At 45.6% G+C, this 285,888-nt stretch overlaps 3 protein-coding genes, 1 long non-coding RNA gene, 1 other non-coding gene and 1 pseudogene across 17 annotated transcripts; 4 read left to right on the top strand and 2 right to left on the bottom strand.

The window, feature by feature from the left end:
* The first annotated feature begins 27,571 nt into the window (after positions 1-27,571).
* On the top strand, positions 27,572-28,402 carry LOC109548237 (uncharacterized). The gene is made up of 2 exons (XR_002174275.2): positions 27,572-27,622; positions 28,105-28,402. It is a non-coding gene; the product is annotated as an uncharacterized lncRNA (long non-coding RNA).
* Positions 28,403-48,245: 19,843 nt separating this feature from the next.
* LOC109548226 (uncharacterized protein NKAPD1 pseudogene) lies at positions 48,246-55,235 on the top strand (annotated as a pseudogene).
* Positions 55,236-55,463: 228 nt separating this feature from the next.
* Positions 55,464-141,797, top strand: FAT2 (FAT atypical cadherin 2). Of its 2 annotated transcripts, XM_019924765.3 has the most exons (24): positions 55,464-55,621; positions 74,975-78,251; positions 79,976-80,290; positions 86,438-86,496; positions 87,850-88,161; positions 89,153-89,363; positions 91,471-91,610; positions 92,258-92,539; positions 93,609-93,819; positions 97,128-101,186; positions 102,997-103,193; positions 105,209-105,362; positions 107,629-107,862; positions 110,134-110,517; positions 112,606-112,820; positions 113,763-113,900; positions 114,512-114,655; positions 116,289-116,486; positions 120,287-121,097; positions 124,058-124,203; positions 134,714-135,155; positions 137,586-137,739; positions 138,276-138,733; positions 139,793-141,797. In XM_019924765.3, exons 2-24 carry the CDS (start codon positions 74,996-74,998, stop codon positions 140,329-140,331), a joined length of 13,059 nt encoding a protein of 4,352 aa, XP_019780324.2. In that variant the 5' UTR covers positions 55,464-55,621; positions 74,975-74,995; the 3' UTR covers positions 140,332-141,797. The 2 variants fall into 2 exon arrangements, with proteins under 2 accessions (XP_019780324.2, XP_019780325.2); XM_019924766.3 differs by lacking the exons at positions 137,586-137,739; positions 138,276-138,733; positions 139,793-141,797 and adding an exon at positions 135,585-137,579.
* On the bottom strand, positions 103,219-207,723 carry SLC36A1 (solute carrier family 36 member 1). 4 transcript variants are annotated; one of them, XR_012330920.1, is made up of 13 exons: positions 207,571-207,723; positions 196,166-196,313; positions 190,999-191,089; positions 189,939-190,027; positions 189,371-189,466; positions 187,236-187,320; positions 186,448-186,666; positions 180,949-181,047; positions 176,458-176,624; positions 165,689-165,858; positions 116,898-116,977; positions 115,345-115,464; positions 103,219-103,236 (listed from the first exon to the last, which is right to left on the bottom strand). XR_012330920.1 is itself a non-coding variant. In XM_033853493.2 (12 exons), the coding sequence occupies exons 2-11, from the start codon at positions 196,306-196,308 to the stop codon at positions 116,916-116,918; spliced, it is 1,221 nt and encodes a 406-aa protein (XP_033709384.1). In that variant the 5' UTR covers positions 196,309-196,313; positions 207,571-207,723; the 3' UTR covers positions 115,233-115,464; positions 116,898-116,915. The 4 variants fall into 4 exon arrangements, 3 of the variants coding, with proteins under 3 accessions (XP_033709384.1, XP_073658832.1, XP_019780326.1); XM_033853493.2 differs by lacking the exon at positions 103,219-103,236 and having other exon boundaries at positions 115,233-115,464; XM_073802731.1 differs by lacking the exons at positions 103,219-103,236; positions 115,345-115,464; positions 116,898-116,977 and adding exons at positions 151,340-155,852; positions 206,958-207,321 and having other exon boundaries at positions 207,571-207,681.
* Positions 207,724-207,810: 87 nt separating this feature from the next.
* SLC36A2 (solute carrier family 36 member 2) lies at positions 207,811-281,929 on the top strand. Of its 9 annotated transcripts, none has more exons than XM_073802725.1 (16): positions 207,812-208,085; positions 210,254-210,364; positions 217,018-217,206; positions 221,453-221,598; positions 246,419-246,654; positions 248,466-248,688; positions 254,237-254,402; positions 257,598-257,688; positions 258,309-258,397; positions 258,947-259,042; positions 262,718-262,802; positions 266,140-266,358; positions 267,964-268,062; positions 276,239-276,405; positions 278,531-278,700; positions 281,530-281,929. In XM_073802725.1, the coding sequence occupies exons 6-16, from the start codon at positions 248,538-248,540 to the stop codon at positions 281,799-281,801; spliced, it is 1,605 nt and encodes a 534-aa protein (XP_073658826.1). In that variant the 5' UTR covers positions 207,812-208,085; positions 210,254-210,364; positions 217,018-217,206; positions 221,453-221,598; positions 246,419-246,654; positions 248,466-248,537; the 3' UTR covers positions 281,802-281,929. The 9 variants fall into 9 exon arrangements, 8 of the variants coding, with proteins under 8 accessions (XP_073658828.1, XP_073658829.1, XP_073658826.1 ...); XM_073802730.1 differs by lacking the exon at positions 248,466-248,688 and adding an exon at positions 226,794-226,896 and having other exon boundaries at positions 207,813-208,085; positions 246,570-246,654; XM_073802729.1 differs by lacking the exon at positions 248,466-248,688 and adding an exon at positions 226,794-226,896 and having other exon boundaries at positions 207,813-208,085.
* Positions 240,190-240,262, bottom strand: TRNAG-CCC (transfer RNA glycine (anticodon CCC)). Its single transcript has one exon. It is a non-coding gene; the product is annotated as a tRNA-Gly (tRNA).
* Positions 281,930-285,888: the final 3,959 nt, after the last annotated feature.

The raw sequence follows: 285,888 nt of genomic DNA, 5'->3' as shown, positions 1-285,888 counted from the left end.
ACATTGACAGATGTTGCCAACATGCCCTTGAAAATGCAACCATTCCAATTCCTCCTCTGGCATAGAAGGCCACCTCCTCTGCTGGCCACCAAGGGGAAGTACTCAACTTTGAGGTCTCAGTCTTTTCATCCATGGGATAAAGGCTGGACTGGATGATACCCACGGTCCCTTGCAGCCCTAACTTTCTAAATTTGTGATTTTTTTTTTCCTCCAAGATGTCCAGCTTGGGGAGTGGGACTGAGCCTGGAACTTTAGTAGGACTCTGCTCCTCTCCACTCCCTTCCCCTCCCTCCCTCCCTCCAGTCCCAGGAGAGTGGAAAACGCAAGAGGCTGCCAGGTAGCAGACCCAGTCCCTGAATTGCTGTGGGAAGGAACCCTGTAAGTCTCTCCGCGCCTGCTTGTCCATTTCTCCACCTGGTTCAGCAACTTCTGCATTCCCTCCCAGGGCTCCCATGCGGGTCTCTTGAGATAACATCTTATGAAGTCCTGTGCCAAAAGCATGCCTTTTTCTGCCCCTGGAAGGAATTATTTTCACTTGTTCTGAAGAAGAGTCTCTGCATGTACTTGTAACTCCTGCCAAGAAACCTGAGAGGCCCCGAATTCCTCAGCGCCTGGATCCCAGAATCGCCTAATCTGCAGGCTGCTCCCTTCCAAGGGGCACTGAGATGATGGAGTTACGAGCTGCTTAAAGGCTTAGAGAGTGTCAGCCTGAAGGGAGGAGAGAGTGAGGGAGCGTCTGCCGCCACTTGGTTCGACCTCTCAGATGAAAGAGTTTGGGAGAAGGGAGTGTTTATGGGGATCAGTGCAGACACCCTAGAGGGGCCAGAGTTCCCCTTGGGCTTCTCAAAGATGACAGAGGCTTGACATCATCAGAGCCCCTGAGGAAGACTTTCTACCCCTAAGTCACTTAGCATCAGGGTCCTAAGAGCCTGAAGGCTCATGTGGATTGAGCTGCTCACGCCGTCAGGACTGCTTAACCTTGCACAACTCCAGGGGGCTCTGTATACATTAACTGCACAGTGAATGGTGCCCTGGAGAGGTACAAAGTGGCGCTAATGACAGCACTATAGCAGCCAGCGTGACTTTTTTAATGTTAAAAGAACTCTAATGATCTCGTTATACTCGAAACAAAATCCATAAATCTCTCTGCTCCATCCAGCCCCATTTTCCTCTCCAACCTCATGTCCTGCCATCACCCTGGCTCCCTAAGTTCCAAGTACATTGGCCGTCTTTCTGATCCCTGGTGGCCCAGTGGCCCACTTAGTTCCTGCCTCAGGGCCTTTGCACAAGCTGCCTCTAGACCTTCCCAAGTTTGGCTGCTTCTTGTTAATAAATACTTACTTTGCTTTCGGAAATGGGTTCTTTCTATTCACTCCCATTTTACATTCAAAGTTCTATCCACAAGGAGCCACAAGTATCCATTCTCAATTCGCTTTTCCTTTTCCCTACCATATTATTTCCCTACCACTTATCTCACTCATGCTTATATCCATAGAGCCAAGACAATGCCTGACACCTTATAGCTGCTCAGAATTATCTGTTGAACCGTTGACCTACAATAAATAGACTGCTGGATAGCGCTCCAGCAAAAATGAATTTATTTGGGATCAGCAAAGAATTGCAATTTGGGAACTGCAACCATGGTGAGCTTTGTGCAAGTCCCTGCACAGCTAGGAGAGAAGAACTCTTTTACAGAGGAGAAAAGGCAGGTGGAAGCGTTGTAGTTAAACAAGAGTCCATGGCTTTTCAGTGGCTGAGTCCGTGCTAGCAAAGAAGAGGAGTCTTTCTTCTTCCTGCTGGGCTCTGCAGTGGTGCTGGGTGTGAAAGCTCCCTCTTCAGGCCTCCAAATTCTATTTAATTGAGGTTTCTGTTTATTAATTTTTTACAGAACAAGCACTGAATTGAATCAGGGCAGTGACGGCACTTTGGAAGCTGTAAAGTGCTACACCTCGGTGAAAACCATCTCAAGTAGCAGAAAAGCAATGAGTGTTAGAGAAAACTTACCGTCTCCTAGTTTCATGAGCAGTTCTTAAAAAGCAGAGAACTTTTTTTGGTGTGGGGGGTCAGAGCCCATCATTTTCTCCCCCCAGCCAGCGCCCTGCTTACACAGGCTGGTAAATGGTGGGGCTGGTGGTAATCCTTCCATCCAACCCCTTTGCCATAATGATGGGAAAACTGAGGCTCTCCCCAAGGGGCAGAAGATACCAACGTTGACAGCTGAGCTGAGACTAGGGGCTCAGGTCCCCTTCTTGCTGGGCCAGAGCACCCCAGTGTCCATTGCATAGACAAAGAACGGAGGGGGAAGTATACTTGAGGGGCAGCCTGATCTGCCCTGAGAAACCTGTCACAGTGCCTGGGTATTATGTCTCCAGAAGATTCCTATTAAAACAGAAACACTTTTTCAAAATTTCATCTCTTAGAAGAGATTTGTTTCGGAGATAAGCCATGTGAAAAAGCAAAGAATGAGACCCTGAGGGGGGAGGAAATACCAAAGGTGGTGGTCGTGGTGTCTGTTATAAAGGGGAGCTTGGGGTCCAGACTTGGGCAGGAGAGTGGAAGAGAGGTGTGGCACCCATGCCTACCTCTGCCAATCTCATTTTGCCTCAGGCTGGCCTCAAACATGAACCACAGAGAACTGTTCAAATGCCAACAAACAAACACAAGCAGGAAACAAAGAGGTGTTTGTACTAGGGATAACCAGTCCCACGGGTGGTTTGGGTGTAGCGGAAAGCAAGCTTTGGATTTTGGAACAGATGGCGTTTAGAAAGCTGAGGAGGAGAGAGGGTCATCCCCTACGGCCCTGTGCCACCCTGCCCGGCACCCCTGTGGTGAGGGAAGAGTCTGCATCAGAGGCACCTCCTGGGGGGCTGGACCACACAATCAGAGCCCCTCTTCATTCCTGCCCTCCTGGAGGGTGGGGTGGGGAGGAGGCAGGGGGCTGTCTATAACTGCTTGGACAGCTGGAATAGGCAGAAAACAAGCAAGTTCAGCAACACTTTGATATTCTAGCTAAAAAGCTCAGAACTGTACACACCCGGCTCCCTGCAGCCAACAACTAGGAACACCTATAAGAAACTCAATGGAACAAATAATATCATCCGTGGAAGTGGACCTGAGCATCCCCTGGTTTGTTCCATTCATCCTCTGCTCCTCCAGGGAGGGAAATGAAGCCAGGACCTGCTGCCAGACCTCAGTTTGAAGGCTGCTGAGTGGGCCTCCAAAGTGCATAGAGTTTTTCCTTCTTCCCTCCTTATTCAAAAGCTATCACTTCTTAGGGGCTTCTCCAGTGGCGCAGTGGTTAGGAGTCCACCTGCCAATGCAGGGGACACAGATTCGAGTCCTGGTCCAGGAAGATCCCACATGCCGCGGAGCGGCTGGGCCCGTGCGCCGCAGCTGCTGGGCCTGAGCTCTAGAGCCCGCGAGCCACAACTACTGAAACCTGTGCACATAGAGCCCGTGCTCTGCAACAAGAGAAGCCACCGCAATGAGAAGCCCGCGCACCGCAACGAGAAGTAGCCCCCGCTAACCGCAACTGGAGGGGGCCTGCGTGCAGCAGCGAAGACCCAACGCAGCCAAAAATAAAATAAATAAATTTATATATTAAAAAAAGCTATCACTTCTTTAAGCCTCAGTTAAAGTCCTTTCCAGCCCATAGCGGCTCTCTTCCCCCTGAGCGCCAATGGCTGTTTTCTTCACCTGGCACCTTGCACAGGCAGCCTCGCGTCACCACTGCCTATCAATGCCTTACGTCTCTCCCCAGTTCATCATCAAGCTCCTTTGCAGGCACAGTGCTGAGCACATAGTAGGAGACCCTGATAAAAGCCTGGAGCTGGATGGAACCTGAGTCACCGTGATTGTGCACTCCCTCCATATTACAGATGGAGAAACTGAGACCCAGAGTGGGCAAGGGGCTTGCATGACAGACAGCTGGGGAGGGCTGGGGTATTTGCTGAACTGAGAAACAAGGATAATGGTGGTCCCGGCGGTGTGTCCGCATTGGCAGGCATGGAAGGCAGCATTTCAACTGATGAATCTGAGATGTCCTTCAACTTTTGGATAGCTGCATTTTAAGAAATCAAATCCTATTTTAGCTCTTTGGGGGCATTGTGGTTGAAGAAATTATACAGGATATTGTTCCTTAAAAGTCAATGATCAGTCAAGATTCTCTAGCTGTGAGCAACAGAAACTGACTCTAGCTAATTTAGGAGAAAGGAAATTTACTGAAAGGATGTGGGAATACTTGAAGAATAGAAGGAAGAACTGAGACACCAGGATAGGAAAGGGCTGGGAACTGGGCAGCTTTGGGGATCCAGGTAGGAAGAACCTGCAACAGAGACACCACAAGTGACCACAGGTTTGATCAGTTTCAACACCTTGTCCTTGCTTCAAGATAGGAAGGCCAGATAGAAAGGTCCAGCTTGGGCCATGTGCCCACCTCTTGGCCCGAGCTGGGCAGGTTACCTTGACCAACAAGATCACACACAGGCAACTGGAAGTGTGGGTGCAGGAGGCAAGGAACACTGCTACACCTGCTTGCCACATTTTAGCGTATTAGTTTAGAACAGGAGTCAGCAAACTGCAGCCCACTGCCTGTTTTTGTAAATAAAGTTTTACTGACACACAGCCACGCTTGTACGTGTTATCCATGGCTGCTTTCCTGATACGGCAGCAGAGTTGAGGAGTTGAGACAGAGATCCTGTGGCCCAGAGTCTAAAGTATTTACTACCTGCCCTTTCACAGCAAAAGTCTGTCAACCCCTGGTTTAGAATCCTGTGCCACCTCCATCAGTTCCCCAAGGCCTGACTTTGAGCAAGACCGTTATTCACCAGCCTCAGTTTGCTCATTTGTTAATGATGAATTTGAGCTGTGCCTTCCTTCACGTGTCTTTCCAGAAGACTTAATTCAGCCCCGTTGTTCTATAATTAAGCTGGTACAAGTAATTTTTAAAAAACAGTCTTTGTTTCATGCCCATTAGGGCGGCTATTACTGAAAAAAGCAAAACAAGACAGGAAATAATAAGTGTTGGCGACAATGTGGAGAAATTGGAACCCTTGTGCGCTGTTGGTAGAAATGTAAAATAGTGCGGACACTGTGGAAAGCAGTATGGTGGTTCCACAAAAAATTAAAATTACCATATGATCCATCAATTCCAACTCTGGGTATATACCGCAAACAACTGAGAGCAAGGTCTCAAAGAGACATCTGTACATGCATATACGTGGCAGCACTATTCATAATGGCCAAAAGGTGGAAGCAACCCAAATGTCCATCTGCGGATGAATGGATGAAGAGAATGTGGTATATACCACAAGGGAATATTATTCAGCCAGAAAGGAGGGAATTCTGATACACACAACAACATGGACAAACCTTGAAGACATTATGCTAAGTGAAACAGGCCAGTCACAAAAAGACAAATGCTGTATGATTCTATTTATATGAGATACTTAGAGAAGTCAAATTGATAGATAAAGTAGAATGGTGGTTGGCAGGGGCCTGGGGTGGAGGTGGACAAAGGGGAGCTGTTGAATGGGCATAGAATGTCCATTCTGTAAAATGAAGAAGTTCTGGAGATTAGCTGCACCATGAGGTAAATTAGCACCACTGAACTATACTCTCAAAAGGGGTCAAAACGGTAAATTTAATGTTATGTATATTTTACCACAATTAAAAAAATTTTTTGAGGAAGTCTTTAAAGCTCTTATGTGATGTAGCAAATCATGGACGTTCCCCAAGGGCAGGGATTTTAGTCTGTTCTGTGCACTGCTGTACCCTTCACGCCAGAGCTGCACCTGGCATGGAGCAGCGGCTGGGTACATATTTACAGAGAGAGAGGGACTCCCAGCCACTTTGCCACGGTGTTTTAGCCACAACCCCTTTAAGGGTGAGGGTGACACCGCAATTGCTGTTTGAAGGTCAAGCCAAACCCCAGAGGGTCCTTGTGGGACTTGCCCTTTCCCCTGCTTCCTGCCACCAGCTGAACTGGCACAGCTGGCGCCAGGGCAAGGCAGCAGCCTAGCGTGGGCTGTGACAACCCAGAATCTATCCTGCACCAGACCTCACTAGCATTCTTACGGGTGACTTAAATAAACAGCCATGTCTCAGAGCACTCTTAAGTTAATCTGCTCTATCACACATGAATATGTCAAACAATATCTGAAGCTAGGATGAAACACATAACTCTGTCCAAGAGGCACAGTATGCCTCATTTCTGTTACAGTAAACCTGTTTTGGCCGTGGTGGGTAGGAAACCTTCTCTTCTCTGACTCCAGAAGGCGGAGAGCTGTGACTGGCCTTCATCCTTTCTTCTTCATTCTTACACAATAGTGGGAGCTCCTCAAATGACAGCATTTTAGAGAAAGAAGAGCTGTTATCATAATTTTTTAAAATAAATTTATTTAGTTATTTATATTTTTTGGCTGCGTTGGGTCTTTGTTGCGGCGCGCTGTCCTCCTCTGGTTGCGGCGGGTGGGGGCTACTCTTCGTTGTGGTGCACGGGCTTCTTATTGCAGTGGCTTCTCTTGAGAAGCATGGACTCTAGGAGCACGGGCTTCAGTAGTTGTGACTTGTGGGCTCAGTAGTTGCGGCTCGTGGGCTCTAGAGCACAGGCTCAGTAGTTGTGGCACACGGGCTTACTTGCTCTGTGGCATGTGGGATCTTCCCGGACCAGGGCTCGAACCCATGTCCCCTGCATTGGCAGGCAGATTCTTAACCACTGCACCACCAGGGAAGTCCCTATAACTTTCATTATGCAAAATTTCAAACAGATACAAAGGTATACAATATGGCATAATAAACCCCTGAGACACATCCCCTAGCTTCAGCAATTCACATCCAATTTTGTTTCATCTCGATTCACCCATTCCCTCTCCTATCTCTTTTATACTTTATGTAAACGTTTATTGAAGCAAGATATATATCCAGAAAAGTGCCCACATTATAAATGTACAACTCAATGGATTTTCACAAATTGTACACATCCGTGTAACCAGTGCCCAGTTCAAGAAACAGAACATGGCCAGCCTCCAGAAGCCCCTTCACGTTGCCTGGAATGACACTGAATTCTGGTCCAATATTTTCATTTCATAAAGGAGAAAATTAAGGCCCAACACAGAAAATGGCTGTCCCAAAGTGACAAAGTTCAAGGCGCTGCTACTAGTTTATAGTCTTGGAGATGCAATGACTCCCACACAGAACATATCCCTCTGGGCTGCAGGCACAAGCACGTATGGAACACAACACGCTGGGTACCTAATGCCCTCTGCCTGAGGATGCTCAACTCAGGGCATGGTCCGCACCTGCCCTTTGCGGGGCTGATTTCTACATCCTGGCCATTCCCAGGGTTTCATACAGAACTCTCCCTGACCACATGCTCCCAAGAAGCTCTTAACAAGATTGTGCCAGAAGGACCCTCAGAGAACCAATCATCATATGGTTTGCTTAAAAAAGAAAGAACCCATGAAAACTTATTTTTAAAATTCTCTAAATTAGTGGGTGGATATTATTTTTAAAATTCTAAAAATAGAGAAATATACCAAGCCGACGTAGAATATTCCCTTGCCTGGATTGTAAATTAGTCAGGAGTACAGGTGGCTGTGTGGCCAATAGGTTTTACATGTGTGTGATATTTTTAACAGCTAGAGGAGAGAGCTGCCTCTTTTTCTTCCCTCCTCCTTGGCTTTCTCTCAAAGTCACTGTTTTTTGTTTTTGTTTTTTAAAGAAGATGTTGGGAGTAGGAGTTTATTTATTCATTTTTGCTGTGTTGGGTCTTCGTTTCTGTGCGAGGGCTTTCTCCAGTTGTGGCAAGCAGGGGCCACTCTTCATTGCGGTGCGCGGGCCTCTCACTATCGCGGCCTCTCCTGTTGTGGAGCACAGGCTCCAGACGCGCAGGTTCAGTAGTTGTGGCTCACGGGCCTAGTTGCTCCGCGGCGTGTGGGATCCTCCCAGACCAGGGCTCGAACCCATGTCCCCTGCATTGGCAGGCAGATTCTTAACCACTGCGCCACCAGGGAAGCCCCTCAAAGTCACTGTTTTGCTGCCGAAAGCTGGATGAGGAGGAGATGGGAAGGGTAGAGTGATTGCCACTGGCTATGTACCACAGAAGCCCAGCTTCTCGTTCACTTCTGGTGTCATGCCTTTGTGTGTGATAGAAACACAGAGCAAGAAGGGTATTCTCAGCACTAAGGTCTCTGTAAACAGGACCATGTACTAGAAAACACAGAAGGTTGGAGTGAGATGCAGTCTTAGTGTCAACCATGATGATGGGGAGACCAGAGCAGCTGTGCGGTCTCCTGGGCTCTCTCTCACCAGAGCTTGGATTAACTCCAAGTCTCCTGGCCACCAGTGCAGCGCTCTTTGAACTTTTCCACTTGAGTTCCCAGGACAATCTCAATTTTTCTACTCTGTTTTATTTGCTCCCCAAACATGTATTTGTACTTGTAGTACTATGGGTGTCAATTCTGGGTTTGTGAAACAAGCAGGAACTCAGAGAGCCTGCCCCTTTGAAGAGCTGAGTTGCTGGGAATTTTTTAAGGTAGGCATGTGTAGCCATCAGAACCAATTAGGTTGCAAGTGACAGAAACTGAGATTAAATGAGTTTAAGTAGAAAGATAAGTTATTGGTTCATGCAACACGTAAGTTGAGACTTCAGACATGGCTGGATCCAGGGCTCTCTTCTCTCCATCTCTCAGCTCTGCTCTCTCTGCCTGTTGGCTTCTCTCTTTTGATGCTGAGCTTCCTCTACATGAATGGATGTGTGAGCTGAATAACAGGCCCCAAAGATGTCTGTGTCCTAATACCCGACTTGTGAATATGTTACCTTATGTGGTAAAAAGCAATGTGTGATTAACTTAAGGATCCTGTGATGGGGAGAGTATCATGGATTATCCAGGTGAGCCCAGTGTAATCACAAGGGTCAGAGTAGAAGGAGATGTGATGGCAGCAGAGGTGTGAGAGAGAGAGAGAGAGAGAGAGAGAGAGAGAGAGAGAGAGAGAGAGAGCGAGCGCGAGCTTTGAAGATGATGACTTGCTGGACTTGAAGACACAGGAAGGAGTCATAAACCTAGGAATGGAGATGGCCGCCAGAGCCTACAAAACATCAAGGAGTCTTGCTGACAGCTTGATTTTAGGACTTCTGAGCTCCAGAACTATAAGATAATAAATTTCAAAATATATATATATATTTATTTATTTGGCTTCACCGGGTCTTAGTTGTGGCACATGGGATCTTTAGTTATGGCACGTGGGATCTAGTTCTCTGACCAGGGTTCAAACCCAGGCCCCCTGCATTGGGAGTGTGGAGTCTTAGCCACTGGACCACCGGTAAAGTCCTATAAGACAATAAATTTATGTTCTTTTGAGCCCCTAAGTTTGTGGTAATTTGTTACCACAGTAATAGGAAGCTGACACAATGGGCTTACTTCCCCAGGTTTTTATCTTCTCACATATGGATCCAGTAGTCAGTCCATGGGGGCGGGGAAGTTTCTCCCAAAGTCCCCACAGGACTCCCAGAGGAAGATTCTCTTTGGTCACAGTCAGGTCTTGGGGCTGTCTGTTGTCGTACCAATCACTGGTGCCAGGACAGGGGAGTGAGAAAGTCCGCCCAGCCTGGGTTACCTGCCTGGATGGGGGACACTCAGCAATGGGCCCTCTGAGTCACTTACAATGGAGAGAGGAAGGCCTGCTGGACAAACTAAAAAATAACACATATGCCCTACATTTGGGACTATTTGGAAAGTGATGTGAGGAAATGAAACCAAGGGCTGGATTAAGAGGTGCTGACCATAGCAGAGAGGTGAGTGAACCAGGGGAGGGGACGGTAGAATTGCCTGGAAGGTTCTGGACCCTTCAGAACCACATGGGAATTTTGTTGCTACGTCACAGAGTTGTCAGTGTGATAGTGCTAGAAAAGAAGATTCGGGGTGTGTGTGTGTGTGTGTGTGTGTGTGTGTGTGTGTGTGTGTGTATGTATACACACACAGGCGGTAGCAGAGTGCAGTGGTTAAGTTCTGAAAAGTCTGGGTTCCTTATGTCAGCTCTGCTACTTACTGGCTGAGCAACCTCACACAAAGTTCTTCATCTCTCCTAAGACTCAAGACTCCTCATCTACCAAATACGGACAACAGTCATCCCTACCTCATGGGACCATTGTGAGAAGTGAAAGAGATCAGGCATGTAACGTGCTCAGCAGAGCGTCCAGCCACAGTAAATTCCACATTAATGGTACCTGTTATTATTTTAATTAAGGGGAAACACCTTCAACACACGAAAGATTTTCAGGGGACAACCTGCTTTGTGAGGTCTTGGACGGCAGAACCAGGGCCAAAGAGTGGAAGCCATAGTTCAACACAAGGAAGAACTTTGTCTGGAGTCTTGGAAGAAGGGCCAGGCTGCCTTCGGAGGTGGTGAGCACCCATCACTGAGGTGCTCAGGTAGGGTGGAGGACCACTTGGAGGGGATGCCATGGAGGGGATGTATTTTAAGTAGGAGGTTGGTGTGGTCACCTTTTAAGGGCTCTTCTTGTTCCAAGAGTCAGTGGTTCTCATCCCTGAGGAGATCCTTCCCCATGTGAGTTGGGCCTCTGTGGTTTCAGAAACCCTCCAGGATCCATTGAGTCCACACACATTTGGTTCTGACACTCGCGGCCTAGGATTACTTCCAGGCTTTACACTTGCAGCCCCAGAACTTGACTCCATCTCCAACTTGTTCAGCTGCAGCTTAGCGAGCAGAGGAACTGATCTGTATTCAGTAACCACCTCAGGAATCACGTGTGAAAGGCTTGGGAAAGTAGCTTCTGTCTTGGGGATAAGATGCCAGCACCACCACCCCCCCCCCAGGAGAGCTGAAAATAACAGCATTAACAGTCTTTGACCACTTCCAAATTGCCTGGCACTGTGTGAACTCTGGTATCACCTAGAATTAAGCATAGCAAAAAAGCCAAATAACCATAGTTTACACATAAAAGTTTTGTTTTTCTTAGGTATAGAAGAAGTATGGACACAAGCAGTTCTGGGTTGATGTGAGGACGCCATGCAATTACCAGCAACCCAGGATCCTTCTACCTTTTTCTCTTTAGAGCAGCATTTCTCCAAAGGGTGTTTGCTCTGATAAATTTGGGACATACTACAAACTATAACCCTTCTTTTTTTAAAAAATAATTTTAATTGGAGTATAGTTGATTTATAAGGTTGTATTAGTTTCAGGTGTGCAGCAAAGTGTATAACCCTTCTTTAGAAATCACAAATGAGCCCCACAGTGCTCAGGACCTGCACTGCTTCCTGCTGCTTTCTTAGTATCTTTTTTTTTTTCTTTTGGCCACACTGCACGGCAGGTGGGATTTTAGTTCCCCGACCAGGGATCAAACCCGCGCCCCTTGTAGTGGAAGCTCGGAATCTTAACCACTGGACCGCCAGGGAAGTCCCTCCTGGTGTGCTTTTTTATGAACAATTTTTTTAAAGTATTTGCTTTTTTAACCACACAGTTCATATTTGCTATAAAAAATGTTCTTAAGTATAAACAAAGCTGAAAAAAAAGAAATTGTCCATATCTTTTCACTCAGAGAGAACCCTTATTAGGAAGTTGGTATGTTACCTAGATTAGATATAAAAAATATACAAACATAAATATTTACAAAAATGGGATCATTCCCACATACTATTCTATAACCTGCTTATTCCATTTAGCAAGATATCATGACCATCTTTCCACGCTGAGAATTACGGTCATAGCATCAAATTAATTCATTTGTTTATTCAACAGTTGATTCAGTGGCTAGAAAGTGACAGGTGTGAGCTATTCCAGGTGGGATGGACAAAACCAGAAGCTGTCTCTTCCTCTTGGAGCTCATGGCATTGCTCCCTGCACTGTGTTTCACCTCACAGCCACATGACCGCGCACACACACACACACACACACACACACACACGTTTATACAGATATGATTATTTATTGACATGTACATAGAGTGAGGGGTCGACACCTCAGGAGCACAGCTCGATGGACTTTTCCACAAGCATGAACCCCTGTAACCACCACTCACATACCGAACATATCTGGAACCCCAGAAAGTTCCTTCCTGCCCTTTCGCAATCACACAGAACCCTCTGAACGGAAACCCCTTTTGGAGCACGTGGATTTTTTCACGGGAGTGAGTTTTGTCTCTAGAACTAGACAGAATTTGAGCTCCTCGGCACAGCCCCTCCTGGGCTGGGCTTCCCTCTGGCCCTTAGGGACAGGGCAGGCTGTTGGGCACTACTGACAACTGCAGGTGCGCCCCCTGGGACCTCCAGACACCTACCCTCCCTGGGGGCACTGGAGGCAGAGCCTTAGGCATCCTGCACTCCCAGGTCAGAGAGCCATGAAAGCTCTCCTCGCGGCGGCACCTCCTGTCCTGTCTGGCCTGGGCAGGCCTCAGTGGAGCGGGAGGGGAAAGGGGCCCTGAGCAGGAGGCAGCGGGTGAGAAAGAAAGGATTAAAGGCCTGAGTCAGGTTCCCCAGGTGAAAGGGAGGGGCACAGGGGTAATGAGTAAAAATAATCGCTGGTTCTGAGGTGGGGCTGGGGGCACGACTGAGAACATTTGAATATGGACAGTATATTAAACAATGGTACTGTATCAAAGGTAAATTTCTCGATTTTGATCATTATACTGTGGTTTTGAAAGGGAAATATTCACTAACACCCTGAGGGATATTGTATTTGACTTGACCTCAAATGGTTCAGATAAAAATCGGGGTGTGTGTGTGTGTGTGTGTGCGTATTTATGGAGCAAGAGAATGGTAAAGAAAATGGGGCAAGATATAAACAAATGGTGAATCTGAGTAAAGGGTTTCTGGGAGTTCCCTGCACTATTCTGTCAACTTTTGTCAAGTAAGTTTAAAATTATAACACCAAAATCACAGAACATAATGGTGTCTGAGACCTGCCTGAGTTTCAGATGTTCCCATTCTGACGCCGGGGAACAATGTGATCTTGGGCAGCTTCCTGTCTCCTTGGTCCTAAGGTTCTACTTTGTAGGGGTGAAACTGGACACCAGATGGTCTTTGTGTGACAGATCAGCTCTGGCTTTCTGGAAACTTAAGGCTCTGGGTTTGTACTGATAGAATCACAGGATTACCCAGGTGACCCCCCGGGTGACTGACGGGTGTAGGGTCCCTCTATCTTAATCTTCCCATTTTTACCAGATCACCTGGGGCATGGGGTTTGCTTCCTGCTGGGGAGAATGAGAGGAGAAGTGGTGATTTTCCAGTGGTTGCCTTTCTCCCAAATTTAAAGTAACAGAAAACTTTTAAGTATGGAAAATAGAGAAATGACAAGCAAGTAGCCAGGCCTCTACAATCCCACTACCCTAATGTTGGCACTTATTTGACAAGTACAGGCTGTTAGAAGGGAATCCCTACTCGCTGTACTGCTGGGGAAACTGAGGCTCAGAGGTAGGAAGTGACTTGCTCAACATTCCATAGATGCCCCCTAGTGGCAGGGTCAGGATTAGAGGCTATGTGTTGTGAATTTCAGACTAGCCCAATATTGGTGTTTATTATTATCATTACTTTTTTGGCCAGGCCTCACGGCTTGCGGGACCTTAGTCCCCCGACCAGGGATTGGACCCGTGCTCTTGGCAGTGAAACCACGGGTTCCTAACCACTGGACTGCCAGGGAATTCCCCCAATATTGGTGTTTGATGTATGTTATTTTTTCTAATTATGTAGGAAATATAAAATACAGAAAAGTCTGAGAGGCCATATCAGATGGATTTGCTTGCTGGCTTTCTTGCTCTAAGAATCTCCATATTCCAGGTGGAGCGTTCCTCTCTGCATTTGGGTCCCACACCTGGCCCTTCCTTCATCCAGCAGCCTGGGCGGGGCAGGGCAGGGCTGGGCAGAGCAGCGCAGGGCAGGGCTGGACTCCATTCCTCAGCAGGGTGTTAATGGCTTCCAGCTGACCATCAGTAAAACACTCAGGCCCTGAACCTTCCCTGATGGTTCCTTCTCATCCCTGCCATGGAAAGTTGGGCTGGGGCTAGCCCATGGGCTGGATGTTGTACAGTATATGCCACTCACAGAGTCTGGCTTTGGGGGATCAGGAAGATAAACCACCTGTGCATCGTTCTACCTGAAATTTCACAGTTAATGCTTCATTCCTTTAACTTAAGCTTTGGCCAAATTCCTCCAGTAGCCAGGTCCACCTCTAGAGTTCATCAGGAGATGGGGGTCATTCTGTTTGTGGGGAGAGGAGGTATCCTGCTCTTCTTTCTCTCACTCCCAGAACCCCTTTCATGCATATTTTCAGTGAACATCTGTGTTCTGCTCTGGGGCCATCCCTGGATGGGGCTCATTGTGATCTTGAGGTTGGTCAAAGTAAGAATGTCTGAGGGCAGATCCATTTAAGTTGTTTTATAAAATAAAACAAAAATAGTGATGAACGTAATATTTATTGAGCTGTTATGTTGGGCTAGGCACTCTGCTAAGTGCTTGAAATGCATCATTTCTTTTAATGCTCACAACGGCCCTATGAGGTATATATTTTCTTCTCCCTGGTTTATTCTTGTGGAAAAACTGGCTAGAGAGATTAGATTACACACAACTGGAAAGAGTAGTAGGGATGGGGTCAGGGATGCAAATCCAGGTCTGGCTCTGGGAGGGTGGGTCACCGTTGTTATTGGGGATTGGCTATCCTTCAACCTCTAGACCGTCTCTATCGCTATGTCTGGTCCTGGGCAAAGGCTCCATCCCTTCTCCCTCCCCAAAGCCCCACACCCTGCTCACACTGCTGCCAGGTGAGACTGGGAATCGCCCTCAGAGATGATCCACACCAACCCTCATCCTCACTTTTCGTACAGCTGAGGAAGCTGAGATGGGAGGCAAGGCCGCTGGGTTGCACAACTCCAGGGGCATCCTTTCATTGTCTTCCATGTGCATGTTACTTCCTGGAGCTGTGCAACACAGGGCCTGTGAGAGAGAAGCAGGGACTAGCCCAAGGCACCCGGACCAGAAGAGCCAGCCCTTGAACACAGAGCCAAGGCCTTTCCTGACAGTCAGGGCGGTCCTCTCGGTGCGTTTTGGGGAATGGGGAGGGTTAAGTCTCGCAGGGATGTCTGCCCTGGAGGCAGGCCTCGGAGGCTTGGTGTCCACTCCAGCCATTCCTCAGGGCAGCGGCCCCCAACCTTTTTGGCGCCAGGGACTGGTTTCGGGGAAGACAATTTTTCCATGGACTGGGGGTTGGGGGGGAGGGGATGGTTCAGGTGGTAATGTGAGCAATGGACAGCGGCAGATGAAGCTCCGCGACCACTGCTCACCTGCTGCCGTGCAGCCCGGTTCCTACCAGGCCGCAGACCCGTAGCAGTCCACGGCCCGGGGGTTGGGGACCCCTGCCATAGTGGGGAGGCTTTCTCTGCAAGAGGATCCACAGCCTCCTGTATCTGGCCCCAGAACACAGCTGGGAGGGAGAGGTGCCCGTGTGCAGCTGTGCAGCCTGAGGGGGAACCCTTCTTACCCCATCCGGGCAGCCGTTCTGGAAGGCCCAGCGGACAGCAGGAAGGGGTCAGGCCTCCTCCCAGAGCCGGCCCCTGGCCTGGTGCCCATCCTTTCACTTGCTGCCAGTGAGCACAGGGCACAGCAGGTCTCTCCTCCCTTACAAAACCTTCCAGGATGCCCCACGGCCTGCAGGATGGAAGAGTGCAGACACTTCTGCCCACCTTCCAAGGTCTGCCATAACCAGGTTCTACTTTTCCAGCTGCATCTCAGGCCACAGCTTTCTTTGCAATCCATCAACCCCAGACCACTTACAACTATCACCAAGCACCTTGAACTCTCCTGTCTCCTGCCTTATCTCAGTTTGTCCTCAGCTCCCCAAACACCTTTCTCCTTTCTCTTTTTTCGTCTTGCCTCCTACATTACTTAATAAAGGAGCTATGAACAGTTTGTTCCCTATATTCAGCTTAAAATATTCTGGAGACCAGAGTAAGCTGAGAGCATAGCTTTTTGTGGGACTGCTTTGGGTCCCAGAAACTATTTGAGAGACCTTCCTTTCTCCTTTCTAACCTCTTGTTCTTACCCTGCTGAAATCTTACCCATCCTTAAAGACTCTAAGAAGTGTTATAATCAGAATTAACTTCCCTCTGGGTTCTGAAAATATTCAACTGACCATCCATCCATTTATCCATCCATCCACCCACCCATCCATTCATCCATCCATCCATCCATCACTCCCACTGTGTCCTATGCTTAAAGATTAAGTATTTAATAAATACTGCTTGGACACTGCCGTCAATTAGCTGTAAGTCAGAAGGCAGATAACTAAGCAAGGAATGTTGTAAGTGCTGCCCTGGGGAAAGAGAGGTCCTCAGCAAAAGCCTCACAAGGAGATGGGACGGTCAGTTCTCCTTTGATAAGTAAAGGAGATCTACGTGGATTCAACGCCACACTACATTTGGAATTAAAAGCATAGCTGCTGGTGACAAGCAAGCTGTCCAGCATGCACTGTTTATCACCAGCATTACTGTGTGTCCTTAATAACTCCCCATATTAATGTTTTCCTTTATTTATTTTGCTGCATGCTTTCTTACGCATTCTCATTTTGGTCCCACGATAATCCTGTTATAGATTAAGACGCTGAGGATCAAAGAGGTAAAGTGACTTGCCCACACCACACAGCTAGTAAGAGGCAGGAAAAAAAAGGAGGCAGAGCTGAGACTAGAACCCAGGTGTTCTGGTTCTAATCCACTGGCTTCTCATTTCCACCTCAGCTGCCTCCTTTTGAGCTTCTCGCTTACATCCACTGGCTCCATTTACCGCACAGCCAACACAATGGACACGGATGCTCCCTGCCTTTATAAATGTGGAAATTATAGCCTCTCACCTCTAGCTTATTGAGGTGGTCAGCCATACTTTGGCTGGGTGACCTTGGGCAAGTAACTTAACCTCTCTGGGCCTTGATTTCCTTATTTATAAAGGGGGAAATCCTTTCTCCATATATATGTTCCATATATATGTTCATTAACTACTTTTAACTGCCTTTGGTGGAACTAATGATTTAATATATATATATATAATTAATAAAATATATAAGTAATATATAAATATAAAATGATGATTTAGAGCTTGGGTTCTGGAGTCACAGAGATGTAGTCACACAAATCCCAGTTCTGCCACTGACCGGCTTTGTGACTCAGAGTCACTTAACCTTTCTGTGACTCTGGTTTCATGTCAACAAAATGGGGATAATAATTGGCAACTTCCCAGGGGTTTTTGAGGAGATTAAATATTACATGAAAAGAATTTAGCTCAGTGCCTGGCATGTTATTTTATTTTTATTTTTAATTTTAAATATTTTTATTTATCTTTGGCTGCGTTAGGTCTTCGTTGCTGTGCGCGGGCTTTCTCTAGTTGCGGCGAGCAGGCGCTACACTTCGTTGTGGTGCGTGGGCTTCTCATTGCGGTGGCTTCTCTTGTTGCAGAGCACGGGCTCTAGGCGTGCGGGCTTCAGTACTTGTGGCACGTGGGATCGGTAGTTGTGGCCCGTGGGTTCTAGAGTGCAGGCTCAGCAGTCATGGTGCATGGGCTTAGTTGCTCAGAGGCATGTGAGATCTTCCCGGACCAGGGCTCAAACCCGTGTCCCCTGCATTGGCAGGCGGATTCTTCACCACTGTGCCACCAGGGAGGTCCTTTGCTTAACTTTCTGTTTTAACATTTTACCATTCTCTCCTCCTCTCTCCTCTCTCCCTAACATCTGATCATCTAGAAAAACTGTCCAACTTGTCTTGTTTTGGTTGGTCAATGAAAAGACATGATCCTATTTCTTCTTTTCTTCAATAAACATCCCCTAATAAGAGCCCCTACCACATCCCAGGAGCTGCAGCCAACAGAGCAAAAAAGACCAAGAGGGTCCCTGACCTAGTGGGGAGGCAATGAATAATGAAATAAGTCCATATGTAATTATAACCTGGAAGTGCTCTCTGGATGACACAGCAGAGGCAGGGGAGAGCTCAGGTATCTTAGACTGAGGTCTTATGTAGATGTGGTTTGGCCCGTGAGACTGCAGATGGGGTGCATTTCACATCGGGACAAAATCAGACAGTGGAGGATCCCCATTCCAAGTGTGCCCAGGTGCCTGTACGTGTAGCGAGTGTGCGGATGGAGGAGGGCCATGCTCAGTAAGACAGCTGCTGCGAACGGGTTCTGCTAAGTGACTGTGATGAATCACCCGGCCTCTCTGATCTGCTTAGCTTATGGAATAGGAGCAAGAAAACTGACTTCCCTCGGTCCCAGGAGGGTCTGCAGAGTCCTCTGCCATGAGGGAATTATTCACGTGTACCTTCATTTCTTCGTAAAAGATTCCTTGAGTGTCTACCTACTCTGTGCTCTGTACAAGAGGAAGATGAACCCACAGGCTCTTGAGAGGCTCATCATAACAGCCAGGATTTATTGAGCTGTGATTATGTTTCAGGCATTTTACCCATATTAAGTCATTTTATTGTCATAAGACCCTTACGGCAACAGTTATTACTGTCCCATATTTTATAAGCATGGAAATTGAGGCACAGAGAGGCTGGCTGACTTGTCCATCGTTCCCAAGAGTTTGGCCATAATCACTACACCAGTGATTCTCATGGAGTGGCCTGGGGAACCATGAGGGTCCCAGAGACCTTTGTTCATGGTCCAAAAGGTCAAGCTAATTTTATTTATCAGTAAGAACTTGGTTGCCGTTTTAACTCTCATTTTCTCATGAGGGCACAATGGAGTTTTCCAGAATCTACATGACTTATGACATCACAGAAAGCAGCTGGGAGAATCCCGGTATCTTCTGCAGAGATGTGCAAAAACGTAGAACAATGGCACTCTCCTCACTACTTATTTATTTAATATATTTATTTATTTGTTTTTTATTTTTGGCTGTGTTGGGTCTTTGTTGCTATGCACGGGCTTTCTCTAGTTGCAGTGAGTGGGGGCTACTCTTCGTTGTGGTGTGTGGGCTTCTCATTGCGGTGGCTTCTCTTGTTGCGGAGCATGGGCTCTAGGCATGTGGGCTTCAGTAGTTGTGGCATGCGGGCTCAGTAGCTGTGGCTTGCAGGCTTTAGAGCGCAGGCTCAGTAGTTGTGGTGCACGGGCTTAGTTGCTCCGCGGCATGTGGGACCTTCCCCAACCAGGGCCCGAACCCGTGTTCCCTGCATTGGCAGGTGGATTCTTAACCACTGCACCACCAGGGAAATCCATTAATATTTTATCTTGAAAACATTTTTAACAAGGATACTTTTTGTGAATATGTGATGGGTTCACTGCTATTTTTAAAATAAATTACTCCAGATTGGAAGAATCAATATTGTGAAAATGATTATACTACCCAAAGCAATCTACAGATTCAATGCAATCCCTATCAAATTACCAATGGCATTTTTTACACAACTAGAACAAAAAATCTTAAAATTTGTATGGAGACACAAAAGAACCTCAATACCCAAAGCAGTCTTGAGGGGAAAAAATGGAGCTGGAGGAATCAGATTCCCTGAATTCAGACTATACTACAAAGTTACAGTAATCAAGACAGTATGGTACTGGCACAAAAACGAAATATAGATCAATGGAACAGGATAGAAAGCCCAGAGATAAACCCACGCACCTATGGTCAACTAATCTATGACAAAGGAGGCAAGGATATACAATGGAGAAAAGACAGTCTCTTCAATAAGTGGTGCTGGGAAAACTGGACATCTACATGTAAAAGAATGAAATTAGAACACTCCCTAATACGATATACAAAAATAAACTCAAAATGGATTAGAGACCTAAATGTAAGACCGGACACTATAAAACTCTTAGAGGAAAACATAGGAAGAACACTCTTTGACATAAATCATGGCAAGATCTTTTTTGATCCACCTCCTAGAGTAATGGAAATAAAAACAAAAATAAACAAATGGGACCTAATGAAACTTAAAAGCTTTTGCAAAGCAAAGGAAACCACAAACAAGACGAAAAGACAACCCTCAGAATGGGAGAAAATATTTGCAAATGAATCAATGGACAAAGGATTAATCTCTAAAATATATAAACAGCTCATGCAGCTCAATATTAAAAAAACAAACAACCCAATTAAAAAATGGACCGAAGACCTGAATAGACATTTCTCCAAAGAGGACATACAGGTGGCCAAGAAGCACATGAAAAGCTGCTCAACATCACTAATTATTAGAGAAATGCAAATCAAAACTACAATGAGGTATCACCTCACACCAGTTAGAATGGGCAGCATCAGAAAATCTACAAACAACAAATGCTGGAGAGGGTGTGGAGAAAAGGGAACTCTTGCACTATTGGTGGGAATGTAAATTGATACAGCCACTATGGAGAACAGTATGGAGGTTCCTCAAAAAACTAAAAATAGAACTACCATACGACCCAGCAATCCCACTACTGGGCATATACCCTGAGAAAACTATAATTCAGAAATACACATGCACCCCAATGTTCACTGCAGCACTATTTACAATAGCCAGGACATGGAAGCAACCTAAATGCCCATCGACAGACGAATGGATAAAGAAGATGTGGTACATATATACATTGGAATATTACTCAGCCACAGAAAGGAACGAAATTGGGTCATTTGTAGAGACATGGATCAATCTAGAGACTGTCATACAGAGTGAAGTAAGTCAGAAAGAGAAAAACAAATATCACATATTAACGCATATATGTGGAACCTAGAATAATGGTACAGATGAACCAGTTTGTGGGGCAGAAATTGAGATACAGATGTAGAGAACAAATGTATGGACACAAAGGGGGGAAAGTCGGGGGGTGGTGGTGGGATGAATTGGGAGATTGGGATTGACGTATACACACTAATATGTATAAAATGGATAACTAATAAGAACCTGCTGTATAAAAAAATAATAATAAATAAATTACCCCATAAAGATTTAGAATATTCTTCTCAGTTTTAATTTCTAATAAATTAAGAGTGTAAAGGGGCCCAGAGACCAAAAAGCTTGAGAACCACTGTACTACACTAAATAGAAATGCTCCCCAATCATTGTAACGTGGGAATAATGCTCTAAGAGAGGCCTGTTGGAGGTGTGGTCCCAGTGTTGCTTGCCAATATCATTAGCATTATTAAGAGACAGATCCCTGGATCATGCGACATGGTGTGGCCTGTGTGAGAACCAGCCCCATTCCAAATCAATGCCTGTGATTCAGAGCGTCTGCCCTTGTGACTTGCAATATGGGAGTTAAATTTTAAAACCCTCTTTGTCCTTCTCTTTCTACAGCTTCCTCACGGCTATGGCTTGTCTCTCTTGATCAGCCACCCATCCAGGGTCTAAGATGACTTCCCTACTCTTTGAGATGCCCCCCACCTGAGCCCTGCAAAGTAAATTTTGTTTCCTACGCAGCTTATATTTTACACAGCATGCTCACAAACATTCCCACTATATTTGGTGACCACCCCTCTAGTCGCTTTCACTTGATAAGGTGACAAATCAAAACTGAATAATAAAAATGATGACAAGAATAATATCAGGAATTCAGTAAACACTAATGGCATGGAGACAAATGCCAGACCACGGCAGATCTGAAGAGAATTCTGTGAAAACTTTCACAAAATCTGTGTAAGTGTCCCTTGTGGGGGAATCTGGTCTTCTGGATGACAATCTTGATATTAACTTCTAGATTATTCTCTCTACCTGGAACTCTGCAGGAAGCCTCTCGGAGGAATTCCAAAGGACATATATTTGAAAAGAATTTCATTCCAGAGATATTAAGTTACGATCTGACACGAACATGATTCTAACTTACAGTGTTTCTATAAAGGTTTCTTCAAAAGACGAGAGCTAAGTTTTTCAGCCACCCTGGTTAAATTACTACACTTGTACAGGGTGTGTTACGTCTCTATACAGACTCACCACAGGGCATTCTATATCATGCCTGGCAACTTGGCTTCACCTGGCTCTGCTCTGCATTTTGTAACTCATTCAGAGGCTTGCCTAAGAGCTGATCTTGTTTTGGAAGTTGGCGATGGCAGGGTGTCAAAGGAATGAGCTTCAGATGTGACCTGAAAAAATAGTGCAGGCCACAGATTTCAGCTCCTGGATCAGGATATTCCTGTGTGATCCTGGCTGAACTGTTAGACATTCTAGAGCTTCAGCTCCTCAGCTGTCCAATGGAAAAAGACATCTACCCTTCTTAGCCTTACAGCTTTGTTCTGAGGATCAAATGAGGTAAAATACTTTGAAAAACAGAAAGCTCTTATCTCTCTCCTGAGGCCTTCGCACATGCCGTTCTTACCTGGAACCAGCTCCAACCCCGCCCTGTAGCTGCTCCTAAGTTACGGCTTGCTCTGGTCCAGTCATGCTGCCCTGCCCTGCAAGTCTGTCTCAGGACCTTCGTAGCTGCCATGTCCTTTGCATGGAATGCTCTTCCCTCAGGTACTGTGTGCCCGACTCCCTGATTTCCTTTAGGTCTCTGCTCAGATGTCATCTTATCAGAAAGGCCTTCTCTGGACACACTATACAAACTAACATCCAACCCCCAAGAGTTGGATGTTATTCCCCTTACACCAGAGCACGAGTGCAGTTTATAGTTGTTTACCTGTTGATTATCTGACTAAAATGTCGGTTCGATGAGAACAGGGGCTTTGCTTTGTTTGTTAGAACCTATCATGCATGCCCTCCTCCACCAAAAAAAAAAAAAAAAAAAAATTAGAAGAAGAAGAAGAAAAATCAGCAGACAGCCATATCAGGGTACGAGACAGGGTGGGCTGGGTGGAAGAGACTCCAGCGGGGCAGACCAAATAGAATAAAGAGGTGGCCCCATGTTCCCTCCTGCTCCGACTCCCACCTCTTGGCTAACATGTATTAGAGCAAATCCTTAGCGTAATTATGGGTATTTGGGTTGTTTACTCCTTGTTAACCACCCTCTTTGCTCACTTAATTGGTCCAAAGCCTGTGGCAGGAGTAACTAACTGTGCAGCAATCTGGCATGCAGTGAGCCGGCAGCGGTGGTGTGATCGCACAGTGAGGGCTGCACTTGCATTAACCAGGCTCTGGGTGCTCCTCATGCAGTAATGGAGTTCAGACGTAGCCCACAGCACCTCTGATGTCCTGGCAAACACACTTGGCGGGACTTGCTCAACCCCAGTACCTTCACTCTGGGCTTCTCACGGGGGTCTGATTGGTTGCTCAGATTCCATGCTCTCTGAGCGTCTTACCCAAGTGGGCAGAGTAATTCCCATCCCTGCTTCAGGGGGAATATAACCCAAGCTGCGTATGCATGGCCCGGCTTCTGCTAGCCTGGCCACCTCACCTCACATGTCTCACCTCCACTGCCTCTCCTGTACAGGTCCTGCCTCAGGCCCTTTGCACTAGCTGTTTTCCCATATCCTCACATGGCTACCTCTTCTTACCTGTGTATCAGCTTATATGAATGACTGGATGACTTTGGGCAAGTCCTGGTCTCTCTCTGAATCTCCATTTCCCCATCTGATAAATGGGTAGATGGATTCAAGGTCTATGTTCCTCTCTAAAACACATGTCTGAGCACTGTGCTAGTCATCTAATGAGGCCACAAAAATTTTTAGAGACTTTACTGCGTACTGTGTTCTAGGGGCTAGGTAGATAGTGGTGAAAAAAGAAGATAGAAATCCTGCCCTAAAGGGGCATACGTTCTAGTGGGAAGAGACTGACAGACAATAAACATAGAAACAGATAAATAAGATAACTTCAGTTATTGTAAGTGCTGTGACAATAAAAATAAAAGAATGTGATGGAGAATGAGTGATGGGGGTGGGCTTCAGTTAAAGTAGTCAAGGAGGGCCTCTTTGAGGTGGTGACCTAGACAATAGTGAGCTGGGATGAACATTCCAAGAAGGAGCAGTAATTTCAGAGACCCAGAGAAAGGAACAAGGTGTCATCTTCTAGGAGTAGGAAGAAGCAGGGAAGATGACCAGTAGGTAGGAGAGAGAGGATGAAGGTTTTGTCTAGGGGCCGTGGTGCCTCTGCACCTCTATGCGTTTCATGCTAAGGGCCATGGGATGTCCATGGAGGGTTTTGGGAGGAGAGTGACTTACATCTTACAGCAAATCATTCTGACTGCTCCTCTGAGAACAGACTACAGCAGGGAGGCAAGAGTGGAGGTGGGGGAACGGCCATCTAGGGGATAAAAAGCAGCAACAGGGGAACTCCTTGGGGGTCCAGTGGTTAAGACTCCGTGCTTCCAATGCAGGGGGCGCGGGTTCAATCCCTGGTCAGGGAACTAAGATCCCACAAGCCGCGCGGCAAAAAAAAAAAAGGCAGCATCAACATCTGGGTCAAGGACAGAGAGGCTGGTCAAATTTGGGGTGTGTGTTTTGGAGGTAGAGCTGGGAGTGCTCACTGATGGACTGGATACGCTCGTGAGAGAGGGAGAGGCATGTGGGATACAGTTAATACATGTCTGATGAGTAATAAACATAGCTCTGTGATCCCTCCGGGATGCGAGTTTGCCAAAGACAAACTCACATCATTGGGGTTTAGGCACATCTAAAATGATGACAGAGTGATCTTTGTATTTCCCACTTGTCATCGTCCTTGAGGGCAGGAACCATGTGGGTTTTGTTGCTTTATCCAGGGTGCCTAGCACAATGCCAGGCACAGAATGGCACTTATAATAGTTACAAATAGTCCCTGGAGCGTCTATGTTCCAGCGACTTCACAGGGAGCCTGGGCCAAGAAGGCATTCCTGGGCTCACAAGCCACGTGATACCTCATAGTCCTATCGGTCCCATGATTAACCAATTCCAGCAGGTGAGGCAACGCTGCCACATTACCACTGCCAAACACAGATCACCCAGAGCCCTCTTCCTGTCCCAGGCTCCCAACTTCGATGCAATCTGGCTGCTTTCCCAGCTCAAAAATATGCCCACTGCTTAAAAGTCGCCAATAGCCTGGACCCCCAACTTCCTTCTTCCCCTGTGCGTCACACACACATTCACAGAGGCCTTTGAGAGACCCGGGAGTCTGTTTCATATTAAGGGTAGAATTTCAAACTGTATGCCGGAAATGTTAGGGGCAGGGGTACTTTGGGGAAGGGGTGATCTGTATTAATCCAGGCTTCTTTTGGCTAAGGAGCACCTTACCTTGTCTATGACTGGGGCTGGTACAGGAAATATATACTCCTTTTTCTGAAGGTCCCCCCAAGATACCTCCAGAGGGGAAGAGGGCTGCCCCAGAGAGCTTCTCAGGGAAAAAACTCCAACCCTTGCATTCCTGGCTCAGCCTGACTATGCAGGCTTCACCCTGTTCCAGGGCTAATAAGAAAGCACAGCCCCAAGGCACTGGGGCTTGGTATTAAATTTTTAATAGCCACAGTGGGTTTGATCCCATACTACTGGGAGAATTAGTCACTGCAAGTTCAGGTGAGGAATTTATGGACAGGCCTCAACAATCTGCTTCTAATCTGGGGATGGAAATTCTTTGATTCAAGAATCCCAAGAGGCAATATGATATAGACAAGGAGGCCCAGGTTCCTACTGTTTGACAAATTTCATTGATCTATGTGTCTGGTACTGTGCTACTCCAAGCTCCTTCCTATGAGTCTAAAGCTGTGTGACCTTGTGCAAGTTCCTCCCCATCTCTGGGCCTAGGCCTCCTGACTTGCAAAGGATAGTGTGGGACTCTTCCCAGCTCTGACGCCCTGTGTCTGGGTCTGTGAAGGACAAATGGCATTTCTAGCTGCAGCTGCTCCCTGGGAGGCCTCCCTTATGGAAAGCTGGCTTTGGAGGCACAGCAATTCCTAGATGCCCAAGCGTGCCCTGCCCTGCAGCCCTGCTTGCTCTCCTGCTGCTTGGGGAGGCATGGAAGGGGTTCAAGTTGGCTCAGCCAGGCAGGGAGAGACTCACTCAATTCCTTCCCTCTTCAGGTCCTCCCCTCTTTTTGTTCTCAGGGATTTGCTCAGCTTGCTGGGGTTAGGTAAGCCTTCTTGCTGGGCCAGGAGCCATGCCCCTCTGCCTCTCTGCTGTGTGAGACAGCTGAACTGTAGCAACTTGCCCTAGCTCTTCCCCCAGGCAAGAAATCTGAAACTACTGCAAGGGGTGGAGAAATCTTGGAACCTGAGATAGTGATTCCAGCTGGAGCCAGAAGTGGCTTTAGAGATTATTGAGTCCAACTAACTCCTTTCGCAGATGGGGAAACTGAGGCCCAGAGAGGGGACTTTTCTTAGGTTCATCTAGAGAGTGAGGGACGGACTCAAATGCAGGTTCCCAGACTCCCAAGCCACTGGGCTGATTTCTGGAGTTTGGTGACAGTCTTTGGGGCTGAAGGTGTCATGAATAGGTCATGTTGGGGTGGGGGGCAGGCAGAAGGAAAGCAGAGGGGGCATGATTCCAGGTGTCATGAAAGCAGGAAAAAGGGGCTGACTCTTTGTTGATGCTTCTCGGAGCTGCCTTCTCGACACTTATCCCTGCCTCTACCACGTTGCTCCAGGCACCCCAAATGTCTACCCCTCCAATCCTCAGATTGCAGTAGACAGGTGTGTTTTTACTAAGAACCCAGTTTGGATGGAGTTTCCTTTGTTTACGGCCCAGTTTTGTAAACAGACCCCTGCCTCAAGCCCCAGCTTCACTTCTTATTAGCTCTGTGACCCTGGGCAAGTTGTTTAACTCTTCTGACCCTGAGCTACCTGTCTGAAAAATGGTGGTGCTAATAGTTCTTTAGCTTCACAGCATTGATGAGAAATGAACAAGATAATGTAGGGCCGGGCATAAAGTAAGTGCTGGAGAAATCACAGCGGTTACTATATCACTCCTCAGCTTCCTCCTCTTCTCTAGAATGGACCTATTTCTGGTCCTGCCCTCTTCACAGGATAGTGTGAAGCTCTAAAAAGACAATGGAGATAAAGGAGCTTTATAAGGACAATATGCAACCAATGGTCTCTCTTGGTGGTCCCTCTGGCTAGATTGTCTCATGGCTCTGGACAATCCCTGGGTTGACCAGTTGTCAGTCAGCTCAGGATGTAGTGTAGGGGAAACACCAGGAAGCCAGATGCACTGGGATTCACCCTAATCACCTGTGAGCTAAATGGCTCTCTCAGATAGTTATGCCCACTGCAAAATGGGACCAGAATCCCTGCATCTCCTTTTTTTTTTTTTTTTTTTTGCGGTACGCGGGCCTCTCACTGTTGTGGCGGCATGTGGGATCTTCCCAGACCGGGGCACGAACCTGTGTCCCCTGCATCGCAGGCGGACTCTCAACCACTGCGCCACCAGGGAAGCTCTCCCTGCATTTCCTAATTCATAGGTCTATGGTAAAACTGCTAAGCTTTAGGCCTGCTCTGCATTCATCCCCTCTTCCTCTGGTTCCACATCTGATTTTCATGAAGGGTCCAGTCCACTCTCACCTTCAATTTTAACCAGTGGTTTTGGGGCAGATGACCCAACTTTTGCTCGAGGGTTGGGGCTGAGACATGGCCTTGCCAATCAGAGCCCTGAATTCCCTATGGTCACCATGATTGGCTTGGGGATGGGCCTCGGACCCAATCACAGCCAACCAACTTTCACCCTGGAACTTCTGCTTGTAGTGACAGGGAGAAATGACTCACTCTCTTTTCTGCTAGACCAGAGGTGGGGTGAATGAGAGCTTGGAGCTCCCAGGCACCATCAGGTGAGGAGAATCTACCTGATTATTAAGCAAATACAAAAGAAAAGAAAAAAAAAACAGACAGAAAGTGGAGAAGGGCAGTCTTCTGCTAATGCTGTTTGCACATTTGGCCCCAGACTTACCTAAAGCCAAACTATTCCTGGGCTTCTCAGGAAAATGAGTCAATTAATTTCTTTTATTATTTCCCTTCCTTCTTTCTTTCTATTAATTTTTCTATTTATCCATTTCTTGGTTTTTGCTTAAGCCAGTCTAATTTTGGTTTCTGTCATTTTCAATCAAAATTTCCTAATTGAGACCAAAAAAAGAATGATGATAGTTACTGGGATAAACAATGTTAGCTGCTGACCCAGTATCTATTTTTCCCTCTTCTTCACTAACAGAACCCTGGATAGAGGATGGGAACAGGGAGAGACGGTGCGGTAAGTCCCAGGAGAGATGTGTTGTTTGGTCTAAGCTAATCATGACACCCGTTTCATGTTTTTCAGAATCCCTTGTACTGACAGTGGTCACATGACCCAGTTCTAGACCATGAAACAAGGAGAAATCTGCTGGGAAAGGAAACACAGGGAAAATAGACATAGCCAGCATCACTCTATCTCCCTCTTCCTACCTTGAAAGAGGATGTGATGGCTGGAATTGCAGCAGCCACATTATGACCATGAGGCAGAGGCCAAAAGAAGTGCAATGACACAAGTCCTAACATAATTGAGCCACTGAACTAATGCCAAGAGCTCTCTACCTGTGTTTTTCTTGTAATAAAAACAAACACCTATTTGTTTAGGATACTGTTAGTTGGATTTTCTGTTACTTGCAGCTTAAAGCGTAGGAACGAGTCATCTTAGTCATGCAGAACTCAAACAGCTACCCAGCAATGTCACTGACCCAAAACTCAGACAGGAATACTAGTTAAGAATAAAACAAATAACCCTTATTGAGTAGCTACTATTGCCAGGCAGTGTATAAAGTGCTTTTATTGCATATAACTTTACATTTAGTTGCAGTAACCTTACAAGGCAGATACTATTATTCATCCCATTTTATAGATCAGAACTGTAGAAATATCTTTTTAGGCTCATATGGCTAATACGTGCTGGAAAAAAAAGGCTTCTGAGTAGCCACAATGAATTCTACCATGTATTTCACTCTTAGGAGAGCCCCTTGCTTAGACAATGTATGTTCTCATTTTCTACACAACGTAGATGTGCAGTTATCAAACAGATTCACTGTTGTAAATAGAGCAAGAAGGGCCCCTAAAATAAGTGTCAGCTGATACTTCTGCAAGGAACAAAGAAAAAATATGAAAAAGAAAAGCCTGGGGACTTCCCTGGTGGTGCAGTCGTTAAGAATCCACCTGCCAATGCAGGGGACACAGGTTTGAGCCCTGGTCTGGGAAGATCCCATATGCCGCAGAGCAACTAAGCCTGTGTGCCACAACTACTGAGCCTGCGCTCTAGAGCCCACAAGCCTCAACTACTCAGCCCATGCACCACAACTACTGAAGTCCATGCACCACAACTACTGAGCCCATGTGCTGCAACTACTGGGCCTGTGCACTTAGAGCCCATGCTCTGCAACAAGAGAAGCCACCAGAATGAGAAGCCCGTGCACTGCAACGAAGAGTAGCCCCTGCCCACCGCAACTAGAGAAAGCCCACACACAGAAACGATGACCCAACGAAGCCAAAAACAAATTAAAAAAAAAAAAAGAAAAAAAAGAAAAGCCTGGCTCTTGCATTGTAGGGGCAAATAGCCTAACATACCTGCCCAGCCCTCGAAGACATTCCAGCATTAACACTCAATTCAATCATTAATGTTTTATAATGGCCCTGAGTCATCAAGCAAAGATGAAGTCACACTTAGCCTCTTGTTTGGGAAGACAGGCAGTAATACGGTACATCTAGGGAAGGTTCCCATCTGAAATACTTAAATGAAGGTTGTAGCATGTTAATCAGCAATACCTTTCCCCTCGCGCCTCCCACCCCAACTCTCCCTGGAAAAATCAACTCACAGAATGCTTCCACCCCCAGAGGCCCAGAGGTCAAGGTGGTAGAGGACTGCATTTTTCATCACCATTTTCCCAAAATGTTCCCTTCCCAAGCCTATAAATGTCAACCAGTGGGCTTCTAGCAAAGGGGATCTTAATTATAATGCCTGGGGATTACCAACGGGCACTCACAGCAGAGAACACAGCAACAGCGTGAAGACTCAAAGAACAGGACTTGGCTGGGACCTCTGTTCACAGCCTGAGCCGGGATCAGAGGAAGTTGTACAAGAAGTGGGAGAAGGATCTGAGAGAGGCAATTAAATCAATCCAATGTCAGGGTGGACAGGGGTCACTGAACAAAGGGCTTGAAGGTAAAAACCACACCATGCTGGACTTCCCTGGCCGTCCAGTGGTTAAGACTCTGTGCTTCCACTGCAGGCGGCGCGGCACTGCCAACCAACAAACAAACACCACACCATGCTGAGACTGGATGTGGCCTCTGATGTCCTTAAGTCCAACTTGCTCTTTTAACAGGGAAACTGAGGTCCAGAGAGGGAAAGAGACTTACTCAAGGTCACACAGCAAGGTTACAGCAGAGCTCAGAGCTTTGTTTCATGACTTTTGACCAGGGCAGAAGGGGACACTGGACGAAAGTCTGAGGGTTGGAGAGGTCAGCCGACATGTGTCCTGAGCTAGGAATGGGATCAACCTGGCTGAAGTCCTTCTCGCATCCCCCTCTTTGGGATTTCTGGAGCTTCTCGGGGAGCTGGGCCAGGTGGGAGCCTCTCTGAGATATTAATTCAACAAATGGTACTGAGTATCTATTATGTTCTCACAACAGTGAAAAAAATAGGAAGTGGTGCCTGTCCTCAAGGGGCTAACAGTCAAACGCGGTGGTTGAGATTACTGGTTGTGGGATCACATGGCAGGAGCCAAGCTTGGGGTCTCCTGCTTGCTGCACTAAGACAGGTTATGGAGGGAAAGACAGACATGCAGATCCACACAACAGAGACACACCGGCACGGGTGCAGAGTGACCTACACATTCACACACAGATGTAGACACTGCACACGCACAGAGACACAAACACACAGATGGCTGCAGAGACAGGTGTGCCCAGAGACACACACGTACCTACCACACGCAGACACGTGCACACATGTGCACACGTGAACACACACACACAGAGCCTTCTCATTCCCCCATAAGCATACTGCAGAATCAGCAACTCGAGAGATGACAGCTACATGTTTTCCTGGAAAAAGAGACTTCTTCAATGCTGCCTGACCCAAGACCAGGGGTGCCTGGTTCTCCATCCCCCCACCTCCCTGGCTGCTACAGGTATTTGCTGAGTAGAGGCTGGAAACCAGGATCCGAGCCACTCCTGCCTGATTCACTCCTCTCGGGCCGCAGAGCTTCCTCTCGCCTGCCGCTCCCCAGGGCTCTCAGCACCTCGACTTCTGCCCCTGACTCATCCTGCCTTAGCACGGTACACAGGCCTGTGGTTTGCTCAAGTCAGGGCACAACCCAAGGTGGGGATGGGGTGATCTTGGCAGGGGTTGGGGGTCATTATTAGGTAAGGGCCCAGGAGGAGGTAAGGGTGTGGGCTGTGTGCTCGCAGGGAGTACAAGGCGTGGGTACCAATCAGTCCTGCTAGAAAGCCGGCTAATGGGGCAGGAAGGGGACCTAGCAGTAACCCCGGGATCATTTGCAGCTAGGATACCCCGCACGCACGCTGGAGCTACAGGGCCCCGCCCTGCCCCTCGTCCAGTGGCATTCTTCACCTGGGGCCAAGCGTCTGTGGAGCCAAGGGGATGGCTCTCCCCAAGCCTGTGACCCCCCCCACCCCCCGCCCAGTTCCCTCTGCATCAGGCCTCTGCCAGGTGCTTTCCTCCAAGGGCTGGCAGTGCATTCCTAGGGAGATCTAAGCAGGGGCCACGTTGGTGCTGTTTGCTGGGCAGGAGTTAGGGTGGTGTGGGTGGACCCGGGGCTGGGAGGTGTAAGCATCTTCCTTGTTCGGAGGGAACAGGTAAGAAGGGAAGGCAGGTGGGCTGGAGCCATGGGGCCTTGCATTTGGACTATTGCTTGTCGCTCCACACTATTAAGGGTGGACCTGAAGTTGGTCGCTCCTGGTTCAGGGATGTGGAGGCCTCCCAGAAGGGGTACACCAGGCTGAATATCTATTCTAAAAGCAAGAAGCATGGAGCTGAATGTCAGAGAACCTGGGTTCTGGCTGAGTTCTGCCTAAGAGTTCCACTGGATAGGAGTAGAGGCTCTGGGGTCAGCTACGCTGGGGATTTCTAGCTGGGTGACCCCAGTCAAGATCCCCTCCACGAGCCTCAGGTTCCTTCTTTGTCACATGAAACCAATAATTGTCTCTACCTCGTGCTGACTGATTAGCATGACCATCCGTGACCTTGATAAGTCCATTGCTTTCTCTGAGTCTCAATTCTCTTTCAGGAAAGGGGGAGGGGTTGATGATGCTAAATTCAATGATCTTTAAAGTTCCTTCAGAAGCTCTTAGTTCAGGATGAGGCCCCAAGAAGATGCCTCTCAGTGCCCTGAACGCCCCACTGACAGAGAACAGCAAGCACACGGGACGTTTTCCAGCACCAACTCTCTGCTCTAACAGATGGTTTGAAACTGCAGAGCCTCATCAAAGGGCTCGGAGAGGAAAGTGGTTCTCAGAGAATCATACTCCCCACCCCAGGGCCTTTGCACACGTTCATTCCTTTGCTGAGAACACTTGTCGTCTTCCACTTCTTACCAGTTAACTTCCACTTAGGTTTCAGGTTTTAGATCAAGTAACCTTCCTCAGGAAAGTTCAGACCCTCTGTTACACATTCTCCTTGTTCTTGGGATCTATTCCCATCAATAATCATATATCTATGCAGGTGACGTTAGATGTCACTTCCTCTAAGAGGCCTTCCTTTCAACCCTGTCAACGTCTAGTGCCCCCCTGCTGTGCTCCCAAAGCACCTGCACTTTGCGTTTCACCTTTCATCTTGGAATTCTTTGTATTTCATCTTTGAGGAGTGGATGAAATGTCATCTCGTCATGGAGGCACCGGATCGAGACAGGCTCCCCTGCCGCATGTTCCCCTAGAGCTTCTTACTCTCCTTTCACAAAATGCACTGCACCTGTCAAACTTGTCATGACTTACTGAATGTCTGTCTTCTCTCACCAGAGCAGGAACTTCCTGAGGCAGGAACACACTTGTCCTCTGCACAGCTGTATCCCTAACGTATAGAACAGTGCTTAGCACATTGAAAGAATTAGAGCAATATGCCTGCCCTTTCCCCTCTGCAAACACACACACACGCACACACGCACACACGCAGACCTGCTTGTATCCTCAGTGTCTATGACAGCGTCTGGGACAAGGTAAAATTCTCAGTGAGCACTTGTTGAATGAATGAATGAATGAATGATTCTCCTTGATTGGATTAGAAGCGCTGGGAGCCAGGGATCATGTCTTCAATGATGTTGTTTTCCATCTCCTTGTGAAAATGGGATCAAATGAGATCCCCAGAGAAATGTCCCTGTTATAGGATCAGATCTCCTGGCTTCCACTCCACGCAGACACATCAGGGCCTCCATTTCCTCACTTCTCAACTGTTTACAACCTGCCCCATTCTCCCATGTGGTCCCAACCTTTCTTTCCAATCTTCATTTCCACAATCTCCCCTCAACTTTGGGTCTCAGCCATGGGGCCCCTCTCATGGCTCCCTGAAGCCCCCTGGTTTTCTCCATTGTCCAATAGCTACCATGGAGAGCCTCATGAGAGAAAAGATGCACAAGTTCAATGGCATAGGGGGAAACTTCATTGAAACAGTGATATTTGATGCTGGCCTTGAAGGGTAACTAGCTAGCTAGCCAGGCTGAGACTGTGAGGGGTGCAGTAGAAAAGAACAAGGGAGGAAAGGTATTTCAGGCAGAGAGAATGGTCAGCAAAAGCTCACGGCAGAACCAGCTGAAATGCCCGGCAATGTGGCTACTCCCTTAAGGACACTGGGGTCCAGCATTATGGGGGTAGCAGAATGATTGGCAGGGGCTGGAAGAGAACCCGAACCTGGTAGCGTTTTAGAAAAAAGAAGTAGTGTTATCAGCAGCAATAGAAAAACTAAGATGTGACCTTTCCTTTTAAAGAGGCCATTGTGTAACCGTCCGTGGGGCCCTGCCTTTCTTAGGCCTCAGTTTCCTGATCTACCAGATGAATGTTTTGGTTGAGGTGATCCCTCTAACTCTTTCCAGCTCTGAAGTCCTGTGACTGAAACTAAAGTCTTCCCTTGGCTTCTCATTCCTGTTTTGGGCCAGCCCCAGGACTTGTGACCAGATATGAGGTCAGTTTGCAGATTTCAAGACAAATGAGGGCTCAGTCTGTGCAGCTGGTGCCCATTTCCTGTGTCCAGGATTTTGCTCTTGTGCTTCGTGCGGCCGGCTGTCATCACGTCCATGGCGTCACCTGCTCCTACCAGCCTTTCATCCTCAGGGCTCCTGGAGCATCCCTGGAACTTGGCCAGGGGGAAGGTGGCACAGCAGGTCAGGGAGGGTAGGGGGGATCCTACAGAGGGCTGGCAGGGCATTGCGGACACCCTGATGGTCCTTGGCCCGATGGCCAGGCTCCCGTCTTTTTTTCCTATACCCACATATGTTCTTTGCAGCCAATAGATTTTGGAATGAGTCAGACCTGGCTTTGAATTCTCTTCTTGCCACTTACTAGCTGTAGGCATTTGGCCTAGTTTAGTTGTCTGTTTACTACTTATTTCATTTGTCCATTAGCTCAATTTGCTTGTCGATGCATCCACGCATGTATTCTTCAATAAATGTTCATTGAATGCCTACTATGTGTCCACTCAATGCAAGTGATGCAGTGGTCAACAAGCTGACTCTGTCACTGCCCGCATGACAGGGTGACAGGAGTGTTGGCCTGTGTGTCCAACACAATAGCCACTAAACATCCATGGCCACAGAGCACTTGAAATCTGGTTACTAAGATTAAGGAACTGAATTTTTAATTTTATTTACTTTTTATTAATTTAAACTTAAAAGCACATACTTGGTTCACTTTTAAGTATGTTTGATATAACTCAGGAATGTGAAGCTACTTTTTCAAATGTAAATTTTGTGAAATCTAAACACAGCTCAAACATTGCTGATGAAAATTTAGCATTTGAATCAAGATGTGCTGGACATCTATAAGAACACATTGGATTTTAAAGTGTTAGTAAGGAAAAAAAGAAAGGAAAGATATCCCACTAGTAAATGTTTAAATGTTGATTAATGCTGGAGAGGATAACATTTGTGATATATTGAGTTAAATAAAAGTATATTACCAAAATGAATTTCATCTGCTTCTTTTTACCTTTTTAATGTGGCTCCTGGAAACTTAACATCACATATGCAGCTCACATGGTATTTCTCTTTTTTAAAAAACAAATTTAATTAATTTACTTATTTACTTTTGGGCTGCCTTGGGTCTTCGTTGGTGCACGTGGACTTTCTCTAGTTGCGACGAGTGGGGGTCTACTCTTCGATGCGGTGCACCGGCTTCTCATCGCAGTGGCTTCTCTGGTTGTGGAGCATGGGCTCTAGGCGCACGGGCTCAGTAGTTGTGGCACGCAGGCTCAGCAGTTGTGGCATGCAGGCTCAGTAGTTGTGGCACACAGGCTCAGTAGTTGTGGCTCACGGGCTCTAGAGCGCTGGCTCAGTAGTTGTGGTGCACAGGCTTAGTTGCTCCGTGGCATGTGGGATCTTCCCGGACCAGGGTTCGAACCCATGTCCCCTGCATTGGCAGGCGGATTCTTAACCACTGTGCCACCCAGGAAGCCCTCACATGGTGTTTCTATTGGACAGTGCTGTGTTAGGCAATTAAGCAACGTGACATAAATTGACAAGACTGTGGTGAGCATTAAATGAGATGCATCTAAAGTGCTTAGTTCAGGGTAAGTACTCAGTCAATATTAGCTACTTCTGAACATCAGACATTGGGCAGTACCCCCGCATCGCTGCTTTCCCTCATCTTGACACTGGTGCCTTCTTGGGGCCAAGATCTGGTTCCCCTGGTGGAGGGTGACTTTTTTCAGGAGTCTTTTGGGCCTTTCCTGCAAACAGGGTCTTCCAGATCCCACCTCTCAGCCCTTCAGACACTCTAAGACGTACCTGTTACACCAAGGCCCCACCTGATGCCCTGTCTTCCATCTTCCGCCCCAGGAGTGCACACTCTCTGCCTTACCTCTAAATCTAACCCACTCTCCAGAACTTTCCAAGTCACTTTCGGATCTCACAGATTGATAAAATTCCCCACAATTTGGCGGGCCCAACACAGGATTACTTTTTTTTTTTTTGGCTAAATAAGGTCTTTAAAAATTACTGTCTTCTATCACCTTATTTCATAAAAGAAAGAACACTTCTAAAACTGAGACCTTTTTTGGGTAGAATTTGACAAGCTAATTCCAGAATTTATATGGAAATGCCAGGGACTCAGAAAAGCCAAAACAATCTTGAAAAAGAAGAACAAAGTTGAAGGACTCATACTCCTCCATTTCAAAACTTACTACAAAACCACAGTAATCAAGACTGTATGGTACTGGCAGAAGGACAGGCATATAGGTCAATGGAAGAAAACTGAGAGTCCAGAGATAAACCCTTACATTTATGGTCAACTGATTTTGATGAGGGCACTGAGACAATATGGACATAATAGTCTTTTCAACAAATGGTGCTGGTATAATTGGATACACAATGCAAAAGAATGAATCTGGCCCCTTATATATCATCATATATGAAACAGCTCAACATGAACCACAGACCTAAATTAAAGGGCTATAAACTCTTAGAAAATACAGGTGTGAATCTTTGCAACTCCGGATTAGGCAATGATTTACTAGATATAACACCTAAAGCATAAGCAATAAAAGAAAAAAACTGATAAATTGGAGATCAAAATTTAAAACTTTTGTGTTTTAAATGACACCATCAAACAAGTGAAAGGACAACTCACAAAATGGGAGAAAAATATTCGTAAATTGTATATCCAATAAGGGACTTTTATCCAGAATATATAAAGAACTCTTATAACTCGACAACATAAAGACAATCTAATTCTAAAATGGGTAAAGGATTTGAATAGACATTTCTCCAGAAAAGATACACAAATGGTCAATAAGCATATGAAAAGGTGCTCAACATGCTTAGTCATTAGGGAAATGCAAATCAAAACTCCAGTGCGATACCATTCACACCTACTAGGTTGGCTATAATAGCAAGTGTTCGCAAGGATGTAGAGAAACTGGAAACTTTATACACCGCTGGTGGGAATGCAAAATGGCCGCTTTGGGAAACAGTTCGGCAGTTCTGCAAAACGCTAAGGATAGAGTTACCATAGGACCCAGCCATTCTACCCAAGAGAAATGAAAACATATGTCAAAAAAGAAAACCCCACCCCATATACATATGTGCATAGAGGCATTATTCCTGATTCCTAAAAAAGTAGAAAAAGCCCAAGTGTCCATCAACTGGTGAAGGGATAAACAAAGTGGGGTACACCCATACAAGGGAATTTTATTTAGCCACAGAAAGGAATGAAGTACTAATACATGCTACCACATGAATGAACCTCAAAACCATTATGCTCAGTGAAAGAAGCCAGGAACAAAAGAACACATATGATTCCATTTATTTGAAATGTCCAGATTAGGCAAATCTATAGAGGCAGAAAATAGATTAGAGCTTGGCAGGGGCTCGAGGTGAGGCATGGGGATTGGGGAGTGACTACTAATGGGTATGCAATTTGGGGGTGGGGGTGATGAAAAGGTTCTAAAATTATATTAGGGCAATCGCTGTAAATAAACAAAAAGCCATTGATTTGTCCACTTTAAATGGGTGAATTTTATGGCATGTAAATTGCATCTCAATAAAGCCATTAAACATAAAAGTCAGCTCTAGGACAGATGGCATATTGGTTAAGAGGGCAGAGCTCTGTGTCCCAAGGGCCTCAGTGTGTCTCAGCTCTGCCACTTTTCAGCTGTGGGACCGCAGAGAAATTACTTGACTGTGCTAAGCCTCAATTTTCTCAATTATATGGGGGGGCGTTGTGAGGATTAAGCAAGAACATCTGTGTAAAATGTCCAGGACACAGCCGGGGCTCGACCATCACCAGGCATTTTTGTTCTTAGATAGGTTTTCATCTCTGATTCAAGCACAGTCCTTTAAATGAAATAAAGTAAATTTTTTGAAAATCTCACTGGCTTATCCTTCTTTTTCTCATTTTGTAAAAACTAAGGAAAGCCTCTTTACCAGCTAGCGTCTACCCCAACCCCCCAGGCAGCACCGCGCTGCTCACCCACAGCTGCATCCCTCTCTTTGAGAAGGAGACTGCCAGGGCTGGAAGATCTTTAGGGATCATTTACTCCAGTCCTTTCCAAACATGTTTTAGAAGTGGAATCAGTCTTCACAGGAAATTAAAACACTAATAACCGTGATAGTCGCTAACGATTATCGAGCCTTTACCATAAGCCAAGTTCCATGTGAAGTATCTCATGGGCATTATCTCTTTCAATAACTCTCAGGGCACTCAAGGCCTGTTAGTAAGTAGCAGAGTCCTCAACTCAAGAGCCTATTACTTTAATACAAAACACCTGTACTCTGAATGGGGGCCAGTTAAAAGGGGCCTGACCACAAGCCTTTGCCTCCTAGCTCAGATCCTAGACAGGGTACTTAACAGCTCAGAGCCTCAGTTTCCTCATCTATAAAATATATATGCTCATGATACAAGTACCATGCAGGGTAACTGCAGTAGCATCTTGCATACATTACCACACGTAATCAACCAACATCGTGGGAGGGTTCAGTGTTTATTTTCATTATTACTACACATACTTCCTCATGAAGAAACCCGGAGTGTGAAACAGGTTAAAGTAGGCGGTTCTGGTTGAAAAGAGTGAGGGCCCACTTCTATCCGTCCTATCTTCTGCTGCCCCTGCCCCCAAGGCAGCCCTAAAAACCTCTCTCTGGGACTGGAGGTCTCCTTGAAGCATAATTTGAAACTATGCTTCTTACCACGTCCTCGTTAATTGCACAGATGAGACACCTGAGGCCCAGGGAGGGCAGGCTACCCACCCAAGTTCACATGGTCACTTGGGGCAGAGATAGGACTACAACCCTGGCTCCCTGGCTCCCGACCCAGTTGTTGCTGAGGCAGTTGGGGTCCCCAGGTCTCCCTGCTGCCTCAGAGGAGGTTGTGTGGCTGCCAGAACTCCCAGGTTGGGCTCCCTGCCCTCCCCCAGTCTCAGGGATAATCCTTTAAAGAATTAAGTGCCGAAGACAGAGGTTTTGTTACCTTTTGGGAACTGACTAGCATCTTACAGGGTCTCATTTACTGTCAGTTGCGTACGCAGAGAGAAACCCTCTCGTTTTTTCACATCTCCATCAGAATTTCCTCCCAACCACCTTCCCCTTCAATTCACGGCAACCCCCCACCCCCGACCCGCCCCGCCACTTCCTCTCCTGGCGCTTCCAGCTAGCACAGCAAATGGCACCAAACAAGCAAAAACCAGAGCAAAACCCCAAGCAATAAATAGTCTCAAGCTACCTTCCAGCATACGGCTCTCCTGTTCCGAGTGGAGGAAGGAGTTGAGTCTTGGACGAAGCACAGAACAAGGCCTGGCTGCCGCTTTTCCTTCCGCCTGGAATGTTCCTCTCTGACCTGTGTGGCTGGCTTCTCATCACTCTGGGCCCCCTCAGGGGTCATCTGTTCAGAGAGGCCTTTGCCGGCCATCCCACCGCCGTGATGCCAAGGCCCTTCCTCTGCTTTATTTTCTTGAGAGCTCACAGTTAGCTCCCATCATCCAATTGATTGATTTGCTGATGTGTTAATTCTGTCTTCTCCCGCAGTGGAAGCTCCGGCAGGCAGGAAACGTGTCTCTCTCACTCACTTACTGCAGGCCCAGCACCTAGAGCAGTGATTGGCACCTGGTAGGGGCTCCACAATACGTGTTAAGTGAAGGACGGGAGGAAGGAATGGGAGAGCAAAGGGCAAAGAAGTGGGAGTTGGGAAAGGATTCTAGTTCCACGTCCATCACTAACTTGCAGTGGGACCTTGGGCAAGTTTCCTAGCCTCTCTGGTTAACCTCCTTTTCTTCAATTGCAAAATTAAAGAATTAGAGTTAGCATCTCTTTCAGCTGTGTGCTCACATCTCTCTATAATGATTTTCACACTGAAGTACAATCTTGTCTCTAAACATCTGTCTCACCCACTAAGCTCTATGTTCCTTGGGGGCAGAGACCAAGTTTTCGTTTCCAGTCTAACCTAGCACAGTACTAAACATACAGGGGAGCTAGCAGTGTTGGGTGAGTGGATGGATAGATGGATGGATGGATGGAAGTCTCTCAGAAGTTCCTGCCAAAAAAAAAAAAAAAAAAGAAGTTCCTGCCAGGCCTAGAGACTTAGGGTTCTAGGGTTCCTGTAAGCATGGGCAGTTAAAAGAGGAAGTAGGTATCCAGGTCTTTGTCTCCTTTGGTGTCTTAGCTTGGATGTCCTCCCCAGAGTCTTCCCAAATCCATTTCCGGGGGTTCAGGCTCTCTCCTCTCCCAAGCCCTAAGGCAGAGAACTATCTGCCCCACCGGAGGTAAGACTGTGGAAGGAGTGGTACAAAGGTGGCATATGACACTGTCTCATTAAAGAGTACAGACAGGGCAAATTATCTCCTTATCGAAACAGCACAGCCTGTAAAGGTGATACAGCAACAATCCCGTGGACTGGGGGGACCTAGAGCACGGGCTGGCACACTTTTTCTGCAAAGAGCTGGACAGTAAATATTGATATTTTAGGCTCTGTGGGCCATACTGTCTCTGATGTAACTCCTCAACTCTGCCATTGTATCATGAGAGCAGCCATAGATGGTACCTAAATGAGTGAGCACGGCTGTGTTCCCATAAAACTAGGTAAGGACACTGAGGTTTGAATTTCTTTTAATTTTCACATATCACAAAATATTATGCTTGATTTGATTTTTTTCAATTATTTACAAATCTAACACCCATTCTTAGCTTGCGGGCAGTGCAATGGGCTGCACCGGCCCATGGGCCATAGTTTACTTGCCCTTGACCTAGAAGGGAGAGGACAGTGTTAGGTGGCCTATCTGGGGGGCTTTCTGGAGGAGGGACCTAGAAGCCAGGGAAGGAGTTGGATAGGAGAGCAGTGGCGGTTCAAATCCAAGGTAGCAGGGCACACAGCTAGCAGGGCACACACTCAAATGCTAGCAGAGGCCAGGGAGACCTAGGGGATGAGTGAGGCAAGCCGGGAGGGACTAGGGGAACTCACATACTTGTGTCCCATCTAAAATCTGCGGCACCTGCTGCCAACACGCCCATTTTTCAGATCAACCAAAATTTCAAGAGAAGCCTGGATTTAAAACAACTCATTGATAAAAATGAAGAAAACCTAGAGTGGGTTAAAAAGAATGTGAGGAGGGGTGACTGTGGCTCAGGAACCATTAGTTTGTGACTCTTGGCTTTGGATGTTTATGGAGATCATTCAAACTGGAGTGAGGGGGAAAGCTTCTTATCCTGGGAGTGTGCCTCCAAGGAGAGGGGACTGGAGTCCACTGGATAAACAAGGCCTATACTCCTGAAGAGTCCACTTTCCTGAAACATGCTGGAGGAAATCATTGTTAAAGTGCAAACGTATTTGGATAGATCGCAAAAGTTACGTGTTGTTTCTTTTTTTAAAATTAAAACATTTTTAAAAAATTGGCATTACATACAATAAAGTTCACTTATCTTAATAAGTACAGCTCAGTGAATTCGTTTGGCCTGTTCCTGAACTTCATGTACATGGAGTCATACAGCATATGCTGCTTGGGGTCTGGCTTGCCTCTCTCAGTGTGTTGTCTGAGATTCATCCACATTACTACGTGTAGCAGTGGTCTGCTATTTTTTTGTGCTCATGTACTGTGGCTTAGTTTACTGATTTTACTGTTACTGAACACTTGGCTTGTTTCCAGTTTCTGGATTCTAGGAATGACATCGCTATGACCGTCCCTGTGTGTGTCTCTCTGTGGACGTAAGCACTCACTTCCCTGGGGTATGTGCCCAAAGTGGACTTCCTGGCAGTCCGGCTGATGTGTGTCTCAAAGGAAAGATGTGCTTGCTGTGAGTGATTTCAGACTCCGCCCCCATGCCCTCAGGGGCCCAAGCCCTCTCTCCTTTGCAGTTAGGTGCCCCCACTGGAAAAGTTGAGAGCAAACATAGGGGCAAGAGCGTGGAATGAAGAGCCAGAAGTCAGAGGTCAACAGATGGTACCATTATTAGCATCCTTTTGCACTGAGACTCAGTCAGAGAAGTAGGCTGATTTGTCCGAGGTCAGGGAGATATTAAGGGGAGACCCTGGGTTTAAATCCAGATTCATCCAACTCCAGTCTTTTTTTTTTTTTTTTTTTTTTTTTTGCGGTACGCGGGCCTCTCACTGCTGTGGCCTCCCCCGTTGCGGAGCACAGCCTCCGGACGCGCAGGCTCAGCGGCCATGGCTCACGGGCCCAGCCGCTCCGCGGCATGTGGGATCTTCCCGAACCGGGGCACGAACCCGAGTTCCCTGCATCGGCAGGCGGACTCTCAACCACTGCGTCACCAGGGAAGCCCCAGAATCATATTTTTAATTGCTCTGCTCTTAAACCTGGGAGTGGGCACCTGTATTTTCACCCACTCAGCGTCCATTCCTCTCCTTTTGGTAACAGTGCCACATTTATCCCTTGGGGAGGCATCCAGGGGCTATCTGATGCAGTCTTAGTGGGCTGTCACTAAGGACAGGAGGTACCCTCCTCCCTGGGCCAAGGTATAGGACCAGCACAAGGGTGAGGGGAGTCAGGTGTCTAAGGCCCCCAGGGTGCAAAATGTAAGGAGACACTCACTCTCAGGGTCACACAAGTGCAGGATCAGCCTCGCCCTCATCCCAGCCCTGCAAGGGACCCAAGCTCAGCCAGCCCAACCCACCGGCAGCAATCTGGATCTTGAGAAGACCAGCTCACGGACAGGAGGGGCACCCTCCTGGTGGTGACGGCCTGAGTGGGTTGCCCAGCCACTCCTGGCTCCTGTCTTTGGGAGGTCTAACTGTGAACCCTACACTCTCATTTTGTGTCGCTCATAACTGTGCATTAAATCCCCCTTCTGCGTAAGTTAGGCAAGGTTGATTTCTGTGGCTTTTAAGGAACACACTATGCGCTCTGGGGCATGTTGCCTGACGTTTCTGAGTCTCACTTACTCCATCTTGGAGATGGGGATTCGATGCTTAGCACTCCAGCTAGAAAACACAGCAAGTCCCTGGGTAAGGGACACCTCTAGGCATTGCTTCCCAGCCTTGGCTCCACATTGGCGTCACCTACTGAGACTTAACAGTCCGACGCCCAGGCTTGCAGACATTCAGAATCTCTGGGGTGGGCCCACATAACAATAGTTTGTAAAGTTCCACAGGTGATTCTAGGGAGCAGCAAGGGCTGAGAACAACTGCTCTCAACAACTTGGGATTTCTGTGGGTAATTAGCAGCTCTACCTCCCCTGCAACACCCTCGTGGCTCCTTCCCTGGGACTTGAGCAGCACATTAGCGTGGCCCCCATCTGGGCAGCAGGCAGATGGGAGGAGAAGCAAGAACCTCTTACCTCCATTAGGCCTCCCTTATCCCTGGGTTTTCAAGGATCCCAGCAGCAGCCTGGTGAAAGCCAGAGGGCTTAGTTCAAAATCCTCGGGCAGTTGGAGTGGCTTGTGTCTCAGAGCTGCTGAGGAGTTTGCAATCTCAGAGACTAGGGCCATGGAGAGGTCATGTGGGCCACTTCCTTGCAGGAGGCACTGGCAGGGAGCTGGAATAGGCAGCAGGAGAGCTGGGTTCAAGTCTCAATCCTCAATATCAACCAGTGAACCTGGGCAAACAGCAACAGCTGCAAAATGAACAGATATTTACTGAAGAATCATTGTGTGCAAGGCACCAAGCCGGTATCCTCACCGGGCACATCAAAGGACACTGATGTAGAGGACGGAAGTGGGACCCCAGAATCTGTACTTGTCAGTGGGCATCCAAGTGATTCTGATATTGGTGGGTTCTGGATACTGACCCTGAGGCTGAGTAATCCAGGTGATTCTGAAGAGGGAAGCAGAGTTGAGCGTCACAGCAGAAGGTGCTCTCTTCGGGAGGAGTGGCATGCTTTGGATGGTGAGACAAAGTGAGTAAAGCCAGACACTGACCTCAAGCAGTCCCCAAACATCAGGCCCTTAGTTTGCTCCACAGATACTTGATAGAGTAGGTCCTACAGCTGTGTAATATACATTCCAGCTCCTACATCTATTCCTCCACCAGTCTCTTCATGTGCCAGTTCTGCATCGTCCTCTATGTGTATCTAGGACCGAGAAGTCCTTTAGATTTGATTATAACCACAATCCTCTGACACTTACATGCAGCTTTATGCAGTTCTCCCTCTCATCTATTATTTGAGCAATTCTTATAATTTCCTGGGGAAGGTGACAGGTTGGACTGATAATCCCTGTTTTCAGCACAAAACTCTCATGGTCACATGGCCAATAAGAGTCAGTAAGCAGAAGGGCCCAAATCCAAACTTGGACATTGGACCCTACATCCAGCAAGCCTAGACTAAGATTATCTGTCTGTCTCTCTGCTTGCTCATCCATTTGTCCATCATCCATCCATCCATCCACCCATCCATCCATGTGTCCACCAATCCACGTGTCCATCCAACCATGCATGACTAACTTACTTTCATCTGCTTATTTCTGTCATCTATTTAATATACTCATATATTTATATTTATCCATTTAACGCAATTTGGTATCTATAACAATCTGTTTATTGCAAATATTTATCAAGTCTGTCATGTGTCACACTCTCTCTATCTCCTGCTTTCACTCTCCACATACCTCATTTTCCCTCTGAATGCTTTCTCCTCTGACCTCTTTGCTGGATCCTTAGTCTGTGTGACCACAATTTCCATTTGCCTGTCTCCTAACCCACACTCTTCCCTGATCACTTGTGAGCCGACCCCTTGTCCTTCCATGACTGCCCCCACCTGGCTCCATTCCTCCCCATGCTAGACTCCAGGGAAATACTGATTGACTCGATGACTGGACCCCCAGCTGGGCTGTCTGCAACTCGAGGGCAAGGACGATGTCTCTTTCAGAGTTCCATCCCCCTCAGTTCTCAGTCTAGGGCTATGCACACGCTATGCATTTTGTTCACACTGGTTGGCTGGAATCTGAACTCCTTGGGAGTTGGAAGGGGCTTTTCAACTATTATTCATTCAACAAATCTTGCATAATTTTTCTTGCTAGATGCTCTTGCCAGGCATAGAGATTAATGAGTACAACCTTATGGACAGATGGGGAGAGGGAAGCCCTGAGAAGGATAAGGGCTTCTTCATGGTTCCACAGCTGTGACAGAATCTTGAGGACAGTGAGGAAAACATTACTACTCTAGACCCAGACAGCTCCTGGGTCCCCCACAGAGCCAGACGGCATGTGCTAGAAGGTCCCCAGCGAGGAGGTATTGGGAAACCCTGGGCTGCTTCACCAAGTCAAACCAGTTAGCCTCCATCAAGAGCCATGGGGAGCTGCCTTCCGGGTGGCAGGGAGAGCCTGAGTCAGCCTTGCCTGCACAGATGACATCAGGATGACCAGGGGCTGGCAAGGGAGGGAGGGAGTGGCCCTGAGAGTTCTAAGGGAAGGGAAGTAGGGGACCTTAGCTGGATCCCAGGGTACCACACTCTTGATACGGGATATCTGAGCAATGAAGTCCAGCTCCAAGTGCCAAGGACACTCTATTTAGGCTGGACCTTCCCTCATTGCTGGAAATATCCTGCTCTCCCTGCCCCTACCTTTTGCTAAAATTAGACTCATAAGATGTGATGTCAGAATTCATCTAGCTCAGAGGTTCTCAAACTTGAGTGAGCCCCAGAATGAGCTCTAAGCGTGAGGTGGAGCTATGTGTACTGCACGAAAAGACCCCAATACACACCACTGACTAAAAAAGTTGCAGAAGGACACACAACATACTGCTTTAACAACCCCCATTCCCACCCCCTTGAAACAAGCAAAATACCCAAACGCTATATATTTCCTACTGGTATGCATATATTTTTTTTTTTAATTAATTAATTATTTTTGGCTGCGTTGGGTCTTTGTTGCTGCACATGGGCTTTCTCTAGTTGCAGCGAGCAGGGGCTACTTTTTGTTGCGGTGCGCTGTTTTCTCATTGCGGTGGCTTCTCTTGTTGCGGAGCATGGGCTCTAGGCATGTGGGCTTCAGTAGTAGTGGCATGCAGGTTCAGTAGTTGTGGCTCGCGGGCTCTAGAGCGCAGGCTCAGTAGTTGTGGCACACAGGCTTAGTTGCTGTGCGGCACGTGGGATCTTCCCGGACCAGGGCTCGAACCTGTGTCCCCTGCATTGGCAGGTGGATTCTTAACCACTGCGCCACCAGGGAAGTTCCCCAACTGGTATATTTATGTGTCAATGCAAGTATCTCAAAACATTACACACGTAAATGATTATACTGTTTGCCTTTGGAGAAGGTATTGGTGGTGGCAGCAAAGAGGGCTTTAGCCTTAAATGTAACGTTTTATTATTTTAGAAGGAAAATATACCATGTATTATTTGTGTAAATGCAACACTTTACCCATTTTATCTGGTTGGAAGTCTGAGAATCTGCATTTTAGCAAAGTTTCTGTGCTTCTGTGGAGCTGATCCATGCACTGCCCTTTGAGCAAAGCTGGTCTAGTCCCATCATTGTACAAGTGAGTAAGCTAAGAGTCAGAGAAGGTCATGAATTTGCCTAAGACCACACAGCATGGTAGTGACTGAGTTGGGACTTGAGCCCAGGATGTCTTACTCTCTTGTACACGGTGACATGAGGAGAGAGGAGATGGGGGGTGGGCGTGGTTGTCCACAGGCAGCGTGTGAGCAGATGGGGCTCGGTGTACCGCTGAGCTGGGATCGTTAGCAGCCTCTGTGAGGCACAGGGGTACAGGGATGGCGGTGGGGAAGGACGGGGAATCATTATCCATCTTTCTAACTTTCCCTTGAGCCACCCTGTTCTCAGCTCCTCTTCCGTTCTGGGTTTCCCTGCTCTTGTGCCTCTTGCCTCTGAGGCCCTCCTGTTTCCATCAGCGGCAGTGGCTCCCCTTTGGACAGCCTGGTTGCTAGGTAACCTTGGGCCATTCTCTTCCCTCTCTTGACTGCATCTTCTTCATCTCTCATCTATACAGTGGACGGACTCAGAGGCTCCCAAACCTGATTTTGCACCCTCTTGGAGGCTCATTTAAAAATGCAGAATGCTGGGCCCCTCCATGATGGGGGCAGTGGGACCTGGAACGTGCATTTTTTAACAACCTCATCGCTCTGTCCCTCCATGAGGCCTACAGAGTCTTAAGTTAGAAAACCGCTGTGCTGCTAGTCTTTTTCCTCATGAGCAGCTCCCCCAGCACCCACAAAGGAGCCTTGGGTGGCCTGAGGTCTGGCCTGTGAGGAGCACCTGCTGTGCTGAGGGACCCAGAGCGCCAGCAAGCCTGGACCCCAGGAGACCTCTCTCCTTGCCACCCCCTGTCTAGTGGTTCCGGATTTCCTCCCTCGGGCTGGCCTCTTCCTCGCCTGGGCAGAATGTCTGGAATGTGGCTGCCGAGGAAGATGGGGCCGGTGGGGCTGCCAGAGCTGCCTCCGGAATTCAGGCAGCAGAGAGCAGACTCCTGCCCCTGAGGGCCTCTGCCTTGCTGACCTGGAGGTGACCCAGCAGGACCTGAGCACCCGAGCAAGCGAGGAAGAGAGGGCAGTGGGGCCCTGAGCAGGCCAGGAAATCTCTCCAGGCCTCAGTTTCTGCATCCGTAATCATGTCCTACTCTCTACACGTGTGGCATTCCGGCACTCGCAAAACAATTTCACGTCTATTCCTCCTCTGCACCTACCACGTTTCATTAGCACTATATGAAGACCTCCTGGAAATTCATAGATGAATTAGACACCAAACTGATCCAGAACACTACCATTTTTCGCCTCAGGCACACTGCTTAGTTTTACTGATTCATTACCTTATTTAATCCTGACAACCCCTGCAAGATAAGAACCTCATTCGGCCACCCTCCATTGCCACCTCCATCTGGCAGATGAGGAAACTACTTCCCAGAGAGGTTGAGTAACTTGTCCAATGTCACACAGCTGCAAGATGGCAGAGCTGGGTTTGAATCCAACTGTCTAACATCAAGTTCAAACCGCCCCCTGTGTCCCACTCCCCTGACAAGTACAGCAAGGGGGAGGAGGACCACACAGTGGTATCCTGCCCTGACCTCACTGTCAGACCGGAACACAGCAATCTGTGCTCCACAAAGAGCACAGAAGCCCCAGCAGTTCATGGGGAGGTGTGGAGAGGGAGGCCAAGAGATGCTCCTGGATTGGGCAACCTTGTGATGAATCTGGTAGGTGCGGGCGGGATGGCAAACCAGGTAGACACACAGCATGAGCCAATGGAGGGTGATGGGCTGAGGTTGGCTGATCTGCAGAACCTGCGACCTCATCTGCTTGGCCCCGTGCGAAACGACCATGGGTGAACCTCATTCAAAAGTTATCGGGGGGCTTCCCTGGTGGCGCAGTGGTTGAGAGTCCGCCTGCCGATGCAGGGGACACGGGTTCATGCCCCGGTCCGGGAAGATCTCACATGCCGCGGAGCGGCTGGGCCCGTGAGCCATGGCCGCTGAGCCTGCGCTTCCGGAGCCTGTGCTCCGCAACGGGGGAGGCCACAACAGTGAGAGGCCCGCATACCGCAAAAAAAAAAAAAAAAAGAAGTTATTGGGGGCAAGGCTGCGGCTCACAGATCGAGGGATTGAAGAATGTCCTGAGTTCCCTTGGGGACGGTCCTCCTGAGGAACGTCATCCAGCACATAGATGCTCACAATAAGACTCAGGAGGAATCAGATATGTGGAAAATAAGAGAACTGGAGAAACAGATGGAAGATGCGTACCGGGGGACCAAAAGGAAAATGTTACCCAGCAGTTCAAGCCGGATGCGTAGTGATGGTTTTGATGAAGAAAGTCAAAGGAGACTATTGGAGGCCAAAGAATGAAACTTCTGGGGCACTGGATGATGATTTTCTTAAGCCTAAATCCTGGAACAAGAAGTTACATGATTATGAAGCTAACATGCCAGACAGATGGGGTTACAGTGGATATAAGGTGTTATACCCTGAAGAATTTGAAACAGTAGTGATCAGCAAGATATTACCAATGGGAAAAAAACATCTCCCCAGGTAAAAATCATCTACCCATGAATCTCACAAACACAAGAAGTCAAAGAAATCCCACAAAAAAAAAAAGCAGAAAAAAATGTCACACAAAAAACAGAAGAAAAGCAAAAAGGAAGCCACAAATATAACAGCAGATTCCTCAAGCCAGTTCTCAGAAGAAACTGGGGCTTTTAGTACCAGGAAAAGGAAACAGCCACATAAGCGCAAGAAAAAATCCAGGAAAAAGTCTCTCAAGAAATCTGCTTTATTCTTAAAGGCAGAAAGTGACACTTCTCAGTCAGATGATTCTGCATTGGGCACTTCTGAGGAAAGTGAGGAAAGAGACACAAAGAAAACCAAAAGGAAAAAGAGAGATTAAAAAAGCCCACATCCCTACGGATAACAATGAAATAACAATGAAATACCCGAGAGGACAAACAAACACACAAATTGGAAAGTGGCTACAGATGGAAGGTCTGCAGAGAGTTCAGAGGATGACTTAATGACAAAGAAACATTCTTGTTTCCTGCATGACTCTGGATACTTACAGCTCTTACACCTTGGGGATTTGCCAGTGACTCTACTGCTCAGCACAGGGGGCCTGAGGTCAGAGCTGTTCTGTGCCATCCCGTTGCGGAGCCCAGGCTCTAGACGCGCAGGCTCAGCGGCCATGGCTCACGGGCCCAGCCACTCCGCGGCATGTGAGATCTTCCCAGACCGGGGCACGAACCCGTGTCCCCTGCGTCGGCAGGCGGACTCTCAACCACTGCGCCACCAGGGAAGCCCCTTGTCTTCTATTTTGGCCTGTTAAACTTGATCCTCTAATTGTTAATAGGGAATCTGTTATTTTGTTACGAAGGTTTCTTGAAGACATTATTTTTTTTTTTTTTGTACTTAATCACATTTAGTGTAGAGTGCATATGCAGCCAATTAAAGGACCCAGAAAGCTGAATCCAATAATGACCTGGGTATACCAACTGGAATGTTGAATCTGGGGAAAGCAAGGGCTGGGGTCAAGAGATGGGTTGGAACTAGTGCTGTATACAATGGTATGATAAGGGAACAGCTGTTGCTCTTGTCTGTTTACATAGTAGGTGCCACAACTTGACTTTTTTTGTCTTTAGCCTTGGTGCTTTGACCTTTCTGTATTTCGACCCCACAGGCGTGGTCCAGTTTACTTAATGAGGAAATGAGCATAAGAACATTTTCTATTCATGATAACATCCATAGACAGCTGTTATTGGAAGAGACTAGGAGTTTTTGTCAAATTTCCCTGCTGGACAGGGTCTGTGGCTACACTCAGTATATCTCTAAACATGGTAATTGGATCGTAAAAGGTTTTCTAGCTCCATTGTTCATTGCCTAAATGGACTTGTGTTCAGAATTATTTCTTCAGTTGTCTTAGGTTAAGTCCTCAACCAAATGAGGAAGAATTAGGCATTAGTTGTGCTAATGGTGCTCTGAACAGGATTCAGGGCAGCAACAGCTATTTAAGTGTTGTCTTCCTTGTTCATTTCTTAATCTGTTAATGAACTTTAGATTTTTCCTGAAACTCGGTTGAATCAGTTCCAAAATGAAACAGGCTTCTCGGGGACATATCCATTTCTTCCTAGTCTGCCTTTGGATTAAAGCACCAAGCAGAGACCTTGTTACTTCCCTTTGCTATATACTGTGATCCCTACTATGTTAATTCTTAAGAAACCAAATATCACTGGAAGAAGGCTGGCAGAAAACAAGTGAATTTTTTTCATTAAGGCAGGTCAAGTGACATTGTTTTTTCTTGGTTGTCACTTCATGGGTGGAGTAAAAAGCTTGAAAGCTCAGACTTTTGATCTTGGTTCTGCCATTCATTGGTTATAAGGTCCGGAGCAGGTAAGTCAACCTCCCTGGCCTTACTTTCCCTGTGTGTAATACAGAAATACTTCATGGTAGCATGACAGTGTACGACACTAGCAATAGACTATAACTATGACAGCATTCCACGAGGTGGTAATATTTTGCAGTTCTAAACTATTAAATTTGTTCTCTTTACAGAAAAGATTTCCAATAAAATGCTTAGTCATAAAATAAAAAAAATTTTTTTTAAAGTTATTGGGATTTGTAAGACAGAGACAGCAGAGCACTGAATCAAGAGCGGGGGGGCCTATCTAGATATAGGCAGCATGGCCATGGATCCAAATCCTGTGATTGGATTGGAGCATAACAGAGGGCAGAGGTTAAAAGCACAGGTTTTAGATCTAGATAAACTTAGTTCAAATCCAGGCTCTGCCATTTAAAGGTATGACGACCTTGGACAAGTCCCTTTAAACTCTGAATCTCAGTTCCTTCCTCTGCAAAATGAGAATGATAATAGTAGTACCTTACTGGGAGGATCTCTGAGGATCAAATGAGACGATGCGTACTTAGCCTAGTACATAATAAATTAGAACAAATATCAGTTATTCATATATTCACCACAATTGTTACTGTTGTCGTTACTATACAAGAGGGAGAAATGGGAGATGATGCTGGAAAAGTGGTTCGCGGTTGTGGAGAAGGGGACATGGGAGGGATACTGGTTCTCAGTGGGGCCAGGGCCACATCAGAGCCCCCCGTCTGGGGGCAGGTAAAGGTGGGGATTACATCAGAGATTCCATTTCACGTCCTCAGAGTGGACCCCCATCTCCCGTCTTCCTGTTGCGGTGACCTAACCAAAGACATTGAACCAGCCAGCCGGGCTCTAGGAGCTCTCAGCGACACCCCACCTACCAGCACCAGCCTGAGGCAGGCTGACTGAGGGCTGGATTGGGCGGATGAGCTCATTCTTACTAGCCTCACCAACCAGGCCGGACACTTCTCCTGGCAGGAGCCTGTCAGAACTGCCAGCTGGGGGTCAGGATGAGCTGGAGGGCCTGGTGGTGCCCAGATGCCCATGGCCAGCAGGTCTGCTGAGTGTTTGATTACATTCCCGGGCACCCCAGGCAACACCAGGGCTGGCGGTTCCCACTCCTGCTGGGTCCCGTCTGTCAGCCACACAGCTGACATCCCCAGCTCGGCCCCCTCAGCCCACCTGCCTTCCACCTTCTGCTTCTTCCTCTTGGCTGCACGCTGCAGCCCTCACGGAGCCAGGTGGCCTCATCCCCTGATGACTTCATCCTCCTTAAAGGCATCAGGTCCCATGGACAGCCAGGTCTCTGGAGCCCTTCCTGTCCACAGGTCCACGAACCAGACTCCAGGGTCTCCGCTCTGTACCCACTCCCATCCTGCTATATGTGACTCTCCCCGGGAAGTATGACAGAAGGGACCCCAGCCCTGGAAATGACAGCTTGCGTCTCATGTTCATTGAACATGCTATCTCATTGTAACCAGTCCATCAGCCAACTGTCCCTATGAGCTGAATCTTTTCTCCAGACTGGTCCTCCAAGGTGGGCCACACTCATTCCGCACCTACTCTGGGTATGCGACTCATGTGGGCCAGTGATGTAGCAGTTCCCTCTGTTAGGGTGACGGACGGTTCCCATTTCCCTGAAAGTCCTGCATCCCCGGAAGCCCCTCAGTCCCGTGCCAGCCAGGATGTTTGTCAGCCAGTCCTGCACATGCATCCGTGATGCGCTGTCTTTCATGATTTGTGTCTATGATTTTCACTGAATTAACCTGAGCCTTTAGCCTGCCCCAGAAGGAATCAGAGGGGTTCAGTCTATTAGAAATGAAAATAATACTCTCTGTGCTTCCAGAATCCATGGACACCCTGAAACTTGTCATCTGGTTAGAATTTTCATCACTGCTCAAGCCCCTCATTTATACTCTCTACCCCATGGTGAACATGGACAGATTGCTCTAGGAAGGAAAACCTAGGAGGGAGGGAGGAAGTGCTCACCAGTCCAGCTTTCCTCAGGCAAGTAGGAGAGTGGACAGTGATAATTTGCCAGGTCTTTCTCTTGAAGCCTACAACATCCTATGTCAAGAATGTTAGAGCTTTAGAATACTAGAGTTAGATGTCAAAGATCAGACAGAGTTCAACACCTGCTTCAATGAGACAGGGAAACTGAGGTCCAGGCAGGGGATTCAGAATCAGATGTAATTCTTTAAATGCCTATGATGTGTCGCTGACACTGCTGGGAAAAACTGATGCCCGGGGCCCACTCCCAGGGAGTTTGATGGAATTGGTCTGGGGGGTGGGGCCTGGGCACCATGATTTGTAGAAGCTTCCCAGGTGATGCCAGTGTGCAGCCTCGGTTGAGAACCCCTGGGTTAGACAGAGATCCATCCCTGAAGAGCTTAAACCAGAGTGGGGTGGGAGGTGATGTGAAAAGAGGCACCCACAAAAGTAGAACAAAGCAGAGAGGCACACAGGAGGTTCGGCCACAGTGCTGCAGGGAGGCAGGGGAGAGCCGGGGTAGTACAGCCCGGTGGTTAAGAGGGTCCAGACAGAGCCGGGCTTGCAACTTAGCTTAGTCTAGACCAGTGACCTTGGGCAAGTAATTAAAGCTTTTCTGAGCTTCAGTTTCTTCATCTGAAAACTAGAGAATGATAACAGCGCTTAATCCACTGTGGCGGCGTTCAGAGAAACGAGATAATCCCCGCAGAGTGCTGAGATGAGTGCCTGACATAAAGATTAGCTGCTATTATTATTATTATTACTTCTCACTCAGGTCAGGGCCATGGTCTGGGGGAGCTCACAGAGGGGAGCTGGCATATGGGCTGTACCAAGATGAATAGGTACCATTTTTGATGTCCGGGAAGCTGTGAGCAGGGGCTCAGGAGTGAGAAGTTGCAAGCATGCTTGGGGGTCAGTGAGGAGTGCAATTTCCCTGGGGGGCTGGAGGCCAGAAGGTCGCCCAGTTAGGTCCTGGGACCCGCAGAGTGGGGGATCAGGGCCTGGGGCAGGAATGGTGGAGGAACTGGGGAGGAGAGGACGGATGTCAGTAGCGTTCTGCGGTTCTGCGATCTATCCCAATCCTCGTTGCTCCCTTATCCCCAGGCTGCAGACATCCCTGCACTGGACAGGCTGGAGGCCAGCCTTGGCCAGGATGGGGAGCCCAAAGGCAAATAGTCACACATGACTAGCCAAAGGGGCCGCACAGCCACCTACCTCGGGTTAATGCCTAATCGGCCCAGACTCGGACACTTGGGTGGCAATCAACCAAGTGGATAATTGCCCAGGTTAGCCTTCCCATTGGCGTTGATCACAGCAGTCCCCCTCATGCTGTAAACCCCTAGGCCTCTCATGCAACTTGTAGGAGGGAACACCTGGGTGACTCTTCCTGTTAGGGGGCCCCTCTAGATGTCTTGGGCAACACGTGGAAGCTGCTTGACACCTGTGGTCATCCCTGACCCCGGTGACAGATCCCTGAGGGCACGGCCCACAGTGGCTGCAGCCACTCCATGAATGGATATCTCCTGAGGGCTGGGAAACCACCAAGAGCCTCATTACTCCTCCATAAACAAGACCAGAACCTTAACGGTTCCACTTAGCCATAGGGTCCAGACTGAACTTTTAGAAAACCAAGTCCTAGCCAGAGAATCAGGCCTTAGGTTTTGTCGCGTGGCAGAGGAAATAGTTCTGTTCTGAGTGGCCCCAGCAGTTTTGAGCCCATTTAACAAAAGAGGAAATAGAGACAGCAAACTGACATTATTTGTCTTGAGTCATATAGTTACAATAATAGTAATAATAAAGATATGTAGACTTCTTGTTTATTACCCAGGTTCAAGGGCTGCTACTCAGCTGAACATCAGGTAGAACTGCTGAGTCAGAACTGACTGCTGGAAGAGGTAGTGAGCTCCCTGTAATTAGAGGTATGCAAGCAAAGACTCATTTATTTGCCAGGGAAGCTGCAGAGGGGTTGTAAATCTGGGGGCCGGGGGAGAGCGGGGGGAATGAACAGGATGGTAACAGAGCCATTTTCAGCTCTGTGGGGCAGGAACTATTTCATTTACCTCTATGTCACCAGTGTCCAGTACAGTACCCGGAAAAGAGATGCCAGGCGCTGTGCTTTGCACTTTACACACATTATCTGTCTCACGATTCTGCACAACCTTATGAAGTAGGGATTCCTGTTACCCCCATTTCACAGCTGGGGAAACCAGAGCTCAGAGAGGTTAAGTCACTTACTGAGGAAGGCACAGCTAATAACAATGAGAAGAAGAATTACCTTTTACAGGGGACTTTCTCTGCCAAGTGCCTTCCCTCAACTGTTATCTCATTTAATCCTCATAACAACCTCATGAGGTAGCGAGTTATTAACCAGACCTTGCGGGGAGGGGTGACTGTGGTCGTTCATCCAGATCTGCAGCGTGGGGAGGAGAGAGGAGAGAACACTAGCCGGAGAGCTGAGCGACCTGTGTCCCCTCCCAGTGCCTCATGGTCTCTTTGTGTCCTCAGGCAAGTATAACCTGTCCAGGGCCTCAGTTTATCCCTCTGTAAAACCGAGAAGGGAGGTGGAGATGGGCCCGATTTCTCAGCAACTCTCCAGCCGTCATTTTCCATAACTTGATTCCCCACCGTGAGTTCTGGGCCACAACCCAGTTGGCTCCCTCCCTCCACTCCAGAGCTGGCAGGAGGGGATGATCCGCCTCAATTCTCCCACCTCCTTTTTCCTCCTCCTCCTCCTGGGCTGGGACACACCTACTCCAACTTTCTCAGCAGCCTCTTCTAGTGTGCGCCTTCCTGCTCTGAGACTCTGCACCTCCCTCCCGAGCTTGTCAGCCTGGGGCTTGTGAAAGGGGCTCCAGACCAGCAGCCCACCCCGGGGCACCCTCCCCCACCTGAAGGGCACAGGTAAGAACTGCTGGAGGATGGGAAGTTAGGGGGTGGGAGTTGCAAAGTTCATCCATTCTGGTCCCTGAGCGGGGGCTACTGGAAGGTGGCGACAGAACCAGGAGATGGCTGGGGCAGGCACGGCAGGGGTAGGACAGGGACACCTGGGTCCTGGTCACCTAGGTACACTGAATGAAGCCAGCCCGAGCCTGGGGGCTGGGGATTGGGGCCCAGGAATGGACAAGGCTAGGGCTTTGATCTTCGGGAGAAGCCAGGTCATATTTGCATGTATGGAAAGTTGGGCTCCTTTTCTTGGAAGAATGAAATCCCCTGCTCGGGCTCTCTGGGGCTGAGCCTTCAAGGGGATGTGGAGACAATTTCCTCCTTGATTTTAGGAGGAAGGGCTGGGGCCAGGGAACCGAGAGGTGCTGAGTTCTCCTGTGTGTCCAGGAGGCACGGGGTCCCTAAAACAGACAAAGCCACCTGGTGAGGGGGAGGGAGGGTGGGAGGGTGACTCTCGTGCGACTCTTTAGAGGCACCCGGATTAGAACCTCAGCTTTCCTGGCTGTCGGATGGGGGTGCTCACTGTCTCCAAGGGCTGCGAAAGGCAGCGAGTCTCAGAGGCCAAGGGCAGCACTGCGGTGGGTGTGGGGAATGGGTGCAGCTCTTGGGGGAAGCAGGAATCTGACGCCTATCTGTGGGGGAAGGAGAGCTGGAGTGGAACGCTGAACAGAGCCACCAGGCCAGAGTTCAGCCCTCCACTTGGGGTGGGGGGCGTGGGTGCTATTGGCCCCAGTGTGGGAAGCAGCAGGCCATGCTGAGGTTGGCTAAGGGCTCAGAAAGGCTGCCTCTGTCCCCAGACGCACAGCACTCAGGGGCAAGGCCTGGGCTCAGGAGAGCAGGGAGGTAGAGAAGCAGGCTCAGAACGCAGCATTTCCAATCCTTCAGCTCCTTTTAAGGTGGGGGTGCTGAGCCCGGGCAGGTGAGCAGTGCCCTCCATGCAGAACCAACTAACAGTTTTTATTACAGCTGATACCCACTGGATGCTTCCTGTGTTTGGGGATGGGGCTGAGTATACACGGTTATTTGAAAATGTTGGGTTTTCAAAGCAGGCAGCGGGAAAAGAGAATTTCATTATTCATGTCCCTGTAACTCAAAGGCGGCGTGGCCTGAAAGAGTTTCATACTGCTCTGGGCCTACCTATTTCCCTACATTTTCAATAATGGTGGTTGGATTATTGTTAAGATCTGTTCTTTTTTTTTAATTAATTTTTTATTGGAGTATAGTTGATTTACAATGTTGTGTTAGTTTCTGCTGTACAGCAAAGTGAATCAGCCATACATATACATATATCCACTCTCTTCTAGACTTCGTTCCCATATAGGTCATTACAGAGCACCGAATACAGTTCCCTGTAAGATCCATTCTTAATCGATTGACCCCAACAAGGCTGCTGGGTAGGCAGAGCAGGAATGATTGCATTTTGCAGGTGAGGAAGCTGTGGAACTCAACACCCTGGTGCAGGAAGAGGCAAGATCGGGTTCGCCCCAGGGCTCTCCACGGAGCACAGGTTACACTTCTGGCAGGAAGGGGCTGAGTCCATGAGTTGGCCAGGGTGGTGGAGCGAAACAGTGAGGCCCCGTCAGCCACAAGCTCCCTGGGTCTCAGTTTCCTCATCTGTAAAGTGGGGTGGAACTGGAGGGAGTCAAGGTTTCCCTAGAACTCCCCTGTTTCCATGACCCTTAGTGGCCTCCTTAAGGACTCAGAGAACCAGACCAGAAAGACACTGACACTCTTCAGCCCCTACATGTCAGCTGTGCCTGTGCTTTCCACTGGGAGGGGCTGCCAGGCCCCCCTGCCCCAGGCCTCTGTGAGCTGGGCCACCACCCTCTGCTGCCTGCACACTCTTCCCTGGGTATCAATGAACTCACCTCGGCCTGGCGGTTTTCCTTCTTGTTCTCACCAAGTACGCGAGAACGTGGGGCAGCCTTAGTGGAAACCAGTGTGTGCTAGGAACGATGGGGTGGCATAGGTGGGGAACTTGCTGTACCTGCCGGATGCGCCCTGCCTTTTGGGTTCCTTCGGTAATGTGTGCGCTGAGCCCCTGAAAGCTTCCCGTGCTTCCTGGGTCCCCAGCACAAGCTGAGCTAACTCAGAAGCTCAGTGTTACTGTTTCTATGACTAATGGAACTAAATGCTTACATTTACAATAGGGGTTTCCAGACAGGTTTAAAATGAAGAGTGTGGGTCCAAATCCTGCATATTATCGGTTGTATGACCTGGGCCTCAATTCCTTTAAACCTCAGTCTCCTCATTTGAAAAAATGGGGTGAATGATAGTTCCTTTCTCAGAGATTGATGTGAAAATTAAATGAGATAATGCATGTAGTGCCAGGGCCTTGTTTATGCTGGTCACAGTCATCAATTATTTGCCTCCTCTCCACTTCCCCTGGGGTGGAGATCATCTCACCGCACCCTTAAGTGTTCCTTCCTAAGACAGATCACAATTGTAATTATTAGTTATTTGCGTATATTTTGTTTGATATGGTCTCTCCTACTAAGTGCTGCTCTCTGCTCCGGAACCCGTGTCTAGTACAGCACCTGGCACGTAAAAGAAACTCACTGCATATATGTTGAGAGAATGAATGAAGCTTCACTTCTAATTCACAGATGAGAACTGTCACTCAGAGGAACTAAGCATTAGTCCAACCCCATCATAGATAAGAGTGGAAGGGTCGCTAGAGATCATTGAATCCGACAGGGAGAGACACGGAGGCCTACTTAGAGAAGGCTGATAACTTGGCTGCGGTCACACAGCAAGTGAGTGGGGAAAGTAGGGCCACAAGGCAGATCTTTTCACCTTCCTTTTCCTCTCTTTGCCTCGCCCAGCTCAGGACAGAGTCCTGCTCCCTGTGTGGGTGGTCAGCCTCAGAGGCCAGTGAATGGCCCCCATAGCCCCTGGAGGCAATTTGGGATCAACAACAAGATTGATCCCTAAACTGTAAGATGCCTTTCAGGGGACAGGGGACACAGACCTCATCAATCAGACCCCTCCCCCAACACCTACCAACACACACACACACACACACACACACACACACACACACACACACACACACACCCCTGCACACCATTCCCTCACTATTGCCAGAGAGTCAGCAAGAATCTGCAACTGTACAAGTGAAAGGTGCTCAGGAGTCCCCTGAAGTCTCCCTTCAAGAATTACTGGTTCCATTTTACAGATGGAATCATAGATTTGGAATTATTTGCCTAAAGTCAGTAGCCAGTTTGCAATGATGTCCTGGGTCAATGCGCCGCCCTGAACATGGGATTTAAAGGTTGAAAAAAGACCTCTGATGTACTAAGCCCCTCGATGTGCCTGTCACCAGGTTAGACTGTGTCACATATACCTTCTCTTCTACTCTGCACAACCGCCCTGCGGGCCCCGCAATCATGATCCTCTATCACTTCTTTTTGTTGCTGTTCTTGTTGTTTTCAGTGTGGACGTGAATAGAGACTCAGAAAAGCTAAGCCACTTCCTTTCAGTCGCACAGCTTCTGTTTTCTCAACAGATCTTAGTTCAATAGACACTTAGCACTTACGATGCGTCAGGCCCCCAGAAACTCACAGCTGGTAGAGGCAGCTAAGTGGGTGGTTTAATACCTCGAGGTAGGTGGTAAAATGAAGGCAAACTGGGGCCAGCAGTGGGGCCCGAGGAGCCATACATAGATAGCCCAGTTATGAAGCTGGTGGAGGAAGGCTTCTAGGAGAGTCTGAGACTGAACATCAGTTTTGAAGACTGAATGACGCTTAAAAAAAGAAAGAAAAGTGGGAAAGGCAATTCAGAAAGCAAAAGTAGCATATGCAGAAGCAGAGCAGTTAAAAGAAAATGGCATGTGTGTGCAGAAAACTATCAGCTGGGTGGGGAACACTTGGAGACGTGCTCTGAAAGGCAGGATGGGGTCAGGTCACTGAAGGCCGTGTGTGCCAGGCCAAGGAGTATGACTTTTAAAAAATATATATGTATATAATTTATGTATAATTTTTTACTAATGAGAAATCACAGAAATACCAAAAGGAAGCAGAAGAGTATTAAAAAAAAATCACTCAGCTTCAATAATTACGTTTCCCCTATACCTCCACCAACTCTTCCCTGATCAGATTATTTTGAAACAAATCTCATATACATAATTGCATCTGAAAATATTTCAATATACGTCTTTAAAACGGTAGGATTTCAGGGAATCATCATAGGCGCATGGCTTTTGTTTTGTAAATACTGGAGGACCACGTTAAAGAAGTTTAATTCAAAGAGTGTCTTGGTGGAGCCAGAATTTAAGGAGGGGTGAGAGCAGAAGGTGATGATATCTTGTTGGCTCCCCCTTGGCCAATCACAGTGCCCGACTGTCCACCACTACCCACTGATTGACAAACTACCTCCTGAACGAGTTGATGCCGTAAGCGTTTTCCAGTTAGGAGTCTGCAGAAGAGACAAATGCCTTCCCTGCCCTCCTTTCTCCATTCCTGAGACTTGTGGGTCACTGCAAGGTGACCTGGAATGGCAAGTGAATGGCAGCTGCCCATCTTCTGGCTGAGGGCAGGGAGCCCACAACAGAGAACTCTCCAGTTCCAAGTTCCCGTTCAGCTCCAGTACCCACAGCAGTTGGCCTCGGTGCCAGCGGAGCAGGATTGTACGTGCCAGCTGTGGGGTAACGTCAGCATGTATGTGCCTGTTGGCCCACATGTGCTCACGTGTCCCAGGTCAGAGCTGCTGTCTGTCCCTGCAGCATCCCCTTCCCTCCGGGTCCTCCCAGCAAATGCAAGGCTAGACGGCACAAAACGCATCACTGAGATGCTTAGACGCTTAGCCTTGGGAAGCGGCAGACCTTGACACCAGGATGGCTCTGGAGCCAGGGTGCTGGAGATCTGGTCCTGGCTTTGCCGCTTTCCAGCTCTGTGAGCCTGGGCACATCATTTCACCTCTCTGAGGGCTGTGGGCTGGATAATGTTATCTATCAATACCTCACAGAGCTGCTGTGAATGGATCCACACGAAGCTCTTAAGTTCTTAGCACAGCAGTCAGCACATGCCAAGAGCTCACTAAATGTTAGCTACTATTACAGGTTTGGGGGCTTCCTGAAGGCTTGGGAATTGACTCAGAGAATCACAGCATCTTGGAAGATTCGAATCCTAGAATCTCAAGCTCTTGGAAGCATGTAATTAGAAGAACTCTACTGGATTTCTTGTATAAATCTCTACTCTGTGTAAAGATTGCTCTTTACACGGTGTCTCTGACAGATGGTTGGCCTGACTTTTTTTTTTCCTTTTTGTAAACACTCAAAAAGAGGGTGTATCAACTATAAGTTATAGCTTGATGAATTTTTACAAAGTGAATGCAAACGGTGGCAAACCAGGAACCAGAGCAAAAAGCAGACATCACCAGCACCAGTGCCCTTCACACAACCTCCAGATGCCCCTTGTCAGTCACTGCCCCCCACCCTAAGCATAGCTATTATCCAGCCAGTCGGGCTGTTCTCAAATATCTTCTGGAGGGGTTGTGTACCATTGTTAGGAAGACTCTAATTATTAGAGAGATTCAGTGTGTTAATCTGGAAGTTGCTGAGTTAAGCTTTACCTTTAAATTATCTTGCTTTTACTGTCTTATTTCAGTGGCAGCCTAGTTTAGAGCTGAGCATCCCAAACGCCTAGGGCTGTTTTTAAAAATACAGCTTTCTCAGCCCCATCCTGAGTCTACATCATTGGAATGTGTGGTCCGGCGGTGGAGCCAGGGAATGTGTATTTTTACAAGCTCTAAGGAAACTCCAGGTGAGGTCCGACTGGGTTTGGGAACCACTGGACTAGTGGTTCAGAGCTTCGACTCAACTCAGATCTGACCATTTCTTCCAATCCATGCTCCACACTTACTAGGCATTGACCTTGGACAAGGCACTTGGACTTTCTGACTTTTCAGTTTTTTCATTTGTTAAAATGGAAATGATATGATAGTACCTACCTCCTTGGGTTATTGAAGGCTCTGAGACATCCCCAGGGAAAGTGCTCACTAATTGATAGGTGCTATAATCAGCATTGCTATTACTGGGAAGAGACCATCTGCGGTGTAGCCAAGAGAGTGTTGGATTTGGTATCTGAAGCCTTGTGTTCGAGTCCTGGCTGGGCCACTTGCTAGCCCTTGCTAGCTTTGGACAAGCCTTTTGACCCCCATCTCGGGGCCTCAACTTTCCCATCTATAAAGTGGAAATACTTCTTGCTCTACATTTAGGGTCTTTGAGGGGATCAAAAAAGAAAATGGGCCAGAAAACTGCTCTGAGGACGGAAAAATGCTGCATGAAGCAAGCCCCAATGAATGTGAACTCAGCTGAACCTGGGAATCCAGTGCAAAATGGGCTGCCATTGTCCTTGCGGTTCTGGGGAGGGCGGGCCATGGTGGGGGTGGGGACAGGAACTGCTAAGGCATCGGTTTTCCACAGCCCTGGTAGGACCTGGCATGGCGCCCGAGCTCTTGGGTTCTGAGAATTGTCTCCTTTCTGGTTCCTGGGACAGGAAGAGTCCACGATCCCACAGCCTTGAAATCCCATGCAATTTGCCACAGTCAGAAGTCACCTGGAGTTCCCTTTTATTATTTAAATCCTTTTCCTTTTATTAAAAGTCTTCTTTGAAGTCCTTTACTAGTACTTTTAGAAAACTTTTAAATTAAGTATAATATGCATACAGAAAAATGCACAAATCCTAAGTGTGCAGGCTCAATGAACTTTCCAGAAACTGACCAGCTCCCAGATAAAGAAACAGAACTTTACCACCATTCCAGAAACCTTCTTTGTGCCCCTTCCAGTTACTAACCACCCCTCTTCCCCTGCCCAAGGGTAACTTTACCTAATGTAATCCATACATGAGTTTTGCCTGTTTTAAAGTTTTATATAGTTGGAATAGCACAGTATGTACTCTTTTGTATATAGCTGTTTCCACCCCACATTATGTGCGGGGGATTCATCTCTGTTGTTGCCTAGAGCAATACTTTCATCTTTGATGTATAGTATTCCACTATATGACCAAGCCACAATTTACTTAGCCATCTGCTCTTGATGGACATTCAGGCTATTTCCAACAGAGGGCTATTATAAACAGTGCTGCTCTGAACATTCTCGTGTGAATCTTTCATGAACATACGTACACACTTCCGCTGTGTAAATGCCTAAGAGTGGAATTATTGGGCCCTTGAGGTATGTGTGTGTGGCTGGAACCCTTTGATTTTCAGTTCAGTTCTATTCATTGCAAGGGGAACATTGTGAACAATGTTCACAACATTGTGTCTCTATCTGGGACAGACCTGTCCGCAAGAAGGTAAACAGTTGTCTGTGGGGTTTGAGATGCTAATGAGTGGAGACATTTGCAGACTCAGAGACTTCCAGGCAGGAATCAGATCTGTTGTTTCCCTCTCCTGTCTGCTCTTCTGTTTGACTTTAGAGATAACCTTGTGGCTGCTTTGCCCGGGAGCCAGTGTTCCCCATCTACAGGGGAAAACATGCCCTCCGAGTTCTACCACAGCCCTATGAAATCAAACTTCTTAAGAATGAGGCTGTGATTTTTAACACACTGACATTTGAGAAGCACTCGTCTAGCCTAAAAGAGTCATGGAGATTTCAGTCTTTTCCTAACTTCCCCACCCGCCTCTCTCCACCAGGGCCACGAGAAGGCCACATATGCGATATCAACTTTGCAACAAGGCATGGTAGAACACGGGATCCTAAAGAAAGCGATTACCACCTTCAGCGGATCCCAAACACCAGTCACGGAAATCACCCCGGGAGCTTGTTAAACATCTATTCCTGAGCCCCACCCCTAAGGATTTTGATTCAGTAGATTTGGGGTGGGGCTTGGACTATGTATTTGTAACCCCTACACCCACCCGCTTCGGGAATTCCCAAGATGTAGCCCCTGGTTCAATTCAATGGCCAGCCCTGTCTGATGAGAACACAGCAGGCCCAGCAGTTCTGTTGAGTTCCGTGTCTGCCAGTGGCTGGGTGGAGCACAGAGTTACCATGGGTAAGAGGAACCGGTGTGGACACAGCCCAGGGGGCTTGAATGTGGGACTCTGGGCTTGAGCTGGAGTCCCCGCAGAGGTTCATTTGCATCTCATTAGTATGCACCTTGATGCTCCCAAATCATCCCTAACCCCTCTCTTGCCTCTGGCCCTACAGTTCAGGTTCAGCCAGCTCCACAGCAGGACCGCCAACAGCGGAGGGAGCTGCCTGTCTTGCCCCACTGCTAGAACCAGCTCCTCACCTGCCAAGCAAGGCCTGCCTACTTGCCAGCTTTGTCCTAAGCTGTTCTGCTCAGAGAGGATTGGACTTGGACAGACAGACAGCACTGCTGGGCTGGGTTCAGCCAGAGGGAGAATGATGGAACTGGGGATGAAGGCTTTGCTGAGAATCTGTGTTTGCTGGTGGGAGAGGACATACGGTTATATGATCCCTGGTGTGGGGGAAGGATCATAAAACTCTCCCCCTCCCAAGAGCTCTTTCCACGCTGTGGGCACCGTCGCGGAGCAGGCCAGGGAACTGCTAGACACCCAGGTTATCTGAGTTTTAATCCTGCTTTGGCCGCAAACTAGCTGTGTGAACTTGGAGCTTAGGTAACCTCTCTGAGTCTCATTTATCCCTTCTGCAAAATGAGGATAATTACAGGGTTGCTGTAAACCAGCTTAAAAGTGATAATGCCTGCCAAGCACATACCACAGGGCCTGGCGCATAGTAAATGTTCAGTAAACATCAGCTATGACCAGGGCCTGTGCCTCTGTAAACATTTCCTATTCCCCAAATGTCGCCTTCTTCAGAGCATCATTTGACAACAGCTCAGTGGAGGGTTACCCAGGAAGGCAGGAGAGCAGGGACTAGTTCCAATTCCCAGATGGACAAGTGGAGTCCCCATGAAATGAGGGGGTTTGCTCAGGGGTCTCCGGCTTGATCCCCTCCCGGGCCCTCTGATATATTACCAAGGCCCCTCGGCACCAAAGGAGTGCTAAATGCTTTGCATGCATAAGCTCATTGAATCCTCCAAGTAGGTAACCGCTGCCAGCCCCATTTCACAAATGGGGAAACGGAGGCTCGGAGAGAGGAAGCCAGGCCCCCAGCCGAAAGCACAGGCAGGATGGGAGGGCAGGTCTGACCCCGAAGGCTGGCTCCTTCCCCTGCACTCTCCTGGGTAGGAGACCCTGCCTTGTGTGGGTTCTGAGGAGCCCCAGGTTGGGAGAGGAGCCGGGTTGCAGGGAGCCAGTGCAAAGCAGGGCAAAGCACCCAGGATGGGGAGACCGGGTTCTGGTTCCAGGTGCGCCACCAACGTGTGATGTGACTTAGTACGTAGCACTATGGGACTTCCCTTCTTGGGGCATAGTTTTCCGATCTCTACAAAATGGAGATTAGATTCCTAGCAGTTTGTAAACTGTGCCCTAGGGAGGCTTGGGAACTTCACAGGGATGTCTCAGAAGGTGAAGGTGGGAACGAATGGGCACGGGACTCAGGGCAGCAGCTGGGTTTCAATCCAGTTTCCATAATGATAACGATCGTTTTTAAATAACAGCCAATATTTATTTAGCGGTTGCTAGGTATCATGCACTGTGTTAACTGCTTAATGTGAATTATCTAGTCGAACCTTCAGAACTATCTGAGGTGGGTTCAGTTAGTATCTCTCTTTTAAAGATGAGGAAAACAGAGGCTCAGAGATCCAAGTCATCCTGTTGGAACTTGATGTCTAGACGTCTGAAAACTCATTCATAGTTCCTGGAAAGACACAGGATTTCATTGGATCAAAGAGTTTCAAGGAACACAGAAGAGGAAGGACCCCGCCGGATGAAGTCCATGCAGCAGGGACATTCTGGCCTCTGCAATCTGTTCTGCCCTCTGAAAGGAGCTTTCCGGTCCTCCGGTGGAGTCTATCTCTTGACTTCAGAACACAACCTTCCAGGCTTGCAGAGAGCCACCCCCAAACCCAGGCCTTCAGGGCAGCCTCCTCCCATACAGGAGGCCTCCTGGTCCCTGCCTGGCCAGAGGCTGCCCCACCAGGAGGAGAGACTCCAGGGTTCCCCCTGGCCTTCCCATAGGGCTGAGTTCACACTGTGCCCTGATGGATCCCAAGGCACAAACGCAGAACTTAGAGGAGGTGCTCTGTTCCTCTTGCTTTGTCTCCAGAGCTTCTAAATGATAAATAGGTTCAATGCCCTGCTGAACTGGAGCTGGTTTTGCTCTTACAAACCTCTCTGGACAGAGAGCCCTGGAAGAAGTGGGGCAGGATTCGCCCTCCGTCCAAGCCCTCTGATCCTGGGATGCCCTCTGATTTAGGGAGTTTTCAGCTCCAGATGCAAAGCTCATGGACCCATATAGGCAACCCCAAGACGAAGAGATCCCTTGCTCTCTCTGGGGCTCAGTGAGTGTCAGGGGCTCCAAACTCAAATGTCTACAGCTGGCGGGAGCCTCAGGGCTGAAGCAGGCCCGGTGTGTGAACAGGAGGCCATCCTGGATTGTATTTTCTTCACAGTTTGGAAAGAGGTGTAGGTACAGATATGTGTCTCTTCTATTAGAAAACTACCTTGGAGATAAACGGTAGCTGAAATGGCCTCCACATCTGGGAGAGCTTGGGGAGGGGGGACTAGAGAGCCCAGGCCCCATCTAAAGGGGGCAGCCACCACTCAACTCCAGCCAACCATGCCATGGGTGGACACAGACAGTGCCCTCCACTTTGGTAAACAGAAGTTGGAATCTAGATTTTTGGGTGAAGCTTCCCAATGTTTATATATTAAGTAATTAAGTAGAAAACCATCAAACAACAAAACAATGTATTATAGGCCCAACAAAACTAATGGCAGCTGGACAGCTTACACACCACCCCTTGGCCACAGGGGAGGGTCTTGAAGGGCTCTAAGATTTTATGTCCAGCAGCACGACCCTCCCTCCTTCTGCTCCTTACAGAACCATCATGTAAATCCTGTGATGGGATCCCACCTCACTACAGGTCTTTTCTTTGGGCTGAATTGCCTTGGGCCACCTCCCTGATCTTGCAGGTACCCCTCTCTCCTTGCTCCCTCTAGTCTGTCTGCAGTCTCCTTGCTCCTGCCCCAGAGCCTTTGCACTGTCTGTTTCTTCTGCCTGGAACTCTTTCTCAAGATGGCTTTGTGGCCCTCCCTCTGCTCAAATGTCACCTTGTCACGTAGGATTTCCCTGACCGCCCTTTCAAAAACAGCGCCCCCTCCATCACTCTCTAACCTTGCCTTGCATGATTTTCCTTCATATCACTTTTCATCACCTGACGATAGAGTATATTTTTTAATTTATCATCGCCCTCTCTCTGCCACTAGAATCCAATCCCCACAAGAGCAGGGACCTCACCTGTCCTATTCTCTGTTCTAGAATGCCCTCACAGGGTAGGCCCTCAAAAAAGAAGTATTGAGTGAGCGAGTGAATAAATGACTTTGGCAGAGGAAGTCCAATAACAAAACACTTTCTCATCATCTCCCACTTTGTCTCTTTTCTTCCTTAAAGCCCAGGTGCCTGGAAGCCCTGTGTTTCCTTCAAATGTCTATCTCCCCAGGGTCACATTCTGACTTTCAAGGGCCCTAGTCACTTTAGCTTTTGTGGGCCCCTTCCTCCATGAAAAAAATTAGAAATTATATTTAAGGACAACATTGGTATAAAGATGAATCTATGGGCTAGTGGCTCCCACACTGGACAGCTCAGACATAGAACATTTCCATCACTGTAGAAAGTTCTGATGGAGTGCTGCTCTAGAGAATCAGCCCCAGCCACTCCAGCCCCCTCTGAGTCTCCCTTCTTGGAATATGGATTCCTGTTCTGGGTCAGTACTTGAATCCACAACCTACTAGATGGGTAAACCCAGGCAAGAGCCTTCCATTGATCTGAGCTTCAGTTTCTCATTTACAAAATGACAGTGATAATAAGTGTCACACTAAGGATGAGGTTGATACAATAACTAACTGGCACTGAGTGTTTCCTGTGCTGGGAATGTACAATGCATTGACTCTTGCAGCCTTCTCAGCAGTTCCATGAGATAGCTGCTACTCTCATTTCCCCTTTTTCTGGGACCAGAGAGGTTAAATAACTGCGCAAGGTCACACCGCTGTTGAGTAGGATTTGAAAGCAGGCGTATCCGACTCTAGAGACCACTTTCTTACTATTAATTCTATCCAATAATGGGTCTTCTCCCCAAAGACCAAGTGAGAAAATGCATGCAGATGTGTTTTGAAAACATATAGATTACCATCCAGATGTAAGACAGTATAATTTTTGTCATCAATAATAATAACCAGAATACTGATAGAAAAGGGGACCCCAAGTCCCAGCTCCCTTTCACCCATGCCCTAGGCGAGAACTTCCTTTTCAGTCGTTTCTCTTCCCCTTAGTTCCAGGCTTGGGTAGGCCTTGCTTTTACAAGCAGCTCTCCTGAGACTGCCTCCCAGTCCACTGGTGGTTCCAGCTGCCTTTTACCAAGCCATTATTGGTCCTAATAAGGTGTTACTCTGCGTCTTTCCTCCCTATGCTTTCTCCTATCATATTAGCTGTCTTTCCTCCAGCCCTGGGAAGTAGGTAGAAGTAGCTATTATTATCTCCATTTTACAGACAGGTAAATTGAGGCTCAGAAGAAGTTCTGTGGCCTTCCCAAGGTCACATGGCCCATCCAGGGCTCAAGCCTCTGGTCCTTTTCCTGCTCATACCCAGTTCTTTGATTTGTTTTTGTTACACGAGAACCCAGCAGCGGCTGCCTACAAACTAGCACAGGACTCAAGTGTTCATCCAAGTTTCTTAGAAGTAAATCAGTCCCTCCTACCAATTCCTGAATTCCAGTTGGCTTAAACCAATAGAGCTGGTGTTCAAGCCCAGTCCACACTAGAGTGGGAATCTTGAATGTGAAAATTCCCCTTTTGATCTGATGTTAGATTACTCTTCCTAGCATATAGTTCTGCTCTGGTCCTGCCTCTTCTCTAAAACTTTCCATGGCTCCCAAAGACTAAGTAGAAAAATTATTTCAGTAGCTAAAGACTTCCTAACAAGCAGGTACCTGGAATGTCAACATTCTTTCACTTACAGTTTTACTCTGGCTCAAAGGCACAACCCCTCCTAATTCCTGCTCCCTGGTCCCACCCTCCCCCCACTTCCCAGCCTTTGTCATAAACAGAATATATTTAGGATTCTTTCTTGAGAGCCATAGGAGCCAGCCCTAACACTGGATGCCTGGGACAGAGATGGGGGATGGGGGTGGGAGGTCAGAAAATAAATGCTGAGGGCACCCAAATCCTTTGTAAATTCACATTCAGATTTTGGGGGGAGAGTATGGACATTCTCCAATCCAGAGGGATGAATCCAGTGACTCCTTCTTTCAGGAAAGACTCTCCAAACTTTGAAAAATATCTTCCCTCTTTGCTTCTCCCCTCAGTCTAGGAAATCCAGAGCACTCAGCTTCAGGAGATCCGGCTCTCTGTTATCAGTACAGCCGCCCCCTTCTGGGTGGCCTTGGGTGTGCCAGGCAAACCTCAGTTTGTCTTACCTGAGAAATGGGAGTAAAAGGACAGATGCGTTTCCTAGGAGTATGCTGTGGCTATTAGTTAATGTCTGTGTCATGCCTAAGAAAAGGGAAGCTGCTGGGCCATGAGGGAGAATGTCATTGCTGATCTGTGCCTGGGTGATGGGAGGAATTTCATTGTCAGAAACAAAGCCTGGGGACTTCCTTGGTGGCACAGTGGTTAAGAATCCACCTGCCAATGCAGGGGACACGGGTTCGATCCTTGGTCCAGGAAGATCCATATGCCGTGGAGCAACTAAGCCCGTGTGCCACAGCTACTGAGCCCACATGCTGCAACTACTGAAGACTGCGTGCCTAGAGCCCGTGCTCCGCAACAAGAAAAGCCACTGCAATGAGAAGCCCGTGCACCTCAACGTACAGTAGCCCCTGCTCGCCGCAACTAGAGAAAGCCCGTGGGCTGCAATGAAGACCCAACGCAGCCAAAAATAAATTAAAAAAAGAAAGAAAGAAACAAAGCCTGGCATTTTGAACAAATTTGGTAGGAGCTTCTTTAGCGGAAGTTTGATTTGGCTTTGAATTTCTTCAAGTACATCTGCTTCCCCGTGGAAGGGATAGAATTACCAACAGTGTCACAGGCTCCTAGAACTAAAATGCCTGAGCCACTGCTCATGGACCATTACGGATACAGGTCACAGAGCATTAGAATCACAGAACACCCAACCACACCGCTTAGAACATGTAGGCGGGACACAGGACGTTAGCATAGCAGAGCCCCCGCTTATCAGATCTGGAGGGGCTCTTAGTCCAGTTTTTCAAACCTGTGCTTCCCAAGGGAGTGAGGGACAAACCTGGGGGCAGGGTCCTAGGCCTCGAGCCCTGCTTCAGTAGTGCAGCTCTGCTTTTATCTGTTTATAGGCTGTGTTTCCAAGTACAGTTTCATCAGGAAAAAAGAGATTCTGCCCCTGAAAGCAATAGAGGGGTCTGAAATCACAGATCCATTCCCGCCCCTTCCCCCAACATACACACATCATTTACAGATGAAGAAGGAGGTCCAGAGGGCTTAGGTGACTGATTTGACCAGTCACAGGAATAAGTGACTTTAGACCTAGGTCTCCTGAGAGCCAGGTCAGCTTACTACACTGACCACTGAATAGGCATCGCGAATGATTTTCCTGATCCACAGCCAGAGGCAATCCCATAGGCCTGCACAAGCCGAAGAACCTACCAGTATAAGATGGAAAGGACTTTAGAGCTCTCCTTGTTTCCCCCAAGGGCACCTATCCCGCTAGAGTAGCATATCCTTCCTGAGTGGCCACAGAGAATCTGCTTGGATTCCCCCAGTGACGGGGAGCTCTCCACATTGTGAGATGAGTCGTTCCAGAATTGCACTTGAGATCACTAACCAAGAAAATGAGGATAGATCTCAGAGCACTTATCCTGCCAGTTGTGTTCAGACTTTTATCAATGACTCGGATAAAGACATAGATGTTACAACCACCAAGTTTCTGAACGTTAGAATTAAGATTCTGGGATGCTGGGGCAGTGAGTGAAACACAAGGAGAAATGAATCACTGTCTCATTAAAATCCTACGTCATTTAGTTGCAGAAGATCAGCCTGCACAAGAACAGATTGGAGAAGATGTGAAAAGACATCTGAGAGTTTTCATTACCCACAAACTCAACAGTGAATAGTCTGAGCTGGCTGCTAAAAAGTAATAGTACTTCGTAATATTTTTCAAAAATTGTGTCACATGTCACGTTCAGCATTTATGTACATTAACTCATTTCATTCTCAAAATGGTATTATGAAGTCAGGAAACTAAGAATCAGAGAAGGTAAGCCACTTGCCCAAAGTCACACAGCCGGAAGCTTTGTCCTGTGAACCACCTTCTGCTGCCTTCCCCATGCATGAAATGGGGTTGGGAGTTACATGGAGACAGAGTTTGATTCACACCTATGTCCTAAAAGGGTCCATTCACGAAACCCCACACCTGCACTTGCTCATACCCGTGTACACACAAGCCCCACAGCTACCAGTTTATTTACTCACACAGTATGCATTCTTCCAAGCAGGCGCACACAATTATTCAAAATTGCCTCCTAAGTGTGTATGTGTGTGTGTGTGTGTGTGTGCTTTCTTGCAAATGTGCACATTCACCCACATGCAGATTTCTCTCTGAGTCTGGGGAGCCAAGGGCATGAGGCCCCACCCCAGACAAGCGCCTGCTCGCAGCTTCCCAGCAGAGCCTGCGGCTGGGCCAGCAAGCTTAGACTTGACCAGGGACCAGCGGATTCCTGCTCCACTGGGGCGCAAGCTGGGCCTTCTCCAGGGGGTTCAGTCTACCCCACCCTCACCCCGACCTCAGGCTTTGATTCTGCTTTGGCTTTGAGACTAATATTTATTGAGTGCTTTTCTATGGGCCAGGCACCAATGCTAAGCATATTAATGTACACGATCGTATTTCATCTTCATAAAACCCCAGGAAAGAAGTACTGTTAATAGCCCCATCTTACAGGTGAGGAAACTGAGGTTCAGAGAGGTTAAATTCCCCAAGGTTATACAGTTAGCAAGTGGTGGAGTTGGGCTCGAACCCAAACAGTTGGATTTACAGGTGCACACAGTTTCTCTTTCTGGCAGCATGGTTGGGAGGAAAGAACCTGGCTCTGGTTCTCACCCTGTGACTTTGGGCAAGTCCCTTTCTTTTTGGGGGACTTTATTTTCCATCATCAAAAAGGAAGGAATGATCGCTAAAGGTTCTTTCAGCTTTCACTTTGTCATTGCTTTCCCTAAGTCCAGATCCTTTCATTTTTCAATTAGTATTTATTGAGCTCTGTTATGTACCAGGCACTGATCTAGGCACTGGGAATTCGTGCATGAATAAGATCAAAAAGCTCCTGTCTTCATGGAACCTAGCATCTAGGGCAGGAGACAGTAAACAAATAAATAAGAACATAATGGGAGGTGACAAGTGCCATGGAGAAAATGGGGTGATGTGATAAAGAAGGGCTTTAGGAAGGAGGCTACATCAAACTGGGGGTTAGGCAGTGACATTAGAGGTGAGAAATGGATAATAACAAGAAGCTAGCCATGGGAGAATCTTAAATAGAGGGAAACAGCAAGTGCAAAGGCCCTGAGGCAGATCCCAGTTTAGTATGTTTGTAGAGGAGAAAGAAGGCCCTTATGGCTGCAGCTTGGTGAACAATGGGGAGAGTGGTGGGAGGTGTCACTGGAGATACAGGCAGGGCCCAGATGGTGGGGAGCCTTCTAGGCCATGATAACAAGTTCAGATTTTCATCTAAATGCTGTGGGAAGCCACTGGAAAATTTTAAGCAGGGAAGTGATAAGAACTGATCTATGTTTTCACAAGATGTTTCAAAATAGTGGTCCTAGGTGGTATGAGGTGGGAGGGTAGCCCAGGGAGCCCATATGCCCCTGCACCCTGTAAGCCTGTTCACCTGCCCAGGTGTGGTGCCAGAAACAAATATCAGACACAGGCCCTTCCCCCAGCAAAGCACTCACCAGGTCTGTGGGTCCCACGGCTTGAACACAGCCATGGGCACCAAACCCCTACACAAGGGTGCACCCCCTTTGGCATCTTATTGCCCCCGAGGGAGACCCCATCCCTGCTCCCTTCCCTACAGCTCATCTTAAGGACTCCGGCTCTCAAGGCACCCCTGCAGCTGCTGAGCGGAGTGTCTTGTTGGGACCTGCCCTCCACAGGTGCTGACCTGGTGAACAGGAAGCTTTCCCCAAATCAGGGCAGGCAGCGCTGGGAGGTTGCACGCACCCTGGGCTCGCCGGGCCAAGGAGTGAGTGTGGACCTGGGACCGGGGTAAGCACTCATTTCCCCCCTGGGTCTTCAACTTCAAAAGCAATGCCATCCTGGGGGAAGGGGTAGGGTCCAAATGATTCAGGGGTGTCCTCGTGCTTGCAGCAGATTGTGTCAGGGATGGGTGAGTGTGGCTTTTCCCTGTGGTCGGGTCCTTCATGGGCTGTGGTGGCAAGCAAGGGGTGACAGCAAGGGGGCAGGAAGGGTGGGGAGTAGACAGCATCTTTTTCTGTCCCTGGCTTTAGAACCCTAAGCATAGAATCTACCTCCATCCTGCCCCCTTTCTTCTGAGGTGCTGGGTTTAGGGCGCCGCCAACAGGATCTCAAGCGAGGGATGGTGGCAGGGAGGCTGGAAGGAGGAGGCTTTCAGAGGCCAAGTTAGGTTGGCTTTTCCATTTCTGCCTCCACCCTCCTTCCCATGTTGGGATGCAACCCACGAGGTCTTAAAGAACCTGCATTTGGTTCTCTCAGGACTCTGGAAAGACAAGGATCCAAGCCTCTCCCTTTCCCCCTTGCCTGGAAGTTTAACTCTTCCTTGCCTTTGAAGACCAAGGCAACTGGAAAAACAAGTTTTGCCTGTTTCCTCCAAGAATGCTCGGCACATCTGGCTGGTAGCCATGAACTCCACGGAGTCAAGACTCCCAAGGGCAGGCCGGCCACCAGCCTGGTGTACGCAGCCTCACACATTGCTTCTAGAAGACCCGGTTTGGCAACCGAACTCTGCCCTACCCGGTCCCCCTCCCCATCCTCGGCTCTGATGAGTCTCACATTTTGACCCAGGCTGGAGTTCAGGGATGAGGCATTCGGGAAGTGGCAAGGGAGAGGATGCAGAAGAGAAGCAGCTCTTAGAGGGTGAAGCGTTCACTCACGGTTAGTTCAACAATCTCCAGGGGTTGGTTCTTACCTGGCCACCCACCTTGGGACTTGGGGCAAGACCCCTCCCCCACCTGGGGCTCTATTTCCCTATCTAGGCATAAGAAGGGGGATCTGAGCTCCATCATCTCTCAGGTCCATTTCAGCTCTGACATTCCAGGAAGGGAGGGGTTTTCTCTGTTCAGGGTTACAAGATGAGTCAGAATCAGGCTCTGTCCAAAGGGACTTGTGGTGGGATAGGTGGAGGTAAGCCTGGGATGGGGTAGCAGCCCTGGCCTGTGATGCAAGGAGCTCCAGGTCTAATTCTTGCTTCGTTTCTATCTAGCTGTAAGGCCCTGGGCAGGTCCCTTCACTTTATGAAACTTAGATTCCTATGACTAATAATAACTAATATTACATTAAAACTTACTATGTGCCAGGCACTATGCTAGGTCATTTACCTTTGTTATTTCACTTAATTTTCACAACAATCCAATGAGGTAGTTAATATCCTTATTCCTATTCTACAGAAGAGGAAATTGAGTCTCACAGAGGTGAAATGGCCTGCCTACAAAGTCACCCAGTTAGTAAGTGGTGGAGCCAGGCCTGACAGCCTAGCAGCCTGACGCCAGGCCTGTGATCGTGATCCCTTTGCTTTTCTGCAGCCCCTACGTGTGCAGACACAGCTCAGTTCAACTGGAGCTGAGCTCTGATGGAGGGGTCTTGTCAGAAGTACTTAGGGCCAGACTGCTAAGCTTGGGTACCTGGTCAGAATGATTCCACCATCACTGGGGAGACATTGAAGGTTTGGGGAAAAGGAGAGAAGTGGTAAGGACAGTGTTGTATCTGCCGGATGCCCTTCAGAAAGCCCTTAAACTAGTCTGTTATTCTTTGAACACAAGGTTTTGCAATCTCAGCCCTACTGACTTTGCTGCGGGGATCTGTCCCGTGCACTGTAGGATGTTTAGCAGCATCCCCGTCCTCTATCTACTAAATGCCAGTAGCACCTCCTGCACACAAGCTGGGGTAGACAAAAATACCTTCAGACGTTGCCAAATATCTCCTGAGGGGCAAAACCACCCCAGTTAAGAACCACGGCTGTAGGAACCATTTCTTTGCTAACTTGTACCCTTTCTTTTTCTGCCCAGGGTTTCGGGAGGTTTTCCATCATGATTATTGCCTTGCTGGGGTTTGCCATTTTCTTGCTTCATTGTACAACTTGTGAGAAACCCCTAGAAGGGATCATCTCATCAGCCTGGCGTTTCACACACCCCCTTTATAATGTGACCATCTATGAAAACTCTGCTCCCAAGACCTACGTGGAAAGCTCTGAGAAAATGGGCATCTATCTCACAGACCCCCAGTGGGCAGTGAGGTACCGGATTATCTCTGGAGATGTGGCCAACGTGTTTAAAACAGAGGAGTACATGGTAGGCAACTTCTGCTTTCTGAGAATAAGGACAAAGAGTAGCAACACAGCCCTTCTGAACAGGGAGGTGCGAGACAGCTACACCCTCATCATCCAAGCCACGGAGAAGACCTCGGAGTTAGAAGCTCTGACCCGCGTGGTGGTCCACATCCTGGACCAGAATGACCTGAAGCCCCTCTTCTCCCCGCCTTCATACCGAGTCACCATCTCTGAGGACATGCCCCTCAAGAGCCCCATCTGCAAGGTGAGCGCCACGGATGCCGACCTGGGCCGGAACGCCGAGTTCTATTACACCTTTAACACGAGGTCGGAGATGTTTGCCATCCATCCCACCAGCGGGGTGGTCACCTTGGCCGGGAGGCTCAACGTCACCTGGCGAGGGAAGCATGAGCTGCAGGTGCTGGCTGTGGACCGCATGCGGAAGATCTCAGAGGGCAACGGATTTGGTAACTTGGCAGCACTGGTCATCCACGTGGAGCCTGCCCTCAGGAAGCTCCCGGCCATTGCCTCAGTGGTCTTGGCTACACCAGAGAGCAGTGATGACGCCACCTATGCCACGGTGGTGGTGGATGCAGAGAGCTCAGGTGGTGACGTGGACTCGCTGGAAATTGTTGGTGGTGACCCTGGAAAGAACTTCAAAGCCATCAAGTCTTACGCCCGGAGCAGTGAGTTCAGTTTGGTTTCCGTCAAAGACATCAACTGGATGGAACACCCTCATGGATTCAACCTCAGCCTGCAGGCCAGGGGTGGGAGCAGACCTTCTTCTTCTTCCCAGATCAGGGGCTTTCACCTACCTCCTTCCAAACTGGCTTCCCTCAAATTTGAGAAGGCTGTTTACAGAGTGCAGCTTAGTGAGTTTTCCCCTCCTGATAGCCGTGTGGTGATAGTGAAAGTAACCCACGCCTTCCCCAGCCTGAAGTATGTTCTAAAGCCATCCTCAGAGAGTGCAGCGTTTAAACTGAATGCTCGCACGGGGCTGATCACCACCACGAAGCTCATGGACTTCCATGACCGAGCTCAGTACCAGCTACACATCAGAACCTCACTGGGCCTGGCCTCCACCACTGTGGTCATTGACATCATGGACTGTAACAATCATGCCCCCGTGTTCAACAAGTCCTCCTACTATGGCACCTTTGATGAGAACATCCCTCCAGGCACCAGCGTTTTGACTGTTACGGCCACAGACCAGGATCATGGAGACAATGGATACGTCACCTACTCCATCGCTCGCCCAAACTCTGTGCCCTTTTCTATCGACCCTTACCTGGGGATCATCTCCACCTCCAAACCCATGGACTATGAGCTCATGAACAGAATTTACACCTTCCAGGTATGGGCGTCAGATTGGGGATCCCCATTTCGCCAGGAAAAAGAAGTGTCTGTTTCCCTTAGGCTCAAGAACTTGAATGACAACAAGCCTATGTTTGAGGAAGTCAATTGCACTGGGTCTATCCATGAAGACTGGCCAGTAGGAAAATCAGTAATGACCGTGTCAGCTATAGATGTGGATGAGCTTCAGAACCTAAAATATGAGATTGTGTCAGGCAACGAACTAGAGTATTTTCATCTAAATCATTTCTCTGGAGTGATATCCCTCAAACGCCCTTTTAGGAACCATACTACTGGTCAACCCATCAACTATTCCCTGAAAATTACAGCCTCAGATGGGAAAAACTATGCCTCGCCCATGACTTTGAATGTTACTGTAGTGAAGGATCCTCATTTGGAGGTCCCTGTAAAGTGTGATAAAACGGGGGTGTTGACACATTTCACAAAGACCATCCTGCACTCTGTTGGGCTTCAGAATCAGCAGTCCAGTGATGAGGATTTCACTTCCTTAAGTGCATATCAGATCAATCATCATACCCCTCAGTTTGAGGACCACTTCCCACAGTCCATTGACATCCTTGAGCGTGCTCCTCTCAACACCCCCCTGGCCCACCTGGCAGCCACCGACCCCGATACTGGCTTTAACGGCAAACTGGTCTATGTGATTGCAGATGGCAATGAAGACGGCTGCTTTGACATTGAGCTGGAAACAGGGCTGCTCGCTGTAGCTGCCCCCTTGGACTATGAAGCCACCAGTTTCTACATCCTCAATGTAACGGTGTATGACCTGGGCACTCCCCAGAAGTCCTCCTGGAAGCTGCTGACGGTGAATGTGGAAGACTGGAATGATAATGCGCCCAGATTTCCTCCTGGTGGGTACCAGGTAACCATCTCAGAGGACGCAGAAGTTGGAACCACAGTTGCGGAGCTGAAAGCAAAAGATGCTGACTCGGAGGACAATGGGAGGGTTCGCTACACCCTGCTAAGCCCCACAGAGAAGTTCTCCCTCCATCCCCTCACTGGGGAACTGGTTGTCACAGGACCCCTGGACCGGGAATCAGAACCTCAATATATACTCAAGGTGGAGGCCAGGGACCAGCCCAGGAAGGGTCACCAGCTCTTCTCTGTCACCGACCTGATAGTCACATTGGAAGATGCCAATGACAACTCTCCCCAGTGCATTACAGAACTTCGCAGGCTTAAGGTCCCAGAGGATCTGCCGCCAGGGACCATTCTAACATTTCTAGATGCCTCTGATCCTGACCTGGGCCCTGCGGGAGAAGTACGATATGTCCTATTGGATGATGCCCATGGGACCTTCCACGTGAATCTCATGACGGGGGCACTCAGTCTGGAGAAAGAGCTGGACTTTGAGAGGAGGGCTGGGTATAACCTGAGCCTGTGGGCCAGTGACAGCGGGAGGCCCCTGGCCCGAAGGACCCTCTGCCACGTGGAGGTGATCGTCCTGGATGTGAACGAGAACCTCCACCCTCCCCGCTTTGCCTCCTTTGTGTACCAGGGCCAGGTGCGGGAGAACAGCCCCTCGGGAACCTCAGTGATGGCAGTGGCTGCCCACGATGAGGACAGTGGCTTGGACGGGGAGCTCCAGTACTTCCTGCGGGCTGGCACCGACCTTGCAGCCTTCAGCATCAACCAAGACACAGGTACTAGGAGTGGGATGGGATGGGAGGGCCAGGTGCTGGGAGAGGATGGGCCTAAGGGAATCAGGCACTGTCTTGAGAGAAGTCAGGCTATAGGCTAAAAAGAACAATAAATAGGGACACTCCTTCCTGTTCCTTTCATTTTATTTTTAATTTATATACATATATATATACACATATATATATAGTATATATATGTATATATACATATGTGGGTGTATGTATGTATATCCATTTAAGTTGAATCAACCATCTCACACACACTTGTATACACATACACACACACAAAAACATATGTTACATATATATGCTTATAAAAATAATGTATCATAGTTATAAAATTTTTATATATAATTTAAAAATGAATGTTTCTCTGTGTCCCATCTCCCCAGATATAATCTCTATTAAGAATTTGTCCTATAATCTTCTAAATTTTTCTCATTGCATCGGATATATTATCACTTTTCATTTTATTATTATTAAAACATAATACAACAGATACTAATTCTGAAACTTATTTTGTCACCAGGATATCTTATATGTCAGTACATATAAATCTCCTTCATTCTTTTTTAATGGCTGCATTTGTTCATATACTTTTACTCATATGCAATGAGTCTCTACAGGAAAAACTCTTAAAAAATGGAGCTCTTGGGTCAAAAGATAACATTAATAGATATATAATATCCATATATCCATATATCCATCATCCATAGATATATAATTAATATCAATGCTAATAGATATTTTCAAATTGTCCTCCAAAAAGGTGGCACCTTTGAAGCTCCACAGAAAATAAGTGCAATTCAGCAAACACTTACTGGGCACCCTCTACCTGTGAGGTCCTGAGATAGGCACCTTGGGAGAGATCCCAGGTGAATAAAAGTAGGTCCTTCTTGATGGGATGATTTCTCTCCGGGGTAGAGGGCAGGGTGATGTGGTTGAAAGAGCATTAGATTGAGAGTCAATTCTAGACCCAGCTCTTCTGCTTACTTGCTACATGATCTTGGTCAAGTCATGCTCTTTCTCTGGGCCTCAGTTTCCCCATCTGTCAAAGGAGTAAGGTTCCTTCAGCTCTGCAATGCTATGGCTCTGAGTACAGGCTCTGCCCTGTCATCTGGGTCTGTCCAGCTGAGTGTGACCCATAAGAACTTAGGCTACAAGCCTCTTCCACTCACTCTTGGACCCTCGACTTCTGGAACAGTGCTAGTTCATAATAAGCAATTTGTAGATGAGAGAACCAATGAATGACGCCAAGTCTCTAAAATCATGAAGATGAGGAGAGGGGAACAGCAATTTATTTATCAAACCCCTACCCTTGAATTGGTATCTATAAGGACTTGAAGCTTGAAGGAACCAGTCTAAGGACAAATGTAAGGAAATCCCACTTAGAGAATGTGAAATGAATCAATTGGACTCGGCTTGAAGTAGTCAGGAGAAAGCAGGTCAACTACCATGGTCTTCTGGAAACCCTGCATATGCCCACATGCCCCAGTCATGGGCCTATCTTAGTAGAGAAAGGCTCTGAGAGGTTCTACAATAAGGATATGAATTTCCCTGTGTTTAACTCAGCAGCTCCCATGCCATATCAGCCACAGTTCCCTTTTCTCGTGGAATAGTTATCAATATCCTTTCCACAGTACCATCTCAGGAGTGTTAGGTAAAGTGCTTTCTAAGGCTACTTTGAGCTCTAAACTATTTTGGGTTTGGTGATGGACTATCCCTAGGAATGATTCAGACTTCCGCACCCCTGGACCGAGAATTCATGTCCTGCTACTGGCTGACGGTACTGGCAGTGGATAGGGGTTCCACCCCCCTCTCTTCTGTAACTGAAGTCTACATTGAGGTTTTGGATGTCAATGACAACCCACCCCAGATGTCCAGCCCCGTGTTCTACCCCTCCGTCCGGGAGGATGCACCCCTGCACACCTCCGTGCTCCAGCTGGATGCCCGGGACCCGGACTCCAGCTCCAAGGGGAAGCTGACCTTCAATATCACCAGCGGCAACCAAATGGGATTCTTTGTTATTCATCCTCTCACAGGTAAGGACCTCAGAAATCTGGGTGCACAGGATTATCTACAACAGTGCTTCTCAAAGTGTGGTCCTAGAATGGCAACATGAGCATCACCTATGAACTTGTTAGAAAGTCAAGTTCTCAGGCCCCATCTTAGACCTACTCAATCAGAGCTCAGGGTGGGGACAAGAAATCTGTATTTTAATATGACGTCCAGAGGATTTTGATGTGTGCTAAGTTTGAGAAGTGCTGCTCAGCAAAGTCCATCTCTGTGGGAGAATAAGAATATGTGAGTTTTCTTTCCTTGGAGCCCGGGGAAGCTAAGCAGGTTCCCTAGGTGGTCAAGCTGGGACTATTTCAGACCTCCAAGTGCTCCCAACTGACCATTCCTGAGAATCGCAAACCACAGGTTGAATCTCTTAACTCTAGTCCCACACTGATCTCAAGCCTGCTCACAGCACGGTGGCCATACAGATCCGCTTCAGAGCAACCAACCGTCTCACAAAGGTCTGTCTTCGGTCCAAGGCCATCTTGGATGGTTTAGAGGAATCCAGCGGTCATTGGCTTGCAGCCGTGAACCAGATGCAGCCCACAAAGGTGTTCTGTTTGGCCTGCACAAGCTTTAAACAGTGATTTTTCAAGTTTCTGCCAACATTTAAAAATTTGGAAATTGCGCAAAATATTCCAGATTTCTGGTTGTTCTTAAAATAACAAGATCTGGCCACATGGACCACACATCCCGCAGGCCACAGCTGCCCGGAGCTGACAGCAGCTCCCTGTGTACAGCAGGTGTGTCCTCTGTGCCCACAGTCCCCTCACACCCGACTGTGTTATTCCCGCCTGCTTCCTGCAATTATGCTGCCTGCCTGGCTCCCAGCAGAAGGTGAGAGCCAGTTCCCACTGCTGCAGGTACGGCTCCAAGGCCACATGTCCCTCTTGACCATGAACAACAACCCTATTGCAGAGAAGGCTGACATTCTCTCCTTCGAACCCAACTTCCCATTCTCCAGCTCCAACTGACTCTTGTCCTGGAAGGACAGAACTCTGGCAAGATTGGAGGAAGGAGAAGGGGAGAGTGCTGGCAGCAGCTTCCTGATCCTTAAGGCAAAAGGGAGTCAGGAGGAGCGATGGGCCTGAGGCAGACAGTGGGCGGGGGATACAAGTGCCCCTTTGCCCTGTGACATCTGTTTGGAACCTTTGACCTCGGGGAGCGGATTAGTCCTCCTAGAAGGAGAATGCTTTTCTCTTGAAGAACAGGCCTAAGCTGGCTCTCTGCCTGGGCCCACTCTGTCCCTCCTTTTTTGGAAGAGGGAAGAGATCTCTCACCTAAGGCAATAGGTTCTCTACTTCTTCCAAATCCCTGCTCTGTTTACTGTCAACAGTTCCCTGACACCAGGTCTGGCAAAATGCCCCAGAGGGCAGAGAGCTCTTAGTCTTCCTACAGTTGAGAAGAAATTTTTATCAGCATGAACATTTGAAAATAAAATAATAAGTCAGCAATGATTCCCCGCGCCCCACACCCCCCGCCCACCTTTCTTATCCACATTATATTGTCCTACTTCCATACTTGGATCCCTTGGATGGCTTCCCTGTGCCCTTAAGATAAAGCCAGACCCTGCCGTGTCCCACAGACTTGTGCCTGACCGGGCCCCTGCTTTCCTTTCTGGCTTCATCTTGCCTCTCTTGCTCTATCACTCTCTGGATCCAGCCACATGGCCTGCCTTGGTCCATGACCTCTCCTGGCACACGGCCTTTGCACATGCTATTCCTGCTGCCAGGAGTCTCTTCTCTCTGTTTTCAGGCTAACTCCTGCTCTTCTTTCAGATCTTGGCCCAGCTGTTCTTTCCTTAGAAAAGTTTTTCCTGACACTATAATACATCTCCCAGCAGCATCTAGTTTTTAAAAACACTTATCACTTAGAACATTATATTCATGTATGTGATTATTCCATTAATTATCCATGTCCTTCACTAGACTTCAAAGGTTTTCCAGAAAAGGAAGCTTGATTTTTTTTTTTGCCCACTAGAATATGAAGTCCTGGCACACAGTAGGACCTCAATAATTGGGAAATGAATGAATGAATCTCTGCCAGCATCCACAATCTTTTGTTAAGCCCAAGACTCATTTATTCAGCAAATGTTTAAAGGTGTCTGCCCTGATGAGGCATTGAAATTATGTGCTGTAGAGAGAGGGGAAGGTATAAAACATAATTTCAGGCCTTGAGGAATCCAATCCATCAGGACCATGAAGATCTGGATGTAAAAAAAGCTATAGAACCAGTGTAAAGAATACGACATTGGGACTTCCCTGGTGGTGCAGTGGTTAAGAATCTGCCTGCCAATGCAGGGGACATGGGTTCAAGCCCTGGTCTAGGAAGATCCCACATGCCGCGGAGCAACGAAGCCCATGTGCCACAACTACTGAGCCCATGAGCCACAACTACTGAGCCCACGAGCCACAACTACTGAAGCTTGCATGCCTAGAGCCTGTGCCCCACAACAAGAGAAGCCACCGCAATGAGAAGCCCGTGCACCGCAACGAAGAGCAGCCCCCCCTCGCTGCAACTAGAGAAAGCCCTTGCGCACAGCAACAAAGACCCAACGCAGCCAAATTAATTAATTAATTGATTATTTAAAAAAAATTATATATATAAAAGAAAGAGTACCACATTGTTAAAATATGAGTAGATGTGGTGCTGTGACTGTTTAGAGGAGAGAGGAAGCTGCTCAGTGTGGTAGACCAGCAACGGCTTCATGGAACAGGGGTGGCTATGCCGAGCTGAAGGATCCGGAGGATTTGACAAGGAACAGTCTGGCAGGGCACTTGGGCAAGGACTGTGACAGGAGAAATAGCCAGGAGGGAAAAAGACCCAGGTCTTGTTGAAGACAGAGCAAGTACGTCCATTTTTTTTCCTTTTTTTTCCTTTTAGTTTTTTCTTCTTTTAAAAATTTTTAATGGTGAAATAATTGTAGACCTACAGGAGAGTTGCAAAGAGAGTTCTCATATATCCATCACTCAGTTTCCCCTCATGTTAACCTAGCACATTTATCAAAACTAAGAATTAATACTGGTGCAAGGCTATTAAGGAGAATACAGACTTTACTAAGATTTCCCCAGTTTTCTCTGCTAACATCCTTATTCCCATCCAGGACCCCACACTACCTCTAGTCCTCACATGTCCTTGGTCTCCAGTGTCTGACCGTTCCTCAGTCTTTACTAGTCTTTTATGAGCAAGTAGGCCCATTTTCTAAAGGCATATCCATTTCCACCACTTATCAAATGTAAGATCTTGGGGAAGTTATTTGACTGCTCTATGTCTGAGTTTGCTCACCAGTAAAATGGAGATAATAATAGCTACCTCTTTGCTGGTTGGGAAGACTAAATGGGTGAATAGATGGAGATACATAGGGAGCTTTGAAGAATGCCTGGACGTGTAAGAGCTCAGTGAGTGCTGGCTCTTATGATTCTGAGGAAGGGCAGAGGGGGGAGAGGAAGCTGGCAGGGTAGGTGGGGTAAGACCTAGATGGTGGTGGGTCAGGGTAAAAAGAGTAGAAGAATCTAGAATCCATTAGAGGTGGAATCAACAGTAGTTATAAAACCACTGGATGAGGGAAGGGAGGGAGAGGGAAGGGGCTGAGATGGGGTGATGGGGGGACATTTGTTTGGAGGAGAGAAATGATAAGAGCTGAATCGGCTGAATGCCCGCCTCGTGCCAGGAAGGGTCCTTGGTGGACCCTCACACAGTCCCTTGGGGGTGTTTCCACCATGTCCCCATCCTACATGGGCACTCCCTGGAAATCCTGACACCAACCTCAGAGGGGGGACGAGGCTGAGAACACGGGCAATGGCCCAGGAGGCCAGGCAGCAATTCCAGGGACACTGGCCCTGAGAAGATGCGGGGGAGGCAGAGAGAAAAGAAAAACCAGAGATGGAGAAAGAGTGACAGATTCCAAGATGCAAAGAGGGGGAAGGGAGAGAGGAAGCTCTGGGAAGGCAGAGAGAAGGAGGATGGTGAGGGATGAACAGAGAGGGGAGAGGGGATGAAGAGAGAGCAGGACTGAGCCAGAAGGGAGGCTCCCAGCCAGGGTCCTCTCATCCCCACACTCTTCCTGGGGGTAACCCAGATGCTAGGCCTTCCCCATGAGGCCCCTCAGCTTGGGGATAAGCTGGGTGGGGCAACCTGAAACAATATTCACTCTGTCCTAGAGGAATGCATCTTCCTCTCTAGCTGTGGGGCTTTCCAGGAGCCTGCTCGGATTCCTCCCGTGCCTGCCTTCATTGAGGGAAGAAAAGGCGGGAGGACGAGGAGGCAGGAACATGGCGCAGACAGAGGTCACTCCTCACACCACACTCCCATTTCCAGCACTGGAGGCCTCATCCCCAACACCGGATCCCCGTTTCTCTCATGGAGCCCCATCCCCACACTTCATTCCATTACTCCATCATTTAATTGCCTAAACAAGATCAAGAAACTTACTGAAAGTTTTTAGAACACCCACTGACCCCCTACCAATAGCTCTGCTTTCATTGAAAAGAGACCTCCCTACCCAGCTAGGACCTCTCAGTCTATGGGCGTGGATGCCCCTCTGGGCCCCCGAAAACCTTGAGCTTGACTTTCCTGATGCTTGCAGAGAACTGGCACCTTCTCGCCTTTATGGCCTCAATTTATAGCCACAGTGTCTAGAAAATGAAAACCAGAATTACAGAGCACTAAGTTCACCTTCCTGAATTTACAGAGGAGCACTCCCCTGGCTCATCTGTGCCAGCCCAGCATGGGAAGAGCCGGTCCTAGATCTCAGATGAATAAGAGAATTACAACAAAGGAGTAAAAAACCACCCCTCTGTGATTTCTCGTGAACTGAAGGCAGTGACTGTGATCCCTGTTATAACTCCTGATGAGCTGCCTTTTTCACTCAACAATATACTGTGCTCAGGACCCTCCTCATGGTGAAAGCAGGAAGTAGGTGGGACCCTCCGCTCATGCCATCACCTCGGCTGTCCTCTCCCCTTCCTTTCTTCCCCTTCTTTCTCTCCAGAGTTCCATTTCCCCCTCATGCTCTTGCTCTCCAAAGACGAGAAGAATTCTGATCTAGGCTTTGAATGTAACCCTTGAATTTATCCCAGTAAAATGGCCCTGGGCAGAAGACCTAAATAGAGATTTCTCCAAAGAAGATATACAGATTGCCAACAAACACATGAAAAGATGCTCAACATCACTAATCATTAGAGAAATGCACATCAAAACTACAATGAGGTATCACCTCACACCAGTTAGAATGGGCATCGTCAAAAAATCTACAAACAATAAATGCTGGAGAAGTTGTGGAGAAAAGGGAACCCTCTTGCACTGCTGGTGGGAATGTAAATTGATACAGCCACTATGGAGAACAGTATGGAGGTTCCTTAAAAAACTAAAAATAGAGCTACCATAGGACCCAGCAATCCCGCTACTGGGCATATACCCTGAGAAAACCATAATTCAAAAAGAATCATGTACCGCAATGTTCATTGCAGCTCTATTTACAACGGCCAGGACATGGAAGCAACCTAAGTGTCCATCGACAGATGGATGGATAAAGAAGATGTGGCACATATATACAATGGAATATTACTCAGCCATAAAAAGAAACGAAATTGAGTTACTTGTAGTGAGGTGGATGTACCCAGAGTCTGTCATACAGAGTGAAGTAAGTCAGAAAGAGAAAAATACCGTATGGTAACATATATATATGGAATCTTAAAAAAAAAAAAAAGTTCTGAAGAACGTAGTGGCAGGACAGGAATAAAGATGCAGACGTAGAGAATGGACTTGAGGACATGGGGAGGGGGAAGGGTAAGCTGGGACGAAGTGAGAGAGTGGCATGGACATATATACACTACCAAATGTAAAATAGGTAGCTAGTGGGAAGCAGCCGCATAGCACAGGGAGATCAGCTTGGTGCTTTGTGACCACCTAGAGGGGTGGGATAGGGAGGGTGGGAGGGAGACGCAAGAGTGAGGAGATATGGGGATATATGTATACGTATAGCTGATTCACTTTGTTATAAAGCAGAAACTAACACACCATTGTAAAGCAATTATACTCCAATAAAGATGTTAAAAAAATAAATAAATAAAAATAAAATGGCCCTGGGAGCCTTTGCTCCAGTCTCCCTCCAACCATCTCTCCCCCAGGTCTCCTATCCACTGCCCAGCTGCTGGACCGAGAGAACAAGGAGGAACACATCCTGGAGGTGAGTGATGCTGCTGAACCCATTCGCTGGATTTGAAAGCCTCCTGCAGGAGGCCAGGCTGGAGCCAAGCCAGGCCTTGGGCCCACATGCACGTTTCCAGGCAGTGGCTGAGGAGGGTGCTGACTCAGAGGAGTTGCTACTTAAGCTGAGCCTTGCTGTGGTGCAGACTCTCAGCGTCTTCGCTGGCTCTCGAGCACTGTGAAGGGAAGGAATCTGAAACCATGTGAGGGCTGGACAGGAAGCACTGATGGATTAGCAATACCTGCAGTGAGTATAGGAAGACGGAGCAGTACACAGGGGCTAGGCACTTGCCCGGTCTGCTTTCCAGTCCATCCCTATGCTCTAGAGAGAGTCACCTAGTGTCAAACACTAGGTCAGTAGGAGAGCCAGGATGAAAACCCAGACCTTTGTCCTCTAGCTCTGTGCTCTTCCTAGGACGTCTCTGAAATCACATAAGCATCCCTGGTGACCATTCCAATGAGAGGCGTCGGTCTTGACCCAGAGGGGATTAAATCAGAAGGAATCTAGTTATACCCCCTCCTGCACTATCCACAACTAATGAACAGGCATCTCTTCTAGTCTTAAAGACGTCGGCTGGGAGGGACACATATTCCTCGGCAGGAATTTTGCCTTCTATGCTCCCAGGCTCTGGACGTTCCCTTTGTATGATACAGGCATTACTAGTAACAGGAGCCAAACGGCCCTCTAGGGACTGAGGCATTCTCCACAGTTCAGCAGAGGCATTTATCTTTAAACAGCAAAATATATTAAGAACTCGGAATCATTTAAAGTGGAAATGTCCCTTCTCATACTGATGCATGGGATGATTTGCCCCTACCTGAAACAGCCCGATTCTGAAATTGTTTTGGTGCCTTTACTTTGCCTCTTGATATCATTTCATGCATTGGGCGGCATGTCTGACTCCAAAGGTACCGCCCATGCCTCCATTAACATCTCCTCAATTACTTTTTTCTAACCTCCAGTAGCTTAAGGAAAGCGAGAACAAAGCTTACCAGAATTACGAGCCAATAAAAAGTAAATGGTCTCCGAGAAATGGCCATTGGCCTCCTGAGTAAAGAGTTCTAGCTTTTGTCTAGAGCCTCTGTGACTCTTCTCCCAGTTCTTTCTGGTTTCTTTCTCTGTTGTTGCTCGCTTTCCTGTGGGCGAGGTTACCAAAGAGCTGGGTTCCAAGAAGGTAAGGTTATGATAATAAAAATCACGAGCGTATACCAAACAACAGATGGACTGGTATTTCCGGGCTTTTGAAAGCAGGGGTAGTGGCAGAACTGTGGTGGGTGGCGATACATATTCACTGCCTTGCGTTTGTCAACTCACACTGGATTCTGTCCCCAGGTGACTGTGCTGGACAACGGGGAGCCCTCCCTAAGGTCCACCTCTAGGGTGGTGGTACGCATCTTGGACGTCAATGACAACCCCCCCGTCTTCTCCCACAAGCTCTTCAATGTCCGCCTTCCAGAGAGGCTCAGCCCACTGACCCCTGGGGCTGTGTACAGGCTGGTGGCTTCAGACCCGGATGTGGGTCTCAATGGCAGGGTCACCTACAGTATCGAGGAGAGTGACGAGGGGGGCTTCAGCATCGACCCGGTCACAGGCGTGGTGTCGTCCAGCAGCATCTTCCCAGCTGGAGAGTACAACATCCTAACGGTGAGGGACAGATGGAGGCCGTGGAGGGGGAGTGGCATACCTGGTCAGGGATTTTCTTTGAGGATACAGGAGGAGGGAGACAGCCTTCAGGCTTGATGGAGGTAATACCCCCCTCCGTGGCTTTCTCCCAAAGAAACTGGGAATCCTGACTTCAGCCAAAAGATCAGAATTCTGGGCCTTTCTCTTTGAGGGCAATAAGGTCCTTGGCTGGAAAATCCACCCTATTTACATATAAAGATTTTGGTGAGAAGAGCAGGGCTTTGAAATCAAGATAAGCCTGGATTCCAATCCTAGCACTGTCATTTTACAACTGTGTGGCCTTGGACAAGTCACTTAACCCTCGTGAGCCTTTGTTTCATCATCTGTAAGACGGGCATAAGAACATTTTCCTTGTAGAAAGCCAATATAGCAAGTGGCTAGGGCGTGGGCTCTCATGTCAGTAGCCTGAATCCAACCCCATCCTCACTGCTGGCCAGGCAGACATCCCAGGCGGGTGAATTCACTATGCTGAGCCCCGGTTTCCTCCTGCAAAAGGGAGGTGATAACAGTACCTCTCTGAGGGCTGTCAATAGGATTAAATTAGATATTGCACACAATGCTTTCAGAGCAGGGCCTGATAATAGGGAGTGCTCAGCAAATTCTAGTTTATTATGTTGATGGCTGTTGGGAAGGGTAAAGGGTCCATGCATGGAAAGTCCGGTTCAGGAAGTAGCACACAAAGCCTTCAGATAATAGTGGCTTTGATTCACTTTTTACTACCTATGAGTTTCTGGAGCACAGTTCTATGTTCTGTTCACCACTGTGCCTGCTGCGACTGGCTTGGTGCCTGTTTACGTAAGCTCTCAGCTGTGTGTTGAATGGATGAACCAGTGGACGAAAGGCCAGCTCAGTCAGTCACAGGGCGCTCTGTCTCCTGGCCTGGCCACCAGGGTCTTCTTGTTTCTTAACCCCAACCCTACAGTCAAAGCCTCACCTTCTGGCCTCTTTTCAGGTCAAGGCAACAGACAGTGGGCAGCCACCGCTCTCGGCCAGTGTCCGGCTACACATTGAGTGGGTCCCCCAGCCCCGGCCCTCCTCCATCCCACTGGCCTTTGATGAATCCCACTACAGCTTTACAGTCATGGAGACAGACCCCGTGAACCACATGGTGGGAGTCATCAGTGTCGAGGGCCGACCTGGTCTCTTCTGGTTCAGCATCTCAGGTGAGGGCCCAAGGGTCCCATCCTTGCAGACCAGCCCTAGTCCCTAGGACACAGTCCTTCTGACCCCTCTCAAGGTCACACTCCGTGGCAGCGGCTGTTTTGGCCATGAGTGGTGATTGCCTCTTCCCTGGTCCTTTGGGGCAGTGGGTAGTCAGACCCCTGCTTCTGCCAAGCTTTCCTTCGCACAAGCTGTGATCTCAGGTGCAACCTCCACGGTCTCACTGGTAACCCCAGCCAGAGCCAGACAGGGCCTCAGTTATCCCAAGTTCCTGGGAGACCTAAGACAGTGGTCCAGAGAGGCCCAGAGGAGAAAGCACAAGTTTTATGTTTCCTCTTCTGCCTCAATGTGAACATCAGTGTAGAGCTGACTTCATTGACCATGAGCCCGAGGCCAGCTGTACCCTGGGGCCCTGCTTAACGTTCTGGTCCCAGGTTCCAGCCTCAAGATCAGGGAAAGGGTCTATTCTTTTTTTTTTTGCGGTACGCGGGCCTCTCCCGTCGTGGAGCACAGGCTCCGGACGCGCAGGCCCAGCGGCCACGGCCCACGGGCCCAGCCGCTCCGCGGCACACGGGACCCTCCCGGACCGGGGCACAAACCCGTATCCCCTACATCTGCACGCAGACTCTCAACCACTGCGCCACCAGGGAAGCCCAAGGGTCTATTCTTGTAGTAGGAGACACTTGGGTCCAAGCTCTCATGGCCTCCTCTGAAATTCCTTTCTGTTTCTAAATCAAGATTTTGTTAAAACATCTTGGGGTGGGGTGTGGTTCATAGATTCCTTTGGGAACCTGATGAATGTTTAGGTCCTCTTCCCAGAACACACACACACACACACACACACACACACACACACACACACACACACGAACCTGATGAATGTTTAGGTCCTCTTCCCAGAACACACACACACACACACACACACACACACACACACACACACACGAACCTGATGAATGTTTAGGTCCTCTTCCCAGAACACACACACACACACACACACACACACACACACACACACCCCTGCATGCAAATTTAGGGGTTTTATAGATTCGCTGAAACCCAGCCAGGGATTCCAGGTCAAGAATCTCTAATCTAAGAGCTTCAGTACCCCCTGAACCATGAAGTCCTATTACAGAGATTTCCAGCCTGCTTCAGAGGTTGGATACCAGCCTGTCTCAAGCTTTTTGACCTCCTAGATTTACTTCCAGTTCTGATTCACTGCTCTTTTTAAGTATTTGACTTTTTTTCTTATAGAACATTTAGAAAACACAAGTGAGTACAGAGAAGAGAATAAAAATCACCTAAACTCCCACTAACCTGAAGATAATCCCCTGTTATCATTTTTATGTTTCCCTCTAGTCTTTTCCTTTATACACCCATACACTTAGGGTTACATGAAAATATTATCATATAACCTTTTTTTTTTTTTTTTTTTTTTTTTTTGCGGTACACGGGCCTCTCAATTGTCGTGGCCTCTCCCGTTGCGGAGCACAGGCTCCGGACGCGCAGGCTCAGCGGCCATGGCTCACGGGCCCAGCCGCTCCGCGGCATGTGGGATCTTCCCGGACCGGGGCACGAACCCACGTCCCCTGCATCGGCAGGCGGACTCTCAACCACTGCACCACCAGGGAAGCCCTGTCATATAACCTTTTAAAATATATCATGAACATATTTCCATGCCACTAAACAAATTTCTACGAGCAGACATTTAAATAGCTGCATGCTAATTCTATATTTTGGATTCTCAGTGTATTAAAACAATTCCCTCTTGTTGAACAGAGTTACTTCCATTTTTTCCTGTGTCTAAGCTGCTTTAGACTATGCAAACTACCTGTAAGCCATGATGTACAGCTCCATTACTCCTGCATGTTTCAATACTAGTAGCAGAATACATTCTAGCGCAAATTTTGGTCTTCCTCTGGGACTCTTCAGTCTTTATAAGTGTACCTTTTCCTGAATCATCACTTGGATCTTCAAAATAATTTGACAATAAGTTGAGAGGATAAACTACCACCTCCTCTAGATCTGCCAGCCACATCCCATAGTACTTGTGCTACCACTGCCTACATCACTGAGGTCGCGTGTGCTTTCCTCTTACCACCCGTCCAGGTGGGGACAAGGACATGGACTTTGACATTGAGAAGACCACAGGCAGCATTGTCATCGCCAAGCCTCTCGATACAAGGAGGAGGTCAAGCTACAACTTGACCGTGGAGGTGACCGATGGGTCCCACACCATTGACACCCAGGTGAGAGGCCTCACTGGGAACCCTGAGTTGAGAGGAGATGGGAGGCCTCCTTGGTTGGAAGGCAGCTGTGCTCACCACTATGCCACCATTGCACACTGGGGCCTCTTTGGTTGGGATGAGGATACTGAAGGCTCTCTGTGCATGTGGTGTACCTCAAGGAACACTGAATTTGGAATCAAGGTTCTGTGCTCTAGTCTTGTCTGATCACTCTCTATGTCTGTGATCTTGGGAGAATTCTTGTTCCCACTATGGATCTCTATATAATGAGGGGTTTTGTCTAAATGAGCAGGTTTTAATTAAAGGTAGAGTGCCACAGGGGCTACCATAGACATAAGGAATGATGGTAAGTGGGGCTCTGGATTTCTACTCTGCTTTCAGCCAGTTTTATTTGTTTCATATACTGCAATTGCACCCAAAAAATTGCATCTGAAGAAAAGGCCCTTTAAGAAGAATTTTGTTCTTGAAAACCACGAAACTGCATACCATCTGAAAGCCCTGTGATTTTGAAATCCTATCATTCATTCAACAAATATTTATCGAGTGACTGCTGTGTGCCAGGCCCAGTTGTTATGGTGGAGAACCAGACAGACAAGGTTCCTGACCCCCTGGAGCTTACAGTCTATCTTCTCTTTCCTTCTCCTCCCTAGGTCTACATCTTCATGATTGCCAATGTTAACCACCATCGGCCCCAGTTTTTGAAGCCTCATTATGAGGTCAGAGTTCCCCAGGACACACTGCCTGGGGTTGAGCTCCTCCGAGTCCAGGCTACTGATCAAGACAAGGGCAAGGGCCTCATCTACACCATACACGGCAGCCAAGACCCGGGAAGTGCCAGCCTCTTCCAGCTGGACCCAAGTAGTGGTGTCCTGGTAACTGTGGGGAAACTGGACCTGGGCTCGGGGCCTTCCCAGCACACACTGACAGTTATGGTGAGTTAACTGAAGAACTGGGTAAGGGTGTGCTTGCACGCGATGTGTGGGGTGGACATGCTTGGAGGCGTGCTGAAGGTTCCCTTTCTCCTGCTGAGCCAGCTGTACTAACGCTCATAATGATAATCGATGAGATGAGTTGTGACAGTTCACAGCCTGCCGGAGGCACCTTCCATAACAGATGCCTGGGAGTGAGGAAAGAGATGGGACAACTGCCAAAGAACCCCCCGCAAACTTGGTTTTTTCTGGGCTCACTCCAAATATCCCCCAAGAATTCTCTCCTTGCTCCATGACTGCATGATCACACAAACTCCCATAGCGTCAGAGCTGGGAGGGACCCAGAGACCATCCCACCCAGAGCAAGCAAGTATATAGGGCACAAATGAAGGAAGACTTGACTCTTAGGGTCACATGCCTGCAGTTTTATGACCCTGAGAGTGAGAGCTTCCTTAAATTTATGCCCTACATGCCTCATTTGCCTCACTCTAGTCCCAGCCCTGGTCCCACCCATTTCTCTTATCTTACACCTGAGGCCCATAGAGGAAGAGAGACTTGCTCACCATCATACAGTTCTTTATGATGGAACCCAAATCAGAGCCAAGCCTTCCAGACTCAAGGTTCTTATGTGTTAGTTTATCATCCTCTGGGCACTTGTATATATATTAAAGGCTCTGAGAAGTCCTGCAGCAAAGAAAACTTCAACTTCATTTTAGTTCAGTGCTCCCTACATTTATTTGACCATAGAATTTTTTTTTTTCCTGAATAACGTGTTGACATCTTGAAGAACTAATATTCTCTGAGAACCAATTTGGAAAATACTGCTTCTCTGCTTATTTCTGCCTTTCTCCTGAAATGAAATTATCCCTGAAAATAGCTAAGCCTAATAATCACAAATTGATAAATTTATTTAAGAAGAAAAAAGAACGTAACTGAGAGCAAAATTTAAAGGAATACAGAGAGTTACAATTGTGTGCCTTTTTCACTGGCATTCTCTGTCATCGACCTTAATCTAACCATCCCTCCTCCCATTCCACTTGCTGCTCATCCCATTGCACCCTTGGACCCACAGGTTCGCGACCAGGAGATGCCCATCAAGAGGAACTTTGTGTGGGTGTCCATTCACGTGGAGGATGGAAACCTCCACCCTCCTCGCTTCACCCAGCTCCACTATGAGATGAGTGTTTCTGACACCACAGCCCCCGGAACAGAGCTGCTCCAGATCCGAGCCATGGATGGTGACCGGGGAGCCAATGCTGAGGTCCACTACTCCCTCCTCAAAGGTGAGAGGCCTGAGTTCGGGACATGAAGGGAGGGACTTTGGCAGTAAGGGAAAGCACCAGAGGCATGGACTTGCAAGTTATTCAAGTGCCAAGCTCGCTAAGCTTTGGCAAATTATCATTCTAAAGCACTCCCTGGGACTATAGTGACCTAAGTTAATGCACTTTCAAAGGTGGAAAGAACAGTAACAAAGGATTACTCAAGTTATGGGAGAATTTACATAGAGAATACATATATATTCACCAACAACCACACATGTAAAGGATGCTTATGAAGTCCATGCAACATTTTAAAAGATAATATCTTTGTGTATGTACAATAAAAGGGACCTATAAATACTTGATAAGATATACAGCATAGTTTTAGGAGTATTTTCTTCTAAGGCCACATCATGATTTCATATCTATTATATTGTTTTTTATCTTAAAAATAGGAATATTACCTGCGCCAGAAACTTGTTGTAAAGATTAAAAGAGAAAATGTATGTTAACACATGCTGTAAATTGTAAAATATTATACAAGTGCCAGGGGTTATTACTATCATTGATAAGTGTTAATTATAAGTAGTTAATAGGACAAAAATGATAATATCCACTACCCAACTAAAAATGATAATATCCAGTACCCAACTAATTAATCACGGTTAGATTAAGGTCGATAACAGAGAATGCCAGTGAAAAATACACACAATTGTAACTCTCTGTGTTCCTTTAAATTTTGCTCTCAGTTATGTAATATCTGATAATTCATAATTGATATTTAATAATTATTGTTATCTTTAATATTCATTAATACTTCATAGAGCTAGCTGCTGCAGACAATCAAAGATGAGAGTGACTTGCTCTCTGCCCTAAAGGGGCATAATAATGTTCATTTATTGCTTGTCAGTATCTTACATACTTTAAGGATTCAGAACTTTTTACATTTTCTTTTTTTGAAGAAACGGAAGTTGTTACACCTTGTCATACGGCAGAAATCTATTCATCCCTGAGGAATAATAATACAAATTATAACCCATTAATTGCTTACTTTTTGTGACTTATGAAGTATAATCACATCTTTTATCTCACTGACAACCCCATTGATATTGGTATTAATTTTATTTTACAGATAGGGTTAGTTTTAAAATATTCTTCTGATTATAGAAATAACGCATTCTGATTCTTTAAAACCTGGAAAAACCAGGAATGTATGAAGAAGAAAATAACATTCAGCCATGGTTCTCATGACCTAGAGAAAATAATTTCATGTATTTCCCTGTTATTTTTTTCTATGCATCATTCTGCAGTGGTAAGATCAAAACGAATATACGATTTTGTTCCCTAATTTTTTCTCTCAGCAGTAAAATAAAATGTTATGATTATGTTAAATAGTTTACTTGGCTACTTTTAATGGAACTACTTTTAAATTGCTGTTTACTCATTAAAACCATGTTCTTTGACCGAACTTAGGATTTGTATCACAAAGGCAAATTGGGAAATCACCTCACTAGTCAGCTGGAAAAGGGCTTCCATGAGTGGCAGAATCAGATGGAAGGTTTTGTGGTAAAGCCTGGCTATTTACTTTGCCACTGGAATAATAAAATATCATAAAATATGATAAATGAAATAAGAATACTAATAAGCGGTACTCCTCTGAGTGAAGGACCTGTACCCCCGAGCAAAATTACTCAGGTATACGTCATGGTATTAAATAGGTAATGGTCTCATCACAAGAAAAAAATGTATTTGTAACTATGTCAAGTGACGAATGTTAACTAAATTTATTGTGGTAGTCATTTCACAATATATACTTATACATATATCAAATTATGTTGTACACCTTTAATGCAATGTTATATGTCAATTATATCTCAATAAAACTGGAAAGAAGTACCAGTTATGCAAGCTGAATACGTTCTAGAGATCTCTGTATGACACTGTGCTTATAGTTAACAATACTGTACTATAACCTCTAAAAATTCAAGAGGGTAAAATCTCATGATACCTGTTCTTACCACAGTATTAAAAAAGGAAAGGAAAAAAAGGATAGTTGCAGTCCAAGTAAAGTGAGACTCTAAACACTGTGATAACTTTGAGAATTTTTTTTTAGGAAAATATGATTAGTTTTCAACATTATCTTTTGTGAACTATGTAACGTCACATAATCACAACTTTCCTCAAAACTTAAATTTGAAATGGTATTATGTATTTATCTAAATAAACATTAAATTTTAAAAGGATTACAAAAATGATAGGTAATCAGACATGGAGAAATTACTTCATTTTTGATTCTCATTTGGGCTTCCTCATAAGTCAAGGAAGACTCCTTTGGGTACTAGAATCTCTTCAGTTCTCTAATACTTGCTAGTCTTCGCCAAAGAAAGCCTGTAGTTCTCAGGCCCAGACCCTTTTAGCAAGCAATAGATTTTATCCAGATTTTAAGAAAATATTTTCCATTGACTGGTGTTTGCGGTAACTTCTGATTTATGACAAGCAATAATGGTTTTCTTTTTAAAGTACCAATATAAAGCTGCCTGTTAAAAATATTTTAAATTAAAAAAATAAACCAGTTTGAAGGAAAATATCCATTAAATAATGACATAAATCATATACTATACTATTGTATAGGTAGTGGCTGAATATTAAAAAAAATTGTAAAGGCGGTGTGAGAATGCCTGAAGTTTAGGAAATCCAGGTGTGGTGGAAAGGGCATTTGATCAGGAGCCTCAAGATCTGTGTGTGCTATCCAGTCCCTCCCCACTCAACCCGTTGCCACTCACTCCCAAGCCTGACAATGGACTTTCCCACAATAGACTATACGAGGACTAGACGAGGTGGTTTTTCCAGTCCGTATCAGTTTTGACAATTTATGACTCCATATTTACAATTTTCATCTATCAAGTATATAATCAAAGCTATTACAAGTTACGTAAAGAATGGGTTAAAATTCTAAATAACGTAACTGAAGTTTGTCCTGTAAAAGTCAACACTGAAATACAGAGTGGAGTGTGCTTTTCCTACAAAGTATGTCTCCTTTCTTTGTTCCAAAAACCTACTACTGCTTTAGTTTATAGCTTAAGTTGCAGCCCAAACACTTAGTGATCATTGAAGCTTCCATTTATGGAGCACCTAATATGAGCACCGCATAAGGAATTTCGTAAAGTATATATCTACCCTACACATTATATCATAATTAAATCCAGGGTGGTGCAGGATGTGGATTTTGCCCTGTCCAACTTTTGTGTGATTACCTTTTACTGATCTAGAAAGCCTAGTTGGTACCTCTTGAGGGTGTGGCAAACTTCAATTTATCTTGTCTTTTGTTTCAGGGAACAGCGAAGGTTTCTTCAACATCAATGCCCTACTAGGCATCATAACTCTGGCACAGACACTTGATCAGGCAAATCATGCCCAGTATACTCTGACAGTGAAGGCAGAAGATCAAGGCTCCCCACAATGGCATGACCTGGCTACAGTGATCATTCATGTCTACCCCTCAGAGAGCAGTGCCCCCATCTTTTCAAACTCCGAGTACTTTGTAGAGATCCCTGAATCAATCCCTGTTGGTTCCCCAATCCTCCTTATCTCAGCTACAAGCTCCTCAGAAGTTACCTATGAGTTAAGAGAGGGAAACAAGAATGGTGTATTTTCCATGAACTCATATTCTGGACTCATTTCTACCCAGAAGAACTTGGACCATGAGAAAATTTCATCTTACCGGCTGAAAATCCGAGGCAGCAATATGGCGGGTGCATTTACTGATGTCATGGTTCTTGTTTATATCATTGACGAAAATGACAATGCTCCCATGTTCTCAAAGTTGACTTTTGTGGGCCAAATTAGTGAAGCAGCTGCACTGAACAGCATGATAGTGGATGAAAACAACAACCCCCTTGTGATCCGTGCCTCTGACAGTGACGAAGAAGCTAATTCCTTGTTGGTCTATAAAATTTTGGAGCCAGAAGCTCTGAAGTTTTTAAAAATCGATCCCAGCATGGGAACCCTAACCACTGTATCAGAGATGGATTACGAGAGCATGCCCTCTTTCCAATTCAACATCTACGTCCATGACCAAGGAAGCCCTGTCTTATTTGCACCCACGGCTGCCCAGGTCACAATCAATGTCAGAAATATAAATGACTGTCCCCCCAGGTTCTCAGACCAGATATATGAAGTAGAAGTACTGAAGCCCATCCACCGGGGTATGGAGCTCCTCATGGTGCAGGCCAGTGACGATGACTCCGAAGTCAATTATAGCATCAAAACTGGCAATGCTGATGAAGCTGTTGCCATCCATCCCATTACTGGTTGCATATCTGTGTTGAATCCTGCTTTGCTGGGACTCTCTCGGGAGCTCATCATCAAGGCTTCTGATGGCCTGTATCAAGATACTGCACTAGTAAAAATTTCTTTGACACAAGCCCTTAACACAAGCTTACAGTTTGACCAGGATGTCTACAGGGCAACAGTGAAGGAGAATTTGCTGGACAGAAAGGCACTGGTGATTCTTGGTGCCCAGGGCAATTGTTTGAATGACACCCTATCTTACTTTCTCTTGAACGGCACAGATATGTTTCATATGGTCAAATCAGTAGGCGTGTTGCAGACAAGAGGTGTGGCATTTGACAGAGAACAGCAGGACACTCATGAAGTGGCGGTGGAATTGAGGGACAGTCGGACACCTCAGCGGGTGGCTCAGGCTCTGGTCCGAGTCTCTGTTGAGGATGTCAATGACAATAGCCCTGAATTTAAACATCTGCCCTACCACACAATCATCCAAGATGGCACAGAGCCAGGGGACGTCCTCTTTCAGGTATCTGCCACTGACCAGGACTTGGGGGTGAATGGTGCTGTCACATATGCATTTGCAGAAGATTACAGATATTTTCGAATCGACCCCTATCTTGGGGACATATCATTAAAGAAACCCTTTGATTATCAAGCTCTAAATAAGTATCACCTCAAAGTCATTGCTCGAGATGGAGGAACCCCATCCCTCCAGACTGAGGAAGAGGTACTTGTCATTGTGAGAAATAAATCCAACCCACTGTTTCAGAGTCCTTACTACAAAGTCAGAGTGCCTGAAAATATCACACTCTACACCCCAATTCTCCACACCCAGGCCCGGAGTCCAGAGGGACTCCGGCTCATCTACAACATTGTGGAGGAAGAGCCCTTGATGCTGTTCACCACTGACTTTAAGACTGGTGTCCTAACAGTGACAGGCCCTTTGGACTATGAGTCTAAGACCAAACATGTGTTCACAGTCAGAGCCACAGACACAGCTCTGGGGTCATTTTCTGAAGCCACGGTAGAAGTCCTGGTGGAGGACGTCAATGATAATCCTCCCACTTTCTCTCAATTGGTCTACACCACTTCAATCTCAGAAGGTTTGCCTGCTCAGACTCCTGTGATCCAACTGTTGGCTTCTGACCAGGATTCAGGGCAGAACTGTGATGTGTCTTACCAGATTGTAGAGGATGGCTCGGATGTTTCCAAATTCTTCCAGATCAATGGGAGCACGGGGGAGATGTCCACAGTTCAAGAGCTGGATTATGAAGCCCAACAACACTTTAATGTGAAGGTCAGGGCCATGGATAGAGGAGACCCCCCACTAACTGGAGAAACCCTTGTGGTTGTCAATGTGTCTGACATCAATGACAACCCCCCAGAGTTCAGGCAACCTCAGTATGAAGCCAATGTCAGTGAGCTAGCAACCTGTGGACACCTGGTTCTCAAAGTCCAAGCTCTTGACCCCGACAGCAGGGATGCCTCCCGCCTGGAGTACCTGATTCTTTCTGGCAACCAGGACAGGCACTTCTCCATTAACAGTTCATCGGGCATAATTTCTATGTTCAACCTTTGCAAAAAGCACTTGTATTCTTCTTACAATCTGCGGGTAGGTGCTTCTGATGGGGTCTTCCGAGCAACTGTGCCTGTGTATATCAATACTACAAATGCCAACAAGTACAGCCCAGAGTTCCAGCAGCATGTTTATGAGGCAGAATTAGCTGAGAATGCAAAGGTGGGAACCAAGGTGATTGAGTTGTTAGCCATAGACAAAGATAGTGGTCCCTATGGCACTGTAGATTACACCATCATCAATAAACTAGCAGGTGAGAAGTTCTCCATAAACCCCAGTGGCCAGATCACCACTCTGCAGAAATTGGATCGGGAAAATTCCACAGAAAGAGTCATTGCTATTAAGGTCATGGCTCAGGATGGAGGAGGACGAGTGGCCTTCTGCACTGTGAAGATCATTCTCACGGATGAAAATGACAACCCCCCACGGTTCAAAGCATCTGAGTACACTGTATCCATTCAATCCAACATCAGTAGAGACTCCCCAGTCATCCAGGTCCTGGCCTATGATGCAGACGAAGGTCAGAATGCAGATGTCACCTACTCAGTGGACTCAGTGGAGGACTTGGAAGAAGAGGTCATTGAAGTCAACCCAACCACTGGTGTTGTCAAGGTGAAAGAGAGCCTGGTGGGATTGGAAAATCGGGCCTTTGACTTAAAAATCAAAGCCCAAGATGGGGGCCCTCCTCACTGGAACTCTCTCATGCTGTTACGACTTCAGGTGGTTCCTAATGAAGTATCCTTGCCCAAATTTTCTGAACCTCTATATACTTTTTCTGCATCGGAGGACCTTCCAGAAGGGTCTGAAATTGGTTCTGTTAAAGCAGTGGCAGCCCAAGATCCCGTCATCTATAGTCTAGTGCAGGGCACCACACCAGAGAGCAACAAGGATGGCATCTTTTCCTTGGACCAAGACACAGGGGTTCTAAAGGTGAGGAAGGCCATGGATTATGAGTCCACCAAATGGTACCAGATTGATTTGATGGCACATTGCCCCCATAATGACACTTACTTGGGTTCCTTGGTCTCTGTCAACATCCAAGTGAAGGATGTCAATGACAACAGGCCTGTATTTGAGGCTGATCCATATAAGGCTGTTCTCACTGAGAATATGCCAGTGGGGACCTCAGTCATTCAAGTGACTGCCAATGATCAGGACACTGGGAATGATGGCCAGGTGAGCTATAGGCTGCCAGTGGACCCTGGCAGCAATATCCATGAGCTCTTCGCCATTGACAGTGAAACTGGCTGGATCACCACACTCCAGGAACTTGACTGTGAGACCAGCCAGATCTACCACTTTTATGTGGTGGCCTATGACCATGGCCAGACCATCCAGCTATCTTCTCAGGTCCTGGTCGAAGTCTCCATTACAGATGAGAATGACAATGCCCCCCGATTTGCTTCTGAAGAATACAGAGGATCTGTGGTTGAGAACAGTGAACCTGGTGAACCTGTGGCCACTCTTAAAACTTTGGATGCTGATATCTCTGAGCAGAACAGACAGGTCGCCTGCTATATCACAGGTAAGTATACCTATCTTGGAACAGAGTCACTGGGGTGCGTTGAAAAAAGTCCAATAAGAGGTTCCCTAAGACATGGCTCTGCCACTCATTAGCAATGTGACCTTGGGTAAATCACTTAACGTCCCAAGACCTCAACTGCTCCATCTGTAGTCTTGGCATGCCTGTTCTCAATCAACTCACAGGGATGCTTGTAAGATCTAACTTGCAAAAGCTTTGAGAGCTTTTTGCAAAGTGCATTGTAAAGAGGATTTCTTATTACCTTAGATGGAGTAGATAGACTAGAAGTGAGATTCTGCAACTGTTCTTGGTTAGCTTCTGGGAGACAGAGAGGGAATCAACAGTTGTGTGGTCCATGAAAACTCTGTGAGGTGACTGTCCTTGTAGAGTAGTATTCTGCCTAGGGCAAGTTGTCGATAGTAGAAAACGCTGCCTAGTCAACCATAGGACCTAAGTGCTGGAGCAAAAACACTTTCTTGGATATGATTCCAGCCCAATCCCCTCATTTCATACATGGGAGAACCAAAGCCCAGATAGGGGAAGAAACTCAACCAAGGTCACACTCCAAGCTTGCATCAGGGCTGGGGTTAAAACCATACCCTACAAACTGCTTTCCCCAGTGGATACCTATTGTAAACCTACATTTCCCCAATCTCTGCCCAGTGGCTAAATGTGCCGATCAGTGGCTAAAAGAGAGTTTCTTTACTTCTCAGTGTCCCTTTCCCCATCTTCCCGGTACCATGTCATTCCACTCCCATAGTCATGGTTTTTTCTGCTATCACAGCTGTCTGGTGGAGAGTTAATGAGCCTAAAGTTCCAACCAAGAATCATAGACTCCTGGAGACAGATCCTGGATCAGAGCTGTTTGAAATATGGAGTCTTAGTGAAATAGAATCTTGTCATCTTGTAATATCAGACTCTTAAAAACACAAAAGTCTTAAAATCTCTGAATAATAGAATAATAAATGTCAATATATCATCAACTCTTGGAATAGTTTAATCTGAGGACTCTGGCATCTTAGAATCTCAAAAATCCATCTCTCCTCTCAGTGATTGGTATCAAGGAAAGATAACTCAGAAGCAAATCTAGCGATCCATGTGAACCTCCACTTAGCCTGTGTCCTCAGTCATAAAATAAAGCCTCAGAGAGTGTATTTATTTATTTATTTATTTAATTTATTTTTGGCTGCATTGGGTCTTCGTTGCTCCATGTGGGCTTTCTCTAGTTGTGGCAAGTGGGGGCTACTATTCATTGCGGTGCATGGGCTTCAGTAGTTGTGGCACGTGGGCTCAGTAGTTACGGCACATGGGCTTAGTTGCTCCACAGCATGTGGGATCTTCCTGGACCAGGGCTTGAACCCATGTCCCCTGCCTTGGCAAGCGGATTCTTAACCACTGCACCACCAAGGAAGCCCCCGCAGAGAGTTTTTACTGATCATTTCCCACCCCTCCACTGTTGAACAGATACTAGATACTAGAAGGTTCTTTTCTAGAATTGCAATCTGCTTCCCTTTAACTTCCTCCGATGCCTTCCAACACACAAAAATAAAAAACCTGCCCTTCAGCCACATATTCTGGAGCAGTGTTTCTTGCAGTGATAATTCCATTTAATGGAGGCCTTTGAAGTTGGTAGAGGCTTCATAACACCAGATAAACTGACTCATTGCAGAATTATGGGTCCTTAGCTAAGGGAGGAAATTTTTGCCTTTCCCAACAATCCTAAAAAAGAGTGTCAGGTGGGCAGCCACATAGGGCACAAAGCCTGGTTTGCTCCTGTTGCTTGGATTCAGGAAACTCTGTCCCATCTTTTTAGAGGGAGACCCCCTGGGCCAGTTTGGCATCAGCCAAGTTGGGGATGAGTGGAGGATTTTCTCGAGGAAGACCCTGGACCGTGAGCACATGGCCAAGTACTTGCTCCGAATCACCGCTTCCGATGGCAAGTTCCAGGCTTCAGTCCCCGTGGAGATCTTTGTCCTGGACATCAATGATAACAGCCCGCAGTGCTCAGAGGTGAGAGCCTGGTGAGGGTGGGGGAGGAGTAGAGGCAAGGAAGCTGGAGTGAAGGGCAAGAGGAAGGAGAAGGACTCAGGGTACCATCTCTGGAACTGGACATCGTTGACCACACTTGCCCTTGCTTCTCCTTGGCTGGCCTCCGACTAGTGCCCTAGGCAAGGGCGATTCTAGGTGATTCCTCCCACCCCCTCCAAAGGGATGTCACCAAGCTCTTTAGGACCCATGGTCCATACCTCTTCCCCTACACTCCATAAAAATATCCTTTTCTCTGCAAAACATATCCAGAAGTAAAGTAAATTCTTCATTCTCAAAAAAGCCTGCTATGCCCAGTGGGAAAGCCCCTCCACTGCTCAGCTTGTTAGCATGGCTCATTGTTATCAAATACATCCAAAGAGACCTTCCCCCGAGACACCCCACACCACTCGCCATGCCTATGTGGGCCTATCCCTACATATGAATAGGTTATACAGAGCAACAGAGACCCTACTCCGGTTATATGTATAAACAAACATGCAGACAGGGCAGTTACACTTTTGATAAGGGAGACTTTCCTGAGGACTTCACGTAATTCAACACTCAATTTCCCAAGGAAAATGTTGAGTGGTGTGTGTGTGTGTGTGTGTGTGTGTGCGCACGCGTGCACATGCGTAAGGAGAGGAACTGCATTCTTAGAGGGCATAAATCAACAACCACTGTCATGTAGCACTGCTTTTAAACATATTTTTTTAAACACAGTAAATAATTTTTAACTTTGGGGAGATGTGCATTACTTCAAAGTTTGCAGATAAAGTTAAATTATTAACATTTAAATTTTATAACATCAAATTAGCATAATTCAGATTTATATAAAATCCAGCTATTCAGTATATATACATAAATGCAAACTTATACGTAGGTACTCACATACACGCATAGTCAAAGGATCATGTACAACTCTATAAATATGCAAATACCTATATATATATATATATATATATATACACACACACACACACAAAGATACACATAAGCATACACCTACATACCCACAACATTCATCCATAAGTATACCCATCCATATACACAAATGTACATCTATAACTCACACATACTTACATATGCATGTGAATATATATATACTTCAATTCTTCATACTTTATTTGTCCACACACATATATAGGGACACACACCTTGGAACACACAAAAATCATATATCCTATCACCTTTTCTTCCACTGTCTTCCACACTCCAACCTCATAGAAGCAGAGTAGAAAAAGAGAACCTGGGTTATCAAGTGGGGTGCATGGAAAAAAGTCTTTGCAGGATCCAAGATGACCACTTTTTGGGTGGTCTCAGAAGGGCAGCCTTTTGGGGGAGAATGGTAGCCACACCTTCCTCTTCTTTCCCCTCAGCATCCTGCCAACCAGCCTGCACCCTCCTCATGCTGGAAGAGGCTGGGGCCAAGTTCACCCTGGCCTTCTCAGAGGTGGTCAATAGCATCCCCAGAGCCAGGGAAAGGAGGCCTGGGGGCTGTCTCCACACAGCCCCTCAGGCACAAAGCCCCCACCTGGAGCACGTACAGGTGTCCATGTTCACCCACACCATGCAGTGGGGGGACCGGTTTGCTTGGAAGCTGTGCCCAGAGCCAGCAGCTGGAAGAGCACTGGGTTCTCAGGGAACTCCAGCCTCTCCCCTGTGCCACCCCTTCTGCAATGTGGCCCCTGTGGAGTAACAGATTGCGGCAGGTCCTTCTAGCCCTGAGTGTGAGCTTTCAGATGATGGAAATTCTCTCTCATTCTTTGCTTTTCTGACTATGTCTCTTGTCATCATTCTCCTTGTTTTTAATCTCCATTTTCCTTGCATGTTCCATCTTATTCTGTTCTCCTCCCCCCCCCTCTGCTTCTCTCCCCTACCCCCTTCCATCTCTGCTCTCTAATCTCTCTCTCTGCTTCTGTCTCCCTCTCTGTCACTCTGCCTCTCTCTGAATCTCAGCGCATCTCCCATAATCCCCTTCTTCTTTGTTCTATCTCCAGCTTCTCTACACTGGCAAAGTCAGTGAAGATGTACCTCTAGGACACTTCATTTTGAAAGTTTCTGCAACAGACTTGGACTCCGATACCAATGCTCAGATCACATATTCACTGCATGGTCCTGGGGCAGATGAATTTAAGCTGGATCCTCATACAGGTAGGTTTCCTGAGCTGCAGGATCAAGCAAAGAACTTATACACTGCATAACCAGGGCCCAGTACCCAGGCTCCTTAGAAAAGAAACAGGAATTTACTTATCCATCCCTCCGTCTGCTCAGCAAACATATATTGGCACTGTGTGTCGAGCATTCACTAGATGCTAAGGACATAAACTGATAAGACAAGATGTAGGTCTTCACAATCCAGTGGGAAAGGCAGTCATTGAATCAGTGGTTTGAAGTGTGCTAAGAAAAAATGCAGGATGCTAGGGGAGGTTTCACAGGAGGACTTAAATTTGGGATCAGGGTTAAGTAAAACTTCTCTGAGGAAATGTAGCCAGGGGGTAAGGGAGTGGTAGGGATGGATATTCAAGGCAGAAGGAGATTTTATACGAGGACTTTGTTTTGGGAAAGAGCACGCACATCTGAGGACCTGAGAGACAGCCAGAAATTGGTGCACAGAAGTGGGGGAGGGAGAGAGAGCAAAGGATGAGGCCCTCTGAGCAGGGGGGCCAAATCCCACCTTTAGAGCCATTAAAGGATTCAAGCAGGTGAGAGTCATGGTCAAAGACATGATTTCAAGATTGTATGCTGCAGATTGAGATAAAATCTCATAGCATTGTTGCAAGGATTCCAACAAATAAAGTATATAGAAATCTAGCCCAGGTCTGGCACATAATAAGAATTCAGTAGATATGGTTTCCATTGTCAAATATTATCAGTTAGGGGACAAAGCGGAGAGTGGGAAACAGCCCAGCAGAATAGACCACAAATACTTGGGAGAGGCTGGCCTGTGAGCATCTGGTGGAGAAGACAGGGTAGAGACTGCTTCCTTTAGAAAAGGAGGGATCCCTGCCCTGCTGCTATAAGGAAGGGTGTGGAGACGGACAGCACAGAAGGCCCAGGTGACAGAGAGCCAGCTGCTGACACTTGACTTGGAATCAGTAGCTCAAAGGATGCCTTGGAGATTCCTGAGTAGGGAGGTGGCAGGTGAGAGCTGGTATCCCAGGAAGCTGTCTGGCTAGAAGGAGACAGCATTGGGACTTCCTTGGTAGCACAGTGGTTAAGAATCCGCCTGCCAATGCAGGTGACACGGGTTCGATCCCTGGTACGGGAAGATCCCACATGTCACGGAGCAACTAAGCCCGTGCACCACAACTACTGAGCCTGCGCTCTAGAGCCCGTGAACCACAACTACTGAAGCCCACGCACCTAGAGCCCGTGCTCTGCAACAACAGAAGCCACTGCAGTGAGAAGCCCACGCACCGCAATGAAGAGTAGCCCCCGCTCGACGCAACTAGAGAAAGCCCGCACGCAGCAACGGAGACCCAACGCAGCCATAAATAAATAAATAAATAAATAAAATAAAAAGGAGACAGCATTACCCTGTCTGACCCCAGCATGGGCATGCTGAGTCACCCCAAGTAGGTGACCTAATCTCTGTTGCTGTTTGTCCAGCTGCAGGATGATCGGTGGGGTTTTAAAAAAAAAAAAAAAACTCGGCAGTTTTTCTGAGTATGGAAATAATACATGCTCATTATTCAAAAATTCAAACCACGTAGGCATGTATTATGCGGAAATTGGAACGTCTTCATGATAACCAGCCTCTCCCCCAAAGATAAGCACTCTTGGTGTATATTCTGTCAGACCGGTTTTCCACGCATCCCCCAAATCTCTATGTAGCATACTACGTTGTGACTTTTTTCTCATAGCAATATCTTGGCGCTATTAACAAGGCAGTACATAAAGCTCTATCATAATTCCTTTTGTGTTGCATAGTATTTTACTATATGGCTAAATGATAATATATTTAACCAGTACCTTTCTGAAAGACACAGGATATTTTCAGTATGTTGCTATTTATAAAGAATGCTGCAGAGAATATCTCTATATGTATATTTTATCCTTGGGTTGATTATTCTATAGGATACATTCCTAGAAGTAAAACTGCAGGCCAAAGGATAAACCCATTTTATGTGCTGTTAGAAATTGCCTAACTGGCCTTTTAAAATGTTGTGCCTCTTTGTAGCTTGTTGGCGTGGATCTTAAATTGGGGATGTGGTGGTGGAATGTGACTAGGGAGGCGAGCAGGTGTGGGAAGCTACAAGACTGAACCCCTTTCCTAACCATTTATACACAGGACTGACCCCTTTTCTCTGTGACAGCACACTGCATGGCTGGGTTTGTCTCACATAGACATCAGGAAGTCACATGCTGGGGTCATGGCCCCCAGAGAAAGCTCACTTGCTGTCCTTTCTCCGGCCAGGGGAGCTGACCACACTCACAGCCTTAGACCGAGAGAAGAAGGATGCGTACAGCCTTGTTGCCAAGGCGACGGATGGAGGCGGCCAATCGTGCCAGGCAGATGTGACCCTTCACGTGGAGGATGTGAATGACAACGCCCCCCGGTTCTTCCCCAGCCACTGTGCTGTGGCAGTCTTCGACAACACCACAGTGAAGACCCCTGTTGCGGTGGTATTGGCCCGAGACCCAGACCAAGGTGAGAAAGAGAAGGATTGGAGGCCACTTGCTTACAGGGTCACCCTGGGCGAGGGTCTGGCTTTCTCTGTGTTGCTCTGAGACTAGCAATACCTCACTCCTGAGCCTACAGACACGTACAAGTAGAAAATGTCCACAAACTGCATACCTAAGTGCTAGGTACGAAAGATTCTGGCAATGTTTCAAAGCTGGTATGGGGCATTTCAGCCTCATTGTTTCTCACTGCCACTTAGACCTGGAGCCCTTTCAATCCCACCATTTAACCTCAAGAACATTTGAATACAAACATTTAATGTGAAATACGCCAATCAGAATTATTCAACTCTGATTAATTGGCCACAAGAAAGAAACTTAGGGCACAAACTCCATTAAGCCTATCAGATTCTTGGATCAATTTTCTAGTCAATGAAGTGGAATATTTTACAACTTTGCATTTTAATTTTAATGACATTGTTTTCATTAGGGTTAATTCTTTTCCTTTTACTATTTACAAGGCAAATTGGATTCATCCAGGAGTCTTCATTCCATATTATACCAATTATAGCTTCTGATATCATGAAGTGTTTCATTGTGGAGATCTCTATATCTATAGATATATGTATATATATACACATGTTTATATATATATATATACACATATACGTGTGTGTGTATATATATATATATATACACATCCAATTTTCTTGAATTAAATTTTATAATTTAGGCGGGGTAAAAAAATACCCTCAGGGTCAAAGTTGCCAGAGGAACATAGGATATGACAATGATGAAGATGATGATGGTGATAAAAGAGGGATCAAAACACCCTGCTTTGACACCAACAGAGTAAATTTAAGACTTCTTAGAGGAAGTGAGTTTTAGGTTGGCATTGAGGAAGGTGAGAGATTTTGGAGGAATGCAGGGGTCCTAGGGAGGGCAAATAGCAGTGCAAAGGCATCTAACGTCTAAGGCCCTGCAAATGCTTGATTAGCCAGTGCTTGCACACCTCCAGGGACAGGAAGCTCCCTACTTCCTAGGCAGCCCCTTCCTTCCATGGTACCTCAGATAATTATCAAGTGTTACCTTTTTGGAGCAGACATCTGTCAACCACGGTCCTGCCCTCTGCAGCCACACAGATCTCCCAGACCCTCGCCCATGACAGCCCTTCAGACACTAGGAGGCAGTGACTATCTGCTCCAGCCTCAAGGTTCCCTGTCTGGGTAGAAGGGCCCTAGTTTCTTCAATCTCGTGTTTCCAATCCCACCTTTCTTCTAGGATTCGTCCTCTGGCCTTGCATCAATTAACCATTAACACTTCAAAGCTGTTATTATTATTCTAACCCAAATATTCCACCTCAATATTCCAAATATAGCCTGACCAGCACCTCTCTCTCTCCAGAAAATTCATGCATGGGAGAATGTGCATGGTATGCACATTTATTTCATGTAAATCCAATGAAAGGGCTGTGTGTCCCCACATGTGTATAAGACTCAATCCCTATAGGCTCAGAGCCTGTGCTTTTCCCACTGGGTAAGGCTCTCATGGCTGAGCACTAAATGTTGGTGTTCTTTAGACCCTATGGTCCCTACATGAGCCAACTGCTTCATCTGGTCCACAACCCAAGGAAATAATAGCACCTGAGTCAGAGCTGGAAAAACACTACATTCTTTGATTTACTAAGAACTTTCTGTGGGTGTGTTTTTTTTTGTTTGTTTGTTTTGGTTTATTTTGACATAATTATAGACTCATAGGAAATTGCAAAAATAGTACTGAGAGGCCCAGCACCCTTCACCCAGCTTCCCCCAACGGCAGCATCTGCAGTATGGTATCAAAGTCAGGAAACTGGCCCTGGGACATTACTGGTAATTGGACTCCAGTCTTATTCAGATTTCATAGTTTCTATATGCACGCATTTGAATATGTATGCAAACACCACCACAATCAAGATACAGGATTGTTCTATCACAACCAAAGAACTCACTATGGGTGCTTTTGATCTTGCACAATTTTTATTTTGTGAGCTGACCCTGGACCCTAACCTCCACATAAACAGCTTCAGATGTCCTTAAGGGCTTGCAGAACCCTCGCCTTCATAAGAACCTTTCTATGAGGCATTGAACCCCACCCTAGTCAAGAACCCTCACATGCGAGAGTCTCATTGCTAACAGCCTAAGCATGTTAGCCTTTATGGGGACCCTGCTGGCTAGGCCCTCCTCTGGCTGAAAGCTCTGCGGCAGGCAGGGCCAGAGGAGGGTCCCTCTGTATGAATCACGCGCTCTGTCTCCCCCCACAGGCACCAATGCCCAGGTGGTTTACTCTCTCACGGACTCTGCCGAAGGCCGCTTTTCCATCGAGGCCACCACAGGCGTGATCCGCCTGGAGAAGCCACTGCGGGTCAGGCCACAGGCAGCACTGGAGCTCACCGTCCGTGCCTCTGACCTGGGCACCCCAATACCGCTGTCCACACTGGGCACCGTCACCATCTCCGTGGTGGGCCTGGATGACTACCTGCCCGTGTTCCTGAACACCGAGCACAGCGTGCAGGTGCCCGAGGACGCCCAGCGTGGCACGGAGGTTCTGCGGCTGGCCACCCTCACTCGCCCGGGCGCCGAGAAGACCAGCTACCGCGTGGTCAGCGGGAACGAGCAGGGACGGTTCCGCCTGGATGCCCACACAGGTGAGGGAGCAACCCCCTACACACATACACACACACAGAGTCTTGGGGAACACTGGACTCCTCGCATACCATAGCCCCTCCCCAGCATCCTTCAGCCCCTTCTTCACTCTCCATCTCTCCAGGTACCAAGTCCCTTCTTGTAGCATGGGGCCAGCTTACATGGAAACATCCCTTATTCCACTACATCCCCACCAAAGACTCTGTTGAGGACTCTCTCCTCCCAGTTTGCAGCTTCATAGTCCTGGCTCACACCCAGCCCCAGGAGGCTGAAGCCACCCTCCATCCTTGGCTGCCAAGGCACGAAGCGCTTGCTAGAATCTGGGGCTTAGGCAGCCCAAGGCAAGGCTGCCTGCTTCCCTCCTGAAGCCTTCCCGAAACATCCGGGGACCCCCGAGTTTTCCCTTAGTCTCATAAAGAGAGAGAACTAGGAAACCGGCTCTCTTCTCTCCTCCTAGCCACAGAAGGATCTAAGTCAGACTCCCAGAATCCCATGGAAGGGAGGACTCAGAGGCTGCTCAGGTCCGACCAGGCTCCATGCGGATTCCTCACCACAACACCTCTGCAACGGTGCGCTCTACCTCCTAAGGCATCCGCCTTACTGTTGAGCAGTATTCTTTCAGTTTTTATTACAGAGGCTTTAAACACATAACAAATAGAGGGAACAGTATAATGGACCCCATGTTCCCATCACCCAGCTTCAGTAATTATCAATATTTGTCTAGTCTGGTTTCATCTTTGCCCCCCCATATCTACCTACTGCTGAGTTATTTTAAAGCAAATCCCAGACATGATACCATTTGGTTTGTAAATACTTTGGTGTGTATCTCTCTCTAAATGATAAGGACTCCTTGTATAAACACAACCATAATACCATTATCACACCCAAAAGATAATAATTCCTTAATACAGTCCAATACCCAGCCAGACAATTTTTCAGATTATCTCACAAATGTCTTTTAGAAGTTGATTTGCTTGTCAGCATCCCCCAAATGTCCACATATTGCATCTGGTTGACAGGCCGTGTCTTAAGCATCTTTTAACCTCTAACGTTTTCCTCTCCCTCTTTATTTCCTGCTGCCATTTATTTAATGAAATATTGGGGTCGTGTGTGAGGCAGGATTTTTAAAATAATTTTAGATTGGCTAGTTGTGTCTTTACGGTGTCATATAACGTATCTCTCTAGCCCCTATATTTATTATAAATGACATTTGGATCAAAGACCTTGATGCGGTTCAAGCTCAATTTTTTTGCCAACAAAGCTTCATAGATGATGCTGGGCTCTCCTTTGCACCACATGAGGAGGCACGTAATGGCTGACTGGTTCTTTTTTCTGCGGTCAAGATTGATGGTGGGTTCGGGGGTTGTCAGCCTGATCCATCCAGCTCTTTTTCTAATGGTTTTAACAGCCTTTAATGATTATTTCCCAGATATATTATTTCATTAGGGGCTGCGAAATGGTGATTTTTCTAACCTTATCATTCCTCATTCATTTACTAACTGGAATTATTTTATAAAGAAGAGTGTTCTACCATTAACTATTCAGTTATCCAGGAATGGCAGGATAAATCCTTGTTCTTTTATTTTCCAGTGTTCAGAATAATAAATCTCTGCCCTAATAATTTGTTAAACAGCTTTGGGTATTATAAAACTCTATAATCGAAGTTCTGTCATTTACTAGGTGACTGAGCTTGGGCAAGTCACGTAGATGTTAGGAGCATCAGCTGACTTACCTAGAAAATGGAAATCACACTTGTTCCTGCTCTACAGGGTTATTACAGGTCTACATGAGATAGAGTGAGTATCATAGAATTAAATGAGATTTCAATGAAATAATACAGAAATAAATGAGGGGAACACTGCTGCTGAGAATGGTAATAAGGAAAATGAGAGGAGATAGAGGGGAAGGGGGAGGCTATGGGAGAGAGAAAATGAAGAGGGAAGTGAGATGATGGAGGAGATGACGCAGGAGGTCTGTCTCTCCCAACCCAGTTGAGCTGCTTCTCCCGGGGTTTGGCTCAAGACCCCCTCAGTACTCTGCTTTTGTGGTCCCAACTGCCTCAATGCTCCCATCACCTCTTGTTTCCTCAGGGATCCTGTACGTCAATAAGAGCCTGGACTTTGAGACAAGCCCCAAGTACTTCCTATCCATCGAGTGCAGCCGGAAGGGCTCCTCCTCCCTTAGTGACATGACCACAATCGTGGTCAATATCACTGATGTCAACGAACACCGGCCCAGATTCTCCCAGGATCTGTACAGCACGAGGGTCTTAGAGAATGCCATCGTGGGTGATGTTGTGCTCACAGTAAGGATCTGCAATTTTGCCCTTTTGAGGGGCATGGACTCTGGGGTGGGTTCTTATCTCTCCCTCCCCCAGTCACCTATGAACATGGATTATTTTATCAATTAATACACTACAGACTTGACTCTGACTTGTAGCCGCTCAACCAAACTCTCTCATGATAAAATTTCTCAGAGCCACGTTTGATAAGATCTAGATCAGGTACTGAAAGAATGGGGCATAGGAGAGGCCCCAGGGGATGGCCAGAGGGACACTGAGTGTCAGCGTGGGAGGGGAGGAAGACAGGGGACACCAAACAACACCTCTTTGCATTTAAACATGTAATTGCTCCCCACTTCATGGAGTGAAACCAAACTCTGTATGTCCACATTCGAGGTTCTCGTCTCCTTCCACCCCCTGATATGCACCCTATGCTCCAACCACACAGGAAGAGGTACCATTCCCCAAACATCCTCTGTACTTTCATACCTCTGGGCTCATATTGTTTCTTCTGCCTGGAATGCTGGCTCCACTCCCAGAAGCCTTTAGGGCTTCATGAATCTCTTCTAATCTCCCCAGGTGAAATTTATCACCATAAAGTTGATCATACTTTGCCCCAAATTAGACTTGTCCATAAAATTAGACATTAAGCTTCCTGAGGGCTTATTCATTTTGGCACATTCCTCAACTCCTAGCACAGGACCCTAGCACCCTGTCAGTTATGAGTGAATGAGTGAATGAATGAATGAATGGATAGATAAACGAATGAACCATGCACGCTGACATCCATACTAGGATGTATGAGGAGATTCCCTTGGCAAGGACGACTATGGTCCAGGGATTGCCAGCCCAAGGGCAGTCTATGGGGCAGGGACATATCTGTGCCCCCTACACTCCCAGGGGCCAAGATTCCTTTCTGTTCCTTCTTGCCTCCCCAATCACAACTGTCACCCGCCTCTATTGCAGGTGTCAGCGACTGACGAAGATGGACCCCTAAATAGTGCCATCACCTACAGCCTCATAGGAGGGAACGAGCTTGGGCACTTTGCTATCCACCCGAAGAAAGGGGAGCTACAGGTGGCCAAGGCCCTGGATTGGGAACAGGTAAATCATGTGGGAGGGGCCCAATCTGAGCTCAGCAGAGCAGAATACAGCCCTGCTGCAGGTCCAGAGGGTGAACTGTGTTCAACACCCCATCCTGACACTTCTCCAGACCTGCCCTCAGGGTCTCCCACTCCTTTTCTCTGTGGGTCCCCCTGACCTCAGCAGGAGAGGGGCTGAGTAAACTTTAACCTTCCTGAAAGAGCTCAGGCCAGCTTCTCACTATTAACCAGGGATCATTAGATCATTACAAGTTATCACTTATTGAGCACCTGCTCTGTGCCAGGAACTTTGCTAAGTGATGTACATACATTACGCCATTTGGTCCTTACGCCATTTGGTCCTTAAAGTAATCCTAGGAGGTAGGTCCTAATACCGTCCTCACATAAGCTTAGTCACTTTCTCAAGGTCTCACATCTAGTAAATGGTTAAACTGGAAGTCAAACCTACTTCTGCCTGACTCTAGAACCTGAGCCCTAAAAGGCTATGGGAGAGTAATGAGGGCAGGCATAGGGGAGTGTCTCCATCTTATTTTTCTAAAAACATTAGTCATGAATCAGGGGGCGGAACTGAGTGGTCTTGTTGCTAACTCTCCCCTGGGCATCTTACTGTAGATTTCTAGCTACTCCCTGAGGCTCCGAGCCACAGACAGTGGGAAGCCCCCACTGCATGAGGACACAGACATCGCTATCCAAGTGGCGGATGTCAATGACAACCCACCAAGATTCTTCCAGCTCAACTACAGCACTTCCGTCCAGGTATGCTCAAGCTTCCCAAAGCATCCTGAATCCATCTTCCCTTCATATCCCTCCTAGTGGAGGGCACTCACCACTGATACCAGTCCACCCAAACAGTGACTGTGACCTTGCATTGATAACCCTAATGGCAACACGGTCTGCTGAAGGGGATTATGGATTACACAATTAAAAATTATCAGGCACTGTGCTAGGCACGTCCACATCCATGATCTCATGGGGGACTCACACAGCCATATGGAAGTAGACAGTACCCATTTTATAGATTTTTTTAAATGGAGGTATAGAAATGTGCCACAGTCAAAATGTGGCAAATTTGGGATTTGAACCCAGAAGATCTTCCAGATCCCAAGCTATTTCCACCATACTAATGGTTTGTGAATGGGATTTGGAGAGAGTCTTAAGATTCCGTGGGGGAACTGTGACCACAAGGGGTGAGGGAGGTGAGGAAGTAGGTAAGAGGACAGAGTTCTGTGTCGCACTATGCATCAACCAGCGTCACCCCACTTTCACCTGTTTTGTATCATGAGTATGAGTTAGGATGCTTTGGCTGCAAATAACAGATCACCTGACTAAAAGCTTATTAAATAATAAGGCCTTATTATTTCACATAGCAAAAGGTCTGCTCGTGGGAAATTCTATTCCAGAATTGGTTATTTCAGCAGGAAACTGATATCACAACTTTGGGTTACCTTCTTCAAAATTCCTGTACCTTCTCCCTCATGGTAACAAAATGGCTGCTGCAGCTCCAGCATCACATCCTTGCTAAACCATCTTCAAAGGCAAACAGATGGGAACTTCTTTTGCAGAATCTGTTTTTATCAAAGAAGAAGACTTTTCAGAACCCCCAGCTGGTAGACTCCTCCAATGATCAGAAATGGATTACATGATCGCCCTTAAATCCAAAAACTGGCACAGGGACTCAGATTATTGTAACTGACTTAAACCAATCATAGTCCATCTCCTCTTAGGAGGGGTATATCTTTGCTGAGGATATTGCCACCCATCGCCTGAACAAAAGTCGGGTTTTGTAAGAAAGGAAGGAAAGAATGCCTGTTGGATAGGCAATTACCAGTTTCTGCTCATAAGATACTGTTTGTAGATAAGGTTTTGATGCTAAAAAAGAGAGTTAACAACCACTGTGTTACAGCATACTGAATTCCCGTGTTATAGAACAATGACTGGAACAATAGCCAGGGGATCCATTTTTCTCTGTTAATTCCTAATCATCTTTGAATTTTCTCATTGGTCCTCTAATCAGAAAACCATTTATAGGTTTTCAATGGACCCTATGAATCACAAAATTCCCACAAGGACCCCAGGCACTAATTTATATACATGAGTCATCAGCTATGTGACTTCGGCAAGTCACCTCTATAGGATAAAGGGACTCTAAAGACCCTTCCAGCCCCAATGGGCTTTGTTTCTAAAAACCAGCACTGCCCTCAGGAAGTTCAAAAGTCAACAGCTAATTCACAGATGGGCAGAATGAATGAATGACATCTTAAGATGCAGACATGACCTGGGAGCAGTCAGAGTGCTGAGGACTCATCCCAGAGAAGGGGACCCGGAAAGATGTGAAAGAAAGGACTGGGACTCATTTTGCTCTTTGATTTCCTGTCTCTCTTGGTCTCAGGAAAACTCCCCCATCGGCAGCAAAGTCCTGCAACTGATCCTGAGTGACCCAGACTCCCCAGAGAATGGTCCCCCCTACTCATTCCAAATCACCAAGGGGAACGATGGCTCTGCCTTCCGAGTGACCCCGGACGGATGGCTGGTGACCACTGCAGGCCTGAGCAAGAGAGTCCAGGAATGGTATCAGCTTCAGATCGAGGTGAGAGCTGTGCTGGGCCACTGGTGGTGACCATGGGGACAGAAAATGTGCTGACAAAAGTACCACCAGTGCTTCTCTTATTAGAAAAAACAATATACAGAACTCTTCCTTTGTGCCAGGCATCACGGGCATCACTGCATTAAATCCCCACAACATGCTTTACAGTGAGTACGGTTATTACCCCCAGTTTCCAAAGGTGGTAACTGAGGTACCCAGAGGTTAAGTTACTGGCTGAAAGTAATGCTACTAATAAGTGGTAGAGCTGGGCTGCTTCAAACCCAAGCATTCTGACTCCAAGCTCTCAATTCCTCCCCTGCTCCCAGACAGAACAAAAACTCCCACACCCTGGCTCTAACTCCTTGAGTTTGGCCAGGACAGCTCTCTGAACCTCAAGTCTTTTTAAAGACCTACCTCAGAGAATTGGTGCTGTTATCGAACCAGGTTCAGTTTGTCCAACCACGCAGCAAACTGAAATGCTGAGATGCCGAAGTCTGCAGTAAAGAGAGGGTTTATTAGCAAGGCAGCCAAGCAAGGAGATAGGAGAACAAGTCTCAGAACCGCCTCCCAAAAGGCAAGGGGCTTGGGGCATTTATGGAATAAAAAATAAAGGAGCAGGGCAGTCTGACGCCTGGGGAGCATGGGGAAAGTTGACAGGAAAAAGGTGCAGTAATCATTGTTCTGCCGCAGGTGTAACTAAGCTACAGGTCTCTGCACGTTCAAAAATGGAGGCAGTTAGCACTATCTGAGGGTTTTCTGCCCTCTGACGTCAAGGTCACCAAGCAGACCCTTGGGCATGCCCAGTTAAAGGGTCGGCAGTCCTACCCAGTCTTAACCAGCTCAACTCCAACTAGTCACGGTTGACTCCAAGTCCTGGAAAATAACTCTGGAAAACATCATATTGTTTAGGATATGTGCAGATGCAAGTCTTTAAATGACCTTGTTTAGTGAAGGCAGGTGAAATGAATTTGACTAATCCATGGATCCGCTAATCCATGATTACCCACAGTTTCAGTGCAGGGGTCAAATGAGGGAACATATACATACACGGAGAGGATTATAGTGATATTATATGGGTTGTATGAGAACTGCCCAAGGAAAAGTGGCCAAGATGGTGATCAAACATTTCTCCCTCATTTCATTCCCCCAAATCCCTTTCCTAAATCTCAAATCTAGTGGATCCTACTATTCTGTGAACTTCTCTGGGCTCACAATGATGTAGTCATCCATTCAGCCAGCCAACCAGACAGCCAGCCATTCATCATTCAACAAACATTTATGAGTACCTATCATATACTTAACATTTATGAGTACTTATGATATGGCATGCTACCTGCTAGTAATATAGCAGGGGAAAGAAGGGGATGATCCCCATCCCCATGGGCTTTTGATTCTAATTATGGAGATAAGCAATAAACAGATGAAGAAAGTGACAGGAGGCTCATAAGGCACAAGAGAGACACTTTCAGAGGGTGGCTGTCCTTGTGAGGAGAGGGCATTTGTGCTGAGATCTGAGGAGCTGCCCATGTGGAAAGTGGGCAGGAGAGCATCACAGGCAGGAAGAGCAAGATGAGACCAAGTGCCAGGGTGGGAAAGAGCTTGAAGTGACCTGAGGTGTTGCCACGTGGTCAGCGGGTGGTGACCATCGGTGGGAATGAAGTTGAAGAGATGGGTTGGGTGGATCATTCGGGTCTCATAGCTTGGATGACCGTGTTATGTGAGGCCCAAACTGTGATGTTCTTGAGAGTGACAGAGGCATTAAAAATAGTTAATTGGTGATAAGTGATCCACAAAGGTGAAAATCAAGACTGTCCTGGGCTAACCAGGAAGTAGAGTCATCCTAATGATAAGCCTTGATAATACTTTTAGATTCTAATCAAAGTGCAATTAGAAGTGATTGAAGGGTTTCAAAGAGAGAAGTGACCCTTCTTCTGTCTCAGGAGGCTTGTTTTTGAAGCTCTAGAGAAAGTCAGTTGAAGGGGGCAGGAGTGGTTGAGGGAGACCAATGAGAACTCATCTAAGCTGGAGGTAGTGGTGATGAGACCTTGAGGTGATGGTGAAGATGAACAAATGGACATATCTGCGACAGGTTTTGCTTGGAAATAAATGGGAGTCGGTGGTGGATTGGATACGAAGAGAGAGAGAAAAGAGAAGAATCATGACCACTCCCAGGTTCCTGGCTCCAGTAAAGTCTGGATGGTAGGGCCACTTATGAGACTGGAAAGACTTGGGGTGGGGGAGGGACAGGTTTATGGGGTAAAATGAGGGCTCTGCTTAGCATGTGTTACCTTTCAGGTGTCCATAAAATATCTAAGTAGAGGTGTCCAATAGGCAGCTGGGAATGGGAGTCTGCAGCTCAGAGGACAGGCATGGGCTAATGTAGAGGGTCCTCAAAGCCAAGGACATGGGTGTGAATATCTAGGGAGGCAACAGCTTCCTGACCTCGGTATACTGGCCCAGACAATCACTCAGTAACTATTGGCATCATCACTCTCTCTTGCATTTGTCCCGTATTTCTGCTTCCGTTCACTGGGAGGCACTATAGGCCAGCAAAGAAACAGGCTATGAACACAAGAAGTTCAGATTCTGCTCTGGCCTTACCTGCTGTATGACCTTGGGCACATCACTTGACCTCTCTGAGACTCAGTTATATCTTTTGTAAAATAGGACACTTCAGGGTACTTACCTCATAAGAAAGATAAACTATGGTCATGCATTTAAAGCATTCAAAAGTGACTGGCACACAGTTTGTACTCGGTTAATATTAGTTATATATTATTCTTAGCAGCAATATTAATGAGTACTGTTGCTATTTATATCTCATCAGTGTTATGCACAATTCCCAGCAGTAGGTGTAATATTGCACCTTTCTCCTGCACTCAAAGCAGATCCACATGAACAAGATATTACTGTAGGGAAAACCGTGAAGACCCTGCTGACAGCTGAGAAAGTGATAACATTACTGAGGAGAGGAAGGAAGCTTCCTCCTTGCTAAGTCCAGACAGAAAGTTGCAGAGATGTCTGGTGAAATGTGCAAGGGAAAGGCATTTCTAATTTAGAATCTTTCCTAGCTTAAGTGAGGTCACGTTGCTTCAAACCTGCAGTGGCTTTTCGGGCCTGCCTTAAATCCAACCTCGTGCTCCTCAGCCCATCAGCGACAGCCTGGGCTTCCCTCTCTGCTCACCTCTGGCCCTCAGCCCTGCCCGCTCCTCCAGCAGCAGTGGTCCCTTCCTGCTGTGTTGAGCATTCTTTCCCACCAGAGGGCCTGACGCTTGCTGTTCCCTGTCTGTCACCTCTTCTCCTCACCTCTCTTTTCTTCTGATCATAGCAGACGGCCTGGCCCATACAAGGCACTCAATAAATATTTGTTGGCTGAGCTGAAGAAGACACGCCCACCCCAACCCCGACCCCAGTCACACAGTAAAGAGGTGTAGGAGAACCTCCTTAGGCTGACAGGGGCCATGAAGCGTGTACCCTAGAATCACTAGGAGACCTTTGATGACCCTCCTAAGGAAAGAGACAGAATGAGAGAAGCTCAAGAGGTAGGAGGCCGCGTGTGGCTGGAGAGGCTTAGGACGGGCGCAGAGAAGTGTCAGATGGAAGGTGGAGTGAAGTTTTAGCACCCACACCCGTGCTGTGGGATGTAACTCCCTCCACAGAGCCCTCAGCGCTTTTGGAGTTACGACTTTCCCTTTCAAATGCGACAACACGCTGAGCCTGCCCTGGAGCAGAGGGACGTGGCTCCCTGGGGAGGCCCCGACAGCCCCGGTCCTATGGTAATTCGGTGCCCGCTTCGCCCACAGGTGTCAGACAGCGGCACCCCGCCCCTCTCATCTTCCACGTCGGTCAGCGTCCACGTCAGGGAGCAGAGCCACTACCCACCCTCCGCCCTCCCACTGGAGATCTTCATCACCATCGGGGAGGAGGAGTTCCAGGGCGGCATGGTGGGCAAAATCCACGCCACAGACCGAGACCCACAGGACACGCTGACCTACAGCCTGGCAGGAGAGGAGAGCCTGGGCAGGCGCTTCACAGTGGGCACGTCTGATGGCAAGATCATCGCTGCCCAGGGGCTGCCTCGGGGCCGCTACACGTTCAACGTCATGGTCAGCGATGGGACCTTCTCCACCACTGCCGGGGTCCATGTCCACGTGTGGCATGTGGGGCGGGAGGCTCTGCAGCAGGCCGTGTTGATGGGCTTCCACCAGCTCACCCCGGAGGAGCTGGTGAGTGATCACTGGAGGAACCTGCAGAGGTTCCTCAGCAACAGGCTGGACATCAAACGAGCCAACATCCACCTGGCCAGCCTGCAGCCTGCAGAGGCCATGGCTGGGGTGGACGTGCTCCTGGTCTTTGAGGGGCATTCGGGGTCCTTCTCCAAGCTCCAGGAGCTGGCATCCAACATCACTCACTCAGCCAAGGAGATGGAACACTCGGTGGGAATTCAGATGAGGTCAGCCATGGCTGTGGTGCCCTGCCAGGGGCCAGCCTGCCAGGGACAAATCTGCCAAGAGACCGTGCACCTGGACCCCAGGGTTGGGCCCACGTACAGCACAGCCAGGCTCAGCATCCTGACCCCGCGGCACCACCTGGAGAGGAACTGCTCCTGTAACGGTGAGGAATGGGACTTCCCCAGGACACCCAGTGCTGATGGCCCAGCCAGACCGACTCCAGGGATGGAGATCCCAGCAGGGGGCTCTCTGGGGTAGTCAGAGGGACATTTTAACAGGGTTAAAGACCAGGGACCACCACAAGACAGGTATGGCCTCACAAAAAAAATCTAGTCATGGAATAGCACCCTAGTTCTGGTCACTGTTTGGAACTTTGAAAATAATGGTAAGAATTCAAGAGGCAGTTCAGCATCACAGCTGAAAGCATAGACTCTGGCATCAAGTTGCTTGGGTTCAAATCCCAGCTACTCCACTAGCTAGCCAGGTGACCTTAAGAAAATTATTTAACCTCTCTTTGCCTTTGCACTGTTGTAGGGATTAAATGAGAATTAAATATCAAGTGCTTGCTTAGAAAAGTGCCTGACCTACAGAAGGTGGTCAATTAACCCAAGTTACTAGCACTACTACTATTATTACTATAGCCTGATAGTTTTAACCTCAACGTTTAGACTAAGCAGCTCAGGTTCAAACCCCAGCTCTGTCATTTACGAGCTGTGTAACTTTGGGTGGCTTACTAAAAGCCTCTGAGCTTTTTCCTCATCTTTGAAATAACGAAGATAGTATCATCTGCCTCCTTGAGTTGGTTTGGGGAGTAAATTACTTAGTGGATATGAAAGCATTTTAACCCCTAAGCTGTCTCATACTAAGCACCCCATCAGTGGTGGCTACCATTCACTTGGTGGTAATTGTTGCTATAAGGACTCTGCTATGTGCCGGTCTCTGTGTGTATGTTACCTAAACTCATCACCACCACCTTAGGAAGCAGGATCATTAGCTCCATCTACAGCTGAAACAGGTATGGGGATTGTATTGGTTTGCTTGAAACTACAGCCTCCAGTGAAAGGCTGGTTATTCAAATACCTGTGTCCCACTCTAAAGCCTGAGCTCTTCGCCAAACCCTTTAGGAACTTGGTGTTCTGACAGGACTTACCCCAGTGCCCCTGGCATTAGGACCAATGCCCTGGATCAGCTCAGGTGCATTTGCAAAAGGGGAATGACATCAGCCCCGCCCCCTTGCCCCCTGCCTGGCCTGGCCTAGGGGTCCACCCAGCTTGCATTAGGGAAATTCTAGGAAGATTTGTGGACTTTCTCCAGGGCCCTCTGGATTTACACTAGGTGAGCTACTCTAGGGGTATGGGGTGGGCTGGGGCGGCAGGTGTTCCCTTCTTGTGTCTCTTACCCTGGAGTCGGCTGCAGGGAAAGCTGTGATGGCTGAAGGTTCTCTCCTGACCCCCTGGCATCAGATAGCAGAGGTTCTAAAATTCAAGGTTATGCAAAATCACCTGGGGAGCATGTTTATAAAGTGACCTGCTCCTGGCTGTCACCTGCGGAGTTTTTTATTTAGAAGGTCTTGGGTGACGCCTGGAATTGGCCTTTTTAGCCAGCACCTCAAGCATTTCTGAAGCAGGTGGGCCAAGGGCTGCACTTTGAGAAATACTAGGTAGGCTGGCTCACCTAACACCAGAACCACTTGGAAAGAAGTTTGGTTTCTGTTTGTTTGTTTGAACATTTTAGTGAAACAGGACATACAGAAAGATCCATGTATCATAAGTGTACAGCTCAACAAGTGTTCACAAATCAAATACACCAGTGTAACAAGCCTAGATCAAGGTAATCACCTAGATCAAGGACCAGAACACGATCAGCATCTCAGAAACCTCCCTTGGGCTCTCTTCCAGTTGCTACACCCACCATGGGGAGATTTTTAAAATACAGATACCCAAGTGCCACCAGAACTACAGAATCTTACTCACTAAGGGTAGAGCCTAGCATTCTGTATTCTAAAAGATTCTTCAGCTAATGCTGATACTCAGCCAGGTTTGGGGATTCTTGATCTAGATCATCTGCAAGATCCCATCCAACAACGACCTACCCGAATGGAATTGCCAGCATCAGAGCGTTTTAGACGAACGGTATGACAGCATCTTAGCATCTTGTAATCCCAAGGGCCTCACTTTCTGGTTCTTTCTCCTCCTTTTGGCCTGTGTTCCCTCTCTTCAACGATCCTCTTCCCTAGGAATCTGGAGCCTGTACTGCTCATCCCTTCTCCTGACAACTGATAAGCTTATTCACACAGAGGTTTTAGGGATTTAATAACTGAACTCACTTCTGAGGAGGGTGGATTTAAAAAAAAAAAAATCTGGGGTGGGCATGGCTTAATATAACACAGCATGTCCCGAAGGAGTTTCCACAGAATGCTATTTCCAAGGGCTATGGGTACGAAGTCCACACTAGAGGGTCCCATGTTCAAATAAGCTTGAAAAACTCAAGTTTAGGTGAAGTCTCAGACTCCTCACTGTGCAATTCTGCATTAGCAATTGCTACGGAGGATGGAGCATACGGAAGTTTTGGCCACACAATTTATCACTACCTTCTTCCTTTACCACAGAAGTCTCTCGACTTCTCAGCAGCATTTCGTGTGGGAAGCGCTTACCCAAATGATTACACTCCTGATGATGAAGAAGATGTCTTGAGGCAAAAGCCCTCGTGGTGTCCCTGAAGTCACACACATATGCAAAATCCTCTCCAACTCAACCTCCTTCTTCCCCAAGTGATGTCAGAAATCACATGGAAAATATGGAGGATAGAAGTTTTGACTTGTGCACACTTGACTGATGACCTTTCTGGCTTGATTCTTGCTTTCTTAATGGTTTGAGTTCACAGTTTCTGATCCAGGCCAGGACCCAAGGCGAGGGTCCCTGGGGCCAGAGGAAGGTGTGCAGGGTGATGGCCCCTGTCTAACTGTGTGACCCTGGACAAGTAACCCCACAGCCTCGGTAAATTTCATCTGTAAAATGGAAGCAAATGCTTGCCACCCAAGGGTTGAATGAGACAAAGTCAGTTCCAGGGCTCCGTGGGGACCACTTTGTGTGGAGGTGACAGTGCCTCTGGTTGCTTTCACAGGTACTGCCGCGAGGTTCAGCGGTCAGAGCTTCGGGCGGTACAGTCTCCCAGAGGCTCAGAATGGGCACATCCGTTTCCGCCTGAAAACACTCCAGTCACAGGCCATCCTCCTGTTCAGCAATAACACAGTGTGTCTCTCCCTGAAGGTAAGGCACTGCCAGCCTGAGAGATTTCCTGTGGGCGTGCCAGGCTGGGGAGGTGGGGCGGCATGGGGGGTGGCCAAGAAGGGTCACTTCTGCAAAGAAACCCCTGCACGGTTTTCAGGGATACTGGGTGTGACTCTTAGGTAGAACACGAGACTTGCCAGCCATGAGAGCCAAAGCCACCCCACCTGGCAATACATGTCCAAGGACAACAGAGGTCAGGCGTTCTGTGGGATGACAGAGAGCCTCTGAAGATAGAAAGAGAGATGGGTAAGGCCACCTAGACCTGGTTGATGATTTTATCACTTTTTGCTGAGTAATAGACCAGTGTTTTCCAAGATGGGTGGAAGGCTGGGGTACATTAAGGTACGTGGAATCCACGTGGAGGAAAATGAATTTCCTTTCAAGGGTCTTTTAGTCCTTCTGATTCTGTCTTGTAGAAAGTCTCAGAGTACCTGCCTGATTTTAACATCTCTATCACAGGTGTCCATCTCCCATTTTGACAAAGAGAAAGCAGACTCTGACAGCTAGTTAGAATTTAATCCATTCAACAAACATTTGTGGAGCATCTACTGTGCAACAGGCACTCTTCCAGGTGCTTGGGTCTCATCAGTGAAAAAGACAAAAACCCCTCCTAGAGCTTTCATCCTATGGTGGGAGACTGACAATAAACCAGAAAATTATAGAGTTTGTCCAAATGTGAGAAGTGCTTTGGGTTAAAAGAGAAAAAAAAAGGTTAAGGGGGATCAGGAATGTGGGAAGTTGCAATTTTACTATTATTATTCTTTAAACAAAAGAGAGAATTCTATTGGCTCATGTAATGGAAGAGTCCAAGGGTTGACCTCAGGCTTGGGTAGATCCAGGTGTTCAAAGTATATCAACAGGATCCTTTTCCTTCCTGCTGTCAGATCTGCTTTTGTTCAGAAGACCACATATATCCCCCCAAGTAATGGCAAAGGTGGCCCCAGCAGCCCAGGCTTTCATTCTGCCACCAAGCCAGCCCAGCAGAAAGGGAGCATCTCTTTCCAACAGCGGTAAAATTCCCACCTCAGACCTTGATTGGCAGGTCTGAGTCATGTGACTATCCCCAAGGCTGCCAGGGAGAGGGGCCAGCCTTTCCAGAACAACACAGACTCAGTTGAGAAGGAGGCAGAGTGTCCCAAAAGGAAAAGAAGAATGAGGGGGCACAGTAAACACTATTGTCCACCCCTACCCTTGTGTACCTGTCCACCTGCAACGCGGAACCCTGCAGCAGCAACTTCACGGAGATCAGCTGCTCAGAGAGCAGGGCGGTGTGCAGGAGACGCAGGCTGCAGAGTGTTTCTCTTCTACAGTCACAGTCCTTTTGTGCTTTTAAAGCTCTCAAATAAATCATAAGCCTGGAGGTCATGATTTTCATGGATAGTCTTCTTTATATTTTTCCTTTCCTGCTATATTATTCTAAATTCTGAAAATAGCTTTATGGGTTTTTTTTAATAAAAATGACACATACTTATTGTAATAAATTTAAATGCTATAGGGAAATATACTGAAGAGAGCCAGTTGTTCATGGCAGGCTCCTGTGACCAGCACATGTGCATGGCTGAGCTCCCATTTTCGAATCCCTGCTCAGGCACTCGGTCCTTTGGGCCAGAGCCTCCATCTCACTACATCTCGATTTACTCATCTATGAAAATGGGACTCATCCTTCTAGCGTGGTCATAAGAAAGTACTGAGCCCTTGTTGTGCCAGACACCTTATTGCCTGTGTTGTAGAATTTAGTCCTCGAAAGAGCCTTGTAAGTGGTGACTGTCATCATCCTCGTCCTATAGATGAAGAAACTGAGGCTTGGGGGGATTCAGTAATTTGCTTATGACCGCACAGGCAGTAAATGGTGGGGCCTGGGCTAGGCCAACCTGCTCCAGCACCCGAGCTCTTACCCATTGCTCTGTACTCCGTGCGAATTACATAATGATTCAAGGAAAGCTTTTGGCACAGTGCCTAAAACAAAGCAAGCACTCAAGTAATTGTGTTCATTTTTTAAATAGTAATGATACTGATGACATAGTGCAGTTTTATACAAAAGGATGACACATTTGGTACAGTCTGTCTTTTTTTTTTTGTAACATCTTTATTGGAGTTAAACTGTTTTACAATGGTGTGTTAGTTTCTGCTGTATGACAAAGTGAATAAGCTATACGTATACATACATCCCCATATCTCCTCCCTCTTCCGTCTGCCTCCCACCCTCCCTATCCCACCTCTCTAGGTGGACACAAAGCACAGAGCTGATCTCCCTGTGCTATGCAGCTGCTTCCTACTAGCTATCTATTTTACATTTGGTAGTGTATATATGTCCATGCCACTCTCTCACTTCATCCCAGCTTACCCTTCCCCCTCCCTTTGTCTTCAAGTCCATTCTCCACATCTGCATCTTTATTCCTGTCCTGCCCTTAGGTTCTCCAGAACCATTTATTTTTCTTTAGATTCCATATATATGTATTAGCATACGGTCTTTGTTTTTCTCTTTCTGACTTTCTTCACTCTGTATGACAGTCTCTAGGTCCATCCACCTCACTACAAATAACTCAATTTAGTTTCTTTTTATGGCTAATATTCCATTGTATATTTGTGCCACATCTTTATCCATTCATCTGTCGATGGACACTTGGGTTGCTTCCATGTCCTGGCTATTGTAAATAGAGCTGCAATGAACATTGCGGTACATGACTCTTTGAATTATGGTTTTCTCAGGGTATATGACCAGTAGTGGGATTGCTGGATCGTATGGTAGTTCTATTTTTAGTTTTTTAAGGAACCTCCATACTGTTCTCCATAGTGGCTGTATCAATTTACATTCCCACCAACAGTGCAAGAGAGTTCCCTCTTCTCCACACCCTCTCCAGCAGTTATTGTTTGTAGATTTTTTGATGATGGCCATTCTGACTGGTGTGAGGTGATACCTCATTGTAGTTTTGATTTGCATTTCTCTAATGATTAGTGATGTTGAGCATCCTTTCATGTGTTTGTTGGCAATCTGTAAATCTTCTTTGGAGAAATGTCTATTTAGGTCTTCTGCCCATTTTTGGATTGGGTTTTTTGTTGTTTGATATTGAGCTGCATGAGCTGCCTGTATAGTAGTTTTCTGGTAGCATCTTTAGGATTCTCTATGTATAGTATCATGTCATCTGCAAACAGTGACAGTTTTACTTCTCCTCTGCCAGTTTGGATTCCTTTTATTTCTTTTTCATCTCTGATTGCTGTGGCTAAAACTTCCAAAACTATGTTGAATAATTGTGGGGAGAGTGGGCAACCTTGTCTTTTTCCTGATCTTAGTGGAAATGGTTTCAGTTTTTCACCACTGAGAACGACATTGGCTGTGGGTTTGTCATATATGGCCTTTATTATGTTGAAGTAAGTTCCCTCTATGCCTACTTTCTGGAGGGTTTTTATCATAAATTGGTGTTGAATATTGTCAAAAGCTTTTTCTGCATCTATTGAGATGATCATATGATTTTTATCCTTCAATTTGTTAATATGGTGTATCACATTGATTGATTTGTGTATATTGAAAAATCCTTGCATTCCTGGGATAAACCCCACTTAACCGTGGTGTATGGTCCTCTTAATGTGCTGTTGGATTCTGTTTACTAGTTGTTGAGGATTTTTGCATATGTTCATCAGTGATATTGGCCTGTAGTTTTATTTTTTTGTGACGTCTTTGTCTGGTTTTGGTATCAGGGTGATGGTAGTCTCATAGAATGAGTTTGGAAGTGTTCCTTCCTCTGCTATATTTTGGAAGATTTGAGAAGGATAGGTGTTAGCTCTTCTCTAAATGTCTGATAGAATTTGCCTGTGAAGCCATCTAGTCCTGGGCTTTTGTTTGCTGGAAGATTTTTAATCACAGTTTCAATTTCAGTGCTTGTGATTGGTCTGTTCATATTTTCTATTTCTTCCTGGTTCAGTCTTGGAAGGTTGTGCTTTTCTAAGAATTTGTCTATTTCTTCCAGGCTGTCCATTTTATTGGCATATAGTTGCCTGTAGTAATCTCTCATGATCTTTTGTATTTCTGCAGTGTCAGTTTTTACTTCTCTTTTTTCACTTCTAATTCTGTTGATTTGAGTCTTCTCCCTTTTTTTCTTGATGAGTCTGGCTAATGGTTTATCAATTTTGTTTATCTTCTCAAAGAACCAGCTTTTACTTTTATTGATCTTTGCTATCATTTCCTTCATTTCTTTTTCATTTATTTCTGATCTGATCTTTATGATTTCTTTCCTTCTGCTAACTTTGGGGGTTTTTTTGCTCTTCTTTCTCTAATTTCTTTAGGTGTAAGGTTAGGTTGTTTATTTGAGATGTTTCTTGTTTCTTGAGGTAGGATTTTATTGCTATATATTTCCCTCTTAGAACTGCTTTTGCTGCATCGCACAGGTTTTGGGTCACTGTGTTTTCATTGTCATTTGTTTCTAGGTATTTTTTAATTTCCTCTTTGATTTCTTTAGTGATCTCTTGGTTATTAAGTAGTGTATTGTTTAGCCTCCATGTGTTTATATTTTTTGCAGATTTTTTCCTGTAATTGATATCTAGTCTCATAGCGTTGTGGTCAGAAAAAATACTTGATACGATTTCAATTTTCTTAAATTTACCAAGGCTTGATTTGTGACCCAAGATATGATCTATCCTGGAGAATGTTCCATGAGCACTTGAGAAGAAAGTGTATTCTGTTGTTTTTGGATGGAATGTCCTATAAATATCAATTAAGTCCTTCTTCTTTAATGTATCATTTAAAGCTTGTATTTCCTTATTTATTTTCATTTTGGATAATCTGTCCATTGGTGAAAGTGGGGTGTTAAAGTCCCCTACTATGATTGTGTTACTGTTGATTTCCCCTTTTATGGCTGTTAGCATTTGCCTTATGTATTGAGGTGTTCCTATGTTGGGTACATAAATATTTACAATTGTTATATCTTTCTTGGATTGATCCCTTGATCATTATGTAGTGTCCTTCTTTGTCTCTTATAATAGTCTTTATTTTAAAGCCTATTTTGTCTGATATGAGAATTGCTACTCCAGCTTTCTTTTGATTTCCATTTGCATGGTGTATCTTTTTCCATCCCCTCACTTTCAGTCTGTATGTGTCCCTAGGTCTGAAGTGGGTCTCTTGTAGACAGCATATATATGGATCTTGGTTTTGTATGCATTCAGGTAGTCTATGTCTTTTGGTTGGAGCATTTAATCCATTCACATTTAAGGTAGTTATCAATATGTATGTTCCTATTCCCATTTTCTTAATTGTTTTGGGTTTATTATTGTAGATCTTTTCCTTCTCTTGGGTTTCCTTCCTAAAGAAGTTCCTTTAGCATTTGTTGTAAAGCTGGTTTGGTGGTGCTGAATTCTCTTAACTTTTGCTTGTCTGTAAAGGTTTTAATTTCTCAAATCTGAATGAGATCCTTGCTGGGTAGAGTAATCTTGGTTGTAGGTTTTCCCTTTCATCACTTTAAATATGTCCTGCCACTCCCTTCTGGCTTGCAGAGTTTCTGATGAAAGATCAGCTGTTAACCTTCTGGGGATCCCCTTGTATGTTATTTGTTGTTTTTCCCTTGCTGCTTTTAATATCTTTTCTTTGTATTTAATTTTGGATAGTTTGATTAATATGTGTCTTGGTGTGTTTCTCCTTGGATTTATCCTGTACGAGACTCTCTGCACTTCCTCGACTTGATTGACTATCTCCTTTCCCATATGAGGGAAGTTTTCAACTATAATCTCTTCAAATATTTTCTCAGTCCCTTTTTTTTTTCTTCTTCTTCTGGGACCCCTATAATTCTAATGTTGGTGCATTTAATGTTGTCCCAGAGGTCTCTGAGACTGTCCTCAATTCTTTTCATTCTTTTTTCTTTATTCTGCTCTGTGGTAGTTATTTCCCCTATTTTATCTTCCAGGTCACTTATCCGTTCTTCTGCCTCAGTTATTCTGCTATTGATTCCTTCTAGAGAACTTTTAATTTCATGTATTGTCTTGTTCATCATTGTTTTTTCTCTTTAGCTCTTCTAGGTCCTTGTTAAACGTGTCTTGTATTTTCTCCATTCTATTTTCAAGATTTTGGATCATCTTTACTATCATTACTCTAATTTCTTTTTCTGGTAGACTGTGTATTTCCTCTTCATTTGTTTGGTCCAGTGGGTTTTTACCTTGCTCCTTCATCTGCTGTGTATTTCTCTGTCTTCTCATTTTGCTTAAATACTGTGTTTGGTGTCTCCTTTTCTCAGGCTGCAGGTTCATAGTTCCCATTTTTTTTGGTATCTTCTCCCTGTGGTTAAGGTTGGTTCAGTGGGTTGTGTAGGCTTCCTGGTGGAGGGGACTGGCACCTGTGTTCTGGTGGATGAGACTGGATCTTGTCCTTCTGGTGGGTAGGACCATGTCCAGTGGTGTTTTTTTGGGTGTCTGTGACCTTATTATGATTTTTAGGCTGCCTCTCTGCTAATGGGTGGGGTTGTGTTCCTGTCTTGCTAGTTGTTTGACATAGGGCGTCCAGCACTGTAGATTGCTTGTCGTTGAGTGCAGCTGGGTCTTAGTGTTGAGATGGAGATGTATGGGAGAGCTTTTGCCGTTTGATATTATGTGGGGCTGGGAGGTCTCTGGTGGACCAATGTCCTGAACTCAGCTCTCCCATCTCAGAGGCTCAGGCCTGACACCCGGCCAGAGCACCAAGACTCTGTCAGCCATATGGCTCAGAAGAAAAGGGAGGAAAAAGAAAGAATCCAAAAAAAGAAAGAAGCCCAAAGAGCTTTTGTTAATGTGAGTTATATCTAGTGATGTTTACCCTGTTAGAAATTAAAACCATGAAACATTTAAAATAGCTGTTATTAATCCATTTAGAAATGAGTAATAAGCCCAATTCATGTTCACATAAATAACATAATTTTTGAAAAGCAGTATTTTAAAAATTACTGATAATGGCATTGTTTTACATCTTTGCAAATCTCTTTCATGTCTGGCTTAATAAAATATAGCTGGATTCTCCTAAATGCTTCTATATTCAAAAGAAAGAAAGAAAAAGTAATAAAATAAAGTTATTAAAATTAAAAAAAATATTAAAAATAAAAACTTTAAAAGTAAAGAAAGAAAGAGAGCAACCAACCAAAAAACAAATCCACCAATGATAACAAGCCCTAAAAGCTATACTATAAAAAACAAAACAAACAAAAAAAACCAGACAGACAGAACCCTAGGACAAAGGCAAAAGCAAAGCTTTTGGGAAGTCTGAGGTCTTCGGCCAGTGTTCAGTAGGTGTTCTGTAGGAGTTGCTCCACATGTAGATGTAGTTTTAATGTATTTGTGGGGAGGAAGGTGGTCTCCACATCTTACTCTTCCACCATCTTGAAGGTGCCTGGTACATTCTGTACATTCTGCTTTTCTCCCTCAATGAAGATGAGCCTCTAACTGCTATGTTGTCTATCAAGCCAGAGTGGAGGAGATGATGCTTGCATTCTGCCCTTTTGTGGGAAGTAGCAATTTTAAATAAGGTGGTTAGGGAAGGCTTCATTGAGGTGATAATTGAACAATAATTTGAAGGGGGTGAGGTAGTTAGCCATGTAGACTTCTGGGGAAACAGCATTCTAGGTAGAGGGTATAGTCATTGGCAGGAGATTGCTTGGCATGTTTAAGGAACAGCTCAGATGTCAATATGGCTTGAGTGAAGTGAGCAAGGGGACAGTAGTAGCAGGAGTTGAGGTCAGAGATGTAATAGGATGGGGTCATATCTATAAAGGTCTCATAGGCTATTTAAGGACTTTGAGTTTTATTCTGAGCAAAGTGGGGGGCATTAGAAGGTTTTGGGCAGAGAATTAACATGGTGTGACATATGCAAAAACGGTCCTTGTGGCTACTGTGTTGAGAATAGATTTTAGAGGAACAAAGATGGAAGTGGAAAGACCCAGCCAAAAGGCAGTAATTCTGGTGAGAGCTGATGGCAGTTTAGATCAGGGGAATGACAGTGGAACTGGGAAAAAGAGTTCAGATTCTGAAGAGATTTTGAAGGTAAGGTCAACAGGACTTCCTGATGAACTGAATAAGGGCTGCGAGAGAAAGCAAGGAGTAAGATGTTGACCTGAGCAACCTGAAGGAATGGAGTTGCTGCCAACAGACGCGGGCAAGCATACAGGTGGAGTAGGTTGGGGAAGGAGGATGACCAGAAGTTCCGTTTTGGACATATGAGCTTGAGATGACTGTTAGACCTACTAGTGGAGCTGGACAAACAAAATCTAGTGAGAAAGGTCTGGGTGGAGATGAAGATCTGGGATTCTTCCACATATACATAGTATTCAAAGCCATGAGACTGGGGAGATCACCAAAGAGTGTAGAGTGAAAAGAGAGTAGACTAAGGATTTATCCCTGAGATACTCCAACACTGAGAGGTTGGGGAAGAGGAGGATCCAATAAAGGAGAATGAAAAGATACAACCAATGATGTTGGAGAAAAACCAAGAGAGTATTGTATCTGGGAAGCCAAATGAGGGATGTGTATCAAGAAGGAAGCAGTGATCAGCTGCATAATATGCTGCTGAGAGGTCAAGTAAGATGGGAAGTGATATCAATCATTGAATTTGGCAACACAAAGGATGCTGAGTGCCCTGACACCAGTGGTTTCAGTGTCATGGTGGGTGGGGGTAGAATTTTGCTGCAAAGGGAAAGCAAAGAAAGAAAGTACTATCTGGCAGGAAAAGTGCGTTCAAGAAAACTTTGTTTTTTAAAGATTAGAACAATAACAGCACGTTTGTATGATGATTGGGATGATCCAGTAGAGAGTGAACAAAGATGTAGGAAGGAGAAAGGAAAGTCAGTGGCATCTTGTCCTTCAGGAGGTAAGGGGGGTGGGGTGGGATCTAGTGCATGAATGGAGAGATTGGCTTTGGACAACGTGGACAGATACGATGGTGAGAGTGCCTGGAAGTTTCCATCTGATTGCTGAGAGCGAGGATGGGGAGAGAGACATTAAGGGTCTGAGGAGAGAGAAGTTGTGAAAATAGTCATCTGAGAGAGTGAGGGAACTAAGCAAGATAGTACGATTGTTGGGTAGCATGAAGGGCTCATTTGAGACTCATGGTCATGAAATTAAAGGGAGACCAATAAGCAAAAGCTGTGTGTTTTTCTCCAGCCATGTTCAGCTCCATGATACTTATATATAGAGGGAGAGTTGGATTTCACCGGATTTGTGTATTAGCCAAGTGAGTTCTACCAAGTAAAAGAGGGACAGGAGTTTGGCTATGGAATTTAAGATTGGTAAGGAGAGGAATGAGGACATTACAGAGGGGAGAGACAGTGAAAAGATGGAGGGATCAACAGATCTGTGGTCCTAGGTAAGTGAAAGGAGTGATTTAATGACAATGTTTTGTATATGTTGTACTTATATTTGTCATTGTCTTTTCTTAATGGCAGGTTATATTGGTTTTCTATTTACTGTAATAATACTGTTTTCTTTTTAAGGAAATAAAGGTATAGGTAGAATTCAACCAGAGCAAAAATCAGGAAGATGGTGTACAAATGTCCAACTTCTGGAAAACACTGGGTTAGATCTTCACATTTCACCCAGAGAAAGCGCTACCTAACCCAGAGTGACAGGAAAACTATTTGGCCACAAGTAGTCCCACTTCTCGAGGGTGAAGGGAACTAAAATGTTCTAACCCAGTGATTCTCAGACTTTTTGATTTTGGGACTTTTTATACTCTTAAAAATAATCAAGGATCATAGGGAAGTTTTGTTTATGTGGGTAACAGCTATTGGCATTTTCATTATTAGAAATTAAAACTGAGAAGTTTTAAAATAACAAGAAACCTATTACATGTTAACATAAATACCATATTTTTAAGAATAATTGTTCCATTTTCCATAATTAAAAAAAGAGTGGTATTGTTTTACATTTTTGCAAATTTCTCTTACATCTGGCTTAATAGAAGCTAGCTGGCTCGTACCTACTTCTGCCTTTATCTGTTGTGATAGCGCATGTCTAGAGATCACCACTGTATATTTGTAACAGAATCAGAGTAGAAGAGGCAAATAATGTCTTGGATTACTATGAAAATAGTTTCACCTTGTAGATGCCCTGAAATCGTCTTAGAGACCCACTTCAAGAACTGTTGAACTGTTGAGTAAGGGAGTGGGGGTGAGAGGGAGGTTTTTGGTATCCCTGAAGGCTGAGGAGTATAGAATACTGGAGAGGGCTGTGAAGAAGAATCCAAAAGACAGGGTCTTGATCAGCAAGGCATCTCTGGGCCTCAGTTTCCTCATCTCTGAAATGGAGATATCATCCCCGCCCAGGCCATCCCATGGAGAGCGGCGAGGGCCAAATGAGACCACAGAAGAGCACTTTGAGGGTTTCTATACTCTACAAATACAATGTCTAAAACAGCCTTGAAAATCACCAAACACTACCCCTCCTATCTGTGAAAATAAACTAACATTCTTTGCACTGGCAGCTTCTGAGCAGGCATTTTTTAAGTACTTCTTGGCTTTGCTGATGGCCATTTGGATTTTCTTTACAGCTGGTCGATGGAGTGCTCCAGCTGGAATACCATTGCCCAGGTGGCTTCTACAGAAACCTTTCTTCCCAGTCTCGTGTGAATGACCAAGAGTGGCACTCTGTTCTGGTGGAGGAGACAGATACTTCCGTTCACCTGTCGGTTGACAGTGCAGCCAACGCCTCCCTTGCGCTCCCAGAGAACTGCTGGAGTCTGAGGCCTGAAAGGGACCTCTTTCTGGGTGGCCTCGTCCTCTTGCATTCTTTCCCAAATGTCTCCCAGGGCTTCGAAGGCTGCCTGGATGCTGTCATGATCAACGGAGAGGCGCTGGAGCTACTGACCCATGGCAAGAAGGTGGCGGGCATGCTGGAGAGGCGGGCCCTCACCCAGTGTTGCCTCCACAGTGACCAGTGCAGCCAGAACCCGTGTCTCAACGGTGGAAAGTGCTCACAGACCCACGGGGCAGGTAAGGCTAGGGCTGACCCTGAGGCTTATCCCAGGAGGCTCTGCAGAGGACCCTGCCAGGTTGAACTAGCAATCGTGTATCACCATAGAGTTTACCAAGCCGATTCCTCCACCACAGTCCTATGTGGGAGGGAGCGGGGGTGGGGGGCAGAGAAGAGAGCCATTAAAGCTCCATTTTACTGCTCAGGAAACCACTGGGCTACGAAAGGGATACCCAGAGAGGTAAAGGAACGCACCCAAGGTCACAGGGCTGCTAAGCGAGAGGCGTGCTCAGGGTGTAGGTCTCAGGGGAAATAGCCGCCTCTTCCCCTTACTGTCTGGTGAGTAACGAGTAGGGATCTGCTAGGTTTACACCAGGGGAGGCCAGTAGTCTTCTTTCACCCTCAACAAGAACTATCTTTCTTTCTCCTTTTTTTTTGGATGGGGGAAGGGTACGAATGGGGACCTCTGATGTAGAAGGCTGTAGTCATCACACATCTCAGTGTCATCATTGGTGCGTGCTAAGTTTCTCTCTCCCTCTCTTTTTTTTTAAAATTTATTTTTGGCTGCGTTGGGTCTTCGTTGCTGTGTGCGGGCTTTCTCTAGTTGTGACAAGCGGGGGCTACTCCTCGTTGCAGTGCGCGGGCTTCTCATTGCGGTGGCTTCTCCTGTTGCGGAGCAGAGGGTCTAGGCGTGCAGGTCTCAGTAGTTGTGGCTCATGGGCTCTAGAACGCAGGCTCCAGTAATTGTGGCGAATGGGTTTAGTTGCTCCGCGGCATGCGGGATCCTCTGGGACCAGGATTCTAACCCGTGTCCTCTGCATTGGCAGGCGGACTCTTAACCACTGCGCCACCAGGGAAGCCCAGTTTCTCTTTCTTATTGCCCTTTATACTCCACTGCCTTCTCCCTTCCTCAAACCCATAGGCAAACATTTAAAGTTTTAAAATGAGTTCTTTCAAAATGTAAGAACTGTTTTTCACATGCTTGAATTTCTAACTTATATAACTGGTATATCATGTTTTACAGTTTTCCATCCACGCTGCCACGAGTAATTCTTATTCATTGCTTTTAATTGAGGCTCAATACTCCAAGGCGTGCACGCGCTCACCTTTCCCCTCTGGACTCTCCCAGCAATGGACATCCCACCTCCATCAACAATGCTGCACTGAACATCCTCCCACATCATGTTACAAACCTATGTGAGAACTTTTCACACATACACACATACATACGCACCACCCAGAGACGGAATTCACATACTCAGAGTATGCAAATAGTTACTTTGACTAAATCGGGTCAGACTGCTGTCCAGCATGGCCGCAGCAGTCTGTACTTCCACCAGCAAGTGCGTGAGATTCCTAGGCCCCTACATCTCTGTCAACACTTGGCATTCTCCCATTTTCTAATCTTTGCCTGACAAATAATACTGTCATTTCTACCTAAGATACCCAAGGAGTCCATCACTTCTGCATCCCCACCGCCATTGGTCTGACCCCAGTCCCCATCACCTCTCTTCTTTTCTTCTGCACCAGCCACCTCCCTGCTCTCCTGCTTCTCTCCCTCCACTAGCATCTTCCAGCAGGGCACCAGAGAGATCTTTAAACAATGTAGATATGAGCACATCGCTTTCCTGCTTAGAATCTTGCAGTGGCTTCCCCTTGCCGTTCAGATGCCGTTCAGATGGAGTCCCAATTCCTAATTCCTGCCTGTGGGTTCTATGCCCTGGCCCCTCCCACTTGCTGGTCCACCCTGGTGACATGCCACACCCTCTCCTCCAAACCTTTGCACACGTTCTCCTCTGCCTGAAACATCTTCCTCTTTGCCCCTTTATCTTTTTGCCTGGCTAATTTTTACTCAACCTTCAGGTCTCAACTAAAATATCACCTCCTCCAGGAAACCTCCCCTGGTGCCTAGTTTAGGCTAACTCCTTTCCACAATGCTTCCCTTCAATAAAACTAATTTTTATGATAATTACTAATATACTGATATTATCTATAACTATCTCAGTTTGAACCCCCAAATTGCCATTTGCTTGCTGTGTGACCCTGAGCAAATGGCATGCATTCCCCGAGCCTCATTCCCTGACCTGCCATCAACTTGTACCTGTCCCTGATGAGGACAATAACAGTAACCAATCTCAGGGCTGTCGGGAGGATCAAACGAGCTAATACATGAAGATTCTTAGAACAATGATTACAATAAATAGTGTTGTCTAGGATGACGATACTCATTATTATCCTTTAGATGCCTATTCTCTGTAGTCTGTAAGTTGTTTGAGGGCAGGGATCCAACCATCTTGTCCAGCAGGGCACCAGTGCCTACCACGGTGCATGTGGCAGAGAGAGGCACTCAATAACTAAGTGTGAACACTGGGATCTGCGAACACACGAGAACCTGTCCCCTGGGGCCACTGGACCAGAGTGCTCTCTCATGGCCCTGCCCTTCTCCCCAGGCTATGTCTGCACGTGCCCCTCACAGTTCTCCGGGAGGCACTGTGAACAAAGGAAGGAGAACTGCACTTCGATGCCCTGCCTGGAAGGTGGAACTTGCATCTCTTCCCCCAAAGGAGCCCCCTGTATCTGCCCTCACCCCTACATGGGAGACAGGTAAGCACAGGAGAGGTCCCCTGCCACTGGTTCCTCTCCCTGAGTGTGGCACCACTGGGGGATGACCTCTGCACTCTGACCCCTAGAGAGGCCAATGGGCAGCCAGGGGCTGAGTGCTCTGGTTACCTGGCTTCTTGGCCTTTTCCACGTGTCAAGGCTTCTCTCTCCCACCACCTGCATCAGAACACTCTGGGAGGGGTGGTGCTCGTTAAAAAGACAGATTTCCCAAGCCCTATTCTGAACCTACTGAATTGGACTCACTAGGCTGGGACCAAGGAATCTGCACTTTCTACCAGATTTTCAGGCAGTTCTGATCTTTGCTGAAGTCTGAAAGTAGCAAAAGTTCTTATTCTCTTGCTCTGGACCGTGACTTTCCAGAAAGCGGCCTGGGGGTAAATTACTTTTTTTTTTTTTTGGTGGGAAATTGGAGAGGCAGGCTTGAGTGCAGGGGTTTTGATCCCATACATCTTTTAAGAGGGGACGTGGCAAGGGCAGTATAGTGACTCAGTCCCCTGACTACTTCTCTGTGTCCGCAGGTGTGAAATGGAATCAAGGGGCTGCTCAGAAGGACACTGTCTTGTCACCCCTGAGATCAAAAGGGGGGACTGGGGACAGCAGGAGATTCTGATCATCATAGTGGTCCTACTGGTCATTGTCATAATCTCTACTGGGCTTCTCTTCTACTGCCGCCGTTGCAAGTCCCACAAGCCCGTGGCCATGGAGGACCCAGACCTCTTGGCCAGGAGTGTTGGTGTTGACACCCAAGCCACACCTGCCATTGAGCTCAACTCCCTGAGCACAAGCGCCTGCAACAACCTGAACCAAGTGGAGCCCAGCAAGACCTCAGGTCCAAATGAACTCGTCACTTTTGGACCCAGCTCTAAGCAACGGCCAGTGGTCTGCAGCGTGCCTCCCAGACTCCCGCCGGTGGTGGTCTCTTCCCACTCTGAAAATGAGGCCATCATTAAGAGGACCTGGTCAGGCGAGGAGATGGGTCAGTACAGCCCACAGGCCTTTAGCTTCTGGGATTGATGGAACAGGGTAATAGACTGAAACACTCCATTATCTGAGCCACCATCCAGTCCATGAAGGGACGTGGTCAAGGTCACGGTGCACTAGTGGGCTGCATCAGGTCCCGGGTCTCTGGACTCAGAGTCTGTGCCTCATTCCGCGGTACCATGATCTACTCCCCTAAATTCCAAGACATTCCACAGGATTGATGTCCATGGCAGAAACCTGTAGACCCTGGATGGGGTGGGTAGGATCCCTGAAGTGAAAAGGGGGCTTCTGTATATTTATGCTTTTCTGGAAAGGGAAAGAGAGGCAGTTGTCCAAGCTTCTGGCTGCCCAGTCTAGAGGTACAGTAGCCTTGGGCCAGACCTGGCTGACCCAGAGGAGGGACCTTCACCCCCTCTCATCTTTGGCTCAAAAGGAGGTGAATTTGTAAAGCACTTTATATTTTCTGGCTTATTCAGTAATAGTTAAAACAAGTATTTGCTCTTTCTGCAAATTGGGTCCCATAACTGGGACCCATAAAGCCACAGTGACTTATTCTAACTTACCCAACTATTCAGTAGCAGGGACAGAGGTAGGACCAAGGAGGCCTGGTCTCCAACCTTCGAAGTCACATCTCATTTAATCACCCTCTGTGACAGATGCCATCACACCTCCTAGTCCAAAATATGTGTTTGTTTCCTTCAATTAAGGAGACAAAACTCACCAGTAGGACTTGGGATAGAGCTGCTGTCTCCAGGAATGGGGGTGGGATGCATGGAGCCGTTCAGATTCTTCCCTTATCCACTGACCCTTGGATCAGTGGCACAAATTTACAAGATGGGCTGGCTTTGAGTTAAACCTCTGGCTTTGAACTTGACCCCATTGGATTCTAGATATTAATCTAAGCCGCCAGAGACAACACACAGACGGGCCACACACCCACCGACTCCTCGGCCCATCTGTACCACATGCTAAGTCACGTAGAGCAGCTCTAAGGCCAGTCGGAGCTTTCACCAGGGAAACTCAGAGCTCACCCTGTCTTGCTGTTCCCTTTCAGTGTACCCAGGTGGAGCCACAGTCTGGCCCCCAACTTACTCCAGGAAGGAACGCTGGGAATACCCCCGCTCCGAAGGGACCCCCGGCCCTCTGCTGCCATCGCCTCGCTGCCACCGGAACCCAGCTGTGATGCCGGACCCCACTGCCCTCTACGGGGGCTTCCCCTTCCCACTGGAGATGGAAAACAAGCGAGCACCCCTTCCACCCCGTTACAGCAACCAGAACCTGGAAGATCTGATCCCCCGACGGCCCCCCAGTCCCCGGGAGCACCTGCTGGCCCCCTGTCTCAACGAGTACACAGCTATCAGCTACTACCACTCGCAGTTCCAGCAGGGAGGGGGAGGGCCAGGGCCCTGCCTGGCAGAAGGGGGCTACAAGGGGGTGAGCATGCGCCTCAGCCGGGCCGGGCCCTCTTACGCCGACTGCGAGGTAGGGGGCGGTCGTCCCACGGGCCGGGGCCAGCCCCAGGCCCCCCCCAACTATGAGGGCTCTGACATGGTGGAGAGTGATTATGGGAGCTGTGAGGAGGTCATGTTCTAGCTGCCCTCAGACGGAGGCAAGGGGGAGGCCGAGGACTTGGCGCCTTCCCCTGTCTGGCGGGGAGCGAGTTGAGCATGGCTGGGAAACTGGGAGGGAAGCCCCCATACCCAGTCCGGGTTGCCACATCTTGAAATGTGCTCTTCCAGACCCCCAGCTAGTCCCTGAGGATGGAGGGAAGCTGAGGGTAGAGCTCCAGAAACAGCACTAGGGCCCCCGGCAGAAAGGGTGTGCACAGAGCCGTTACCCTGGACACCCAGGAAAATCTGACTCCTGGGATGGGTAAAAGGCAGTGTGCGTCTCCCTGACAATTCCTAGGGAGTCAGGGCCTGAACGGGCCTGTCGGGCACATTCTTAGACCTGCCCGTTGCTGCACACTCTGCAGGCCGAGGTGGGATCATGCCTCACAGGCAAGCACCACAGCTGCTGAGAGACAAGGTCCAAGGTCACCGACCCTGCAGGGCAACAGGGTGTCCTCCTAGGGGCTGAGCGGTGAGCAGCAGGGGAGCAGCTACCACATGTCACTTGTATGCCCTGCCTGCCTCGCTGCAGAGTCTGCTCCATGTCAGGCACCGAGCCAGGCATCAGGCATAAGACAGTGAACTATGGCAACAAGGGTTCCTAAGGAGCATCACTTGGCCTCAGGTTCCTGGAGGTCCCACTCCTCTAATCTAATTCCAAGCACCTTGAGCCTCCTCTTTAAGTCTGACTTAAAGCCTGACTTTCTACTAGCCAGGGCCTGCCAGGATCTGTGCAGCCCCTGAACCGTCTTTGTTAAAGAGTTCAGACCTCATGGAACTCTGGGTTCGTCAGCCCAAGTTTCGCAAGCACTTTGGGCCAAAGGCAAGAAGGACATCATTCTTCATTTTTAAAAAAATTCTTAGGCACTTTTCAACCTTGCTGTCTGGATGAGTTGCCCCAAAGGGATTTTTCTTCCATAGACACAAGGAAGTCGGAACTCCTATGCAGGGAAGGGTGGAAGCAGGGAGCCGGACATCAGGAGTATCCTTTCCTGCCCCTCTGTTTCAGAGGCCTGCCAATCCAAGTGTTACCTGCAGCGACTCAACCCTATGCATGGAGGGTCATTGTGGGCATGTGTCTGCACATGTGGGTGCTTATGTACAGTACGTATGTACACATGTGCAGAACATATGTAGCCCGGAGTGGTAGGGACCAGAGACTTCTGGTGGCCTTGCCACTCCCTCACCTGCCAACCCCTGTCTCCGGTCCACTGCCTTTTCATGTGTCTTGCTTCTGGAGACAAAAGTCTAAAGGAAGAGCAATAGCCACTCTTACCCATAGGGCTGCTGCCTCCAGCACGAGGGAGCTGTGTGGGTGACAGGGTGTTTGTGTGCATGGTTCATGGCTGTGCGGGCGACTGTGAGCGTGAGTGACGGGATGCCTGGTTTTACTGGACATATTTGGTTGTTGTTTTTTTTTTTAACAATAAAATATCTTTTTTACTGTTATTTTCCGTGTCACTTAGGCTGTTTGGTCAGGGGAAGGTCACAAGGGTCTACAGGCCCTTCCAAGCTGAGGTTCGTGGAATTTGGGGGCTGGAAGGGGCCCCAGAGGTCATTAAGCATCATGATTCTCAAACCTTGCAAAATGGCTAAAATACATATCTCTGAGGCCCACACATATAAAATCGGAACCTCTGGGAGAAGGGCCCAGGACACTATTTGGAAAAAAGTCCTCTAGTTCTAATACAACTGTGCATAGTTAGTGGACAAGTCTGCTAAGCAGAGGTGAATGAAAGGCCCTGGACAAGACTTCAGGACTGCTGACCGCCCCCCACCCCGGCCAGCACCCTTGGCCACACATCACACTGGTCAGGGAGAGGGGACAATATCGCAGGTTTGGAAGGCCAGCCTCCTGATGCCCAGAGTTAGCCTTTGGCGCTGCTCCACAGCTCGCCCCGAAGCCCAGCTGGACGTGAATGTCACCAGGCAACCTGGTCCGTGCGGGCCTTGAGGGTACAACACCAAGACTGGACAGTCCAGTCCCTGCTGACAGGCTCCCAGTGCAGGTGGGCAGAGAAGGCACGTCCATGGGAGGCACCACAGCAGACCCTGGCTCTGGGGTCCGATGGGCTCGGTTCCAAACTGCTGTGCCACACACTAACGTGGCCTCAGGCAGGTATGACCGGGCCTCTCACTGTTCAGTAAAATGAAGAGTAAATAACATCCCTATTCTCAGGGATAAGTTCAAAGAGCTTATAGCAGCATAAACAATAACTGGTGACCATCATGCTAGGGAACAATACTGGGTAGTATACAAATAGGATTAACTTATCTGAACTGTGCGGGAAATCACAAATAACCTAGTCCAGTGTCGCCCAAACTTCTGTTGCTTTGCCTAACACTTTTATGATTTTTTTCCTGATAGAATAACACCTGTACTATTATTTACTAAATTGTTTTTACTGCACTTAGATTTTAAAAAATGTTTTTATTCACCTTAAAAGGATAACATCCATAAAAGAAAAGATCTGAAAATTCCTATTTTTTGTAGCGCACATGAAGATACATAAACATTCTGGTTTTCACAATGACTCTCTAAGGCCCTCTAGATCATCTCTGGGAAACACGGATCTAGTCCATCTTTGTTCTCAATGTTCCTCACCCTGAGGCCTGCAGAGGAGAAGGGGTTTGTGTGAAGTTCCACAGGTAGAACTTCACAGCAGTGACACCACATTCACGTCTGACACCAGCCTTGGCATCTCCCTAAAATACCACATGCTCTTTTCCTGGATGGGGAGCCTCTCTCCACCCAGCCCACCTCTGTCCCCACCTGTCCCCTCCTTCCCTTTTTCCTCCTGAGCCTGCACCTTCACGGATCAGCCACTAGAGGGCTCTCTGGGACCAAGAAGCAGAGCCGCAGAAGAGAAGGTTTTCAGGGAAATCCTCGCATCTCAAGGCACTGGGGTTCTGATTCCAAACGTCCTGAGTCTGACACAGCGTGACAGTGTCAGAGAAAGGCAGAGACCCAGACCTAGGCCTCCTGACCTGACCCAGGTGAAAACACAGCTCACCATAATCATCCTCACCACCACTACTGGCACTTGCTGTATGACAGGAGCTGTGCAAGCACTTGGCATGTCTTATCTCACTTAATCCTCACCAAAAATGCATAACGTAAGTACTGTCATCTCTGTTTTACAGATGAAGGAACAGGAGGCATCCAGAAATTAAGTGGCTTGTAACTTACAGTAGTGACTCAAAGTGAAGTCACCCAGTTCATGAGTGACAGGGTCAGGATTCAATCCAGGGCTGCCGGACTCCAGAACTATGCCTTACATTTGGGTTCGTGAAACCAATTATAAATACAGGATATCAGAAGACTGAAGAATAGCAGAAACTAGTCCAAGGATCCAACTGAGTTCAGAGGCCAAGAACGTCACTATAATTCTAAGTGGTGTTAACAGCTGGAATGTCTGCTCAACCCCAGGGCTCAACTCCAGACCACCCTTGTAATCCTGCATCCAGTTCTGAGGCTGGGCCTTAAGAGCGACACGGTAACCTTGGGCATTGCTAGAGGAGGGCAGCTAGGAAGGGGGCGGGGCTGGGGGGAGCGGCGAGGACTCACAACCACGTCGCACGAGGAAGGGCAGCCGTAATCCACCAGGGGCACCTGTAATCCACCAGGACCAATGGCAAGGGAATTGTGAGACAGCTCCTCGGATGGACAGCCTGCACTGCCGCACCATCACACGGAGTTTCTCAAGGCCTTATGGAGAAGGTAGATACATCTTCCAGGAATCAGAGCAGTGCTCTGGAGGGACACACATCAGGTCTTGTGGGGAGAGCCGCAAAAAGTGAATATCTGGGGGTAGAAGAAGGGCAGACAGAGCCAAACCACTCTCATGTGGACTGAAGATTATAGAGATTCTATAAGATAGAGGGGGAAAAAGATACAGTATGTAAAGTTTTGAGATATGGAGTGACTTGCCCAGGGCCCATGCTGGTCCCATAGAGAACAGCTGCCCCATCCTCCTGGTGCCACACCATGAATGGGTGAAACGCCTGCCTGTGAAGACACCGGGCCCAGGTGCAGAACAACAGCCCACGCTGCAGCATCTGAGGACAGGCTTTGGGAGTTCTCGGTGACTTTGCCAGCTCCACCTTGAGGAGAGGCACAGGCTGTGGCACCGAAAGAAGAGCAGCATCATTCTCAAGGACAGGGCTGGGGAACGACAAGCCTTCTGAATTTTCTCATGATTCCTCAACAGACCTACAAGGTCCAACCAAGGAAAGTGCTTGGTTAGATCAATAGGAAACTCAAAATTAATAGAGTGATGTCAACTCCTCACAGGCCGGGACACCATTCTCTCCTGAAGGAGACGACACTGAATTTAGTAACCAGCCAATTCCAGATACACGATTAGCCCCACAGACTGGCACTCATCCTGATCCCATCAACACCGCAATCAACTCGTGATCTGGGGAAGTGGCCAAGTCGTCACATCTCTCTAGCATCAGTAGCGAGGAGGTTAACCAGAGAAGCAGTGTTACAGCATCACCAAGAAGGAAGCCATAAATTCTGACAGAAGCGGCCAGGGAAGGTTCTAGAGAGCAGCAGCCACTGGAGCGGGGTCTTAAAGTTGAGCTTCAGATGGAGCACAGGGAGAAGGGCCAGCTGGGCTAAGAGAACAGCCCAAAAGGAAGGCCTGAAGGTTTTCAGTATTTCCGCAGTGCTGGGTGGTTCTGATGGGTGGGAGTGGAGGGACTGTGGAGCACAGGGCGGGGAAAGCATCCTGGGGTCGGAATGTGGGAGGAGCTAGGTACCCAGAGCAGGGCCTGGAGATACACTGTGTCCACCCAGGGATGTGAGGGGAGGAGTGACAGAATCAGGTAGCAGGGAAGTGAATCCTTCGAGCAAAAACATGAGGTCTGGAGTCAGACAGACCTGAGTCCACCATTTAGAAAATGTGTGATCTTGGGGACTTCCCTGGAGGTTCAGTGGTTAGGACGCCGCGCTTCCGCTGCAGGGAGCGTGGGTTCAATCCCTGGACAGGGAACTGAGATCCCGCATGCCGTGTGGTGTGGCCAAAAATAATAATAATAATAATAATAGAAAATGTGTTATCTTGGGCAAGTCATTTAACCTTTTATGCCTCAGTCTGAAAAGTGGGGATTATTACCAGCACCTTCCCTCACTGGATCTGAGCACCCAAGAAAATAATATAGGTAAAGTGCTTGGCACGGTTGGCATAGTAAATGTTTAGGAGATGTTAGATATTTTATCACTGCTATTAAAGAGGCAGATCTTAAAAAAAAAAAAAAAAAAAAGAGGCAGATCTTTTCAGAGTATCCATGACCACACACCTTTGTTCCCCAGCCAAGACAAAAAGACATCCCCCCAGCTTGGGGTAGTTACGGGCTAAGTGTATTAAGGCAGTGGTTCTTGATGGAGAGGGTGGTGATTTCCAAACATACCCCTGCCCCAACACACACACACACACACACACACGGACCTTTGACAATGTCTGGAGACACTTTGGGTTGTCATAACTGGCAGGGTGCAAGTGGCATCTAGTGGGTAGACCAGGGATGTTGCTAATCACCCTACAGTGCACAAGACAGTCCCCACAGCAAAGAACGATCCAGCCCAAAATGAACACAATATCAAGGCTGAGGAACTCTGTCCTAAGGAAACATATGTGGCCTTTAGGTAACACGGTAGCAGCTGGGAACCTGGCCTGAGGCAAAAGTACACGTAGGCCAAGAATTGCAGTTACGGCATATGGTTTGCTCATTTATAAAAAGGCACCAGTCTGGATCCTCCATTTGTCAGAGTAAATGTCAGGGTGAGTAAAAAACAAAAAACAATCCATGTATATATTATATATAATATATATATAATATAAATATTCCATGACCAAGTGGGATTTATTCTAGGTAAGCTAGGCTGGTTCAATATTCAAAGATGAATCCATTTAATCTACCATATTGACCAGTGAAAACAGAAAAAATGTAAGATTATAGCAATTGATGCAGAAAAAGCATTCAACAAAATTAAGCCATTCTTTCAAGAAAAATCTCTCAGTACAGGAAGAGAGGGGGAACTTCTATAAAAATCTTACAGTTGGCATCATATTGAAAGGTGAAAGACTGAAGGCTTTCCCTGTAAGATCAGGCACAAGGCTAGGATGTTACTGGAACCACTCTTTTTTAACACAGTACTGAAAGTTCTAGCCAGTGCAATAAGACCAAAAAAAAAGGTATACAGATCATAAAAGAAGTACAACTACTTCTATTTGTAGACAACATGTGCTATCTACACAGAAAATCCCCAGAATTTTAACCAAACACTCACAGAACTACAAAGTGAGTGCAGAAAGGTCATAAGACAGGTTTAACACTCAAAAATAAATTTCATTTCTATATACTACCAATGAACATGTGGAAACTGAAATAAAAAACACATTACCATTTACAATTGCTCCAAAGAAAATTAAATACTTAGGTATAAATCTAACAAAACATTTACAAGGTCTGATAAATGGCTAAAATAAAAAATAACATCACCGAATGCTGGCAAGAATGCAAAGAAACTGGATCATTCACACATTGCTGACAGAAACGTAAAATGGTACAGCCACTCTGGAAAATGGTTTGCAAAATACTTTTAAAACTAAAAACGGGCTTGCCATACAACCCAGCAATTGTACTGACATAACATCCCAGAGAAATAAAAACTTATCTTCATAAAGAAACTTGTACATGAGTATTCACAGCAGCTTTACTTGTAATAGCCAGACCTGGAAGCTATGCAAATTTCCTTCAATGGGTGAATGGATAAACAAACTGTGGTAGATCCATACCATGGAATACTACTCAGCAATGAAAAGGAATGAACGCTTCATACATGCACCAACATGAATGATCCTCAAGGAAATTACAGAGTGAAAGAAGCCAAACTCAAAAGGACACAAAGTATAATTACATTTATAGAACATTCATGAAGTAACAATGACAGAGATGAAGAACAAACAGATTAGTGGTTGCCAGGGGTTAGGGGATGTTGGGAAGGTGCAGGGCATGGATGTGTCTGTAATGGGGTAGCATGAAGGAGTCTTGCGGTGATGGTACAGTTAAGCATCTTGATTGCGGTAGAAGAAGCCACACATGATAAAACTGCTGAGCTACACACACAAACACACATACACGAACATGCACACACTCCAACGAGTGCATATATAACTGGAGAAACAAGAATGAGCGCTAAGGATTGTGCCAATGTCAATTTCCTGGTTTTGATAATGTGCTGTGGTTATGCGAGCTGTCAACACTGGAAGAGACTGGGTGAAAAGTGCACTGGATCTCCCTATTTGCCTGCACCTTCCTGTGAATCTATAATTACTTCAAAATAAAAAGCTTAATGTTTTTAAAAACCAAATTTTAAAGGAGGAAAATTATTTGAATGAATACCTTGCTAAAGAAGATAGACCAGGGGGCCAGAGAACCAAGGAATCAGGGAACTTGGGAACCAAGAAAAGAAGGAAAATGGTCAACTTGATGAAGAGGAAGGTGAAGGAGGAGGAGACAAGGTGATCAAGATGCTGGTTACATCGAGTAACAAAACCAAGAAACAGAAAACAGTCTCATGCTTGCTGCCTGGGAATGAAATACTGATGTATACTACAACATGGACCTTGACAACATTATGCAAAGTGAAAGAAACCAGAGAAGAAGGTCACATATTGCATGGTTCCATTTATATGATATATCCAGAATAGCAAATCCATAGAGACAGAAAGCAGATTAGTAGCCGCTAGGGGTTAGGAGGAGGGGGTGTATTAATCATGGTTTCTGTATTTTATGATGCTTTGACATCTTAGGGCCTTGTGGACCCAGAGGGGGGACTGCTCCTCCCAGAGTCAGGTAACTCCTGGAGAAAGCAAACAGCTTGCCTGAGGACATCCCTTTGAAATGCAAATCAATCAGTCCTGAGTGCAAACCCCAACCCAACTCATGTAATCAGTCTGGAACACAGTCTCAATCACCCCAGGACCAGTTATGGACAACTAGGGACCACCTCTACAGCCCAGGCTGCTCAAAGTGTTTACCTATCTAACCCTAAGTCTGCTCAGCTTGCTAACCCTGCCCTGCCTTGCCTTTCCCACAAAAACCTCAATAAAGGCTCCTGCCCACATTTCCCCCTCTCTTCTTCTGCCTCCGGATCACCCCTGGCACTTCCCCATGTGGCTCTGCCTCCTGTTTCTGTGGATCTGCGAGTAGAAAAACTTCATCCTTTGTGACAGTCATATCTGTTTCCGTGTGCCTTACCATACCTAATTAAAACAAATCCCAGGTACATTTTAAAACAGGGGGGAATAGGAAGTGTTTCATGTGTATATGGTTGTCATTTGGGGTGATAAAAATATTCTGGAATTAGCTAGTGGTAATGGCTGCACATCATTGTGAATGAGCTAATTGTCTCTAGCGGTAAATTTTATTCTGTATTTCTGTACTTTGCATTTCTACATAGACAATCGTTGTCTATGAATAAAAGTTTTTTTTTTTTTAAAAAAAAGGCCAATGGTAAATAAGCCCAGGAAAAGATGCACAGCATCAGTAGTCATTAGGCAAATGCAAATTAAAATCACAATGAGGTACTACTACATATCCATTAAGATGGGTAAAATTTTAAAAACCACAATATGAAGTATTGGTGAGGATATGGAGCAAATGGAACTTTCACAAATTGTTGCTAAGAATCCAAAATGGTACATCCACTTTGGAAAGCAATTTTCCAGTTTCTTACAGAGTTAGTATACACTTAACCGCACAACCTCACAATTCCAGTCCAAGGTATTTACCAAAGAGTAATAAACACGTATGTCCACACAGATATCTGTACGTGAATATGTATAGCAGCTTTATTCATAACACCCCAAACTGGAAGCAACCCAAATGTCCAAAGACTCGTAAATAAATAAACTACGGTTCAGCCACGCAACAGAATATTATTCCGCAATAAAAACAAACTCCTGATACATGTCACAACAGAGGTGAATATAAAAAGCATTATGCAAAGTGAAAGAAGTCAGACAGAAAGGACCATACTTAACGTTCCATTTATATGACATTCTAGAAAAGGCAAAACTACAGTCAGTTCAGTTGTTTCCAAGGGCCGAGTGGCATGGGGATGGGATTGCAGAGGGGCACAAGGGACCTTTGGGTGGTAAAGGAAACATTCTGATCTTCATTGAAATGGTGGTCGGCATGCATTTGCCCAAACTCATCAAATTGTGCACTTAAAAAACAGGTGACTTAGGTAAGTTATTCCCCAATTTTTTAAAAAAAGAGGTGGGGGAGACCAAAGGCCAAGGGTCTAGTAAAGGGTACCAGTTGAAGACACAGTTTCTTGGCACATGTCTGCAATGGGCTAGGTCTGAGGAAGCCAGCCTACTTGGCAAAATGCCCTAGCTAGACTTAGGACCCAAATCCAGACCCTGTCACTCAATTTATGTCCGTGCAGGTGCAGTGGGCTTACCTTGACGGCCTTGGTTACCTGGAAGGGGGGATTATGGCATTATGTACAGACAGGAGCAGGAATAAAAACATGAAGAGGTGAACAGTCTAAGAAGGGTTGAATGCTCTGCCCAAAGCCAGTGAGCAAGACAAGATTATAATGAATGCATAACCAAAAAAAAGAAAAAAAACAAGTAAAACTGCTTTCCTCTAAGTCTTGGTTTTCTTCAATTCAGCTAATGTTTCATAAAATGTTTCATAAGCCCTTCATGCCAGGTACTTTATAACATTCTCTCTAACCCTCTCAATAGTCCCTAAGGGTGGCCCTCCCTCCTGAGGCTGCAACAAAGAGGGCAAGGCAGCCACTGCCTTGGGAAGGGCTTGGGTTCTGCAACCACAGGGCTCGCATACATATCCGGACTCTGCCCCTTGCTGGCTGGTGTCCCGGAACAGTCACTGAATGCCTTTGACCCCCCCTATCCACCCACCACCAGTTCCAGTAATAACACTGATCATAGAAAACAGTCATCATACTTTCCCCACCTTCCTCTGTCAGTAAAGTTTTACACCTCAACAGTGTTCCTTGAGGGCTCTGCTTTTAGACAAGTCTAATCTAGTCAGCCAATGAAGATCAGTATTCAAATCATCTCAGGGGCAGCTTGGATGGCCTTGTTTTTCCTCTTAAATGTGACAAAAAGGGAGTCATCTCTTGCATGTCCTGAAATCTATCTTGTCACTTCCAGAAAGGTAGGTGTTACCTCTGGTATCAGTCAGGTTCTTCAGAGACACAGAAAGAGTTAAGATGGAGATATTCATACTTACATATATACAGGAGGTGGTGGGGGAGACAAAGAGGGGGAAACAGAGAGAAAGAGAGAGAGACACAGACAGGCAGACAGACATTTCAAGGACTTCAGTGATTGTGCAGGGTGGCAAGTTCAGAATTTACAGGGCCAGCTAGCAGCTGGAAACTCTCGGGCAGGAGTCAATGCTGCAGTCTTGCAGAATTTCTTTCTCAGTGAAACCTCAGTTTTGCTCTTAAGGTCCTCTTAGCTGACTGGACAAAGCCCACCCACATTTTGAAGATAATCTTTTTATTTAAACGCAACTGACTGTGGACATTAACCACATCTACAAAACATCTTCAAGGCAACACCTACGTTAGTGTTTGACTGAATAACTGGGTTATTCAATACAATCGCCCAACCACCATGACACTTAAAACTGACCATCACAACTGTCCTGGGTGGTCATCTGACACACACAGAGGGGGCTGAGAATTCCTACTCAAGTTTTTGAGAGAAGCAGGAGCACACTTAGGAAGGGCAGGATTGTCTAACAGAAAAATAACTACCGCCCTTTCTTGGGGACTCTCCATCCACAGATGGTTCTGCTGTTCCCACTACACCCCTGGATGAGCTCTGTGACATAAACCAGAAACATTTTGGCATAACATCTAGTAAAGGGATCTGAGTGACCAAAAAAAAGAAAAAAAAAAAAAAAGTGAAAACAAGGACACAGACTGCAACCTCTCAAACATCAAAAATAAAATTCATTTATTAAGGAAAAGTTTAACACATGAATCGTGTGCAGAACCCAAAATAAGATCTTCCATGAGCTCCAGCATGATCCACGTCTCTATACATACCATGCGGGAAACACACATCCAACGCAGGCACATAACATACACAGGACTGTCTTGTTATCAAGACCTGCTGGAGGGTAGTTTTTCATATTCCTCTTATTCACACATCCACTGACATGTTCTACAACAGAGCCACATGATTTTATTGTTCAGTAAAACAAAATCACTTCTACAGCACCACCTTGATTGAAACAAAAGAACACGGCTGACAACAGGCACCCTCACTCCCCACTGCAACTCTGGCAACCTTAGATCAGCACCGTTTATGTCTCCTGGCCAGGAAAGGACCCAGTGGTACAAGGACAGGGAAGAAATGCCACAGGCAGATGCTGTGAGAGCAAACGGCCTTGCAACCAGCAGGACTGTCTAAAAAGTATTGACCGTGATTTCAAAGACAAAGCACTCTCCTTTCCCCTTGGAGACGTGTAATGTACTTTGAAAAAATTAATTCTAAGGCGGACGTCGAGCCGACTCCTGTACACCAAGTCATGCCACTTACATTTTTTATTTCCACCGTGACAAAGCAGCTTTGTGTTCTGAGCGGGGCCGATGCCGGGTCTCGCCTTAACGTCCCATCGGCCATGAACTAAACTGATACAGACCCCCTTGCGGTGAATAGTGAAGAGAGGGAGCTGTAAACAGACATAAATTGAGACTCTGCACTTCCAAAAAGCATGAGGTGAACACGTAGTTAAACACAGATGATGTTCTACAATTTAGGAAGGGAGACATTTTAGGAAAAAAGAGAGGCGAACAGGGAGGGGGAAAGGATTTTCCTAATGTACCTGTTTGCCTGGGGGTAGAGAGTGAACGGTGAGCCTCAGCCCGTGAAGTTGGCTGGAGAGGTCAGTGACAGAGAAGGAGGGTGTAAGCGGCAGGTTCTAGGCTAAGACATGCCACACAGTCACATACCTCTGTGCAGATGAAGGGCTCCTAGCAGCTGGACAACAGCACAACATAAATATAAATAATGCCACTTGTGAATGGTACAACTTCTAGGAAAAAGGGAATAGTAGATGCCAGGTCATGCTGTTCCCAGCAAGAACCTACATTTAAGGAGAGGTATACTGCCTACAGGGAGTTGGAAACCTGCTCCCAATAGCGGCATTTGCAGGACAGAACAAGGGGCTCTGAGAAGCTACCTCTGGGCCGATGGAATCTGGGGCTGCCCTGGGGAGACTGGAGGAGGACACAGAGCCCAACAGCAGTGGGCCAGAAAGCCCCACGGTTTGGTTTGGTCTGACAGGTGTGGCCTCACACTCCTGAAAGCCTTCGCTCTGCTGCTCCCCAATCAGTCTCTTACTGATGCTGGTGCTTTCTCATCAGAGACTAAAGTAGGGCCCAGGAAGAGGCTGGGCAGCTGGTTCCTAAGAGCACTGGGAGGAAAGCAGGGAGGGCCCCCTGACTGAGCAGCCCTGTGGGCAGCAGAGGAGTAAGCTTCCCTGAGCTGGCCCCGCGGGCTGCTTCCAGAAGAGGAAGGGCTTCCTCCACTACGACCTCTGGCCGACCCTTTACTCGATACCTCATTGCTGTGCAACTGCACTAGCCGGAAGGTCCCCATGGGGTCCGCCTTGCCTAGGTCTCCTGAAGCAGCCATGCCATCGGGCTGTCAAAGCAGCAAAAGCACGGGAAAGCAATTGAACAGGACGCAGGCCAGGCCAAACTAGCTTCCCGAAGCCCCAAGGCTAGAGCTGTCTCTCCTATGCACCACCTTCCCTGGGCAGGGGCTCTGAAGCAAGAGACCTGGGGCCAGAGGACCTCAGTATTGTGCCACCCAGTCCTCAGGTCCCAGCATCACAGTCCGGGTCTCAAGACCCACCTGGAGAGGACTGCCTCTAGCAGTGCCCAGAGCCTCCGCCGTGGAAGCTGTGGGTGGGCTACACATCTGACCCCCTTCTACTGGCCTGCACCTTCTCGCTGAAAACAACTCTCAGGACCACTCTGGAAAGACTGCTGGTTGGGGCTTGCAAAGAGGAGCTGACAGTTCTTGAAGTTACATTTTGGTACTAGAAGTTACTGAGAAAGCCCGAGGGCAGGGAAAGCCTTCAGATGGCAGGGCTGCTGCCACCTCCAGCTAGAACCCTGGTCACGTAAGCACCTGTGAGTGACCACCGAAGAGCAGAAAGGATGTAGGAAAGTGTCACTTTCCTAAGGGAGACAAATCACCACTGACTGCATCTTCCTAAGTGAATAAATTATTAGGTGGGCCAGGAGTCACTGCAATGAGAGAATCTGGCTTTGGAACAGAAGAGAAAGAAAAAGCTGGGGCTGTGAGGGCGAGTCACAGCCCCTAGGAACTTTGGTGAAATACAAAAACAAAACCCCTGATAAAGTGGTGCTGTTCTCCCCACTTTCAGGCAAGAGCCTGGTAGCAGGACAGCAGAACCCTGTTATATATGCAGGGGAGCGTGTGCGCGCGCGCGCGCACACACACACACACACACACACACACACACACACACAGACACACACAGACAGACACACACACACACACACACACACACACACAGCTCAAGAGATGGAGAGTCAATGAACACCCTTCTGCAATACTTCTCACACCAAGAGGGAAGACGGGGCAGCCGAAAGCAAGGCAAGGGACCTTCCCCTGCCTTCTCGGCAGTTTGTTCCCAAACCCGAAGGTCGACCTTGAGGTGAGTCAGCCCTGAGGCTGTTTCTTTTCTGATACCCAGGGAGGCATGCATGGGGGGGTGGAGCGGGGGGGGGGGTTGGGGGGCAGGCGGGCAGAGACAAGGGCATGATTAGTGTTTAGAACACAGGAGACCGAAGCCCCAACCATTGGAAGTCCAGGTCCTGGAGGCAGCTTGGGGCGGGGCACTGTTTCTGCCCATCCTCCTCATCCTCTGGGGATTGTAAACAACTGAGCACCACTCGTAGTGTCGGACCAGCTGCTGCAAACTCTACGAACTGAATCTCACACGCTCTGGGCACACTGGCCTCGTCTTCTTGTCCATGGCAAGAGTCTGGGTGTCTTCCTGGACGTTGCCGTGACGCTTGTCTGTCAGGGGCTGAGGCTGGCAAACAGGCCTGAATGCACAACGCAGCCATTTTCTAAGCCTCCTATGGAGAGAAACACACCCCACGTGTCCGTCCTTCCCCTCGGCCTTGTGCACCGGCAAACATCTCCTGAGTCCTTCATGTCTTCTCAGTAGGAAATCTGGCTGGTCAACGGGAGGCAAGGTCCATGGTGCCCCACAAAGGTCCGCACTCTGATGATCCTGATGAAAATCTCTGGAGTCCCTGGCCAAGGGTGCGGAGGGTCTAAGCAGACATCTCCTGCGTTAAGCTTCTTCTCAGCGGGAGAAGCCGAGCAAGGGTTTACTGAAGAAGGAACAATTCACAACAGTCCCAGATCCAGAGACGGAGTCTAAAAACAAAGGCTGATTTTAAATAAAATATAAATATTTTCAACTTTGGCAGCACTTGATACCTTCCAGGAGTTCCAGCAACTAAGATCATAACAGTATCGTGACCCACACGAGGAAACCGGAGAAGAGGAGGTGTCGCCGAGGATGACAGCACGCCAGAGACAGGAAAGGCTAAAAACTCCAGCTTCAGGCAGCTGGTTTTAAACTACTAGGTAGGCTCCACTACGAGGTGGAGACTTGAACAGGTAGGAAAATATTGAGGTAAAATATTTGGGAGAGAGATAAGAGATGGGCCCGGCAAGGGCATAAAGAAGGGCATTTCCACTGACATCATCTAGGCCTGGCCCGGGCGAGGAGAACACATGAGGTGAGAGACATTAAAATTTTTAAATAAAGTGAGCTGTGCAACAGGAATAATTTGGATGAGGTGGGTCAGAAGGAGAAGGGCAAGCAGTAAGGGGGGAAGGCGTGATCAGGGAAAAGAGTTGAAAAGTTCCGGGTTAAAATAAGTACAAATGAACAGAGATGGCACTGCCCCTAGAGGTACCTCCCACATATCTGCTGCCGACTCTCTACCCTGCCCTCAACCCTATCTGGCTCAGGGAACCCAGGTGCCAGGTAAGGGTACATGGATGGCAACCTTGCCTCTCCCCAGAGCCTGGACCCTACCTGAGGCTCTGGGGCCAGGTGCTGGGGAACATACAGGGCGGAGTGGGCCGGTGCAGGGAACGCACCCAGCCCGCTATACAAAGGCACTGGTGGAGTTGACGAAGATGGGAGCGCTGCTGGGCTGGATCAGCTCGTAGAGGGTCACACACGTCCCCACCACAAAGCCCACGAAGCCCAGGAGGCTGATCAGGGCGTCCTTGACGATGGTGATGGGGCTCATGCCCTCTGAGTAGTAGGTGGCGATCTCCAGGAGGGGCGGGATGATGAGGGCCAGGGCACTGCTGCTCACGGAGCCCACCAGGGAGATGACCAGGTCCAGGCGGGGGACGAGGATGGCCAAGACGCCTGTGGGAGAGAGGACACGCCTGTTGATGACTGCCCAGAGCTGAGAGAGACCGCCTCACTGTTCAGCAAATTTAGCAAGTGTTCTTCTCATAGTATGGAGAGCTCCAAGGAAGCTGAGACATCATCCAGTCCAATCTCTCATTCCACAGATGAGAAAACTGATGCCCGGAGATGTGGCATGACCCGGGTCTCACAGCAAGGATGGCAGAACTGGGACTGGAAACCAGATTTCCCAACTTCACCTGCCACAGTCCTTGATTTCCACCTTTCTGAGGAAAAGGAACCAAATTACATTCCAGGGTAACCCGGTCCTACCAAAGGAGAGCGAGTGGAGAGCAGAAGAGGAGGTGAACCTTTTCTAAGCGACTGCTCATCTTCTTACCACTGAGGGTACCTCCAACACAAACCACTCTACTTGAATGACAAGAAACGAAACGGGGAGAAAACCCTCCTTCTTCTGGAACGATCCCATATCAGCCCCATTGCACAGAGCGTTTTCACACAGGGAAAGGAGAAGCAGGTCTGTGCGTAGGCCAACCTCAGAAGCAAGGCCCCCCATGATGACTGCGTCCCTGTGCCAGGACAAACCAGTGGCTCCCACACCTGAAACTCAGCCCAGGTGTACACAAGCAAGGTGCAACTGATGATAAAGGTGAATGGGGGGGACTTCCCTGGTGGTCCAGTGGGTAAGACTCCACTCCCAATGCAGGGGGCCCGGGTTTGATCCCTGGTCAGGGAACTAGTTCCCACATACCGCAACTAAGAGCCCACATGCCGCAACTTAGGAGTCTACATGCTGCAGCTAAGAGGTCTGCATGCTGCAACCAAAGATCACGCGTGCTGCAACTAAGACCCAGTGCAGCCAAAAATAAATAAATAAATATTTTTTAAAAAGAGGGGCCTCCCTGGTGGCGCAGTGGTTGAGAGTCTGCCTGCTAATGCAGGGGACACGGGTTCGAGTCCTGGTCTGGGAGGATCCCACATGCCACCGAGCAACTGGGCCCGTGAGCCACAACTACTGAGCCTGCGCATCTGGAGCCTGTGCTCCGCAACGAGAGGCCGCGACAGTGAGAGGCCCGCGCACCGCAATGAAGAGTGGCCCCCGCTCGCCACAACTGGAGAAAGCCCTCACACAGAAACAAAGATCCAACACAGCCAAAAATAATAAATAAATAAATAAATTTAAGAAAAAAAAAAAAAGAAACTGAATTGCCATTCGGATTTATTGCCTGAAACAAAAAAGCTCCTGATGTGTTTGGCTTAAAAAAAAAAAAAAAAAAGATGAGTGGGGGCCACATGAGGAAACGCCATCGGCTTGCAGAGCACACCAGCGCCTGTACCACCAGCCAGCTTGGGGGTGAAGGTCAATGTTTCACAGGTTTATTGAGGATTATGGCCTCTGGAATTAGGCACTTGTGTGTGAACCCTGGCTCTGCCTTGAGTGACACATGGCTCCTTTCTATTTCCCAGCGTTCTTGTTGGCAAAACAGGGATACAAAAAGCTCTTACGTCACAGAGATGTTGCGATGATCAGAGGAGATTACACGGGTACTTAACTAGAGTCCTGGTGTACACCAGGCACATAATACAGTCAATATTACTCATCACTAGTATACATCTTGTTGCTTATGGAAAGTGCATTGTTAACTCGTTAGTCATCGAATGTATTCTGATGGATTGTCTTCCCCGCTGCGGGGCTCCAGCCGGAGGTCCTGTGCGTTGAGACAGTGATCCAGGGCACGTCTGTTACCTCACTGATCCCTATGAGAGACTCACACTAGACACGGGGGTTTCAGTTCTCACTTCATTTCATAAAGCAGAAATGTAGTTAAATTGCTCTGAGGAAGGCATCACAGTGGTGAGAGACCAGAACGTCTTGTATTGGCCGGAGTCCCGTATAGCCTTTCTACGCTCCAGATGGATTGCCTGAATCGATCCCTGCTTCTTTGGCTGAGCACCAGACGAAAGCAGTGGGCTGCATTTAGAGGCCAGGCTTTGTGAGAAACACCTACTTTTAAACTGGAATACCACTCCATGCGGCAAAGGAAGAGGCATGCTGGGAGCCGGGATGTAGCAGGGGAGGAGCAGGGTCACGTCACCTGTCTTACACTCACTCTGCAGCTGTGCTGTCCGATAACGCCACAGTCACTAGCTATCTAAATCTAAATGAATTCAGTTCTCCAATCACACTGGCCACATTGCAAGGACTCAACTGCCACCTGTGCCTAGTGGCTACTGTCCGGGACAGCACACCTAGAACACTTCCATCACACAGACCGTCTAGTGTCTAGTAGACAGCACTGGGAAGCATCCACTGAGCTGAATTTCCCTCCGCTCCACGGGTACGGAACTCCACATTATTATGGTCCCTGTGGAAGGAAAGGTCCAAAGAATTCAAATGATAGAAAGTGACAGAGCTGGGACTAGAGTCCAGGACCTTAAGCCCCTGCTGCAGTCACATCATAGACCTGATGATCAAGAAAATACAGAATGGGACTTCACTGGTGGTGCAGTGGTTAAGAATCTGCTTGCCAATGCAGGGGACACGGGTTTGAGTCCTGATCCAGGAAGATCCCACATGCCGCAGAGCAACTAAGCCCATGTGCCATGACTACTGAGCCTGCGCTCTAGAGCCCGCGAGCCACAACTACTGAGCCCAAGCACCACAACTACTGAAGCCCACGCGCTCTAGGGCCCGCATGTTGCAACCACTGAGCCTGCGTGCTGCAACTACTGAAGCCCACGCACCTAGAGCCTGTGCTCCGCAACAAGAGAAGCCACCGCAGTGAGAAGCCCCGCGCACCGCAATGAAGTAGGCCCCGCTCACTGCAACTAGAGAAAGCCCATGCACAGCAACGAAAACCCAATGCAGCCAAAAAAGAAAATACAGAATGATACATGCAGCAGGAGGGAGAACAGGGGATCTGGCTGATCGGCGGAAAGATCCTGTCTGTGAAGAACTGGGGGAGTCTGATATCGGGTTAGCTTTCCCAGGGATGCACCACAATCATGTGGTAGGGAATCCGGTACAGGTCAGCCCTGACCTCTCTCTGCTTTGTAGAGGACACCAGACAAGGATTTTGAAGCCTGGATAACAAAAGGGGGTACAAGGAAAATGAGTCTCAGATCTGCCTCTGCTGCCCAGGGTTTTATAGCCCTGGGGCAATCCCTTCCTCTTTCTTTCTTCTATATTCAACCACCATGGCAATTATCCACGAATACCCTCACTGTTCTGAAGCCTTCAGAAAGTCTAAATAAAGGATAAGCTTTTAACTTGCTCTGCAAGTTAAAAATAGTCTGTTTCAGCCTTTAGTTACTTCTAAATAGAGTTGGTGATGTCCCTCAAACCTTCAGGGTTGAATATGGAGGAAAGGTGGAAGTGAAGTGTCTGTAGGCTGATGACAAAACGGCATTCTCATCATGGATAACCTGACGCTCAACAAATGTTGATCTGCTGTGTGACCTGGAATAAGACACTTGCCCTCTCTGGGGTCTGGGTCTCTCTCTGCCTAATGTTTAACCACACAGTGGTGGCTCCAGATGTTCCAGTTTGGGTGAGCAGTGGGGTGGAAACAGCTGAGGCAGCCATCAGACCTAAGCCTGGGTGTGGTTAAGGGTCTGGACTCAGAACCTAGGCTCCAATCCACCACTAACCAGCCAGTTTCTTAACCTGTTTAAGACTCATCTCCCGTACTGCTAAAAAGGGATGGTCAAATGAGATCATTCACGTAAAGAACCTAGAGTACTACACACATAACAAGTGCTTCATACATGTCAGCTAATAGCATCACCCGTCCCTGCTCAGTAGTAGGCTGTGTGTGACCTGGGGGGGAAATCAGTTCCTATTCTGAGCCTCAGTTCACGTACCCATGAAGTATGGTGATTGTATTAACACTGGATGATCACTCAAGTCACACTCGACTCTGAAATTTTAAGGAACTGTGCAATGTAGATTTAGTCACGTAGGAATGTGTTCTGGGATATGTCCCTCAACTCACTGTCAACTGGGAAGCAATGTGTGCTGCTCCAGAGTGGCACAGCGGAGAGACGGGATTCCGCTCTAAGAACACATGGTTGGGCCAAAAACGTAGCTTCTAGCCTGCCTGCTTTTGTACCGTTAAAGGGAGTGTGAGTTATTCCTCCTGGTCCCCAGGATGCTCCAGCCCACTCAAGAGAAGGGAGGATTTTAGCAGAGGCAATGAGCCCCTGGAGGAGATAAGTCAGAGGACCTGCCCAGCCCTCCCAGCTCTGACAGTCTGTCCTCTCCCTTCCCTTTCTCCCCTTCCCTCTCTCGTATTAGCCCGGAGGACAGATGGGTACTTCATGATACGAGTTAAGTGAAGTCACTCGTGCTCCACTCTGATAAGAATTAAGTGAAAACAGAAACAGAAGCTTGTGAGATCAGAATCTTTTCTCAGATTGGTCGGAGATGTTCCATTTCATCATGACTTTAAAAAGCAATCTAAATACTTGTTCTTGTTTTTACTACAACAGATATACAAGATAAGTATGTTTAGCAAAAATATCCTTAATAGAAATATTTTTAAAAGGGCAAAAACTTTTCTTTTAAAGCCAGGGCCACAGGGTTGCAAATGGAGCACTGTCTTCCTGTCCTAGCTGGACTGGATATTTAGCTGAACCAAAATACAGGCTGACATTGGAGAAAGATAATGGGGGAAGAAGGTGGGAAGAGTGAGCCTCCCGCTAATACACTGGGGGAAGAGGAAGAGAAAGGGGCCCAAACTGAGGGCTCACTAGCCAAGGCATCTGTTTACCTACAAGGCAAAATGGGACAAACTAGTTTTCACTAATTCTATAGGTGGGAATCAGTACTTGGGAAAGATACAGGAGCGACTAAAACCTCTTCCAGCACTGAATGTCTTTACTCCATGAGTTAAAATAAAGCCCTCTAGAAAGAGAAACCCAAGAAGGCTGAGATCTCAGAAAGCAGCCAACTGGGGACACCCTATCCCTACTTCCCCACGAAAAGAGCACCGCATGCAAAGAGGAAGCCCACAAACTCCCAACTGGCAGTTGCCAGACCTCTGCATTAGCCCAGCTGTGGCATGAACAGAAAGGGGGCCCTGAGGATAACCAGACCACATGATTAGTGAAGAGGGCTCCAGTGGTATTACAAAACATCTTCCCTTTGGGTTAAGAAACACTGAGAATGTGACTTTAACTGCTGAAGCAGCAGGAGGCCAATGGCCATGTTCAGAGAAGGAGCTGATTGGGATTCTGGAGCCTGTGGTTGTAGACCAGCAGCAGAAAGAGCTGACTTACGCACAAGAGGAGAGCAAGCACTTGAGAGACAAACACGCACTGACAGAAATTCCTTGGACACGTACAGCTCCCGTGTCCAGAAGTGCTTACTGTTATTTATTATGATCAACCCTGGTGAGGCCCACCTATGGGACTCTTAAATTGCTAGAAATCTGCCTTTAAATTAATAGCAGCCTTGGACAGGATATACAATTTCATTTAGTGGGAGTATAAATTTTAAAAATAATACAAAAAGCACGGGAAACAACTTACACGTCCAACATTAAAGGAATAGTTTAGTAAATACAATTCATCAATAAAATGGAATACCATGCGGTCATAAAAATATTTATGAAGGACATGTCTATTCATGATGTAATTTTAAACAAAATGCAAAAGGCCAAGTTATATGTACACTAGAATTGCAACTTTTTGTAAAAAGCGCCCATGACAGACTTCCCTAGTGGAGCAGTGGTTAAGAATCTGCCTGCCAATGCAGGGGACACGGGTTCAAGCCCTGGTCCGGGAAGATCCCACATGCCACAGAGCAACTAAGCCCGTGCACCACAACTACTGAGCCTGTGCTCTAGAGCCTGCGAGCCACAACTACTGAGCCCACCTGCTGCAACTACTGAAGCCCGTGTGCCCAGAGCCGGTGCTCCACAACAAGAGAAGCCACTGCAATGAGAAGCACATGCACCGCAATGAAGAGTAGCCCCCGCTCACCGCAACTGGAGAAAGGTCACGCGCAGTAACGAAGACCCAATGCAGCCAAAAATAAATAAAATTTTAAAAAAGAAAAAAAAAGCGCCCATGCGGATTAACACAGAAGATAAAATGCAAGAAAAATTATTTTAAGTCACTGGGATATTGGGAATTTCATTTTTACTTACTCCAGATCTAGACAGTCTTCAGGTGTTTTTACATTAACTTTCTTTTTTCGAGCAATACTTTGGTAGAAATTTAAAATCAGGCTCAAAGGAGTTGTGCAGCATCACAGAATTTTAGACATGAGGCGATCGGATACCCTTCATATCTTACAGATGAAGAAGCTGAAGCCTTACAACCATCCCCGCAGTGGGGACAGGGGGCACAGTGTACAGGTATTAATGCTGCTGCCCTTTTTCTTTATAGCTGCAAGACTGAGACGTGTGAACGGCCAAAAGGCATTGAAAAACCACTTTGTTTAGACCTGGAAGCTTCATGCTCTAAAGGGTCTGGCTGCGTGGCATGTTTTACATTCTATTCTAAACAGGCTTCTTAATTGAGGTGGTTTTGTTGATATTCTATCTTCAATAACAGGTTTGTGACATTCTCATACCTAACTGAAGTAAAATGTTTCAAGTGGCAAATGCCACAGAGAATCAGTTCGAACCACTGAAGGACAGGTTAGGGCCTCAAGGAATCCAAAGAAACTACTCTTCGTACAGCCCCGGCTACCCTCAGGTGGAGCCAGCCTCTTCCAGCCCCTTCTACACAAGTTCTGGACATAAGGTGGCCTGCTAAGCCTGCATGTCCAAACATACAGACTGGAAGTAACTACTGTCCCACATGAAATCATAAGAAAATGAGCACCAGTCTCTGACGTGTGTTATTTTCTTTTCCTCTCCTCTCCAACAGTGTGAAATTAAGCATCAAAAAGTAGACACAGGGCTTCCCTGGTGGCACAGTGGTTAAGAATCCGCCTGCCAACGCAAGGAACATGGGTTCAATCCCTGGTACGGGAAGATTCCATATGCCTCAGAGTAAGTAAGCCCGTGCACCACAACTACTGAGCCTGCACTCTAGAGCCCGTGAGCCACAACTACTGAGCCCGTGTGCCACAACTATTGATGCCCGGGCACCCAGAGCCTAAGCTCTGCAACAAGAGAAGTCACTTCAATAAGAAGCCCGTGCACCGCAACAAAGAGTAGCCCCCACTCGCTGCATCTAGAGAAAGCCCGCGTGCAGTGATGAAGACCCAACACAGCCAAAATAAAATAAATAAATAAATTTATTTATTTTTTCAAAAAAAGTAGGCACAACCATCTTTGGTGGATGGGGAAGAGTGGTGAGACGGTTGAATTCCAAGTGGAAAAAAAAATGAGGCTGACCAAATGCTCCTGCTTTCCTTGGGGATGAGGGTGAGGAAGAGGAGAGAAAGTTGAGAAAATGACGAGAAAATACCCAAAATGGCAATAAAATGAGCTGCCATTAAAATGTATAGGTATAATTGAAAACAATCAGTTATATCAAAGATCTAAAATCATATACCAATTAACCTTCTGCAAAAGGATCTGAAGGTACAGAGGAACAAAAACAAATGAACTCAGATAAATGCAATTAAATTGGTGCTACAGTAAAATGCCTCTCCTGAATCCCACAATTACTTCACAGTCTCCAGGGAAAGCAAGAGAAGCCTAGGGCTGGGAGATGAAGGGGTTGCACCCTTTAAAAGGATGACAATGTAAGGCTAAGTCACAAGCGACCACAGAAGAAGGGAAAAACAACCCAATGCGCTTGAAGATCAAAAGCGGCTCATGTCATTTGAGAGTCACGCTGTAGAAGGGAGGTGAGACCCACAGACAGTGCCAGGAAAAGCAAAGCGAAAACCAAGGGGCATCTAAGGATAGTATGAGGTCTGTGAATCAGAGACTGCTGGTTCCTGCGGGGCGCAGCAGAGAGGAACCTGGCAGGAAGCGCGACATATGGTAGCGGAGGCTAAGCCAGGCTTGAGAAGAAAATGGGGCGGTGAGAGGAGTCAGGGCCAGCTCAGTGCCCCAGCTCTTCCGGCAGAGACAGCACATTGTACCCAGACAGACCTACCTTCTCTCGAGGAACCACTCTGAAACAAAGCCCGTTATTTGAGCTATCCCTACCCTTTCTTCCAATGCCCCTTGCATTCAAGAATCAGGGCCCTGAGAGTTGACATTATGAACACTTTTCACGTGCAAGCTGTCTCCTCAACACTCAGAGCTAATCCATCCACAGAGGAAACATACATATTTGATCAAAGCCTCCAGAGTTGCCAGCAGGAGACAGGAGTAAAATCTAGAAGAGTCTAAGCATCCTATCTTATCACACATTAAGGCAATTTACTGGAAAAGCAAGCTATATCACATTCCTTCCTTTCAGTCGCTTTGGGGCAGCAGTGGCCTGCAGCCAGTGGGTTGTTTCCTAGGCTGGTCTAGGAGAGAGCCGGAAGGGCTGTCAAATAAAGGCTACAAGAAGTCAGATTCTTGGTTGCCATCAGCTCTCTGGGGCTGGGGAATCCAAGGTACCCACGGTCCTACCCAGGTCCACCCTATAAGAAATCTTCATCAGGAGAGCTGCCCAAGATTAAGGTCAAGGGACAGTCTTTAGTTCCTCAGCTCCAGTGAGTTTTTTCCACGCAGATCCAGGATGCTGAGCTTCCACCCACTGCCCTAGAAGTAATATCAGGAAGACAACTGCAGGTGGCTTGAGGAGGTCCATTCCAGGATGGGCACTAGTCTGATCCCCACGTTTGCTTGGGTAAGGATGGACAGCCTCTTCCCTGTCCTCCTCTTGCTAACAGTTAACCAATAAACTCATTTCTGATTTTCCATACTATGAGTGCATGCTAGACAACATTCACATCATTCATCCCTAAAACATTCCATTCTGGTCTAGTTAAAAAATCACATAGAACTATCTTTACTCCAGAGACAGAGGCTCGGACTGGATAATTTAAAGAAAGTCCCAGGGAAGTCTCAATATAATAAGGAAAGACGTTTCTTTCCCAAAAAAAAAAAAAAAACTTAAACACAGCCAAGAAGAGAAATCTATGATTCAAGCATTCAATTTGGAAAGGAACTGCAAATCGCCTAGAAATTTAAATTAGATATTACAGACCAATTTATTCAAGGATTCTCTATTCTATCAATTCACAGAATCTTCCAAAAAAAAAAAAAGAATTTATTTTTATTTTTGAACTTATACCAGTTTTAACTAAGAACAAATAGGATGATATCTCGTCTCTCAACTCACGCTCCTGGGTGTGTGGTCAGGGAAGAGGAATAAAACACAAAGTGATAAGTCAAACACCTATGTTAATCAACAGAAATTTTCTAAGAAACACAATTTAGTTAAGACCAACATCCAAAAGTGTCTGGAATAGTATCAAGCAGTCTCAAAATGAAATCCAAGGAATAGACTGTTACATTGGAAACACAATTATTTGAAAAAACAAACAAACATACACCTGCTATCAAAGTAACCTATAGTACTCATTATGCATATGGGTTAAATGGCTCTCTTTTAAACTTTTGCCATATTTCATACGGAATAGTAATTGCACATGTTTAGCATGAATTATGACCATCGTCATTGCATTTTAGGCCATATCTATAAATAAAGCACCGTTTCCATTCCCGTGTCCTTTAGAGCACATCTATAATCAATTCACTCCCTTCACGGACGTGCCTCAACTCTGAAGCTGACACTGCACCTCAAGTTCTCTGCTCACACAGCACTGGCCATTTCACTATGATACAAGTTCTCTCTCATGAAAGCCCTGGCGACTCGATGCCCTCTGGAAGAAAACAGACAAGGCAATGATCTTGTCCTCTACTCACACGTCAGGCAGACCAGCATGGTGCGCACGGATAGGTCTATCACCAGCTCGCAATGCTCAGGTGCACGGGCCACGAAGAAGGGGATGATGATCTCGGCCGGGACGTAGAACTGGAGGGCATACGTGAAGAAGATGCCGATGGAATAGAGCAGCTTAACTGACTGGTACAGCCTGCAGAGAGAGGCGAGACACGTTCAGAGCCGGCTCTGTACGCTCATACACCAGCAATGAGAGTGCAAAACAGTCCCAAGGTGATTTGGCCATATCTATCCAAGTTACAAGCGCACGTGTCCTTTGGACAAAAAATTTCAGGTCTAGGGATTTATCTTGTAGATATACTTACACATGCGCACATACACTTACATAAAAAATAAGTTGCTGCAGCATTATTTAAGTCTGAAAGACTGAAAAGAGTTTAAATGTTAATCAGCGGGGAACTGGTTAAATAGATCATGGCACTCCCATATAAATGTTAAAATGTAGGAGACAGAACTCCGGGCACTTATGTGGTACGAGCTCCACGATATATGATGAAGTGAAAAAAGCATGAAGCAGTACAGTGTCGACAGTATGGTACCAACTGTCTAAAAAAGGAAAAAAAAGGAAAAATAGGGAAAAGCACTCCCCTTCACACACACATACATGTGACATTCTTACATACACCAAACATCTTCAGGAGGAAACGTAAGAAACTGGTAATATGGTTGTCCCTGAAATGGAAAATTGTAAAACTGGGGTCCTAGAGAGGCAAGTGGAAACTTAACATTTTCTGTATGCCCTTTGAACATCTGGAGTCTTTTGCACAGGCATATATCCTTTCAAAAACAAAAACAATTAAAAATACAAGGTGGAGGAGATTCAAGATGGCGGAAGCGTAAGACGCGGAGATCACCTCCCTCTCCACAAATACGTCAGAAATACATATACATCTGGAACAACTCCTACAGAACATCTACTGAACGCTGGCTGAATACCTCAGACTTCCCCCACGTACCTGGGTAGGGCAAAAGAAAAAACAGAGACAAAGAATAGGGACGGACCTGCACCTCTCGGAGGGAGCTGTGAAGGCGGAGAAGTTTCCACACACTAGGAAGCCCTTCGCGGGGGGGCGGAGACTGCGGGGGGGCGGGGCGGGGGGCGGGGAAGCTTCGGAGAGACGGAGGAGAGCGCAGCCACAGGGGTGCGGAGGGCAAAGCTGAGAGATTCCTGCACAGAGGATCGGTGCGGACCAGCACTCACCAGCCCGAGACGCTTGTCTGCTCACCCGCTGGGGCGGGCGGGGCTGGGAGCTGAAGCTCGGCTTCAGTCAGATCGCAGGGAGAGGACTGGCGGGGAGAACACAGCCTGAAGGGGTTAGTGCACCACAGCTAGCCCGGAGGGAGTCGAGGGAAAAGTCTGGACCTGCCTAACACGCAAGAGACTTTTTCTTCCCTCTTTGTTTCCTGGTGAGGGAGGAGAGCGGGTTAAGAGCGCCGCTTAAAGGAGCTCCAGAGAAGGGCGCGAGCCGCGGCTATCAGCGCGGACCCCAGAGACGGGCATGAGACGCTAAGGCTGCTGCTGCCACCACCAAGAAGCCTGTGTGCAAGCACAGGTCACTGTTCACACCTACCCTCCCGGGAGCCTGTGCAGCCCACCACTGCCAGGGTCCCGTGATCCAGGGACAACTTCCCCGGGAGAACACACGGCGCACCTCAGGCTTCTGCAACGTCACGCCGGCCTCTGCCGTCGCAGGATCGCCCCGCATCAGTACCCCTCCCTCCCCCAGGCCTGAGTGAGCCAGAGCCCCCAAAGCAGCGGCTCCTTTAACCCCGTCCTGTCTGAGCGAAGAACAGACATGCGCAGGCGACCTACACGCAGAGGCGGGGCCAAATCCAAAGCTGAACCCCAGGAGCTGTGAGAACAAAGAAGAGAAAGGGAAATCTTTCCCAGCAGCCTCAGGAGAAGCGGATTAAATCTCTACAATCAACCTGATGTACCCTGCATCTGTGGAATACCTGAATAGACAACAAATCATCCCAAACTGAGGAGGTGGACTTTGAGAGCGAGATTTATTACTTTTTCCCCTTTTCCTTATTCTGTGAGTGTGTATGTGTATGCTTCTGTGTGTGTTTTTGTCTGTATAGCTTTGCTTTTACCATTTGTCCTAGGGTTCTATCCGTCCGATTTTTTGTTTTTCCTTACTTTTTAAATTTTTTTTCTTAATAATTTTTTATTTTAATAACTTTATTTTATTTTATCTTCTATCTTTCTTTCTATTTTTTCTCCCTTTTATTCTGAGCCGTGTGGATGAAAGGCTCTTGGTGCTCCAGCCAGGAGTCAGTGCTGTCTCTGCCTCTAAGATGGGAGAGCCAACTTCAGGACACTGGTCCACAAGAGACCTCCCAGCTCCACGTAATATCAACGGCAAAAATCTCCCAGAGATCTCCATCTCAACGCCAAGACCCAGCTTCACTCAACGACCAGCAAGCTACAGTGCTGGACACCCTATGCCAAACAACTAGCAAGAGAGGAACACAACCCCATCCATTAGCAGAGAGGCTGCCTAAAATCATAATAAGCCCACAGACACCCCAAAACACACCACCAGACGTGGACCTGCCCATCAGAAAGATAAGATCTAGCCTCATCCTCCAGAACACAGGCACTAGTCCCCTCCACAAGGAAGCCCACACAACCCACTGAACCAACCTTAGCCACTGGGGACAGACACCAAAAACAATGGGAACTATGAACCTGCAGCCTGTGAAAAGGAGACCCCAAACACAGTAAGATAAGCAAAATGAGAAGACAGAAAAACACATAGCAGATAAAGGAGTAAGGTAAAAACACACCGGACCTAACAAATGAAGAGGAAATAGGCAGTCTACCTGAAAAAGAATTCAGAATAATGATAGTAAAGATGATGCAAAATCTTGGAAACAGAATAGAGAAAATAAAAGAAACGTTTAACAAGGAACTAGAAGAACTAAAGAGCAAACAAACAATGATGAACAACACAATAAATGAAATAAAAATTCTCTAGAAGATATTAATAGTGGAAATAACTACTGGAGAGCAGAATAAAGAAAAAAGAATGAAAAGAACTGAGGACACTCTCAGAGACATCTGGGACAACATTAAATGCACCAACATTCGAATTATAGGGGTCCCAGAAGAAGAAGAGAAAAAGAAAGGGACTGAGAAAATATTTGAAGAGATTATAGTTGAAAACTTCCCTAATATGGGAAAGGAAATAGTTAATCAAGTCCAGGAAGCACAGAGGGTCCCGTACAGGATAAACCCAAGGAGAAATACACCAAGACACATATTAATCAAACTATCAAAAATTAAATACAAAGAACAAATATTAAAAGCAGCAAGGGAAAAACAACAAATAACACACAAGGGAATCCCCATAAGGTTAACAGCTGATTTTTCAGCAGAAACTCTGCAAGCCAGAAGGGACTGGCAGGACATATTTAAAGTGATGAAGGAGAAAAACCTACAACCAAGATTACTCTACCCAGCAAGGATCTCATTCAGATTTGATGGAGAAATTAAAACCTTTACAGACAAGCCAAAGCTGAGAGAGTTCAGCACCACCAAACCAGCTTTACAACAAATGCTAAAGGAACTTCTCTAGGCAAGAAACACAAGAGAAGGAAAAGACCTACAATAACAAACCCAAAACTATTAAGAAAATGGGAATAGGAACATACATATCGATAATTACCTTAAATGTAAATGGATTAAATGCTCCAACCAAAAGACACAGACTGGCTGAATGGATACAAAAACAAGACCCGTATATATGCTGTCTACAAGAGACCCACTTCAGGCCTAGGGACACACACAGACTGAAAGTGAGGGGATGGAAAAAGATATTCCATGCAAATGGAAATCAAAAGAGAGCTGGAGTAGCAATTCTCATATCAGACAAAATAGACTTTAAAGTAAAGACTATTACAAGAGACCAAGGACACTACATCATGATCAAGGGATTGATCCAAGAAGAAGATATAACAATTGTAAATATTTATGCACCCTACATAGGAGCACCTCAATACATAAGGCAAATACTGACAGCCACAAAAGGGAAAATCGACAGTAACACAATCATAGTAGGAGACTTTAACACCCCACTTTCACCAATGGACAGATCATCCAAAATGAAAATAAGGAAACACAAGCTTTAAATGATACATTAAAGAAGAAGGACTTAATTGATATTTATAGGACATTCCATCCAAAAACAACAGAATACACATTCTTCTCAAGAGAACACAGAACATTCTCCAGGACAGATCATATCCTGGGTCACAAATCAAGCCTCGGTAAATTTAAGAAAAATGAAACTGTATCAAGTATCTTTTCTGACCACAATGCATTGAGACTAGATATCAATTACAGGAAAAAACCTGTAAAAAAATACAAGCACATGGAGGCTAAACAATACACTACTTAATAACCAAGAGATCACTAAAGAAATCAAAGAGGAAATCAAAAAATACCTAGAAACAAATGACAATGAAAACACAGTGACCCAAAACCTATGGGATGCAGCAAAAGCAGTTCTAAGAGGGAAGTTTATAAAAATACAATCCTACCTTAAGAGACAGGAAACATCTCAAATAAACAACCTAACCTTACACCTAAAGCAATCAGAGAAAGAAGAACAAAAAAACCCCAAAGTTAGCAGAAGGAAAGAAATCATAAAGATCAGATCAGAAATAAATGAAAAAGAAATGAAGGAAATGATAGCAAAGATCAATAAAAGTAAAAGCTGGTTCTTTGAGAAGATAAACAAAATTGATAAACCATTAGCCAGACTCATCAAGAAAAAAAGGGAGAAGACTCAAACCAACAGAATTAGAAATGAAAAAGGAGAAGTAACAACTGACACTGCAGAAATACAAAGGATCATGAGAGATTACTACAAGCAACTCTATGCCAATAAAATGGACAACCTGGAAGAAATGGACAAACTCTTAGAAATGCACAACCTGCTGAGACTGAACCAGGAATAAATAGAAAATATGAACAGACCAATCACAAGCACTGAAATTGAAACTGTGATTAAAAATCTTCCAACAAACAAAAGCCCAGGACCAGATGGCTTCACAGGCGAATTCTATCAAACATTTAGAGAAGAGCTAACACCTATCCTTCTCAAACTCTTCCAAAATATAGCAGAGGGAGGAATACTCCCTAACTCATTCTACGAGGCCACCATCACCCTGATACCAAAACCAGACAAAGATGTCACAAAGAAGGAAAACTACAGGCCAATATCACTGATAAACATAGATGCAAAAATCCTCAACAAAATACTAGCAAACAGAATCCAACAGCACATTAAGAGGATCATACACCATGGTCAAGTGGGGTTTATCCCAGGAATACAAGGTTTCTTCAATATATGCAAATCAATCAATGTGATACACCATATTAACAAATTGAAGGATAAAAACCATATGATCATCTCAATCGATGCAGAGAAAGCTTTTGACAAATTCAACACCCATTTATGATAAAAACCCTGCAGAAAGTAAGGATAGAGGGAACTTTCCTCAACATAATAAAGGCCATATATGACAAACCCACAGCCAACATTGTCCTCAATGGTGAAAAACAGAAACCATTTCCACTAAGATCAGGAACAAGACAAGGTTGCCCACTCTCCCCACTATTATTCAACATAGTTTTGGAAGTTTTAGTCACAGCAATCAGAGAAGAAAAAGAAATAAAAGGAATCCAAATCGGAAAATAAAAAGTAAAGATGTAGTATCATGCAGATGACATGATACTATACATAGAGAATCCTAAAGATGCTACCAGAAAACTACTAGAGCTAATCAATGAATTTGGTAAAGTAGCAGGATACAAAATTAATGCACAGAAATCTCTAGCATTCCTATACACTAATGATGAAAAATCTGAAAGTGAAATTAAGAAAACACTCCCATTTACCACTGCAAGAAAAAGAATAAAATATCTAGGAATAAACCTACCTAAGGAGATAAAAGACCTGTATGCAGAATATTATAAGACACTGATGAAAGAAATTAAAGATGATACAAATAGATGGAGAGATATACCATGTTCTTGGATTGGAAGAATCAACGTTGTGAACATGACTCTACTACCCAAAGCAATCTACAGATTCAATGCAATCCCTATCAAACTACCACTGGCATTTTTCACAGAACTAGAACAAAAACTTTCACAATTTGTAGGGAAACGACTAGGGCTTCCCCGGTGGCGCAGTGGTTGAGAGTCTGCCTGCCGATGCAAGGGACACGGGTTCGTGCCCTGGTCCGGGAAGATCCCACATGCCGCGGAGCGGCTGGGTCCGTGAGCCATGGCCACTGAGCCTGCGTGTCCGGAGCCTGTGCTCCGCAACGGGAGAGGCCACAACAGTGAGAGGCCCGCATACCGCAAAAAAAAAAAAAAAAAAAAAAATGGGACAGGAGAGAAAGCCCAGAGATAAACCCACACACATATGGTCACCTTATCTTTGATAAAGGAGGCAAGAATATACAGTGGAGAAAAGACAGCCTCTTCAATAAGTGGTGCTGGTAAAACTGGACAGGTACATTTAAAAGTATGAAATTAGAACACTCCCTAACACAATACAGAAAAATAAACTCAAAATGGATTGAAGACCTAAATGTAAGGCCAGACACTATCAAACTCTTAGAGGAAAACATAGGCAGAACACTCTATGACATAACTCATAGTAAGATCCTTTTTGACCCACCTCCTAGAGAAATGGAAATAAAAACAAAAATAAACAAATGGGACCTAATGAAACTTAAAAGCTTTTGCACAGCAAAGGAAACCATAAACAAGACCAAAAGACAACCCTCAGAATGGGAGAAAATATTTGCAAATGAAGCAACTGACAAAGCCAAACTTTACAAGCAGCTCATGCAGCTCAATATCAAAAAAACAAACAACCCAATCCAAAAATGAGCTGAAGACCTAAATAGACATTTCTCCAAAGAAGATATATAGATTTGCCAACAACACATGAAAGAATGCTCAACATCATTAATCATTAGAGAAATGCAAATCAAAACTACAATGAGATATCATCTCACACCAGTCAGAATGGCCATCATCAAAAAATCTATAAACAATAAATGCTGGAGAGGGTGTGGAGAAAAGGGAACCCTCTTGCACTGTTGGTGGGAATGTAAATTGATACAACTAATATGGAGAACAGTATGGAGGTCTCTTAAAAAACTAAAAATAGAACTATCATATGACCCAGTAATCCCACTACTGGTCATATACCCTGAGAAAACCATAATTCAAAAAGGGTCATGTACCAAAATGTTCATTGCAGCTCTATTTACAATAGCCAGGACATGGAAGCAACCTAAGTGTCCATCAACAGATGAATGGATAAAGAAGATGTGGCCCATATATACAATGGAATATTACTCAGCCATAAAAAGAAATAAAATTGAGTTATTTGTAGTCAGGTGGATGGACCTACAGTCTGTCCTACAGAGTGAAGTAAGTTAGAAAGAGAAAAACAAATACCATATGCCAACACATATATATGGAATCTAAGAAAAAAGGAAAAAAAAAGGTCAGGAAGAACCTAGGGGCAAGACGGGAGTAAAGACACAGATCTACTAGAGAATGGACTTGAGGATATGGGAGGGGGAAGGGTAAGCTGTGACAAAGTGAGAGAGTGGCATGGACATGTATACACTACCAAACGTAAAATAGATAGCTAGTGGGAAGCAGCCGCATAGCACAGGGAGATCAGCTCGATGCTTTGTGACCACTTAGAGGGGTGGGATAGGGAGGGAGGGAGACGCAAGAGGGAAGACATATGGGAACATATGTATATGTATAACTGATTCACTTTGTTATAAAGCAGAAACTAACACACCATTGTAAAGCAATTATACTCCAATAAAGATGTTATAAAAAAATGCAATATAACTCCAACAAGCCTATTTATATCCTTCCCATTTAATTCAGTGCTCCCTAGAATCGGACAGTGACCACACAGGGCAAGAGGCAGGAGCAAAATCCATCTTTGCATTCCACTAGGGTTACTATCCTACTACTGCTTCATGTGTAGCTTCTCAGGGAGACTGCTGACTCACCATGGGACATGTCTATCTTATCCCAGGCCTAGGACTGTGCAGAGGAGTAAAAAGGTATCATCAGTAAGTATTCACAGATCTGACTTGATCATTAAAGGGAAGGACACTGCCCCTAAGCAAAGCTCCACTTCACATAAGACCCTCATGCATTATGAAGTGAGAAACACAGACCTCCCTGCCTTGGAAATCTATTTAAAAGTGGTGATTATATTGTGCATGACGCATACTGAATTCCTCTGTGGTCGAAATTAATACCTAGAAGATGTTCTAATGCTATGAGCAGAACATCCTGGAAGAAACTGAGATTGACAAAATGTCTTACTTGTTCCAAGAAGAGATGATAAAAATCCTTGGGGAAAAAACCAGCTAGTGGCTCTATAATTAAACTCAGTGCAGCACCGAAGCCTTCTGGAGTGCTGGCAAGTCTAGAATCAGGATAGTCACCTGCTGGGATGGCCAAATAAATCACACCCGAATGGAGGCAGAAAGATCAGGGTAGCTGGGTTTGAAACATCAGAGGAAAGAAGACAGATGCTCAGCTATGGCTTCAGATTATGTGGGCTGCTTCTGCGGCCCCTGATCCACTTATCTTCACTTATGCGAGCTACCACCCGACTCTTCTCTCTTGAAAGGGCAGGAACATTTGGAAATTTAAAAGCAGGCATCAGAGGGAAAGAGAAAGACTTTCAGAAAACAAAAGCCCATTTCAGGGCTACCACTTGGCTGGCCATACAACAAACCTAGTCCCCAAAGCCCTGCTGATTAGGGTGTCCTGTGCGAAACGCTGATACTCCTGAAAAGACGTTTTTCTCGATTTTCTCAATCTGTCCTTGTACAATGCCTCACTGATCAGAGTTCTAAAACCAGACTGGCCTGAAAGGTTATTCTGATCCCTAGGGCATTTGACAAGCTTCTCAGAATCTGCTCACGGCTGCTCTCTGCAATGAAACTGTAATCTTCCGAACAGAACTGCTGCTGAAGACACACCCTGTGACATCTACCTTTTTAGGAAGCATTTCAGTGTGTCTCAGTGCTTCTCTACAATACAGCAACCATGACTTAGGGAAAATGAGATACAGAAGGGTTCCCAAGCATCCCGGGCCCACGGTGAGAGGCTCCATCTGCACCTGCACGTGGAGCAGGTGACAGCCATGGGACAGGCACAGCAGAAGCTGGGAACCAGGCAGGTTTGCCCTCCTCTTTCTCCGTCTATTTAGAACGGTTCAAGGTCAATGGACTGGATGCTTGACCATTCTGGGCTCAGATCTCCGGGGAGAAATGGCAGCGTCAGTCAGGGGATCAGCCAATCCATGCAGCGTCCATTTCCATCGGGATGACTCACGCAAAGCATAAAGCTCTTGCAGCATCCTACTTCCCCATAGCGCCAGTTCAGTATTAGAAAGCTCACACACATCTTTTGCTCTTCCTGACAATCCTGGCAGAAATGACTGTTCTTATTTCCCAGAAAGGGTAACTGAGGCAGTGAGAAGCTGTGATCTGTCCAAGGCCGTAGAGCTGGGACACGGCAGATCACCTCTATCCTCTGGGCCCCACTGGCTTCCTGGTAACCTCTCCTCATTTATAAATGCCTCACAGTCTCAGCGCTTAGTCCTCCTTTTCATTCAAAACCTTTTCACTGGGTTTTGATCGTACGCCAGGCACTGTGCCAGGGGCTTGGAGTAAAATGAAGAACTGGACAGTTGCTGCCCTCAGAGCTTACAATGTAGGGACATCACAGTACAGGTAAACAGACAACTACAACACAATGGGAGAAGAATTAGGACAGGATCCTCACGGGACTCCAGGGCAGCAGAGAGGAGGGCCACTGACCTAGACTTGAAGTTGCTGCGGCTGAGACATCAGAGAAGTTTCTCAAACAGAGTGACGCCCAGGCTGAGTCCTCCTCACTGAGAAGGAATAAGGTAGGGGTGGGGCTAGAGCCTGAGTGGCCCTGACTGTACCTGAAGGTTTCCTGTTTATCATAAGAACTAAAGGAAGCCTTTGAGCTTTCTCAATGGGGAAGTACATGACTGCACTAAGGGTTAGATGGCTCACACGGGTAACAAGAGGAGAACAGATGTGGAGAGAGAGTCAGACCCAGGCAGGGAAACCAGCCAAAAGGCTTACTGGGCAGCCAAGGAGGGATGGTGCTAGGCTAGGGGCTGGTGGCAAGTGAGAGCTAAAATGAAATGGGCTGGGGCTTCCCTGGTGGCACAGTGGTTAAGAATCCGCCTGCCAGTGCAGGGGACACAGGTTCGAGCCCTGGTCTGCGAAGATCCCACATCCCGTGGAGCAACTAAGCCCGTGCGCCACAACTACTGAGCCTGTGCTCTGGAGCCCGCGAGCCACAACTACTGAGCCCGTGTGCCACAACTACGGAAGCCCATGCGCGTAGAGCCCGTGCTCCGCAGCAAGAGGAGCCACTGCAGTGAGAAGCCCGCGCACCGCAATGAAAAGTAGCCCCCGCTCGCCACACCTAGAGAAAGCCTGCCTGCAGCAACGAAGACCCAACGCAGCCAAAAATAAATAAATAAAATAATTTTTTTTTAAAAAGTGAAGTGGGCTGATTTAAGAGATAGGGAGGAGGAAAAAATCACATTCTGACCCTCATTAATTTTTTTAAAAACCCGGTGCTCCCAGGCTTCCATCCTCCCCAACATACCAACAGTTGGGCAGGTTGAGGGTTATGCTCCCTTGGATGTTAGCTCCAAATTGCAGGTACCCCAGACACCCCAGGCTGATGTAGAGGACAGTGATGATAGCCATTCCCACATAGAGGATGAGCGAGAACTTCCGGGGATCCTTCATTTTGTTTTCAAGGGGCAGAACCTAGGAGAGTAGTGAGAGAAGAGAAAGCATAGAATAAAGCAACATTAATGGCCAATGACAACAACAAAGTAATATTCTCAGAAAAAAGTAACTTCTCTATCCCCAACTTCCCCCAAAGCACATCTGTCCTTGACTAGACAGACAAATGCAAGCTGTTCCTCATTAGTTACGCTTGCCGAGCTGGAGGAGCTCTGGAGCCTGCTGTCTAAGCAGGAAGTCCCGGGAGGTAAGGGCGGGCAGGCCCGGAAGCCAGGACTCCTGGCACAGGCTGGCTCTTTGCCTCCGGCTACAAGATCCCTGTGGGCTGGGAGTGCTGTTTGCTCCTCAAATGCAGGTGGCATGGCACCCAGCAGGCCCTCTCGCATCATGCCCACCCAGCGCAACAAGGAAGAGACACGGGTGGTGGCCCAAGCCAGCTGTACCTCACCTGAAATCACAGCTCTACTAACCTGTCCCAAGAATGCAAAATGCAGGTCAGGGAAAACTGCCGCTCCAGTTCCCAGAAACTGTTTCCTTACCTCAAAAGGGGTGGGCACTAGCAGTGACAAGTGAAATCTCCAAGTTAGAGAAACCGAGAGGACCCTGGAGATCGAGGCTCATGGAGATGTATAACAAAACCCCGTTTCCAGACTCCTGTTTCAAACCACTGATCCTCACGGTCTTCTCCCTCATAGCAGAGGACTTTCTTTTTTTTTTTTTTTTTAAATTTATTTATTTTATTTTTGCTTGCGTTGGGTCCTTGCTGCTGCAGGCGGGCTCTCCCCAGCCATGGCATGCGGGCCTCTCATTGTAGTGGCCTCCCCTGTTGTGGAGCACGGGCTCCAGGTGCATAGGCTGCAGAAGCTGTGGCATGCAGGCTCAGTAGCTGTGGCTCGCGGGCTCTAGAGTGCAGGCTCAGTAGCTGTGGTGCCCGGGCCTAGTTGCTCCACAGCATGTGGAATCCTCCCGAACCAGGGCTCAAACCCGTGTCCCCTGAATTGGTAGGCGGACTCCCAACCGCTGCACCACCAGGGAAGCCCAGGACTTTCTTTAACATTAGCCAAAGCCAAGGAAAGGCCCCTTTTTAACACTTAAAATTTTTATTATGAAAATTTTCTTTTAAAACATTTAAGTACACTTGACTTACAATGTTGTGTTTAATTTCTGCTGCACAGCAAAGTAACTCAGTCATACATATATATATTCTTTTTCATATTCTTCTCCATTATGATTTATCACATGTTATTGAATACAGTTCCCTGTGCTATACAGTAGGACCTTGTTGTTTATCCATCCTATATGTAATAGTTTGCATTTGCTAATCCCAAGCTCTCAATCCTTCCCTACCCCCGACCCCCTGGCAACCACAAGTCTGTTCTCTCTATTTGTGAGTCTGTTCTTGTTTTGTAGATATGTTTGTTTGGGTTGTATTTTAGATTCTACATGTAAGTGATATCAGATGATACTTGTCTTTCTCTTTCTTACTTTATTTAGTATGATAATCTCTAGTTGCATCCACATTGCTGCAAATGGCATTATTTCATTCTTTTCAATGGCTGAGTAACATTCCATTGTGTGTGTGTGTGTGTGTGTGTGTGTGTGTGTGTGTGTGTGTGTGTATGCCACATCTTCTTTATTCATTCATCTGTCAGTGGACATTTAGGTTGCTTCCATGTCTTGGCTATTGTGAACAGTGCTGCTATGAACACAGGGGTGTTCAAATTATAGTTTTGTCTGGGTAGATGCCCAGGAGTGGAATTGCTGGACTTGCTGGATCACATGGCAACTCTATTTTTAGGTTTTTGTTTCAATAAATTTATTTTTATTTATTATTTATTTAGGCTGTGCTGGGTCTTCGTTGCGGCATGTGGGCTTCTCTAGGTGCGGCGCACCGGCTCTAGAGTGCGCAAGCTCAGTAGTTGCGGCGTGTGGGCTTAGTTGCAATATGTGGGATGTTAGTTCCCTGACCAGGGATCGAACCCGCACTGGGAGCGAGGAGTCGTAACTGCTGGACTACCAGGGAAGTCCCTATTTTTAGTTTTTTGAGAAACCTCCATACTGTTAGGAAAGGCCCTTAATGAAGGCTGGTTCGTATAGGGACAGGGAAAATAGCAAGTGTGACTGTGACAACCTTCATGATCTGCTGTCAACCGCCCCTGGCTGGCCTGACTCCCAAAACGTGAGTCACGGCAACATCAAACTGCCCCCGCCCCCCCCACCCCCCCACCCCCCCCCCCCCACCCCCGCCCATCCCAATTGTCTTTGATCTTGTCGTTATGCTCATTTTCCTTGAGGGAAATGAGGCAGAGCAGGTCTGAGCCAGACACACCCTTGGAGCCAGCTGCCGGCCTGGGGCTCTGGGGCGTATCACTGCTCTGTATCTCCAACTGGCCCTCAGCAACCCCGCCCCCCACCCCCCACCGCCCCCCCACCCCCTGCTGCCCGGCTCAAGGGGCTCAAGCTTCAGTTGATCCACATCCAATGAGAAACAGTTTCTAAGCTTTCCTTCGGTTTCTTTCTATGGAGAGTCTCAGGAGCCAGAGGGCAGGGTGCCCATCTCCTCCAGCCCAGCCAGCCCAGGTCAATGGTGCAGAAAGAGAGAGAGCACGGGAAATCCCAGTGAGTCCGCTGCTCTTACCCGTCATGCCCAACAGCCCTCAGATCCAAACTAACAGTCAAAACAGCAGTGTCTCTATTGTAAAAAGAGAAAACATGGACAAATCTTGAAGTAACAGATAATGACGATTACAGAATCACTCTGTATCCAAGCCTCAGCTAATGAAATGAAGCAAAGAACAATTTCTGCCCTGTGCTGTTAGGGGAAACTGACAAATGCAGTACAACGTTCCTAAAGAAACCCGGGCATCTTTCCGCACTCACTCAGCCTCTTCTTTCCAGTCCCGAGTGCTCGGGACCTCTTTCTCCTGCTATAATACAGGCCCCTTCAGGCCTCTGCCCCAGCAGCAGGGAAACCATATATGTCTGTGAATCAAGATGAGACATTCTGGGGCTTCCCTGGTGGTGGAGGGGTTAAGAATCCGCCTGCCAATGCAGGGGACATGGGTTCGAGCCCTGGTCTGGGAAGATCCCAAATGCCACGGAACAGCTGAGCCCGCGCTCTAGAGCCCGCGAGCCACAACTACTGAAGCCCACGCGCCTAGAGCCCATGTTCCACAACAAGAGAAGTCACTGCAGTGAGAAGCCAGCGCACTGCAATGAAGAGTAGCCCCCACTTGCCGCAAATAGAGAAAGCCCGCGCGCAGCAACGAAGACCCAATGCAAATATAAAATAAATAAATAAATTTATTTAAAAAAAAAAAAAGATGAGACATTCTTCTTGGGCAATGAGAAGCCCCAAGAGCAAGCACAGGGAAAGGTTCAAAACCTCAGGACAACCACGTACACACAACCACTCGAAAAGCCTCCCCCATGTTGTTAGAGCCTCACGTTCCATGGACACCACCTGGGCAATTCCTCAAATTGTGACAAAAAATGTCCAGCTTCTAGGTTTTCTTAAAAGTGTATAAGGTGACAGGACAATCAGATGGGGACAAAAAGATATTCCATGAAAGAAGTGTCTTCCCATTTCCTAAGCCCTAGGCCAGCAGAGCTAATAACTTTCTTCAGAGAATACTGGACCTTTATTAAGAAAAACACAAATAAAAACCAAAATAGGTACACCTGAGTGACAGATCCCTCCCTTTAGGAGAAGAATTTGGTGGAATCACAGCACCAACACGGGGAAGCTGAGCTAGGATTAAAGGCTACTCATTTATACAAGGAAAATACAGCTCAACAGTGTTCCAGGGCAGAGAATTCATTCATATGTTTATTGATTTAACAATAAAATCAATAGTATTATTAATGAAAATAAAAAGTACTTCTGCTCACCGTATGTCAGAGACCGTACAAAGCACTTTACACATATCTCATTTAATCCTAACTACTACTAAACATTAAGCCCACTTTTCAGAAGCAAACAATGAAGGCTCTGAGCAGGCGAGTCCTTGCACAAGGTCACACAGCTGCTCTCTGGCAGAGCCAGGACTCACCCCAAGTCAGTCTGAATCTAGATCCTGTGTTCAGAATTGCCCTGCACTGCTGCTTACTGCACACACAGGAGATGAGTGTGCAACAGAGAGGGCTTGAAGGGAAACATTCTCAAATTACATACAACTTACTTCCAAAACCTGGAGCTGGGAAACTTCAGTGGAGTCTTTGAAAGGCTGTTCATTAACTGGCCAATAAGACTCAGAAGATAATTTCTAATAGCATTTCCTCAGCATTCCTTAAAGCAGACCTCAAGGACACTGAGGGCACCAGAGAATCACAGTGCAACTCTTACCATCCCGATGCCTTCAAATGCAAAAATGGCCGTGCCAAAGAACAGAGGGTAGGTCTGCCAGGATGCCACCAAGGGGAGGAATTTGGGGTCTGGGATATCCTGAAAGAGAGAAAATAAAACAGATCAAAGGCTATACAGAGATTCATGATTTCAACCCCAGCATCAGAGAGGTCAAAACTTTCCTAAGTTTGGGACAGGTGACTTGGGGACATTTATATTCTTTCTTTCTTTTTTTTTTCCATCGCTGAGAAAACCCTACTTGCTTTGGGGAAAGACTACACCAAAGTACCATTAAAAACTCAAATGTTGAGACTTCCCTGGTGGCGCAGTGGTTAAGAATCCGCCTGCCAACGCAGCGGACGTGGGTTCAATCCCTGGTCTGGGAAGATCTCACATGCCACGAGCAACTAAGCCCATGCCCCACAACTACTGAACCTGCGCTCTAGAGCCCGCAAGCCACAACTACTGAAGCCCATGCACCTAGAGCCCCTGCTCTGCAGCAAGAGAAGCCACTGCAATGAGAAGCCCGTGCAGCACAAGGAAGAGTAGCCCTCGCTCGCGGCAACTAGAGAAAGCCCACACAGCAACAAAGACCCAATGCAGCCAAAACTAAAAAACTAAAGTTATTATAAAAAAACCCCTCAAATGTTAGAGACTGCATAAAAAGAATCATGTTCTTTCACTAGGTAATCCCATCCCCAGAAATATAATCTAAGTAGAAAAAAAATGATGAAAATATGAAAAAAGTTGAGCAAGGCTTTTTAACAGTAAGTGATAACAACCTAAATGCTCCCAAACATCTGAACAGGTAGTTTACTGCACATCCAATACACCACAGAATATTATGCACTATTTAAAAAGTAAAGAGTGGGATAACTAAGTAGTACATGAAAACTGCTTATAAAATAATAATGAGAAAAATATTTTTTAAATTTATATATTCACCATGATACAACTACGTAAACACTCCACACAGATAAAGCTGGAGGGAAAGGTGGTAGATTTTTAGATGAGCACTTTCTCTACTTCCCTTTCTCTCTTTTTTCAAAAATTCTGTAAATCAACACTTGGAAAATAATTTTGATAGGCACACGACAGGAGTATCAGCACATATGGGGAAAAAAATAGCAAAAACAGCATTTTAAAAAGAAGGCAAATAAAAACGAAGGCACTTGATAACTGCAGGTACAATGTAAGTATGTACCCACCTGGCTGACTAATGGGCAAGAGTCCCCAGTGATGGACAGTATCAAAGGAGCAGGACTCAGAGGAGGCAGAAGCTGCCATCCTTTCAGAATTTGGCCTTTAGATTTAAAAATGACTTTAAAACTGCCTTTTACAATCTTTTAAAACTGATTTCCCTAAAGAGGTCTCTAGAGAGAGATGGGGAATGTTCTAACAGTGTGATGGAATAATATCAGAGAGCAAAAAAGAGATCTACTATTCCTCTCTGTAATAGGCTTCTCTTCGAAAGATTTCAAAGCAATTATATTATAGTCTTCCTAAGATAAAAAGGATTTTTTAAATGCTTTTTTTTTTTTTTTTTCCTGAGCCCCTGCTAAGAAATCAGTTAGATCTCTCATAAGAAGCACTTCAGGGACTTCCCTGGTGATGCAGTGGTTAAGAATCCACCTGCCAGGGAACACAGGTTCAATCCCTGGTCCAGGAAGATCCCACATGCCGCGGAGCAACTAAGCCCGTGTGCCACACCTACTGAGCCTGTGCTCTAGAGCCTGCGCTCCACAACTACTGAAGCCTGCCTGCCCTAGAGCCCATGTGCCACAACTACTGAAGCCTGCATGCTCTAGGGCCTGCATGCCGCAACAACTTAGCCTGCATGCTGCAACTACTGAAGCCCGTGCGCCTACAGCCTGTGCTCCACAACAAGAGAAGCCACAGCAATGAGAAGCCCGCACACCGCAAAGAAGAGTAGCCCCTGCTTGCCACAACTAGAGAAAGCCTGCACGCAGCAATGAAGACCCAACGCAGCCAAAAAATAAAAAATAAAAAAGAAGCACTTCAGTTCCTAGAATGAAGACAAGACTCGTAAATATTTTTGTTCTTTGATGAAATATGAGGGTGAGATCACCCCGTAATTATCCCTCAGTCACAGTGTAACTAAAGTTCCTGAAAACAGGAAGTTACTGGATCTGTTGGTTAATGGATGACTACTGCCCAGAGTGATATATCAGATCGGGCTGAGATATCAGAGAGGGAATTTCAAAATACATGTCTGGGGATACCGGTGTGAATGAGACCAGCAGAAGGAATTTATAATTCTACATACATAATGACTGCTACTGCCTTACACCCCAACGAATTAAACTTGGGGAAAAACTTTCATTTACAAAGAAATGTACAAATTAAAATCGGCTCACTTGCAACATATTACCTCCTCATTTGTACCACATTATCATATAATTGTAACAGCTTTTTGAAAAAATGCTGTTAAATGTACATAAGGATTGTCAGATGTACTCCAATTTTGGAAACGTTATTAACTGTGAAAAAATACATCTCAGAATCAAGGATATCCCTGGCAGCGCAGTGGTTAGGACTCTGAGCTCTCACTGCCATGGCCCGGGTTCAGTCCCTGGTCAGGGGACCTAAGATCCCACAAGCTGTGCGATGCGGCCAAAAAAAAAAAAAAAAGAATTCAGGATATGCAGTGATAACACATTTATTGGATTTATTGGGAGCCCTTCTGGGCAAGGCACTCTGCTCAGAACTGTGCCATTTGTCATGCACATGATGAAGACAGCTGCTCGGGGGGAAGGCATCAGGCGACTTCCTACAATGGCATGAGCCTGAGGCGCAAGATCATCGGTCATGTACAGGCTCGGGTTTAGGTGAAAATTCAGGAACTTTGGACAGCAGGAGGAAATATCAAGGTAAAGGGGGTCAAATGCCAAGATGGGACAGAACTAACAGCAACAACAAAAGCAACCCAGAGGGACATCTTTAGCTGTGTACCACATCAAAATGAAGCTCCTGGACACACAGCCAGACCCGGGCAGATAGCACCATCAGATCACAGCCTACCTCCTGGCTGAGCCCAGAGACAGGCTCAGAATCGCTCTCGGGAAGTCAGCAGGGCTGCCTCATCCAAAAGCGCAGGTTGTACGAGGCACAGGCAATGCCCTGGATGGACTTTCAGGGGGGACTGAGATGCTATGGAACCCATATTCCCATCCCAGCCCTCTGATCACAGCAACGACCACAGTCCAACAACCTGCAGTGGTTTGAAATTAAATGCGGTGTCTACGTGAGCTGGCATCACCCGTTTTTGTCTTTAACGTTCACCACAGTGTGTCCTAGGCACTGACTGAGATCTCTAATTACAAAGTTAAATCATACATTTATTTACCCTTGCTTGTTTTAACTTAATTGGCCAGATAGGGAAAGAAACTCTCTGGAAATTGTCATTCATGTGTTCACAGGTCCTCCTTCCAGTCCCATAAAAAAATGGGACATGGACAGCTGTCTATTTTATGCGTTAGAAAATAGTTCTGCTTAGATCCTTGGCTAGTTTGATTTGGTATTCTTGCACCTTGACTGCTAGTAAGAATATTGCAAGGCTTTTTATAAAGGATATCGCTTACATTACCAGAACCATAAAAGGTATAAAGCTATAAACGAAATTATGAATAAAATATATATAATGAAGACATATACTTACATGATTATTATATGTAAATTATATATTTTAAATCTTTTTGTATTGTTTTTGCAATATGTTTTTTGTCTGTTTGTTTGTCTTTAGCTATTTATGATGTTTGAAATGGTAAAAAGTACCCAGAATAAAAATTTGTATTCAAAAAAAAAAAAAAGAAAATAGTTCTACAGGAGAAGAGTCAACATCTGCCATCCACCTGACTTACTGGGAGAAGGAAATACCAGTAAATGCTCACTGACTACACTGTTAGTCTAAACTCAGTATGCCATTTCCTCAGTACAGGAAGTCCTTGTATTTTATGACCCACTGTTTTCCTAGAAACCTCATCAGGGGGTAACCAGGTCACTGTTAAGCAGACTGTGAAAATGAGATAATGTTCACCTGTCAGACTGAGCCAGATTTAAAAGATTGACACAGTGTGGCTAGAAGGGGTTGCTTACAAACTGTGGAAGGGAGTCAATGTGAAATTGGTAATAGCGTTTGGAAAAAGCAACTTGGCAATATAAAAAACTCTACAGTGCACACTGTCTAGCAATTGCGTCTCTAAGCACCTCTAGATGCTTATCTTGGAGAAGTATTTATACATGTCCACAAGAAGGAAGGCATACGAATATTCACTGTCATAATACTAAATGACACTACAGATGATACATGACTTGACAGGCTACGAAACTACAGCACGTCTATTCTCTGAGATACTATTTAGCAATTAAAAAGAATGAGATGAAACCAGGTATATCAGCATGGAAGGCTTTCTGAGATATTGTCAAAGAAAAAAAGTGAGGCAGATGAACACTACATGTAATAATTTTTTTAATTATGTTAAAAAAACGCACAAAACCAATTTTTGCTTTATATATTTCTCTACATAGGAATACAGTGTGTAAATGCATTCGCAGGACCGAGAAACACACACAGTGGGTCCCAGAGTGGAGGAGACTCAGGGTGGAGATGGAGTGTTCAAAAGGTACTTGTGTTGTCTGTATTTTCGTAAGTATGTATTGATGAGTTATTTGGGGAATTAAATTTACATACCTTTTTTTAAAGTTATTCTTTTATTCACATGCTTTCATTTTCTTCCTTTTCTCAAGTCTTGGCAAATGTCTATAATCAACCAGTGTTTAAGGGCACATTTTCCTCAGCCTGATCTTCTACCCATCTATATACAGATGTCCTCTCCTGCACCTCCCCACAGACCTGCCCACATGGGCTACGTGAGGTGGAATAATCACCGGATTTACAGTTCTGACAAATAAATATAAAACTGGAGTGGTAAGGAATTATTTACTATTTGAATAAATATAAAACTGGAGTGGTAAAATAATAATATAATATTCCTTATTACAATATATTATAAGATGATTCTTATATTATTTAATATAAGAATATAAATGTTATAGGTTAATATAAGAATCATCTTAATATTTTTCTCTATTTTCCAATCTTATACAATGATCATGTCTTAATTATCTAACTGGGAAAAAGTCTAAACCAGTGATCTCAGTGGGGATGATTCCCCCCCCCACCCCCCCGCCGGGGACATTTGGCAACGTCTGGAGACACTTTTGGTTGTCGTAATTTGGGGAGCGGTTGCTACTGGCACCTAGTGGGTAGAGACCAGGATGCTGCTACACATCCCGCGATGCACAGAACAGCCCCACAACAAAGGGTTATCCAGCCCAAACGTCAACAGTGCCCACGCTGAGAAGCCCTAACCTAAGTACACTGCTCATAAGTAACAAACCCCTATTTATGTTCCACTTACTCACTTTCTTTGTTTCTCTGATTATTTAATAGGTGGAGCGGGGAGCCTGGGGTCATACCTGAACAATGAACTGGTAGATCATAACCAGGCTGACCACCATGGTGATGTTGGCCAACAGGGAGAAGATGGACAGGACTCGGAGGTTTCTGACGAACACCAGAAGCACCAGGAAGGGCAGGAAGGCGAGCATGTAGAGTCTCGAGTCCATGGTGGGCGTCAGGATCACCGTCTCGTTGTTGTGGCAGTTGGTGGTGGTCCCATTGGCTGCTTCTATCACCTAGAACGAGGGGAAGAAAAGCTGCAGGGAAACCCTCTCAAATGACAAAGGCCAGTGGCCCTCCCACCAGAAGGGATTCTTGGCTAACGGCTCAGCGTGTGAAGAAGGCCACATAGAAAGTTAGTGGTCGGTGAACTGTCTTTGGAGATCTTTGTAATTGTTAGCCACCTGAATGTCTGAACTGGATTTGATCACATCTTACCTAAAGACAGGAGGACAGTAAGACATCTTGAGGTTTCTCGACGCCCTGGGTCTCTCTAAAGTATTTTTTTTCTTTTAATTTTCATTTATTTATTTATTTTTTGCCACGCCATGCAGCATGCAGGATCTTAGTTCCCTGAGCAGGGATCGAACCTGTGCCCCCTGCAGTGGAACTGCTGAGTCTTAACTACTGGACCACGGGGGAAGTCCCACGCCCCGGGTCTTTAGATAAAATCAAATGACACTGACACTGTTCTACGTAAAGTGTTAAGATCTCAATTCTTGTGTTGAACAAAACTGGCTTGGAAGAGATCCTAAACAGGAAGTCCACTCATCTCTTGCCAGTCTCTCTTTTTACCAGGGCCTACCTGTTTGAAGTTGTCAGCCAGAAAGACAAAATAGACACAGCAGAATCCCAGCTGCGTGACGATTAGGAAGAAGTCCACAGTGTGCCTGCAGGTGGGGAAGGAAGGAAGACAAAGATTGTAATGATAGCAAGCAAGACTGCCAGAGAGACAGGTGTTTGAACAGCGCTTATTCCCAAGTCATCACAGACCCTTCCCATCAGGTGACAAGGATGAGTGTGCCCAGGAAAGAGGAGAAAATGTGCCACGTGCCACTGGTCTAGAGCCTTAGAGGAAGGTGAAGGAGGTGCTATCTGTGTGGTTCCCGAGGTCCCCTTCCTGGCTTCGTGTCAGGAATGCTGCACGCGGTCAGGCAGACTCGAGACAGTCCTGAGACTGCACTGGCCGGGGCGGAGCACATACACCAGGACCACTACCCAGCCCCTTGGCTACCCGCTTCCCATAGCCCGCCTATCCCCTCTCACACTGTTTGTCCTAAAGCTACAGGGAACCCTCAGCATAAAAGCCCAAGAAATAGACCCCTTCACAGATCTCTTTCTATAACTTGGATCTAAGAACCAACTGACTCTCACATAAGGACACAGAAATTGATGTACCAAAACAGGCTGCTGGTTGAAGCACTGTTACAACAACAGCTGGTAACAACCTAAGGGGTCATCAAAAGGAAAATGATTAAATTATAGGCCATTATGAGATGAAACAGAATACAACAGATAAAAAGAATATGTTAAATCTACGTGTGCTGATAAAGAAATGTCTAAGACCTTTAAGGGAAAAAAACAAAACAAGTTTCCAGTCAGTATGAATAGTATGGTAATTAGTGTAAAAAATGTTAAGAATGTGTGTATGTTTGTATATATTCAGAAAATTCCAAAAGAAAACCCATGCAACTGTGACCGGGATATACTTTTACTCTTCACTTTATGTTCTCCTATCTTGTTCCAAAAAAAAAATTTTTTTTAACCACAAGCACACATTAATTTTATTAAAGGAAGGCAGGGAGGGAGGGAGTAAGGAAGGAGGGGGAAGGTATGGGGCTAGAGGGAAAGAGAGGAGGAGGAGAGAGGAAAAAAGAGATGAAGAAAGGAAGAGGAGAGAAGAAGAGAGGTCAAGAAAGAATCAACTAACAACCAACCAACCAACAGTGGTCACTTGGCAATCTGGCTTCTCCCAGGCACAGAAAACGACTTTGCTGAAAGAATTACATAATCCTGCATCACAGGAAGAAGCTGACTATGTGTGAAGGTAAAAGTCTCCCTATGACCACAACAAGGAGTTTTTCTGGAGAACATAACTTTAAGGTGATTCAACTTTTTTTTAAAAAAAAGGATTCAGCCCTCGATGTTATCAATTTTCTACATCTACATGTACCGTTTCCTCAAATAGAAAACAAACAGTAGAATATTTCTCTCCAGGCATCTGAAAAGTTACCATAAGGAGAAACTTCCAAACACCTCCCAACCCAGCTCCTGAAACGTCTCTTTCCCTAACAAACCCATTTGTTCTGGCTCACCTCACCTCCTCCTTGAAGCCTTCCTTCTCCTGCCCAGTACCCTGCCCTGAAAGCTCCTATCACGTGCGCTTCTCATCTGCCACAGCACGGCGGACAAGAGCGTCTTTAGGGCTCCTCCCTCTCAGGGCTCCTGTGGTGTATTTCTAGCTCATGACTCTCTCTACTGGTATATCCTTTTCCTGATCTCTTGTTCTCAAGATTCCCATGCATCTTTCTCCGTCTATTGGAGTGCCAGGACTACATAATATCCCTCAGGGAAACCCCCCTCCCTATACCTAAAATTGTTTTGTACCACTTATAAGAGTGTGCTTAAATACATCTGTTAACCAAACAAGGGGATGAAATATAATCACTGGTCACAGGCTGTCAAAGCTGGGAGAGCCCTTCAATATCTTTCAGGGCAGGACCCAAGTTTTACCAATGAGGAAACTGAGGCCCACGGAAGGAGAGGTCACACAGCCCAGGGTCACACAAATGACCACCGGCAGAGCTAAGCTAGAACTCAAGTCCACAGACCCAAGCAATGCTCTTCTCACGAGCTGCACTGTCTCCCACACCTCACCTCCCTATCCGAAGGCCTCCACACCCGGCGGCCACAGCCGCAAAGAAAAAGGAAACCCATTACCTTCCCCAGTGGGCGTTGTTCCGGAGCCAGGAGATGGGGGTGGCTTCCAGGCCATACATCACCGTATCCCCATAGTCCACAAAGGGCTTGTTCAGTCTGGGAGGAGGGGAGGGAGAGGAAGGGCAGAGTGCAGGGGTCAGACAACGACAACAACAGAACAAACACAGCTCACGGGAGACCTGGGCCGGTTCCCCATCAGCCACCCTAGGCATACCGCTGAGTCCTGGGTCTGATGCTTTCAAGGAGCAGAAGTCTTATGTCAATGGGACGATTACTTCCCTTATAATTAACAACCATCTGGTAAACCTTTTCAATGGGGTAAATATTACAAAGCACGTAAAACCAGAATGTGGTCTCTGTCCACTGGATATAAGTAAGTGCGACAGATGACAGCAAGCTAAAGAAGAACACAAAAATCGCCAGGGAAAGGCAGTGCTGCGATGACTAGCAGCCACCTTCAGCCGGCACAGAGTCCAGAGTGATCTGTGTTAAGTGCTCACTTTCAGTGTTGGCAACGGAACCCCAAAGGACCATCTGTCACTCGAGAAGTGGCTCGGAGGGCTCTCACCTGCGGCAGAAGTGGTGAGCGCACTTCACCAGGATACCCATGCAGTGCACAGCCACGAGGCCTATCACCAGCAGGCTGAGGGGACCCATCTGCAGACAGGCGTTGTGGGTAAGAGGGGGAGAGACAAGCAGACAGAATTAGAACTGGATTTGCAAATGATCAGAACTTTACTAGGGAACCTTCCAATGACAGAACTTCCGGCAGAGCTTTCGAGAGACAAACGTGCTCACAGAGGTGAGCTGAGTAGGACGGGCATCATCTGAACCTCAGCAGGCCTTCTAGAGAATTAATCTCCCGGAGGAGAATGACCCAAGATAAGGCTATTCCGAGACTGTTGCCAATCGGCAGAATAGAAGGCTCCTGGGACTGCGTGGGAAGAAGAGACAGGCTAAGGGGTGGTGGAAGGGGGAGAGTTCTCTCCAGAGCAATGCCACAACACCATGCTTAGCGGAGGACAATCCCCGTCTCTAAGCTTCTCCAACTTTAAAAGAAACCAGAATGGCTTTGGATAGGCAGCCTATAGGGGGAGAATCATGAAAGGAAAAAAATAAGATTCTCAGAGTTGGCCATCTAAGGGTAGGGCATGGAAGGACTGTGTAGAAAATGGACAGACTTCTGCTACTAACTCATTAGTTAATATTATTGATAGAAACTTCCAGAAACTTTTCAAGTACCTCCTCCTCGCCTCAAAGTAAGCTCCATGAGGAAAGGAATCATTGTCTGTTTTTATTCACTGATAATATTCTAAGAGTCTAGAACCGTGCCTGGCACACAGTAGATCCTCAATAAATATCTTTAGATGATATGTATATGTATAACTGATTCACCTTGTTATAAAGCAGAAACTAACACACCATTGTAAAGCAATTATACTCCAATAAAGATGTAAAAAATATATATATCTTTAGATGAATGAACACCTGAACTTTGCTTTTTCTCAACTGAATTTGAAAAAGAAAAGCTTCCCATTTTAAAATGTTTTCCATGAAGTAAATGAAAATAAAACCACTGTCTCCTAAAATGTGTCACAATACTTCCTTGCACCGACACCGATCCTTACCAAGATGCCTGCATTTTTCACAGCCAGAGGCAGCCCCAGGAGTCCTGTGCCAATGTTGCCTTTTAATAGGTGGATCAGGGTCTGGAACCATCTGAAGTGGGAAGAAGGCAGACAAGGGCATGTTAACAATAATGAGAGCTAGCATTTACTGAGCACTTAGCACTGTGCTAAGTGCCTTCATGAGTTATCTCATTCAATTTCCAGAACAACCCTATGAGATAGGTATTAACTTCACCTTATGCATGAGGGAGCAAGTTGCTCAAGGCCACGTACCTTGAGTGTGAGCCTAGATTCAAACCCAGGCTGTCTAGCCCCTGAGCCCACTCTCTCAGTCACTGGGCTATAAACTCTGTTCCCTGAAGCATCTGAAAAGTCCACCTCTCTTGGAGATTAGATCAGAGGGACAGTGGGGGTCTGCAGTCCCTGGTGTACTTTTTATTAAAAAAAAAAAAAAAGTCAAATGCCTAAGATTGGAGAAGCCCTCTTCACACAGTCACCTAGTTTATCCTTCTGCCTTGAGGACACAGTTTTCCCTCATCTGTTGTACAGACTGTCCACCTGAAGCTGCAACTGTAAAGTCTCTCAAGTGTCCTCATTATTTTTTCACTCAACAAATACCATCTATAATGTGTAAAACATTGTGTTAATGCAATGGTGGAAATCAGCATGAACCAGATACGGACCTCAGTCTCTAAAAACTAATAAAAGTCTCCAAGGAGATAAAGCAGACACGTTAACAACCACCCAAGGTAGAAAGATCCCTGTCCTTGGAAGAGTCCAGGAACAGTGCCCAGGGAGGGGCAGGGAGGTGAGGGTTTGTAGCGTGCAGAGACCTGAGCTGAGCCCAGCTGGGCCCTACGTAGGGCTCTGTGTGTGTGCCAACAGGGAAGAAGAGCCTGGGAACACTCGCGCAGACACAGGCGTGAGCACCAACACAGAGGAGTGTGTCAGCTCTGTGGCCGCTCAGGTTGGGTGAGGGTGGGCATTCCATACAGAATGGGAGCTCCTCAAAGGACTTACGTCAGTGGCCTCATCTTTAGCATTTTCCATCCTCTGTTACTCCAGCAGGATACGGAAAAGATCAAACATGGTACCACAGACTTAATCAGGATTTGGCCCCTGGCAATGTCTGGAAATTCTTCTGTGCAAATAACCTAAATACGTCATAAATGATGCTTCCACATATTTCTTCAAATCTGCAATTCAGTAGAAACTGAAAGCAAGTCATGTGTTAACTTGTAAAGACCGTAATAAATAAGACCCATCTACACTCTCTGGAAAGGAATTTTACTTTCGGTAACCTTTCTCCCTCTATCTCCAGGAAGAAAATCTCTTGACCTTCCTACCGTCTCCCAAGCTTCTCAGGCAAGATGAAGAAAACTGCTTCAAGTCTGAATGAGAAGAGGCAAGCGCTCTCCTGGATTAAACTAAAGGACAGTAAGGGTCCAGGGGTGACTCATTCATTATCAGTGGCCAGTGACCCGGAGATTAAGTGCAGGATGATGGACTAAGCAAATTTCTATCTTGGCCAATGTTTAATCCACTTAAGGGCAAAGATAAGCACTGTATCCAAACCATCTGCCTACCAGAGGCCTCCCCAAAATGCCTCTGAGCTGGGTTTCATGGGAGATCAGGTCCCTCCAGCCCTGGCTCTGCCATTAACTCCATATGGCAATTCCCTTCCGTTCTCCGGTCCTGTTCTCTCATCTGTAGAGTGAGGGGACTGGACCAGAACACCACACTTCAGCTCTGAAACAGCAGGATTCCAGGCAATTGACCAAAATCATGCTTTTTAATCAATGGCCATGAGCTGGGATTACCCAAACCCATATGACCTATCACAAAATCAACTCCATGGACTGCAGAGTCTTAACTGCAGGGGGTGGGAGGGAGAAATAAGCCTCACACATCTCTGTCATCTCTTTACGCTCCAAATCTGTTCTTGTATACTTGTTTGGTCTTAGGTCCCCTTTATACACTTATGAATTATTGAGGATCCCAAACAGTTTTTGCTTATATGGATTATGTCTGCTGACATATATTATATTATAAATTAAACCAAGAAATTTTAAAACATTAATTTAAAATAACAATAAACCTATTACATGTTAATATAAATAACCAATTTTTAACAAAAAGTAATCTATTTTCCAAAAAGTATAATGTGAGAAGAAGGACACTATTTTCCTTCTTTGCAAATCGCTTTAATGTCTTGTTTCACATCTGGACTATCTACTTCTGCATTCAAGCTGTTGTGATATGTTGTTTTGGTGGAAGTACCTGAAGAAAATCTGTCCTCACACAGACATGTAGTCAGTATGTATCTTAATAGCCTCTTCCGACAATTGTGATAATTTTTCTTTGATACTACACCAAAACTCGACACATGGAGTGTCTTAGAAGCTAGTTGTAATGTGGAATCTGACCTTTTCATCCTCTCTTACACGAAAACCCACTGGTAATCTTGCTCCTTGGATGGATCTTTTACCCACGCACAATTTTCTAACATCGTCCTTTGGTCATCTGGGAAGATACTGATTCCCTGAGCTATGTGGATCTTCCAACTGCTGGCACATTTCATTACACGATATCAAAAAAAGTCACATTCATTAATATCATTCCTAATCTCATCAGAAAAGTCTTTGAGTAGAGGGAAGCTGTCAAGGTCACAGTGCTGGATACGAGTTTTTTTTTTTTTTTTCTGATTTTGCTCGAAAGCTCAAATTTCATTGTGGGCAACAAATACTACTGATTGTTTTTCTTGAGGCGACGGTCTCATTACTGTCATTTTCAAGAAAATGTCTGCCCAGTACTCAGGTCTGAATGACCTATACTTTGTTAGCTGTTCAGTAGAAGTATTTTTTTTTTTCAGTAGAAGTATTGCATGTGTACTTTCCATTTTGGCACACAGAATATTAAAAGACCTGTACCGAAGGGTCAAAATTTAACAAAATTAGTAATTTGACTGCTTCATCAAGGACGTGCTTAAGTGAAACCGGCTTATCCTTTGTATACGTATATGTGTGACGGTGAAAAATACGATGACAAGCATAATTTGGTGCCACCGCCTTGATTTACACTAAGGCGCCAGCAATTTTACCCATCATTTCTTCTGAACTGTGACTGCAAATGTCAACACAGTGGAAAAACAAATCGCAGCTTAGTATTATTATGAAAACAGTTTTGACTTCGTGGGCTTCTTAAAATGGTCTTGGGAGCCCTAAAGGGTCTGAAGACCATACTTTGCAAGTGGCTGCTCCAGGTCACCTACAGAAGACCAGTTTCAGTCAACTGGTTTCTCAGCCTGCCAGACTGGAGAAAAAGTACCAAAGCCTGATCAAGAGCAGGATAATGTAGCTCAATAGGGCAACAAGAAAACTTTGCCCAAAAGAGTAAAAAATGAGGCTGTCATCAAAGCAGTCGACAGCTTGATAACATTCAAGTGTTAGGAAATACCCTCACCAAACACATCATCATGGAAGCATCTGGGGTTCCTATCTGCACCCCTGATTAGGGATTTTTACTGAGCCCTAAACCCTTAGAAGAGCCTGGTGTGTACACGCTTTTTGTACATGGAACGAAGTACATACACTTTGCTTCTTGTACTTCGTTCCATGTACTTTTTCCATATTCCCTGGCGGTCCAGTGGTTAGGACGCCACGCTTTCACTGCCAGAGCCCGGAGTCAATCCCTAGCTGGGGAACTAAGATCCCGCAAGCCTCGCGGCCAAAAAAAATAATGACAAAAAAAAGAAAAGAAAAAATAAATATGAAAATCTAGACCCCATATGGCAAGCACTGCATAGACAAGCTGATGCCTAAGAACAAGGAGCAAAAACTGGAAAGGAAACTAGAGAGAGAGAAGCTTGGAAGAAGTATTTCACAGTAACAAGAGTGACTTCTGAAGGGACGCTATCAAATGTCATTGGCTGCATCTGACACTCCTTCCACCTGGGGGAAGCCAATTAAGTAGGTAAGGTTAGGGAAAAAAGAGGAAAGACAGTCCTCACTGCTGCCAGTTGTGGTCTAAGCAATATTTTCCGTCAGCTAACACTGCAAGCAAATGGGGGAATCTAAAATAGCATGCCACAGGAGAAAGAAGTTATGGAGACTGAATCTTTATGAGCAGAAAACCAGCTAGAGGTGGAGAGGGGCTTATAACGTGGGCCAACCATCTCCTCTAGTTCTGAGTTCACTAGGGAAAATGCCCTGCACAAGGAGAGATTGCAGCTGGGTGGAGCTTCACCAGTAATGAACTCCAAGAGAAGCCTCCATGGTCTCCCTGGGCAGTCACAGTGGGACAGTGTGAGTCAAGAACGTAATGGATCCCTCAGTTAAGTCACACTCAACCCACAAGGGAACACAGAGCAGGTGATGGCAAAGCTTGAGGAATAAAGAGAAGGGCTGCAAAAGATGGAATGCTGGGGTCCAGAGAAAATGTCGGGGCTCTGCTGACTTTCAGAACTGAGCCAGACAACTCAGTGGAGTAGAAAACCCTCCTCTGAATCTTTTCATTTGAACAGTGAGTCGGTATAGCTTCACGGGGTAGGGGGTGTCCTCAATTTTATCTTATATTTGGAAAAACTGAGGCCCATAGAGGGCCAAACTCACCCAGATGAGACTTGGAATTCAGTTTCCAGGGGTAAGACTTAAGCCCTCCCAAGGGCATGCAAAGCAGATCACCTTTAACATGCCCTTGAATGTTTTAAGGGCAGGAGAAGTTATTCCTCCCTCTTCCTACTTCTTCCGCCAAATGTCCCAGTTGATTGGTGATGGGGACGGAAGTCTGGGGGAGACTTTGCAAAGGAGGCTTCCAATTGGACTTGGAGGCATGTAAGGTTCTAGCACAGACGACTCATGGCTCTAAATTAAGAGAATGTTCTCTCTAGAAGTTTTTCTGATGTTCAGGCTCTTACTCGGCACCAGCCTTCTGGGACCACACAGGTGAAATGAACAAAGAATAAGAAACAGACTAGAGAGTGGCAGACAAGAAGCGCAAATCTCAGCACCATTACTCACTCAATCTCTTTACCTCTTACTTTCACCTGTAAAGTAGGGAACTGATAAAAATAGGGGAGCAAAAATAACTCTAATGGAGATTACGTTACTAATACAGAATTTAGGAATACGAGCCCCACCCAGGAGCGTAGACAGGAACAGCTACTTACGTTGTGCTGTTGCTTTCCCCGAACCGCTGGTAGGATCCCGGGGAAGAGAAGCTGTTCAGGCCTTCGGACGGACTCTCCTCCGGGCTCACGTCGGTGGAGCTGTAGTCACGGTAGTCCTCGTTCCGAAGTCTCTGCGTGGACATGGTAACTGGGGGGACAGGGGCAGTGCTAAGACCTCCAGTGGCTGGGGCCTTTAGCTCCAAGCCTGGAGTCGGCTCTGGGGCAGAAGCAGCCATTGCCACAGTAGTTCAGTGACAGCTGCACTATGGATTAAGTACAATGAGGTTGCCTGATACCAAGAGAAATGAAAAAGGTACAAAGTACACATGGGCGGGCTGAGCTCTCTTGGCTTCTCCCTCGCAACCTATCTAGTCGGTGCCACACTCATAAGTTTCTAAATTTGCCCGCACACCTGGACAGAGCAAAGGTGAGGCACGGCTTGGGAGGGATGGGGGAAGACGCAGACAGGCACTTCTAGGCAGCCTTTCCTATTCCTTAGGTTGGGATTAACGACCCCTTCCTTTGAGCTAATTTCTTGGACCCTGAACAATACTGACATTGTATCTACATCCACCTTCCCCAAGAGCAAGCTCTCAGAGGATGGGAACCTAAATATTCCTAGCTGTATTCTGTTTTTCCTCTATATTCGGTCCAGAAAGAGCCTCTTCTGCATTCCAGAAATCCCTTCTAGATCATCTAATTCTGCTCAAACTTGCCACCAGGCCCCAGAGCCACAGATGACCTTCTCTTTCTCTCTGCCGTGATTTCTGGTATGTCCTATACTCTTTGGAGGTCATCAGTGATGCTCATTCCCTCATCCTAGGACTCTTTTCTTGCAACCAGCCTGCATACTGAGAAATGGCAGCTGAAAGCAGCACAAAGGATGACCAGGAGCATGAGACGTGCTCACCACTGGCCCTTGTAGCAACATCTCCCCCACGCAACCCTGCTCCTTTTTTGCCAATTTTTCAAAAGCTGGTGAAAGAAGAAACCCTTCCTATTGTGTGCTGAGGAAGGATGGTGAGGGTGGTGTCCCATGAGTGGAGTTTTTAATAATTATACACCAGAAAAGAGAAATACAAGGACTTCGCTAAGATACACTATAAGGATACATTTTGAGAGCTGTGTAGGCTCCCAGAATCCCAGAGGCGGTTGCTAAAAGAGCCTTCGGAGGTCACACCAAACGACTCATTTCACAGATGAAGAATCGTTCCCCCAGAAGATGAAGGGACCTGCTCTGCTACAGCCAGGTAGCACCAAGCCGTAAACATACATCCTGACGCCCTGCCTAAATCTTGAAACGCCTACTGAATACACTGCCAGTTACAGTGATGGGATATCATAATGAAAGAGAGTCAACTTCCTCCAGGAATCCACAATCAAGTAAGGAAGAAAAGGCCCACGAACATTAAAAATTACCAATAAAAATCCTTCCGACACTCGGCAGACTGGCACAACCAGCTGCCTATAAGGGGCTCTCCCCCAGCACGTGGCTGGATGCCCATCCTTAGTCTGATGTGCTATCTCAGATGCCTGGTGAAGAGACAGGACCTCTGATGGCCGTCACAACACACCGTCCTGCCCAACACCCATCACTAGCTGCCAGAGGATAGACAGCTCTGTGTCAAGTGCTCCCAGAGGTCCAGTCCCAAGGGACTCTTTGGAAACGGACCCCACCTAGCACCTGAGTGATCCAAGGTTGATCTCATTTTCTCCCACCAACTATAATGGAGGAAGGACCCCACGTAATCTCACGAGGAAAGTGCTTCCAAAGCTAGTGAAGGGCTTGGAAGTCCCAGAGAGGATCCTGCCTCACTTCACCACCATAGCCGACTTTGCTAGATATCTAAGTCAGCATCATTTACTCACATGGTGGAGGAATTCAAGGAAGTCATCTAAGCTCTGGGGCAATGAAATTCTTAAGAGGGCCAGGAAACAAAAAATCTATTTAGTATCTCAATAGGAACAGTTGAAAGCTGCTATTCAGGCAAAAGCAATTAAATTAATTTCTATGAATGTCAGAAGGCCTGGGTGCTAAAGCTGCCTCTAACACCAGTTTGCTCAGTAGCCTGGAACAATTCTCCTTATTTCTCTTGGGTTTTAGTTCCACATGCTCAAAAAGACGGGGGTGGGGCTTCCCTGGTGGCACAGTGGTTGGGAGTCCGCCTGCCGATGCAAGGGACGCAGGTTCGTGCCCCGGTCCGGGAGGATCCCACATGCCGCGGAGCGGTTGGGCCCGTGGGCCATGGCCGCTGGGCCTGCGCATCCGGAGCCTGTGCTCCGCAATGGGAGAGGCCACAACAGTGAGAGGCCCGCGTACCGCAAAAAAAAAAAAAAGGCGGGGGTGTGGGGTACGGTGTACTAAACTATTGCTCTAATATTCCAGGAATCAATTAATGCAATTCTTCATGCAAACAGCAGCTAATTTCTAGTCTCTTCCAATACACCAAAAGCATCTGAGGAACAGAGCCTTCCAGGTGAACCCTGCATATTACTGAGGGAGAGGGACAGAAAACAGGCACTGACAAGTTCCCCAATCCCTCCCCATCAACCAAAAACCACTCTTGATTACTTGGCACAGACGCTCAATTTATTTCAAACACTGTAAAGAGGCCTCTTTATGTTGTGACCCACAGCAGATTATCACTAAGAAAACTGCTCAGAAAGCAGCTGAAATCTACAGATCAAAAGTCCAATGAACAACTGCAGGATGTGGAAGATGTGGCTTGGCAACTGTGTGCATGTTGAAAAAGGAAAAAGAAATGCTACTTATGGGTTTTAGTTGATAAGCTCAACAGAAATCAATGATATCATAATAGATGCCAATTCAACTAATGCAATTCTTGGTTGCACTACAACAAGAGAGAACCCCAGGGAGATGACAGACTGTTCTTTTTTGCCATACCTTGTACTCTGTTCCGGGCAGCACGCTATAAAGGGGATAATGATAAACTGCGGTATAGCCAGGGGTCAGCACCAAGGTCATGACGGGGAAGAAAACCAGCTAAATGAAGAACGGTTGGAAGCCCTGAGAAGTTTCAACCTGGAGAACTGGCAACTCGGGAGGTAAAAAAACTGTCTTTAAAATCTGTCCTAGGGATCAGATTTGCTCTGTGGAGCCTCAAAGATTACTCAGAAACAGGATCAGTAGGTGGAAAGTAAAGGGAGGCAGGTCCTTGGCTAGACATAAGAAAGACAATTATCAAAAGGAGTTGTCCAGAGCTTCTCTGGTGGCACAGTGGTTAAGAATTCACCTGCCAATGCAGGAGACGTGGGTTCGAGTCCTGGTCCGGGAAGATCCCACATGCCACGGAGCAACGAAGCCTGTGCACCACAACCACTGAGCCTGTGCTCTAGAGCCCATGAGCCACAACTACTGAACCTGCATGCCACAACTACTGAAGCCCGTGTGCCTAGAGCCCATGCTCTGCAACAAGAGAAGCCACCGCAATGAGAAGCCCGCGTACCGCAACAAAGAGTAGCCCCCGCTCGCAGCAACAAAGACCCAATGCAGCCAAAAATAAATAAATAAATTTATTTTAAAAAAAAAAAAAAAAGGGAGTTGTCTAGATGGATCGCTCTAGGAGATAGTTCCTTATCCCTGGAAAGCTCCAAGCAGAAGCCCGTCTCAGAGCTGCTAAGCAGGAATTGAAGCACTGTAAAGGGTGGGTGCGGTCACTCCCTGGAGTGCCTTTTAGGGTTCTTTCTGGCAACCAAGGCGTCCTCCTCTTCTCTCTAGCTGTCCCCACTGAGTGCAAGCCTCCATGGACACCTTGCCTTGGGCTCTCCGTGATGAAACCTGGTTTCTACCGTCTAGTGCTCTAATTGCCATTTCCTGCCCTGTGGGAGATTTTATTAGACCCTGTTAACTGTCTAAATGAGTATATGGACAGTTAATATTTAAGAGTCGTAATATTTAAGAGCTCAAGACCAGCTCTTCCTTCAGGTTCTTGAGGACAATGGACAGAGTTTATACAATATGTGTGGCCCATCAACACAAAGTAAAATCTCCATAAGATATTTAGACTCAAAAGAGTGTATTAAGGGACTTCCCTGGCAGTCCAGTGGTTAAGACTCCACACTTCCAGTGCAGGGGGCGCGGGTTTGATCCCTGGTCAAGAAACTGAGATCCCACATGCCACGTGGCACAGCCAAAAAAAAAAAGTGTACTACATAAGAAAAGTCTGCATGTTTACTGGCAAACATATATATGTACATATTGTTTTTTTCAAGTGTACATTCAACCAAAATTGCATTGAAATACCAACTATTTGTATAACCCTGATAAATTTCCTTATATAAACTATTTTTAATTAATCAATATTCTCATTATTTTAAGGTTTTGTTCCACTTATTTTATATCTACTCTTCCTTGAATCTACGCAGTACACACACTGATGATCTTTAGTTGTAATATAGTAATATAATGGTCCATCATTATATTAATAAAATAATTTGCTTCACTAGCTCCCAACTGTTGGCTTTTGAGCTTTTTTTTTGGACTATCTTACATCATAGCTAAAAAAATTCCTACAAATAGTTTCTAGTTTTCAAGTCATATCCTTGGAGTAGAGCTAGATGAATCGGCTTTTCTATGGTTATCACCATACAAATGACTGAACTAACATACAGTGTCACTAGCAATATATGGACATGCCTATCTTTTCATAACCCTGCCAACTTTGGATTTTACCTTTTTTTTTTTTTTTTTTTGGGCCACACTGTGCACGCAGGTTGTGGGATCTTAGTTCCCCGACCACGGATTGAACCTGGGCCCCAGCAGTGAAAACACTGAGTCTTAACCACTGGACTGCCGGGGAATTCCTGGATTTTATCATTTTTATTTTTGCTGTTTCTGATGAATGGGTGGCTCCTTGTATTTATTTTATTTTACGTTTCTTTAATTTCCAACAAAGACCACTAATAATAAAAACTGTAAGAGCATCTTTCCCCCACCTACCAGACTCATACTTTTGGAAATACTAAACTCATTTTTGAACTTACTTTTGAATATACTAAAATGTTCTCAAGATAGCTATTTAAGACTTAGTGATTAAATTCTATTCCAAATTCAGTACAATAAACAAGATAAATTCCAATAACGGAAGGAGAATCCATCTGTATGACTTTGTAGGTCTCTTTCAGAGCACACGGGAAGGTCGGGGAGAGGAAAGGAGAGGAGGGGAGGGAGAGGCAGTACTAAAGTGTTAGCTTCATTACTAAAATTTAAACAATACTTCTAAGGGTGACTTGTAAACACATAAAAAATTATCCTCTAAAAACCATTAGAACTAATAAGTTCAGCAAAGTTGCAGGATATAAGATCAATATACAAAAATCAGCTGTATTTCTTTGTACTTTCAGTGAACAATTTGAAAACAAAATTGAGAAAACAGTTCTATTTACAATAGCATCAAAATGAATCAAATATTCAGGAAGAAATTTAGCCAAGTAGGTGTAAGACTTGTACATGAAAACTATAAAACATTGTTGAAAGAAATTAAAGAAGACCTAAATGAATGAAAAACATCCCAATATTCATGAATTAGAAGATTTAATACTGTTAAGATGGCAATATTCCCTAAATTGATCCACAGATTCAATTGAATCCCTATCAAAATCCCAGCTGCCTTTCTGCAGAAATTAACAAGCCAATTCTAAAATTCATATGGAAATTTAAGAGGCCCAAATTAGCCAAAACAATTTTGGAGAAAAAGAACAAAGTTGGAGGACTTCCCAATTGCTACACAAAGCTACAGTGACCCCAAGACAATACAGTATTGGCATAATGACAGACAGATAGATCAACAGAATAGAATTTAGAGTCCAGAAATTAACTCTCATACCTACGGTCAATTGATTTTTGACAAGGGTGCCAAGACAATTCAATGGAGGAAAAAATAGTCTTTTCAACTGGGACAACTGGATATCCACGTGCAAAAGAATGAAGTTGTAACTCTACCTCACACTATATATAAAAATTAACTCAAAATAGGTCAAAGACCTACATGTAGGGGCTAAAACTATAAAAACTCTTATTAGAAAACATAGGTATAAACTTTTGTGACCATGGATTAAGCAGAGTTTCTTATATACGACAGCAGAAGCACAAGAAAAAATAGGTAAATTAGACCTAGTCAAAATTTAAAATGTATATGCCTCAAAGGATACCACCAAGAAAGTGAGAAACAACCCACAGAATGGGAAAAACTTTCTGCAAAATATTACACTTCAATAATAAAGTGAAAACCCAATTAAAAAATGGGCAAAGGATCTGAATAATATTTCACCAAAGATGTGAAAATGCCAATAATCATCTGTAAAAATACTCAATATCCTTAGCCGTCAGGTAAATGAGAAACAAATATCACAATGAGATACCACTTCACACCCACCAGCATGGCTAGACTCAAAGACAGATAATAATAAGTATCCGCAAGGATGCAGACAAATTGTAGAGGGTTCCCTCTTACACTGCTGGTGGGAATGTAAAATGGTGCAATCACTTTGGAAAACAGTCTGGCAGTGCCTCAAAAGGCTAAACATAGTTACCATATGATCCAGCAATGATTCCACTCCTAGGTACATACCAAAATGAAAATGTATGTCCATAGAAAAACATACACACAAATGTTCATAGCAGCATTGTTCCTAGTAGCCAAAAAAACCCCTGATAAATGGATAAATGAAATGTGGAATACTCATACAATGGAATATTATTCAGCAATAAAAAGAAATGAAATACTGATAGATGCTACAGCACAGATGAACCTTGAAGACATTATTCTAAGGGAAAGAAGTCAGTCACAGAGGATCATATAGTGTATGATTTCATTCATATGAAAGTTCAGAACAGGGAAACCTATAGACAAAAAGTAGATTAGTAGTTGCCTAGAGTTTGCGGTAGGGAGTAGGGGTGACAGCTAAAGGGTTCAGAGTTTCTTTTGGGTGATGAAATGTTCTAAAATTGATTGTGTTGACGGTTGCACAACTTTGTGAGTTCAGTGGAAAAGCTATTGAATTGTACACTTTAAATGGATGAATAGTATGCTATGTGAATTATATCTCAATAAAACTGCTAAAAAAAAAAACAGATTTCTGGGCCCAATCTGATTCAGCCTGAGCATTTTAATTTTAACGAGCTTCTTAGATGATCCCGATTACAGGCAGATTTATATAAAGCACTATGAAAAAAAACATATAGGGCTTCCCTGGTGGCACAGTGGTTGAGAGTCCGTCTGCCGATGCAGGGGACACATGTTCATGCCCCAATCCGGGAGGTTCCTACATGCCACGGAGCGGCTGGGCCCGTGAGCCATGGCCGCTGAACCTGCACGTCCAGAGCCTGTGCTCCGCAACGGGAGAGGACACAACAGTGAGAGGCCTGCATACCGCAAAAAAAAAAAAAAATATATATATATATATATATATATATATATATATATATATGATCTTATGATAGGTATACCACAGGCCTCACCTCCTACCAAAGTTCATGGATTGGTGATAATACGCAGACTAAAAGTGCTACCTATTATTCTGAAACAATTACATTCTCTGGAACCCAGAGAAACAGCGAATTCTCTAGATATACGTTCTCTTCTCTGTTGCTGGAATTCCAAAAACACGAACAAGGGCACAGACTGTGTTCCTATATGTGGTCTACAGGGAGGGAAGTGAGCATTTCTGACATCCACAAGATTTATTGTAGAGGACATCAGATAGGACTCCATCCGATCTACCAAAAAAGTACATTCCCTAACTTGAGACTCCTGCCTGAGAGGCTCTGGTGCAAGGACAGCCGCAAAACAGCTGCTGACATCAGCAGGCTCTGCACGGAAGCAGCTGAAAGAGCAAACACACTCACTTTTTACCCACAATTATAAAAACCTCTAAATGTTAGGACCAGGCATGACTGACAGGTAACCAAGCTCCAGTTTCCCATTTATAGGTGAGAAAACCAAGCCCCCAGCTGGCTAACAGTTTGGGATTAGAATACAGCATATCCGATTCCTAGTCCAGTGTTCTTCCTAACACACCATCTATTCTCCCCAAAATCTCCCTGGGAACAAAGCTGGGGCAGGATTAGGTCTACAGGGGGAATCCTGAAAAATAAAAAGTACATGAGTTCAGAGCCTAGTTGTGTGACCCTGATCTCCCTTTGTCTCAATTTCCTCATCTGAAAAATGTCATTGAGAATGCTTACATAAAAAAAAAAAAAAAAAGAATGCTTACATCACAATATTGTTACAAGGTAGAAGGAAAAGATGTTAATTATGTTGCCTGGTACATAATAGACCCTCACTAATGGCAGCAACTGTGTTATTACCAGAGAGAAGTTCAAGGACGGAAGTCAGAAGTTCAAGTCAGGGAGTCACTACACAAATAAAGCGCTGCAGGACTTCCTCCATTCCATCACTCTGGAGAGCTGAGCCAGGTCTCCATCTCGGAAACAGTGATCTATGTGCCAAGAGCATCCCAGTAACCCATGTAGACAGATTCCTGAACTTCATGGAAAAGGGAAGCACAGAGGAGTCTTTCCTACTAGAGAGGGTCATTGAGAACTGGCCCCGGGTGTCAAGGATTCCAAGAGAAATGTATGGAAGGAAAAAGAAGAGACAGCACCAAATACAGCATCAGGAGGTTTCTCTTTTGGCATATGCAGAATATCCTATCCACTGGACCCCACACTCATTAAATAGAGACTAGCTTTGTGTGCTCAGACCCAGTAAGGCCCGGCCAAAGGAAGGAGGTACAAGATTCCGCCAAGATCTGGGTTAAGACAATGTGAGCTTCCTCTATGGGAAAAAGAGAAAGCTAGCCTAGGACTCAGTGGGTAGTCACACACCTCTGGAAGAAAGTATGAGGACCAGTCAGCAAAAGTAGAAACCAAAGTCCACTCACTCAGCCCAGCTCTAGGATCTCACTTCAGGTCAGGATGGAAAGAAAGAATATACCATTAACAGCAATGACTCTTCAGCATCTGACCCTGGAAAAGGTATCAAGAACTTAAAGAACTGAGACACTCACTGGGGAAGAGAGGAGGGATAAAAAGAAAGAAAAAGTGGAATATTTAACATGAGAATTGTTATCTGAGCAAAGGGGAAAAATAAAGCATTCACAAAAGTGCACCTCGGTTCCATCTACTCTACCTCACATTCCACATGCTAACAAGTCCAGTCCTAGAATTTCAAAGAACTTCTGAATTAGAAGAAAACTGAATTTTTTTTTTTTTTGCAGTACGCAGGCCTCTCACTGCTGTGGCCCCTCCCGCTGCAGAGCACAGGCTCCGAACGCGCAGGCCCAGCAGCCATGGCTCACGGGCCCAGCTGCTCCACGGCATGTGGGATCCTCCCGGACCAAGGCACAAACCCGTGTCCCCTGCATCTACAGGCGGACTCTCAACCACTGCGCCACCAGGGAAGCCCGAAAACTGAAAATTGTATCTAGTCTGACCCTCTACCCAACACAATGACCTAATCTACAACATTCCCAAAAGTAATTGCCCAGTGACAATGACCTCCAGAGACAGAGTCTGCCATGCTCTGTGTTGCAACATGCTAGAGCGCTAATTCTTTTAAAGTTCTTATGCTCACCCCCAAACCACTTCCTTTATGGTACTTCCATCCACCGTCCCAGTTGTGGTCTCTGGAACATTACAAAAGAAATGGAATCCACCTCCTTACACTGGCTTTAAAATAGACAAAGCTCTGAGCACTTCAAGCTGCCGCAGGGATGAGGCCAAATGAACAGATACATGCTTTAAAGGGAAAACAAGGACTCAAGAGCAGACAATTATAAATGGCACAATCAGAAAACAAAGGGAGAGAGACTTAATATGATCATCAGAGCAGGCTCTGTTGCATAAGGCCTCCACCCCAAACAGTCTCAAACCCAGAGGGAATGGTTAAGTCTTTTGTGTCCTCTTGACTTCAAGAACATCTTTTAAAAAAACACACTCTAAACATACAATCACGTTAATTACTGTAGACTAGCCTCTCAACAAGAATCAAAGAGGGCCTTGATCATATTTAAAATAATAAAAGTCAAAACCATTTTCAGCTATCAGCATTTAGCTTAGATATAATACAGAGATAGGTAGAAAGAAGAGGTGGATTTCATGATAACCTAGAAATAAGTAGAGAAACTGCTTCCTGGACAACTGAATTAAACCTTTTTGCAAGGGAAATACTAATATACAGGAGAAAAAATCTCTCTGAATAGACAACAAACAGACTGAGATGCAGAGAATGTCACAGCAGAAGGAGACCTTAGGGATTCCACCCCATCACTGTTCAGACTGGGAAACCTAAACCCAAGCAAGGATGGGAGTCACCCAAGGTTGCAAAGCAAGTGTCAGAACTAGAACAAAATCTCCTGATTCCCCAGTCTCAGGTCTTTCCATTACACCACGCTGCTATCTTCTTTTGGCAAGCAAAACATCCATCCGAATGACCAGCATTCCCCAAATCTAACAAGCTATATTAAAAATAAAGCAAAGGTCTTGACATTCTTCAAGTTAATGTTAGGGCTCTCCACAACCTCAGCTGTGAGCCACCTACCCTCCCGGGAGCATACTCTGCTTCTTATTTCATATTTTGGTATGACTTACACAAAATTGCAGAACGCTTAGAAACAAAACCTACAGAATGATGAGTTTGCAGAAAAATCGGTGAACACTGAATCAGGGAACCACACCCAGAGTCAAGTCGATCCCAGCGGCGATGGAGAATGCAGAGCTAAAAAGGGAGAGGAATGAAAGAAAAGAGGACAGGAAAAGCGTGCTTTTCACCTGTCAAGTTTTCTGCAGGAGGCAGTGTGGTGAAAAGCAAAAAGCCACTGGAGCTCAGGAGACTTGGATTCTAGTCGCAGGGCTGCGACTAACTCACTGGATGACCTTAGACAACCCCCACCGCTTCTTGGACCTCGATTTCCCCACAGCTCTAGAAAGGGGTTGCAAAAGATAATTTCGCTGCATCGTGGTAGTTTCGGTATTCTATGACCCAAAGACCCGCTATTAGCAAGTCCCAAGCAGGGTTCCCGCAGCTGGCGGGTCACCTGCCCGCGATGTCCGGACCCCTCTAGAAAGCGCTCAACAGAAGCTCCAGCTGGTCATTTCGGTGATTCTTCCCGTCTCGGGACCTCAGTTTCCACACCTGTCAAACAGGTCGGGGAGGTCAAGGGAGACAGCGCGAAGGACTAGGGATTCTCCACCTCCCCTCATCCAGGAGGAGTGCCCGCATCGCACCGCAGCTGCGACCGGGATACCGAGGAGACTCGGACCCGCAGCCTAAGCCGGTCGGTGCCTGACCCGGAGCATCCGCTGAGCCCGGAGGAAGGCGACGTGGGTCCAGCAGAAGGCGACGACCGGCCGCCAGCCCCAGGCCATCAGCGCGCGGACTCACCGCTCGGGTTCCGACTCCGGCTCTGGCTCCAGCTTCAGCGCAGCAGCCCACCACTCCCTGCCTCAGCTCGGAGCCCTAGCCATGCCCACCCTCCGCTGCCCAGGCAGCCGCTTCCGGGCGCCATCACGTGATCCAGGCTCCCAAACCCGAGGCCCGGATCACATGCTCCCGCGCGCGGCTGCTCCTCCCCTCTCGCGGGGCTCGGGGGCTCGGCTTCGCAGCACCACCTGGCGACGGGAGCTGCCTCTGCGGGAAGGACGGTGCTCGCGGGATCTGGGCGTGAGCCGCGCGTCGAAGATCCAGGCCCAGCCGCGAGGCCAGAGTCGGAGAGCGCGGTACCCTGAGCTGTGGGCTTGTGAAAGGTGGCTCAGTTTTACCCTAGCCGTACGTTAACACGTCTCACCGAGCATATGTTGCGCTTAATAATCGAGAAATAATGCATCTTTTCCAAACTTTCGTCATACTTTTAAACGTTTGCCCAAACGTGTGGTTGCGACTGGAAATGGGGCAGTGAGGTAAGTCAATACCCTCTTTTTAATATATTTTAAAAATGTAAATAACATTTTTTAATGGCAACAGGGAGTGTATGTCTTATCTACACTCCTCTTCCCTCCTCCTAGCAGATTTTACTTTTAAAAATTACGGAGCAAAAAAAATAAAAAAGTTATTGAAACAGGTACAGAATGGATACATCTTAATTATGCTGAGTGAAAGAAGCCAGAAAAAAAAAATTCTGTTTATATAATATTCTAGAAATTTTAAAATAATCTACACCGACAGAAAACACATCAGTGGTTGCCTGGGAATGGCTGAGGAGATCAGGAGAGGAGAGAGTGATTATAAAGGGACATAAGGAAACTTTCAAGGTGACAAATATATTCATTATCTTTTAAAAAAATTTTTTTAATATAACTTTATTTATTTATTTATTTATGGCTGCGTTGGGTCTTCATTGCTGCACGCCAGCTTTCTCTAGTTTCTGTGAGCGGGGGAGGCTAATCCTCATTGTGGTGCACGGGCTTCTCCTTGCTGTGGCTTTTCTTGTTGCAGAGCATGGGCTCTAGGCCCATAGGCTTCAGTAGTTGTGGCTCACAGGCTCCAGAGTGCAGACTCAGTAGTTGTGGCACACAGGCTTACTTGGTCCGCGGCCTGTGGGATCTTCCTGGACCAGGGATTGAACCCATGTCCCCTGCATTGGCAGGCCAACTCTTAACCACTGTAACACCAGGGAAATTCTTGCATAACATTTCTAATAAAAATATGTTACTGCATTATATAATTTTTACTGAATATTTTAACAGCTTTATTGTGGTTTAATTTATATACAATAAACTGCACATAATTAAAGTGTATAATTTGATAACTTTCAACATATATATTCACCTGTGAAACGATCACCACAATCAAGATAATGAACATGGACTTCCCTGGTATATATAAACAGTGAAAATTTCCCTTCTCCCAAATTCACTCTCCTCTCCAAAGATTGACAGTTACCAGCATTTGAGTATTGTTTTCCAAACCCTATGCCATGTATTTATAGAAGTATCTATATATAGGCATGTACAGATGTGTGGTGTTAAAATTTAGAATCATGAATACCAGTACTTACTGTTTTCCTTAAGACTTTTATTCTTCACTGTCTGTACTGTTTAAATTATTTCATAAACATATATTACTTTATGTATATATGTTTAAAATCTCTATATGTTCCATAACCTATATATATATTTTAAAAAATCTATTCCAGTTGATTCATTTCAGCAGGGAAAGAGAAAAGAATGTAGTCAAAATATGAGGATGAATGAATTCATCCCATCCCTGGTAGAAGTCCCCAGTTCATTGACTGCTCAGTGCCAGGAGCTGTGCTTGGAATGCTGCTGAGTCCAAGTCTAGGAATGCCCCCTTTAGGTCATCTCCCACCTCAAATTTCATTGATTCTGTGGCTCCTCCTAATGTTTTACCCCAGAAAGGCAGAGCTTGTGAGAACCACATAGCTCCCTATTGGAATTACTGATGGAGGTGGGACTTTGCCATCTGCACCTGGGATGCACTGACTCTAGATAAGGTTCTTACTTCTGTGGTGACCACTACACCTTTATCAGAGAGACCCTTGAGAAAAGGCTGCACAATTTTCAGATACTGTTAGGACTCTATCAACCTTATCATTTTGCAGCCCTAATTAGAAACTAGCATACAATAACATCTCCTTATCTTTCCCAGATAACTTTTCCCCAATATGCAAATCTCCACCTCTGCCCCCACTGCTTACTCAGAAATATAAAGATTTCTAGTGCAAAATGGTTGTGTAAATAACCGCTTTGACTTTTACTCTTAGAAACTGTACAAAAGCAAAAAGGAAAAAAATGCAAATTCTATTTACAGCAAAGCCAGAAGAGAAATATAATCCATAGTTACCAAAATGCGTGTAAGGACCAACAAAAGCAGCTGAGATCAGACAGAAGCTGTGCAGGAGAAAGGAGAAGAAACTCAGAGAGGAGTGAGGGGACCCAGGGTGGGGGGTTAGGGGAGAGGGCAGATCTCAGAAAAGCGTCAATAAAAACTCTTTCTGAAGGTGAAGAGCTCACTCAGAGCTGCACAGCTTATATCGCCTTTGTTTGAAACAGCGCTCATGGACAGTTCAGCAAGACTAACAACAAAAACTCTCCTGAATCTCATTTAGATCAGGAAAGCCAAAGAGATGAGGATGACAGAAAGAACTGCACGGGTGAGCCATATTTGCAGCAGTCCATCTGTGGCAACAGAGAAGAAAAGAGTGGAAATACATGTGTTGGTGAGGATGTGGAGCAACTGGGACTCTCATCCCTTGCTGGTGGGAGTGTACAATGGTGCAGCCACTTTGGAAAACTCGTTGGCAGTTTTTTACGAAGTTAAATGCATATCTATCCTATGATGGAGCAATTTCACTCTTTTTTGGGGGAGGGGGTACGCGGGCCTCTCACTGTTGTGGCCTCTCCCGTTGCGGAGCACAGGCTCCGGACACACAGGCTCAGGGGCCATGACTCACGGGCCCAGCCGCTCCACGGCACGTGGGATCTTCCCAGACCGGGGCACAAACCCGCGTCCCCTGCATCGGCAGGCGGACTCTCAACCACTGCGCCACCAGGGAAGCCCGCAATTTCACTCTTTACCCAAGAAAAATAGAAGCATATCCACACCGGGCCCAGAGCCTGGTACGTTGGGTGGAAAATTTAAGGAGGGGCTCCCTCTCAGGGTTGTGCAAGTGCAAAGTTGGCACTTATAGGTACACAAGAGTGAGGGCCTCCTTAAATTTTGTGAACTAGGTTTCCCGGCTTGCCTCACCCTAGTCCTGGCTGTGATCCATACAAAGACTTGTAATCACAGGTTCACAGCAAGCAGCTTACTAAAGCTAAATTAGTAACAACTCAAATATTCATCAACAGATGAATTGATAAACAAATTGTGGCATATATAGCAGGAAGGAACTACTGATAAGGATGAATCTCATTATGCTAAGTGAAAGAAGCTAGACACAAGAGACTACATGCTACATGATTCAATTAATACAAATATATAGAATGAGCAAAAACTAATCTAGTGACAGAAAACTGATCAGTGGTTGCTTGGGATGTGTGGGGTGTGGACTGACAGCAAAGGGACTTGAGAGCTTTCCGGGGCAGTGCTAAAATGCTACATCTTGATTGGGATGATGGCTACATAGGCTTAAACGCTGGTCAAAAGCCATTACCTGGACAATTAAAATATATGAACTTTATTGTATTTAAAAGGTGAATTTTAAAATTTGAAAGAGATTACCAGACATCTGAGAAAAGCCTCTGAGAAGAATAATCAAATGAACAAACACATGAAAGCACCTTGGAATGCACAAACACATGAAAGCACGTTGGAAGAAACTATGCAAAACATAAAAGCACAAACTGGGGTCCCACTCCAGAATCTGCATCAGCAACTCCAGCAGTGGGGCCCAGCAATCTGTTTCAATAAGCCCTCCAGGTGATTCTGATGTTGCCTCTTGTTGGAGAAATGCTGCCCTAAAAAAACCTCAGAGAGATAAGATGTTGCAATCATGAAATAAAAACAATATGCTTTAAAAAAGAATATTCTGAGAAAAATAAAAATTATAAATTTTATATTTTAAAATTAATTTTAAATTAAAATTTGGAAATTTAAAATATAATAACAGAAATTAAGAATCAAATCAAACAGTAAGAAGATAAGGATGAGGAAATGTGTTCATATTTTTATCAATAAGTATTTATTGAGTATCATTGTGCCAGGCTCTAGGGATACAACAGTGAACAAAATAGACAAAAACCCCTGCTCTTGTGCAGTTTATATTTTAGTGGGAGGAGACAGGCAACAGAAATAACTAAGAATAACTAAATAATATACATATGTCAGCGGTGCATCTGCTATGGAGAAAAGTAAATCAGGAAAGTGGAAGAGGGAGTCTGGAGGCAGAGGGAAGGGATTGCAACTTTTTAAGTAGTCAAGAAAGCTCTCACTGAGAAGATGAAATGTAAATAAACACCTGAAATAGGTGAAGAAACAGGCCATGTGAACACTGGGAAGAGCATTCTGGGCCGAGGGAATAGCATATGCTAAGGCCCTGGGGTGGGACTGCGCCTCTTCCGTTTGAAGAATGACAAGGAGGTCACTGTGGCTGGAGCAAAGAGAGCTAGGGAAAGAGAAGTAGATTAGGTCAGAGCAACAACAAATGGGTGAAAATTGTATAGTGCTCTGTGAGCCACTTTAAGGGCTTTGGCTTTTATTCTGAGTGAGATGGGAAGATACTGGAGGAGTTTCAGCAGAGGAATGCCATGATCTGATTTGGGTTTAAAAGGATGCTTTGTCTATTGGGTTGATATAGGCAAGGGCAGAAACAGCGAGACCTGTTGGGAGGCAGTTGTAGTAAGCCAGGATAAGATTGTGATGACTTGACAAGAGTGACAGCAGTGAAGGTGGTCAGTTTCTGAAAATAATTTTATCGTAGGTTGGACACATCGATGGACTGGAAGTGGAGTATGAGAGGGAGGAGCCAAACACTTTGGCCTGAGCAACGGGAAAGATAGAGTTGCCTTTTACTAGAACAGAAAGACAGTGGCAGGGGCAGGTTTTGGTGGGGAGCAAGGGGAGCCTGTTGTGTGTGAAGCGCCTGTGAGACATCCAAGGGAAGAGGTCAGGTAGGCATTGGGATGATTGTGGAGAGTAGAGAGGTCCAGCCTAGAGATAAAAAATTGGCCATTGTCAGCATATTTATGGTAGTTAAGCAAAGAGACTAGATGAGCTCACCAGGGAAGTGAGTGCAAATAACTATGGGAGGAAATCCAAAAATCAAGTCTAGGAGAGCATAGAGAGATGACTAGGAATGAGCAGAAGGAAGCATGAAGGCACGGTCACTGAGCTAGGAGGCAAACCAGAAGTGGTGGTGTCTGGGAAGCCAAGTGAAGAAAGTTTTTCAAGGAGGGGAGAGACTACCTATGTCAAATGCTACTGCTTGTTCACATAAGAAGAGGACTGAAAACAGACCATTGTGGTTAGTAAAGAATGACCATTGATGGTGTTCAAAAGAGCAGATTTGATTGGCTGCTGGGTGTGAAACCAACTCTGTTTGGAGAGAGTTCTTGGCCAACATTATTTATCTGTATCCCAACCCAATACCATCACCACCACCACCACCCCCCGATTATCTATTCCCACCTAATGCCCCTGCACCCTAAATTATTTTGAAGCAAATTCCAGTTATATTCCTAAGGGAAAATATGAAGAGAATGGTGATACAGCCTTTTGTATAAAAAGGAGAGGGTTTATGTTTATTGATTGTGTATGTCATACGAGTCCTGCTCAATTTCCCCTTTTTCTCTCCATCTCTTCTTTCAGGATCCCTTGGGTCCCCGATCCATTTCCTTCACACTCTATGACAGATGGGGGAAGTGCAGTCCACAGCCAATTAGTTAAGGGGGATGGGAACCAAAGGTCAGTCCCCTGACTTTAAGGTGGGACCAGCTTATGATGCAACTTGTGCTCCAGAGCTCCCTGTGGGATCGGGCTGAAGCTAGTCTCCACCTGAGACTGCATCCTCACTTAGCTTTTCCCTTTTCTTCCCTTCTGCTTCCCTCACACCCCTTCTCCTGAGAACACTCCCTTAGTAAATCACTTTCTCAAGAAACCCTGTCTCAACTTCTCATTCTAGGCATAAGGCATTATCCCCATTTTACAGATGAGGAAAGTGGGCTTTAGAAAGATTTAAAACATTTAGGGTCGCACGGCTGATCATTGCTGAAGCCGGAGTGCCAGTGACCACATACTTGACCATCTCACCACACCCACCACTCAGCAGCACCCACGGTTAGTGAAGCAGCAGGGTGGGGAACGCCATCAAAGGGCAGAGAACACTCAGGAGCCCAGCCTCCCCGGAGAAGCTGAGCGAACGCCTCCCCAGGTTATGGGTACTGGGACAAAAGTGTTGAGATGCAGCTTCCCAGCCTCCTATACCCCTGGACACATGACATGACCTCTTGGGGCTTAACCTCCCTGAGCCTCTGCCTCCTCATCTCTCAGCCAGAAGAGGGTCTGATGGGTTTCAGAGCACTTGGCACACTGTACTGATCAATATATCCACACAAGAGGTGATTCTCATTACTCTCACTGTCCACATCCAGTGGAGGGACAGACCTGGGTAGCATGGGGGGAACATGTGTGCTTCGCCTCTCTGGGTTCTTCACTCAGGAAGTGGGAGTTGTTTGGCCTCATGAGGATGGGAAGGGGAAGGGCGACCTGCAAACACCTTAAAGGAAGGAGAATTCCTGCCCCCGCTGTCTCAGAGGGACTCCATGAAAAGTGATGACAATGACAGTAAGATCTCTGATTCACTGGGTGCTATATGCTTTACAAACTCATTTACTCCCCACTGAGATCCTATGAGGTCGTTATTTTTCATTCCACTTAATAGATGAAACTGAGGCAAGGAGACAGGAAAACTATGCCCAAAGTCACACAAGGATATAGTGATAAAGCCAGGAGTCAAACTCTGTATAACTCCACAGCCAGTGTTCTTAAAAAACATTGGGAATTGAAACCTATTTTTTAATAAATGAAGTCCATACTCACACTTTGTGAGTCTAGGCATCTTGCTGCTTCTTTCCTTTCCCCTTCTCTTATCAACGCGTATCTGCTCCTTCCCGTTTTTTCTTGTAGCTGTTTCTTTTCCTTCCCCTTTGTTCTCTTTTTCTTCTATTTACATCCCTAGACATAAAGAGAATGAGGGATTCTTCCAGGGAGCCTCCTTTAACTCTAGATTATCAGAGCTGGAAAGCCCCTCTTGGCTCAGTGAGTCCAACCTCTCATCCTTAGTGGAGAAACCGAGGCCTAGAGAGGAGGGGCAACACACCCAGAGTCACACACGTCATGTGTCTCCTGGTTCTGGCTTCCCAGCCCTTGGCCCCCACATACATGGCAGTTACAAAATAGCACATGTAGAAGGAGCACATGTGGTTAAGGAAAAAACAAAAACACCCAGGGTACACAACACGGTCTCTGTATACATAGCTGCATTACATGTATTTAAGATGGTGTGGTATAAAAATGTTAATGAAGTCCTACTTCGTATGCAGAATTTAGAGTATTTAGAATCCTACCCAAATTTAAACTTTCACGAGGTATCTTATAATAGCCTGACTGATGTTCAAAAGAGTGAACTGTAAAGTGTGCTACACTTCGGCTGGGACACAGAAGTGCCCACCCATTTTTGTCAGAAACCAGAGAGAAATGCCGTTGTTCACATGGAACTTCTATGGGTGGGTTGAGTAATTATCTGTAGTAAGCATTCTTTGTTAGTGTAATTTAAACTATTCTGTAAGCCATAACAGTATAATTCAAGAATGCATTAAGTGGCACAGTGCCAAAAAGTTCACTTAAAAATTCTTAATTTGGGGGCTTCCCTGGTGGCGCAGTGGTTGAGAGTCCGCCTGCCGATGCAGGGGACACGGGTTCGTGCCCCGGTCCGGGAAGATCCCACATGCCGCGGAGCGGCTAGGCCCATGAGCCATGGCCGCTGAGCCTGCGCGTCCGGAGCCTGTGCTCCGCAACAGGAGAGGCCACAACAGTGAGAGGCCAGCGTATGCAAAAAAAAAAAAAATTCTTAATTTGGGAATGGAAATTAGAAATGGCTATAGAAATTAGGAATTGTTATAAAGAAAGGCAAACACCATCATTATGTAACATGGTGATGACCAAGGAAGATGCATCCTGTTCAGTAAATTAGCAATGTGGTTGAAATGAAAAGCAGCCGTTAAAGCAAGGACCCCACTAAGGGAACAAACAGCAGCTCAGATACTAGGAAAAGTGCTGGTGCCATATCTACACTACAACGTGCCTCTGAGCCAAGCTCTTGTGACTTTTGATGATTAGAAAGGAGGTAATGTTGATAAAATGTTTTACCGCTAACGGCTTTGTGGTAAACGAAGTATGTTTAAAGAAAAAAAACATGTGTTACAAAGTTAAGAGACGTATGCACTCTGAAGACCCAGAGAAAAATTTTGCAAGCTGTCTAAAAAGCCCATCCAGAGAATCCAACGGGACCTCTCTGCCACCACACCAACACTCTTGGTGCCTGGGAGAATGCGCGAGGGATGGGGAATTCTGCAGGGACACAGAACCAGAGGGCATATGGGAAAAGATGCCAGCAGTCTGACAACCTGAACTAACCTGCAGGCAGGATTGCAATGACAGGAGCGTCAGGGCATGTGTATGAGAACCCGGGTACACTCCTTGGAATTAAATGCTGCTCACACAGGAGCATATCAGAAGAACAGGCTTTAAAACATATTATATTGCTTTAGTGTAAGGAAGACTTTGCAGTGGTATGCAGTGGCCAATGGCGTACCATAAGTGGGTTGTAGGGGTGCTGAGATGTTGATACTTTTGCCCCTTGGAGCAACCAGCTGGGTCCTAACGTGGCCAGAGCTTCTGAGACAATTACCTCTAGTCATGAGTAGGCTTGTTCTTATATCCTGAGGATCTAGAAAATGTTATCGTTTTCCACATGTGTTATGGTATAAAGGAGATTGGGAAACATTGGATAAGTGGGGTGTTATAATTTTTTGTTCAAGTGGAGACACTTTTGAGAATAAAAGGGGCTGTATTAATATTTTTTTAAACATCTTTATTGGAGTATAATTGCTTTACAATGGGAGCTGTATTAATAGTTACACCAGGACACCAGGCATATAGTGGGACTGTTCCAGGTAAACTGGGATGAATGGTGGAGTAGGCAGAATAATGGCCCCCAAAGCTGTCCAGGTCCTAATCCCCACAGCCTGTGAATATGTTACCTTAGATGGCCAAAGAGACTTTGAAGATGTGATTAAGTTAAAGGTATTGACAAGAGGAGATTATACCGGATTATCCAAGTCGGGCCTAATGTAATCACAATGGTTCTTATAGGAGGGAAGCAGAAAGGTCAGAGAAGAGAAGATGCTCCTCTACTGGCTTTGGAGATGGAGCCACAAGCCAAGAGAGTGCGGGAGGCCTTTAGAAGCTGGAGAAGCAAAGAAGGGGATTCTCTCTAGAGCCTCCAGAAAAAAACACAGCCCTGCCAACATCTTGATTTTAGGACTTCTGACCTCCAGCACTGTAAGACAACAAATTTCTCTTGTTTTATCCACAAAACGTGTGGTAATTTGCTAAAACCGCAATAGGAAACTAACACAAATACTCTTTATAATTTAAGAAGTTTATCTTTATGCTTATATAATTTTTAAAAGTACAAAGATAAGTAAAAAAGAACTAAAAGTGAAATAATTATATTGACAGGAGGAGTGGGGGAGATTGACAGGCATAAATTTTCATCTAACAGCATGTTGGTTAGTTGAGAAATATCATTAAAGTGTATTATACAAAGAGATGGAGAACTGAAGAACTAAAACAAAAAACCAATTAAAAAAAAAAGGCTAGCCCCAGAAAGAGGAATGGAGAGGGTCAGATAAGGAGACTCTAGCTTTAATTATAAATCCTTTGATTAAAAAAATTAAGGGTTTAACTATGGACGTCTTTTTAAAAATGTGAATATTAATTTTTTTTTTTTTTTTTTTTGGTTGCGTTGGGTCTTTGTTGCTGCGCACGGGCTCTCTCTAGTTGTGAGCGGGGGCTACTCTTTGTTGCGGTGCGCAGACTTCTCCTTGTGGTGGCTTCTCTTGTTGCGGAGCACGGGCTCTCGGCATGCGGGCTTCAGTAGTTGTGGCTCGCGGGCTCTAGAGCGCAGGCTCAGTAGTTGTGGCGCACGGGCTTAGCTGCTCCGCGGCATGTGGGATCTTCCCAGACCAGGGCTCAAACCCGTATCCCCTGCATTGGCAGGTGGATTCTTAACCACTGCGCCACCAGGGAAGCCCCGTGAATATTAATTTTTAAAGTAGGAGTGTGTGGCGGGAAGCCTCCGAGAGCTTACTGGGCTCAGGTTCTCCAAAGCTCTAGCTTCCAATCTACCTGAAACCAACTTACAGCTTCCATCGTACCCACAGATCCTCCCCTAACCTCTTACTCAGCCAATAGCTTCCTTGATCTCAGTCTCGGCATAAGACAGCGCCAACTGGTAGGTCCTCCTGAAATAAGGCAGGAAAAGGCAGCATTGGGTGAGGAATATTCCCAGGATTGGAACCAAGCCCTCTAAGAGATCTGGAGCAAACCCACTAAGCCCCTGTAGGGCAGGCAGACCTTGGGGTTACCTCACAACGGTAACAAAGGACCTGGGAGAGCTTAGAAGAGAGAAGTGTCTCCTGTTGCCAAAAAAGCACTGATGTAGGGGCCCAAAGGAAAGGGCTGAGGCTAGCTCTGCCATGTACTAGCAAGTCCCTTTCATCCGGGCTTCAGTTTCTCACCGATGAAATAGGGGAAGAAATTCATCTCCCAAATCTTTCAGCTCTGTGAGTCCTTCTGTTCCCTGCTTCAGCAACATCCCTCCCTCCAAAGAAGACTGGATAGGCCCTCAGTCAGCCACAGAATCATTATATATTACACTTTAGAGTTTCTTTGAGATGATCTGCTGCAACCCATTCATTTTTTTTTTTTTTTTCTTAGCCACACCACTTGGCTTGCGGGATCTTAGTTCCCTGACCGGGGATTGAACCCCAGGCCACGGCAGTGAAAGTCCTAACCACTGGACTGCCAGGGAAATCTCCTATACATTTTATATATGGGAAGTTGAACCTCAGAGAGACAAAGGTGTTTGGTCAGGGTCACACTTGGTAAGAAGTGTGAGAACCTTTGGGTTCTCTTCTGACCCCTCACTTAGACCCTAGGGTTCCGTGGTCATGATTTACCATATGAAGGTACAGAATAGTACCTGTTTAATATGCAAATAACTTGTGTCTGAGTTTTTAAAAATACAGTATAAGATGCCACTATGGAAAAAACATAACCATATAAAAGAAGATGAATGGTTATATTAGTTTCCTATTGCTGTGTAATAAATTACCACAAACTTCGTGGCTTAAAGTGACATACATTTATTGTCTCACAGTTTCTCTGGGTCAGAAGTTCAGGCATGGCTTAACTTGGTCCTAAGCTTATAGGGGCTCACAGGTTGCAACTACGTGTTGGCTGAGCTATAGTCTCATCTGGAGGCACAACTGGAAAATAATATTCCTCCAAGCTCGCTCAGGTTTCTGGCACAACTAATTCCTTTGCTGTTGTAGGACCGAGGGCCCCAGCTTCTTGCTGCCTGTCAGCTTCTCGCTGGCCCTCAGCTCCTAACCATATGGGCCTCCTAACATGACTACTTACTTCTTTAAAGCCAACTAACTTTGAAGTCTCTAGAGTCTGCTAGTAAACCAAGACCTTATATGACGATGTAATCATGAAAGTGACATTACATCATCTTTGCCACATTCTATTGGTTAGAAGCAAGCATAGGTCCCACCCACACTCAAGAGGAGGAGATAAACAAGGGCATGAATACCATAAATATCAAAGGAGGTGGAATCTTAGAGTCTATCACCACAGCGGTGAAAATAGTGTGTGTAAAAAGGACTGAGGACTTCCCTGGTGGTCCAGGGGTTAAGACTCTGCGCTTCCACTGCAGGGTGCGTAGGTTTGATCCCTGATCCCTGTTCGGGGAACTAAGATCCCACATGACGCGTGGCACGGCCAAAAGGAAAGGGGGGTGGGGACTGAAATGTCTACTCCTGTCAAGACAACTGAGAGGAGGGCTAAGTTTTAGCCATTGGATTTGGCAACAGGAACCATAGTTGCCACTGGCAAAAGCAGTTTCAGTTAAATAATAAGGATGAAAGTCGGCTGAGGTAGATTCAAGAGAATGGAAAGTGAGAAATTGGAGAGAGTGAATAGAGACAACTCTTTTCAGGAGTTTTGCTATGAAAGGGAGCAGAGAGATGAGAGATTAAAGGTACTATGGTATGTTTATATGTTCATGGGAATGATGCCGTAGAAAGGGAAGGGCTGATGGTGCAAGAGAGAGGGAAGGATCATTGCAGGAGGAAGACTCTTGAGTAGGTGAAGGAAAGGGGATGAGATCCAGTGCTCAAGATAAAGGGACTTACGACAGGATGAGGATGGCTCAGCCACTTTCATGGGAGAAAAAGCCTCGTATATGGATTCAGACACAGGTCAGTGGATAGATTTAGTGGCTGGAGGATAAGGAAGTTCTCTTCTGGTTGCTTCTGTTTTCTCAATGAAATGAGAACAATGCCATCGGCTGACAGTGAAAAGGGGAGAGTAATGGAGGTTTGCATAGAGAGAAGAGGTAGGAAATAGTCCTCTTGAAGAGTGGAAGAACCACATAAATAAGACAAAGAGTAGATTTTGCCTGCGGTGCTAGGACCCACCTGAGGTTTTCATAAATTTAAAATGTGACGGGTTGGCAAATCCGGCTGTTGTTCTCTAGCCACATTCAACCACTTGGGTGTAGTCTCAAAGTAGAGGCAAAGGTGCATCCGGTCAGCGTTGTGGCTTTGGAAGGTGGATACAATACAAGGAGAGGAACAAGAGAGATGAGAGTGTATGGCAGAGAGACTCCACAAATGACCAATCACTGGGTAAAAAGGGGAATGAAGCTGTGAGGGGGCGAAGAGCAGTGGATGGGTCTCAGAGCAGCATCAGTGGACAGGAGGCCCTGACGTGGTCAAAGATCTGGTAGGGTCTGCAAATTAGTGGATGTGAGATGGACCAGTAGGTGTTGGTGAGGCACCCAGAGAATGGGATGCTTGAAATAGAGAGTTTGAAAGTGGTGTAGGAACACAACATTGTAAATCAACCATACTTCAATAAAACTTTTTTTTAAATAGTGGTGCAGGTTTTGATAATGACAAGGTCTGGGGTGTGATGGTGGGAGTCGGTGTGTGGAGGACAAACTGAAAGAAAAGGTGGTCAAGGACGTAAGAGGCTGGAGTACAGGTGATTCCTTTATGCGGTTGAACTAATCAAGAATGATCATAGGGAAATGGTGGAGGGAGAGAGAGAGGGCAAGAAAGGGAGATAGAGAGAAAGAGGGTGTTAAGTGGAAGAGGGGGCGGCCCTGAGGGCTGTGCATGCCACAACAAGTAGAGGTGCTGCGGACTGCTGCCATGTGTTCCAAGGGAGCTGTCTTAGAGAGGAGAGAGGAAAGCAGCCCTCTCTTAGAGGCCTGCAGAGGAAGCAGTGACCTCAGGGGGAAGCCACATGTTGTTACAGCAGCAAGGCGAAGAGAACATTGCTGTGCAGGGGACTTCCCTCTTCCTCAGGAAAACCTTCCTGGTCCCCTTTATAAGAGTAACTGCTTTTGTTACACACACTCAGCCTTGCTAAATTTTCCTTCAGAGCGCTTATCACAGTTGAAATTTTTTTAATTTATGTATGGGAAACCCTGATTGATATTCATGATTTCCAGCTAAGCTCATGGAAGGCAGAGACTGCACCCTGGCCCCGGTGGACCCCCAGCACGCAGCGGAGTGGCCAGCATGGGGGTACTTCATCGGAAGGAGGAAGAGAAAGAACAGACTCGTAGAGCAACTGTGAGGCGTCTCCGTGTTGAGGGTAGGAGAAGCCCATCTATCCATCCATTCATGCTTTTGGCCGTTTGTTCTTCCCAAGGAGCAGAGCCTGCATCACAACAGGCGAGGTAGGCAGTGCAGTATTTAAGCTCCTGAGCCTTCTATGGCTCATACAGCTGAGAGCTGGGCGTTGCAGCTCCTGCATGCCAAACCTGTGCTTGCTCAACCCCTGCCAAAGCCATGACCACTCCCACCCCTCACCCGCACGGTGCTTGAGCGCAAGAGTGAGGTGTCTGCCTGCCTGGGGCGGGAGGCACCTCCTTCAGCAGCCCAAGGAATGCTCCGGTGGCCCCCAGGGAGCGTCTAGCAGCATCTCCACCAGGTCTCCTCCTGCCCGGAGGAGGTCAGCGGGATCTCATAAGTCTCCTTACCTCCCCGACAGGAGCTCCTGGGCCTGAGATCTTGCACCTGGAGACTTTTATGGGAACTTTTCCCTTCTTCTTTCCAGTAACTCCAGGAGCTAAATCTTGACAGACAGGCAAAGAGAGGTTTAGAGAAGTTGTGTTGGTGGCAAAAAATAATGCTCCTTAAAGATAATTTTTAAATCCTAAGCATAACTCTTTAGGGGTCCATTTACTCAACATTACTGAGCACCTGGGCATCGTGGGGCTACAGCAGTGAGCACGTGACATCATTCACGTCCCTGCCTCTAAGGCTCTCGCAGCCCTGGGAGGAAGAGATGTGCACACAAAACTGAAATAACAGAGAGAATGACATGGGTGAAGTGCCTCAAACATAGTTGATACTCAGTAACTGATGGACAAATTAACTTTTGAAAAACCTGGATTTACATATCAATTAATTTCAATATATATTACCATGTATAACTGAATACCATTCAATTGGATAAATGTATCATCATTAATTTCCCTAGCATTATGACTTGACAAATAGCTTGCTTATAATTTTACAAGTACAACTAAGGCTGTAATGAGTACCCTTGAGTTTACATACATGTTTGAACACTCCCTATTATATCCTATAGGTAAACTTCTAAATATAAAATTGTTAGTCAAAATGTGCTAATTTCCATCTAATACATATTTTCCACTGTCTATTGGAAAGATTGTAACACACGAGGAAGAGGAAACCTTCAGGCATTTTATGGGAGGGGAGAGAACGTTGAACTAGATGGCTTCTAGGATGCTGGACAACCTGTAGTTAAGATCACAGAAAAACACACTCATTCCCATCCTGCTTTTGTGACTTCCATGTTAGCTGTGTGACCTTGGGCAAGCTGTCCCCATCTCTGAGCCATAGGTAAAATGGTGAGAATAAGTCCTATTGCTTAGAGTTGTTGACAGGGTTAAAGGAGACAATGGGTATTAAGCACAATGTGGGTAGCGCTTATAACAGGGATTTCTCCCTCAGATTGTGGGCAGGGCTAAGTCTGGTTCTGGCATCCTGTGAATTTTCTGTCACAACTTTACCCATTTCATGGGGAGCTTCCTCCTCAAGAGCCCACAAGGCAGCAGAGGAAGGAAATGTTCTTTATCACTTATCCCCAGAAAACCCCCAAGTTAAGGTCAGGCCACCTGTCCTGGAACCCTGAGTACAATTAGGGCCAGACTTAGCATCAGTGCCAAGGGAACAAGAGAGAGTAGATCTGAGAAGCCATGGGACACATCAAACTCACCTCTGCTTTGGCAAGTCAGGGCCTGGAGATGCAGCCAGGGAAGTGAGGGGCGAGCTGGGCCACCCCTTTCTCCTGCCAGCATCGCCACATGTCCCTCAGTAAAAACATCGGATTTCGAGTACTGCTTTTTCTGCCATGGAACAATGTGGAAAAGTCATAGAAATTGAGAGAATGAAACTACATTATAGGTTTTGCACATCCCTGCCTCCCATCAGTCAGGGTTAGGGTAGGAAACCCTATTTTACGCAGGAAAATACCAGAAATAGATTTCATAATGGGAATTAGGGGCTTACAGAGCCATTAGGAGGGTCGGAGGAGGGGGCTGTAGACTGGACTTACAGGAAGGATTCTCAGAACAATGCCTCTGAAGTGGCACCCGGGGAGTCACCACCTCCCCCATAATCAGGAAGGCAGGGAAGCAGGAGACCCCTGGAGCATGCCTCTAGACAACCTCGAGAACAAAGCCAGGATGACTCTATAGAAAAACGCGTCCTCTCTACAGCCTCCCCTGAAGCAGAAAACAGCCTGAAGCAGCAGATATCCTCCACCACCTTTTGACCTTCCTGTTTTATAGACAGAACTGTAGCTTCCAGGAGTATAGGAGATGTAACTAACTTCCCTTTCCAGCCTCTGCAATAGAGGAAGACACACCAAAAAGATGTGGGAATAGAAACTACCAGTCAACCCTGTCCTGCATACCTTGGTCTCTGCTTGAATACCCTTACTGACAGGGAGCTCACTACCTCAGCAGTCTTCTAGGGAGAATGTTGGCGAGATCTGAGGGCTTTTTTTTTTTAAATTGAAGTATCATTGAATTACAATGTTGTGTTAATTACTGCTGTACAGCAAACTGACTCAGTTATACATATATATACCCATTCATTTTCATATTCTTTTCCATTATGGTTTATCACAGGATATTGAATATAGTTCTCTGTGCCATACAGTAGGACCTTGTTGTTTATCCATTCTATATATAATAGTTTGCATCTGCCAATCCCAAACTCCCAATCCAGCCCTCTCCCACTGCCCCCGCCCTTGGCAACCACAAGTCTATTCTCTATGTCCCTGAGGGCTTTCTTAGATTAGTAGGAGAGCTGCTGCACCATACCTGCTGTTGACCTTCACCCCACCTGGATGCACAGCACTTTGTGCTCCCTTATCTTAATGACAGGCCTTCAAGGAGGGGCAGGGCATGAGTCTGGCTGTCCTAATTTCCACAGAGTCCTTTCAAGCGCTTCTCCAAGACATAGTTTCCTGGGCCCTGACGTCTTAACTCTCACCTTCAGACAGGTTCCAGTCGTACAAAATCTTTGATAAAGTGAGGAATAGGAACCGAGTCCAGGAGTGCAGCCCCACAAGGAGCTGCCACTTGCACTCTTCAGAGACCGATCCAGGGTGAGAAGTGTGGCCCCCAGCGCTTGCTGGGATAGACAGAAACGGTCCCTCTCACTGTCGGCTTGTGGAAAGCAAATGAGTGGTACCCCTTGGAGGATAATTTGTTACTGTGAAAACTTTAAAAGTACATGCCCTTGACCTACTAAACCCACTTCTGAGAATGTATCTAACAGGCAACTTCTCATATATGTAGGAAATCATATGTGCATAATTACCCGTTTCAGCTCAGGAAAGAGCCAAAATACTCACCAGTAGGGGACTGGTTAAATAACCCACGATGCAGCCTCTAACAAAATCCTACACAGTTGTAAAAACAATGAAGAATGAGCCATATCTGTTACACACTGATGGGCACAATCTTGTTCTTTAAAAAAGTAAAGGTAGAAGTGAATTTAATACTGTATAAAGGGGTATAAGCGTATGTGGCCCTCCTAAAAGAAACCTGCCCAAGTACAGTCACCCCTTCCCTGGCTCTTTTGAGTCTCAGTTTTCTCACCTATAAAAATGGGTATTGTGGGACTTCCCTGGCAGTCCAGTGGTTAAGACTCCATGCTTCCACTTCAGGGAGCACGGGTTTGATCCCTGGTCGTGAAACCGTGCACCGCTGATTGGGACTTGAACCCACGTGCTGGGACTCAAACCCAACCTAAACCCAGACTGGGACTTGAACCCAATCTTTTAATTAGAGTCACTCACCTGTGTCTGGACTTAACTGAGGCTCAGGTTCTTTGTGTCTCAGCGCAGAAGGAATTCAGCGAGAGGCAAAGTGATAGGCAAGAAGTAGATTTATTAATATAGGATGCTTGTGCGGGGTACAAGCTGGCAGGTGAGGGGGCTCTGCCCCAAGGATTAAGCAGGCTACATTTTTATAGTCAAAGGAAAGTGGGGGAAGGGGAAGAGACCGTCCTCCTCATTCTTCGAGTAGACATCAGGCTTACATCACTGGCTCCTCCTTTGTATCGGGCAGGAGAGTGTTTGACCCTATGAGGTCACACTAGCACGTCATAGCGCTTACTCAAATCTGCAGCAGGGTGGTAACATATACTAAAATATGTTGAATAGTCTCAGGTTTCTGTATAATGAGGGTCTCCTACTTTGGAATGTCACCTTTCCCTTAAATTCCGGTCCTTGGTCCTAAGGATCCCTGTCTTGCTGAACTCCACCAGCAGAATGCACGCCTCATTTTTTTCTTTCACTTAATAACCTGGGCATATCTCATGCTTTTATTTATGGCTTTATAGTTAAACAAGGCTGCTTCGTTCCACGACGTTCCTGATAGTTCTCGAGCGATCATTAACTTACAGTGGTCTCCCAAAGTTCCCTAGGTTTCCCTCTCTATCTATAATCCCCTGCTGGGACATCTACAACTACCTGTGATGGATAGAGTAAGGTAGAGTACTATCCTACTCTATCCCTATCAGTCGAGGAGCTAAGATCCCACTAAGATCCCACGTGCTGTGCTCGGTGTGGCCAAAAAAATAAAGGGGCGGGGGTGGGGATTGACAGCCTACTTATTGGAAAGGTTAAGTAATGTACGCAAAGTTATTTGGTAAATGTTAGAGTACTTGACACTTAAATGGTTGGTTTCCACTATTACTTTTTTTTTTTTTTTTTTTTTTGCGGTACGCAGGCCTCTCACTGTTGTGGCCTCTCCCGTTGCGGAGCACAGGCTCCAGACGCGCAGGCTCAGCAGCCATGGCTCATGGGCCTAGCCTCCGCGGCATGTGGGATCTTCCCGGAACTGGGCACGAACCCGTGTCCCCTGCATCGGCAGGCAGACTGTCAACCACTGCGCCACCAGGGAAGCCCCACTATTACTTTTAACATAATTATTGGTTAACGATTCTTAAAAGTCTCCCTAGGCCATGGGTCTTCTTAGGAATTTGATAAATGTCATGAAATTGTAGGCAAAGTTTAATGATTAATGTTTGCTTTTTCTCTGAGAGGATCAATTCTTTATCTCATGGAAAAAGAAATTTGTGATTCACAAAAAGAAGAAAAGTTGTAAATTTTCTGAACAGTCTAGTGGAGTGATAACCCTTTAATTTTTCCCTTGATTTAGAAGTCCTATTATCTTCCCCTAAATGCATTCCTATCTCCAGAGATCAGCCCCTAAAGTCTGTCCTCTGCCTTTCCTTCACCAGTGATGTTGAAACCTCCACACCCTCCATCCTCTGAAGTTTGCTGTGCCCTGGGGCTCTGCCATTGTTCTCTGTGATGTTAGAGGTAACTGGGAGAGTGTACAAGGTCAGACCCATTTCCTGTCTAACATAAAGTGCTTTTATTTTATATTCTCTGTTCTCCTCTCCCAGGCCACAGAACCTAGAGGCTTTTCCTGCAGAGTGGTGGAGAGGGAGGGCAGAGGAGTCTACCTTCTTCGAATCCTGATGCCACCACTGATCAGCTCTGTGGCACTGGTCAAGTTCCCTGATGTCACCACTGATCAGCGTTGTGGCATTGGTCAATTTCCCTAAGCCTCAGTTGCCCCATCTGTAAAACAGGGCTAATAGTAGAGAGTTGTTCTCTAGATTAAATGAGACAATAATAGTTAGTAAATGGTTACTCTAATTAATTACCCTTATCAATGGCTACTCTAATTAATTACCCTTATCTTAGGAAATGTTCAAAAAGTTCTCCTCCCAGGAAATAATGCATAAAACCTTAAGAAATAAGAGACCCTTGAGAATTGCAAGCCCACTTTACACAAAGAGAAAATGGACCTAGAGAGCGGAAGGGACTTGTCCCAGGTTGCACAGCAAACCAGAGGCAATGCCAGGGTGAAAACTGGGCACTGAGCTCCCAGCACAGGGAGCTCCTGTGCCTCACACGCCCCACTGGATGGGGGAGAAGGGCAGTTACAAATTCTTTTTTTTTAAAACAATGGCTAGCATCTTTTTATTTGCAGGTATCAGGAGCACAAATATATATAGCCAGCTAGTATACTACTAGTCTCTAGTGTGTTGATGGAGCCCCTGATAGGAGGGCTTGGTGCCCTTTCTTTATCCTGTTTCTCTTTTCCTTTTGGCTACTTACCGCTCCAGCCTACTCTCTGTAGTACCTTGTTGTCTGTCCATGTGAGACTAGTCATATACTTACATCATTAATATCAAACTAGAGTTCTTAGTACCCCTGTCTACATGTCTTAAATATTTGGAGGTTTTGGGGTTTTCTTTAATAGACTTTGTTTCTTTTTTATTTATTTATTTTATTTATTTATTTTTGCCGGAACTGGGTCTTCGTTGCTGCACGCAGGCTTTCTCTAGTTGTGGCGAGCGGGGGCTACTCTTTATTGTGGTGCGCAGGCTTCTCATTGTGGCGGTTTCTCTTGTTGCAGAGCCCAGGTTCTAGGCACACAGGCTTCAGTAGTTGTGGCACGCAGGCTCAGCAGTTGTGGCTCCCGGGCTCTAGAGCACAGGCTCAGTAGTTGTGGATCACGGGCTTAGTTGCTCCGTGGCATATGGGATCTTCCCGGACCAGGGCTCGAACCCGTGTCCCCTGCATTGGCAGGCGGATTCTTAACCACTGCACCACCAGGGAAGCCCTCCATGTCTTTTTATGGCTTGATAGCTTTTTTTTTTTTTTAACTGCTGAATAATACTGCACTGTCTGAATATACCACAGTTTATCTGTCCACCTACTGAAGGACGTCGTGGTTGCTTCTAAGTTTTGGCATTTATGAATAAACCTGCTATAAACATTCGTGTAAGGTCTTTGTGTTGCCAAAAGTTTTCAGTTCATTTGAGAAGATACCAAGGAATGCAATTGCTGAATCATACGGTAAGGATCCGTTTAGTATTGTGAGAAACCACCAAACAGTTTTCCGAAGTGGCTGTTTCATACCATTGTGCATTCCCACCAGCAGTGTGAGTGTTCCTGTCACTCCACATTCTCACCAGCATTTTATGTTGTCAGTGTTGTGTATTTCGGCCATTCTAATAGGTGTGTAGTGATATCTCCATGTTGTTGTAACTTGCATTTCCCTGATGACATATGAAGTGAAGCATCTTTATGCTTTTTTTGCTTTCTGTACACTTCTTTTGATGAAAGGTCTGTTCAGGTCTTTTGCCCATTTTTTAATCGGGTTGTTCATTTTCTTATTGTTGAGTTTTAAGAGAGATAACAGTCCTTTTTCAGATATGCTTTTGCGAGTATTTTCTCTTAGTCTATGGCTTGTCTTCTCATTGTCTTCACAAATCCATTTTTGTCCTGTTTTTCATCCTAACATACCTACTCAACTCCCTTCCTTCTGCCCACATCGTCATCTCCATGTCGGTCCTGTCAGACTGTAGGTGATAGACTGTGGCCTTGCACCACAAGGGTGTCCTAATGAACTGTGCCTACCGCTTTTGCTGCTGGTGAGCGCCTCCAAGCCATCTCACAAAGAAGACTTCCTTTGCTTTAGTTCTAGCCCCAGGTTCTGCTGGTTCTCCTGCCATCTCTTTATACACATACCAGAACAAGGCCTCTTGACTGTGCTCCATCAGCCAAGAGTTTGTTCCATCACAAAAGTAGTGTCCTTTTTTCACTTTCAACACACACGATTTTATTTGATTAATTTATTTTTTAAATCTTTATTTGACTGCATCCGGTCTTACTTGCGGCAAGAGGGCTCTTCGTTGTGGCGTGCGGGCCTCTCTCTAGTTGTGGCGCATGGGCTCCAGAGCACGTGGGCTTAGTTGCCCCACAGTATGTGGGATCTTAGTTCCCTGATCAGGGATCGAACCCACTTCCCCTGCATTGGAAGGCAAATTTTTAACCACTGGACGACCAGGGAAGTCCCAACACACACAATTTTAAAAATAATATTGAATATGTGTTTAAAACTCTACAGGATTTTAAAAAATAACCTATTTAATATATATGTATATAAATTATTTATACATAATATTTATAAGTATATTAAAGAGACCTGGACTTAATCACACTACGCTGTTAAAAGTAGTTACTTTTGAGGAAAGAAGTGGGAAGGAGAATTAGATTGGGATGAAGTGGGGAGAGGGGTATGAATACAGATGTTCCTTTTTTACGTATATACTTCTGTACCATTTGACCGTTGTATAATAATCATTCATCACCACTGTATTTTTTAACTAAATGGGAAAAAAGTCACATTACTTCTCATTTCCTTGAAATTCTGATGTGCCCGTGGGAGTATGAACCCCTGCACTCCTGGTAAAAACTGTTGTAGTAAGGGGTAGCGTGTATGATAATCTTCATTGCTAGCACAAAGACCAGCAATTTTTGTGGTGTCTGGGAAGCAGCAGGGTGTAATAGGAAAATCACTGTTGTGGAGCCAGGAGACGTGAGGTCAGGTGTTGAATCAGCCGTGTGATCTGAGGTGCTCTGCATACATCTTTACTCACCCTTACTGACTCTGTTAATTGTGGACCAGCCTACACAGAAAGAGCCAAGGGCCAAGGCAGGATAGGACCAAACATAGGATGTGAGCGATGGAGGCCCTTCAGCTCCACTGGCTTCAGCAGCCAGGACCAAGAAGCTAGAAGTTGCAGGTAAGCACAAAAGGCAGAGGGGCCAGGCTAAGGGGCCCAAGGGCAGTATAAAATGGCTCATGACCCTGAACAGCATGCAGCGACTCAAAGTCAGACGGGTCCTGTGTGTACTTCCTAGAAGATCAGTGCATCCACTGAGAAACCAGCATCTCGTTCACTCATTAGTTCATTCATCCATTTACTGAACAAGTGTCAATCGAGTACTCGCTATAGATCAGGCACCATGCTAGCTGTTAGGGAGATAAGGATAAATGAAACAGGTATGATCCCTACCTTGATGGAGTTTCATGACCTAGCGGCAGAGACAGAAAATAAATAAGAAAAGAAGTAAATGTATAATCATGAATTAGGATAAGAGCTACAGGGGGATGGGGAAAACCTGTCTGAGGACGTGAAGTTTAAGCCAAGATATGAAGGACAAGAACCGACCAAATGAAGAGGCGTGGGAATGGTATCAACAAAAGGCCGTGGAGTGGGAAGAGCTGAGAGTCCTCCAGAAGCTGGTGACGCATCTGAGTGAGGAGGAAGAGATGTAGAAGGGAAGAAGGGAAAGGGAGGCCGGAGCCGATCATGTGCTAGAATGTTATTCCAAGAGTAGAGGAAAGCTCCGTAAGGGTCGTAAGCAGAGGAAGGGCATGACATAATCAATAATTTTATTTTTTCGGTACGCGGGCCTCTCACTGTTGTGGCCTCTCCCGTTGCAGAGCACAGGCTCCAGACGCGCAGGCTCAGCGGCCATGGCTCACGGGCCCAGCCGCTCCGCAGCATGTGGGATCCTCCCGGACCGGGGCACGAACCCGTGTCCCCTGCATCAGCAGGCGGACTCTCAACCACTGTGCCACCAGGGAAGCCCCCATAATCAATAATTTTTAAAAGATATCTATAGCTGCTGCATGGATCATAGATGGGCGAGACAAAAGAAACAGATTCATTCCATGCGGCAAGAGATGGCCTAACACTGAGCAGAGTGTTCAGTGTCCAAGTCAAGTCAGAATTTTCAGGGGTCAGAGCCTTCCTTCTCCAAGCAGATGAGACTGGGCAGCAGATAATGGGATAGGGAGGCCAAGGCAGGCCCTCGGCTCCATAACTACCTGGACACAGAGGTTTTGCCTGGGAACATACCTGGACACATGTAAAAAGAGCCTGCCAGGGCATCCCTGCCTCTTCTTGAGCAGCAAGAGGTCTGAGGCTGCCACAAGGCTTCCTACCTAAGGCTGTGGGTAGCAAGGGCACCCAGGCAAGACAGGTGAGGCAGAGGGTAATAACTCTAGCACAGTGGGTGGCCCCATATTCTCTCTGCCTCTCTTCTTTTTATAACCAATAATCTTCTCCTCCCAACACCCACATGCAATCATGTTCTTCCTCCTGCTTGTGGACTAGCTGGGATTCTTCTTTGTGTTCCTCATGTTTGTGGTAGATAACTGTAAACAGGTAGGGCAAAGCCCTGGAGCAGAATTGCAAGATGGCAGGAGATATGCCAGCTTGAGCTTCCAGCAGCTCCCTCCCAATCAACCAAGTTAGTGAAAGCCTAAACAACTGAGCCTTTGCTTTTGAAAGCCTAAACGATTCAGTCCTTTTCTCAAAGCAGCAACAGATAAAACCCGAGCATACCTTTTCTACTTGAGAATCTTCAAGGTCTCCCTACTGCACAGGATATATTCTAATCTGGCTCATAAGGCTTTGGGCGACCTGGCCCCCACCTAGCATCCAGCCTGATTTTCCACTTCTCTTCTGTATGTGTCCTATGCTCCAAAACGTGAGTTCTCTAGTGCTCCCACATATATCTCCTCCTTCCCACCACTGAGCCTTTACTTCTGCTGTTCTTCTCACATGCAGTGTCCTTCCTCCTCCACTCTCTCTCCAAATATCTAAACCAGGGGTCCCCAACCCCCGGGCCATGGACAGGTACCGGTCCGTGGCCTGTTAGGAACCAGGCCACACAGCAGGAGGTGAGTGGTGGGTGAGCGAGCGAAGCTTCTTCTGTATTTACAGCGGCTCCCCATCACTCGCATTACCACCTGAGCTCCGCCTCCTGTCAGATCAACGGCAGCATTAGATTCTCATAGCAGCGCGAACCTGCTGTGAACTGTGCACGTGAGGGATCTAGGTTGCGCGCTCCATATGCGAATCTAATGCCTGATGATCTGCAGTGGAGCTGAGGTGGTGATGCTAGCGCTGGCAGCGGCTGCAAATACAGATTATCATTAGCAGAGAGGTTCGACTGCATAGAGACCATAGTAAATCAATTGCTTGCAGACTCATATCAAAACCCTATCGGTGAGTGGCAAGTGACAATTAAGCTGCATCTGGTGGCAAGTGAGTTGAAGTACTTCAGTTGTACAGCTGCATCTGATGGCAGGCTTTAAGTCAGAGTCTGACACTTATTTTAGCTCGGGTGTGGCCTGCCCATTATTTTCTTTACCACTTCCATCCACGCCTCTTTCCCACACTGCACACTTGTCTCAGTCACAGTTTTGGTAAGTCCACAAGCTAACCCTAGCCAAAATGAGTGAAAAACAAATGTCGCTGGGGAGCTTCTTTGAAAAGGGGGAAAGACCCAATGATGAGACAGCAGAAGACTCTAAGACCTCCAACAAAAAGAAAGCTGCATTTAAAAGAAAATACCAAGAGTCCTACTTAAATTACAGGTTCATTGCAACAGGTGATTCACATTCTCCAAGACCGCTTTGTATAATTATGTGGTGACTGGCTATCCAACAAAGCCATGAAAACTTCAACACTGCTTCACCACATGGAGACCAAGCACCCTGCATTAAAAGACAAGTCTTTGGAGTTTTTCAAAAGAAAAACACGTGAACACGAAGAACAGAAGCAATTATTGAAGGCCACCACTTCATCAAATGTGTCTGCACTGAGAGCGTCATTCTTAGTGGCTAACCACATTGCTAAAGCTAAGAAGCCCTTTACTGTTGGTGAAGAGTTGATCCTGCCGTCTGCTAAAGACATTTGTCGTGAAAATTTAGGAGAGGCTGCAGTTCAAAAGGTGGCACGTGTTCCTCTTTCGGCTAGCACCATAACTAGACGATGAAATAGCAGAGGATACTGAGGCACAATTGTTAGAGAGGATTAATGAGTCACCATGGTATGCAATCCAGGTTGACGAGTCTACCGATGTTGACAACAAGACAACAATGCTTGTTTTTGTGCAATATATTTTTCAGGAGGATGTTCATGAGGATATGTTATGTGCACTTTCGTTGCCAGTCAACACCGCAGCTGCAAAACTATTCGAGTCTTTGAATGAGTACATGTCAGGAAAACTGAATTGGTCATTTTGTGTCGGTACATGCACGGATGCAGCAGCTGCCATGACTGGATGGCTTTCTGGTTTCACTACTTGGGTCAAAGAGGTCGCTTCTGAATTGAGTCTATGCACTGTGTCATCCATAGAGAAGTGCTGGCTAGCCAAAAAATGTCACCTGAACTTAACAATGTTTTGGAGGATGTGATTAAAATTATCAGTCACATTAAAGTACATGCCCTTAACTCACATCTGTTCGCGCAGCTCTGTGAGGAGATGGACACAGAGCACGCACACACACACACGTCTTCTCTTATACACAGAAGTGAGATGGCTTCTGAAGGTAGATCTCTGCCTAGAATTTTTGAGCTACAAGAGCTGCTCCAGAGATTTCTTTTAGAAAAACAATCACCACTGGCAGCACATTTCAGTGACACAGAATGGGTCACAAAACTTCCTTACTGGTGTGACATATTCAACCTGCTCGACGAACTCAATCTGTCACTTCAGGGGAGAACGACAACTGTGCTGAAGTCGGCAGATAAAGTGGCTGCATTCAAAGCCAAACTGGAATTGGGGGTGGGGGGTGACAAGTGAACGTTGGGATTTTTGACATGTTTCAAACATTAGCAGAGATTTTGAAAGAGGCTGAGCCAGGGCCTTCTTTCTCCCAGCTGGTGCACGATCACCTATCTCAGCTTTCAAAAGAGTTTAAGCATAATTTCCCAACCACAAAAGACCCCCGAAATGGGAAGGAGGGCATCTGAGACCCATTTGTGAATAAGCCAGGTGAATCGACTTTGTCCGTGCTAGAAGAGGATCAACTGCTTGAGATCGCAAATGACGGTGGCCTTAAAAGCATGTGTGAGACAACTTCAGATCTCCATACATTCTGGATTAAGGTCAAGGCGGAATATCTTGAGATTGCCACAAAAGCACTGAAAAGCCTGCTTCCATTTCCAACATCCTGTCTTTGTGAAGCAGAGTTTTCTGCAGTGACAGCAACCAAAACGAGATCATGGAGTAGACTACACATAAGCAACACACTTCGGGTGCCGCTGTCTCCCATCACCCCCAGATGGGACCATCTAGTTGCAGGAAAACAAGCTCAGGGCTCCCACTGGTTCTGTATTATGGTGAGTTGTATAATTATTTCGTTATATATTACAATGTAATAATAACAGAAACAAAGTGCACACTAAATGTAATGCGCTTGAATCATCCCGAAACCGTCCCCCCCACCGACCTGCTCCGTGGAAAAATTGTCTTCCACGAAATCAGTCCCTGGTGCCAAAAACGTTGGGGGACTGCTGGTCTAAATTACACCCGTTCTACATGCCCACCTCCTCTGGGTATTGTTCCCTGATCCACACAGCAGAATCGCCACCTTATTTTTCCCTTCTCAATTCAACCCTATTAAAAAAAAAAAAAAAAAAAAGAGGTAGATTTATTTTTTCCTTTAATTTATTAAAAAAACTTTTTTAGTTTATTGAGGTAACATTGATTTATAACATTATATAAATTTCATGTGTAAGACATTATATTTCGACTTCTCACCACCAAAAGTTTAGTTTCCATCAATCACCTGTTGATTTAAAAAATATTCACAACCTGAAAGTTGAGAGTTATGTTTTATCCAGTGGGAATTTTTAGGACTCAAGCCCAGGAGGCAGCACCTCAAGTAACCCTGAGAGAACTGCTTCAAGGAGGTGGGTGGGGGAACCAGGTTATATAGAAGTTTTGCAACAAAGGGCAGGTAGTTGGGAACATCAAAAGATTATTGTTAATTAAAGAAAACCAGATACCCCAAGTTAAGGAATTTAGCACTTTTCTGTGTATGGGAAGATGCAAGAGTCTCAGCTCACTGAACTCATTCCTTTGATATGCATCTCAGCTATCTAGGGACAGTATCCTATATTTTCATATTCTTAGTTTCCTCAAGGTTCACAGTAGGGAGTGGCTGCAATCTGATGGCTGCCTGATAGCAGGTATTCTTTCCTTCCTGAGTTTCCTCAGGGCTCACATTGGAGGGCTGCAATCACTGATGAGTGTGACATCCTTTGTTTAAATATTCCATTTATCAGTCCCTCCTTTTGGTCAGAAATTTGATCAATGTTTGGGAGACATTTCATGACCAAATTTTGTCCCACAGCGCTGGGAGGCTCATCCCAGATCAGGAGAAAATTCTTGTTGCTATGCCATTCCAGGTGTAATTTTTGGATTAGGCCCTGTTGGTAATTAAAGAGTCTCTGGATCCTCTGTCTTACTAGTCTACTATGATCTAGGAAATATTTTTCCTTATCGTTTCTTCCCATACCTAGAATCACACTATTACAATTATTTTATAAGAGTCATAAATGTGATTTATTTTTTCAAGATGTTTAGCCATCATCAAATTTGTTGGAGGCCTGGTTGCCCATTAAGTACTGTAAGAGACAACAATCTTATAAGATAGACAGGATATAAGTAATGCAGCTAGTAATATTGACAAAGTCATAGTGCAGCAGGGAGACACAAATCATCAACAATTCGGAAATAAGGAACAAATTAAAACAAGGATTAGTATAACTAGTTGTAATAAACCATCCAGTCCATAGGAGAGCCAGGTGGAGAAGCCAAATTATGGGCAGGATCAGGTACAGAGAAAAAGATAAATGTTTTATCTTTGTTTACAAAGGTATACTTTATCAAGTTGTATGTCATAGCATAAGAGAAAAGTTTTTTCTGAAAAACAAAGATTAAAGCTAGTATACTTCCCAAAGTGATAAAAGTTATAAATCATATTCATCAGTTCATTCAGTCCCATGTAATTGATTCCTGTTGATCTGGATGAAGTAATCAGGTTTTCCATCATTTGTTACACAGTAAAGGCCATCAGAAACTTATGTTTGTTAAAAAAAAGTTCTTTTTATGAGTCTTGAAAATCTTCATTTTGTAAAAGCATCAGGACAAAACTTAAAGTAACGTGGTTAAAGATTTGAGTACAAGGCAATTAGTAGGAAACGTGGATATTTCTGTGACATATAACATTTTAGAATAACCGGAATTATGACTGATAACGTTATATCAGGGCATACCAATGTTAGGAATTCCATATAAATTTTGGAATATCTATATTAATGACATTTATCCATACACTATAACCTAATTTTCATCTCCAGTCACTTGACATTGTTTCTGAAGTAATTAAACATACGAAATAAACTTAGTTTAACATTCCTCTCTAAGATGTCTGACATGTTCCTTCAAAGCATCCCAGAGTCAGCTGGACGCTAAAAGAGCTTTAATTGGATTTTAATATTTGGGAAGTTTGTTAAAAATATCAAAACATTTTAAAATATAACAGGTCACTGTGAAACAATATTTATTCATTTAACCAAAGTCACAAAAAGATTACTTAAGGGCACAGAAACTCACACAATCTGTTATCAAAAAGGAGCACTCTGAGAAACTTTGTTCAAATTCCAGTCTTGTACCGGCTTATTTAACAACAAAATCTATTTACTTAATTAACTTCAATCTAAATTTAGTTAATCCTGACCATGTATAAAACTTTTTCCCCCCCTCAGGGTTTTCTTCCACAACCTTTCATCACTTCTGGCTTTATATCAGCCTGTCCCTTATTTTTTTATCCAAATAAACCAACCAGCCCTAAGACATATTTTTTTTCTTTTCCCTCAATAAAATGTAATTCCATTCCTCAAACCTTCTTTACTGAAAACGCACATTCTACTTTCCTACTGTACACTGAAATGTTTCCGTATTATTCCTGTTAGCTTTAATTACATGTTTAAATTGGAATCCTCAACTCTTAAAAACCTTAATTTATAGTGAAAGTTAAGAAGTAAGCAATTATGAACTGTCTTTCACATTAGCATTCTGTAGATTGGTGGACATAAATACCAGTGATGATTTCTAAAAACATTTGTTTTCTTATAGAGGACATCTCAGGGTGGCACCAAACATTTTCATTAATAGTCCTAAATACCTTTAGTTTCTCTATTTAGTAATTGATGTCTCAGTATCTTATTTTTTTGGAAATTATCTAGCTATTTAATAAACTTCCATCACTTAAATTAGCAGAACTCTAGAACTTTAAGGTATCAAGTATCTGTAAAGATCATTTTAACTAGACATTTCTAAAATATAATTAATTTTAAAGAGTTTACCCAAAAGTTCTTATCTCATTTACATTTACTTTAAAGTTTCAGCATATCAAGTTATTTCCTTGCAACAGGTATAATAAGGTCTTATTTGACTTCTATTAAACCTGGGTTATAAAGCATTATACTTAATGTTGATGACTAAGGATATGTCTATTAATTAGATCAACAAACAAACTTTAATACCAGATATCAACTTCATATTGAATATTTCCCAGTTCATGTGAACCTGAAAGTCATTTTGGCCGGTTTCTTTATTTGTCATCACTTTCTTTTAAAATTAAATAGAGCTCTTTATAAATTCAATTTTGATAATACTTTCCAGAGGTAGAGATATTTCATATATATAATGTGTACATAGACATAAACAGGCAAAACTAGAGAGCTCATGGCTTCACTTTAAAAAAAAAAGTTATGAATCAGGTATTACAATATAAACTTATCAGTTTACAAAGAACAGTTGGAATATGTTAAAGTTGCTTGCTCAGATGACTAAGGCTTTACTATTTGTAAAGTTTAGCTGAGGGAGCATTCCCAGCGGTTTGAATTTTAAAGCTGCCACTTTGCTATTTTTTTTCCTTGGTTTCAGGTCTTGCCAGACTGAGCTAATTAGGCTCAGTCTCACTCAGTTCCTTGTGGCCTGTATTTGCATTTTCAGTTTGTAGAGATTTGCAACAGAAAGACAGTTGCTTTTAGTTTCCCAAAGAACAGGTTTGTTACCTAAACCATACTAAAAGGTTTTTTCAGTGACAAGATTTCTAACTAAACTGAAATTTATTTTATGAGTTCTGTGTTCGAGAACTTTAGTGTTTAATTTCTCATGCCTTTAATGGTTTGTATAAGGCATTCAGCAAAGACCTTCTTTCTGAGTTTACAAGTTAAGCCAGAGCAAAATCACTGTTTTTCTTTTTATTAGTCCTTGAATGTTACTTCCCAGTTTTACTTACTTTTATGGCTCAGGTAACACTATTGGTGTCTTTTAGTATGTTCAATTAATATTTCCTGAGGGGCGGATTTACATGCCTTGTCTTATAATACCATGTAGGGGAGGTATTTTCTAGTGAAGCATGCCTATCCCACAATATAATTAAACAAAACAGATGTATCCATCTTATATAAAATCCATTTAAATATACCAATTTTATATATTTGCATCTCAATGCCGTCAGCTTTTTACTTTTCATTAGGATCCAATCAACAAGCTTACAGGAGGAGTTCTAGAAGTTTTTCTTTCTTTTGTTCCCTGTCTATTTTATCTATTTTTATATAAAAGGCTCTGGGATCCCCAGAGCGGGGTTGAGCCAAGGAACTCAGACCCTTTGGCCTAGCTGTTGTCCCAAATCGTTGTTGGTCAGGTATCTCAGCGTTAAAAAAAAATTTTTTTTCTAGCCCCTTAAATATATTTTAAAACTGGGGTTAATAGAACAGACTTGTTTGGCTTTTAATGTTGGGGACCAGTAGGGGGGTCCCTTTTGACCCATTTAACCTTAGGTCATGTAGTAATGTCAGATACCTTGTGTTTTAATTACATAAATGTCCATTTTATTTATCCCATTTTAAATAACCATCTAAAGATTTCTTTATTTATTTGAGATAATTCCTTTAAAATTTCTACCTTGGTGGAAATAGTATCCAGACTTTCCTTACAGGATTTTTCCTGTTAACGTTAATTATTCTAATGTTTTTATTAGCATCTGTAAGACCCACTGAGGGAAAGCAAAGATCGGGAATGAAGTTTCCCAAACCAGTTTTTCTTACTTGTTTTAAACTAAAGAACATCTTAGGTTAATCATTAGATGTATTTCTTTTTTCCACCTTTAATTTGATTTTTTTTATTTTTATAGGTACCAGTAAAACAGTTGTTTATAATAAGAGTGCACTAGATTCACCAATTTGTTAGTTTCTCCAGTTTTAAAAGGATCCATCATTTGGCCATTAAAAACATATATATATTTATAGTGATTCAAATCATTAAGACGCAAGAGGCTTCCCCATAAGAGAGTGGGGGAGATTGTAACCAAGGTAAAATACGAGAGTTTACTCTCAGAAACAGTATGGCAGAGGTTAAGTTTTCCAAACATATACATACACATATAGACATACATGGAATGTCCTAGGAAGATCAGGTAGAACATATACATCTCAAAGACACAGAAAGAGAAATGCAGGTTTCCCTTTACAAGGACTTTGTTTAAAGTCAGAATTCTGAAAAGGTATTTTTATCAAGCCAGCTTTTTAACCTTAATTTAACTTAACTGCCTCTGCACTAAAAGGGCCTCTTCATTTTTAGGTCGAGATTTACTTTAATTTCCAATTAAGTAAATACTAATTGATATAGATCTGAAAACCCAGGCTCATAGGTCCAGATGGTTAACTCAAATTCCTTAGCAAATCCCAATGGATTTTTTAAAAAATATTTATTTATTTATTTTGGCTGCACCAGGTCTTAGTTGCAGCACGTGGGCTCTTAGTTGCGGCATGTGGCCTTCTTATTTGCGGCATGCGGCCTTCTTAGTTGCGGCATGCGGCTTTCTTAGTTGCGGCATGCGGCCTTCTTAGTTGCAGCATGCGGCTTTCTTAGTTGCAGCATGCATGCAGGATCTAGTTCCCCAACCAGGGATCGAACCTGGGCCCCCTGCATTGGGAGCGCAGAGTCCTACCCACTGGACCACCAGGGAAGTCCCAACAAATCCCAATGGATCTTGACTTGGATCGGGAAGTTCCTTAGCCAAGGCTCTAAGTTCTGTTTCAGTCCAGGGTGTGTACCTAAGCACCAAGGATGGCTCACCTCTCCCTGTAATAGTTTTCTCCTTAAAGAGAGCTATAATCACTTCTGATTTTTTATCTTCCATTGCTGGGGAAGAGGGAGCAGCAGGAAGTGGAAGAGTTAAAAGGGAAAAAGAGATAGCATCTGGGCCAGGGAATTCTGATAGGAAAGGATACATGGGAGGAGCAGAGGGAGAGACAGAGTCAAAGACAGAGTGCTAGCAGCCTTTTTTAGTTCTGATGGTTTCAAAAAGTTACTCTATCATTTTCTCTTTTAGAAGCTTCTAGGTACCAATCAATGTAAGCTTTCCATTCAGTCTAGTTGGTCTTATGGCCGGCTTTTTCTAACTGTGCACACAAATATAGCAATTTTGGAATATCAGAAGAACCTAAATTTGGCCATTTTAGGTTGAGATCTCCTTTAGTATAATTTCCCCAATTAACTAGGTACTTGTAAGTGTGAGCTCTGTACAGTGTTGTACATGAATCTGGCTGGGGTGTTAGTCGGAGGTCGGTTTTCTGATGCCCCTCGTTTCTCTGTTTGAGAGATTCTATTTCCCATTTTAAGTTGAATTTGTCAGGGATGAAATTTACTAGTGAAGTTGTATCGTGGGCCAGTGTGCTGCTTGTGAGCTTTACTCCTCTAGGCATCACCCTACAGTCGTTTCAGCCCTCTTCTCCCTTCGGTGGTCTAAGACCACTGCAGGTGCTTGGATCACTGGATGGCCAATTCTTATCCGCAGCCCCTGGACGAGCAAGTGCTTTAATGAATGAGTAGGTTTCCCTATGGGACCACTGCACCGGTGTGAGGCCTCTGCCTCCACCACTCCCGTGAATTTCTCAGTTGCCTGAGAAAGCTGTAACCGGCCGGGGGCAGTCTTGTCCCTTTTCTTTAGAGCAAGGCTCTCATGTAATATCTTCACTTTTATCCCGACAAATTCTATTAAGGCAGCCAAACTGAGGAAAAGCGTCAGATCAACCTCTTACCTAACTACTCAGCCAACCACTCAGTCTCCTACAACTGAGCAAACCCTGGTTTCTTTCAACCAGGCACTCCCCCGCCCCCCCCCCGCCCCCCCCCCCCCCCCCCCCCCCCCCCCCCCCCCCCCCCCCCCGCCCAGTATCTTTCAACTGGGTGGATATTTCCCTGGTATCTTTCAACCAAAGGCTGGGCGGGGGCAGGTACCCGCTACACACCACCAAATACAGCTCAGGATCATCAACCAACATGGGAGATCTGAGAACCAGGAGAGACTTACCCAAATTCGTCTGAACTCTCCAAGGAGGCGGACGGGCACAAGGGGCCTCTGCTGGTACCAAGCCTCCGGTTCCTCATAGAGTTCAGGCAAAGGAGAGAAATCCACTCTGGGTCCCTTGCTCATGGTCACCATAACTGTTGACTTAAAAAAAAAAGTACAACGTGAGAGTTGTGAGTTAAGTTTTATGTGGGGCAAAATGAGCACTGCATCCGAGGAGACAGAGTTTCAGATAGCTCTGAGAAACTGCTCTGAACAGGCAGGTTATATAGAAGGTTTGTAACCTGCCATCTAGCAGCCATCAGACTGGGACCCACTCCCTACGGTGAGCTCTGAGGAAACTCAGGACGTGAAAATACAGGATACTGGCCCCAGATAGCTGAGGTACATATCCAAGGAATGAGTTCAGGGAGCCCAGACTCTTGCACCTTCCCATACATAGAAAGGCGCTAAATTCCTTAACTTGAGATATCTGGTCTTCTTTAATTAACAATAATCTTCTGATGTTCCCGACTACCTGCCCTTGGTTGCAAAAACTTCTGTGTAACCTGGCTCCCCCCCTCACCTCCTCAGAGCAGTTCTCTCAGGGTTACTTGAGATGCTGCCTCCTGGGCTTGAAGTCCGAAAAATTCCCTCTGAGTAAAACCTAACTCTCAAATTTTAGGTTGTGAATAATTTTTTAAGTCAACACCTAATGGAATATTTCTCTCTCTCTTTTTTTTTTTTGAGGTAAGGTACTAGTTTTATCTATCTATCTATCTATTTAATTATTTATTTTTGGCTGTGTTGGGTCTTAGTTGCTGCGCGCAGGCTTTCTCTAGTTGCAGTGAGCAGGGGTTACTCTTCGTTGCTGTGTGCGGGCTTCTCATTGCGGTGGATTCTCCTGCTGCGGAGCACAGGCTTTAGGCGCGTGGGCTTCAGTAGTTGTGGCACGTGGGCTCAGTAGTTGTGGCACACAGGCTTAGTTGCTCCGCGGCATGTGGGATCTTCCCGGACCAGAGCTCAAACCCGTGTCCCCTGCATTGGCAGGCGGATTCTTAACCACCGCACCAACAGAGAAGTCCCTCACTATTTTTTAATGCCCAAACTAAATAGCATAAATATATCTCTCCCACTATAATTTTTCTGTACAATATTTATTTAGGAAACATTTACATTTATGTCCCCAGACTCAATACAACAGGTTTAACAAAACAATCTGTGAGAAATATCTTGAGATATTTCTTACACTGTCTTACATCCCAGACACAGCCAAATGTTAGAATCCCACACAGACAGCTTAGAACACAGAACAAATGTCCACAAAGAGGATGTGGAAGATGTTACTGTAAACAAAGCAACTTTTTGTAACAAGCACGTTAATTTGTGTTCAGAATCACATTGTAAGCATTTATAGCCTAACATCAGTTAATTACATACATAGCGACACTCTACTGAGTTTTAGTTATGTTTCAAAAATTGGCTGAGTGTTTGGGTTGATGTGTCATGTGACATAATCTTTCCAATTCAAAATAATAGGAACTTGATTATCAGGCACAGGTCAAAATTTTAGGAGCAGGTTACTGATATTAAGAAGGGTTTCTTTTCCCCACAACAACTAGGTATTTTGTTTTTAGGGAAAAACTGTAATAAGGGCTCTCATTCAACTCAACCTAAAGTAAATGGGGAACAAAAGGAGACTGTATGAGAAAGATCTTGGGAATGTTCATGGAACGGTCAAGCCCCAGGAAGGATCCTGAGGCAGTCAGAGGTGGGAGCAGACACACCCAGGAGTCAGGTCATATCAGGGCTTCCTGAGCCTCTGCTCAGGTTGACTCTGTGTATTGGTTTCCTTCCTTCCTTTTGATGTGAACGAGCTCTATCCACAGCTCTTGACTTTTACTTTTTACCAGTGGTTGAGAGTCCGCCTGCCAACGCAGGGGACACAGGTTCGTGCCCCGGTCCGGGAAGATCCCACATGCCGCGGAGTGGCTGGGCCCGTGAGCCATGGCCACTGAGCCTGCGTGTCCAGAGCCTGTGCTCCGTAACGGAAGGGGCCACAACAGTGAGAGGCCCGTGTACCGCAAAAAAAAAAACAAAAAAAAACAACTTCATTTAGAATTTGACTTGGGAAAGTTTGTCAAAGATAACAAAAGGTTTTAAAACACAGGTCACTGTGAAATAATACTTATTCATTCAACCAAAGTGACAATAAAAGATTTTAAAGACAACTATAGAAAGTTATACCAGATTGCTTAAACGGTAAAGAAACTTTACAATATGTTACCAAAAGCAGATCAGTATTCTAAGAAAACTTTGTTCTCTTAACATAGAGAGAAAACCAAATTCTAGTTTTTGTACCAGCTTACTTTTAATATTAAAATTTATTTGCTCAATTAAATTTCACTATTATCCAGTCTTTCTTTTTTTTTTTTCCCGAGAGAAGGAAGGATTAATTATTACTTGCAGCAAGTAAGGAGAACACTGAGGATCTTTCCCACAGCGGTGTCTCCCCAGACAGCAAAACTGGGGACATTTTAAGCTAAGGGTACATGCATATTCATGAGGGGGCTTCAGCAGAGGAAAATCCAGCATAGAATTGGGGCAGAGGTTGACAGAGTGCAAGCTTTAGTTGGTTGAAATCAAGAGGTTCCACATCATCATTCTGTCCTCCACATGGGTGGGGGGCCCTCAGTTCCTGCAGAGCTCGAAGATGTATTATTATGTATATCCTTTGGGAGGAACTAAGACTCTGCTTTACCAGCACACGATTGTTTGGCTGCCATTTCTCTGTTCCTGTATTCCTTTGTTCCCTTAAGATCATTAGTTACTGAGAACTATTCAAGGACAAGCATTGCAGCCAGGCTTAGATCACAAAATTAGTGCAGGAAAGAAAGTGGGGCATGAGAGGGTGGTCACATCCCACCCAGGTCTCAGGCGAATCCCTAGGATGGCTGCTGAGTATGGGTTCTTGGCTCAGCACAGGAAAGAATTCAAGGGTGAACTGAAGTGAAAGAAGCCTCATTCAGGGAGATACACACTCCACAGACAGAGTGTGGGCCACCTCAGAAGGCGAGAGGCCAATATTAGCCAGTCTTGACCGCGTACAAAACTTTTCTTGGGTTTCCTTTCCCACAAACCTTCTAAAACTTTCTTTTTCACCTTGAGATTTTGTCCTGTGTTTTCCCTTTCTTTGTCTCTCTCCAGGACAAAATTACTTTCTCTTAGCAAAATGCATTTCCATTCCGTATACCTTTTCCTTTCATATAAAAGTGTTTTCCTTATTTTCACTTAATTTCTAGTGAAAACCAAGAAGGAAGCAATTATGAACTGTCTTTTACATTAGCGTTCTATAGATTGGTAAACTTATAAATATTATTTATGATTTTTTTAATGTGCTATTTTTATAGAAAAAATTCACTGTAGCACCCTGGTGCTACACTGAAATTTCAGTCCTAAATATCTTTAACTTCTCTTTAAAAGGAAGCTTATGTTCAGTAATTAATGTTTCAGTATCTTATTTGGGAATGATCTAGATATTTAATGTTAATATTTAACTTCCATCATTTAACTTAACTTAGCAAAACTCTCAGGTTTCAAGTTACCAAAAATCTGGAGAAAGTTAATTTTAAGTAGACATACCATAACATGTAAGTATTCTTAAAGAGATCACCTGAAAGCTCTTACCCCATTTATATCTATTTAATTCACTTGTTCCCAACAATTATGTTTAGATTACCCATGAAACTTTTATGAGACATTAGACCAACTCAGCCATCATTCTAAGCTATTTTTCTTACCAGTGAATTTTATTTATTTTAATTGATTGATCAATTAATTAATTAATATTTTATTTTTGGCTGCGTTGGGTCTTTATTGCTGCACGCAGCCTTTCTCTAGTTGCAGCACGCGGGGGCTACTCTTCATTGCAGTGCGTGGGCTTCTCATTGCTGTGGTTTCTCTTGTTGTAAAGCACGGGCTCTAGGCGTGCAGGCTCAGTAGTTGTGGCTCGCGGGCTTAGTTGCTCCGTGGCATGTGGGATCTTCCCAGACCAGGGCTCAAACCTGTGTCTCCTGCACTGGCAGGCGAATTCTTAACCACTGCACCACCAGGGAAGTCCTTACTGGTGAATTTTTTTTTTTTTCTTTTTCTTTGTGGTACGCGGGCTTCTCACTGTTGTGGCCTCTCCCGTTGCGGAGCACAGGCTCCGGACGCGCAGGCTCAGCGGCCATGGCTCACGGACCTAGCCACTCCGTGGCATGTGGGATCTTCCCGGACTGGGGCACGAACCCGTGTCCCCTGCATCAGCAGGCGGACTCTCAACCACTGCGCCACCAGGGAAGCCCCTTACTGGTGAATTTTATAAGAGGGATAATATAACCTTATTTGACTTTTAGTAAACCTGTATTAATTAAACCAACAAACTCTAATAACAAATATTAACTTAATATTGAATATTTCCTAGATCATGTGAACTTGAAATTCATTTGGGTTAGTTTCTGTTACATTTACAAATATTTAATTTGTAAGCACTTTTAAGTCAGTTAAATAGAGCTCTTTTATAAATTTGATTTGATAATACTATCTGAAGGTAGAGACATATCACATGTATAATGGACACACAGAATATAAACAGACATTTTCAGAGATCTCATAGCTTCATTTTAAAACTTAGTCATGAATCAGGTATTAATGATACAGTTTAAACTTACTAGTTTATAAATAACCGTTGGAATAAGTTAAATTTATTTGCTTAGATGACTAAGGCTTTTTTACTATTTGTGGAGAAGACTTTTTAATTTTATTTTTATTTATTTACTTTGGCTGCTCCAGGTCTTCGTTGTGGCACACAGGATCTTCACTGTGGCATGTGGGATCTTTAGTTGTGGCATGCAGACTCTTAGTTGTGGCATGTGTACTCAGTTGTGGCCTGCGGGCTTAGAGCATCCTGCGGCATGCACGCAGCATCTATTTCTCCAACCAGGGATTGAACCCAGGCCCCGTGCATTGGGAGCGCGGAGCCTCACCTACTGGACCACCAGGGAAGTCCTGTGGAGAAGACTTTTAAGGTTTGTATTTGTTCTTAATAAATATTTATGGAGCCTGTGAATTAAGATTTTGGGTGAGGGAGACTTTCTAGCAGTTTGAGTTTTAAAACCTTCTTTTTCCCTTTTTTTTTTTCCCCCTTTGGTTTCAGGTTCTATCTGATTGAGCTAATTAGGCTCAGTCTCAGGTCATTGTGGTCTATATTTACATTTCTGATTTGTATAGATTTGCAAGACAAAGATACCTGCTTTTAATTCCCCCAAAGAACTGGTCTGCCACCTAAATTATATCAGAAGATTGATTTGCTAGACTACATTTTCCTTAATTTGATTTTTTTTTTAATATCAGCAAGTATATTTCCCACTAAACTGAAAATCAAGGGCTCTGCATTCTAGAACTTTAGGATTCAATTTATTATGTTTCCAGAAGTTCGCACAAAGCATTCAACAAAGGCCCACTTTCTGAGTGCACAAGTTAAACCCAGAGCAATTTACCCTAGGGGAAAAAAGTCTCCATTATTGCTTTTATTATCCCCTGAATATTAGCCCCCAGTTTTTACTTCATATTGTGTGGACTCTGGTAACTCTCTTCGTTTCTTTTAGTATTTTAATTAATATTGATTGGGGGGCAGATTTATACGCCTTGTCTTCTAGTACCAGGAATATTGTGCAAGTATTCCCCAGTGAGACATAATGTCTATCCCACAATATAATTAGTCAAAAGAGATGTAACCATTTATATAAAGCCCATCAATTTTTATCAACTTTCATCTCAATCCTATTAACTCTTATACCTTTAACTTTAGCTTCCATTAGGACCCATTAACAAGACTTGGTCTTACAAGGAGTCTCAGAAACTTTCATTTTTATCCCCTGGGCATTTTATCCATTTTTGTGTAAAAGGCTTTGGGGTCCACAGTGATGGGTTGAGCCAAGGGACTCAGGCCCTTTTGTCAATCTTGTAACTTGATTAATTGATCTAACTGTTGCCCCAAACAATTGCTGCTCAAGTATCTCAGTGTAATTTTCTTCCAGCCTTATAAATTTTTTTGAACTGGGGTAAATAGAGCAGACCTGTTTGGGTCCCTTTAATGTTGGGGGGGAATGCTAATAGGGTCTCTTTGGCTCATCCAACTTTAGGTGGTGTTGTATCAAAACCTTTGTTTTAATCCCATCAATTCATTTTATTTATCCCACTGCTTAATAACCATCTAAAGATTTCTGTCCTGTTGGGAGGAGTACTTTTAAAATTTCCACCTTTTTGGGGAGAAGGCTCTTGACTTTCTCCTCAGCTTCTTCTTTGTTAATCAACTTAATTAACATTAATTAATCTAATATTTTTATTAGCATCTCTAAGACCCATTGAAGGGAAGCCAAGACCACAAATAAGGCTTCCTAAACCACTTTTTGTTTGTTTAATTTGTTTTAAATTAAGGGTGTTCTTAAGATTAGCTTCTAATTTGGTCTTTCCATGGTACCAATAAAACAGCTATTTATAAGAGAACTCTCTAAAAATTTACCAATTTAGAAGTTTCTCCAACTTAAAGGGTCCATTGTCTGGCCATCGATGAGTAGTATTTTAATAGCAACTCAAACCAAGACGACACAAGAGTCATCCTCAAGAGAGAATTCAGAGGATGTGTTACCGAGTCCAGGCTCGCTCTGCTCGCCACACGACAGGCCAATACATCAGGAGACGAGGTGTTGAGGCAAGGAATAGCGACTTTATTTGGAAAGCTGGCAGACTGAGAAGATGGCAGACTAGGGTCCCCCAAAACCATCTTATCAGGGTCTGGATGCCAGTTTCTTTCTTTTTTTTTTTTTTTTTTTTGCAGTACGTGGGCCTCTCACTGTTGTGGCCTCTCCCGTTGCAGAGCACAGGCTCCGGATGCGCAGGCTCAGTGGCCATGGCTCATGGGCCCAGCTGCTCTGCGGCATGTGGGATCTTCCCGGACCGGGGCACGAACCCGTGTCCCCTGCATCTGCAGGCGAACTCTCAACCACTGCGCCACCAGGGAAGCCCGCCAGTTTCTTTTATAGAACAGAGAGGGAGAAGAGGTGAGGAAATAAAGTAAAAAGGCCATTTATCTTGCAAAATAGGAGGGGATCTGTTAATTTCTTCTTTTCTGCAGCCATTCGCAGGTGGGTAGGGTCAAAATGTCTCTGTGAGCTGAGCAAAGACACTTTGGTACCCTGTGGCAGGATGCTTACAGCCTTAGACAGTGATTATAATAACAAAAGCAGTGAAAAGTTAAAGTAAAACAAACAGATCCAACATGGATTCAGAATTGGCTCTTCCCTGTTACAGATGCAGCCTTCACAAAGATCCAGAAAGTTTACTCCCCAAAATAGTCTAAGAAAGTAAAGGCCTGCATTGTAGAGGCGATGCAACAAAGGCGGAGGTGACAAAGGCTCCTTATGGGCTGGGACCCCTTCTGATAAATTTCCCTGAAAATTGGCACAGTTAAAGAGACTGCTCAGAATCCCAGTCTATTTGACTGACTGCCAAATGTATGTGTACGTTCTGGACGGCAGAGACCAAGCTCTCCAAACACAGAACAAAATGCCTAAAAAGATCAGTTAGAACATTTACATCTTAAAGGCATGGGGAGAGAAGTGCAAGTTTCTCCTTTACTGGGGAAAGAGGAAGCAGCAGGAGGCAAAGGTGATGAAAGAGAGAGAGAGAGATGGCATCTGGATCAGGCAGTTCATATAAAAGAGGATATGAGGGAGGAGCAGAGAGTGAGGCATGGTTAACATTAGCAACTTTTTAAAAATTCTGATGTTGTTTCAAGCAATTTTTTGGTTGGTTTCCTACAAAGAAGTTAGTTTATCATTTCCTCTTCCAGACGTTTTTAAATACCAATCAAAATAAGCATTCTATTCAGTCGGCTTTTTAACTGTAGACACACACACAAAAATTAATTTTGGAACGTGAAAAGAGCCCCAATTTGGCCATTTTAGGTTGAGGTTTCCTTTAGTATATTTTCCCCAATTAAGTAAGCATTTGTAAGTATAATTTTCACAGGTAGCATACATGAACCAAGCTGGGTGTTAGCTGGAGGTTGGCAATCTGTTGCTTCTTTTTTTTTTATTTTGAAATGTTTGTTTCCCATTCTGGGTTGGTTTGTCAGGATGAACTGCTACAGATGATTGTGTGGTGGGCCAAGGTGCTGTCTGTGAGCTTAACTCCTCTAGGTGTCACCCTAGAGTCGTTTCAGCTCTTTTACATGTCTAGGCTTTTCCCTTTGGCAATCTAAGACCTCCGTGGTTGCTCAGATCACTGAGTGGCCAGCTCTTATACGTGGTTCCCCAGAGGAGCAAGTTTTTTAAATTAAATAACTGGGTTTCCCTATGGGACTGCTACCTGGTATGAGGACTTGCCTCCACCACTCCTGCAAGTTTCTCAGTTGCCTGAGAAAGCCATTGCTGGCCAGGAGGAGATGTCCCTTTTCTTCTTCAGAGCTGAAAACTCTCATGTAACATTTTTACTTTTATTCTGACAAACTCAATTAAAGTAACCAATTCGAGGGAAAATAACAGGCCAGTCTCCTACCTAATCACTCAGTCTGAACCTACTCATTGTTTTTCAACTGGGGCAACCCAGGTACCTCTTCTTGAAACTAAGTTCAAGGAAGACCTACTCCTCACAGGGAGGGGTTTATCCACCACCAAATAAAACTTAGGATCATCAGCCAATAACGGGAGATCCAGGACCTGGGAGAGACTCAACCAAATTCATCTGGAATCACTGACGAGGCAGACAGGCACAAGGGGCGTCTGCTAGTACCAAGACTCTGGACCCTCATAGAGTTCAAAGGAGAAAAGTCTTCTCTGAATCCTTTCATGGTCACCAAAACTGTTGACTGAAAGAAAAAATGCACAACGTAAAAGTTGCAAGTTAAGTTTTATTCAGGGACCTTACTGAGGACTGTAGCCCAAGAGACAGCCTCTCAGATACCTCTGAGGTATCTTATCCAAAGAGATAAGGGAGGCGCCAGGATATATGAGTTTTTCTGCTGGAAAAACAAAAAAACACATAGTCAAGCATCAAAAGATAATCACAAAGAACACACATCTCAAGCTAACAATTTTAGTGTTTTTCTTTGTATGGGAAGATGCAAGCATCTGAGTTCATTGAAATTATTCTTTAGATATGCATTTTAACTATCTAGAGCCAGTCAAAGCATAGAATGCTTCCTGAATTTCCTTCAGGGTGAACTGTCAGTGGGCGACTGCAGTGGCTAATGGCCTAATCCTTGCAGAACTGGAATGGCAGGCCCTAAAATTCATTTGGAAATTTGATTGATGCATGAAACCCCAAAGTCTTGAACCACATAAACTATGTACATGGGAGGGTTTTGTTTTGTTTTGTTTTAATTCTAGAGTTTCTACTATGCACTAGGGATATAAGGGAACATGGGAATAACTAAACTACAGCTTCAGAGACTTGGATTCAAATCAGAGCCCTGCCTTTAGGCAAGTGAAGTAAACTTTTCTGAGCCTCGGTTTCCTCATCTAATGAGGATAATAAGAGTGCCTACCTTATGTAACACACTTAGTCTAGAGCTAGGCACATGTGAGTGTATTATCATTTTTATCTAGGCAACAGGAGAGCCATAGTAAACAACCACAGGCTATGAAAAGGTGGCTGAGGAAACAAGGATGGGGTAATAAATTCCACCTGAGTATTGGTTTCATTGTTGTTTTTGAAGTCCCTAACTTCCAGCCCAAAAGAGTACTTGTGTTCATTTCCACCAGATTATATTGGGTTGGCCAAAAAGTTCATTCAGGTTTTTCCGTAACATCTTACAGGAATCCGAACTTTTTGGCCAACTCAGTACAACCTCAGGCAAAGCATTCCCCGGCTGTCTGCCTCAGTTCTCTAATCTATTAAAGAGGGGCAATTCTTCCTAGGCCATAGAGTAGTGGAACTCAAACTGTGGTCAGTATCAGAACCACCTGGGGAACTTGGTAAAAATAGAAAGGCTCGAATTCTCCCTACTTCAATAAGTCTGGGTCTCTGTGTGCTTTACTATCTCCCCAGGTGATTCTGATAACACACCAACTTTCCAAACTGCAGTAAAAGAATAAAAAACACAAGGTTCTCTGTTTACTTTAAAGGGTCATAAAGATTCTCATTACTTAAATCCCATTTGTTCCACCTTCTATGGAGAGGTCAGGCAGTTCAGGCTGTCCTCACATAAGTTGTATGTGCCCCAACCCAAGAGGAGCTGGACCTGCGTCTCAGCATCCAGTGGGAATGAAAAGCACAGGCCCTGGGGTCCTCAGTCCCTTGGAGGCCCTCTATAATCTAGTACCTATTTCACCAGGGGGGAAAGGGGAGCAGTACCTTTCCCAGGATCACAATGGTAGAGCTGTAGTGGAACCCAGAGCTACAGATGCCTGGACCGGTGCTAGATGGGCTTATTTTGGAGGCTCTCGTCCTGGAAGAATCCCTCTTGCCTGCTGACAGGTGGTACAACAAGCTGGAAGTCTGCAGGCAGTGCCCTGCCGGTTTTCTTGTAGGTGATGATATCTGGGAAGGGCCCCAGCCAAATTCTAATATTCCAGCAGCCCTGTTCCCAAAAGCTTGAAGATTAACTCAGGGTTCTTCTCCAAACCTGGAGAGGAAAGCAAGAACTAGTATTTTTTTTTTTTTTTTTTGGCCACACCACATGGCTTGTGGAATCTTAGTTCCCTGACCAGGGATTGAAGCTGGGGCCACCACCACAGTGAAAGCGCCAAGTCCAAACCACTGGGCAACCAGGGAAGTCCCAAGAACTATTCTTTTTTTTTTTTTTTTTTCTTTTGCGGTACGTGGGCCTCTCACTGTTGTGGCCTCTCCCTTTGCGGAGCACAGGCTCCGGACGTGCAGGCTCAGCGACTATGGCTCACGGGCCCAGCCGCTCTGCGGCATGTGGGATCCTCCCGGACCGGGGCACGAACCCGCGTCCCCTGCATCTGCAGGCGGACTCTCAACCACTGTGCCACCAAGGAAGCCCCCAAGAACTATTCTTATATCTGAACATCTCAAGACAATCTTATTTACTGATCTTGTTGCCTGAACAAGAATAAAGAACTATCGGTGGATGAGATCTGAGATAAACATCACATTATGGAATCTCTGCCGCCCCACAGGCCAGGAATACTGCCACGTAAATGGTGCTGGACAAGGGAATAGAGGATGTTTCTCAAACCACAGTGGGTGTTTCAGTTGATTCAGGGCAAGAAACTTGAAGAGTGGGGCAAGGATTCAAACCAATAGGTCAGTGTAGTGGTCAAAGCCTCAGCCTTCAGAGATAGAAAGATCTGACTAGGGTAGAGTTTGGGCTCTGCAGAGGATTTGCTGCGGCCTTGGGCAAGCTATTCTTTACTTCCCTGAGCCTCAGTTTCCACATCTGTAAAAACAAAATAACAGTGCTACCCAGAGAAGTAGACAGGCTTTGTGGAGTCTGAAGCTTATACCACTGGGAAGGGGATTGGGGGTAGCAGTAAGGGGTGGAGAGCGCCTCTTTAAGAAAAAGAACACAAAATTACAAATTCAAAATTGCATGTAGGACCTTGGAAAGGGTCCCGTGTGAGGGAGGGGCCCAGACAAATCTGTCCTGAATGCTACCAGTTAGCTGTGAGACCATTTAAATAAAGCTCGTGGCACATGAGATGATGACGTGGGGAATGGTGTGTCCTGAGTAAATGCTATGATTTTGAGGGAGGAGGAAATTTTGGCCCATTCATCTGTCACTGAAGCAGAGATAATGACAGAGAACGGAAACCTCCAAAGCCTTCTTTAGCTGCAGAGTTCTGTCCTGACTGCCACATGTGACCTTAGGCAACTCACACCCCCTCCTGAGGCCAGCGCTGGGCTAAGGGTTGAACAATCTCTGCCTCTCCATCCCTTTGCAAAAGAATCCCCACTCCTCTCTCCCTGGAGCCTCACAGAAGCTAAGAAGCAGTTCGAGGTGAGTAAGTGCTCCTTTTTTTCCAGCTTAAGAAAGGGAGCTCCCAGAAGGATGCCTTAGAGCAGGCATGCAGCCAGTGAGAAGCGGAGCCCCTGCCCCAACGGAGGTGGCAGGGCGGGATAGATATTCTCTTGGATGTAGAAATAGGTTATTGGCTAAAAAGCCTGACGCGTTGGGCTCTCGTCCCTACTCTGTCACTTTTTTAGCTATGTGACCTTAGGCAGGTCCCTTTAGTTCAGAGCCTGATTTCCTCATTAGTTAATTTATAGGACTAAGTGAGAAAATATAGGTAAAGCACTTAGAAGAGCATCTATCCCTTAGTGAAGTGATTAATAAATAGTAGTTATCAAAATGATCAGTGTCGTAGTCGCTGTTGCCGTTACTGTTGCTAGGTAAGCGGGGATGACTCCCTCCGCAGTGCCCTCCCCTCCTCTCCTCCTCCTCCTGGCCATTGCTCCTCTTCCACTGGGCTTCTTCGGGGCAGGAGGCGCACCCTCCGGCGGAGGTGGGCGGGGCCTCGTTCCCGCTTGGCCAGCGCCTGCTAAGGGCACAAGCTGCCGCTGAGCTGGGGTTTGCACCTGACTGGACACCTTCCTGCTCAGTGCAGACCCCACCATCACCGGGAGCCCTCTCTTTGTGAACAGCCATGTCCATGACAAAGAGTGCCGGGGGTCCCCAGGGAGCTGTTGACCTCAAACTGGACCTCAAGCCCTCTTCCGAAAGTGCCAAGAAGTTGCAGAACAAGGATTCCAGTTTCTTGGATGGAAGCCCTTCTGAGTCGCCGGACTTGGAAACGACCAAGGGCATAACGTGAGTGCTCTTTTCTGCCATCCCCAGTTCTGCCTTCCAGCCTGGAAGCTTGCAGTGGCAAAAACCCTGAGGCGGGTGTGTCTGACCCCCAACCCATCATGCAGCCTTGGGGAAACCAGAGCTGCAAAAGGTACAGTCAGAGACTGAGTCAACTTGAGAACGTAAAGGGGCAGGAGGGGAGACTGTCAGAAAGCCCTTAGAATAGAGTGATGTAGCCCCCAGTATGTGCAGGTGGGGAAACTAAGGCAAGTTACCCCAGGCCACGCACTGGCTCATTGGCAGGATGGGGGCTGGACTCCAGTGCTGGCCCTAGAGTCTGTCTGTCTGTCTGTTTGTTTCTTTTTAATTGAAGTATAGCCCTAGAGTCAGTTTTGCTCCTGGCCAGTCCTGATAATGTCCGGGAGAGGGGCAGAATCCCCAGCCTCTTGGTGGAGAAGGTGACACTTGAGCTAAGACCACAGACAACCAAGCATTGCCTCCTTCCTGCAGTTACCCGGGCCTGTACTTCCATTGACAACTGCAGTGACAACATCAAAAGCACAGTATGTAGAACAGTCTAGTTTCTTCCACCTCCCTGGGGTATGTTTGGGGGGAAGTGGGGGGGGTCACTCATGAGGCTTTCAGACCGTGATAAGGAGGGGTGTACTGAAAGAGTTTCGGCAGGAAAGCCAAGCTCCAGCTCCCTCCGCCTCCACCATTCAAGCAGCGTGGCTAGCTCACTGAGGAAAATGAGTGGGGCGACTGGCTGGCGTGGTGGTCAGGTTCCGCAGCTTGATGACAGAAATGTTGACCCTGTCGGTGTAGTAGAAAGGTCACTTACATCCAAGGTGTGAGTCTGCTCCTTCTTTCTCGAAGCTTCAGTTTTCCCCATATGCAAAATGGGGACACATTGTGAATTTAAGGAGGTTGCCTGTGGCAGTTACATCTGAAAGGTTGAGTGTTGTGTGGATCGGGGGAGAGTGTGCAGCAAAGAGGGAGAAAGAGGCAGGCAAAGCTCCTCCCACTCCCACCCTGTGGGACCATTCAGGGATGGACACAATGACTGACGTTGTAACCGGGTTCACTTGCCCCAGGACTAGTCCCCCAGGGTTGCTAAGAATTCAGGATCCTGAGAGTGAGATCTCCAGGCCTTGGGGCCATCCACTGCTGAGGTGGGCTATTTCTCCATCGGAGGCCTTGAGGGAACCAGTCCTGAACGGTTGGGTTGGAATAGTGACATCTTATGGAAAAACCCGAACGAAATTTTCAGCCAACCCAATAAGATATGGTTTGATGGCAACTTTAGCTACTTAAGAATCAAAGAAAGAAAGCAAGTCAGAACTAGCTCCTGGCTTGGAGGGAGGTAATAAACAGGTTGGGTAAGCATGGTACCTATGGAGTTAGCTCACTGGGGTTTGAATTCCCACTTTAGCTACTTACCAGCCTGAGCGAGTGATAGAACGTAGTACTCTAGTTTCTCCCCTGTGAGATAACAGTTGGCTCCTTCCCAGGGTGCAAAGACAATTTGTGCAGGAAGCCCCCAAGCTTAGTGCCCGTGAGCCGACTTCTGTGACTACAGTGACGTTCCGAAGTCACCAAAGGAGTTAAGGCTAGAACCCAGGTCTCCTGCCTCCCAGCCCAGTGCTTTGCACAGCTCACCACATTATTAAGTTGTCTGAGTGGCCCAAAGTTAAATTCAGATCTCCTAAGTCCTTTAGTTAGAAAGTTCCAAGTGACCCTTTGACCCTAGTTGCAAAACAAGTCCATCATTGGAGGGCCGTGGGGTGCAGTGCTCAATCAGCGATGTTGACACCCACAGGGAGAGAGAAAGGGACGCAGAGACTCTCCACCCTCTTTCTCCCACACTTTTTCTCTTTAACCCTTAACAAATAAATGGGCAGATCCTCAGGAAGCTAGAGGATTCAGGGATTAATATAAAGAACATTTATATTAATCCCTGAATGTTTGAGGCAGTTCTTCCAAAAATATTCCTCCTAACATTCATAGAGGCTCAGCAAAGTGGACATGTTGCCCAAGATAACACAGCTAGTTAAGTAATAGATCAAACCCATGCCCCCGAAGTAGAGGCGTGGAGTCTTAACCACTGGACCACCAGGGAAGTGCAGCCTTGGGTTTTAATCCCTGGTTTGTCCAACCCCAGAGACCAGGCTCCTTCCATAATACCTCTGCTGTTCTTCATAGTAAGTCTCTTCACTTGGAAGGCTGTCATGGGGAATTTCCAAGGTTTCTCAAGTTATAAATGTTAACCCGATACTCAGTTAAACCTTGTCCAGGTAAAAAGAGGTGTAAAAGTAGGTTGTTTAGTTAATTCACCACCAGAGAGGATACCTCCCTAGAACTTTACCCCGGCTGGCTTAGACCTTGTCTTCTGGACCACCTTCACATCTGTCTTAAAAGTCTGAGTGTTGGGTTTTGTTTTTGCCGGAGGTAGGAGACTTGCCATTCCCCAGTTTGATGTCCTGACCTGAGGGAAAAAAAAAATCCCTCTGGAGCCCAAACCCTAAACAACCCTGTCCCAACAGACCCCATCTGGGGACCAAGTCATTTGACCTCTTCATTAGTCACAATGATTTCTCTTTGCTGCCTGCCCTTTCTCCTTTTCTCTGAGTTCAGTCCTATATCTGCTACCAGTATTATGACCTTGGGCTGTTCGCTGCCCTCTCTGAGCCTTATTTCCCTCAATTATGAAATGGGGCTGTCCCTTTAACCCATCTCTCTGGGCTCCTTTCCGGGAGGCAGTCCAGTAAAAGTGGGATGAAGAACAAAGACTCTGAGGCAGTTCTGGGTTCAAATTCTGGCTCCCCAATATATCCTTAGGTAAGTCATTTTTTAAAAATCTCTATTCCTCTGTTTCCTCATCTGCAAAATAAGGGCAATAACCTGCTTCCTTGTCTTGACAAGAGGATTAAATGAGATAATACATGTAATCCTTAGCATAATGTCTGTTATATAGTAAGTGTTCTAATGGCATATATCGAGTGTTAGCTGATAAAACCAGGACAGTTCTGGGCAAACTGGGATGGTTGGTCATCCTACACGAGACCCAGAGTGCCAGCAAAGGCCGTGGAGACTGAAAGACAACCAGGAGCCCACCTATCCAGCTCAGCTCAGGTGTGGGCACGCTGGGACAGAATGCCTGTTGGATCTCCTCACCTCTGCACACCCATATGCTCATGTCTTTTTCCTCTCCTTTAGAGCATTCCAGGCCTTGGTTCACCTGGTGAAAGGTAACATAGGCACAGGGGTCCTGGGACTACCCCTGGCTATGAAGAATGCAGGCATCCTGGTAAGAGGGGCTGCCACAGGTGGGGCCAGTACAACTGGATGGTAGCAAGGAGGTAGGAGGACAGCCTCTAAAGGTTTTTAGTAGCCTACAGTGAGCAATCTTTCTGAAAGGCAGCTTGGTCCAGACTTGGAGTCTAGATATCTAGCCTAGGTTTGAGTTCTGACCCTGCCACAGACTCTGAGTGGCCTCAGCAAGTCAGTTGTCCACTGTCTGGGCCTCAGCTTCCTCCCCTGTGGAATGCAAGGGTTGGACTATCACTAGTTTTCCAGCTGTGCTCTCTAGAGCACTCGCTCTCAGGGGCACCTCAGAGGCCACTAAGGACCGCAATTCTGAGCCCTTACTCCTTCCACAATACCCCATTGTGATTGCCTTTTGCACTTTCCCAGAGTACGACTTGAGAGCATCTTTGCAAGAATAGATAACATTGTAAGTCAAGTATACTTCAAGAAGGGAAAAAGAAAAGAAAGAATCGCTGTTACTGCTGAAAAGGGTTTGCAAACCAGTTTGCTAGAAAATTCTTTGAGTTTGGAATATTATCTGCACTACCAAATCTCTCCTGGCCGAGTTATTCACAAGTCCATTCTCTTCTCTCTTCCCTTGCCCCTTGGCCCTTCCTCCAGGTGGGCCCTCTCAGTTTGCTGGCCATGGGCTTCATCTCCTGCCACTGTATGCACATCTTGGTCAGGTGTGCCCAGCGCTTCTGCCACAGGTGAGGAAAACACCGTCCTCTTGTCACTTCCTTTGGTACTTGGTTCTCAGGGACATCCCAGAAGCATCCCACATATAACAAGAGTTCACTTCTTAATTTCTTCCAACAAGGCCAAGAAAAAGAGAAAAGCATTTGGGGCAGGGACCTAAATGCAGCTCTACCACATGACTCATTAGGTGATCTCAATCAGGCCATTGTGCTTATCTGCTTGGCTCATCTATAAATTGGGCATAAACAATCCATGCCTAACCCTGCCTCGGAGAATTGTCATGAGGATCCAATGGGATCAAGGGTATGAGAACTACTGTACCCATGCGAGGTGTGTATTATTACCCATGTTATACAGTCACCATCCCACTTGACAGGTAAGGAAAACAAGCCACCGAGGAAATACCACCAGGTGTCAAAACCTGAACTAGAACTTGGGTTTCTGCCCCAGTGTTCTTTCCGTTCTAGCTGGGTTCTGTCTTGCTATGTGTCTCCTGACTTTTCAGTATATTAACTTAATTTAAACTGCCTCTTGGTAACTGTATGCAGTCTCTCCTGCAGACTTAACAAGCCCTTTATGGACTACGGGGATACGGTGATGCATGGACTAGAAGCCAGCCCCAGCACCTGGCTCCGGAACCACGCACACTGGGGAAGGTACCTTGTTTTTGCTTTGCCCAAAGTAGGGAAGACATGTGGCTGTCAGGGATGCTCTCTTCCCTGGACAGTTGGCTCGTGTAACACAGAACGCTGGACTTCACATGAAAGGGATTCAATGGCAGTCTTCCTGATCCAGCCCCACTCCTTGTATATACAGGGTTCTCATTCCTTTGCTATGCAACTTGAATATCATTCACTTTTTCATTAAACCACATTTATCTAGTTGCGACTGTGTACCAGGCCCTAAAAATACTGTGGGGAACAAGGCAAACAAAGCTTTGCCTGTGCAGAATCCATAGTCCAATGGGAAACACAGACCTTAAACAGTTTAGGACACAGTTACTTAATAGCCACTGGGATAAGTACCATGAAGGAAAGAAGTACTAGTTGCTACCAAGTAGGTAAGGAGATGTACGTAGGTTCAGGTAGGCTTCCTAGGATGGAACAGTTGAGATGAGTTCTGAAGGAAGGCATTCTTAGGAATGAGGAATTACCTAGGGAAAAGTGGGCAGGAGACTGAAGGGCCTTCCAGGAAGAGGAGCAAGCTATGAGGTCCTGAAGCAAGAAGGAGTATGTGACGGTTTCAGGGTAAAGAACGACCAGGTAGCTTGAGGGCAGATAGGGAGATGATGCTGAAGAAGGATCCAAGGGGCCAAACAAGTTGTACATTTTAGACCCTCTTCAAGGTCTTGTTCTTTTCTTAAAAGCATCCAGGAAACCATTGGAGGGTTTTAATCAGAGGCTTTCCTGTTTTAATCATATTTGCATTGTCTGAAGATCTGTCTGGCTTCTGTAAGGAGAAGAGATTGTAAGGGAGCAAGAATAGACTTAGACCCATGAAGAGGCTGTTGACAATGTCCAGGCAGGTGACAGTGATGGCTGGGTCCAAGCTGGTGGCAGTGAGGATGGAGAAAAGTGAATTTGGTCATGATTTGGGCCCCAGGGTTGTGGGGAAAGGAAAGAAAGAGTCGAGGTTGACTCAGGCTTCTGATGACTTCTGTTTCGCGTATTCAAGCAGAGATGTCAAGTGGGTAGTTATATGTATAGGTTTGAACCTGTCTTCATGCAGGAGACACTGAAGTCATCAGCTATGATGCCAGGGGACAGAAGAGGTCTCTTAGGGAGAGAGTATATAGTGAGAAGAAAAGAGAGAAAAAGACCAAGACGTTGAGGGTTCCTTGGTGAGCTGAAGTCTACCTCCTGCAACCTCCACTTTTTTGCTTTTGGAGATGATGGAAACAGTCAACGCCTTCTGTCTCCTGGTACTTGGGACTAAATCTACCCTTTTGTCTTTGTTTTCCCACCTCTCCCCACCCTGTCTGTCTACTCTTTTCTACTCACCTCTAGATTATCAAAGTCTCTCTTGAACTGTGATGCCCCAAACTGCACTACCTGAGGCGTGCCTTGCTCATGAGCATCATGGGTCTGGCACGTCTCTTGACCCAAAGCCCATTCACATACTGAATTAATAAATTCAGCCTATGAGCAGACTAGGAGGGCTATGGGATGATTTCTAGTATTTTCCCAATTGTGTGACCCAAGAGGTGGCTTTTGCCTGTCGCAATGCGTCAGATCCTTCTACCTATTGTTGGGCATGTAAGGTAGATTTTCCTGCTCTATTTAGGAATTTCACTTCACTAATTATCTCCTCTCCTACAACTTGAACTTCTTTTTTGAACTATGGGCTCTTCCTCTCAACATTGAAATGTGTTCATGTATCTCCATCTTAAAAATAATAAAATAAATTAATAAAGCCTCCTGGACCTTACACCGTCCTCTATCTCATATTTATTATCTGATTATTCAACAGATATCTATGAATACCTGCAGTGTGTCAGGAAGTGCTTTAGGCAGTGGGTTTACTATGATGAACAAAACGGGCACCTTCAAGACTGGAACTCACACTCTAGCTTTATGAAAGAATAGCCCACCCTCTAATTTTACATCCATACACCCCATTCACACCTCCTTCATGGATCACCTGGCTTTCCTGTCCTATACTTCTACTGAAGTCCTTTCCATCAATGTCCTAAAGGACCTCCCTATTGTACCTTCTTTGCCCTAGAGAACCTCTCAGCAGCAGTGGGTACAATTGACTGTTCTCTTCTTCAGACATTCTCTCTTCACTTGGCTTCTGTTAAACCCTTTTTCATCCTAGTTTCCCACCTACCTCTCTGGTCATTGCTTTGCAGGCTTCTTTGTTTCTGTCCTCCCTTTAAATGTTGGTGTTCTCTAGGGTTTGGAATGCTGCCTTCTCTTCTCACTCTGCACACTTTCCAACGCTAATTTGCCTTCTCAAGGCTTTATCCATCACTGACAAATCAACATTTCCAGACCCCAATATATGGTTGTCTCCTGAATGTCTCCTGTAGGAACCTCAAGCTCAACAATACAGGTACTGAATGTGCCATTTCTTCCTCTTCCCGTAAAACCTGTTCTTCCTTCTGAGTTTTCCAGTTCATTTTGTTGTCCAAGCTAAAAACTTGTCACTCACCTTAAGTCACTTCCTTTTTCCTTCCCCTAGATGTAGGTAGTCACCAGGTTCTGTAAATTCTAGTTCCCTAGTATCTCTTAAAATGCTTTCAGTTCTCTCACCCTAACAGCTACGTCTTTGTCCAGGTGGCTGCCATCTTTCACCTCCATTATCTGGTCTTCCCATCCTCAGTCTTGCCCGCTCCAATGGACTCTCCACATGGCAGCTAGAGAAATCTGCCTAATCCCTCTGCTGAAATGCTTTTTCCTCACTACTTCTTCACCATCTGCCCCTCCTCTTTATTCCTTTTTTCTTCTCTCACTCTCTTTCTTCCTCTTCCCAAGGGACTCCCGCTCAGGTATTGGTTTTTTCTAAGAAGGCTGTCTGCTCTTTAATTCGGATAAAATGCCCTTTTTACCATGGCCCTTAGTACCATATTATTATTTTTTTAATTTATTTATTTCTGGCAGCACTGGGTCTTCGTTGCTGCATGCGGGCTTTCTCTAGTTGCGGCGAGTGGGGGCTACTCTTTGTTGCAGTGCACGGGCTTCTCACTGCGGTGGCTTCTCTTGCTGTGGAGCACGGACTCTAGGTGTGCAGGCTTCAGTAGTTGTGGCTCGCAGGCTCTAGAGCACAGGCTCAATAGTTGTGGCGTGCGGGATTTGTTGCTCCACGACATGTGGGATCTTCCTGGACCAGGAATCGAACCCATGTCCCCTGCATTGGCAGGTGGATTCTTAACCACTGCGCCACCAGGGAAGTCCCGCCATATTATTTTTTATCCATCTCACCCACTAGTCTCTAAACCACTAGAGGAAAAGACCACGTGTTATTTGTCTGTGTATCTTCAGTGCCGAATATGGTGTCTGGCACATGGTAGGAAAAAATTTTAATGATTGCTAATAAGTTGTGCCTATTGCCTTACATCAGTTAGTATCAACACAGAGCTGGGTATGGGGCAAGGTTCCTGATGATGAAGAATTTTACCACTGCTGAGTTGAGAGTGTGGAGGTGGTTGAGAAACATGTTTTTCAAAGAACTATTGTTACATCCCTTCTACTGCCCCATTGTTGATTGTGGTAGCAGGACCGAGGGTGCTGGTCGAGGGTTACCAACCCCTGGGAACAGAAATGGAAATGACAAGCCAGCTCTTCTTTTATAACAAGTTTTTTTCTTTTTCTCTCTCTCCTCTCTTTCAGGCGTATCGTGAGCTTCTTTCTTATAGTCACCCAGATGGGCTTCTGCTGCGTGTACATTGTGTTTCTGGCTGATAATTTAAAGCAGGTAGAGTCTTCTAGAGAAGGTGGGAGGGAAAAGAACATGGAAAAGGAGGGTCCTCTTTTTCTAGTTGTTCAACAAATAGCTTCTTCTCTTTGGGCCCTAGTATCCTCATCATACAATGAAGAAAGTTAAACTGAGTGTTATCAAAGAACCCAGGCTTCCCCCAGTTCACATATCTGCAGATTTCTGTAAGTGGTTACTTTATCCACAGTACCCTTTGTCCAAGAGTTGTCTCTAAAATTGGACCTGTCCTCAAGGTTGGTCTTTAAAATTGAGCTGGGAGTAACCTTGGATTTTGTCAATCGTCCTGCCTTGGTACGTAATCATCCTTAACTCTTCTTAAACTGATACAGGTCTTTTTGAATAATACCTAATCTTTGGGCCATCTGTATCTACCTTTAGCTGTTTAATCTCCTTGGTTTAACAGTTTTTTTGTCCCCGAGAAATTCTTCTGATCTAACCCAATATTTATCTTGGAGCAGTTTGAGCAAAATAATGTGGGTAATAACAGAGGCTATCCTTAATCAATAAGCTTAAAAAAGAAAACTATTCTTCAGGGCTCTTTTTCTGTTTATAGTAATACCAGAAACTTGGAAATGTAAACAAAAAATTAAAAAGAAGGAAAAAAATAGTAAGAATTCAGAATTAGCTTCTATTATGTGTCAGGTACAGTGATCATTTTATAAGTTTTCCCCCATTTAATTCTCTCCATGGTCTTATCAGAGTAGATACTATGGTTATTCCCATCTTGCAGATGAGAAAACTGATGTTATGAACTCTATAATGTATATAAATATGGTCACAGAACAAAGGTTAAAAACACAGGCCTTTTTAACATCACAGCTCAAGTTTTTAAACACTATGCTATACTGCTTCTTAAAATAAAACAAAATTATTCTTAATCCAACCACTCATGGATGGTTTTAAATGAGTATTAACTGATTAGCATTTTTAGATGTCCTTAAATTTTTTAGTGTAATTTTTAATAGTTTTATAATTTTCCATCATACAGATGACTTAGTCTTTTATCATCTGATATTTTCTGTTTTTCTACTATAATCTGTACAAGTCTTTGTATAACCCTTTATTACTTTAGTATATGTATTTTTTAAGTAAAATTACTGGGTCAAGGAATTTGATTTGAAGGCTCTTAATTGCCAGATTGCTGCTTGGAAATCAATCTGACATTAGCAGAACTTTATCAATCATCTGTCTAGAGACAAGGTAAGCACTGTCTCAAGGAGTTTGCAGACTAAATGGGATGTGCTCTAAGACATATAAAAAGCTAAATATCAATATAATATGTCGGATGTTATATGTTAGTGGGTCAGGACTCCACTAACACCCTGAGGTTGGGGATGCTTAATTGTGAACTAAGGGGCAGAAATGTATGGGAGCAGGAGAGATCATTGGAGCAAGAGAAGCCCCCCTTGAGGAGATGCACCTGAGCTGGGCATTGAAGGGCAGGTTGGAGAAGTAGTGGCAGCCAAGGTGGGAGGAGGAATAAACACCCGAAGGCAGGAATGTACGGGACTTGCTCAGGAGAGGCAATACAAGTGGTTGTAGAAGAAGGTGTGGGCCTTGGGAGAGGAAGAGCTTTCACGGTTGAATGGGTCCATTTATGGAAGGCCTTGAATACCTGGCTAATGTTCCAAGTATTTTTCCTACTGTAGTGAGGAATCAGAAAAAAACAAGACAATGATTTATTTAAGTATTCATGATGTGTTAAATGAAAAGGAGATTTATTTATTTTTTTTAATTAATTAATTTATTTATTTTTGGCTGCATTGGGTCTTCGTTGCTGTGCATGGTCTTTTTCAAGTTGCGGTGAGCAGGGGCTACTCTTCGTTGCAGTGTGCAGGCTTCTCATCACAGTGGCTTCTCTTGTTGCGGTGCAGGGCTCTAGGCGTGCAGGCTTCAGTAGTTGTGGCACATGGGCTCAGTAGTTGTGGCTCGCAGGCTCTAGAGCACAGGCTTAGTAGTTGTGGCACACGGGCTTAGTTGCTCTACAGCATGTGGTATCTTCCTGGACCAGGGATCGAACCCATGTCCCCTGCATTGGCAGGCGGATACTTAACCACTGCGCCACCAGGGAAGTCCCAGAAAGGAGATTTCAAAATAAGAGTGTATACTATAATTTCAGTCTTGTAAAATAAAAAGGATGCGTGTACCTCAATAAAGATGTTAAAAAAAAAAAAAAAAAAAAGGATGCGTGTAATACATGTAATTTGTGATACTGCATAGAAAATGTACAGATGAATATATTGCAAGGCATTACCATGGCAACCCATAGGTACTGAGATTATCATTGATTTTACATTTTCTTCTTGCTTAAATCTAGTTGCTAATTGTTCTGCAGTGGACTGTGTTGCTTGCACAATAAGACTGTAGTCATTAAGTCATGTTGATTCCAAAGGAGGGTGGTACCCTCCCTCCTACCCCCACTTTGCTGGGAGGTATTTGTACAGCGTGCAGGGGGTGTTCCTTGTTTGTCGCAGTGACGCGGAGATGCTAATACCTTTTACTGGGTGGCGTCCAGAGATACTAAATGTCCTGCAGTGAATGGTCAGATGCTCACAAGGAAGAGTTCTCTCACTCAAAATGTCAGTATTGGTCCAATTAAGAAACAGTAAGTGATGAGCTTTTTTGGTTATAAGCAAAAGAAACAGATTCAGTGGAACTTCAGCAGAAAATGAGTTTAGTGGAAGAATATTAGCTAACTTCCAAAATGACAGAGAAAACTAAAAAAAAAAAAAAATGGGTCTCAGAAAAGGACAGGAACAGGAACCAGGGCAGCTAGGGGCATGTCGATAGAATTGATGAGCAGTCTCCTCAGGGATTCCCTATTGTAATTACTGTTTACCCTTTTCTAGGTCTGCCTTGTGTCACTTTGCTTGTTATTTAGATTCACATTCCAGGGAGAGATGTGAGTGCCTGTGCTTGAGTCAGAGGCAGTGCTTTGGCTCTGCCACATGATTGTGATTTACAGTCCACCAAGGTTGTATTCAGGTGAGAGAGAATGCGCCAAAAATAAATGAAAATCAGGAGGAATGGATTCTGCGCTGCCAAAAGCTAACAAATGGCCACTCTAAGTTTAGGTATTTATGTTTATTAAGTTCGTTTTTTATTAAAGTTATTTCTGCAGCCTCTTTTGAGGAAGTATGGTGCAGAAGATTTGCAATAAGAAATCCTAAAGTCACTCTAACTCACTCTAAGACCCTGGCACGTGAGACATGCCAGCTTTTTGTGAGGGGGTCTGATTATGGGCCAGGCTCTGAGCTAATGATGTGGCCAGAAAATTCATCGAATCTTCTCCTTGCTTTTCCCATTCGTCTCCCAGGTAGTGGAAGCGGTTAATAGCACAACCAACAACTGCCATTACAACAGGACAGTGATCCTGACGCCCACCATGGACTCGAGACTCTACATGCTCGCCTTCCTGCCCTTCCTGGTGCTTCTGGTGTTCGTCAGAAACCTCCGAGCCCTGTCCATCTTCTCCCTGTTGGCCAACATCACCATGCTGGTCAGCTTGATCATCATCACCCAGTCCATCATCCAGGTTAGCACACCACACTCCTCACTCCTCTAGTGGGCAGAGCCTTTTATCAATGATAGACTGACACCTGGGGCCAGCCCTGAGGGTAGATATATATGCACTTCCCTCTTCAGCTTAGAGCCCACTTTACTGTAACATTTCTTCCACAAAGCTGTCTCTGCACACTCTCATTTTTCTGGGTATCTCCTCTTTGATGTTGCTTCTCCAATACTCGTTTTATGTCAAGTCCTGGTTTTAGAAAAAAATTATGCTTTGCAAGGAAAATATCTTGATTGGTTAACTACAGACCATTCCTGTAATGGTTGGATAGCAGCAAAAGGCAGATAAAAAGCAGGATTTTCTACCACAGCTAAACCTTATTGAACTAGTCTTACAACCTCTAAGCTATAATTCCAAGTAATTGCAAAATTACCCCTAGGGAACTCAAGAGAAAACAACAACAACTAATATTTAGTCACAGAGGTATAAATAGAAAGTCTTGAAAGACCACAAACAAATCTATCATGATGTAAATCACACGTCTTTGAAGTTGAGTATGGATATTCATTTTCCCTCAGTTTCCCACTTTTCTCTCCTTTCTAATTTTCATTTTATAATGGACAAGCCTACGTAGAAATTTAAATCCAGAAGACCCTTGGCATGCCTAATACCTTTCAGATGTTTTCCTCTTTCAGAAGTCACAAGAAAAAAACATTATTTTGTCCATGGAATTTAGTAAAAATAAGAGATGAGCCAAATATTTTAGGATAACCACAGATAAGTCTTAAGGCAATATTGATAGATTCTACAAAATTGAATTTCCCAATTAAATAGCTACCTCTGATTTATTTTTGGACTATTCCAGAGGTTGCTCAGTTAGAGAAATTGTTCTGTCATTATTTTCACATACTAGGTCACAGGGTACATAAAATATTTATTCCACACACTTTTCTTCTTCTGTTTACAGCTCATTGAAGAAGAAAAGGGGACTTTCATATGTAACGAATTACTTTGGGCTCCCTAGAATATCACTGTAACTATAGTCAAAGTAATTTCCCACGTCTATAACCACTGGTACATTCAAAGTGTTCTTGGGGGGCTTCCCTGGTGGCGCAGTGGTTAAAAGTCAGCCTGCCGATGCAGGGGACGCAGGTTCGTGCCCCAGTCCGGGAAGATCCCACATGCCGCGGAGCGGCTGGGCCCGTGAGCCATGGCCGCTGAGCCTGCGCGTCCGGAGCCTGTGCTCCGCAACGGGAGAGGCCACAACAGTGAGAGGCCCGCGTACCGCCAAAAAAAAAAAAAAAGTGTTCTTGGGCACTTTAGGCTAGTACTAACCTGTGGTGGGCAAGATTGTCTTCTGAAGGATTCTGATAAACCAGACTCCCTCTGTGAGATCCCTGATCCTTCAGTACTTTGAGAATACCTTAATCTTTCTTTCCTCTGGCTCTTTGCTATTGGGAAGCGTTAAAATCAACTCTGATTGTGGCCTACTTCCTTGTGAAGTTTTCTGAATTGCTTGATATTCAATTTTTTTTATAATTCAGCTTTACTCTCAGAATACTCTTCTCTTAAGGGATCCCAAACATGCTTTGAGAGAAAATGTCTTTACCACATTTCTCTCCCCCATAGGGAATTCCAGACCCCAGCCGCTTGCCACTGGTAGCAAATTGGAAGACCTACTCGCTCTTCTTCGGAACAGCCGTTTTTTCATTTGAAAGCATTGGTGTGGTAAGGTTTCAATTGGGGTAGACTTTCCAAGGTGCTGTGGGTGGCCTTCTGAACAGGAGCTGGGAGCTCTGGGCTCTGTGTGCACGGGAGAAACTAACCTCTGACCTCACTTTGGACCAGCAGGAGAAAGTAGGTTATAGCAGAGAGGTTAGAGCAGTTGGGAGAGTTTTATTCCTGTCCCAGTACATTTGTTAAACATTTATCTTCATATCAACATGTCTTTATTAATCTTTAAAAATCAAGATAAATGGAGGTGTACAACTTAAATTACAGGATTTTTATGAAACATAAAGGAGTTTTAAACTGGAAAGTACAGTTTATTTACAATGGATTATTATATAGTCTCTACTTCCACACTTGAGGAAGGATAGTGCTGTGTATAATTTTTTTCTTCCAGTTTTATTGAGGTATAATTGACATACAGCACTGTATAAGTTTAAGGTGTACAGCATAATGATGTGACTTACATATATCATGAAATGATCATCACAATAAGGTTAGTGAACATACATCATCTCATATAGATACAAAATTAAAGAAATAGAAAAAGATTTTTTTCTTTGTGATGAAAACTCAGGATTTACTCAACTTTCATATATAGAATAGTGTTAATTATATTTATAATTGACCTACAGCACTATGTTAGTTCCTGTTACTTACAATATAGTACTTCGATATTTCTATGGCTTTCAAAATGATCACCATGGTAAGTCTAGTTATGATAAATGTCACAATACAAAGATATTACATAGTTATTGACTGTTTTCCCTGTACTGTACATTTCATACCTGTGACTCATTTATTTTGCAAGTAGTAGTTTGTACCTCTATGCTTTTTAAGTTTACTTTTAATTTATATACAGTACAATTCACTTTTATTTGGTGTACATCTCTTTAAGTTTTGAGAAGTGCAGAGTCATAGATGCACCACAATCAGAACACAGAACAATTCCCCCACCATAAAAAGCTCCCTTGTGCTGCCCTTTTTGTAGTCAACTTCCCCCCACTCCCACTAACCCCTGGCATCCACCTTCTGTTCTCTGTCTCTATTGTTGCACTTTTTCCAGAATGCCATCCACATGGGATCATACAGTATGTAACCTTTTAAGCTTGGCTTCTTTCACTTAGCTGCATATATAGTCATCCACGTGGTTGCATGCATCAGGAGCTTGCTGCTTTCTACCGCTGAGCATCCACTGTATGAGCAGTACCACAATGTGTTGAACCATCCCGTTTAAGGACATTTAGGTTGTTTCTAGTTTCTGACGATTATGAGTAATGCTACTGTAAGCATTTGTGTACAGGGTTTTGTGTGAACATATGTTTTCATTTCTCTAGGAGTAGGTTTGTTAGGTGACATGTTAATGTATCTTTAACTTTATAGAAAATTGCCCAACAGTTTTCCAGAATTGCTATACCATTTTGCATTCCCACCAGATGTATGAGTGTTAGAATTCCTTTGCATCTTTGCTGGTTCTTATCTGTGTTTTTAGTGTTTTTTTAAATTTTAGCCATTCTAATAGGTGTGTAGTGCTATTTGATTGTGATTTAATTTGCATTTTACTAATGACCACTGATTTTGAGCATCTTTGTATGGGCTTATTTGACATCTGTATATCGTCTTTGGTATAAGTGTCTGTTCAAATCTGCGAATTTTTAAAGAACTGAGTTGTTGTCTTTTATTGCTGAGTTTTAAAAATTCTTTATATATGCCAAATGCAAATCCTTTATTAGATGTGTAATTTGCAGATATTTTCTCTAGTCTATAGCTTGTCTTTTCATTCTCTTAACATTGTCTTTCATAGAGAAAAAGTTTTAATTTTGATCAAGTTCAACATATCAAAATTTTTCATTTATGGATCCTACTTAGTTTATCTAAAACTTTAGTTTTATCTAAAACACTTTGCCTACTCCAAAGTCACGAAGACTTTTCTCCTATATTTTCTTCTAAATGTTTTGTTTTCATTGTACGTTTAGATCTATGATATATTCTGAGTTAATTTCTGTTAAAAGTGTTTATAGGTTGAAGTTCAATTTTTTTAAGGATGCCAATTATTCCTTCATCATTTGTTGAAAAGACTATCTACTCTCCACTGAATTACCTTTGCATCTTTTAAAAAGCTAATCGATATATGAATATGGGTCAATTTCTGGACTTCCTATACTGATTCATTGATCAATGTGTCTTTCCTTTCACGATACCAAAATATCTTGATAACACAAGCTTTACCTTAAAATCATGTAATATTAGAGCTCCAACTTTGTCCTGATTAATATTTGTGTGATACATTTTTTTCCATCCTTTTAATTTTTTTAATTTTAATTTTAATTTAATTTTCCATCCTTTTAATTTTATTTATTTATTATTCACCATTTTAACCATTTTAAAATATATAATTCAGTGGTTTTCATTGCCTTCACAATATTGCGCATTCATCACCACTGTCTAATTCCAAAACATTTTCATCATCCCAAAAAGAGACCCTATGCCCAGTAAGCAGTCAGTCTCCATTCCCCTCTGCTCCCAGCCCTGGCAACCACAATCTTTGTCTTTTAATTGGTGTGGTTAGACCATTTGCAGTTAATGTAATTATTATGTTTATTAGGTCTGCATTTTATTATTTGTTTTCTGTTCTACCCTTCCTTTTGCTTTCCCGTTCTCTCTTTTTACCTCCTTTTGGATTCTTCGAATACTATTTAGTATTCTACTTTAGTTTGCCCGTCAGAGGTTTGACTATATCTCTTTCTATAATACTTTTCATGGTTGCTCTAGGGATTACAGTATACATATATAACTTTTCACAGTTTACTTACAGTTAATATTTTATCATTTCTAGTAAACTATAGAAATCTTATAGTTGTAGAGTTTTTTTTTTCTTTACCCCCTTTTTGTTGTAATGACCATATGTATTACTGGTTTGGCCAAAAATTTCGTTCGGGATTTTTTAGGAAAAACTCGAACAAACTTTTCAGCCAACCCAATACATCTAAATATATCAAAACACCATCAGAAAAATGTTATAATTTTTGCTTTCAGTAGTGCCACATGGCCCTTTTGATAAACTTACTAAGGGAAAAATAGTCTAATGTATCTATCCAGGTACCTACCATTTCTGTTGCTCTTTCCTTATTCCTGAAATCACAAGTTTCCCTCTGGCATCATTCCCTTCAACGTGAACAAACTCCATCATTATTTCTTTTAGACTGGTGACAAATTTTTTTCATTTTTTTTTAATCTCAGAATATCTTTATTTTTTGCCTTTATTCCTGAAGGATGTTTTTGCACAATATAGAATTCTAGGTTGGCAGTCTGTTTTTAGCACTTTGAAAATATGGTATCCCTTCCTTTTGCCCTCAGTGGTTCTGGTGAGAAATCTGCAGTTATTTGAATCATTGTTCCCTTATATGTGATGTTGTTTTTTATCTGGTTACTTTCAAGATACTTTTCTAAAAATCTTTGGTTTTCAGCAGTTGTATTGTCTGGATTAGTTTTCTTTGAATTTGTCCTGTTTGAAATTCACTTAATTTCTTGAATCTGTAAATATATGTCTTTTACAATTTGGGAAGTTTTCTTTTTCAAAAATGTTTTTCTGTACCAATCTCTTTTTCTTCCCCTTCTGGGACTCCAGTGACCTGAATGTTAGACACTTTGATATATGTCCCGCTATTTTCTGAGGCCCTATTCATTTTTTAAAATCGTTTTTTCTCTTTTATGTTCAGATTCAATAGTTCCTATTGATCTATTTTCAAGTTCACTGACTGTGTTCTGTCATTTACATTGGACCTCTCCAGTGGGGTTTTTCAGTTGTAAAATTTCCATTTGGTTCTTTGGTTCTTATTCCTTCAGCTTCGTTGCCAAGAACTTATATCTGTCCATTTGTTTCAACAGTGTTCTCCCTTACTTCACAGAGGATGGTTATAACACTTGCTTTAAAGTCTTTGTCTGATATTTTCATAATTCCTGTAATCTTAGGGTTGACATCTGTTGTCTTTTCCCTTGAGCAGTGTTGAGATTTTCCTGGTTCTTTGTATGTTGATTAATTTTAGACTGTATCCTACACATTTGAATATTATTTTATGAGACTCTGGAGGCTGTTAAAATCCTCTGGAGAATGTTGACTTTTGTATTTTAGCGAGCAGTCAATCTGATTAGATTCAAACTACAAGTCCTGATATACCTTCAGTAGACCATGGTTTTAGTATCAGATTAGTTTTCAAAGACTTTGAAGTGATATTTGGCTTCACCTTGCTTATATGCTACCCAGGGGCCAGACCGTGGTCTGTCTACACAGTAGTTCTCAAAGCCTTTACTTTGATGCTTCACATCAGTTCCATACGTGTACAGCTCAGGGCTAAGCCCAGACTTCATTCACAGGGATGAAGGGAATCACTTTCTCTGGCTCCCTCCTTTCCGTGTTTTCCTGCACACTCACCAGTGTGCTGCACATTCACCCAGCAGCTTCTTTTTCTGGTCCTCTGGCTACAAAGCCAGGGTTTTAGCCTCCTTATACTCCTATACACTTCTTGTGACTGGGCCTAACTCGAGGGTGACCACTGAGAGTAAAAAGAGAAGAAAAGAGCAATAGGGATTCCTTCCAGGTCTGGCTTCCTGGGCATGTAACCTGTGTGGTCACATGGGCCCCTGCCTTTAAAAGGATTTCACACTTGGTTTAATGCCCTGTGTTCATCATCTTGAATTTCTTGATCTTTGACCAAGTAGCCTTGCATTGTCATTTTGCACTGGGCCCCACAAATTATGTAGCCAATCCGATTCCCCCTTTACTCTTTGGACTCCCAAAGTCCTCTTTCCCTGTTCCTCTGCTCCAAGAGAAAGAGTTTGTCTTGTCTCAGATTTTTAGGTGCCTACGTAACCGCCACAGTCCCTGATACAACAGATTGCTGCTTTGTGACTGAGACTTGCCTTGGGGAGTATGGCCTGGAGAGTAAAAAAGGAAACAGAATAATAGGGATTTTCTCCATGCTCTCTGTCCCACAGGGTCCCCTATTTTAGGTCCCTCTGGCCAGAAAGAGGGTTTCTTTTTGAGTTTTTTCTCTCTGCATCCACTACATAGTTTTAGGATTTGGGCTCTCCTTGAGTCTAAACTAGGAGATACAAGAAGAAAAAAAATCAGGAAGCTCACTGCCATGATGGCCATTTTTACTGGTTTTGAGCAATTCACCTTCTATTGTATACTTTTCAGAGTTCATGGATAGTTGCTTTATGTATCCTGTCCAGGGCTTTTAGTTTTAATTAGTGAGAGAGATATGGTGCAGTGTGCTTACACCACCTTAATGGGACCGGAAGCACTTTATATATAGAATTTTGAACAGTCATGGCAAAAAGAAGAGTGGTTGAGCAAATGACTTTTGAGGCAGAATGTGCTGGAATCTTAACTTTAGTCACAGGCTAATCTCTGAACCTTAATTCTTCAACTATAAGATGATGATTCTACATGTTCAGTAAGTGTTTATGAACATCTACTATGTGCTAATGATTATTAGTATCAGAGTTCAAATTACCTTTAGAAACCTTCTATTCCAGTCTCTAATTTTACAGAAGAGGAGCCTCACCCCAAAGAGGGACAGGGTCTTGAGCTGCGTCACCAGCTGGGAACTGCTACAGCTGGTACTATTCACTCCCAAGCCAGAGACCTTCCCACTTTATGTGAATGGCCATTTAATCTCTTTGATTGTGGGGAGGCGCAGGGGGCGGAGGGAGAAAGCCAGTTACAGTAAATCTCCTACATACAAACCTTCAAGTTGGGAACTTTCAAAGATGCGAACGCAAGGAGTGAAACTGTGCAGCTTGCCCTCTGTGTCCTATTGCTGACGATACTTCAGCTCTACATCTCCCACCTCCTCTCCCTCCTCCAGTAAGTAACTCTTCTTGCCTGTTCACTCCATACCAGCCCCTGTATGCCATCTGTCGTACTGTACTGTACTACTGTACTTTTCAAGGTACTGTACTGTAAGATTAAAAATGTTTATTTTTTGTGTGTTTTTTATGTATTATTTGTGTGAAAAGTATTATAAACTTATTATAGTACAGCACTATATAGCTGATTGTGTTAGTTGGGTACCTAGGCTAACTTTGTTGGATCTATGAACAAATTGGACTTATGAATGCGCTCTCAGAATGAAACTCTCTCTTATGTAGGGAACTTACTCTACTTAGTATGAGCTGGCCTTGTAAAAGGATCATCTTTAGCCTGGGGAATTTATGCAACAAAAATGTATTGCAGGGTAGGAAACCTCACGTTGGATTGCTCTTCACCTAATCCCCTGGACATTTTCCCAAGCACCTGCTGCATCTAGGAACGTGCACCTAACCCAGAAGAAAGTGGAAAGTCCCAGACACGTACTCCCCTCAAGTGTCTGCCATTCACATGGGGAGGGAGGGGTAGAAGTGCTTGGACTTTGGAGGACAGCCCTGGTTTGCAGCCTTCCTCTGCCACTTCCAAGCTGTATAGCTCGGTGTAAGTTATATCATCTTCAGAGCCTTGTTATAAAATAAGAATTACACCAAGTACCAGCTTCATAGAGTTGTGGTCTTTGCAGTATTACAAAATAATTGTAGTTAACATTTACTAAGTCCTTACTGTGCGCCATTTCAATGCTCATGTAATTCTCCAAAAGATTCTAACAGGTAAGTTTTCAGATCAGGAAACTGAGGCACAGATCACCCTAATGGTGCATGAAGTGTGCTTAGCACATGGCTGGATCAAGGAGAAGGGGAAGGTGAGGGTGGGCCCTCGGTCAGTAGAAGTCTGAGGAGGAAATTTTGAGATGAGGCCAAAGAGTTGGTACCAAAGATAGAAGAGACCTTGGAATGCCCAACAGGCCCAAGAGGCAGGCTGGCCGCAGTTTGGATTCTCTTAGAGCCAGATATGCGTCTGGGGAAGAAGGATCCTGAGAACATGGTATGTGGGGAAATGTGCCTCTGGGGAGCCAGGGCGCTCTAGTCCCAGTGCTGCTGCCAGCCCACTGCATAACCTGAGTCTTGGCCTTCCCATCCGTACAGAGAGGGGCAAGTGCACTAGAATTGGGAGCCTCAAACTCAAGTGCTTTTGGAAGACACCGTGGGTGGAGAAGCCAAGTATATGTCAGTGTGAGAGGGAGAGGTGGGCCTGGTAGGTGGAGAAAGAATGTTGTGCTTAAAGGCATTCATATTCAGTTGTCTGAAAGACTGGCCAAACAAAATGCACCTGCTGGCCAGATCGGGCCGCCCCAGGGAGTTGAGCTCCTTGGTCTGGTCAACCCGCAGGGTGCTTCCAGCTCTGAATGGTCCAGGGATCATCTTGTGACTGCAGGCCTTCCTTTCCTTTTTTTTTTTTTTTGTTTTTTAATTATTTATTCACTTATTTTGGCTGCGCTGGGTCTTAGTTGCATCACGCAGGATCTTCATTGCAGCATGTGGACTTCTTAGTTGCCGCATGCAGACTCTTAGTTCCAGCATGCATGTGGGATCTAGTTCCCCGACCAGGGATCGAACCCCGGGCCCGCTGCATGAGGAGCGCCGAGTCTTACCCACTGGACCACGAGGAAGTCCCTCTTTTTTTTTTTTTTTTTTTAATTGTGGTGAAATATACCTCACATAAAATTTACCATCTTAACCAGTTTTAAGTGTACAGTTCAGTGACATAGAGTACATTCATATTGTTGTACAAAGATCATCACCATCCATCTCTTTTCATCTTGCAAAACCAAAACCATGTACCCATTAAACAATAATTCCCCATTTATTCCTCCCCCCAGCCCATGGGACTCACCAGTCTAATTTCTGACTCTGAATCTGACTACTCCAGTTACCTCATATAAGTGGAATCACATAGTATCTGTCATTTTGTGACTAGCTTACTTCACTTAGCTTAATGTCTTCAAGAGTCATCCATGTTGGGGCATATGTCAGGATTTCCTTCTTTGAAAGGCTGAATAATATTCCATTGTATGTATGGACCACATTTTGTTTATCCATTCCTTCATCGGTGGACACTCAGCTTGCCTCCAACTTCTGGCTACTGTGAATAATGCTTCTATGAACGTAGGTATACAGATATCTGTGCATGTTCCTGCTTCCGATTCTTTTGTGTACATACGCCCGGAAGGGGCATGCCTTTCTTCTTTATGCTTGTGTTCCTCTTTCTCCTCCTCTCTTCTTACATTGGGCGTTTCTGTAGGTTCTGCCCCTGGAAAACAAGATGAAGGATGCCCGCCGCTTCCCAGTCATCCTGTCTTTGGGAATGTCCATCGTTACTGCCCTCTACATCAGCATCGGGACTCTGGGCTACCTGCGGTTCGGAAATGACATCAAGGCCAGCATAACCCTTAACCTGCCCAACTGCTGGTAACTCTATGGGCTCTCAGGTGGTAGGGACTCAGGGCCAGTGGGAACAGGAACATATAGGTCACTTTCTCCTCCTTTCCGCAGAAGGTAAACTGACGTCTGGAGGGTCTCCACAGGGAGAAACAGAGCTAACACTGGAACCGTGGGCTCTGGATTCTCTGTCCAGGGAGCTCTTCTTCAACAACAGCCTCCCATGTTGAGTGAGGCCTTGATAGCTAGCTTAGTATGAGGAAGGACATGATTTAGGAAGAGAGGGGAGAAGTCAGAGTCCTTGGTCACCTAAAGAGAGAAAGGAGGGGCACAGAGAAGGGCAAGAGGCAGAGAGTGGAGCCGGTGGGTGGCTCCAATTACATTTACTAAGGCTGCACTACCAAGTCCTGCAGAGTAGCTAGGATGAAAAAGTAGTAAAACAAGAACCAATTGGGGAAGACCATTAGAATCTGGAAAATGTTTATATCAAGTGACCCAATTCATATAACAGTTAGCTGACCCAGACTTCAACACTGGATATTTAAATAGACAGATGAACCCCTATCACATTGTGCAGCACTTTCTCCCACACTGAGGCATGTCATTAATTACCAGGTGCCTGTCTTTTTAAGGGTCACTTGGAGGCTTAATTTGTCTAAATGGGGCTCCTTTCCCAACTTGATCAATATCATTCATCAATCATTTACTGCATCCCAATTACACACAGATGCCAGTCTAGACACGTGGTGTGGAGGGTGCTGATGTGAGTAGACTATGATTTTGAGCTTCACTATCTTCCTCAGCTCATGGTCCAATGGGAATGGATAGTGTACGTACACAAATACAACATAGAACAGAAAAAGAAGCCCTCCAGAATAGTGGAGAGGACTTGGGGACTCCCAAGGAAAGAAAGTACATTGGAATGGGAGAACAGGGAATCTCCCTGTCCAATGAGAACTCCGTCCAAACAAGGACAACGACAGCACCTCTGAATCCAAGACCCAGTTACACCAACTCCTAGCTCATGGTCATGGATGGTTTATTTAACTTCTCTGATGTTCAGTTTCCTCTTCTAAAAAGCAGAGTTATCATGTGGATTAAGTTGGGCATGCCTAAAAGCATCTGCAATGTAGTACCTCCTCTAAAGATGGGAATTTTTAAAAATAGGTGGGGTTTGCACAGATGGAAAGGGAGTAGAGAGGGTGTTCCAGGCAGCAGAAATAGTGTGAGCAAGAAACACAGAGATGTGGAAGTTTGCCTTTTTAAGGAATGGACTAAATATACCCAGATACAGTCATACAGGTTTATTTAACGTGCCAGATGCATCTACCACATTAGTGGGCTAAATGAAAAAAGCCTTATCTCCATTGGTCAAAGAAGGCATCGATAAAACTCAGCATCCCCCATCACATGCTCTCCTGCCCCCAGTCTGAGGCCTGCAAGCAACCCTGCCTCTCCTTTTATCCCCCAACCCTCACACAATCCTCTGTGTAGACTACCTCTTCCCTCAAGGATTTGGGATTCTGCAGTTCATTCAACCACCTGGAAGCATTTGTTGAGAGCCTGTTATATGCCAGGTGCTTTGGGGGATCCAGAGAATTCCTAAGAAAAGAGATTACAGAAGACCAGATCTTTTAGACCCAGGTTTTTTGGTCTTCACCCCTTATCACTTGTATCTCCCTGAGCAAGGTACCGGGCCTGAGCCTCTGTTTCCTAAAATCTAAAATTCAGCATCAAGTGATGATGGTTTATGAAGGTGTTATATATACCCATACCTGAGATTCTTTTTATGTAGAGATGACCCTCTCAACGGTTTCCATTTGAATCTATTTCTCTATTTCCACTGCATGCTCTGCTGTGACTTCCTCTCATAGAAGGTCCCTCCCCATCATTTTCAGACAAGGAAACATTTGCCTATGGGACTGTTCCAACGTCAGAGGTTAATGTACAAGGAGGCCAGGGACTTCCCTGGCAGTCCAGTGGTTAAGACTCTACACTTCCAATGTAAGGGGCTTTCAATCCCTGGTCGGGGAACTAGGATCCCACATACCTTGCAGAGAGGCCAAAAAAAAAAAAAAAGCAAAAACAAAATAACAAGGAGGTCAGGTGTCAGAGCACGTTGGCCTTGAGAGCACTGCTCTGGTTTGTCCTGCAGGCTGTACCAGTCGGTCAAGATCCTCTACATAATTGGCATCCTGTGCACCTACGCCCTGCAGTTCTACGTCCCTGCAGAAATCATCATTCCCTTCGCCACCTCCCAGGTGTTAAAGCGCTGGGCACTGCCTCTGGAGTTGTTCATCCGCCTCGCCATGGTCAGCCTGACATGTGAGTAGAAGGCAGAGCACCTCATTGCTGTTTTCCTGAGGGTTATCAGGAATCAGCCAGATGGTAGACAATAGTCATGATAACCAGCATTGATTGCATACTAACTGTGTTTCAGGGACCATTCTAAGGCTTTCCAAGTAGTAATTCATTTCATTTATGCTTTAGGGGCAACTTAATTCTTACATGTAGCAAATTAGACAGATTTACCGGTGTCCAGCTTGAGGGAGTGACAACTTATCAAATAATAATCACAATAAGAACTGACTTTTATTAACCACCTACTATGTGCCAGCCACTGTGCTAAGCTCTTTCTGTTCCATATTTCATAGTATTTTATTCAGTCCTTGCAGGAACTCTTATGAGGTAGGACTGTGATAAACCCTACTTTGTAAATGAGAAAGCTGAAGCAGACAGTGATAAGTAATTGGGCAGGAAGTGCCAGAGGTGGGATTTGAACCCAAGTCCAGGCCCATCACCCTTCACCTCCAGGACAGAGGTTGAAAATGGTGGCCAGTGAGTCTAATCTGGCATCAGAGGTATGTTGTTTCACCCTCATAACGTTGTATAAATTTGGGCCAACATTAAAAATGTGGGAGACGTCTCACATACAAATGCAGATTTCTAATGATTGGGGGAAAAATAAAATGATTTGGCAAACCTAGGGTCACATCCCCATTGGCAGCAGTGCCTTGGCCTCCGATGGGCTGGTATTCACCTGTTGGCTTCAACTGTCCCCACTCACCCCCTCAGCAGCCCTCCTTGTGCTCCAGGCCCTATGATCCAGGGTGCCCCTTTCTGTAAGTATTTTAGTGGAGGCGAAGATGACAGAGATTCCTGTGTTGCGTTTGCCATGGCCCAGCTGTCCCTAAGCCTCCTTTTAATTGTGATTCTTGCTGTGCTAGACCAGCCCATATAAATCATGGGACACTGATTTTCTTCCTTTGAAGTTATTTGTTCCCAATTTGTCCTAGGAGCAGGGACACTACCCTTCAGAATATTAGAGACTCCAGAAAGATCAATGAATTTGCCCCAGATATGAAGATAACAATTCCTTAAGCTTCTGTATGCATTGCCCCAGTCAGTACATATGCAAATGGTTACTTGCAAACAAGTAATAATAATAAAGTAATAATGAAATTATAACAAAAATAACTTTTCTGAGTGTTTTACACGAATTAACTCATTTAAAACTTTAACACCTGGGCTTCCCTGGTGGCACAGTGGTTGAGAGTCCACCTGCCGATGCAGGGGATACAGGTTCGTGCCCCGGTCCGGGAAGATCCCACATGCCGCGGAGCAGCTGGGCCTGTGAGCCGTGACCGCTGAGCCTGCGCGTCCGGAGCCTGTGCTCCGCAACGGAGAGGACACAACAGTGAGAGGCCAGCGTACCGCAAAAAAACAAACAAACCAAAAAACAACTTTAACACCATTTGCAGTATGAACCATAATACCTAAAAGGATAGCTACCGTCTCCATTTGGCAGATGAGGGAAAAAACTGAGAAACGGGTGGAGACTTACCCAAGGCCACACAGGGAGAAACCAGAATCCTGCCTTCCAGTCCTGTTTTGTTCTGTTATACCACACTCCATCCTAGGAGACCCGGGGGAGCCTTCTGGGCTTTCTTTGTAACTAGGAAAATTGTCCATCAGGTAAAATAAAAAATGTAAAATCCCAGGCCTATAAAACAGCCTACAAAAAAAACTATATACATATATAAATAATATATAATTATATATAAAAATTTAAACATTTATATATATTACATATTATAATTATATAATTATAAAATATAATTATATAATCACATATACGTATATATTATATATATATAATTTCAAAATCTTTTTAGCTTTTAGTATTTCTTCGTTAGATGTTTTCTGACATGTATATAAAACCTGGAGAAGATACTGCTTTAGAGGGACCCTGTGATCTTGTTCCCACTGAAGACCCCTTTCTATCAATAATTTCACATTCTAATTGTTTGCAAGTAAGAGGTTCTTGCAGTCCTGTTACTTATTAATGTTAGTTCCACGAAGGTAGGGGTTTTTTTTTGTCTATTTTGTACATTGACACATTCCAAACAGCTGGACAGTTCCCAGCACTGTTATTTAGTGTTATTTATTAAGTAAGAGCTTAATCATTGAACATGTAGAGATTCGAAATGTACTTCTGTGGCATAAAAATTATCTTAGGCTAAAAGCATTAGAACAAGCAGCCACAGGGGGTGCAAACCCTTATCTAAACTTCCTTTGCTGAATTAAGCAGGAACTTCTGAAAAATACAGGCACCATAAATCCCCTTTCTGGGAGATTTTCAATCAGAAAGAAGACTAACCATCATCACAGACTGAGTAATTACTTAAATTATCAGAGAATGTCATACATTCCACTTGTTCTTGCATGGAAGCTAATTCTCCCTCATCCAGTTCCCCTTCTTTGTTTGGAGAGCCAGTTCATCTGAAGGCTCCCTAGCCCTAAATAAACTTTGTCTTTCCGCCTGTTAATTGCCTAACTGTCAGTTAAATTCTCAGGCCCCCAAACACTTGAACCTGAATGGTAAGAGGGAAGGTTTTTCTCCCCAACAATATGAATATATATATTTGAACAATAATTGGTTGAAAATGATTGAAAGGAGACACACCAAAATTTTAATGTATAAACCTCTAGTGAATGTGATTGGGGTTATTACAGGAGTTTCAACTTTTTCTTTAAGTAACTGAATGTATGAGAAACAACTGGTATATGTTTTAAGAAAAAGATTTTTAAAACAAACTTTAAAATTTTGGCTAAGCCTGGGAAGAGCCTTCTATCCCGTATCATCTCCCGCAGGCATCTTGGCCATCCTCATCCCCCGCCTGGACCTGGTCCTCTCTCTGGTGGGCTCCCTGAGCAGCAGTGCGCTGGCCCTCATCATCCCACCCCTCCTGGAGATCACCACCTACTACTCAGAGGGCATGAGTCCCATCACCATCATCAAGGACGCCCTGATCAGCATCCTGGGCTTCGTGGGCTTTGTGATGGGGACCTACCAGGCCCTGGAAGAGCTGATCCAGTCAGAAGACCCTCTCACCTTTTCCAACTCCACCATTTTTATTCAGTGAAAATGGCACTGCTTCTTACCCACCAGCACCTGACAGTTAATGATATAAATCTCTTCTATATGCATTATCTATATTTTGCTGCTTTACCTTTCTCTGAGTCAAGTCACAGTGAAACAAGCACGGACTCACCAGCTACAAGGTCTAGATGGTAATTTAAAAAAATTTTTTTTTAATTTATTTTCTTTCCGTCTCTAGCTTTCCACTACACTGAGAGCTCTCTCACTGAAGGCTCTTGATTCCATTCGGGTTTTTGGCAATTCACACGATGAATTTCACACCTTGAGTGGGGCTATGCAAGAGGAAGCCACCAGGGGGCATCCAAGAGGCAGCACCTGACAGAAGGAGGTGCAGCCAGCTAAGGCTGATGGTGATTTGGTAGACAAAGGGTGTCCTCTTTTCCAGATCTGTTTAAAGAGCAAAGATTAAGAGTGGGGACATAATCCGTAATCCAGCAAGGTGTGCACAGCTCCAGCGTCAAGATGGACAGGATCCACAGGTCCATGGTGAGCTGCAACTCTCAGACAGAAAGGAACCACCATATTTAAGTCAAGGGCAATAAACTTTCTAAACAACTGGATAAAGTTTTGGCCCAATTCAAAGATCTCAACAAGGGACAGTCGTCACAGAAATGGATGTGCCAATGGCGGGGGGTGGGCGGTAGGGTGGGGGTGGACAATGATTATTTCATTATTTATCTCTTGATTCTTTTTTTTTCTTTAACCTCTTGATTCCTGCAACAAGCGTTCTTTCTTACCTACCACACACCAAGCATAGTTCAAAGTTCTTGTAATAGTTTGCAAAAATGGCGACAAATCCCTTTTGACAATGTGACATTGCAGCTCCCATCAAGAAGTGAAATCTATATCTCTACCCCTAGAAACTTGTCTTGGCCTTGTAACTTGCTTTGGCCAATGGGACATTAGTAAATGTGACGGAAGCAGAGGTTTCGTGACGGCTACTGCATTGGAACTTTCATCGTGATGCTCTGTGTAGATAAGAGCACCAAGTGAAGAAGCCGGGGCTAGCCTGCTGGAGGAAGAGAGACCATGTGGAGCAGAAATGAATCATCCCAGTTGAGCCCCATCTCCCAGAACAGCCAGCCTGCCGACTTCCAGACACGTGAGTGAAGTATCCTAGACTATATACAGCCCCAGTCAAGCTGGCCTGGACCATAAATATTGCTCAGATGATCCACAGAATTATGAGAAATAATAAATGTTTTTAGTCTTAAGCCATAAGATGTGGAAGCTTTTATGCAGCAAAAGCTAACTGATACATTTCTCTAAAGGGAATACACTAATGAGTGAGAAAAGAATCTCCGTCCTCCAGCTAGTCTGCTCTCCACTGGGGAATAATGACAGGTCATCCACTAAGTTAATACCATCATAGGTCCGTTTGAGGGCAGGGGGACACTAACTGCTCTGGAGTACTGAGCATGTCTTTCCACCGGTGGCACCATTAGAGCTGGATTTTGAGTAGAACTTGGGTCTCCCAACACTGAATCTGACCCTCCTTCCACTCAATCCTGCTGCCTTGACATTCCCGTGCCTTTTGTCATGTCTGACCTTGGCTGACAGCCAGGAGCCCTTCAACCCAACACAACACTTCACCCTTCTTGGTGGTGACGGCTCCCTCCCTCCTCCCTGAAATCACTAAAATTGGGGAAAGGCACATAGATAAATGAGATGTTGTAGGCAGATCTGTAGTTTAGTGGGGGGTAAGGGTGTTTCTTATTACACTCTCTATGGTGTTGGAAAGTGACCCATGCTTGTTTCAGCCTCAGTTTTAAGATACCATTTTAAACAGCCCTTTCCTGCTTATTTTTATCCATCATCCTCCCTTTGCAGCCTAGGGAAGTTACGGAGGGGTGAGGGGCGTGTCTGCCCCAATTCCCAAGTCCTGGTCTCCTGTTTTTGTGTGTTACTTTCTACCTGCTGGATTCTAGAAGGTACTTCATGAACACAAGCTCCACACCCAGATCCCATAGTCTGCAGAGTACCTGCTGGGAGATGGGACACTCATAGCCTCTGCAGTGGTCCACAGCCTACCTGGCCAGAGAGCTGGGTCATCATTTCTACCTCAGAAATGTAAAAGACCCAAAGGACTTCCACCGATTGGTTCAGAGGCTTGGCAAAGTGGTCTTCCTCTCTCTGACCCTGTCTCCTCCACCTGGCTCAACTGTCACCCCACCCAACCTTGCTAAGTTTAAGATTGTTTCCTCTGTTACTAAAAAATGGTCACTCTCATTCTCCAAGGACAAGTCCCTACTGTGTAAGATGATCAGGTTAATCTTATCATTTAGACCAGTCTGGCTAAAGTTAAATCTTGGAAAGAAAGAAAGAAATTTAGCAACATGGATATAAGCAATAAAAGCAATCTGGGGAGACTTATTAGTAATTGTCAGCAACACTAAAGATACCAACTATTAGAATTGTGTGAGTGTTGGGGGTATTAAAATTTTTTAATTGTTCGATACTGGGTTTTTACATACACACACACACACACACACACACACACACACACACACACACACACACAGAGGCTTCCCCCTCCCTACCCCCCTACTGATTCTTTAACTTTGGGAGCTTGCTTTTGAATCAAGGATCAGAGAAAATCATTCCATTCCTCAGTGAGCACTTTTTAAGTGTTTTGCATGTGCTAATCTCATTTAATCCTTACAATGAAACCATGAGGTATGTATTGTCATTGTTCTCATTTTCAGATAAGGAAATAGGCTTAGAAATATTGAATAACTTGCTGACGATCAAACATGTAGTGACAAATGGGTTCAGGACTGAAGACTTTCCACACCATCACTCCTCACTGCTTTGTAGAGAGCCCAGGAGAGACCTTTGAATGATGGTGGTTAAAGTAAAAATGGGAAAAATGTGTCCAGTGGATTACACATTTTAAAAAATTAGAAACCCCACAGCTTCTCTTTATAAGTAATAAATCAGCTGTGAACTGAAGAGGGGGTTTCTGGAGACTGTATGGTGATTCAGGAGCAAAGCAGGATTTCCTTGCCACCCTTCAAGTCTGCCTGATGCTATTTAAACTCTTCTCAGGCCTAGAGAGAAAAGAAAGTCTTCCCTACTTTTTATACAAAGATATCCTGATTCTGATACCAAAATCTGACAAAGCACACAGAAAAACCATGACCAAATATAAACATAAATACAAGCATCTTTGGGACTTCCCTGGTGGCGCAGTGGTTAAGAATCCTCCTGCCAACGCAGGGGACACTGGTTCGAGCCCTGGTCCGGGAAGATCCCACATGCCGCGGAGCAACTAAGCCCACACACCACAACTACTGAGCCTGCACTCTAGAGCCCGTGAGCCACCACTACTGAGCCCACATGCCACAACTACTGAAGCCCACGCACCTAGAGCCCATGCTCCGCAATAAGAGAAGCCACCACAATGAGAAGCCTGTGCACCACAATGAAGAGTAGCCCCCGCTCGCCACAACTAGAGAAAGCCCGCATGCAGCAACGAAGACCCAACACAGCCAAAAATTAATTAATTAAAATATAATCTGCAAAATCATTATCTTTCCTACATACTAATTGTCATCAAAAAAACAAAATGAGTAGAATGATATCAGCAACATGGAGTGAAGAGCTACCTCTCTCTCTCCCCCCTTCAATCTACAGTCAGTCAAACATCCACAACTCAACAAAGGCTCCTCTGCCCAACACACCAGGACACTAGAGAATTCTAAACATCTGTATACCTTAAGGTGGGTAGACTGAAACACATAAAGGAGGCAGAACTGAGGAACCAGCAGAGTTGGTGCCTGCAATCCCAGCCCTTTGACCGTGGCAGCTAAACCGCAGCTTCAGAGAACCCAAGAGTAGAAGGGGAGGTGGAGCACACAACTCCAGCCTCCTGACCACAGCTGTGCCTGCGGCCACAGGTAGCTGTGCCTGCGGCCAATAGTGTTCAATAAATAGTCACATGCAAAGAAATGAAACTAGACCATTATCTTACACCATACCCAAAAATCAACTCAAAGTGCATTAAAGACTTGAATATAAGAAATGAAACCATAAAACTCCTAGAAGAAAACAGAGTCAGTACCCTCCTT

Source organism: Tursiops truncatus, chromosome 3, assembly GCF_011762595.2.
Source record: "Tursiops truncatus isolate mTurTru1 chromosome 3, mTurTru1.mat.Y, whole genome shotgun sequence".
Taxonomy (NCBI): Eukaryota; Metazoa; Chordata; class Mammalia; order Artiodactyla; family Delphinidae; genus Tursiops; species Tursiops truncatus.
This window is presented reverse-complemented; position numbering and strand designations above follow the sequence as displayed.

Excerpts from the sequence above, each read along its gene's own strand:
- FAT2 (XM_019924765.3), top strand. The coding sequence starts at position 74,996 with ATGATTATTGCCTTGCTGGGGTTTGCCATTTTCTTGCTTCATTGTACA. Across the intron at positions 101,187-102,996 it reads GGTCGCCTGCTATATCACAG|AGGGAGACCCCCTGGGCCAG; the intron begins GTAAGTATACCT and ends CCATCTTTTTAG. Across the intron at positions 135,156-137,585 it reads CTCACAGACCCACGGGGCAG|GCTATGTCTGCACGTGCCCC; the intron begins GTAAGGCTAGGG and ends CCTTCTCCCCAG.
- SLC36A1 (XM_019924767.3), bottom strand. The coding sequence starts at position 196,308 with ATGTCCACGCAGAGACTTCGGAACGAGGACTACCGTGACTACAGCTCC. Across the intron at positions 191,090-196,165 it reads GGGGAAAGCAACAGCACAAC|ATGGTTCCAGACCCTGATCC; the intron begins GTAAGTAGCTGT and ends TTCCCACTTCAG. Across the intron at positions 189,467-189,938 it reads GCTCACCACTTCTGCCGCAG|ACTGAACAAGCCCTTTGTGG; the intron begins GTGAGAGCCCTC and ends CCCTCCTCCCAG.
- SLC36A2 (XM_073802728.1), top strand. The coding sequence starts at position 248,538 with ATGGCTCATGGGCCCAGCTGCTCTGCGGCATGTGGGATCTTCCCGGAC. Across the intron at positions 259,043-262,717 it reads AACCACGCACACTGGGGAAG|GCGTATCGTGAGCTTCTTTC; the intron begins GTACCTTGTTTT and ends CCTCTCTTTCAG. Across the intron at positions 278,701-281,529 it reads CGCCATGGTCAGCCTGACAT|GCATCTTGGCCATCCTCATC; the intron begins GTGAGTAGAAGG and ends CATCTCCCGCAG.